The sequence below is a fragment of the Antechinus flavipes genome, chromosome 5 (genome assembly GCF_016432865.1).
Source record: "Antechinus flavipes isolate AdamAnt ecotype Samford, QLD, Australia chromosome 5, AdamAnt_v2, whole genome shotgun sequence".
NCBI classification, from domain to species: Eukaryota; Metazoa; Chordata; class Mammalia; order Dasyuromorphia; family Dasyuridae; genus Antechinus; species Antechinus flavipes.
Window position 1 is genome coordinate 171,767,463 of NC_067402.1, and position 252,670 is coordinate 172,020,132.

Genomic DNA, 252,670 nt, shown 5'->3' on the forward strand with positions numbered 1-252,670 from the left:
AGTTCTAGACCTCATCATGTCCTTATATTGTGGTTCATTTTCCCCTTATTTTCATTTATATTTCCTTTCTGGGGCACAACTATAATAACAAAAACCATCACCAATACTGAGACATACACAACATCCATCGTTTGATTGTGCCTTTCATTGATATATATCTCATGGATATAGTTGTTGGTCACTGTGCCTAACCTCAACATGAGGAGAATTACAGCCTATTCCCCACTTCCAGCCCATAGTCCATCATCTCAGTTAAGACAAAAAATGACCATCAAATTATGCCCAATTCCAGGCTTCTTCTAAATTCCACAAGAAGGAGATAATCTGTGGTGTAGCCAGTTGTTTGTGGTACATGGGCAAACACTAGAAAATGGGCTTGCATGATTTAAGACTTTAGGTCTTGATCGTTTTGTGGGTAGGTCTTGCTTCCTTTCCTCAGGCCCAGAATCTGTGACCCTTTGTAGGAAATCTGTTGTCTTGATTAAAAAAAAAAAAAAAAAAAAAAGGCAACTCTAATTTCATTCTACTTCACCTGGGAGAATATCTCAAACAGTCCCAATACTTTAACCCCCACTCAGGCAGTCAACAAGCATTAATACAGTGCTTATTAGGTGCCAAGCACTATGGTAAGAACTGGGGATCCAAAGAGAAGCAGAAAGAGTCTCCCTCCTCAAAAAGCTCATATTCTAATGGGAAAGACAAACATGAAAATAATTAGGTATTCACAAGATATAGAAAAGAATAGAGAGAAGGTAATCTCAAAAAGGAAGGTGATAGCAGCTTGAAGGAAAAAGAAATTTGCTTTTTGTCTTGAAGGAAGCCAGGGGAAAATAAAGTAAAAAGAGAGAGTATTCCAGGCAGAAAGAAAAGCCAGTGGAAAGACATGAGATAAAGAAATAGAGGGCTATGGTGAAAAGCAGCAAGTAGCATAGCAAAATTGGATGATAAAATATGTGAAGAGAAGTAAAGCAAAAGAAGACTAGAAAAAACGGATGGGGGAGTAGGGAGGGAAACTAGCTATGTGAATAGTTATCAATAGTTGTGAATTCCAAACCAATTGAATATTTTATTCTAGAAATAGTGGGGAATCATTGGTGTTTACTAAGTAGAGGGTTAACATCATCAAACTTATGCTTTAGTAAAAGCACTTTGGTAGCAATAAGAGAAGAAAAAGAAATAGAAGAAATCAGAATAAGGAAACAAAACTACCACTCTTTGCTGATGATAGGATGGTATATTTGTAAAATCTTAGCAAATCAATTAAAAAACCAGAAGAAATAATTAACAATCTGAGCAAAATTGCAGGACATAAAATATATCTATATCAATCATCAATATTTCTATAGTTTACCAACAAAGTCCAGCAGCAAAAAATTCCATTTAAAATAACTGTAGACAGCATAAAATACTACAGATTTTATGAACTCAATTACAAAACACTTTTTACACAAATAAAGTCAGATCTGAATAACTGAGAAATATTAATTGTTCATGGGTAGGCCAAACCAATACAAATAAATTTACTAATTCAGTACTATACCAATCAAACTATCAAATAATTATTTTACAAAGCTAGAAAAAAGAATAATAAAATCATGAGGAAGAAAAAAAAGGTCAAGAATATCAAGGGAATCAATAAAAAAAAAATGTTAAGGAAGGTAGTCTAGCCATACCAGATCTCAGACTATATCATAAAGAAGTAATCATGAAAATAATTTGATACTGTCTTAGAAATAGAATGGTAAATCTACAGTTAGGCACACAATGCATAGTAAATGACCACAGTAATCTAGTGTTTGATGAACACTAATATCTAAACTCTTGGGACAAGAACTCACTATTTGACTAAAACTACTGAAAAAAATTAGAAAATAATTTGGCAGATACTAAATATAGATCAATTTCTCACACTGTATTTCAAGACCAAAATAGATATGTGATTTAAACATAAAGGATGATACCATAAACAAATTAGGTTCACAATTAGGAGACACAAATGTGTTATTGGTGAAGTCGTATATTGATCCAACCATTATAGAAAGCAATTTGTAACTATATTCAAAAGACTATAAAGTTGTGAATATTCTTTGATCCAACAATACCACTACTAATTCTGTATCCCAAAGAGATTATTAAAAAAGGAAAAAAGGATCCACGTGTAGAAAAATATTTATAGCAGCTCTTTTTGTGGTAGCAAAGAACTAAAAATTGAGAGACTGTCCATCAAGTAGGGAGTGGCTGAATAAATTGTGGTATATGAATGTAACGGGATACTATTGTTCTATAAGAAATGAACAGGCTGATTTCAGAAAAACCTACAAAAAATTAGATTAACTGATGCTGAGTGAAGTGAGTGAACCGGGAGAAAATTGTACACAGTTAACAATCAGCTATGATGTTTTTAGCTCTTCTCAGTAATGCAATAATTCAAAACAATTCCAAGGGACTTGTAATGGAAAAGGCTGACCACATCCAAAGACAGAACAATGGAGTCTGAATACAGATCAAAGCTTACTAACTTCACTTTTTTTTTCTTATGGTTTTTCCCTTTTGTTCTGAAAGTCTTCTTTCACAACATGACTAATGTCGAAATATGTTTAACATATTATATTATATTAACATATATAATATATATGAGATTGCTTGCTGTCGTGGGGAAGGAAGAAAAAAGGTAGGGAGAAAGAAAAAATTATAGCTCAAAATCTTGTAAAGATGAATGTTGAAAATAGTCTTTACATGTAATTGGAAAAAATAAATACTATTTTTTTTAAAGAATGCTCCTTCTAGAAAAGTTATTCAATGTACAAAGATAACAAATAAGTGTTTCCACTACTACCCCCCCAAAAAAAATGCTTAAAACACAAACAACTCATAAGCATGTATTAAATATACTTAAAACATGAAATAACCCATCCTTTCTATGAATACACTCATGAAAAGTAAAAACACTCTGTAGAACTTCTGAAAAGATATTTCATTCACCCCTCTGACCTGTATTGTCCATGAAACTTGCAAGTCTAGATTTCCTAGGAAGCTACAGCATGGCTTGGGCTTTCTTTGAACTTTTAGCATCAACATTCTCCCAGCAGTTTCTTCTACCGGGGAATCCTCACTTCTAAGAAATGACATAGTTGTGGAAAATAGCTCTCATTGGGCAATCATCAATGACTTAGAAACTCATAAATTCTCTAATTCATGAGGTACTACCTCATGGTTGGAAACATTGCTCTCTCTAGTTCACTGTTCAATTTTATGTGCTTAGAACAATAAAAACAAAGCAGAAGCATCAAACAGGGACTTGAGATATAGGCTCAGACTTACATGTCCTTGCAGCTGTGTGTACTTAGCCACCATTGCTGTTGAGGCTTGAAAGTAGGGTAAGAAAACCCCTTTTATCCTTTGCTTTGCCCAAGGCAAAACTGAAGAGTCCCACTCGTAAAAAGGAGAAGTGGGAGAGGGAAATAGGATATTTCTCCATCCTTTAAAACTTGTTGATTGGGTCATAGGGAACCAATAAAGGATTATTCCATTATTTCAAAGTGAAAGTTTTTCAGTGCTTAAATAGAGCATCCATCCCACAGAGCTGGAGCTTGCATGCCCAGCTTCATAGCAAGCATCTTAACCCAGCAGGTCCGGAGGTTCACTGATCCTTTCTTATTACATTTGTAGTTACGTATCTAACACCTCATTCTACACCATTCCCCTCTTCATATGATATTGGAGAAGGAGAAAGATATGGTTGAGTATGGTTGCCAATGGAGAAGAGAAAGAGGAAGTGACATAACAGAACTTCAAGGAAAGGGGGCCAGTCTCAAAGTCAGAAAGGGACCCTAGAGAGGCTGCTTCTTACTCAGATCAGCTATCAGCTCTACCCTTCCTGTCCACAAGCAATGAAGAGATCCTATGTCCCTGTCAGCATAAGGATATACATAACCAAGGAAAACCGTTTCCATGGGAAATTCTATCTTCATTTGAATGTATATCCTCACTCTAGGAGTCAAAACCCTAAGTCTTCTACATCCTACATCCCTGTCCATGCCTGGAGTCCTGAGTCCACAGTTCTTTCAAGGGGCTCAGCCTCCATTTGATGACTGGATCTAGTAGATGCAAGAGACAAAAATCAAGTGAAAAGGACATTTATTGCCTGCAGTCCTTTGTCTACTTGCATGGGGCACAAATGTGAAGATACATTTGAACTATGTTTCCTAGAAATTTTTAAAGTGAATTAATATCATCTACTCTCTAGGAATTACCAGATTGTCTGGAAAGGTGTACAGATATGGCGCTTTTTGGTAGATGTTACGTTAAGTATTCTTTTTTTCTCCTCATACTAAGAATCAATGTTGTCTATAGTGTTACTTAAGAATACCTCACTACTCATGTGAGAGTGATTACATTAGGGCAAAGTCATATGATTGGGAGTCCATAAAATAGAGCCAGTTCTAGAAAGAAAAAGGACTGATCAAAGGAGTTCAAGTGCTAATTTTGGATTGGCTAAAATCCACATTTCCCTGATATCTCTTGATGAACAAAATCAGGATTAGGGCTAATTAAGCATGTCGCTTAATGGTTGAATGGGTACATATTATTAGCCTGCCAGTAAAATGAAAGCTCTGTGAGAGCAAGGATGGTTTTAATATTAATCTTTGTGCCTAGAGTCATGCTTGGCTTGTAGTAGGTACACATTAAATACTTAATGAATTAAAATCCTTGATTTTCCCTTTCTCTTAATCCCTATAACTAATAAATTGCCAAATCTGAACTGGGAAGTAAGGCAGAGAAGGAGGGGTGGAGGGGAAAGGGAGAGGGACTTTGAAAGGAGAATGTCATGGAAAGAAAATAAGCATTTATGTAGCATCAGCTAAGAGCTGGGTTCTGTGCTAATTGCTTTACAAATATTATCATTTGATTCCAATGAGTGTTTTTATTATTCCCATTTTACCATTGAGGAGGCAGAAAGAGGTTAAGTGACCTGCCCAGCATCATACAACTAATATCTGAGGCTGTATTTGAGCTCAGGTCTCCCTAATTCCAAGTTTAGCATTCTGAATACTGCACCACCTAGCTGCCTAGTGACTTAAAAAAAAAGCAAATAGTCCTACACACACACACACACACACACACACACACACACACACACACACACACACACACCACTCAGAACAAAAGTCTAGCTGATTATCCATTTCTCCATAAAAACTGGCAGTATTCTAATTCAGGTCCTCATTACCTCTTGCCTGGACCATTACAAAAGCCATCTAATTGGTTTCCCTGCTTCCATCCTCCACACAGCTGTCAAAATCTTTCTTTGGCACAGATCTGACTATGTCAGTCCCCTGTTCAAAAATTTTCAGTGGTTATTAAATGTGAAAATAAAAAAATGTAAATCTCCAGTGATTCCCCATTGCCCATAGGATAAAATTAAAACTATTCAGCTAGTTATTTTAGGCCTTCTACAATCTGCCACCAGTCTATCTCTCCAGTCATACTTCATAACATTTCCTTTCATGAGCTCCATATTTTAGAGAAATTGGACTATTAATTATACTCCAAAGTCAGCATTCCCTCTGCTATCTCTGTGTATTTTATTTGCACAAATAAATCCTCTAGCTCAGTGTACTTTTTATCCCCACATCTCAGTATTCTTGACTTCCATCAAAGTTTGGGTAAGTTGGTAAGATCTCTGGGAAATCTCCCCAGTTAATTTTCTCCACTCCACTCCTAAGTCCCCTTGAGAATAAAGATGACTTTGTATTGTCTTCATCTCCCCAGTAGATTGCAAAATGCCTTGCATCTAGTAAGAACTTGATGACCATTGGCTGAATTAATTATTGCTAACAAGGACAGAGGAAAAGTGTTGGTCATTTCTTCTGGAGTTCTGTGTTTGCACCTAAAGATCCATCATTAATTTCTAATTATGTGTGTTCTCCTTCTAAGACAAGGATTCTATTTTAACTAGACTGACTCACTATGAATGAAAAGTATGAATGAAAAGGGGATTTATTATTTACTACACAAGAAGACTCATCTTTCTGAGTTCAAATCTGCTACTTACTGTCTGTATGACTCTGAGCAAGTCATTTAACCCTGTTTGCCTCAGTTTTCTCATATGTAATAAGCTGGAGAAGCAAACCACTCTAGTATCTTTGCTAAGAAAATCACAAATATAATCACAAAAAGTCAGACGTGACTGAAACAACTGAACAATAACAACAAAAATATGCATGATGCTTGGTACATGGTAAGCACATATGAAGTGCTTCCTCAATGAGAATCAGTTGCTTGGTATAGCCAAAATATATATACTGCCCCTGGTGTCAGAGAATATTACTTCAAATTCTATTCCAAAGATTTAGTTGGATAAGTCAAAACCTCCTTCCCCGTTGCAGTTTTCCCAATTGTAGACTGAAGGAAGTGGACACAGACTCTAAGGGTCTTTCCATTCAAATGAAAGTAAAAGAAATCATTACCATGAAACTCTATAATATTGAATTATGATTATCATAATGATTTATTTTCCATAGCACGAGAGGAGACAAACTGAACTTCAAGCACTGAGTGCTGAAGAGTCATAAATTATTGATTTTTGGATAAAAGGTAATTTAGAAAATACAACCATTTCTGAAGCTTAAAGAACTTAAGATTTTCTAAAGACCACATAGAGAACAAATACAGATTTGGAATTTGAACCCAGATTCTTGGACTTTTGAATCCAGCATTCTTCCTTTTTTATGTTAAGGGCCCTTTAAAAAAAAAAATTATTTTATTCTGAACTTTAAACAAGCATTTCCATAGTATAATAGGGGGAAAAGAGTATATGAAACTGCAAATTTATTGTGTATAACTTCCTATTCTTTTTTAATATATAATAAGGTGATCATATAATTTTTCTTTTTTTCTTTTCTTTTTTATCATTTTTTCTTCTTACTACACTTAGCAGCCTAATTAACACTCTATCCCCAGTGGAATTCTAGCTTGACTACACTTGCCTTCAGAACCCCAGGAGAGAAACCATGGAATCTTAAAGCATGCTTTGAAAATACCAGCCACACCATGGAACATTTATAATTATCAAACTATACTGGGGCAAGATAGAATATTGCAAAAATACATAGACATGCCATATATGTGCCTATATATAGCCATGTGATAGAACATGTTGCCAGTGCTATAACCCGCTATAACTGATTTCATGTAAATGAGCAATAGACTGAAAATATCAGTCTCCAATCCTTTCCAAAGCCAAACAGCCATTCTTTCAGTAAAATTGCATTCAAGAGACTAGGGGAAGTTTTACTTGGTTTAAGTATATTCATTCAAAAATAAAAATCTGTGAAGTGCCCATGACTCATGTTTATTTATAAAAATTAATACTTGGAAACATCCTTAAAACCAAAGACCTGAAGGAAGAACCCTGTTAATTCACCCAGCAATGTTTCCATGCAGGATTGCAACTATGGTCTCCAATATATATCTCCCAACTCCAACCCCGTAGCAAAAACATATCATTCTCATAAATATTAGTTTCATTTACATAGTACCTTTTGATTGTGACGGTTTTTTGTACATTATCCCATTTGATCTTTAAAACAACTTTATTGATTAAGTGAAGTTATTGCCATTCCCATTCTACAGATGAGAAAGCTGAGGTTGAAAAACCATGAATCCAAGTTCCTAGGGATAATCAAGAATAAAGCTAGGCTTTCAACTTAAAACTTCTGACTCCAAATCCAGTGTTTTTCCCACCCTACTGCCTTCTCTCTAGTTTGTTTGCTTTCATTTTATAACATTCCTAAGGAAAAATATCATAATGGTTTTGAGGGTTTCCAAGCAGATTGGTGATAAAGTGGATTGAGGTACACAAACTCGGAGAGACTCATATTCAAATTCTTCCCCAGATGTCTATGATACCCTGGGCAAGTCAGTTGACTTCTGCCTCAGTTTCCCCACCTGTAAAATGAGGACAATAATAGCATCTACTCTCAAAAGGTTGTTGCAAGGATCAACTGAGGTAATATATATGAAGCCCTGGCAAATTTGAAAAGGAATGTAAATGTGTTGGCTACACATGAAGTTCTACATGAAGTTTTATTTTAATAACCTCCATACAAAATCCCTTGCGACAAGTTTCATGTTTCTCATTCTATTTTTGCATCAAATGGAGAAATCTCCAAAGATTATTCCCTTTTTAACCAAAAGATACTATCTCTAAACTAGGAAATGGGACTTATGACCCAAAGAATATGATTTATTAAAGCAGCACCAAAGTTTGTATTATCTGTGGTAGCTAATAACTCTTCCTCTTTCTCTGTCCTTCTCAAGTCAACAGAACTTAAAAGTGCCTCTTCCACCCAGAACTTTAAGTATTCAGCAACAAAGGCTATACTAACATTTATTTGGCTCTTTCAAAAATAAATATTATTCCATTTCAAAATATTTCCAGTAAGAATATTACAGAGCCTACTTTTTTCTCCCTCCCCCAGCTAATTAACTCCCAGAATAGCCTTACAAATGACTGAGACCTAAAATTTTCCTGCAAATGTTTTGAATGTTTTTTCTCCCCTAGCTTCTTTTACAATTAATTCAAGTACCCAGCATCTGACAGGTGAATAGCAAAACAGGATGTCTTCTTACCATAACTGTCTGCTTTGCTGCATATCTACCGGAATTTAATTGGGCTTACTTTTTTTGTTTCTTCTTCTTTTTTATTCTTTTTAAGCACTAATGGGCAGACTTAGAAATGCCCTATTATTTGCATATGGGTTTAGCCCTGTCAGGGGTGAATTGAGGACACAGTGAACTGCCTTAACCCTCGCCGACGACAGGAAGTCCCCTGCAAAAAAGGAGCATAGAAACTACTTTTCAGACCTGGGTGGCTTTTTTTTTTCTCTCTTTTTCTGGAGAAAAGGCATCAATTTAATTTCAAACAGAGCATAAAAACTTGGAGCCCCAGAGGAAAAAGAAGCCTGCCAATAACCCCAAGCTTGCCTATTAAGTCATCTACCCCCCCACTTCTCTCTGCTTAATGGGAGGCTTTTGAGCCACTAAATTGGAAACTGCTGTGGCTAATTTTAAAAGGTCCAGAGTATGAGAAAAAAAATCTTCTTCCCCTCCCACCCACTGTTTGCTGATGATAATGACCAATGACGAAAGTACTCTGAGCATCTCCTGATTTCTGTAAGGATGAGCTGACATCAACCCATCACCCTGGAGATCCAAAATATGGCTGTTGGGTTGTTTGGGACAGGAGGACAGTTATGTAGAGTTTTAGATTTTTTTCCATTCTACCAATTTGGAGACCCTTTCTTTGTGAGATGGGAGAACAGAAATGAGATCAGTGAGTCAGCAGTGAGTAAAATTGTTGAATAACCTCAAAGAAAGATTACTTATTTCACTGGCATTATATCACAGCTAACATTTGTATAGTGCCAGCTTATAGTAGACACTTAACAAATGTTTATGGACTAAAGCGTTTACAATGTCTCGGGCACTTTACAATTATTATCTCATTTGATCATCATTGAAAACCCTAGGAGGAAGGTTCTATTATTATCTCTATTTAACAGAAGAGGAAACAGGCTAAGTAGCTTGCCCAAGATCACACAGCAAGTAGGTGTCTGAGGCTACATTTGAATGGAGGTCTTCCTAATTGCTGGCTCCAGTCATTGCTCCATCTGGGTAATCTTAATCCATTCCGTTCTAATCCCATTGATACCCATTAGTCTCAACCCACTCTCTTCCTTGGCTTTCTACCCTGTTATCCAACATCCATGACTTTCTTCAAGAAAAAAACATACCAGGTAAAAAATGTAATTTTTTTTTTAATAGTAGCCTTGCCCCAAGATGGACAAAGGAAGTACTGGTTACACACAAATCAAAAGGAAGTCTGTATTCCTTTGGGTGATTTCAGAATGGGATTCATGTGGTTTTCTTAAGAGAAAACAACTGATTCTTCCCAGACAGAGTTCATAAGAAAAACACAGTCATCCATTGTGTTTATGAACCTTTGCTCCCAGGAGCCAAAAATGGTGGAAAATTCCAAAATAACACAAAGTGTATGCTGATTTTTAGGCATGGGTAATTATCCTGGGAGGCAAGCCAATATCGGCAACTCCATTTGGCAGTGCAATGTTTTATTCAAGGTCCTGGAAAGTAATCCAGGCTGTAAATTCGAATCCCAATTTCACCATTCATGCACACAGCTCTAAACAGGCTCAAGTCATCTAAGCTCTCTTTGACTTCTTAGTAAAAGAAAAGACATACTTGCCTCTCAGGGCTAATAAGAATTATTTCATTGAATAGTTTGGGTTTCTTTGTAAATTAATGATGCTATATTTATTTTAACAACAGTGTCATATTATGTGCAAGATATTATGCTAAGTCATAGGATCACAGAATTAAAGCTGGAATGTGCATAAAACTTTATATTTATCCCTATTTATTAGTTCAATTCGTCCTAAGAGTCTGGGAATTACTTCTCTACCCCCCCCCCAAATATTTTTTTCACTTGTTTTGATTAAATCATGTATAATTACATAATATGTTATCTCTCCTAATAGAATGTAAATACCTCTAAGGCAAGAATTGCTTCATATTGGCTTTGTATTCTTAGAACATAGGTCTGGCATGCAGTAGGTGCTTAATAAACATTTGTTGATTAATTATGATCCTGTTAAAAATGGAAATCAGAATAACCTGCCATGACAAGCTGAGGCCATACTAACTCTTTACAGAGACAGCTTCCATTTTCAGATTTTCACTTTTCATCTCTTTAATAATGTTTTCTTATTGATGCATAATTAATCAATTGATACATAATTATAGCAACTCAGCTTGGTTCCAGAGAAAAATTTTAAAAATTCAACTCTCCTGCTTTGCAGAGGTGGGGAACTATGGAGATAAAATAGTGCATACATTGTCAAATATGATAAATGGTAAATAAATATGATAAATAGAAGATGTTTTGTTAAAATGCTTTGATTCCTTTTTCTTTTTTTATCTTTACTACAAGGGATAGCTCACTATGAAAGAGCAGAGATATTTGGAAATGAAGGTGATATAAAAACAAAATGCATCAAAATAAAGTTTGAAATTAAATTAAAATTTATTAACATTAATACATTTTAAATTATACTAGGAATAAAAGTTGCACCAACTAGAATGTAATAGCTATTATATAAAAGTTGAGCTAACTGGCATATAATAGTAATAATAATGACAATAACATAGTATGCAAATAACAATATAATATTATTAAGATAGAGTGATACTACATAGTATAGTGATATACTATAATAATAGTTATTATTATCATTAATATTATTATAGTAGCTAACATTTCTATAGTATTTACTATATACTAAGCACACCTGAGGAAGAGCATTGCAAACTTACATTGTTCTGATCAATCACAGTCAGACACATTAACTCATCTCTAACACAGTGATGTTATTTTGGTTCAAGAACAAAGATAACAACAACCAAGAAATCACTTGACAATTATTATCCTATTTGATCCTTACAACAATGCTATTATTATCGCTGTTTTATAGAAGAATTTGCTAAGGCAAACAGAGATTGCCTAAGTCACACAGTTAGTGAATATTGAGATTCATTTTGAACTCAGGACAGTGTTCTATCCACTGTTACCTAACTACCCCTGTAATTCACATATACCATTTTATTTCCCCTCTCTTTTTTAAAAACAAATCAGAATATTTGCCCTTCTCTAATCAATAATCATTTATTAAGCCCCTATTATGTGCCAAGGACTGGGTTAGATGTTGGAGAAACAAATACAAAATTGTCATGGCTCCTGTCTTCAGTGGACTCACAATCAATTAGGGGATAGAATATATAGCTCTAAGTACATGTCTTTGCTGGTAATATAGGTATGTGATCTTGTGCTACCTTTTTAATTATCCACAATCCTATTTTCTCTATGAAACCGGGACCCAGAGAAGCTATGTTCATTTTCCTGAGGTTAAATGGCCAAGTCATAGCAGAGCCACACGTGACCCCAGACCTTTTTATTCCTAGATCAATGATTTTCCATATTGATCTATATGGATTACACACACCATTTCTTCCATCTATAGTAAGTGTAATTCTTTTGTAATTATATATTATTAACTATATGTATATTATATATATGTATGTATACATATTATAATTATTATTTTGAAGGAATTCTTGACTTGAAGAGGAGCTAGATTTACTTCTGCTCCAGAAGACAGAAATAAGACCAATGAATGTAAGACAAATGGAGACAGATTTGGAATAGTGGAAAGAACTTCCTGACATATATACACACATATTATAATTATTATTTTGTAATTATAATCTCAATTTGAAGGGATGTTTGAGGTCATCTGGTCTAGCCTCCTACCTCAGGCATTAATCCTTTCTATACCATACCCAACAAGTGGTCATCCAGATCCTATTTAAATGCCCCCAGTTGGCAGAAACTCACTACTTCCCAAAGCAGCTCATTTCAATTTTTGGACAGCTCTAAATGTCAGGAAATTCTTTCCACTATACCAAAATCTGTCTCCATTTGTCTTACGTTCGTTGGTCTTAGTTCTGCCCTCTGGAACCAGAGTAAATCTAGCTCCTCTTCAAGTCAAGAATTCCTTCAAATATCTAAAGGATGTCATCAAGTCCTCCTGACTAGTCATTACCCATTCCTTTAACTGCTCCTGATGACACATGGCTTCAAATCCCTTAAGCCATAAATCAGACTGGAAAAAATACTCCATATAATTTTTCCTTCATGTTTATGCTTCATGCTTCATGTTTAATCCTGAAGTCAGAAAATCCTTGCTATGGGAAAAAATCTGACTATGCTTTGGCAGGGAAGCATGGGATTACCCATTCTCTGGTTCACCACTACAACCCACATGCAGAAAGACATGAAGTTCACAAGTTCAAAGCATAAACGGATTTATTTTTCAGATTGAAGGAAACAAATAGAGTTCATGTCAGAGCCTAGAAAAAATAATGATAACCACAATTAAGAAGTGTTCCTCAGAGACCATTGTCATTTCAGTTACTTATAGCATCCAAAGCCTCCATTGCAACTGCTCCTCTTGTATAACTTCTCAACATTTGGAACATATTGAGGTATCTCTGAACCGGGTGATTTCTTCCATGAAACTCTTTCCATTACCCCTATATCTTAATCTATTATTTAAAAATACAAGTCCTATTCTTAGGTAACATCTTCATAACCAAAGCTATTTTTCAAAATGGGCATCTCCTTCTGAAATCCCTACTTTCATCAGTAATGGAAACACCATCAACGTCCTTTAAGTCTCCAATTTTCTTGCCCAGGACTACATAATCTCCAGAAATATGACATAACTTGTTTTTCATAGTATCATTTGTCCCTGTATGAACAATCAGGAGTAGGTAGTCTTCAGAGTTAACAAGTCTCAGAAATGTTTCCAATGCATCACAATAATGAGAAAGGGAAAAGGACTCTTACTTCCAGCAAACACTACAAGAAAATGCAGCTGGATAGCACAGCAAGTAAAGTGCTGAGTCTTGAGTGGGAAACTCCTGAGTTTGAGTCTACCCTGAAACACTCATTACTAGCTGTGACTTTTGGCAAGTTTCTTAGTCTCTGACCACATTTTAAAATGGGGATAATCATAGCATCTATCTCTCCCTGGGTTATTATGAGGATAAAATAAGAAAATATTTGAAAATAAAATGTTGTGACTCCTGATGGGTACCTAAGAAGCTATTTATCAACTTCAAGGCATGTCTGCTGGACATGAGAGAGAGCATCCTAAAATATGTCAGACCCAAAGACTAGCACCATTACTGCTTATTCATATGGGGACAAATGAAACATTATCAGAAGGCATTACTAGAAAGCTTTATTGAGGATTATGAAAATAAGAACAAAAACTAGATGGTACTTTCATATCACTGTTGTCAAATGAAGAAAAAAATTACAGAAAACAGTAGATTTGGAGGAAAGAATATCTATTTAGAACATAGCTGTTTGAAAATGGATCTATTATTTCTGGCTTGAAATCAAGTAATAGCCTCTTAGCTAATAAAGGCTCTAACAAGAGCCAGTTGGGAAGAAGAATACATGGAATACTATAAAAAAGAAAAATATGAATAAAATATTCTTAGAAATATTTAAGATTAGATCTTAGAAATCTGGGAAGATTTTAAATTGAAATTGAATGGGAAGAAAATTATGCCTTTAAATCTGTCGATTCAGATACTACAGAGAATAGCAGGTACAACACAGGAAGAGGTCTATAATCAAAGTCATTTAATATCCAAAAAGATAGTCAACAACCAAAACTGTAACCAAAATATGGGAAACATAGGAAAAAGGGAAGCTTCTTAAGATATACAACATTCTTCCATATTTTCAGAGAAATGAAGTACTACATCACTAATATATAGAACCAAAGGCATGTAATTGAAGCCATATAAAATTATTGTGTTATCCTAAAAGTATGCATTAAGAGCTCAAAGTAAACTGAAGCAAAAAACAACTAAAGGAGAGGAAGCTTTATTGAAAGTAAACAGAAGCAACTTTAAAAAAGTTAAAAATAAAAGTATGAATTGCTTGAAAGGACTATGTATGAATTGTAAATGAAGATAACACTTGGTAGTCCAAAGTCTAAAAATCTTTGAGGAAATAAGAGAAACAAATTTGGGGCTTGGATATAAAAAAAAATCTCTAAAGATATTATTTTAAATTGGGGTGCCATTGGAAAAGGTCAGCCAAGTACAGCCAAGTCAGAGGTACCAGTAGAGGAAAAATAAAATTTAAAAATATTTTAGTAGTAAAATAGAATAAAGGAGCTAAAGGTAACTTTGTGGGACTGCAGAAGAGTTATGTCTTTGTTGGCTCATATCCTTATTGTCCAAGCAATTCTCAAGATCCAGATTGCCTAGCCAAGAGGATCAGCCTTTGGCTTTAGTCCTTCAGCCACTGAATTCATCTGCTGATGATGGTGCTCTTCTCCTTCAAGAAGCAACAGTGATGGAATCATTTCCTGCTGGGGAGCCAACAGTGCATGATTGACCTCTCAAACTCAGCCTACATGGCTAAAAACATCAAACTCACAAGGTTACTTCCAGAGCTGAAAATGTTCATTTCTTTGGATTAACGGCCAATAATTTATGCTCAGGGAATAGGTAATGGGGAGGATGGGGGAGAACCCAGCGAATGGGAGTCAGAGATTCAGATTCACCAAGATAATCTCATGCTCTCACAACTAAATGCTTATAGCCACAACTGGAGTGGGAAGGGAAGTATTGTTACATGTATATTCTGGGCATTTGCTAAAATACTTACTCCTTGCTGAGATGCTGAGATGCTTGTTGATCCCTAGAACTAGCAAGTTGTGTCCCAAATAATTAGGCTGTCAGGAGGATTAAAATTGCTTAGGAAAAACCAGTTCCCTATTTTTGGAGATTCATTCAGTTCTTTCTCTATATTCAACTGAGACCTAAAAGAAATCAGACAGCTAAGAGAAAATAATTTTTAAAAATATTTTTATTCATATTTTCTTTTTCTTACAGTATTCAATGTATCCATCTCACCCCTCAGCCCAGGAAGTCATCCTATATGACAAACAATATTTTTAAAGGAAAAAAAAAGTCAGCACAACTGATCAATCTATGAAAATGTCCAAACACATGTGCAATGTGTAGCACCTGTGGGCCTTCCATCTTCACCAAAGAGTAGAATAAATGTGTCTTCCCAAATCTTTTCATTTGAGTCCTGCTTTATCTTTATATTTTCGTTACTTCTACTTTTGATTTTTTTTGGCATATTATTCTTTTTATTTACATTATTATAGTTACTGTATATTGTTTTTTTGACTCTGCTTACCTAATTGTATCATTTTATATAGATCTTTTCACCCTTCTCTATATCTTTCACATACATCATTTCTTATATCACAATAATAATCCCTTACATTCATGTATTACAATTTTTAACCATTTCCCCATTGAAGGGCATCTAATTTGTTTCTACTTCTTAGCTATCACAGAAAGTGCTGCTGTAAATATTTTGGAATATATGAGGACTTTTTTCATATTTTTAATTTTTATTTAGTATTTTATTTTCCCCTAATTACATGTAAAACCAATTTTTAACATTTGTTTTTTAAAATTTTGAGTTCCAAATTCTCTCCCTTTCTCCCTCCCCACCCTATTTCATTGAGAAGGCAAGCAAAATTCTCAAGAACAAAACCAAAACTCTCAAGGAAAATAAAGATAGTTTTTAAAAGTATGCTTCAATCTGTATTCAGATACCATCAATTCTTTCTCTGAGGATGGATAGCATTTTCCATTATGTCTTTCAGAATTGTCTTGGATCCTTGTCCTGCTGAAAATAGCGAAGTCATTCACAGCTGATAATCTTATAATATTGCTATACTTTGTACACAATACATTTCACTTTTCATCAGCTCATGGAAGTTTTTCCAGGTTTTTCTGAGAGCATCCTGCTCATCATTTCTTATAGCACAATATTATTCTACCATAATCATATACAACAATTTATTCATCCAATTGATGGACAATTTCCAATTCTTTGACAAGAGAAAAGAACTGCTATAATTATTTTTGTATATATAGATCCTTTTCCTTTTTTATCTCTTTTAGAATACAAACTTAATAGTGATATTGCTAGGTTAAAGAGCTTGTATGGTTTTATAGACTTTAGGGTACAATTCCAACTTGCTCCATAAAATGGTTGAATCAATTCACAACTCCATCAACAATGCATTAATGTCTCATTCAGTAAAAGTAACTGACTAGTGAAGGAAATAGCAAACCATCCTACTATTTTTGCCCTTCCACCATTTGTCACTTTCCTTTTCTGTTTTATTAATCAATCCAATAGATATGAGGAAATAACTCAGAATTGTTTAAATTTGCATTTCTCCAATCAATAGTGACTTTTTTATAGAGCATTTTTATATGACTATAGATATTTTTGATTTACTTCATCTGAAAACTTCATATCTTTTGATCATTTTTCAATTGGAGAATGTTTCTTATTTAAGAATCTATATTCTTATATATTTGGTTCAGTTCTCTATGTTTGAGAAATGAGGCCTTTGTCAAAGAAACTTGCTTCAAAAATTTCTTCTTAATTATTATTGCTAACTTTATTTTCCTCCATTCCGTTCCCCCATACATATCCTATTTATTCCAACTTCTCTCTCCTTTCACCCTATCCCGCCTCAAAAATGTTTTGTTTCTTCCTCAATCTTCCTTATCTTCTATTACCACCCCATCTTCTATTATCCCTTTCCTCTCTTACTTTCCTTAAGTAGGGTAAGATAGATTTCTATGCCCAATTAAGTGTATATGTTATTCCCTCTTTGAGCTAATTTTGATGAGAGTAAGTTTGACTCACTCCCCCTGAAAGTCCCCCCCTTCCTTCCCACTATCAAAGCTTTTTCTTGCCTCTTTTATGTGAGATAATCTACTTTGCCTTTTCTCTTTCTCCCAATACTTTCTTCTCTTACCCCTTATATATCTTTTAAATATCATTCTTTTATATTCAACTCACATTTGTGCTCTCTGTCTACATACATTCCATCTAGATGCCCAATAATGAGAAAGTTCTTATGAGTTTACAAATATCATCTTCCCATCAGGAATGTAAAGAGTTTAACTTTGTGATTTCTCTTTCCTGTTTACCTTTTTATGCTTCTCTTAAGTCTTATATTTGAAAGTCAAATTTTCTGTTCAGTGCTGGTCTTTTCATTAAGAATGCTTGAAAGTCCTTTATTTTGTTGAATATTCATTTTTTAACCCCAAAGGATCATACTCAATTTTACTGGGTAAGTGAATTTTGGTTGTAATCTCAGCTCCTTTGCCCTTTAGAATTTCATATTCCAAAACTTCTGATTTTTTAATGTAGAAGCTGTAAAGTCTTGTGTTATTCTGAGACTCCACTATACTCGAATTATTTTCTTTCTGTCTGTTTATGATATGTTCTCTTGATCTGGAAGTTCTGGAATTTGGCTATATTATTCCCTGTAGTTGTCATTTTGGGATCTCTTTCAGGAAATCATGATGGATTTTTTCTAATTCTATTTTACTATCTAGTTCAAGAATAACAATGAAGTTTTCCTTATCAATTTCTTGAAAGATGATGCCTAACTACTATTTTGGATCATGGCTTTCAGGCAGCCCAATAATTTTTAAATTCTTTCTATTTTCCAGGTCAATTGTTTTTCCCATGAGATATTTCACATTGTCTTCTGTTTTTTTTTTCTTCATTTTTTTGGTTTCGTTTTATTGTTTTTTGATTTCTTACAAAGTCATTAGCTTCCATTTGCTCAATTCTAATTCTAAAAAATTTTCTTTAGTGACTTTTTGTACCTCTTTTATCATTTGGACAATATTAATTTTGAAGGAGATATTTATTTTTTCTTCAGTGAATTTTTGTACTTCTTTTTTTATTTGCCCAATCTATTTTGTAAGACTTCTCTTTGGCTTTTTGTATCTCTTTTACTATTGGATCTAATCTTTTTTTAAGAAGTTATTTTCTTCACTATTTTTTGAGTCTTTTACCAAGTTGTTGATTTGTTTTTCATTATTTTCTTACATCATTGTCATTTCTCTTCACAATTTTTCCTCTTCTTTTTTTTATTTAATTTTCAAAATCCTTTTTGAGCTCTTCCATGGTTTGAGATCAGTTCATATTTTTCTCAGAGGCTTTGGATGTAGGAGCTTTGACTACATTATCTTCTTCTGAGTGTGTCTTTTGATCTTTTTAAGTGGATTATACCTTGTAACAAACATTTTTTAAGAGAAGGGAAAAAAAATCCAGCAAAATTAACTGGCTAGTTAGTGAAAGAAATAGCAAACCATTCTAGTATTTTTGCCAAGAAAACTTCAAATGGAATCACGAAAAGTTAGACACATTTAAAATGACTGAACAACAATAAAAATTAGCCATCACAGTAAATAAATACAATATAGTTATGCTTAATATGCTGTATTATATTCAGATGCTCTATTTCCTCTCTTTAAAAAAAAGTTTTTTACAAGAGATGGTTCACTTAAGAAGATGGAGAACTGTACAGTGAATCTAGAATAAGGATCTGGGTTTGAATCCCACCTCAAATAATTATTACTCACTCAAACTTGTATTCCCTGTCAAATTCCCTCACTTTCCAAAAAAAGAATTGAAGCCCAGGGAGGTACAAGGTATTAGATGAGTTAGTTAACCTTCAAGATCATTTCCAGCTATGATCCCATGGTATCTGAGGATCATCCAGCTCCACATTTGTGACCTTAATATTCAAAAATAAAGGCAACATAAAACAAATAAATAAAAATAAAACAATTTTTTAAATTTAAATGTTATCAATCTTATGTTTTAATGGGTATTTTTCTTGATTACTATTCTGTAGGCATTTGACGAGTCCTTTGAGTTGGCTGAGTAGGGTGATATAGGAATGTGAATGAGTCAATGGAAATTTTACAAGGCATGAGGATCTTTTTTAAGTCTTCTGAAAAACTCTGATCAGAGACCACAAGCATGATGAAAGGCCCCATTCACAAAGAACAGTTCAACTAAGGAACAAGAAAATAAACCTTGAATAGACTTCTCTATAGTAAAGCACAATGGGCAGTTGGAGTGAGTAAGGTTTCTCTGGGAAAGAAAGAGGGGAAAGAAAAAGAATGGAATAATTTAGCCAAAATAAAGCTGGTTCTTGCCTAGTTTTCCTTGAGAATGCCACCAGCCTTAGGAGTTCCACATTCTTCATTCCCTGTAGGAAGCCAAGTGACAATGTTCTGCATAGTCGGATGAGATAAATTTGTCCAGTACCGCATTTGGAAGGCATTAAAAGAATAATGGCTCCAGTGATTCAACTGTAAAAACAAAAAAAAACTCAGAATTTAAAGAGCTGCTTTAACCATGGTATACATTTAAAACAGATAAGGTTTGATAACTCTTAGAAAATATTAATGAATGTTAATGTTAATATTTATATTTAAATTCAATATTTTTAAAGTGCTTTGCAAAATTTAAAGCACTATAGAAATACTAGGTGTATATTTCCATAGGATTTTGTCACTTTACAAAAATTTACATATTTTATTTAATGCTTACAATAACTATGAATTGGTCAATACATGTATTCTTATCCCCATTTCACAGATGGCTGTACAGCTTCAAAGAGGTTCTATAATAATAACAATACCAGAGACAGCTAAATGGTGTAGTAGAACAGCAGATCTGAACAGAACAAATTCAAAGAGATTCTATAATAATAATAGGGGTAACTATGTGGTGTAGTAGATAGAACAGCAGGTGTGGAATGAGGAGGACTCACTTCCTGAGTTCATATTTGGCTTTAGACTCTAGCTATGTGATCCTGAGCAAGTCACTTAACCCCATTTGCCTCAGTTAACTCATCTATAAAATCAACTGGTAAAGGAAATATCAAACCACAAGAAAACTTTGCCAAGTTTTGCCAAGAAAACTCCAAATGGGATCATGAACTGTTGGATGTGGCTGAAATAACTCAATAACAACAAATAGTAATAATGATAATAATATAGAGTATCAAGCACTATGCTAAGTGCTTTACAGATATTATTTCATTTAGTCCTCACAATATCCTTGGAAGGTAGATGCTTTTTAATAATATAACCCATCTTATACCCAAGCAGAGTTTAAGCAATGTGTCCAAGATTGTACAGCTAGTAAATATCTGAGATCAAATTTGAATTTGTACTCCATGCACTGCAACAACTAGCTGGTGATTTGCATAGACATAGAACTATTAGGAAGTGGAACAGAAAGGAACTTCTGTCAACCAGGTGTTAGAAAGCCAATCATTTTACATACACCACACTTCCTCTCTGCTCTTCTTTGCATCTCCTAATGAGCAAACCAGAGCAAAGTCCTTTTTTTCTCTGAGAACTATTTTTGTCTCTTCCTATAAAAGATTTATTTTCCTTATCTCAAAGATGCTGTGAATATACATCAGATTATGTTTGTAAACATTCCTGAGGTACTTCAAGTGATAAATGACATAATGTACTATTTAAGAGCAATGGAAGGAACAAAACTCCAATATCTTACCTTCATGGGTTAGAGGTAAAAACTCCTAGAGGGAAAAAAATGTTGCAGAAATAATGCATGTCCCTATTGGGGTTCTTTACTATGATACCTTAGATAGCAACACAAATGAAAGCGAGGTAGTTCAAAATTTCACCACAAATCTAAAATGTATTTTGCTTTGGGGTACTGAAAATTTCTGAAGCATTTATTGCTTCGTGCTATCTAAACAACACAACTCTCCAAGATCTGTCAAGTCTATATAAAAGCAAGGAACTATGACAGTTCAGTTCAAGATGCAGGGAAATCAGCAATTTTTCTCTCTGAGATGTTTCCAGACAACAGTTGCACATAAAGATTGATGACAATCCTTTGTTCTCTAAAAGAACCAAAGTGATTCCTCAATCAGAGTATAGAAGTCTTCCTACTAAAAGCATAGAAATCATTGTCTTGCAAGTTTTTTCTCTTTTACTCTGTGAAAACAATGAACTCTGCCAACCCTGAAAACAAATTTGTTCAAACACCTAAAGAAAATGAAAGGTCAGTCAGGATTCACTAGTTGAGCTTGTGCATAAATTATTGATCCTTGGGAATAAATTAAGATACTTCATTAACTCTTTCAGGCCACTGGGATAAATTTGTTTGGATGGATTTCTAAATAATCCCCCATTGACGCAAAAGCATCTATAATAGGAACTAATTTGCTTCAAAGCATAGCATAGAAAGTTGATATTTATCCTTCATTCTTGATATGGGGAGATGATAAGATAATATGCAAGTAAATTGGATTTCAGTGAGGGATGCTGTGAAAAATCATCTGCCTCCTTTTCTCTTCCAGAGCCATCTGGATCCAGTGGCCAAGTATAGATAAGAATGACTGGAGATGGCCCTGGATGCACGGGAAGGACTAGACATTTTCTCTATTATCCAAATCTGAACTGTTGAGTCAACAAATCAAGGATGAATGGGATTGGATACCATGGGAGTTAGGGAGGAAGGGATATACAACATTCCACTAATCCTAAAAAAAAAAAAAAAAATTTAGCATCCAGGTGGGGAATTGTTCTGCCTCCTGGGGAGAAAAAAAAAAACCGTGGATCAAAGACCTGGGCTCTTGTAACATAAATTGTTCAGCTTGGGAGAAGGTTGAATAATTTTGAAGTCCAGCCCTCAGGGAAACCACAGTCAGAGGAAAGGAGATCAGAAAGTGAGCAAAAGGACAAAATAAGAAGAAAAAACTGAAATTACCTAAGATCTTTGGAAGGAAAAAAACTCAAGGACAATCAACACATGCAAATTAATTAATAGAAAAAATGTGAATAGGAGAAAATATGGCTTCCAAATTTAGTAAACAAAATACTGCAAAACTTAAAATACTTGATAAAATAGAAGACCCATGGGATTTGAGGAGAACATGGAACTATGACATATTTTTGAAGAAGTTTAAAAGAGAAATGAGAATTATAAAAGGAGCATTTGTAATCTGCACATCAAAAATAATAGTTTAGAAAATCTGGAATCTGTGACATCAAGTTTCACCAAAGAAACAAAAAACAATTGATTGGGAATTCAGATACAGATATGAAAGCTATTGTAGAAGAAGAAAAGCCAAAAAAAGAAAAGAAAAGAAACCCCAATAACATCAAAAGAAAACAATCTCTTTAATGCAAGCAAAACCTACTGATTTCAAAGACAGGATATTCAGAGACACCCTAAAATTATAGATCTTCTAAGAGAACATGACAAGTCAAAAAGTCTTAACACTGAAATACAAAAATACTGTTCAGAACTTCTGGACATGAGGAAAAAACACCAAGTGAAAGAATTCATAGATCACCCACAAAAAAAAAAAAAAAAAAGGTTGTGAACTCAATATATAGCAGTTAAATGTCATTGAAGAGATATAGTACTGTGTTTACAATAGTGAGAAGAAAAAAGTATCATAGTAGAAACAAATAGAAGAAAATGTAAATCTAACTCATAATTTTAAATTTGAATAGATTAAACATTCTAAAAATAATAATAAATGAGAAAATAAAACCTTACAATCTGTTGCTTACAAGAAATACATTTTTAAAAAAAGAAACAAAGACATGCACAAAATAAAACAGAAAAAAGTTACTATGCATCAAATGAATACAAAAAAGCAGGAGTTGAATCATTCTATTTGTTAATGCAAAACATCCAAAAGATAAAAAGGGATAAACAATGAAATAATATTATGCTGAAAGGAGCTATAGACAAAAACCAATGTCTATAATAAACTTATACACTCCAAGTGTCTTAGCATCTAAATTCATAAAAGAAACATTAACTAAATTGAAAGAAGACGTAGTAATACAATAGTGATAAGAAACTTCAATATCTCTATCAGTTTTAATTAATTCCAACAGAAAGACAAATTATGCAAAAAATATAGAACTGAACAAAGTAATGAAAAAACTAGAAATAAAAGACATATGGTGTCTTTTGGAACTGCAAAAAAATATGGAACTATTATCAGCACCAGCTGGAACTTTTACCAAAATTGACCAAAAAGAAAAAAGAAAAAAGAAAAAGAAAAGAAAAGAAGAGAAAAAGCAGAAGAAACCATTAGTACAACTGATGAATATATTGAAAAAAGTCCAAAAGTATACACAATGTGTTACACCTATGGACTTCCAACTTCCATGAGTGCCTAGAGAGGGTTAGAGCATTCTCTGATATCTCTTCATTTGAGCTGTGCTTGATTTTTATAATGATTTTGTCTTTAAAAAATATTAGCTGTCATATGAGATGACTCTCTGCAAGGGGGAGGGAAATGAAATAACTGATAATTATGATGATGTAAAAAAAAGAAAAATATCAATAAAAATTTTTAAAATACAATAATATGAAAAGAAAAAAAGAAATTCATAAGGGAACATGAATAACAATTTTGTTATTATACTGTCAAAATTTACATACATATACATTATATAGATATAAATATAAATATAGGTACATATATAGGCATATGCTATGTGTGTGTATGTATGAAGAACTCTGGAATAAATTGTCTGACATGGAAGATACCAGCAAAGGACCACCCAATCTAACATGCCCACATCAGTGAAGACTCTATAAACTGTTTCTACTGGGCTTATATCCCGAAGAGATCTTAAAGGAGGGAAAGGGACCCGCATGTGCAAAAATGTTTGTAGCAGCCCTCTTTGTAGTGGCAAGAAACTGGAAATTGAGTGAGTTTCCAGTTTCTCCAATTGCATCAATTGGAGAATGGCTGAATAAGTTATGATTTATGCATGTTATGGAATATTATTGTTCTGTAAGAAATGACAACAGAATGATTTCTAAGAGACCTGGAGAGACTTACAGGAACTGATGCTGAGTGAAATGAGCAGAACCAGGGGATCATTGTACACAACAACAGGATTATATGAAGATCAATTCTGATGGGCGTGGCTCTCATCAACAAGGAAATGATTCGGGTCAGTTCCAATGGTCTCGTGGTAAAGCAAGCCATCTACACCCAGAGAAAAGGCTGTGGGAACTAAGTGTGGATCACAACATAGTATTTTCACTCTTTTTGTTGTTTGCTTGCATTTTGTTTTCTTTCTCTCTTTTTTTTCCTTTTTGATTTGATTTTTTATGGAAATATGTATAGAGGAATTTAAAATATATTTGATTAAGACTCTATGAACAAAACTGTAGCTCATAAGAAATGTGATATTGATGTGGGAAATATTATCTCTATCTACACCTATCTCCTTACTTCCAAATCCAATAATAAACCTCTTTTATCAATCTAGCTCTCGGGCCAATAAATGTTTTTATTGGGAATTCGCACAGCTACTAGAACCCATTTACCGCCGTATCCTTGCGCAGAATCCAAGGGGGTTGCAGGGGAGCTTTGCTTGACTCCCTGTACCCCAAACCTGCCACTAGACCTCAACTAAACCCTAATTTCATTTAGGTACCCCAAATCTAGACCTCAACAATATGTGAACATTTAGAGACATTTCCACCCCAAATGTTCATATGCATTGTTTGGGCATTCCAAGCTAATATTGGTTTGATAACCACAGTTGGGCACGTTATATCTTGATTCCAACATAGAGATGTCATTTTGGTCCTCTTCAAGAGTAAAGAGCAACAACCAACCGTAGATATGTATATACACACACATATTTTTGTTCAATGTATACAGTTCAATTATATGCACACACATATACATACATATATAGAATGAGAAATAATATAGCATAGTATGTAATTGTGAGTTGACCTCAGAATCAAGAAAACTTTAGTTCAAATCCTCCTCTTCATGATGGAAATAGAGTCAAGGCCTCTCCTTTATCTCTCTGACATAATTCATTCATACCTTTGCTCCATGTTTAGTCCAATCACTTGGATCCAGACACTTAGAATCCCTTCATCATTCTGAGATAGTCTCCTATTTTTATAAAATGTGCTTAGGGCATGAGCCAGATATCTCTCACACAATGGCTTTGGTTGATTAGTTGATTCAAGAAAATGTAAAGTCCCCATTGAGTTCTGATTGTCTGATTAAAAAAAAAAAAAATGCTTAGACTTAGTCACTGTACCAGAGCCAAATGGATGATTTCATCCTTATCCTTACATATCTTTGCATACATAATCATATCTGGAAAAGTAATCACTATGGAAGTTCATGGTTCCTTGTTCTTGTTCTTTTGGTAGTTGAAATGTTTTTGATTGTTGCTAATAGATTCATGATATAAAGAGAAAATTAGACAAAAAAAAAGCAGATACAATTCAATTTAATTCAAACAAGCATGTGTTACACATGTATTGTATACCAAACAGTGTGCTTATTGATAGAAATACAAAAGCAAAAATAAATTCAATTTAATCCAAATAAGCATGTGCTACACATCTATTGTGTACTAAACACTATGTTTATTGATTGGAATACAAAGGCAAAAATAAATTCAACTTAATTCAAATAAGCATGTGTTACACATCTATTGTGTACCAAACACTATGCTTATTGATAGGAATGCAGAAGCAAAAATAGAAAGTCCTTGTTCTCAAAAAGCTTATTTTCCTGGGAGGAAACAATAATAAGGAAAGATAACTAAGTACACTATGTGCACAAAGTAAATAAAAAGTAAAAGCAAAGGGAATTTAATCATTTGGAAGATCAGGAAGACCTTATCCAAGAGATAGTCTTGATTAGAGCTAGGACAGTCCAAGGTGGAAAAAGTAGGAGGGAGAGTATTGTAAGAACATTGTGCAAATACATACGTTTTTGTTTGAGAAATACCAAGTAGACAAGTCAAGCTGAAATATTGAGGCACTTTGATACATGCTTTAGGCAGGGGAGAAGATCCTGTTCATCCTCATGCCTCTTCTTTCTTTGAGCTGTTAAGAAGTTATAACCATGATTAATTCTAAGTTTCAAAGAGATGTTAAAGAAATTATTTTCTCACTCATCACTCACCATAATTTCTACTTTATTCCCACTTTGTGATAAATGGAGAAAGGACTGTGATATGGGAATAAGAAAAATTTGAATCAAGGATATGGTCTGGCTCAGAACCAAAAAACTTTTAAGAGCCTTCCATAAAACCCTATCTAATAAACCCATATAACAACCCCCCACCCCAGTCCCAAACATCCAGATATATGATCAGTGTATCCTTAGAAAAAAAAAAAGCAGGGAGAGGGAAAAGATCAGGTCAAATCCCCCATCCATCCCTATCCTTAGTTAAAAAGCTTAGGCAAATCACATAGGCCTCCTTCCATTAATCATGAGGATCCCCTTTAGGGCAAGATAACCAAGAGTAAATGGAAATGTTGATTACATATTCAGAAAAAAATCCATCATTCACAACTTGGCCCCTGGCAAAGAGGTTTTTAACCTGAGAGCTGTAAACTTGAGGGATTTTTAATATGTTTATAGCTAAGTATTGGTATATAGATTTTAATATTTTGATGTTTATATACTATATGTCAATAAAATTGGCATTCTTTATAATCTAATGTATTTTATGCATTGAAAACTATTATTCTGAGAATGAGTTTGTAGGTTTCACCACATCATTCAAAACAGTCCTATCTCCTACACTATGTTTCCTCCTTAGAAAATATCAATAATGAATAATTACAGAATATTACTCCACTAAGGTAGGCTTATCAAATTAAATGATTTGTGGAGGACAAAGGAGAGAAAGGAGAGGAGAGGAAGGGAAGGGAAGGGGGAGAAAGAGGGAAAAGGGAGAAGGGAAGGGAAGGGGAGAAGAAGAGAGGGGAGAAATTATGTTGTTTTTCAGCCATTTTAGTTAAGTACCTCATTTGAGGTTTTTTTGGTAAAGATGGAATCTTTGGATTCCATCCAGGAATGGCTCGCCATTGCCTTCTTTCCTAGCTTATTTTACAGATCAGGAAACTGAGGCAAACAGGATTAAAGTGACTTGTTCCAGTCACACAGCTGGTAAGTATCTGAGGACAACTTTGAACCCAGGACTTTCAAATTCAATTTTATTTTTTTTAAGTTCAATATTCTATTCACTGTGCCATATAGATGCCTCAAATAAGCACCACATATGAGACTTGAACCCAAGTCTTCATGCTCCAAGTTCAGTCTAATCTCTCCCATCATTTGGGAGTCTAAATGGCTTTACTAAAGTCACAAAAATGGTTAGCAGCAGAAGTAGGCCTTGAATCCAAGTCTCCTGATAGGCTAGTTCCCAGCTCCATTACATCAGGACAAAATCAGAGGCTGCAATTGCCAAGTGGGTCAATTAGCTTTGCTCAGTTCCTAACTACTGTTTTTCATGTGGATGTTGTTAGTTCAATTTCCATGTGGGCCAATTAGCCTTTCTCAGTTGCTAACAGCTATTTTGTTAGGACATGCTGCTCTTCTGTGTGTTAGGCAAAAGATTGTGAGCACATGATCAGATCCATGTAAAACCATCCCCATTCCTAAAAAGCAAAACAGTATTATTGCAGGTAAATCACAAGTGTCACCTTTGTAGAAGAGGACAGCAATGAAGCTGATGTGTCCATTAAAAGCAGAAAAGGGATGGATATTATTGAAGTTTGAATAAATAAGATCAGCTGCAAGGAAAAAAAATCACTGATTATCAGAATTGGTTAGTTATGGAATAGTGCAGTCTGTGTGATGATCTTGTCTAGAGGTCTTTAGGAACAGGTCAGACCCACACAGATCTGGATTGATAGGCAGGGGTCCTCAAACTTTTTAAATAGGGGGCCAGTTCACTGTCCCAGACTGTTGGAGGGCCGAACTATTGTAAAAACAAAAACTTTGTTTTGTGGGCCTTTAAATAAAGAAACTTCATAGCCCTGGGTGAGGGGGATAAACGTCGTCAGCTGCCACATCTGGCCCGCGCTGTAGTTTGATGACCCCTGAAGAGGGTTTCCTGATGGTGCAGAATATTGAGCTAAAAAGCTACATTTCTCCTACAGATGAAAGTTGGCAAAAAAAATCAACTTTAAATGCTTGAAAGCATAATTCCCAACTAGAGAGCAATAGGTTAGAGGATTTATCATTTAGACAGCATCCTCCCAGGTTTTACAATTGAGAAAATGAAGTGAGTACCTAAGAAATAAAGTGATTTATCTAGAGTCCCATGGGCCATAAGCAGCAAGTCAGGAAGGCAGTGCAGGTCTTCCAGCTCTCTGGCCAATGGTACCTTGCTGCTAGTATAATGCCTAGGGAGATACTCAATAAACACTTGTGGAATTGATTTCCAGATCCATTTTATCCAGCCCAGTGTCTCTCTTGAGTTACAATCTTATATCGCATGTTATCTTTTGGACATCTCAGTCAAGATGTTTCTTAGGCATCTCAGACTTAGCTACATAGATACATACATAAATGGATGGATAGATGGATGGATGGAGGGAGGGAGGGAGGGATGGATAGATAGATGGATGGAGGGAGGGAGGAAGGGAGGGATACATAGGTAGATAGATAACATCAGTCCTGTTCAACCATTTTTTGATTCAGTTGGCAAACTGGTATGAAAAACTACACAAATAATTGAGATTTATAGTATTTAGATTATCTGGAATACTAGTTGATGTTACTCAAAAAATGAATTGCAAGGAAACCAAGAAGAAGAAATGATTATGAAAGAAAAGAAAGAACAAGAATTTCACCTTTCCGGAGCTAAGGCAAGTTCTGGGAAAGTTCTTAAAATATGTAATGAGAGTACATACATTCCATTGCATCAAGTACAATGTAGTAGAGAAAACCCTAAACTGGGAATCAGAAAATCTGCATTTTAGGCTAACTTCTAGCTCTAATAAACTATATGATCTTATTTTAAAAATAGGACCATATAGGTAAATCCCTTGGACTCTATAAACCTCAGTTTCCCTATTTATACAATGAAAGGCATGGACTTGAACAATTATATAACCTTCCTAACACTAAAATACCATGAAATGGATGGTTTAGAATCTTAGACAAATAAAATGACATCTATTAGCTGTCCAGAAGGAGAAAGTGAATGGACACCGTCCTGCATTTGGTGATTTGTTTATATTCACAAAAAGAATAGCAAATATATAATTCTAGGAAGGGGAAAGAAGATTGTGGAATAAAAAATACAATATATTTGATAAAAGTGTTATTTTCTCTACAAAAATAAAGCTTTCTCTTAAAGTAACTATAATCATATCACTTAAAAGGAAGAAGGATTTACAATTAAGCTATCAAATAGACAATTCTCTGGAATTTCTTCCAGTTGTTGTCACTAATTCACAATAGGTGATGAATAAGTTGCCATTTTGATTCTTAAATCCTTAAAATTAAAATCAAATAATGAAGGAGAAAGATCTATATTGCACAGTAAGGGAAGGATTTTTAAGTCATCACATGGGAAGTTATATTGGAAACTAGTTAGATTATCTATAGGTGAGGATATACAATATCTTTTTATTAACTGTGTCCCTATCATTGAGTATTATGACTTGTCCTCAAAAATCATCTAAGCACACACATATACACACCACATATCCCTTTATTTTACAAATAATACCTAGAAGATAGTGAATTTAAGTGGTAGCATCAGTACACGAATGCACGATTTATTTTTAGTCCAATGTTCTTTTCACTATATGTTGTGCCCTAAATTTATGTTGTATAAAAACTAAAAAACTTCCTAATGATTAAAGCTATGACAGGGACATGGGCTGCTTTGGGAGATGATAGGTTTTTTCTATCTAAAGTTTTCTCTTCAAAGCAAAGGCTCATTGCATTCTTGTCAGAACAGTTGTAGAGGGCATTCTTGATTAGGTATAGATAGGCTGGTTGAAAGGGCTTCAGAGTCTCTTTTAATTGGGAGATCCTGGGCTTATTTAAAACTGAACTATCCTGATCTCATTCTGACTTCCAATCACAGTTGTTTTAGTTGTGTCCAACTTTTCATAACCCAACATGGAGTTTTCTTGGCAAAGACCATTACTGGAATGGTCTGCCATTTCCTCCTGCAGCTCATTTTATAGATCAGGAAACTGAGGCAAACAGGGTTAAGTGATTTTTTCAGGGTCACAGAGCTGGTAGGTATCTGAAGTCAGATTTTAACTCAGGTATTCCTATTCCAGGTATATTGCCTATTGCTGATTTTAACAGATAAGACCAAAGAATAGAAGTTGAGTAGATTAGTCATAATAGTTGTAACCCAAGAATCAAGGAGTACAGAGTGAAAGGAAATGCTAAGAGGAAATGAATTGAAAGTTTTAAAAACTGAAATTGTTATCTTTTCTTCTTCAAAATTCCTTATTACTATCAAGGACATTCCCATCTTCCCAGTCACTCAGACTTACAGCATAGGTACCATCCATAGCTCCTCATTCACATTCCACTCTCATATCCAACCTGATGCTTGTCCCTGTCAATTCTACCTAAATTTTCACTGTCAGTATTTACACTTTAATGGCTACACATCAGGACTTGATTAATTTCATTACTTTTGCTCTTGTCCCAATGCCAGATTAGAATTCCCAGAAGGCTCATGATTTCAGGGCTTCCTCCCCTCCTTATTCTATCCACTGTGCCATCTAGCTGCCTATCTCAGCTAGGCCTGTCATTACTCCTCCCCTAGACCAGCTATCAAGCTCTAAGTTCAAACAAGTCCTATTTCCTTCCAAGGTTGGTCATCTAGTGGTGAGAAGTGATAAGATCCTTCTCCAGTTCCTTGGAATCATAGAATATCTTGGAAGAAGTCATCTAGACCCCAGCTTCTTTAAACTGTGGTTTGCACCCTATATAAAGACTCCTAACTGAATGCAGGAGTCACAAAATTATGATTTATTATCAGAAATATTTTTATTTGTATACATATTTTATATACTTATAATAAAACTTCTCAAGTGAAAAGGGGTAACAAGTGGAAAAAAATTATGAAGCCCTGATCTAGACCAAACCATACTGGAACACACCTGATTAATGAGTATTTGTCTCTTTAAAGACTTTAGGGTTAAGGAAGTTGCTCCCTGATGAGGCAATCTACTTTTTGGGTTGGACAACCCTAATGACTAAGAAACTTGGCTTTATGTTGATCTGAAATCTGCTTCTGTGTAACTTCCAACTCATTCTTTTACTTTCCTCTAGGTCTAAATTTTGTAACTGTAAGTAAGCACCGTAAGATGCTTGGGAATAACTATAATGCAACCTCTGAAATCACTTCTCCTACTTAAAAATGCAAAGTTCCTTCAAATGTTCTTCCCATAGGATAGATTCAGCCTAGAGTCAGGAAAACTTTTGATTCAAATATGCCTCAGACACTTGGTAACCTGAGTACATTACTTTACCTGATTTGTCTCAGTTTCTTCATCTATAAAATGAGCTAGAGAAAAAATAGCAAACCACTCCTGTACCTTTGACAAGAAAACTCCAAATGGAGCCAGAGTAAGTAGAAAGCAACTAAAAAATGACTGAACAAAATGTACTTTATGTAGCTTGTCAATTTCCCTCCTCAAATACACCACTTAGACACTATTATATTTACTCCAATCAGAGTCTGACCAGGTTAGAGCCTATCGGGACTAAGACTTCTCTCATTCCGGACAATGTATCTCTATTAATGAAGAATTAATACCTAAAATTCTTTTAAGCTTTTTGGCTGTGATGCTACATTGAAAGAAATTAAAATACAAAATGATACTCTCCCTTCTTCTTTTTCTGTATTGACTATGGTAGAATGGTAGAAGGGGCAAGAAGAATGTTAAAAAAATCACCATATTGCAGACTATCTATAAACATGACTTTGTTGTTTATTTTCTAAATGTGAAGTTCTTATTCAATGGCCAGAAAATCAACATACTAGTAAAGGAACTGAATCTGACCAATCTTGGCATTCTTGGAATAAATAAAGCCAAAAGAAAGAAAGCTCTAGCTAAAGGGAAAGATAGCTCACATGTTCTTCTTGGGAAGTCAAAAAAAAAAAAAAAAAAGGATTCATGGCAAGAAGATGATCTAAGACCTTGAATGATGTCAATTGAAAATTGATTGAAGGATCTGGAGATGATTACCCTGAAGAAGCAAAGACCTGGGGGAAGACATGTTAACTGTTTTCAAATATTTAAAGGATTATGACATAGGTTTCTGTAGCATGATAGGTGCAGAGCCTGGAGTCAGCAAGATCTAAATTCAAGTCCATTTTCAAATACTTACTAGCCATATGACCATGGGTAAGTCACTTGACCCAATCTGCCTCGGTTTCCTTATCTGTAAAAATGACCTGGAGGAGGAAATGGCAGACCATTCCAGTATCTTTGCTAAGAAAACCCTACATGGGGTCACAAAGAATCAGATCTTATTAAAACAACTAAAGAATAACAACATGAAGTGCAAGGAATGTTCTGTTTGTTCTCAAAATGCAAAATTGGGAGTAAGAGAAGGGTATTGCTAAAAGGCAGTTTTTAAATAAGACAAAGAAAAACTTCTAGTAAGGGAATTAGGCTCCCCTTTTCACTGGAGTTCTTCCAGTTATGTTACATACTATAAAGTAGATTCTTATTCAGATGTGATTTGAAACAAATGGTCTGTGAAGTCTTTTCCAACTCTGAAATTTCTGTGAACTGACTCATTGAGAAGCATGAGGTTGAATTACACATTAATTACTAATACAGATTAAAGAAGAAACAATGGAAAAACAGTTGACACTCAAGTTTTGTTCTTTTCATAAGAAGAATGTGATCTAAATTTTTGGTGCTTAATTAAAACAAAAGAAGTGATTTTTTTTTAAATCTTGCTTTTCTTGTCTAGACTATTACAAGAAATTAGAATTCTATTTCCCATAGCACTTAAAATCCATTACATAAGTTGGCTTAGGAATACTGCCAAATCCATTTCTGAAATTTTAAACAGTGATTTTAGGGTCTAAGTGTGTTAGAAAGAGAGTTTATATCTATTAGGGAAGATTATTTCTCCATGATTATTTAAAAGAAAGCATAACAGATAATGAACTTCACAGTTAGGAAGGTTTGAAAGATATTGAATTTTCAAAATATCAACTACAATTAGAAGTCATACCCATCCTATATTGGGAAAGAGAGAGAGCCACTGATTTATCCAGCATTGACCAGAAATAAAACTCTTATCAAAAGATAGCAGGATTTAGTAAAGCTAGAAAAAAATCATTTAATCCCCTTCATCTTTATAGCACTCCTGTTATTCTGACTGTCCTCTCACTCAAAAGGAAGTGGCAGAGCTTCAGCAATTAATCAAAGAGAATGGGTGACAAGAAAGTGTGATGAATCATGCTAAGGTAAAAGGGAAAGGGGAATACCAGGGCAGCATGATGACATCCATCCTTTTACTGGAGCAATACAAAAATTAGGTCTGGGAGCAATAAACTAGCCCCAGCTAGAAGTCTCTGCTAGTGATAGGACTGCCAGGACCAAAAACAATTTTTGAAAATTAAAAATTAAATGTTAAAAGGAGTTTCTATTTTGGCCAGTCTATGCTCCTGTGCTAAAAATAAAATTAAATCAATAAAACAGATTCTGAGTCCACTGGACATTTGTCTTCCAAAAGCCTGAGGTCCAGATTCTTTTATCTTTATCTTCATATGATTCCTAGTCCTGCTGGCTATATAATCAGACAAGTGACAATTCTATCCTCTGCATTCCTTTGCCCACTCAAGAATTGGAAATCCCACCTAATTCAATTCAATATTATAATGAATGAATTCTCACCAATAAAGATATCTCATCAAGAAACAGAATGAGTCACGTGCAAAAATGTTTGTGTCAGCCCTTTTCATAGTGGCTAGAAACTGGAAACTGAGTGGATGCTCATCAATTGGAGAATGGCTGAATAAGTTATGGCATATGAATGTTATAGAATATTATTGTTCTGTAAGGAATGACCAGCAGGATGAATGCAGAGAGGATTGGCGAGACTTACATGAACTGATGCTGAGTGAAATGAACAGAACCAGGAGACCATTGTACATGGCAACAACAAAAGATTATATGATGATCAGTTCTTATGTTCAATCAGTTCAATAATGAGATGATTCAAACCAGTTCCAATTATTCAGTAATGAAGAGAGCCATCTACACCCAGAGAAAGGACTGTGGGAACTGTTTGGATCACAACATAGCATTTTCACGCTTTCTGTTCATGTTTGCTTGCATTGTTTTCCTTCTCAGGTTTTTTTTTTTCCTTTTTTCTGATTTTTCTTGTGTAGCAAGATAACTGTATAAATATGTATACATATATTGGATTTAACATATATGCTAACATATTTAATATGTATTGGGACTACCATCCATCTAGGGGAGGGGGTAGGGGGAAGGAAGGAAAAATTTGGAACAGAAAGTTTTGCAAGGGTCAATGTTGAAAAGCCCATGCATATGTTTTGTAAATAAAAAGCTTTAATAAAAAATTTTAAAAAAGAAAGAAAGAAACAGAATGGGTTTAGGACATCATGATCCCTGTGAAATACCACTTGATACATTATCACTAATACCAAATTATTGATAACTATACCTAGTTAATTGGATATTTGTTGGTCTAAATATCAAATAGTTAACTAATTAAAAACATACTTCTCTTGTCAATAAGAATGACTGCAACCAAAAAAATAAAAAAAGCCATCAGATATCTTACATTTATTTTAATGTAAATCAAATGTACTAGAATTGTTGTGTAGAAATCAAATTATTGGTTTTGATAGATTGTTTCTGAAAAAGTCTTTTATAGCAGGCCTTTTTCTAAAAGTATCTGTAAAATGGTCCGAGTCCAATTTAAAATTTGCATTTAAGCTGTTAATGCTTAATTGCAGTGGTACTGCTAGCAATGTGCTACCCTTAACTAGTATTTGATGACCTATGAGGGATTCCTTGTAAGTACAGTGTTTTGTTTTTGGGTTTTTTTTTTTTTGTCATGGAGACCTATTGTGTAATTTCCCTTATATCATGTCCTCAAGGTTGCTTCCCCAATAGCTACTTCTTTCCAAGTTTTTTATCTAACAGATCTATTTTCTTCTTTAGTTTTCTACTTGTTTCTTAATTTTGGTAGATTCCTTTTATTTTTGCACTACCTGTATAGGTATAGATAGCAAACTATCTCTTTTGACAATTTTTTTATAAAAGAAAAAAAAAAAAGCAGTTCAACTAAAAGCAAGCCTTTGTGATTCAAGATGTTATATTCACTGTTTCTTCATTCTCTGCATGTTTTTTTTTACACTATTATAGGAGAAAATGAAGCTGGTAAGACACATTCTGTTCTTAAAATCATTTTGGTTGATACATAGAATCAACTACAGTACTTCTTGCAGTATCTCCATGAAGACACTAATGACTAGGGCAAACAATGAAGTCAAATGAAAGCAAAGATAAAGGGCAGAATCGACACCAGGATATAAAAACCAAACTCCAGGCAAGTCTGGCTCAGAAATTTGGGTTTTTCTAAACACCAAAAATTCCAGTGGTGACAATATCAGAGATTTCAAGCCAGAAAAATAATTGCAGACTGGATCAGGAAGGAATCTAGTCCAGTAGTCCTCAAACTTTTGTTCTCAATATCTTTATGTCATTAAAAAATTATTCAAGTATATATTTCCCATGTTTAACATATATTGATTGGATTATTTGCCATCTAGGGGAAGGAGTAGGAGAAGGGAGGAAGAATTAGAACACAAGGTTTTGCAAGGGTCAATGGTGAAAAATTATCCTTGAATATGTTTTGAAAATAAAAAGCTTCAATAAAAATAAATAAATGAAACAATTATTGAGGATCTTCCCAAAGTTTTTATTTATGTGGGTTATATTTATAAGTATTTACCACATTAGAAATAAAAACTAATTTTTAATTTGTAGATCCTCTGAAAGAGTCAAAGATCACCAAAAGTCTCTAGACCACTCTTTGGGAAACACTGATTCAGCGGGAGCTAACTGAGCTAACCTGCTCCCCAATGTGTGAGCCCTTTATGATAATGGAATGCACTCCCTAGCCTTAAGATCCACAGTGCTCCCTCCTATTACAGCCATGTTGGCAAGTTCATAGCAAAAACTTGTTGACTATAAGACAGGATATGCACATGGCACTGGTGACTGTGGGAAGGACTTGGGAAATGTTTTCCTGTAAATCCACTTCTGGAATCCATTTGAAAGATTGTACAAGCCATTTAGAATCACATTACTTCACAAATGAGATTCTCCTGAATAAGTTGTCTGAGAATAGAACCCATCGATTCTTGAGCGACACTGAAAGGAGAAGAATATCTCTGCAGCAAGAGATGAGTTATACAGAGAGAGGCAGAGCAGAGCAATCGCTCCCTTCCCAGCTGCACCATCACAAGAGAATATAAGCCGCCATGTGAAAAACCAAGGAGCTTTCCCAGAAAGTCATAAGCCTGAGATAAATGTGCAAAGAAAAAGAGAGAGGGAATGAGAGGGAGAGGGACCATAAGGGAGATGGGCAGGGATGTGGGGGCACCATAGCAACAAGAAATATGAGCCAATAGCAGCAAGCAGAGGTAGCAGGTGAAGACGGTGGCAACTGGGTTAATGGGCTTGGAATTCCTGAAGCCAGGTTGGTGGCTGTAGGACGTAGGAGCTGTGAAGACATGGAGGTGTGGTGAGTCACCATCACAGAAGGAAACAGATAAGTGGAGAGATGCTGATGTTGCTCTTCTGTGAGGTTTTCGATTTTATTTACACTACTGGAACTTCACTTAGTGGCGCTGTAAGATTTTGGTTTATTTTGGATTTAGGGAGGATTTTTTGGTTAAGGGGGGTGTTGTTTTCTTCTTTGTGGAAACTGAACTTTATGGAGGAGGGAGAAGGAAAATTTTACTCAAGCCATCAAATTAAACAAATTCTTTGCGAAAGAAGCTAAGATATTCATTTCTCTATTTTTTACATGCATTTTAGAAAATTGTTTCTCATGCTTTATTAGCTTCATGATTACAAGGAAACATAATAAATCTAGGAAAGAACTAAAAATGGGCCTAATTTAGGTAGTGCCAGACCTTTGTTGTTGTTGTTGAAGTTGATTCCATTTGCAGTTTTCTTGGCAAGATATTTGAGGGATTTGCCATCCCTTCTTCTGCTCACTTTATAGATGAGGAAACTGAGGCAAGCAGGTTTAAGTGACTTGTCCTAGCACACAGCTAATAAGTGTCTGAAGTCAAATTTGAACTCTCAAAAGGGAATCTTCCTGACTCCAGTCCTGGGAGTCTTCCTCCCTTTCTTTTCCTCTCTCTCTCTTCCCCTCCCTCCCTCCTCCCCTCTTTCTTTCTCTCTCTTCCCTTCCCCCTTCCTTTCTTTTTTCCATGAAAAGTTTAAAAGGTTCATACTATAAACTAAAAATAATGAATAGGAATTGGACTTTAAAACAGCAATCAAATACTCTCTCTTCTCTAAGAGAAATGTTTTCAGTTCCTTCAACAAATCTTCATGGGGCATGATCTTAAGGCTCTTCATCAACCTGGCTATTCCTTTCTGGACAATTTCTAATTTATCAATGTCCTTCTAAAACCATTATTTGGTTTTAGATTATGATCAAACCCATATGAGTCAGAGCTGTAGTCCTAATCCTTGGATTGCACTCTAAAATAATTCAATTCAACAAATTTATTTCAAATAATTTATTAAGCATCTATGCAAGGCATTATGCTAGACATAGACAAACAAAAAAATAAATACAATCAATGCCCTTCCCTCTAAAAGAGAGGAAAAGCAAGTTATTGCTTTCATAATTTTCACATTTTTTCCTATTCATAATTCTGCATGGACAGAAACTAATAATATTCCACCACAAGTCCCTTGGAAAGAGTTACTATGTAAATTTTAATAAGATAATGGAAAAAGAATGTATTTGGCTCATTTTGCAATCAGAGATTCTTGGGCCAATTCCTATTCATTATTTTTAGTTTATAGTATGAACCTTTTAAACTTTTCATGGAAAAAAGAAAGGAAGGGGGAAGGGAAGAGAGAGAAATAAAGAGGGGAGTAGGGAGGGAGGGGAAGAGAGAGAAAGAAAGAGGGGAGTAGGGAGGGAGGGGAAGAGAGAGAGAGGAAAAGAAAGGGAGGAAGGGGGAGAGAGAGAGAAAGAAAGGGAGGGAGGGAGGAAAGAAGGAAGGAAGAAGGAAGGAAGGAAGGAAGGAAGGAAGGAAGGAAGGAAAGGAAAAAAAGAAATAAAAGAAAACAAAAGAAAAGGAAGGAAAGAACGTACAATTAGCTTGCCCCTCAGTTGAGGGGAGTGTGAAGCTCTGAGTTTTTTTTGATTAGGGAATTCCGGGTCCTATCATTATTATTATATATGTTGAAGTCCCCTGGCAAGCAAATAAATTGAATTTGAGTAAAGTAGGGCTGTGCAAGGTCACCGGCCTCACTTTCTCCTCCACTGGGGTGAAAGTCATTACAAGGACAAAGCTATCCAGCAAATAACCTTGTATATATCTGGGAACATAAGCAAACCAACTAGCGCACAGTTTTGAGCGTGTGAACATCTAACCACCTGTACTGGCCTGGCACCCCTGTTCTAGAACCAGATCCAGTTCCCAAACAATAAATCAAAACATTAGCCAAACTGCTAATATATGCATAATATAATATATGCAATAATATAATATATGCATGCTATAACTCCTCCTCCCATTGTCTGATTTCCATAGTTATCATGTACTTTTGGGATGTCTTTTTGGAGAGCCACTGAATAATGTGGCTACCACCCTAGAATACATGGCAGAGATTCTGACCCAATGAATTTTCAGATATCCATCCCTAAACAGCCCCTGAAAAGTAATTCATGATTATTAAACTACTTATTGAAACTTTTTTCCCCTGAGGCAATTGGGGTTAAGTGACTTGCCCAAGATCATACAGCTAGGATGTGTTATGTGTCTGAGATTGGATTTGAACTCAGATCCTGCTGACTTCAGGACTGATGCTCTATCCACTGCACCACCTAGCTGCCCCCATTTAATGGAGTCCCTGCCTCTTTCTCTGGTACAATTTAGCTTGCCCTTCCGTTGAAGGAGAATGAGAAACTGCATTCCTTTGATTGGGGAATTCCGGGCCCTATAATATTATGTATGTTGAAATCCCCTAGTAAGAGAGCAGAATTTGGGAGAAACAGAAAGACTATAAATCTGCTAAGAAATTCATTGATGAAGAAAAGAGAGTGTCCTTTGATTTGGCAGATAACTATTACTAAAACCTTGATTGGATGATAAATATGAATTGAATGAACCTCAAAGGAGAAGAGGTCATGACAATGGCAATAGAGGAAGAGTCTGAAAGTGGAGATGGGGAACAAGGAATTTTCTGTTTTCCCCTATGTTAAAAGAGTGAACAGGAATGAAATGTCAAGAGAGAGTTAGGACTCGGTGACTGCTAAAAGATGGAAGAAGTAAGAAAGGCAAGGTATAAGATGAAATGAAATTTCTTTACTGGGAAACTGGCTTTCCAGAGAGAACAGAGGAAGGAATGGTTAGATCTGAAGTGGGACACAGGGATTTGGGGTAAGGGAGCAAAGGAACAGGTGTGGAGGACAGGAAATGGGAACAGGTTTGTATTATATTAGCCCAGAGTTCGGAATCCAGAGTTTGATAGTCTGAGAATATGCTATTAACCCAGAACCTTGAAAAGACAGGATCAAGAAAGTTCCAGGCAGATAGGCTGATAATGCCCTGAGCTGATATAAACTTAATCTGCTGCTGTGCTTAAATCCCAAAGGTGAAGATGGAAGCCCTAGGTAAAGGACTAGCTGGATTAAACCAGAGGGCAACTAGATCCTCCCCATTGAAGGAGGTTAAAAACCCAAATATTATTTAGGTAAATTATATTGCTATCTTGGAGTAATTGTGTTGCTTTCCCCCTTTTATTGATTACAGATTACCTCAATTTTAGACCTAAAAATTATAAATAAATCTATCATTTTCAGTGCAAATTGCCCTAGCCTAATTGCCCTAAAGAAAGTACAGAAAGTATATAACAGAAAGTAGAATTAAACTCATTCACAGTGAATGGTCTCAATTTCTCAATGCAGTACTGTATGAGATCAGGTTCTTACTTATTGGGTTGGAGGGGAGGGGGGCTGGGAAGAAATCTTGAAAAGAAAAAAAAAAGTAATAAGTGAAATGGAGAATCAATAATTAGAAGGAATCTAGGTGGCATAGTGGATGGAGTGCCAGACCTGGAGTCAGGAAGACTGAGTTCAAATCCACCGTAGGACCACCCCCCCCCATAGCTGCGTTACCCTGGACAAGTCATTTAACCTGTTTGCCTCAGTTTCCTCCTCTGTAAAATTAGGACAGTAACAGTATCTACCTCCCAGAGCTATTGTGAGAATCAAATAAGATAATAGTTGTCGAGTACCTAATATAGTCCTTGCCACTAATAAGCACCATATAAAGTTAGCTCTTATTAATCAGGGAGAGGTGCTTAATATAGTCCCTGTCAAGTAGTAAAAATTTTATAAATGTTAGATCTTATTAATTAGGGAGGAGTAAAAGGCTTATCTGCTGCACTGACTTCTTCCTACTCCATTCAGGTATATATGAATATGGAGAAGGAAGCAGCATTAGAATTCAGCAAAGTATAAGACACAATGGAAAAATTAAGTAAGGTACCCAAGGGGATTTGAGAATGGAAAATAAGAGAATAGAAACTGGTTCTCTAAGGGATCAAGGTTGAGAAGGGTGGAAAGTATAAGCCAGAGTAGGGATAATGGCCTGATTAGGCTATTAAGGTTGAAGTGTCAGTCAGAATGAAGAATAGTTATGATGGAAAGAGATGGAATGATAAAAGATCATGAGTTGATAAAAGAATTTCAGAATTCTTGATGATAGAAGTAGAACATTTACAAGTGAAACATATAACAATCAAGGGTGTAACCCTCCTACTGCATAATAAAATGGGGAAAAGAAATAGGCCATGGGAGTTGAGTGGATTTAGAAACAAAGAAATTACATTATTTGAGTGACATCATCCTATATGACGAAATTCTCTTGTAAAAGGAGGTGGAGGAGTTCAGGTGGAGAGAGACACACGCTGAACCTAACACTGATTACACTGAGAAAGGAGGGAGAATGTCCTGGAGATTTTTCAGATAACTTTCAACCACCAGGATGTAGACTGGATGAGAAATGTGGATAAAATGAACTTTAAAGGAAGAGAGGTTGCTAATGTGATGGTAGAAGAATCCTAGGAGGGGAAACAAAATATATTCTAACTCCCACTCTAGAACCTATGAGTTGGGATGGGGAACTTAGAGAAAATGTAACCAAGTATATGAATAATATGAAATATTATTATTCAGTAAGAAACAACCAACAGGATGATTTCAGAAAGGCCTGGAGAGACTTACACGAACTGATGCTGAGTGAAACGAGCAGGGCCAGGAGATCATTATTTACTTCAACAACAATACTATATGATGATCAATTCTGATGGACCTGGCCATCTTCAGCAATGAGATGAACCAAATCAGTTCCCATAGAGCAAGTAATGAACTGAAGCAGCTACACCCAGCGAAAGAACTCTGGGAGATGACTATAAACCACTACATTGAATTCCCAATCCCTACATTTTTGCCCATCTGTATTTTTGATTTCCTTTACAGGCTAATTGTGCACTATTTCGAGTCCGATTCTTTGTGTACAGCAAAATAATGGGTTGGACATGTATACTTATTTTGTATTTAATTTATCCTCTAATATATTTAACATGTATTGGTCATCCTGCCATCTAGGAGAGGGAGTAGGGGGAAGGAGGGGAAAAATTGGAACAAAAGGTTTGGCAATTGTCAATGTTGTAAAATTACCCATGCATATAATGTGTAAATTAAAAAGCTATTAAAATTTAAAATAACAATTTTTTTTAAAAAAGAAAAAAATATAACCAAGGTTGGAAAGGATAGCCAAGGATGGCATGTCATGGGAGAAGTCAGTTTTCTGCAAGTACTAGAAGATGGGAGAAACATGAAAGGAATAACTAGTAGAAGAGAAAGTTTGAAATGAAATGAAGTTTTCCTAATCTGTTAACTTTTTTTTTTCTGAGACAACTGGGGTTAAGTGATTTGCCCAGAGTCACACAGCAGGAAGTGTTAAGTATCTAAAACCAGATTTAAACTCAGGTCTTCCTGACTTCAGGACTAGTGCGCTATCCACTGCACCACCTAGCTGCCCTCTGTTGACTTATTTCAATAAACAATAACAGTTCACATTTGAATAGTACTGTAAGATCTGCAAAGCATTTTTCTCAAAGCAACTCTATGAAGTACAAAGTACTATCCTTATTTTAAATATAAGGAAACTAAGACTGAAATTTAAGTGACTACTTGTCTAAAGTCAATCAACTAAAAGTAAACAAACAGAATTCAAATTTGGTTGTTGTTCTTTGTTCTCAAAAAGGATCAAAATATCACTATGTTAGAGATAAGTTACAGTGTGTCCGGCTGTGGTTCATCAGATCACAATGAGCTCTGCCACAGATCACAAATAGTGCCTATAAACATTTGGGTGTTTTAATTTTGAGCATCTTGTGCTTTTTCTGAGCTAATTCAATTCTGTTTTGCTCATAGAGCACAGCTCCTTCTCTGATAAGGAGCTGCTGGGCAGTCCTGTGCTAGTGTCCCCCATGTCATACAATCAATTCTAAAGTTTATAAGAGAAGCCTTGTATCCTGACTAGCAAATCTCTGAGTTTTTTGCCAGGAATGCCCCAAAATAGTTAAATACCCCAAGGGGCTAACTGCCACAGTCCCATGACCTCTGACCAAGACAAACCCAAAAGAACAGAATTGTTGTAAAGATAAAAAAAAAAACAAGAATACTGGATATGGACAAAAGTCTTGCATCTGGGCAGCATGTTCCTTGTTTGGGTCTCAGACAAAGATGGCTCCAAGATATTGGGCCGTGATGGCTGTGTTATAAGGTCAGAGACAGCATAGTTACACTCTAGACCCTAATGAACAAACCCTTCCCATTCTTAACTCATTGCTGAAATTCTGACACATAAAGGTTTGATTTAAGAAGGAAAAGGTCTAGGAGAATTAGCTTCCAAAGCATTATTTGAGAATAGTAGGCTCAGGCGAGGAGCAATAGGAACATGGGAATTGGAGAGTACCAGGTCATAAACTGAGGTAGAAAAAAAGGGATTAGCATCCAAAGAAACCCTTTTTCATTCAGCTTTAAAAACTTTGCTTTAAATGGGCTTTTTGGCCCATGGTGAGGAAAAGACTAGATTAAATAATCTCTTCTGGCTCCAAGATCTACATTTCTCTTGTAACCTTTCTGTCAGAGGCAATCTTCTGTTATCTGATAAAATCCCAGATCACCTAGTGGGGCTTCCACTTCTCTGGCTCACTTGCTTCCACCAAGATAATCTAGGAATTGCATCATTTAACACTCCACACCTAGCATGTCATCACCAGCCCCTCTTACAAGCAATGAGTATAATAGGCTTAAAGAACGAATACGTTTATATCTGGGAAATCAAATAAGATTCAAACCAAAGCCCCTAGAAAATAACCCTTGCAGCAATGAGCAAGCTTTCCTTCAGTCACATGGTTCAGCCTCAAACACAGTTTATTGTGCCCCGTACCTCTCCTGGGGGCTACGGAGTCCCTAAGGCTGGGTGGTCTACTTTATTCAGCCTGCAATTCCAAACAAATTCCCGAAGGTGGCACCAAAAGCCCTTCCAAGGTTGCTCAACCTGTTGTGAAAGGAGACGCATCTGAGCTTCTCCATCCTCCCTATGATCCTGCTCTCAGCAGGCTGGCATCTCAGTTCAGTGGCTCCCTCAGAAGGTACTTAGAAAAAATGCTATCAGTACCAATCACAGGGACTTTCCTCACATAGACAGACAGGTTATTAGAGATGATTAGACAGGTACTGATTAGATCAATGATAAGATGGAGGTGGTTCGTGAACTACAGATATTAGATGATAAAAGATCATTGGATAACAAAGAATGATTAGAAAAGTAATAAAATAGGTAAGAGTAGAAAAGTGTAGGTAGAGATTATTAAATAAGACTGAGAGATGATTACTAAATAGAATATAGCCTTAATGTTTTTTTTTTCCAGCTGTAAAATGGGGATTGTTGTGAGAATTAAATGAAATAGTCTATTTTTAAAACTTAAAGTTTTATCTATTATTATTATTATTCCAAAATCTATTATTGGGGAATTAGTGAAAAAAGGAGCTAATGAAATTACAGATTTGCAAAGTATTACATCATAACTAAGAGATTATGCTTGGAAAATCATGCTGCATAGTAGTATCCAGTAAGTATGAATTAAATAGGTGTATGTTTTGTCACCCTTCACTACTGTCAATGATTTGAGAATTAAATGATAATATGTGTAATTATAATAAAGAAATTTGATTCCAAGAAAGATAAAAAAACATTCACTCATTCACACCATTCACCCTTCTCTGCAAAGATCTATGTAATATTGAATATTCTGTCAGATTCCATTATGTTGGGGAGGGGATTTCTTTTTTATTCTTTGTTACAAGGAATGATTCTTTGAACAGAGATATTTGTATAATCACAAAAGATAAGAAGAAAATAACAGTTAAGGAAGCATTAATCTGCTGATACTAATGATAACAAAGACTTGTCTACATCCTGTTTATCCCTTTACAAAATGTAAAAAAGTTATCTAATTGAATCATGGAGGGGAACTGGCCATATACCTGATGATTTTTTTAATGACTTTTTAATTATTTTAATAGTATTTTGTTGTATTTGTAAGAAATGAATTCTTCTTAAAAATCTCCTCTGAAAATACCTTCATCTCTGGTCAGGCTTCTGTTAGATTAGAAGACAATAGCAAGGATCTTTATATGAACCTTCCATACAAGAGGGTGAGAACCTTCACTCACCTCTTTCTATGGTCATTGTTGGTTAATGATTAATTTTTAATCTTTGCCATATGATTGTCTGACTGGCTGACCTGTTAGTCTGACTCAGCACTCTCCTGACATGCCAAGAAACCACTGGATGATAATTATCCTGAACGTGACCTTAGGCACACAGGCAAAAGGCTATAAATGGTCACATTTAAGTCCAAAAAAGTCTACATACTTTGCTCCAGAGGCTACTGATTTTCCATAGATAACTGAAGAAAGTAACTATGACATCTGACTATGTAAAAGTATTACCAGCAGGGGAAACGTAAACTTGTTGAGTTCATTTTTGAGAAAAGGCAAACTGACTTTGTTTTCTGAGAAAATAAATTTTCCTAAACATGTGCAGAAGGGAAGAAATATTGTTTTAACCAAATATAGTTAAACTATATGAATAATGTAAGTTAAACCACTGGTCTCAGAATGGGGAAAAATTGGGTTGAAGTCCTTTCCTTAAGAAAATCTGACTTCTGTGACCTCCAGACCTCAGTGCTTCAGGCAACTCTAAGATTACAGGTTAGTAAAATGGCTGAAAATCTGTTCTTGTAGAGAAAATTTTCTTCTCTGATGTTCCCTGTAACAATGAAATCACAGGTTTGATCCCCCCCCCCAAAAAAAAAGAAGTTAGACCATGAATGTTCATAAGAATGTTCATGTTAAGCAAAAATTTCCTCTATTAATCATCTCCCATTTATCCTGAATGTCAGGCATTCAGTGTCAACATGTATAGGAGTGCTGCTCCTAGAATCAGGAAGATTCATCTTCCTGAGTTCAAATTTGGCCTCAACTCCAGGCAAGTCACTTTAACCTTTTTTGTCTCAATTTCCTCATCTGTAAAACAAACTGGGGGAGGAAATGGTAAGCCATTCCACCGTCTCTGTCAAGAAAACCTCAAATAGGGTCACAGGGAGCCAGACACAGCTGAAAAAATGACTCATCAACAACCTTTATCCTATATGTAGTATGGTGTGTGGGTGTGTGTGTGAGAGAGATCCATATTGGTTTGTATATTATCTCCCCCATTAAATTGTAAGCTCCCAAAGGGCAGGGGTCATCTTTTACTTCTTTTTGGCTTAGCACAGTACTTAGTTCATAATAGGCACTTAAATGTTTACCAGTTGCTTGGTTGAAAATGTCATTTATTAGGGGCAGCTAGGTGGTGCAGTTGATAGAGCACGAGCCCTGAAGTCAGGAGGAGCTGAGTTCAAATGTGATCTCAGACACTTAACACTTCCTAGCTGTGTGACGCTGGGCAAGTCATTTAACCCTAAATGCCTCAGGGAAGGAAGGAAGGAAGGAAGGAAGGAAGGAAGGAAGGAAGGAAGGAAGGAAGGAAGGAAGGAAGGAAGGAAGGAAGGAAGGAAGGAGAGAGGGGGGAAGACAATTCACAGCTCTAATCAACAATGCCATAGTGTACTTGTTTTCCTATAATCTCTCCTACATTGGTCAGTTCCCTCTTTTGCCATCTTTTACAGCCTAAAATGTCTATTGATGAGCAGATTGATTTCAGAAAAGCCTGGGAAGAGTTACATGAACTAATGATGCTGAGCAGAACCAAGAGAACATTGTACACAGTAACAGCAATATTAGGTGATGATCAACTGTCATAGACTTGGCTCAGCCAAACAATAATGTGATTCAGTAGACTTGGGATGAAAAATACCATCCACATCCATAGAGAGAATTATGGAGACTGAATGTGGATCAAAGCATAGTATTTTCACTGTTTTTGTTTGTTGTTTTCCTTTCTTGTAGTTTTCTCCCTTTCAGTATGTTTTTCTTACACAATGTAATAAATATGGATATATCTTTAAAAGGATTGTATGTGTTTAACTTAGATTGTTGTCTTGGGAAAGGGGAGATAAGAGAGGAAGAAAAATTTGGAATATAAAGTTTTATAAAAACGATTGTCGAAAACTATCTTTACAGATATTTGGAAAGATAAAATACTATTGAGAAAAAAAGAAAATATATTCCAAAAAAACAACAAAAAAGAAAATGTGTCATTTATTTGAAGAAGGCATATAACATATAGATGTTCACATATAGATATGTGTGTTTGATGAGAATTTAGAGAACTGAAAGTCATTTTAGAGGTCATCTAGTCACCTTAATTTAACAAAGCAGGAACCTGAGACCTAGTCAGGTTAAATGACTTATTTAACATACAAGTAAATAGAATAAGAAATGGTCTCAAAGGTGCTATCACCTAACTTTCTCATTGTATAGATAAGGAAAGCAAGACCCAAGGAGGTTGTGTCAAGGCCAGTCAGAGGAAGGATTGGAACCCAGATTCTCAGACTCTAGCATCCTTCATCCAGTGATCTCTTAAGAAAAAGCACTGAGTATACATACATATATACACATATATATGTGTATATATGTATGTATATATATATGTATACTATATATAGGTTGTCTATATATAGGTTGGTTTGTTAGTTGGTTTCATGATAAAATGATTGGCTTACATTGATACACAACAATAAAAAAAATTCACTATTTCTTCAGTTTGTTTAGTTGAATGACTTACTGCTAGAGATTTTCCCCATCTATTACTATATCTTACATATGTTTGGTTAAAAGGTCATATTGATTCATAAAGAAAAGCTAAACAATAATGATTTTAGTAAAAAGCAGATGCATGTTGAGTCAAAAAAATCCCACTTATTAGCTCCACCCCCTGGTCCTCTGTATGACCTTAGGCCCCCAATTCAATTTATTCAGCAAGCATTTATTTAAAACTTAATATGTGCCTTGGCACATATTGTACTAAGTTCTGGGGATTTAAAGGCAAGAAAAGAAAGCCTTTCCCTCTAAGACCTTACCTCTCAATATTTGCTCAACTATAAAAAGGATCAGATAATGTTTACATTATGAACGAATGAATGAAAAAGGCATTTGCTAAGCCCTTTCTATATGTCAAATACTGGGTAAGCACTACAGATACAAGAAGAATAAGGTATTCCTCTCTCCCAAGGAGTTTTCAATCTGGGAAGAGACAACATATTATTTATCTCATTAACTATTGTGAAGATCAAACAAATTCTTAAAATATATGTATAAATGTATATGTGAGCATTTTATGAATTATAAAGCAACATACATTTTACTTTTTATTGAGAAGCAGTATGCTATAGTACCTGGTACATAAGTAGGCATTTAATAAATAAGGAACATCAGGCTTGGAGGCAGGAATTCAAGTTCTATTTGAGCCTTGTAAAATATCACAATGATATTAAATCTTTTAGAGATTTAATGAAAACCCTTTGTAAGCTATTTAGTAATATAGCATCATAGGTCTGGAACTGAAAGGAGTCTCACAGAACATCTCATCTAATCCCCTCATTTTACAACTGAGGGAGAGTAGATTTTGCCCGAGCTGACACACATAGTAAATTGTCAGAAGTAGAATTCAAATCTAAAGCCTGACTTATTCCCCAATACCATGTGATCTCCAATTTTTTGATCTAATGGGTTTTTCCCTCCACTGGAGATCTAAAGTTTTTTCTGGGGATCAAGAATCACAAGTTTGTTTGTTTGTTTGTTTTGCTTTGTTTGGGGGTTTTGCTTTTTTTGACAAGGTACCTCCATTTTGCCTTTATGGATTAAATTTATCACTTTTTAGAATCAAAGGTATAGCTTTTGTATTTGTTCAAAAATCATTTAAGAAACCTCTCTCATTGTTCTACTTTCCCTCTATAATCTCACCAAGAATCAAAATATTTTTCTTATCAAGCAAGAAGGGGTACATAACTATATATACTCACTGAAATTTTTTTTTTTTTTGGGTGCAGGAATAGTTTACGGTAGCAGGAGCAGTGAGCCATGACTCACTGGCCAATGTTCTCAAGGCAGAGTCAGTGTTCAGAGTTCCAGTACTGAATGGAATCTGGCTCCATGACAAATGTTCTAACCCAAAGTTGGGAAAACTAGTAGTTTCTCTGAATGAATCATTCAATGAAGGGACTCAGTGGGGTGCTAAGTGCTGAGATATGTGTTGACTCATAGACAAGTAATGGCAAGGATAAGCAAAATGGGTATCATTGGCTCAGGTGTCTACAGAGTTAAATGAGCAGCTTCAAGAACATAACTGTGATACAGGGGATAGAGTGCCAGGTCTGGAGTCATAATATCCCACTATATCATATAAACTATGGACAAATCTGGTCATTTGGGTCATCCTGGCCTTATAGTTTGTATGTTGACCTTAGAGTCAAAAAGACCCCTGTATTCAAGTCTAGACTCTGACATTCATTAAGTGTGTGATTTTGGGTAAATCATTTAGCCTCTCAAGATATCAGACAACTTCCTAAAATGTATCTTCTGGCAAACCATCAAAGAGCATTGAAGAGCCAATAAAACAGGCATTATACTAGGCATTGGTGATCCAAAGACAAAAATTAAATACTCTCTGCCCTGGAAAAACTTAAATATTATCTAGTGAGACATGTATAGATGCATACATAATAAATACGGAAGGACTGAGAGAGGCCCTAGCATCAGAAAATCAGGGGAAATTAATTGAACTGGACTTTGAACTAAATATTCCAGTAAGTTTCAATGAGGAGGGTGTGTATTCCAGGCAATTAGGAGATGTATTCATGTGAAAAGACCAGTCATAGAGGAATTCCTACAATAACATTTCCTCTGTTGACAAAATTACTGATCTTTGTATTACTTTTTCAGCACTGTCCTAAAAAAAGCTGAGATATATGGCTTGTCCCAGCTTCCAAACTAGTGTATGAATCTCTCAAAAAACCCTAGAGATGGCACATTTCCTGGAAGGCAATATTGGCACTATAAGATAGATGTATTAGATTTCCAAGTCCTATATTCTGAGTTTTTTTATTATTATCCTCTTGTGCATTTTCTCTCTCTCTCTCTCTCTCTCTCTCTCTCTCTCTCTCTCTCTCTCTCTCTCTCTCTCTCTCTCTCTCCTTCCCTCTCCTTCTCCCTCTCTCTTCCTCCCTCTCTCTGTTCCTCCCCCCCCACCCCCATCTCTCTCTGTTTCTGTCTCTCTGTCTCTTTTTTTCTCTCTTTTTCTGTTTGTATGTGTGATTATACCTCTCTGTCTCTCTCTGTGTGTCTCACTCCTCCCCCCCAGTTTTTCCCTCTTGTCTACTACATGCTAGCATACAATTTGTGTTTGTGGTTAGTGTTGGGTCTAGAATCCAGAAGACCTGAATTTAAATGTGACCTCAAAGACATTAATTCTTTGACCCTCAACTTCTCTCTGCCTCAGTATCTTCAATTGACAAATAAAAGCACTTTCCTCCCAGGGTAGTTGTGAAAACCAGATGAGATAATATTTGTAAAGTACTTACCACTGTGTCTGGCACATAATTGCCTGGCACATAATAGATGCTTGTTCCCTTCCCTTCTTCCTCCTATGGCTACATAGAACAAGAGTCTAAGATCTTCAAGGCTATCACTCAACTCCATTAAATACACTCCTAGGAGAAAGTTTAAGTTTTTGTTTGTTTGGTTTAATTAACTTTTGACCCTATCTTAACTTGAGTGTTATAGGTTATATCAGGCTAGCCAGAAAGCAGTGAAAGGCTATTCCCCCCTACTGCTTAGGAAAATGATAGGAAGAATCTCCTAATTTCCAAAGAAGGCCAGATCCTTTTCTTAAGAATCCTATCAACAGGGGCCAACTAGTTTGTGTAATAGAGCACCATCACTAAAGTCAGGAGGACCTGAGCTCAGATCTGGCCTCAGACTTGTAACATTTCCTGGCTGTGTGACCCTGGGGAAGTCACCAATTGCCTCAGCCAAAAAAAGAAACAACTAGAGCTATACTGGCAGAGTGAGCCGACTCAAATTTTGTCCCAGGATTCAGAATTTAAAAAGAATAGAAAACCTTTTAAAGTATTTTAGCAGCTAGAAACAACAGACTTTTGCAATTAATTATCAGTAGGGATTGGTCCTATAATTTCACTAGTACAGTGAGCTATAGTGCTGAGTTACAGGATGGCACATAGTCAATATGTGTCAGAGGGACAATTGAAAGATTTAATTCATATCTTCGAGGATCCAATGCTGATTAAAAAAAAAAAATTATTATGCCACATTGACTCTAGGAACCAGCCAGAGAGATAGATTGGAGTGAGTTCTTCCTGTTCCCTGTATGTCCTAGTCTTTACTCCCTATCCCATAAAGTAGACAAATGTTTTCTACCATTTGCTATTTGTGGAAGTTGCCCTTAGTCCCAGAATTTCTCATTATGACTCTGCCACCAACTTCCAGCAATGAAAAGTGGCCTTCAAATAAAGCAGTAGAAATTATTCCCATATGTGCCCTAAATGAGGAAAAAAGTTGGCCAATGGTGCTTCCCACTGTTTTCTTTTGTTCCAAATTCAAATCATGTTTTCTCTTGGCACTTGAAAGCATAGCTGCAGACAGTGAGTTAGGGATGAATATCAATTACTTGAAACCAAGGACGTGGGGTAGAGCCATCTACTTTTGTCACAGCTTGGAGCATCTGATTTTGCAAGCTCCTTCCTCCAAATGCCTTTTTTGAAAACAAGTAAATAAGTTGGCAAACAAAGCGGGCATTCACTCAGGCCATTACCCATGTAACCTTGGCTCGAGTCAATGAGGCACATTTATGCAATAGGACCCAGATTTGCAATGATCCTGTGATTATGAAATAGTTTGTGCTTATGCCCCCAGTTAGAGCTCAACAGTGGACTAGGGTTTTAGCTTCCAGCCCTGTACTAAGGCCCCTCTCTCCATTGGCTTCCAATACTTTCCACACCTCAGGTGGCAAAGGATCCCAAGGAAGCTTAAAGGCACAGTCAGAGGTGTTTATAAAATAGATATTAAGAATCTAGCGCATTTAGTCTTCTAATTTAAAAAAAAAAACAACACACAAATAAAAGGCAGGAGCAGAGCAAGGAACCACCTTTTCCTCATGTCAGTTTTTCTTTCAGTGTCCCTACTACAATGATGAGCTCTCAACCAACACCACCACAGGCACACACTTCCCTTTGTTCCTCCCTTTCCTCAATTTCCTCTGTTCCCAAACTACAAATCCTACCCCTTACCTTCTGGTAGTTACATCCATCCCTCAAATGCAATCCTTCCTTAACCTGATCACTCAGAATCCTTGTCTTCCTGCAAGAGTCACTTCAAGATTCTTTGTTTTTTGAAGTATTGCCTAATCTTCCCAGCTGCTACTAGTCTCTCAATCTCAAAGTACTTTACATGATAACTTATCTATATATACATCATACCTCAATTCCTTGAAAGGAAGGGCTATCTGATTTTGTCTTTGTAACTCCAGTAGGTAGCCCTGTACCTTCAAAATGATAGGCACTATATAGAGAATTGACTCAAATTTATAATTGTTCAAGCCATTCTCCAATTGATAAATGGTCAAAGGATATGAACAGACAATTTTCACATGAAGAAGTTAAAACTATTTGCAGTCACATGAAAAGGTGCTCCAAATCACTATTGATCAGAGAAATGAAAATTAAGACAACTCTGAGATACCACTTCACACCTCTCAGATTGTCTAAGATCACAGGAAAAGATAATGCGGAATGTTGGAGGGGATATGGAAAAACTGGGAAACTAATACATTGTTGGTGGAGTTGTGAATGGATCCAACCATTCTGGAGAGCGATTTGGAACTATACTCAAAAAGTTATCAACTTGTGCATACCCTTTGGTCCAGCAGTGTTTCTACTGGGCTTATACCCCAAAGAAATACTAAAGAAGGGAAAGGGACCTGTATGTGCAAAAATGTTTGTGGCAGCCCTCTTTGTAATGGCAAGAAACTGGAAACTGAGTGGATGACCATCAATTAGAGAATGGCTGAATAAATTATGGTATATTAATGTTATGTAATATTATTGTTCTGTAAGAAATGACCAACAGGATGATTTCAGAGAGGCCTGGAGAGACTTACATGAACTGATGCTAAGTGAAATGAGCAGAACCAGGAGAGCATTATACAACAATCCATTTTGATGGATGTGGCTCTCTTCAACAATGAGAGGATTCAAACCAGTTCCACTTGTGCAGTGATGAAGAGAGCCATCTATACCCGGAGAGAGAGAACCATGAGAACAGAGTGTGGAATACCACATAGCATTGGCATTCTCTCTGTTATTATTTGCTTGCATACTTTTTTTTTCTCAGTTTTTTTCTTTTCCTTCCTTCTTGATCTGATTTTTCTTGTGCAGCAAGATATATATAAATATGTAAATGTATGTTGAATTTTACATCTATTTCAACATATGTAACATGTATTGGACTACCTGCCAGCTAGAGGAAGGGGTGAGGGGAAGGTGGGGAAAATTTGGAACAAAAGGTTTTGCAAGGGTCAATGTTGGAAAAATTACCCATTCATATACTTTGTAAATAAATAAATAAAACATTTTTTAAATGATAGGCATTTAATAAATAGTTACTGAATTGAATTGAAGTTAAAATAGGGAAAGGCTAAGAATGGTTGTTCTGGGATTCCACATTAAAATGTCATTTTTGTCTTTATATAACTAGCATATAGCACACTGTCTGGCACATAGCAAGCATTTAGTGAATATTTATTGATTGATACTATTTTTGTCTTTTTCTTGTCCCTAATGCCATAGTATTCCTCTTTTGGGCTTTTGAAAGTCTTCCCAATCTCTAAGCCCCTCTTCAAGTCTTATTACATATTTCTCCTCTCCATATACACTGTGGTCCAATCAAACTGTTTGTTATTTATCTGTTGTTATAATAACATTGTTGTTCACCGTTGCTTACTGAAACTTACTATTTTTTGCTCACAGTGCTTCAATGTACTGGCTATCATGCTGGGAATCTATTTCCTCCTCACTTCTTCCTTTATTGAATCCGTAGTTTCCCCTAAGACCCAGATCAATCATGATCTTCTACATGAGATGTTTCCTAGTTAACCTCACCAAAATGACAATGCCTTCTCCCCTCTCCCTATTTTTATATGGGTTTTATATATGTCTATGTGCATTCTGTCTTCCACATTAAAATGTAAGGTCCTTGAGTGCAGGTCACATTTCATTTTTGTCTTTGTATAACTAGCATATAGCACATTGTCTGGCACATAGCAAGCATTTAGTGAATATTTATTGATTGATACTATTTTTGTCTTTTTCTTGTCCCTAAGGCCATAGTCTAATGCCATTAACATTTTAGAAAATGTTTCAATATTTTAAATTTTATCTGTTACTTTCTGTCAAGAGGGAAGTAACCTGTTCCATCATCCGTTCTCTGAAACAAATGGCTGGTCGTTGTGCTGATCAGAGTTTCAATAAATCAAAGTTATTTGTTTTTACACTACTGTTGTTATCTTTAAAAAATGCTCTTTTTGTTCTACTACTTTTACCTGGCATCAGTTATACAAGTTTTCTCAGGTTTTAATAAAACAATTCCTTTTATCCTTTTAATGGAAAAATAATATTCTGTTACATTCATATATCATACTTTATTCAACCATCATTTATAAAATAAGGTTAATAATATCACCTACCTCCCAAGATTATTATGAGAGTCTTAGGACAGGGCCTAGCAGTATATAAATGATAGCTATATTATTAATTTATTTGTCTTTTTGGTTCCTATAATGGAAGAGGGGACTAACCAAAGAAGTTTATCCACAAAATCAGGAAGAGCTATCCATTTAATCATCTTTATTTTAAAAGTTTTGGATAGGTTATTTTTATTTATTAGCACTTCAAGTTTTTTTTCAATTCCAAATTCTCTCCCTTTCTCCAGCTCCTCCCCCACTCATTGAAAACGCAAGCATATGATACCTATTATATATGTGAAATCATGCAAAACATATCTAATATTGCCATGTTGAAAAAAAAAAAAGCCAGAAAGATAAGGTTGAAAAAATAAGCTTATTTATTACAAGGTAAAACTTTTTTTAGGCAATTGGGTTTAAGTGACTTGTCTAGGATAACACAGCTAGTAGGTGTGTGAGGCTGAATTTGAATTCAGGTCCTCCTAACTACAGGTCCCAGGTCCCATAATCTATCTGCCTCCAAATTATTGCATCATTATACAAAAAAGCAAGTTCACAGGGACCATCAAAGACTTGTTGACAAAGAACAATTCATTCAGTGTTAGAGAGGCAAGGGTACAGATCTCTCCAGAATCAGTTTAAGACACAGACTTTTCCCTATCTATCCTCCATTGGACAGAAAGTACAGGTTTGGGTCTGGCAGATGGGAAGGGCTTCCCTGATTACTCACATCTACATGTCAGAGTGTTGTGAGGATCAAAAGAGATCATAAAAGAGATAATAAAAGGATAAAGGAAAACCAAAAGGAAGATAGATCCATGGACACCTACCCTCTCTTTCTGGACTGTTCTTGTCTTCCTTTTCCTGCAAGTCCTCCAGGAGGAGAATCTCCCCAACTCATTGGGTATCTTCTCTGGCGGTATCAGTTAGAAACTTGGGATGTCCATCTGATTCCCCTCCCTCCCACAACATATCCAAGCTACCTCCTTTTCTGATGATACATTCCTTGATCAACATTCCTTATATATACTATGCCTGGTATATATGACATTGTTGCAAAAAAAAAAAAAAAAACCTACTAAATTATAATGTCTTTATGTTCACAGTGCGTCTCTCCACTGCCACTGGAGTAAGCTGAAATTTTACTCCAGATTTTTTTTTCCGAGATGTGTAACTTGACAGAAGAACATTAGTGCTAAAAAGATGGATTTTTTGCGGCAGGTGGCAGACTGGGATTGTTAATTTCCCACAGAATGCCTGCTCCCTTTATCCTAATTCAATTCTTGAAAAGAAAACGAAATCAACTCTAAAAGAGAATTACTTAGTGACTAAAAAAGGTCACTAGATTATGGGGAAATCCTGAGTACTTTTGCTACAAGCAGATACTAAGCTGATGGTAAATAGTATATTTTTTCTACACCAAAAGAAACACTAAAACCACAAGACTCATAAGCATGAATTGACAAATAACTTAAAACTGAAACAGTAACCCACAACTCTTAAATAAGGTGAAGAGTTGGTAAAAAAAAAAAAAAAAAAAAAAGTATTTATTAAGGCACTGTGCTAAAGCTGAGGATATAAAGGAAAGTAGAAGACAATCTGAAGCCTCAAGCTCACAGTCTCATGGATAGACCAGGGGGTACCAATGACATTAATTCACATGACCGGGACAAGTTCAATTTTGCAGGTACCAAAAGACAAAAGTTGTTTCTCAGAAGTTCACTAGTGGATCAGAGGTGTATAGTGAAAAGGATATTCTCTGCATCGAGAGAAAAAGCTGGTAAATAGAAATATGTGTAGATTTTTTTAATGACAAACCGACATTTCTCTTTATTTACTCCCAGATTTGTTTTTTTTTATAGCTTTTTATTTTCAAAATATATGCAAATAGTTTTCAACATCACCTTTGTGAAACTTTATTTTCCAAAATGTTCTCCCTTCCTTCTCCCCACCCCCTCTCCTAGACAGCAAGTAATATAGTATATGTTAAACACATACAATTCTTCTGCACACACACACACACACACACACACACACACACACACATTTGTGTCTGACAGTAGCCATATCTAAGATGCAGCAGGGAGGAGGGAAGCAATAAAAAGGGGAAAAAGCAACTTATATAACTTTATTATATATTTAAAAGAAATAGCAAGTTGTATATAATACATTTGAACTTTCATGTGCAATCATCTTTTTTACTACACTATGTTATGAAAATGCTTGTTTTAGTCCATAAAATAAAATTTTTAAATGAAAATTTTTAAAGGACCCTAGAATAGAATAGATTGGATTCTAATTCTTATTTTTGATGCATTAGCTATGAAATTGCCCAAACCTTTAGTGTTCTTATAGATGAGCTATAATATTACCTAATTTATAGGTTACTATAAAAAAATTTTTAAATATGTGAATTATTTGTCTAATATGATAAAACAACCAATTTATAACAATAGTTTATTTATTAATTTATAGCAATGTAACAATTTACTACATAACAATTATTTATAAAAATCCATCAATTGGGGAATGGCTGAACAAGTTGTTATATATGAATATCATGAAATACTATCGTGCTAAAGTATGACCTTGAACAAGTCACTTAACACCAATTGTCTCATAAAAGAAAAAAAAGATAAAAGAAATGAATGCTAAAAATTCTTTACACATAAGAAAATTATGTATAAAACATTACACATCAGAAATAAAGACGTACCAAGAAAAAAAAATTATTATCTCTTTTGATCCTCACAACACTCTCCAGAATCAGTTTAAGACACAGACTTTTCCCTATCTATCCTCCATTGGACAGAAAGTACAGGTTTGGGTCTGGCAGATGGGAAGGGCTTCCCTGATTACTCACATCTACATGTCAGAGTGTTGTGAGGATCAAAAGAGATCATAAAAGAGATAATAAAAGGATAAAGGAAAACCAAAAGGAAGATAGATCCATGGACACCTACCCTCTCTTTCTGGACTGTTCTTGTCTTCCTTTTCCTGCAAGTCCTCCAGGAGGAGAATCTCCCCAACTCATTGGGTATCTTCTCTGGCGGTATCAGTTAGAAACTTGGGATGTCCATCTGATTCCCCTCCCTCCCACAACATATCCAAGCTACCTCCTTTTCTGATGATACATTCCTTGATCAACATTCCTTATATATACTATGCCTGGTATATATGACATTGTTGCAAAAAAAAAAAAAAAAACCTACTAAATTATAATGTCTTTATGTTCACAGTGCGTCTCTCCACTGCCACTGGAGTAAGCTGAAATTTTACTCCAGATTTTTTTTTCCGAGATGTGTAACTTGACAGAAGAACATTAGTGCTAAAAAGATGGATTTTTTGCGGCAGGTGGCAGACTGGGATTGTTAATTTCCCACAGAATGCCTGCTCCCTTTATCCTAATTCAATTCTTGAAAAGAAAACGAAATCAACTCTAAAAGAGAATTACTTAGTGACTAAAAAAGGTCACTAGATTATGGGGAAATCCTGAGTACTTTTGCTACAAGCAGATACTAAGCTGATGGTAAATAGTATATTTTTTCTACACCAAAAGAAACACTAAAACCACAAGACTCATAAGCATGAATTGACAAATAACTTAAAACTGAAACAGTAACCCACAACTCTTAAATAAGGTGAAGAGTTGGTAAAAAAAAAAAAAAAAAAAAGTATTTATTAAGGCACTGTGCTAAAGCTGAGGATATAAAGGAAAGTAGAAGACAATCTGAAGCCTCAAGCTCACAGTCTCATGGATAGACCAGGGGGTACCAATGACATTAATTCACATGACCGGGACAAGTTCAATTTTGCAGGTACCAAAAGACAAAAGTTGTTTCTCAGAAGTTCACTAGTGGATCAGAGGTGTATAGTGAAAAGGATATTCTCTGCATCGAGAGAAAAAGCTGGTAAATAGAAATATGTGTAGATTTTTTTAATGACAAACCGACATTTCTCTTTATTTACTCCCAGATTTGTTTTTTTTTTATAGCTTTTTATTTTCAAAATATATGCAAATAGTTTTCAACATCACCTTTGTGAAACTTTATTTTCCAAAATGTTCTCCCTTCCTTCTCCCCACCCCCTCTCCTAGACAGCAAGTAATATAGTATATGTTAAACACATACAATTCTTCTGCACACACACACACACACACACACACACACACATTTGTGTCTGACAGTAGCCATATCTAAGATGCAGCAGGGAGGAGGGAAGCAATAAAAAGGGGAAAAAGCAACTTATATAACTTTATTATATATTTAAAAGAAATAGCAAGTTGTATATAATACATTTGAACTTTCATGTGCAATCATCTTTTTTACTACACTATGTTATGAAAATGCTTGTTTTAGTCCATAAAATAAAATTTTTAAATGAAAATTTTTAAAGGACCCTAGAATAGAATAGATTGGATTCTAATTCTTATTTTTGATGCATTAGCTATGAAATTGCCCAAACCTTTAGTGTTCTTATAGATGAGCTATAATATTACCTAATTTATAGGTTACTATAAAAAAATTTTAAATATGTGAATTATTTGTCTAATATGATAAAACAACCAATTTATAACAATAGTTTATTTATTAATTTATAGCAATGTAACAATTTACTACATAACAATTATTTATAAAAATCCATCAATTGGGGAATGGCTGAACAAGTTGTTATATATGAATATCATGAAATACTATCGTGCTAAAGTATGACCTTGAACAAGTCACTTAACACCAATTGTCTCATAAAAGAAAAAAAAGATAAAAGAAATGAATGCTAAAAATTCTTTACACATAAGAAAATTATGTATAAAACATTACACATCAGAAATAAAGACGTACCAAGAAAAAAAAATTATTATCTCTTTTGATCCTCACAACACTCTAACATGTAGATGTTATTATCATCTCCATATTTCAGTTGGGGGAACTGAGGTAAACAGAAATTAGTGACTTGTGACTTGCCCTGGATAATACAATTAGTAAAGTATCTGAGTATGGATTTGAACTCAGGTCTTCCTGATTTCAGACACAGGGTTCTATCCACCTGCACCACCAAAACAGTTTTTCTTCCAAAAGGATATTCTGATCTCTTGGGAAATAGCTATCTCTTCCCACTTTTTGAGGACAATTCAAATTATAGATCTTGAAGTTGTGAAAACTTTTAATGTTTTCACAGTAAGTTTTTGGGCAATATGCCAATATTCTCCCTCCCATCTATCTCACTCTGTACCTCTTAAGTCCAAAATAATCAAACTGATCAGAGCCAAACTACCAACACACTTCAATAATGACTTAGATATAGGCTAAATAAAATCCTTTAACTCATTTCTTAAGAAACACCAGTCAAATGGTAAAAATGTGCAGTAGTCTCCCATTCTTTTCTTAGATATAAACCAATAATGTTGTTCGGTCATGTCCAATTTTCATGATTCCATTTGGGGTTTTCTTGGCAGAGATTTTGGAGTTATTTGCCATTTCTTTCTCCAACTTATTTTACACATGATTTACAGTCAATCAGATGACTTGCCCAAGATCATAGTGCTGCTCTCTATCCACTGTGCTAACTAGCTGTCCCAATGGCCAAAAGGTACTTGGACCCAATCACCATTCCTGAAGAACAGCATAAAAAAGTTGCAGCTGAAGCTGACACCTTCACAATAAAAGAAAAATCCATCATCAACTTTGGGTGGCCCAACCTCAATTTAAGATTTTCCACAGTGAGTGAGGTGATCCACTTATACACACTATCATTAAATAAAATTGAAGGTGTGGAAGAAGCATTTCTCAAATTAAGTAGAGTCTTGGTTCAAAGCCAGAATCTGGGAAGGCACTGCAGACAATTTGTTGTTGCCCAATAAAAACACTTAAAAGCTCCTGTACTGGATGAGAAGTAGGAATAAGTATCTATATATGTATACATAAGCATCTGGGTTAGATTGAAGCAGAGCTGAGTTTAAATACACTCTCAGGTACTTACCAGGTATGATCCTAAAGAAGTCATTTAACTTCTGTCCACCTCAATTTCCTCACCAATAAAATGGAGAGAATAGTATCATCTTCCTCCCAGGAGTGTTGTGAGACACAAAGGAGATAAAGGAGTTTGTAAATAACTATACAAACCTAAAAGCCCTATATAAAAACTATTGTTATTATTACCTGTATATACCTATAGTCATTTACTCTGTCCTCTTCCATGACTTCAGAAGTTCCTTCCAAGAATAACAAACATATATTGGATTACTTAACTGTCTACAGGACAGGGTGGGGGAAGGAAGTGAGAAAAAATTTGGAACAAAAGACTTTGCAAGAGTTAATGCTGAAAACTATCTTAGCATATACTTTGAAAATAAAAGACTTTTTTAAAAAATTCTTCCAATTATAGACTTCTACAGAATCCTAAGAATGAAAGAACTCACATAAATTCATTTTTCCCATAAGTAGGAAAGTCATCATTGTTCCAGAGCTGAAAAGGATTCAGATACCATCTACTTCAATTTCTTTATTTTACAAATGAAGGCCAGGAAGGTTTACAGGTTCATGGTCACAGAGGTAGAAATCATTGAAGGCAGGATTTGAACCCAAGTCTTCTGATCCTAGAACACAGCTCTTTCCCATTGAACCATGCTCTTTCTGCAATATCACCATGAAACTCTGCAGAGACCCTGCAGAGCGTGAAAGAACCTAAATACATGTAAATTTCTTTTCTCTTATTTTGCTAGTACTTTTTTTAAATGACAGTTATTATTTTTTTCCCTTACATTTGGTGAAATAAAGAACCTCAAAGGGAAGTACAAGTTGTGTTTTTCCACTTTAGCTTCAGATCTATAGGATCTGAAAGTTGGATCATTATTAATAACTCAGATATGATGAAAAAAAAGTCCTCAGGATACCTATACCAAAATATACCATTTGCTAACTTTGATCCTCAGGCTTCATTACTGAATTTTTTTCATGTAATGGTATTTTTTCCAATAACATGTAAATTTCAACATTCTTTTTAGTAAGATTTTGAGTTCCAATTTTTTTTCGCCCTTCCTTCTTTAAGTCCCCCAATACAACAAGCAATCTGATATTGGTTATACATATACAATCATTTGGGAGGAATTATACATATACATTCTTTTTTACATATTTCCATGTGATAGAAAAATTTGAACAAAAGGGGAAGACCATGAGAAAAAAAAACAGAAGAAAAAAAGTGAAAATTGTATGTTTTGATCTATAATCAGTTTCTATAGTTTTTTCTCTGCGTGTGAATGATATCTTCCATCCAAAATTTATTGGGATTATTTTGGATCACTGAACCACTAAGAATAACCAAGTCTATCATAGTAAATCATTGCCATGTACAATCATTTTAAACATATTTCTATTTTAATTATGTTATAAAAGAAAAATCAGAACAAAAGGGAAAAACCACAAGAAAGAAAAAACAAAAATGAGAAAATAGTATGCTTTGATCTGCATTAGTCTCCACAGTTCTTTCTCTGGATGTGGATAGCATTTTACATCCCACATCCCATGTTGATTGGAATTGTCTTGGATTACTGCATTGCTGAGAAGAGCTAATTCTATCATGGCTGACAATCAAATAATGTTGCTTTCTGCTCACTTCACTCAACATCAGTTCATATTACTGCATTTTCAAAATAAATTTTATGATGTTCTTTAAAATATTATCAAAACGACTCCCTGTATCCCCACTCCAACTATAAGACAGCTGTTCCATATAATGGATAATATTTTAAAGAACAAGAAACAGAGAAAGAAGCAGAGAGAGAGAGATAGAAGAGAAAAGCAATCAGCAAAAAAAAAAAAAAAATTTACAAAAGTCTGAAAATATATGCAGTATAGAACATCTAGATCTTGTGCTCTTCCCGTTATACCACTCTTTCTCTAAGATAATTACACACCAAAGCCTCTAAAGAGTATGGAGAAACCAAGATAAATGTCAAGTTCATTTCTCTTATCCTGGCAGCCCTTTTTTGATGAGTTTCTTATTATCACATTTTTTTTCTCACATTTTCTGAGAAAAAGAATGGGTTGTTTGTCTTTTCATGTCTTCCACAATGCTTATTCAGTATAATTTTACATTAACTTTTATAATTTTGTGGTTGTTCTTTCTATTGACATTATTGTAGTCATTGTATAAAAATTGTTCTTTAATTCTACTTGGTTCCACTGTACTTATTACTTACACGATTTCTTATGGCACTTTAATATTTTATTTTATTCATTCACCACAGTTTTGCTTAGCCATTTCCCAAATGATGGGCTTCTACTTTGTTTCCAATTCTTGGTTACCACAAAAAGTGCTCCTATAAACATTTTGGTGTATATAGGCCTTTCTTCTTATCAATGATATCCTTGTGGTATAATCCTAGTAATGGAATCTCTGGGTCAAAGACTGTACATTTTAGTCACTTTATTTGCATAATTCCAAATTCCTTTCCAAAATGGTTGTGCCATTTCACAGCTCCACTAAAAATGTAATACTGTGCCTATCTTTCCACAATTCTTCCAACACCATTTCTATCTTTTATCATATTTACCAATTTGTCAAGTATGGGGTGAAAACTCAGGTTTGTTTTGATTTGCCTTTCTCTTAATATCAGTGATTTGGAGCATTTTTTTTTCATTGCTATTATGTTGTTTTATTGTTTCAGTCATGTCTGATTCTTCATAATTCGATTTGAGGTTTTCTTGACAAAGATATTGGAATGGTTTACCATTTTCTTCTCCAGCTCAATTTATATATGAAGAACTGAGACTAATCAGGTTAAGTGACTTGTTCAAGATGACAAAGCCATTGAGTGTCTAAAGCCAAACTTGAACTTAGGAAGATGAGTCTTCCTGATTCCAAGCTTGGCACTCTACCCACTACTGTCTTGTGTTTTTTAAACAATTGTTAATAATTTGCAATGCTTCTTTTGAGAATATTTTGTCCATATTCTTTGCCCACTTATCAACTGCCTTTGATCTTATATATGTGTGCCAAAAGTCTTTAGTACAGTTTTTTTTAATAGCTTTTTATTTACAAGTTATATGCATGGGTAATTTTACAGCATTGACAAGGGCCAAACCTTTGGTTCCAATTTTTCCCCTCCTTCCTCCCATCCCCTCCCCCAGATGGCAGGTTGACCAATACATGTTAAATATGTTAAAGTATAAATTAAATACAATATAAGTATACATGTCCAAACAATTATTTTGCTAGTACAGTTTTTTTAAGCTTTAAAGATAAAACCACCCTAAGATTTTTGAGATACTATATATACTCTGTCTACAAAGACATACATATATATATATGTATATGTATATGTACATGTGTGTGTGTAGATACAAAACCCTTACCTGAGAAATTTTATAGAAAACTCTTCCCCCATTTAATTGTCTTCCTTCTTATCCCAGGGGCCTTTTATTTTGTTAATACAAAAGTTTTTCAGCTTCATGTAACCAATTATCTATTGTAAAACAGTGAAAACTACTTTGCCTGGTATGACCCTAGGCCCCTAGGATGTGTTATGCCAAAGCTAATAAACTCAAAACTAGACATTAGCACCACCCCCCAGATTTTCAATGAACTAGCATAACTGGAGTTAATTCCCCTAGGTCTCTGCCCCTCATTCCTCATGTTAGGCAAGTCAGAAAACTTCATTTCACTAGTACTAATTATATATTATTAATGGTCTGGTCTCTTATTTATATTAGGTGACTCTTTGTCTAAAGCTCTATTTCAAATTGGAATGTGATAATTCCTGGGCCTCTGCCTAAAGTGTGAAAGCCATTTCACAATTTCACATTCAAACCATATCACATTGGTCAGAGACAATGAAAGCTACAAGACAAGAAATTCCTGTTGGTATCTGTTCTCTTACTCCCCTTATGAGAAGTAATAACATTTTATTAACTGCTATCTCTGAGTGCCTCTAACATTTTTCATTCAAATTCTTTTGTATAAATTGGCTCAAAAAGGAAATAACATATATACTCAATAGGAGTATAGAAATCTATCTTACCCTGCAGGAAAATAGGAAGGGAATGAAATATGAGAAGTGGGGTGGGTAATAAAAAAAAAAAAAAAGAGGTTATATTGGGGGAGTGATCAGTAGCAAAACATTTCTGAGGAGGAGGAAAGGGTCAAAGAAGAGAGAGAATAAATGAAGGAAAATGCCAATTGCATTAGTGATTGTTTAAAAAAAATTGTAGCAAGTTTCTCTGATGGAATATTATTGTTCTCTGGAAAATGATAATATGCTCTCAGAGAAAAAAAAAAACTTAGAAAGTCCTCCATGAATAAATTGAAATATACTGTATACAAAGTAATCTCAATGTTCTGGGATGATCAGCTGTAAATTACTTTGTTATTCTCAGGACTAAAATCATACACAATACTCTGAAAAACTTGTGATGAAAAATCCTATCCATATCCAGAGAAGGAATTGATCGAATCTGAATGTAGATCTAAGCATTCTCTATTACTCTCTCTATATATATTTTTAACTTAATCTTTCTTGAGGGTTTTTATTTTCATTAGGGTGGGAGATCTATGTTTTCTTTCACAACTTGACTGTTAGGGAAATGTTTTGCATAATTTCACATATGGTTTCTTAATTGTGTGTAGGGATAAGGGAAAGAATCTAAAACTCAAAAATCTTAAAAACAAATGTAAAAAAGTTGCTTTGAATATAACTAGGGGAAAATATTTTTAAAAGAAGTTAAAAAACAAAAATAAAAAACAAAAACAAATTCTCCTGTACTATCATCTATTTTATCTTTTGTAATTGTTTCTATCTTTTGATAAGAATATATCTCCTATTCAGAGAACATTGCATGCAGTAACGGCAATATTGTTTTAAGGATGATTTTGAAGTAATTTTGGCTATTACAAAGATACAAATTAAAAATAAAGAACATATGAAGATACTATCTGCATCTAAAGAAAGAACTGATAAATAGAATTATGAACAGAATAATTTTACATATTATATATATTATATATGTATACATACATACCTATGTATGTACATGTGTGTATTGTATATGTATATATACATGACACACATATATATTTATCTATATGTGTCCATCTCTGGAGGGCAGGAAAAAAAGGAAGAAAAGAAATTTACACAACTTTGTTGTATATTTGGAGAAAATAGCAAGTAGACTTAAAGTTTCATGTGCAATCTTTTTTATTATACTGTTATAGAAACTCTTGTTTTCTTCTGTGAATTGAAGATGAAGTAAATTTATTTTTTAAAAAGATATATATGAGGTCCTCTTCTAATCTTTAATGATATGACCTTTAATATTAAGATTACATATCCATTTTGAATATATTGTAGACTATACCATAAGACAGTGGTCTAAACTTAGTTCCTGTCAGAAACGTTTTCCAGTTTTCCTAGTGGTTTTTCAAAAATAGGGAGTTCTTTCCTAAGTAATTAATCTTTTACAATTTATTAGATACTTAGTTGTTGAGTTCCATTGTTTCTGATTCACCCTGCTTCATTGATTTCCTTCTTAATTTCTTAACTAATACCAAAAGGTTTTGATGACTGTTTAATTATAATGTGGAATAAGGCTCTTCATTGCTATTTTTTTCTATTATTTTACTCGAGAGTCTAGATTTTTTTGCTTCTCCAAATGAATTTTATTTTGATTTTGTAAGATCTTGTAAACTATCTCTTCAATAATTTGATAGGTACAGCATTAAAGCTGTAAACTTACTTGCTAGTAGTGTCATTTATATTATTGCCATTGTCCAACCACGAGCAGTGAATATTCCTCCAGCTATTTAAATTGTTCCATATTTCTGTAAGGAGCCCTTTATAATTTTGTTTTTCAGTCAATCTCACACAATTCCAATTCTTTGTGACCTCATTTGAGGTTTTCTTGGCACAGATAGTTCATTTTACAAATGAAAATACTGAGACAAATAGGGTTAAATGACTTGCTTAGTCATATAGCTATTAAGTGTCTAAGCCAAATTGGTATATGAGTCTTCTTGACTCCAGTACTCTATTTACCATTCTATCTATCTGCCTATATTTTGTCAATGAATCTATAAAAATAGATTTTGGTTTGGTTGTAATTATTTAACTTTTTATCATTTTTTGTAATTATTTTAAATTGTACCCCCTTATGTTACTGCCTCTTTTCTTTTATTATTATTATTACATAGAAATGATATTGATTTTGTAGTCTGAAACTTAGCTGAAGTTATTGCCTCAATGAGAATCATTGCTGATTCTCTAGGACTTTTTTTTTTTTTTTTTGTGCTGAGGGAATTAGGGAAATGTTAGGAAATGTTAAGTGTCTGAGGCCAGATTTAAACTCAGATTCTCCTGACTTCAGGGCTTTCTAGGATTTTCTAAGTAAACCATCATATCATCAACAAATAGGAATGGTTTTATATCTACTTCTTTCAGTTTTTTTCTCTCATCTTATTTCTATAACTAATATTTCCAGAATTATATCTGACAATAGTGGAGAGAGTGAGCACCTTTGCTTTATTCTGTACTTAATAGAAAAACTCTAGTATAAAACCATTGCATATGTTTGTTTTTTGTTTTAGATAGATACTTTTTATATTAAAAAAAAGTCCCCATATATCTATATGTTTTTAGGGTTTTTAGGAGAAATAAATGTTTTCTGCCTTTATTGAATTAAATAATCGTGAGGTTTGGGATGTCTGTTTTTAATATGATCATGATACTAGTTAAACCATCCTTGCATCCCTAATGTAAATCTAACTTAATTACAATGAATAATTCTTGAATGAATTTGCAATAGTATATTGGACAGATTTTATTTGAAAAATTTAAAATGATAATTAATGATACGGGTATAGTTCTCCTCCTAGGTCTTATTCTTCCCAGTTTAGGTATTAGAATTGTATTCTACATAATAGAAGTTTGGTAAAGTGCTTTCTTTCTCAAATTTTAATACAAATTTTTATAATATTGGTATTAACTGTTCTCTAAAAGTTAAATAGAATTCTCCATTAAATCCATCTGGACTAGTAAGTTTTTTTCTTTTGGTAGTTTTATTTCTTTTACTAGATTAAGATGTCTATTTGTTTGGTCTCTGAATTTGGCTATTTATATTATTGAAGGTACTCTCTAGTTCTTTTGTGTTCCCAGTTTTGTTAGTATGTAACTGTGTCTTTTTTCATTTCTTCTAATTTTTTTATGATTTCACCTTGTTCAGTAGCTATTTTGTTGTTCTGATTTCTGCTTTTCTTTTAGTCAGGTTGGCTAAAGATTTACCACTTTTGTCAGTCTTTGTAAAGAATCAGCTTTTGGTTTTGTTTACCATTTCTATAAAACCTTTTGGTTTCTTGCTTATTGATAATCTCCATTACCTTCACTGTTAGTAGATTAGCATTTAAAGTATAAAAAAAGAAAACACAAAACTTTTTTAAATTCTTGTTCTTTTTTCTTCCTAGTTTTTCAGCTATTCATATAAAGTATTACAAGGATACCACCTACAGAACCCATACACAAATACCATTTACAGAATTAAATCACATAGATACTTACCAGATATAGAATCTATGCAACAATGACACAAAATCTGGAAATAGCCTGCATCAAATGAATGAAATAAATACATCCTACATGGCTCTAGGGATGAGGATGAAGAGTTAATTGGTATAGTTTTTCTTAGCCTATGGTTCATGCTTCATTGATTCTTTTATGGCACAGCCGTTTTTCCTGACCTATCTATGATTAAACCAGCTGCTATTCTTGGAAGTACAGTGTGCTCATCACAACAATGAGTGTCACACAGTTCTATTCTGTCTCCTGAGAACAAAAAAAAATTAACAGGTTTTATTCTAACTCCTTTAGAAATCATAAAATATTTAAATAATAGTTTTTTTGTGTGCCTTCTTCACTTTACTTATTTTATAGATTTTTTTTGTGTTTTATGGATAAGTTTTGTCTTTACTTCATGATCATTTCTAGGGGTAGTGGAAAACACCTTTCTCCATTCTCAATCAAACCCTCAATTAAGTGAAAACAGTCAATATAGTGATTGCATGCATGTATAAAGCATCCTGCCCCAATAATTCAATGTTTATTTCCTCATATTTACTTTGTTTTATGCAATAATAATAGCTATCACTTATATAGTGTTTTAAGGCTTAGAAAGCACTTTGTTTGCTGTCTCATTTGACGCTCATTAACCTCAATAAAAACCCAAAAAGAAGGTATTATTATTATCATCATCCCCATTTAACAGATGAGAAAATGGAGGCTGAGAAATCAATAGATCTAGGAAAAGTCCAAGGCAGAATATTGTCTCATTTTCTGACTCTCAGTGCAAAACTCCATCTACTATGCTACCTAGCTGAAACATGAATATATAGTCTTTCCTGACTGAAAGTAAGCTTCTTATGATGAATGTGAAAATATGTTTAGAAGATTTGCACACATTTAACCTATATTAGATTGCTTGATGTCTTGGGGAGCAAAGATGTGGGGAGGAAGGCAAAAAAAAAAAAAAAAGTTTTACAAAGGTGAATCTTGAAAACTATCCTTCCATGTATCTGGAAAAATAAAATACCATTTAAAAAAAGTAAGCTCTTTAAGAATAGATGCTATTTTTGGCTTTTTCCTTTCTGTCCTCAATATTGTGTCTATCACATAAGCTCAATATGTACTTGCTCACTTCTCTGTCTCTTGGGTTTCTTTGAAGGTTTTCTCACCCATCTTTGGTTTTTGGGGGGATTACTCAGTGTTTTATTTCTTTTCATTGATATTGTGTGACATTTGTAAATTACAAGCTTTTCCATAATTCTTTTAGGTACTCAAACTTAGTTTCCAGCTTTTTACTATCACAAAGAGCTCTGCTATGATCATTGGTCTTGTCATACCAGAGGGGCTTGCATAACTCAATGAAACCATGAGCTATGCTGTGTAGGCTTACATAAAATAGGTTGACAGCCAGTGGAGAAAAAGTTGGCAAACTACTCTAGTATCTTTAACAACAACAACAACAACAACAAAATCCCATGGGCAGTGTTAAAATACTAAAAGAAAGGCCTGGGGTACTTTGGTCCATGGGATCATGAAGAGTAAAACACAACTGAACAATTAAACAATGACAAATGAGTATTTGGGGCCTTAGTTTATTTTTGACTTTCTGGGAGCATATGCCCAGTAATAAATAGGATCTCTGGGTGAAGGAGTATGAACAATTTAGCCATTTTTCTTGCATAATTTCATATGGATATTAAGAAAGATTGGATGAATTTATGCCTGGCAACAGTACATTATCATGCTTATCTTCACATGGCTCCTCCAAAAAATTCACATGTTTTGTCAGCTCTACCAATGTACATAACATAAGGCAAAAGAGAAGGAAATAAGCATTTATAAAACACCTATTATGTGCTAGGCACTTTATTGTAATGTTCTGGTTTAGCTTTCTAGAGGTCTCTGGACCAGCCTTCATTTCAGCTGAGTAATCACCATGAGAATTAGCCAGAGATAAAGTCCAAATTGTTTATTGTCTCCTTGCCTAGGGCTCCACTAACTTTCTGGAGGCCCTTCAGACAGGGCGTCGGTCTCAGTGGGGGAAGCAGGAGGACAGGCCAGCCACTATAAGGCTGATGAAGATGGAATATCTCTCTGAATCTGTTCCTAGTCCCCTTTAAATACCCATAATTAAATTCATTCATCATACTGAGTCTAAGCCAATCATTATATCACTAGGAAACAATTATTTGTTGTAAGATTAAATCAATCATACTTGAACTAGAGAACTACTAATCACCATGCTAAACTAGATAACCATTGTCTTATCAATTCCACTGAGTTAACACCTTGTTGTAGGACTAAATCAATCATACAAAGTTTCAGCCCTCTACATCTCCCCCTTTCTTTTGTTTTAGAACATAGGTGGTTACCCTCCCTGACTTCAGAGGAAGGGGGTGAAAACACCAAAAAAGGAGATGAAAACAGCAAAGAAAAATGGGAAATCAAGCCAGATTAGCGGGTTTCTGAGGGGGTCTCACTTGAAACAGATATACATAAATCCATCAACATGGGAGGTGTTAGAATCCTTACAAAGTGTTGACACTTACCTAATTTAGCATGGTACTTAGCAAGTTCTCTAGCTCACTAATGTATTTAAGTACTCATTGAAGTTCACACTTTGGGAGATTCACAAGTCAGGATTCAGTATGAGATTCACAAGTTCAGTGGAGGAGATTCACAAGTCAGGATTCAGTATGAGAATCACAAGTTCAGTGGAGGAGATTGACAAGTCAGCAACCCAGAATCCCACTCTCTGGGAGGAGGGGTCAACCTTTGAGTTCACACTTCTATTTTTTTTTTTAAATAACTTTTTATTGACAGAACCCATGCCAGGGTAATTTTTTACAGCATTATCTCTTGCACTCGCTTCTGTTCTTTTCCCCTCCCTCCCTCCACCCCCTCCCCCAGATGGCAAACAATCCTTTACATGTTAAATAGGTTATAGTATATCCTAGATACACTATATGTGTGCAGAACCGAACAGTTTTCTTGTTGCACAGGGAGAATTGGATTCAGAAGGTATAAATTACCTGGGAAGAAAAACAAAAATGCAAGCAGTTTATATTCATTTCTCAGTGTTCTTTCTTTGGGTGTAGCTGCTTTTGTCCATCCTTGATCAATTGAAACTGAATTAACTCTCTTTATCGAAGAGATCCACTTCTGTTGGAATCCTTACTAACTGCTAAGTAATTAGAGTTGATCTAATCTTCAAGAAGATGTTTTGGGCAGAACCTGAAACAAGGTACTAAGTAGAGAACTAAGTTCAATGAGTTCACACCTCCCTTGAAGCTCGTTGGGCCAGAGAGCACTATGGGAGAAAACCCATAATCCCTCTCTCTCGTATCCCACAATTCCTCCCTCTTGGATATAAAAGAAACAGACAGAAGCTCTCGGTCAGATTTCAGTAGAGTTACGCCAGAAGCCCTCTCTCCGAGGCAAGGCAGAATATTTTCCACTTGGCTGGCTGGTGGCAGAAGTGTTCTTGAGAGAGGAAGTCGCTACAAGTCGAGATTTCACCGGAATGACATGAAGACTGGAGCTGGCTGGAGGCTGAAGAAAATCAGAGGCAGAGGCTGAAGGACCAGACCTTTGGATTTAAAGACATTTGGAGAGAGCTCTTGGAACCAAGCAGAGAGATAGGCTTACATAAAATAGGTTGACAGCCAGTGGAGAAAAAGTTGGCAAACTACTCTAGTATCTTTAACAACAACAACAACAACAACAAAATCCCATGGGCAGTGTTAAAATACTAAAAGAAAGGCCTGGGGTACTTTGGTCCATGGGATCATGAAGAGTAAAACACAACTGAACAATTAAACAATGACAAATGAGTATTTGGGGCCTTAGTTTATTTTTGACTTTCTGGGAGCATATGCCCAGTAATAAATAGGATCTCTGGGTGAAGGAGTATGAACAATTTAGCCATTTTTCTTGCATAATTTCATATGGATATTAAGAAAGATTGGATGAATTTATGCCTGGCAACAGTACATTATCATGCTTATCTTCACATGGCTCCTCCAAAAAATTCACATGTTTTGTCAGCTCTACCAATGTACATAACATAAGGCAAAAGAGAAGGAAATAAGCATTTATAAAACACCTATTATGTGCTAGGCACTTTATTGTAATGTTCTGGTTTAGCTTTCTAGAGGTCTCTGGACCAGCCTTCATTTCAGCTGAGTAATCACCATGAGAATTAGCCAGAGATAAAGTCCAAATTGTTTATTGTCTCCTTGCCTAGGGCTCCACTAACTTTCTGGAGGCCCTTCAGACAGGGCGTCGGTCTCAGTGGGGGAAGCAGGAGGACAGGCCAGCCACTATAAGGCTGATGAAGATGGAATATCTCTCTGAATCTGTTCCTAGTCCCCTTTAAATACCCATAATTAAATTCATTCATCATACTGAGTCTAAGCCAATCATTATATCACTAGGAAACAATTATTTGTTGTAAGATTAAATCAATCATACTTGAACTAGAGAACTACTAATCACCATGCTAAACTAGATAACCATTGTCTTATCAATTCCACTGAGTTAACACCTTGTTGTAGGACTAAATCAATCATACAAAGTTTCAGCCCTCTACATCTCCCCCTTTCTTTTGTTTTAGAACATAGGTGGTTACCCTCCCTGACTTCAGAGGAAGGGGGTGAAAACACCAAAAAAGGAGATGAAAACAGCAAAGAAAAATGGGAAATCAAGCCAGATTAGCGGGTTTCTGAGGGGGTCTCACTTGAAACAGATATACATAAATCCATCAACATGGGAGGTGTTAGAATCCTTACAAAGTGTTGACACTTACCTAATTTAGCATGGTACTTAGCAAGTTCTCTAGCTCACTAATGTATTTAAGTACTCATTGAAGTTCACACTTTGGGAGATTCACAAGTCAGGATTCAGTATGAGATTCACAAGTTCAGTGGAGGAGATTCACAAGTCAGGATTCAGTATGAGAATCACAAGTTCAGTGGAGGAGATTGACAAGTCAGCAACCCAGAATCCCACTCTCTGGGAGGAGGGGTCAACCTTTGAGTTCACACTTCTATTTTTTTTTTTAAATAACTTTTTATTGACAGAACCCATGCCAGGGTAATTTTTTACAGCATTATCTCTTGCACTCGCTTCTGTTCTTTTCCCCTCCCTCCCTCCACCCCCTCCCCCAGATGGCAAACAATCCTTTACATGTTAAATAGGTTATAGTATATCCTAGATACACTATATGTGTGCAGAACCGAACAGTTTTCTTGTTGCACAGGGAGAATTGGATTCAGAAGGTATAAATTACCTGGGAAGAAAAACAAAAATGCAAGCAGTTTATATTCATTTCTCAGTGTTCTTTCTTTGGGTGTAGCTGCTTTTGTCCATCCTTGATCAATTGAAACTGAATTAACTCTCTTTATCGAAGAGATCCACTTCTGTTGGAATCCTTACTAACTGCTAAGTAATTAGAGTTGATCTAATCTTACAAGAAGATGTTTTGGGCAGAACCTGAAACAAGGTACTAAGTAGAGAACTAAGTTCAATGAGTTCACACCTCCCTTGAAGCTCGTTGGGCCAGAGAGCACTATGGGAGAAAACCCATAATCCCTCTCTCTCGTATCCCACAATTCCTCCCTCTTGGATAAAAGAAACAGACAGAAGCTCTCGGTCAGATTTCAGTAGAGTTACGCCAGAAGCCCTCTCTCCGAGGCAAGGCAGAATATTTTCCACTTGGCTGGCTGGTGGCAGAAGTGTTCTTGAGAGAGGAAGTCGCTACAAGTCGAGATTTCACCGGAATGACATGAAGACTGGAGCTGGCTGGAGGCTGAAGAAAATCAGAGGCAGAGGCTGAAGGACCAGACCTTTGGATTTAAAGACATTTGGAGAGAGCTCTTGGAACCAAGCAGAGAGATAGGCCTCTAAGCTAACTGGGCTATATTGGGATAATAAAAGATCTGAACTTTTATCACCTGGCTGCGTTTTTAAGAAGAAAAAGATCACAACATTTTGGCGCCCTGAACGTGGGACAAACAGACCCCTCAGTGGATTTCAGTGGAAAAGCTCCGATCCTGATTCAAGTGGAAAAGCCTCTGATCCTGATCCAGTGGAAAAAACTTCAACCCAGAAATTAGGGTGAGTGCAACAATGTCATCAACCAACAGAAAAGCAATCAGGATTACAGTTGGGAAGAATACAGGCCTTTTAAGACAACAAGACAATATCCAATGCAAACAGCTCCAATGTAATTACCAGATGATGAGGAGAAATCCCAAAAGTGGTAAATAGAAGAGAATTAGATAGGTTAAGTGCTTGGGGAAGAGGATCTGCTTATATTTCCACAGATGAAGAAAGAATCAGATGGCTGACAATGAGACTGTCAAAAGGAGCTTACAGGAATTATTAGATTCCTGGCACATGAACTAATGGACAATGGATTCCTTATGGACTATTTCTAGGACTTATGGACATTTGTAAATTTTCAGGTCGATTTATGTTGTTACATTACTACTAGCCTGTGTTATATTACTATGTGCTTATGTATTTTAAGCAATTGCAAGAATCATTGGATTTCTTGAGATGAAAGATTGTTGATGAGACTTTTGCAGTAGTTAAATTTTCATGTTGATTCATGTTATTTGTTACATTACCACTAGCCTGTGTTATATTGCTGTATGCTTTTGTAAATTATGTATAATGCCTCCCATATTGATGGATTTATGTATACCATGTATATCTGTTACAAAGTTCTGGCCCATATTGATGGATTTATGTGTACCCCTTCAGAAACCCTCTATGTTTTAAAACAAAAGAAAGGGGGAGATGTTGGAATCCTTACTAACTGCTAAGTAATTAGAGTTGATCTAATCTTACAAGAAGATGTTTTGGGCAGAACCTGAAACAAGGTACTAAGTAGAGAACTAAGTTCAATGAGTTCACACCTCCCTTGAAGCTCGTTGGGCCAGAGAGCACTATGGGAGAAAACCCATAATCCCTCTCTCTCGTATCCCACAATTCCTCCCTCTTGGATAAAAGAAACAGACAGAAGCTCTCGGTCAGATTTCAGTAGAGTTACGCCAGAAGCCCTCTCTCCGAGGCAAGGCAGAATATTTTCCACTTGGCTGGCTGGTGGCAGAAGTGTTCTTGAGAGAGGAAGTCGCTACAAGTCGAGATTTCACCGGAATGACATGAAGACTGGAGCTGGCTGGAGGCTGAAGAAAATCAGAGGCAGAGGCTGAAGGACCAGACCTTTGGATTTAAAGACATTTGGAGAGAGCTCTTGGAACCAAGCAGAGAGATAGGCCTCTAAGCTAACCGGGCTATATTGGGATAATAAAAGATCTGAACTTTCATCACCTGGCTGCATTTGGGAAGAAGATCACGACACACTTCCATCAGAATACATCCTCAAACAGTATCGTTGTTGAGGTATATAATGATCTCCTGGTTCTGCTCATTTCACTTAGCATCAGTTCATGTAAGTCTCGCCAGTCCTCTCTGTATTCATCCTGCTGGTCATTCCTTACAGAACAATAATATTCCATAACGTTCATATACCATAATTTACTCAACCATTCTCCAATTGATAGGCATCCATTCATTTTCCAGCTTCTAGCCACTACAAACAGGGCTGCCACAAACATTTTGGCACATACAGGTCTCTTTCCCTTCTTTAGTATCTCTTTGGGGTATAAGCCCAATAGAGACACTGCTGGATCAAAAGGTATGCACAGTTTGATAACTTTTTGAGCATAGTTCCAAATCGCTCTCCAGAATGGTTGGATGTGTTCACAATTCCACCAACAATGTATCAGTGTCCCTGTTTTCCCACATCCCCTCCAACATTCCCCATTATCTTTCCCTGTCATTCTAGCCAATCTGACAGGTGTGTAGTGGTATCTCAGAGTTGTCTTAATTAATAATGATTTGGAGCATATTTTCATATGGCTAGAAATAGTTTCAATTTCTTCATCTGAGAATTGTCTATTCATATCCTTTGACCACTTATCAATTGGAGAATGGCTTGATTTCTTATAAATTATAGTCAATTCTCTATATATTTTGGAAATGAGGCCTTTATCAGAACCTTTAACTGTAAAAATGTTTTCCCAGTTTATTGTTTCCCTTCTAATCTTGTTTGCATTTGTTTTGTTTGTACAAAAACTTTTCAATTTGATATAATCAAAATTTTCTATTTTGTGGTCAATAATGATCTCTAGTTCTTCTTTGGACATAATTTCCTCCCTCCTCCACAGGTCTGAGAGGTAAACTATCCTATGCTCTTCAAATTTATTTATAATCTCATTCTTTATGTGTCGGTCATGAACTCATTTTCACCTTATCTTGGTGTACGGTGTTAAGTGTGGGTTAATGCCTAGTTTCTGCCATACTAATTTCCAATTTTCCCAGGAATTTTTATCAAATAATGTGTTCTTATCCCAAAAACTGGGATCTTTGGGTTTGTCAAACACTATATTATTAAAGTTATTGGCTGTTTTGTCCTTTGAACTTAACCTATTCCATTGATCAACTAGTCTATTTCTTAACCAATCTAGATGGTTTTAGTAACTGCTGCTTTATAATATAATTTTAGATCTGGTACAGCTAGAATCAAATTCATTTGATTTTTTTTCATTAATTCCCTTGAAATTCTTGACCTTTTGTTTTTCCATGTGAACTTTGTTGTTATTTTTCTAGGTTGTCAAAATAGGTTTTTGGGAGTCTGATTGGTATAGCGCTAAATAAATAGATTAGTTTAGGTGAGTTCACACTTCTAAAAGAGCATATAAAAGAATGAGCCACAGTCAGGAGTCAGTTTGGGGAGATTCAGAGAGAGCTGGAGGCTGAAGCTGGCAGAGGCAAAGGACAAGCTGCAAAAGCTCTTGGAACCAAGGAGGGAGTTAGGCCTATAAGAAAACTAACTGGGATATTTTGGAAGAGACAATAAAGGACTGAACTTTTAACAGCTGGCTGCATTTGAGGTGATTATTACACAGAACTGAAACTAAGGCTGTCTCTAGAAGCTCCCCAAGAAACCTGCTCCCAGAGAACAATCATATTTTAGAGAAGAGAACACTGCAGGAGGTATTACACAGGCACATAATAATACAGATTAATATTGATGTAACAAACAACATGAATCAACATGAGAAATTACATGTGTCCATAAGTCCTAGAAATAGACCAAAAGAAATCTATTGTCCATTAGTTCATGTGTCAGGAATCCAATAATTCCTGCAAGTTTTGAAGTCCTGTATCAGTCTTATCATGTCTCAGAGAATCCAAAGATTCCTGCTGTTTTCGAAGTTCTGCAACAGTCTTATCAACAATCTTTTTATCTCAAGGAATCCAAAGATTCCTGATGGTTTTGAAGTCCTGTAACAGTCTCATTATCAGTCATGTTCTTTCAGTGTCATGTTTTTTAGGTCTTCTCCTTTGTTTTGTTTCTGTCTCTCTCTGATGGGCAAGGCGAATACAACTTGTTGGGATCTTTCCTCATCACATGGAGATTACATTGGAGCTGATCACACTGGACACTGTCCTTCTGTCAGGTTAAAAAGCCTGTATTCTCCCCAGTTGTAATCTCTTTTCCCCATCTGATTGCTTTTTGGCTGATTGATCATATCAGAGTCTTGAATTTCTAAAGACTCTCTGGGTATAACCTCGGCTGCCATCATTCCCCACCTGTTTTTTTCCTGAGATTTTGGAGCTGGGCTCTACCTCTTGTTTCCCTGGGTCAATCTACATGCTGAGGCCCAGTGGAAGCCCTTATTGCATGGGGTTTTGAGTCTTGTTCTCTCATCCTGTCTCTATGCCAACATTGAGCTTTCAGTTGCCCTTCTTTTCCACACTGAAAGCATTGGTGAGTCTCTCTGGAAGGCCCTTGCCACAAGGGATCTTCGCTTCCCATGTTCTGCATCATAGCCTAGGTATAAAAGGCATTTGGGCCCCCTGTGTTACAGGATCTTATGATCTCCTCTAAAGGAGCATCCTGTGTAGTCCCAGAATAATTCTTCTACAAACCTCATTAGCATTTTCTCTAGCAAGTTGTTTGATAATTATTCCTGTTGCTGCATTTTCACTAATAGTTTGTGTGATAGCTCTTTGCAGACATCCCACAAAATCAGCAAAGGGTTCATTTGGACCTTGCTCTATTTTCATGAAGGCTTCCTTTCCATCTTTTCCTGGGAGGGAGTCCCATGCTTTGATAGCAGCAGCAGAAACAATTTGCTCATATACTATCAAAGGGTAATTAATCTGTGCTAAAGAGTCTGCATAAGGACCTATACCTTCTAGTTGATCAAAGGTGATTGGTATATTAACTCCAGTTTGTCTATTTCATTGGGTTTGTATTCTACATAGTTCACTGTACTTCAAAAGCCACAAATTTTGTCCAGGTTCTAAACATGTCCTTGCTATAGATTTCCAATCACGAGGGGTTAAAATTTCATAAGCCTTATCTTAACATAAGATGATGTGGCCCCCATAAAGAATGCAACCCTTTTTTAGATCTTTGATAATTTCCAGATCAAAAGGAGTATATCTTCTCCTTTGTTGACCTAAAGAATCAAAGTCTTGAATAACAGGGTATGTTTTATAGTTTAATATATTTAATATGTATTGGTCTATGTGCCACCTAGGGGGGGGGGGAGGCAGGGAAAAGTTGGAATGGAAGGTTTTGCAAGGGTCAATGCTGAAAAATTACCTATGCATATATCTTGTAAATAAAAAGCTATAATTAAAAAGAAAAAAAAGCAGGGTCTGCTTTTATTTTTAAATTAGATATATCTTATCCTTCTTTTTTAGCTTTAACCAGTGCCTTTTGTAATTTTGCCATGGGGGTGGACAAAGCTGCTTCATGGGTGGTACTGATTGTCACTGCCCCTTCCCCTTCTCCTTCTCCCCCCATCCATGAAGGGTTAATTGAAGAGGGTAAGTCAGGGGATGGGGAATGCCCTCATGGCTCCTGCTGGGAAGCACCACATTCCTTAATTTCATCAGTATTGTACTTAGCTCTTTTCTTGTCTAATTCTTCATACTTTTCAACTGTTTTATCAGTACCCTCTTTATCCTGCACTTTCTTCTTTTTCCTTATTCTAATACTTAGGTAATTCCTTAAAGCCAATTATATTAAGTTATATGTATAGAATGTTTTTTTAGGAATTGAATTAGGGCCATTATCCATTGTAATCTTCAATTACATGTTCTCCTACTAGTTTCCACTTGTCTGGCTCTAATTCTTCCTTAGAGAACTAAGGAGATACGTATTTTAATGTTTTGAAGAGTTCAATGATCTGCTTCCAAGTTACAATCAAACCTTGGTTTTTTATTTGTCTAACTCTGCTTTCTACACACTTTCCTTGCAGTAGAAAAGGCGGTTTTCTAAACATTTGTCCCATTTCAGCTGAAACACTCATTTAACCCTTAACAAAATTTTCTTCTTGTCTATTTTTGTGCTCGCCCTAGTTTCTGGCTCACAGAGACTTTTCCACTGAACTCAAGATCAGTTTGGACTGCTGAGTATAAATCCTTAGTCCCACATTCAGGAGCCAAAATATAATGTTCTGGTTTAGCTTTCTGAAGGTCTTTAGAGCAGCCTCCGTTTCAGCAGAGTAATCACCATGAGATTAGCCAGGGATAAAGCCCAAATTCTTTATTGTGTCCTTCACAGTCTGCCTCCTTGCCTGGGGCTTGGCTAGCTTTCTGGAGGCCCTTCAGACAGGTCTTGATCTCAATGGGGCGAGAAGGAGGACAGGCCAGCCACCATGAGGCTGATGAAGATGGAATGTCTCTCTGACTCTGACCTCTTAAATACGCTATTACAATTAAATCCATTCATCATACTGAGTATAAGCCAATCATTATATCACTAGGGAACTATTATTTGTTGTCATACTGAAGTAGAGAACTATTAATCACCATGCTAAACTAGATAAGCACCATCTTATCAATTCTACTAAGTTAACACCTTGTTGTAGAACTAAATCAATCATACAGTTTCAGCCCTCTACGCTTTACAATTCTCATTTGATTCTTAAAACAACCTGCAAGACAGGTATTGTTAACTCCACTTTATAGTTGAGTAAACAAACAGAAGCAAACAGATTGACTTGTTTAAAGTCACGTAGCTAAGCAAGTTCTGCAGCTGAATTTGAACACAATTCTTTTTGACTCTAAACATAATACTCTACTAATATTCTACTATACCACTTATTTATCTCAAAGTAGTTTAGATTTGCCTATGCTTTCAAATGATGATATGTAATTTATAATTGTTCTTTAGTAAAGTGTTTTTACTAAACACTTTATTATCATATACCTTGACCATTTACTTACAGAATGTTATATAAATTTAAATCAATTCATTGTCAGTTTTGCAGAGTGAACTTTTATCAGAAATGTTAGATGAAAATAGGTTTCCCCATGAGTATCATATTTATCTTAATTTCCTCAGGGCAAAAAAGAGTTTAATTTTATGCAATCAAAATAGTCTTAGTGATTTTTATGGTCTCCTCTGTCCTTTATTTGGCTAAGAACTCTCCCTTTCAGCATTGTTGCAAAAGGTATTTCTATCTATTCTATTTCTTTAAAAGATATGATCTTTTATATCCAAGTCATGTACCTACTATTTTTTGGTAGCATATGTTTTAAGATATTGATCTAAACCTTATTTCTTCCAAACTGTTTTCTAACTTTCCACAATATTCTTTTCAAAAAGACTAACTCTTCCTTATATTTTTTATTGTTCTTAAATGCCCCAAATTTATGGGCTAGGACTTGAAAGATGAAAAGTAAAGTCTGAAGGGAGAAATTGAAAGTGGAAAACATCACAGATATAACATCCCCTAAGAAAACTCAGGATTGTGGCCACCCTCCGTAATGTTCTTTCTCTAAAATATATTCTCTGAGAGCAGGTTTCCTGGGGCGGGGCTTCTGGGAGCAAACTTTCTTTCAGATTCAGCCAGGAGTCCAAATCCTTTATTGCCACCTTCAAAGTCTTGTCTCCTTCCTGGGATCTGGTTAGCTTTCTTAGAGGCCTCTGTTGTCTTGATTCCAGTGTTCTCCACAGGACAACCTATCACCACTTCTCTGTCTTCCTTAGTTCTCCTCCTGGCTTCAAGAGCTTCTCCCTTATATGTTCCACACTGAGTATACACCAATCATTATATCACTAGGAAACCATTATTTGTTGTAGGATTAAATCAGTGCTAAACTTGATTTAACCACTGTCTCAATTCCACTTATTTAGCACCTTGTAAGAATCCTAACAACCCTCAAATGATATAATTATACAAAGTTTGTAAAGTAATTGTTATATAAACAGATCTATGGGATGACAGCTTATTTTCATGGAATGCAAAGTCTCAGTGGTGGGTATAGCCTCAAAGTGCCTCAAAACCAAAGTACTTTCTCCTCTGTGGTAGGAGGGAGGGTCTTCCTGAGACTTTCAAATGGTTATATTTCACCTCCTTGTGATGAGATTAGGAACAGGAAGGGGCGCCATCATGAAGTTTTTCTAGGATGTCCCATGAAAGGCAACATCATATAGCAAGCAGATAAGAGCTTTAGTCTCAGCAAACAAAAACTGGGTTCAAATTCTTCCTGTGACACTAGCTGTGTGACCACAAGGTCACACATTTAGGCTCTCCGCCTCAGTTTCTCCACATGTGAAATGGGAATAATAATAAGAATAATAATCAATCTTATGAGCTATACATCTCCTGAGAAAGAATTGATGAAATCGGAAAGCAGACAAAAGCACATTTTTTTCAACTTTATTTTGAATTGGGGGGAGGGTTGTTCCATAATGTTTAAAAATTGATTGTCTTTTCAAAGGTTCAGGAGGGAAAGGAAAAAGAAAATTTAGAACTCAAATATTTTTTAACTTAAAAATTGTTTACATGTCATTGGGGGGAAATTAAATATAATTTTTTTTAAAAATTAAGAAACTTAAAACATTCTAAGGAAAACTGTGAATGGACAGATTTAGAATTGAAATACTGCCTAAAGAGGTAGTGCTAAGGAATTTATTACATATTCTTCCTCAGGAAGAAAAACAAGGATAGTGGATAGAAAATATATATAAGCTTGTATATAAGCCTTTTTACAAGGAGAAATTTTCAAATTATTAGAGGCTCCCTCAGGAAGGAGTAGGTTTTCACTTGTCAAAAGTCTTCAATATGATTTGGGGGAATAGTGTAGAATACATCTTTGTTCAGGTATGGATTAGACTAATTGGCCTCTGGGGTCCCTGCCAACTCAGAGATCTAAATTAAAAAAAAAAAAGTTATCAGTCATATCCAATTCATGACTTCATTTGGGATTTTCTTGGCAACAATATTGGAATTCCCTTCTCCAGTTTATTTTACAAATGAGAAAATGGAGCTAATGACTTGCCCAGGGTCACACAGCTAGTGTCTGAAGCCAAATTTTAAATCCTGGTTTTTCCTGACTCCAGGCCCAGACCTCTATCCACTGCACCACCTAGCACCCAGTGCTCCACCTATACCAGTAAGTTGTCTCTGGCATGAATATTATTCTATACATAACTTAAATAGATTATTATAATTATAATTATAGATTTTATAGATTCCTTTGCAAACCCAGGAAGTCAACCATGTAATTTTGGGGCCAAAAAATGCAGTTTGAATTAAACAGTCTGAGGTTCTGTGACATAAGTAATTCATTAGGTCTTAGCATTCAGAGGGGATGCTAGACTATTCAATTACTGGTCCGTAAAATTGTCAGCAAGCATTTATTTATTCTTTATCAGGCACTGGGCTAAGGGAATACAAATACAAGTTAGTCCATGGCTTACATAGATAGCACATAAAAGAGCATGAAACTGGTATTGGCTGAGTGACCACTTCTAGCAGCCACAAGGCTTAAATTTTAAAAATTTTTTCCAAAATAACATTTTAGAGGAGAAAAGGATATGAAACTTATGTTGATTCTGTAAAGTAGACTTACTTATTTGACTACTTCCAACTTATGCCGCCATTCCTTAAGCTGCTGGGGCAGCCCCCTCATCAAATTACTTTGCATTTTAAAATGTTATCTATATGTTTGTTTCCCATCATTTGTAAGCTTTTTATTTTTATTTTATTCTTTTAAATAACTTTTTATTGACAGAACTCATGCCAAGGTAACTTTTTAGAGCATTATCCCTTGCACTCACTTCTGTTCCGATCTTTCCCCTCCCTCCCTCCAGCCCCTCCCCCAGATGGCAAGCAGTCCTTTACATGTTGAATAGGTTACAGTATATCCTCTGCACAATATTTGTGCAGAACCAAACAGTTTTCTTGTTGCACAGGGAGAATTGAATTCAGAAGGTAGAAATAACCCGGGAAGAAAAACAAAAATTCAAGCAGTCTATATTAATTTCACAGTGTTCTCTCTTTGGGTGTAGCTGCTTGAATTGAATTGAAACTCAATTAGCTCTCTTTATCAGAGAGATCCACTTCCATCAGGATACATCCTCAAACAGTATCGTTGTTGAGGTATATAATGATCTCCTGGTTCTGCTCACTTCACTTAGCAATACATAAGCTTTTTAAAAGCAGAGCCTTTCTCTTTGACTACTACATCGCACATTGCCTGGAGTGTAAGGAATTGAACCTGAAAAACTTCCTATACTAAAAAATTTTTATATTTAAAATCTAAAAGATTTTCCCATAGGAGCTGCACCCACAGAGAATCTTGGGAAGTGAGTGTGGTTCACAACAAAGCATTTTCATCTCTTTTAGTTATTTGCTTGCATTTTATTTCCTCACTTTTCCTTTTTGATCAGATTCTTCTTATGCATAATGTGTTGTGTGTAGTAGTCTTTATGTGAACATTTTCTTAATTCAAATGTCTCCACATTTCATGATTTATATATCCAGACTCTTACTTTATAGTTTTTGCTACCATTAGAGTCAGCATTGTATTTTCATTTATTTTCCTAGTACTCTGGGTGAAAGTCAGTGAACACACAATAGCTAAATATATACATCCCAGGTAATTGTGGCAAGGAAGCCATTATCTGCATTTTACAGATGAAGAAACTGAGGCAAACAGGTAAAGTGACTGTTCAAATCCAGGTGACGGATTTTAGTTTGTTACAAGATGGGGAAGAATTATATTGGAAAATGATTTGTGTACAAAACCAAGAAGTGTTTCGTCTCAAGGTTCTGTTGAGACATTTTGTCCTTGTCCATATTTGTCATTCTAGAACAGGAGATAATCTTAACTTCTCCATCTTATCTCTAATTGGGCCACTGGAAACATTTGAGGATGATTCATGAAGAGGTGAAGGTTGGGGGTGGTCCTAGTTAAGGGAATCTCCTAACTTGGGTAGATTTTTATCATCCTTTCTTTAATACAAGCCTTAAGTCTTCCGTTATCAAGCACTGTGATCAGCTTCAGATATTTCCTTTCTCCTTAGTTCCAGTTCATAGATTAGCTCTTTTTTTTCTTCCTAAGTTACCTCATTCTAGACATGTTTAATTGTTCTAAATTAGCACAATAGCCTAGGGACTAACTCCCACACCAAGTCCACATTTCAACCTTGTTTCAAGATCAGAGATTCTGTCCTAAATTTCATTACCTCCATCTCCCAGCAACTGATTTCCAGATTTCTAGTCTCTAATCTTTGAGGAAGCTTAAAGTAAGGGAGGGAGGAAAGAATAATGAATTTTGAATCATAAAATGAAGGAAGATGGTGGTTCATTCATTTGGGAATCATCCCACTTGTGCCCCAGTGTTTAAACTACTTCATGATTCTTAACATTTAGAATTCTGACCATCTGTATGAAATTGACTTTTAAATTCCAGCTACATAAAAATGATTTTATTTAATCTTGTTGAATAAATGGCACATTCTTCCCCAAATTTTGGCATTTAGATATTTCTGTAGCATTACTGCTGTTTCTAATTAGTGACTAAATTAGTGACTAATATAACTAATATGTTTTTGTCAAGACCAAAGCTCCAAGAGAACTACAGTCAAATCTGGTATTCCAGATTTAACTAGTGCTACTTAAAATAGTAAGTTTTCAAATGAAGATACATTCCACAATATACTTTAACAAGATATTTTTATTTGTCTAGCAACTGCAAAATATACAAATTTCTGAAAGGCATACCCTGTTTACAAGCTAGCAGAGTTTATCCCAGGTGATTATTAAAGACAAACATAAAGCACACCTACTAAATCACAAGTTTAGGAAAAAAATGCTCCCAACCCAGACACATCTCTCACTCTCACACACCTGGCACCACCATATACATTAAATAAATAAATAGCATTTGCTATCAAAATAATATTAAAAAAATAAATTTCAAGTATTACAAATAAAAACAGTATCATGGATGTGGTTCAGTTTCTCCCCTTTCTCAATTCTTAAAAAGAGTTCTGCTACTCTCAGGATATAGAATGGGGGGGAGGGGAAAGAGTTGTGTCCCCCAAACAAATATACAAAGTTCAGAAAACTGGTTCCAAAGGAACATGGAAAAATAAAAATCAGTAGTCCCAGCAAAGACTCCCACTGTGCAATGAAGCATACCTCCTTAATGAAATGCTTCAGTGTAGTTCAGCCTACTACTAATACTACCACTACTTGCTTCTAACATAAGAAGCATCATCTCTAGGATCTCTGGATATATTCCTCCTCCTCACTCATTAGGTAATGCTAGCTGCTTGTTTTAAAAAAGAGCAAACATCCTAGAGATCCTCACGATGAACTAATTAAACAAAATTCTATTCTTGGCCACCTTCTGTCCATTAAAAACAGAAATGAGTACAAGAAAGCAGATTACAGCAATCTATCAAAGAACAAAGTGAGTTCAATTCACGTTTATATAAACATGCACTTGGGCCTGCGTGCACATCCACAAGATGGATGATTGACAAGATGGTTTTTTAAGAAAGGGAGGATCTTAGGCATGTTTATGACAATCTGACTTGTCACTGGGCTGCCAATAAATATCAAATATGAGCTCTAGAATGAGAACAGGTGTGAACACACAGGAACTCTGGAGTGCAAGCCCAGTGCATGGGTCTTTAAGAGCCTACTAATTGATTAACCTATGAGGCACTGTGGTCTGACTCTTCCTCCCTGAACCATTTCCCCCAAAGGCCTTCTCTGTGTCCCACTTGTGGAGCCAAGAGAAATGGCACCTGAAGGCCATCTGTGTTATGGAAATCTCCCCTACCTCTGCACTCTAGTCGATGAGCACCTGGACCAATGCTAGGGAGACAGCGGATGCTCAATATTGAACTGAAAGCAGGCAGTCTTTTGGTACTGGCTATTCTATCCTCCTCCCTCAGCCCTCCAGGGATAGTCCGCTAACTCGGACTCCTAACAAGACTCTCACTTTGGAGCTGCACAACTCTTTGGGAAACAAGCTTTGCCCTGCAGATGTTTCCTACCCTGCCAATATTTCCAGTTCACAACCTGACCCAGCTCCTGTGATCCATGTTCAAGTTCTGTGGGAAAAAAGTATGGATTTTTCATCCTGTTTCTTCCACAGAAGGTGCAAATACAAGCAGTTTGAAGAGAATGGTGTCTTCTCATTGGTGCCCATTCTCATATTCTGCTTGGAGAAAAAAACAGACTCTGAATAAAAACAAAGGAGAGTAATTCTTTGCTTTAGTCAAATAGCAAGATTTCTGTCTCATGAATTCCTGAAGAGGTCTACTTCTCCAAATCCAAATTTTGTTTGCACATAACCACCTCCAAGCCATCATATGCTGGTTCTACTCCCGGTCTTCAGAGGACAAAACAAAAAGTGGATGGTTCAAGAGGCCAGCTATCTTGAATTATCCTGTTAAATTCTGACCTGCCATCCTGAGATAACTGCTAAGGTAGAAAGGTAGAAAAGAAGCAGAGACGTTCTCTTCTCAGCCAATTCTCCCTTTCTCACACTTCCCAAAGCCTTTCCAGAGGGTGCCAGAGACATCCATTGAGACTGAAGAATGAGATGAGGAAAAAAAAGTAAAATGAAAAATTGACGATTCTTTACAGCAGAAGGGCTATACACGGCCTTGAAGTCACAAGATGGTTGAATGATGGGAATCAAGAGGGAATAATTCCACCCCCTCACCCCAAAAATTCGGTCAGTTTTATGGAAGCAGCAGTTGGGATTATCAGGGCCCCAGATTAAATGGAGGGGCATAAGCCAAGCTTCAGAAATGGCAATGGAATGCAATTGGTTTCATTTGTTTCAGAGTTTCAGGAAGAGTCAAAATTGGGTTGATGCATTATTCAGGTTCTGTTTGGAAGAGGAAGAGGAAAAAAAAATTAGATTTCTATTCAGGCCCCCACAACAAAAGACTCATCATGCAGGTGAGACCCTCCTCCTCCCAGTCCCCAAATTTAAGGAGCATCGCCTTTTGGCGCATCAGTTGGCAACACTGGCCCCAAGAGGCCAGGGAATTTACTATCAAAACCATAACCTCAGTAAGAGTTATCCATGGATACATATGATTTAAAAGCAACCTCCTAAAAAGAAAACACGAGTAGGGAAGGTATGGAAGGGGGAGAAAAAAACCACAGTTAAAATTAAAACAGGCTGCAGGGAGTGTGCTCATCTAGAGGCTGATTGCTCCAAAGGAAAACTTCTCCCCTAATGTCATTTAGTGGTTCAGTGGGTGCACATGGTTAAGTTTTTCCTTCCCAAAGCATCCTGACAATTTGGTTAGGAGGAGTACTAAATTATCCATAAGAATCTGTAACAAGTTAAGAATACAGGGCAAAATTCTACAAATTTGAGGGCTAATGCCCAGAATGGAAGCCACATACACCCCACTCATGATTTACCCCCGCAGAACACATATTCACATATTGTGATAAATATTTGAAATGTTAAAAATAGTCCTTGTTGTGACTAGGCACAAATACAAAGTTTAGTTAAAATACTCCCTACCCTTATGGACTTTATTGTTTAAAGGGCAGTAATATTGTAGCCAAAGTACAAATAAACTAAGGCTAGATAACATAAAAATTATAGTAGCCATTTTCCTTTTAAAAGCAAGATTTCTTTAGGAAAAGGAAGACCTCAGGCAGAAATCTTAATCCCTTTCTAATTTTGTGTACTGAACAAGACGACCTGATTCATTAAATAAGGAAACGGACAAGGAAGAGGCTGCCAATATTGAAATGCTTCAACCTACCAGGACTTGCTACTAGAACTTCCCTGACAGATAATCAAGAAATGGGTTAATACAAAAAATTAAATGCCCATGGAAGTGGTTAGTTACTTACTTCAAAGAAGCACAATGTGCTTGATAAACATCACTTATGGGAAAAAGTCAATTCCTTGGCTACTAAGACTTACCTGGTTCTGATAGTCAATATGACCTAAGTTAGGAGTCATTACCTAACACCTGAAACCCAAGGTAGCATTTCAATTTTATCATCAATTGAAAAAAAAAACAACCTAAGAGACTTAAGAAAGGAGAGATCAGGCTACAAAAGCAACCGCAGTAGAAGCAGCTTTGGTAAAATAAACAAATCATAAGATGCTCCCACCCATATCCCACCTATAGACCTCACAAGTCAATACTTGTAGCACCAAAAAAAAGTACAAGGATGAGAGAATAAGAGGAATGGGGTAAAGGGTTATAAATAGCTCAGAGAATACTTACAAACAGGCTTTCCCTAGTAAAGGCTGCAGAGAGAAGAAAAAAGTGGAAAGAGGGGGGTCAGTAGGAAAAGGGAAAGACAAAAACAGCATTTGAAATCAGGAATTAAATCTTTATCATGGCAAACCCTATTGATCCCATGTTTAGCCTATGACTACCCTGCTAGCAATTCCAAATGCTTACACAATTAGAAGTAAATTTTAAAAAACTAATGGCCAGGCTGAGTCACAGAACAGAGGGCCATAGGGCTGCCTAAATAGGGATGAACCAGCCTGACTGGTATTGGGGCAAAACTTCCCCTTTTCCCTGCAAAAAAAAAAAATTTGAAAGGGAAAATGGAAAATGGGAAAATGAACATGCCTGACAGGGCCTATAGCTGCCCACTATAGGGATCAAAATCAGGACACCATGGATGGAATAGTGAGATAGCACTCTTATTCCTATAAATCCCCACCATTTTCTTAATTACAAATTTTAAGATTTTTTTTAAGTTTTTCATAAAAAGTACAAATTATTAACAGTAGACAGAATAATAGAGCTTGCTAAGTGATCATCACTCTAAATCCAAAATATTCAAATATAAACCTTCTCAGATTTAGAAAATCTTTAGTACTATCTTTTGAAGACTGTCAATATTAATATTTAAATATTAACATTTAATTAGTATTCAGACCATCAACTTAACTTGGGGGCCAATGGATCAACAGAAATGCTTAGAAGGAAAAAAAGGGTGAGATCAAGAAGGAAAGAGTCTTTTCAGCATCCTGCATTAAAAAAAAAAACACCCTTCATTTCAAACACTTAAGCGCCAGTAACCAACCATCAAAAGCCCCATTCACCAGCAACAGGGGCTTCTGTTACCATTATGCAGTCCATCACTCAAGTGCCCTGCAGAGGTGGGCTGGATCAGTGATTCCAAATGCTTTCCTCTAACAGATGGAGGCACCCAGGACAGGGAGCGAGACACTAAACCAGCTTTGGCCTGGAGAGCACAAGTTACCTTTTGGCCTAAGGCCCTACTGGAAGTGTTCCACGTTTCAGCCAAGATTCCACTCACTGGCCACCATGTGAGCCTAAGCCTCCAGCGTAGAGAGTATACTCTTGCTTTTTTCCTGCTCTGCCCAATTCTGCCAACCTGCTTTCCAGGGAGGTTCTATCTATACAGTTGATAGGCTTCAGGTGAGAAGATTTCAGAGGATCACACAGGACTTAAACCGGCAGGAAGTAGATAACCACTGAACCTTAAAAAGGATTATTATCTTCTCTACTTAGAAGTGACAGGAGAAAATAGTCAACTAACTTGCGTGGGCACCTCCCGGGGCAGGCAGCTGGGCAGGGCAGCAGAAGTGGAAGCCATATGCTCCTCAAAGCTGTTGATTCGAGGCTTTTTGGTAGGCTCAGGGCTGGCTAGTGGGGTAACACTATTGCGTCTCATGAGCGGGTTAGGTCCCCTCTTTGCTTCCTAATTGAGACAAAGAAAGATAAGATGATAGTTATAAAGGGGGAAAAAAAATCAAAGGGAGAAAAGGGTAAGGGTGAGGAAGGAAACAATAGCAAAAGGTTTCTTCTGAGGACAGCTAACATTTATATAGTGCTTACTACCTGCCAGGCACTGGGCTTACTCATTTGATCCTCCAACCATGAAAAGTTTTGAGTGACGCGACTATTCCAGTCATAAAAGGTATCTGAGGCTGGATTTAAATTCAGGTCTTTCTAAACGTAGGTCTTTTCTAAACTTTCTATTCCCCTATCTAAACACAGGTCTTTTCTAGACTTTCTATCCCCCTATTATTATCCAGCAGTAATTACAGAGCAGAATTACAGAAAGGGTCAATAATTCCAAGTAAAAAGAAAGACATGGACTTCTCCCTTACCTTCCCAAGTATTTTTCCCCCAGATTAGCCTGAGGAACACACAAACATGCAGAAAAGTAGCGATAAGGGCAGCAGGTAATAGAATCAATTTTCCCTTTTGTTTCAGAGGCAAACTGTTCCAAATCTAACATCTGCATCTTCCCTCTAGTTTCCAAAAACTGAGGGAAGGAGATAGAAGTGGAAATGGAGAGCAGAGGGAGAGCCAGATACACATTGGTTTAAAAAAAAATGGGGAGAAGGGAGGAAATGTCTCTTTATTTAAACCAACTAGAATCCTGGGCAATCCGCATCAAGAAACCTTCTTCACAAGAACATACATATCTTGATATATATGTTGAAACTATTCACAGCCTCCGAAGGATTAGGACAGAAATATTCCAAAGAGGACCAATTAGTCAGCTAGCCATGGTTAACAGGTTTTTATGCTCCAATTGACTGAGAAAAAAATTTAAAAGTCAGATTTTATTTGAGATGGTTTAGTTTCTAGCTGCGGAGACTCAGTCCTGAGCCCCAAACCAGGAACTTGCCCTTCAACCTATATAGGAACCTGATAAAATGTTTGGTGAATTCATGGCTCTGGAAGCCAATGCAGATGTGTTTGGTTTTCTTTTTCCCTCCCCACTCAATTATGGTGCAGGCCAAGATCTTCATTTAAGAATCTGGTAGGATGACTTTTCCAACCTTCAAACATCTTTATTCTGACCCAGCCAGCTAGGTTTAATTCCCTACTGTAGGCCAGGAAGTGCTCTGAGCGGATGCTCCCTCACCTTAAGATTCCAAGGCCAGACTTTCAGGTAAAGTCTGTTGCCCTTTTGGGCAGTCCCCTTTTCCCAGTCCCCTGGGTCTGGAGAACTCCAGGAAACAGGACAACTTCTACCAGTAAAGGGCATCATCTTTTCAGCTTAATCAAGAGAGCTGCTTTAGAAATTAAAAGTAGACCTTAACAGACATTTACTAATGTTGATTCAACGAATGTGTTCTAAAAACCTGGTATTGCAATTTGTGATATATCTGAGGGAAGAGGAAAAAGAGTTATAAATTATTTACATTATTTAGTAATTATTTTCACCTTCCACTCAATTATCACATCAGCTGAAAATCAACTGGAAAGTGAAAATACAATTGTGAAAAGACCACGATCATGACACAGATTAGGGGTGGGCAAAAAGGCACCTGAGGCTATCTTATCTAAAGTGATCATAAGAACCAACTCATGTACATATTAGCATTGAATACACAAAACAATGAGAACTTTATTTGGAGGCATTTAATATTGACTAGCCCTTTTTCACTCCATAAAAGTCCTCCACAGCTGCCTCTATGGAAGAGTCCATTGCTTCCTAAACCAACTTTCTTGGGTTGGAGCCAGAGGCATCAGGATGGGTACTCACCTCGGACCTTTCCCGGTGTGTGTTTACTGCTTCCACATTCAAATAAATGGACTCCACACGGCAACCTAAGGAGTAAGTAATGTTTTTAAAATGTGTTTCCTAAGAATGCAACTCCCACAGCTGCCCCCAAATCTAAGATACTGGGCAACACGGTCTTTTTGACCATTGACTTACCATAGGCCACAGGTGTCAATTTCAACACTGTGTGGAGGGGACATTTCAAATATGGCATTTCATCTAAGGAAGGGAAAACAGACATGATCTCCATCAGGAGTCATCCACAAGGATGACTTATTCCATGAATAAGCTTCAGAATAAGACATTTCAAAGAACTAACGTCCCCACAGCAGAAAAGTGAAGATTTAGCCCAAGTGCAATAATACCTATTCAGATGTCTCAATAAGTGATAAGGGCTGCTTGTTCCTGAATTTTTTCCAAGTCAGTTTGATTTATAATTGACCAAAGACAGAAAAAAAAATACTAAGGTTTACATGTAGCATAGGTTCTAACAGGAGAGGAACCAAGGTATCATGAAGTCACAGGGTTGGGAGTTGGGACAGTGGGATTCTGGCTTACATAAACATGTCATTGTCTTAAAGCTGCTGAATGCCAATGTTTAAAAAAAATACAAAATAGGAATTACCTGCACTCTTGTCTAGAAAATAGGCCAAAAGGCAGCGCATGACAGCTTGATGGCAGATGACCAATACATTTTCCTGTCTCTCCAATTCCATGATCACTGGCTCCAAGCGCTGAACTAGGTCTTGATAAGACTACAAGACAAGATGAATATTATTCATCTTCAGAAGCATTATTATCCAACTGCATCTATAAATTCAGGGTGACTAAATCATACCCATTGAGGACCAAGTATGAATGAACACATGAAAGGAGCATGTGGAAGGATAGTATCTCAAGTCTATATTCAGTCTCTGTGCCTCCCACAAAGAGCAGTAGGGCAAAAGAGGAAAAAACATCCCTTTCCAAATTAACCAAAGTTTTAAAAATGGCTTTTTAGGGGCAGCTAGGTGGCACAGTGGACAGAGCACCAGTCCTCAAGCTATCCTGTCTGTTTAGCCTGTTTGTTAAGAAGCTGTCACTTCCAGGAGAAGACACTGGGCTGATGTCCAATCCAACATCTGTAGGACTAAGTGAGGTAGGTGGGTTAGTCATGTTAAATGTGTTAAATTGGATATCTACATCTAATGGATCAACAAGATAGGAAATTTAAAAGGAAAATGGAAGTTCTTTCCATGGAGAATATAGGTGAAATGTGATGAAAGGTTACAGCAATGTAGGACATTCTAGTCATTTTTAATCAGTCATTTTCTCCCAGATACTGTCACTTGTTTGGCTCTACTGTTGAGGGGAAAATACCCAGAAATTTCCACCAAAAGCCATCTGAAACATAACTCGCCTCCAAGGAATCTAGACCAACTCCTTCTGTTTGGAAGAGCGAGGAGATGGGGAGTTGGATTTCGTTAATAAAGGAACACTAGTGAAAACTACTTTCCAAGATACAGCTCTATAATGTTGCTACATGGAGAAGATTTAAAATATATATATCAAACTCTTGAGGTAAATTTAAAAAGTTGTATGTATATTTACACTATCAACTTTTATCGATCAAATTTTTGTATATCAATTAAGAATCACCACCCACTGAAGATTTCTTCCTAGCCATTCAAAGGACACAAGGTTAGGAACTCCTCCTTGAAGCTTCATCTGCCTCTCCTTGTACCAACTTCTTATAAGCCTGACTGTCTTTTTAATATAATCGCACAGAATATATCTCTGAGCCTCAACCAAGGCCCACTGAGCACTTCCAATTACACACAACTACTGCATACCATAGCATTAAATAAATGTGTATGCAGATAAGAGAAAAAAGTTTGCCAAAAAGTGTCAACTGGGTGTTATAGCGACATTCCAATATATACCTCTCCAGTAGGATAGCGATAATAATATTTGTCCTGATCACGAAGGGCATATTCCTCAGGATAAGCGTCCTTGATCTCATCATAGGTCATCTCTTCACAGACTCCCTGGAAAAGAACCACCAGATATCACATACATACATACATACACAAAAAGGTACTACTATGAAACTATCAGGCCAAAGCTGAGAATACTTGTTAGGGCTTCCTTGCTCTTTCTAATCTATCTAAAGAAAATACTCCTCCTGGCGAGACTTACATGAACTGATGCTAAGTGAAATGAGCAGAACCAGGAGATCATTATACACTTCGACAACGATATTGTATGAGGACATATTTTGATGGAAGTGGATTTCTTTGACAGAGACCTAACTGAGTTTCAATTGATAAATGACGGACAAAAGCAGCTACACCCAAAGAACAAACACTGGGAAACAAATGTGAACTATCTGCATTTTTGTTTTTCTTCCCGGGTTATTTATACCTTCTGAATCCAATTCTCCCTATGCAACAAGAGAACTGTTCGGTTCTGCAAACATATATTGTATCTAGGATATACTGCAACATATCCAATATATAAAGGACTGCTTGCCATCTAGGGGAGGGTGTGGAGGGAGGGAGGGGGGAAAAATTGGAACAGAAACGAGTGCAAAGGATAATGTTGTAAAAAAAAAAAAAAAAATTACCCTGGCATGGATTCTGTCAATATAAAGTAATTACTCCTCATACAAAATATGTATACTTACAGCATCAATTTCATTGAGGGCCTTCCACTGTTCATAAGGTAGTTTGAGGGCTTCTGCTGTCTGGATAGTCCTTTTAAGTTGACTGGTCCATACTTTAAGGTCTTTCAAATTCTGCTCCTCAAGAAACTTGCACAAGGCGACGGAGAACTGAAATTTTGTCAAGGACAGAGTTTGGATACTTTCCAACCTCTTGGAGGAAAGCACAGCATTTTCCTTTTATAGTCTACCATCCAGCTGCCCTCATCGTATGGCTAAACAGATGACCAGAGCCCCAGCATCAGGACACATCCTCAGCACACAAACTTTATGCCCTTTAGCCTCCAAAATCCATTTCTTCCCCATTATCTCATACAACAATAAACTATATGATTAGCTCCCTTAATGGAAACGTACGCACACCACTCTGATCTTTGCTCCTACCTTCTTCCCCCGGATGGACAAGCCAGAGTCTCCACCAATTCTCCCTAGGATGTTGTACTCGCTCTCCCCATGGCGACATAAGTAGATGGTCCGGGGCTGAACATGGATGTTCATCAGGTAATAAACTATTCTGCTCTGGATATAATCTTGGACTCTGTTTACCAGGAATCGGCGGCCAACATCAAGCACCTTGATCAGTGACAGATTCCTGTACAGTAAAACCAAATACAGTGAAAATGAGCCCAAAAAAATGCATCTATATCTCCTGTAAAGTCTTTTCAATATTTGAATTTGTTTGGTGGGACTATCTCTTATGTGAGGTAGGGTTTTTCCCCATGGCAGGGAAAAAAACTGAGTTAGATCTTTTTAAAGGGGTGGTAGATTCAGAATGGCAAAATACAACTATACTATATATATATATATATATATATATATATATATATATATATATATATATACTAATATGTCAAATGGACAACTATGAATAAAGCATTTGTTAAGCATTCAGAAATTGTTTTCAAAGTGAGCTAGATCATAGAGGTCAAATGCAAATGTTTGGAGGACACTGCTGTTCCAAGGTTCTTGAGGTTCAGAGTCATGGGCTATCTCTCAGCATAAGAGATGGAAGTTTGGATGGTAATCCTATGTGTGTGACCTAGAACCAGTGTGGTTACAATTAAGAGTAGGAGAATCAATAAGCATTTTTTAAATGCGTATGTGGGACAAACACCTGAGGTGGCACAGTGGACACAGAGACAGGTGCTGGGATCAGAAAGACTCAGTTCAAATCTAGCCTCAGACAGTTATATGACCACAAGTCAAGTTACCTCAAATCTCATCTGTCAAATGAGCTAGAGAAGGAAATGGCAAATTACTTGGCCAATTTCTTTGCCAAGAAAAACCCAAATGGGGTTGCCAGACTGATCAACAAAAATAAGACAAGGTCTGCATTAGGTGCTGGGGATAAAGAAATTATATTCATATAATAAAAAATAACATGTTGTATTATATATAATTATAATCTTTTTTTTTTAAACAGCATATAAGGGAGACAGAGTATGGAAAAGATCTACTTTGTTACCAGGACAATATCCAAGATCAAATCTCATGTTAGAGGTCATAGAGGCAGCACTGACATACTCTTTAAGCTAGACAAGTCATTTATCCCAAATAGATTTTTGGGAAAATAAAATTAAGAACAAGGGACCAGGAAATAGTATTACCTAGGACTGATTCTGATTTTTCCTGGGATGCTCATTTGCTTATTGCTATAAGTGAATTTGCCATAAGTGAAATTGCTATTGCTATATATATATGTATGTGTGTGTGTGTGTGTGTGTGTGTGCGCGCGCGCAAACAGTAATAAAAAAATATGGAATTAGCATAATTCCCTAACAGGACTTCAAGATGATGTCCTTTGGCACACAGAAGTAAATATCAAAATAAAGCCATTTCAGGGAGAATGGCAATTTGATTGGGTTACCTATCATAGTTATCTGGGTCAAGAGGTTGGTAGGTGGCTTGATAGCAATTAATTCTTTTCATGAAGTCCTCCACGGCTTCTGCTGAGCCGCAATCTTTATAATCAGGGCTGGAGAGTTTAACTTCCTGCAACAACACAAAAAGGCAGCTGATGAGTCATACAGAATGGCTTTCAGTTCAGATTAATCAGGATTTGGGGCTCTCAATAGGGGAAAGCGCAGAAGGCCTGGGATAAAAAAAGATTATCCTAATACCCAGTGTTGAAAAAAATTTGGGTAGAGAGTGAGAAGCTGAATATAAAAAGGTTGAGGGTAGGACGGACAGATTGCTGGAGAGCACATCTTCCACACAGTCCTTACTAAGGATAGGAAAAAGCATCCAGAGAGATTCAGTAATGACCATGTATGGATGGTCTTTTTTATTACCAATTCCATGACTGAGTCACCAGACATTGTGGACCTTGGGTTAACTTAATAAGAACGTACTGAATACCTACTATGTGCCCCAGCACTAACAAGTGCTAAAAGGGACAATTCAGGAACCACCCCTGCCTGAGTCCCATTTCCTCCTTCCATTCCAGAATTCCTAGTATTCACTCAATTATTGACAATGAATGCCTAGTTTGCAGGTCATTGAGCCCTCATGCTCATCTTCTTACCTCCTGTTTTCCACAAGGGCAAACAAAAAGGAGAAAAAGGGCTCACCCATTATTTAAACATTTAAATAGCTAAAATAAAACTAGAATGTTTAATCAAATCCTTCAATTTCAGAGGAAAGCAAAAAGGTAAAAGATATTTCCCCATTTTCCAAATTCTTGGTACTTCTATTAAGAAAACCAGTTTTTCCAGACATCTTCAGTTTTCAAGTCAACAAGTTTAAGTCAGCCTTCCCTTTTTTTAGGGAGGGGGCTTTTCCTTCTCCAACTCACTGACAGATGAAACTAAAGCCAAAAGAGAGCGACTTGTCCAAAATCACATAGCTGTCTGGGGTCAAATCTGAAATATATATATATACATATATATATATTTATTATATATATTTTAATACAAATTAACATTATATATAGATATCTCCATATATGACCATTTCAATACTAAATGTAGCAGTCTAGCCAATTAAAAACTGTACATCAGTTTAGGTTTTACAACATATTCTGACTTACATGACCCTAGACAAGCCATTCAGCATTCTCCAGGAAACTTGTTAAAAGAAGTTGCACAATTATATAATTCTATAATGATCAATTCTAATGGATTTGACTCTTTCCAAAAATGAGATTATGAGAACTGAGTGGGGATCATAATATTTTCACTTTGTTGTTTGCTTGCATTTCTCATTTTTTTTCTTTTTGATGTGATTTTTCTTATGCAGCAAGATAATTGTATAAATACGTATGCATTTCATGGATTTACCAAATTTCATTACTTGCCATCTAGGGGAGGTGGAAGGAATGAGGGGAAACTTTTGGAACACAAGGTTTTGCAAGGGTTAATGTTGAAAAATTATCCAGTCATATTTTGAAAATAAAAAGCTTTAATAAAAAAAATAAATTTTAAAAAGTTTTAGAAAAAGCGCTATTCAACCAGGAATTATATGTCTAGTCCCTAATCTTTTGTAAGATAAGAGAAACATAAGTGATGAATAACATTACACCCAAACACATGCTAGCTGACAATGATTTAATGAACCAAGAAATAATTGCTGAGTTTATATAGGTGACTCATTAAAGTTACTGAATTTGTTCTGTTCCTACCTGGGAATAACAGAGATTCAGGAAAACTCTTGAATTATTATGCCCTAAGGTTTCTACTCTTTTTTTTAAGAATCCACCAAGACTTCCCAAATCTTTTTCTGCCATGGCAGAATTATTATGAATAACTTATGAAAGAATTCCTTTTTTCAGAATGTTCACAAACTATTAAGACTGAAAATGGATGTATTTTTCCCTTCTCACATTTCTTTAACCTTAAGTTTAACTTTTCTTGTCTATGACAAAATAAGGAAAAAGAATTGCACATATTTGACCTGTATCAGATTACTTGCTGTCTTGGGGAGAAGGGCTAAGGAGAGAGGGAGAACATTTGGAATACTAAATTTGGAATACTAAAAATTAAAAAAGATGATTACAAAAGAAACCAAATGTATGGAAGAAAATCAGTTAATGCAAATTTTTAAAATCATCATCATCGCAGATGCCAGGTCAACTCCTTTACATATTGCTATCAGTATATCAAAGTAGATCACACATCAAAATGGAAGTAAAATCATTTTCTACTATAGTATTTCTCCCCCCCCCCCCAAGTAGAAAGTGTGAAGTTTTACTATGTATAATCTACTTGAAGAGTATATGGATCTACTAACTGGATTCCACAATCTCATGTGAACTTGACAGTCTCACAAAACATGGTTACATTTGTATTTCTTTTATATTCTGTTACCTTGTTTTTGATCAAATTTTTGCTCCTTCAAGGATATTGTATTAATTTGTTGCTGTTCAATCATGTCCTATAGAGAACTCTTGGCAAAGATACTGGAATGGTTTTGCCCATTTCCTTCTCCAGCTCATTTTACAGATGAGGAAACTGAGGCAGACAGGGTGAATTGCCTAGCTAGTAAGTGAGAAATGCTCAATCCACTTCATCTAGTTTACAGAAATCTTGCCCCAAAGACTTGCTTATTTGAGCCACTCCTCTCCCCCAGGGCTCTTTTTAAGAAACTGACTATTGCTTCTTAGATAAAGTATGCTGGGTTGAAACAAGCCAAAGAATCCCGCTTCTCAGCACTTACCATAATGTTGGAGGCGACTACAGAAGGATCATCACATACAGACTCGATGAAAAATACCTGAAGAAAAGGGAGAAAAACCTGAATGTAAAATCTAACGATCCAGAATGTTATCAGCAATTATTAAGAACTTATTGTGTGCCAGGTACTGTGTTAGATGATATAAATATGAACATTGTAAAGAAACAATATGCATACAGAAAATTTATATATAAAGTCATTTTGGTGGAGAGACACTGGGGGAGTAGGGGAGAGGATGCTGATCAGGAAAGATTCCATAGAAAGTCGTATTTCAGTTTTCCAGGTGAGAGGTTTGGGGTTTACCTTAAAGTCATTTTCTTTTGCAAATTCAAGGATCATATCTCTTCTCTCTTTTGTGGTATTGGTAGCATCAAAAACCTGTGTGTATATTTGAAGGAAAGTAAAAAGAAATATATATAATATATATAAATATTATATTACATGTCTCAAGACAGCTCTCTTCTCTGGATTTCATTCACTTTGAATATTTTTATTCAAAAGCCAATCTGAATCTGAGTCGAGAAAGAATCCAACAAAGAATACCTATGTTCAATTTTTGGAGTGCAATTTTTATTTCTGCACAAAGACAGTTCTGAAAGCAAATATGCTTGGGAAACAAAAGGCATTATTATATGGAAGCAGGTGAAGCGATGTATTAGCTTCACTTGGGATTCTTTCAACTTTTGCTCATCTTTAAATGAGAAGCACAAATGCCAACATTAAGGGGAAGGGAATAAATATTTTCTCTTGTATGCTGAGCAAGTAGTAGTACATAACTACTACTTGCCTGCTACTCTATCCTCAAACCCTGGAGGAATCCCATCCAAGCATCCAAGAGATGGAAGCGTAATTACTATCTTAACTTACTGCAATCTGACCCCCTTCTTCTTTCAAATATAACTGGACATCTCTCAAAGCAGTTAAGGCACATTGTCTGCAATACAGAACAACACAAAAGAATTCAAAATTAAGAAAGTCTTGCCCAGGTATTCATAACGATCTCTCCTTACTTCTATTCCTAGGACTTTTCCCCATTAAAAAAAAGGATAAAAAGAGGATAGTCTTGGATAATAATCTTGGTTTTCCATTAAATATTTCCAAGACTACTAAAATTATAAAAATTTTATACTCTTTGATCCAGAGCTCTCACTGCTAGCATGAGCAAAAATACAAAATACTACTGTTTCTCATGCAAAAGACTGAAATATATTGCTTTAGGAATTGTAAAGCATTCTACAAATTTCTCATTTGATCTCCATAATGTAGGAAGTAGATATTACTCCATTTTACAGAAAAGGAAACAGATAGGCAAAGGTTAAGTAGCATTTTTTAAGCTTTTAAGTAGCTTTTCCCAGCTAGTAAATGTCTAAGGCTAGATTTGAACTGGGGTGTTGACTTAAAAGTCCAGTGTTCTACTCTTTAGCTGCCCAGCTATGCCTATGGAATGGGGAATATACAGAATGCAGTGGACCATTACTGAAGCATTCGAAACCAGGAATGATGACTACAGAAAAGCATACTGATGTAAAATGATACAAGCAAAAGAATGGATCAGAATTCACAGGCGTATTTCTAAAGCTCCTTAAAAATTAACTTTCAACTGAATTTATTCTAGGACTGTTTGAAATTAAAAAATTAGAACCAGGAGACTTAGTTAGAGGAACTGCCCATACGAAGAAAAAGTGGGAAAAGTCAAAAACCATTTCTCAACTTACTTCCGAACTCTCATGGCCTCTTCATTGTCAGGATGGAAGAAATTATAAGAACTGAACTCCTTCACCGCTTCCCTGCGGTACTCGCCGACATTGAAAACTATAAAAAGGTAGAGAAAGCTCCAATACATACAGGTGACTGGGTCCCACTTTTTATCAAAAGCTCTTCCTTGGATTATTTGTAAGGACACTGAATTGAAAGGCTCCCCCCAAATCTCCATCCATTCCTGTGAAAAGATGGCCTCCAAACCAGATGCCTACAACCATTTTATCTAGTCAGCCCACACTGTACATTAGGGTAAAAAAGCTTAGTCCATGCCTTCAGGATAGGTGCCCCATAGGCCAAGAATGTACTCTCCTTATCTTAGAATTTTTCTTTTACAACATTTTCTGTCAAAACCCCACATAGTCACATGAAATCTTTCCTGATCCTTCCAGCCACTAGTACCTAATCCTCCTGACTTAGCTTATATTTATTTTGCAGATTCCTACTCATGTACATATTGTCTCTCGGGACAGAATAGAAGCACTTCTAGAGCATTCTTTTCTCTTTATACAAAGAGTCTAAAAGAATCTTTGTTGATTGATTGCCCAGTTATCCTCAGAGACCTCCCACAGTAAATAAAGAATGTGAAATGACAAAAGCTATGGCCACATAGGCAGGAACCCATAAGAGGTAGAATCCCAGAGAAATAAACATATCCCGAAAAAAAAAAATCTAGAAATAGAGAATAGAGAAATAAGAGTCTATATATAGAGAAATAGGTGATGTACATTGAAGTCTCATCTGTGACATGCTGACAGTGTGATCCTAGGAGATCCAATGTATCTCATCCAGGAAATTTTTTGTTGTTGCAGAACAGGTATCTCTAAAGATAAACATGCCCCAGGCCCTCTGACTAAATAAACCTGCTACTTCCCATTCCCCTAGCTATGAGCATACTCTCCTACTTTACATTTAGACCACTAGGTTGGATCCCCCAAGAATATAAGCTCCCTTGAGGGCAGGGCCTCCTCAGCACAAATGAGGTAATAAATTTCAAAACATTTTATAGATATTCTCATTTAAGTCTGGGGGGGGAGGAGAGGGGGTAGATAAAAGCAACATGATGCTCCCTTTATGGAGGAAAGTTAAAATTAAGTGGTGAGATAATAAGGGGCATCTATCACTCTATCCCAACTCACCCAGTTGCCTCTAATGAACAGCTTGGACCTCTTCATCCCCAGGTAAAACATACCCGCAGAAACCTTACCTTTTGTGGGCACACCAATCCAATTGAGGTAGCGTGTCAACTTCTTGGACATGTAAGTCTTTCCCCTAGCTGGGAGTCCAACCATGACAATCACTGTAGGTGAGTTGGTCAGCTGAGGTCCACAGGCTGGAAAAAGGAAAACCATAAATCCACCCCTGTATCTCATTGTCAAATCAGCACAGTTGCAGTTCTACACTTGTGCCTAGCTTGACTCATCCAGTTACCATTTATATTTCCCTGTGATAATCACTCTCTCCAAGAAAAAAGACTAGACAAGTGGGAAAGCTTCTAGTCTGATGGACCATAAACTAGGGGGGTAAAAAAAAAGGAACTGTCTTTACTGTGTGTACATGTGCATGTGTGAGTGCAAGTGTGTCCTGAGCTTCCCAGTGTCTGGCATATAACAGTGAAGTAATGAGATCTGTAACAATCTAGAGACAAGATAACACCCAAAGCTTCTTGTCAAATACGTGACAGCTCCAAAAAACAGATCTAATCTCAGCTCAGAAGATAAACATTCATTTCAATTCAACATTCACAATTCAATATTCTTCATTGAATGATTCGAAGAGGTAAAAGCAATCTTCCCCATCCCAAAGCAATTGTGAATACACAGGACCAGATTTAAACTGATCCTCTGGGTTCTAATTCCATTAGATAAGGGGGTGAAAAGGCAGGACTAACTAACTTATCCCTTAAACTCACATTCAGTATACCAAATCAGCTAATTATGGGAAACCACCTCCATAGGTGCTTAATATAATGCTTGGTGATTGCTAACTAAAGATTAGGACCTCAATGAAGTAGAGGGACAATTGAGGAAGGTTAAATAAAAGAAATGCTTTTTTCCTCCAATTTTACACCAATCAAACATCAAGGATACATAAGAGACAAGGGACCATTTCTGCCCTCAAGGAGCTTCTGAAAAAAAACTAGAGAAAACAGAAACTCCACATTCAGCCAAGTTGGAGCCGAGCAAATAAATTCATCCAACTAGATGGCTTAATTACCTTTTTTTTTTTTTATTTAATAATTACTTTATATTGAATCCATGCCAGGGTAATTTTTACAACATTATCCTTGCACTCGTTTCTGTTCTGATTTTTCCCCTCCCTCCCTCCAGCCCCTCCCCTAGATGGCAAGCAGTCCTATATATGTTAGATATTTTGCATTAATTACCTTTTATAATTTCTTTCTCACCACCTAGGTACGAGTTTATAAAATTCTAACATTAACCCCACCAGGAGAAGGATAGACCTCTAATTTTCCCATTATTCTCAGATCCACCATCCCCTACTAGTCTTCTCATTTGGATTTACTGTTGGTTCTTGCCAAGCAAGTGAACAAATGAAGCCAAAAGACTGCAGATACTATACTCCACTAAAATCCCAGCCAGAAGCCGGGCTGTCCATCCAAGGTTTGGATTCAGGTTTGGATACCTGAAACACTGCTTTGGGGTGATATCTTTGGGGCAAGTATCTTTCAAGGCTTTCTCAAGTCAATCAAAATGAGATCAATTATGCACTTTTCCTAAATGACAGCTGTTACAATTTTCCAAGACGCACACAAATGACTGATCCACAAATCTTAGCCTGTCATCTGGCCAATTTCTCCATAGCTAGCTCTCTATCCAAGCAGAGGCAAGCAGCCAGAATGATTCCAAACCAAGGCAAAGAGACTCGGTCCTCAAAAAAAGAGCAGATTTCACTTTATCTGATATGCCTTAGTAACATGAAAAATTTATTCTGCCAAGAAGCACAGGTTGCAATAAAGGCTGCTTAGCTTCCTTCTTCCAAGATCTTTACTATTCCATTTTACTGCTCATCCAGATGGACATGTACTTAAGACAGTGACTTTAATATGCAGTTCTACAGCATCCAAGTGCCAGAATTGGGGGATTGGGGAGGAGAGGAAGACCTAACAGGCACCTTGCTTCCAGGTCAACGAAAGGAGCAACCTTTCATTTAAGCTGAGCATCCAAACATAGCAATGCTTGTCCTTTGTTTTACTAGGCTGAGATCAAGATCAAACATCCACTTAGCTATTCTGGGACTTGCTTCCTAGTTTAAGGAACCTAGAAGCCAAATGGGCCAGCACAGGAGCCGAGTCACTGGAGAAAGAGCTGATTAGCAAGCATCTCTGTTGCAATTACATAGCATAGATCTCTTATCCTAGAGTCATAGGGAACACTGATATAGAGTTAAAAGATGGTGTACTAGCCTTTGGGTTTGAGTCCCACTTCCGTCATTAATTGCACAGAATAACTATAGTATCTACCTCTAGCATAGGTTCTTAACCTTAAGTGGAGTTTTTTTAATTTAATAATCTTTTCTTGGTATTCCAAATGCTTTGTAAGTCTTCCATAAATGTCAGATACTCTGACCTATGTTTTGGTCACTAGTAAGTAGAACTGCATAAAGTAAAATGAAATAACTTGATTGAGGTCTTGGCCAAATCTGTTGTACTAAATCCCAGGCCCTGGTTCCAAACACAACAACTGGAAATGCACAGAGACATATAAGCACACATGAGAATTATCTCTCCTCCATTTAAGGGCAGCAGAAATATCAAAAGAGACAGGCTCTCTACTACTATCTCAAAAATAAATCTCTGAAATAAGATATTTCAGAGGGAAAAAATACTGGATTTCAAACCCAGACACCTTATCAGCGCTAATGCTCAAGGCAATTTTCCATCTCCACAAATATGTTTTCCATCTGAGAAGAATAGGCTTGTTTTTTTTGGAGGAAAGTTTTTAAGCTATACAGATACAATAATGCAATGTGCCAGGTACTGTGCTAAATGCTTTACTCATTTGTTCTCTAGCATGTATGACTTCTGGCAAAACGGGGGAAACGGATCTGTTCCTGATCTTCCACATCCCTCTCCAGTGTTATCACTGTGTATTTAAAACCACCCCTTGCTTCAAATTTTCCCTTTTTCATCGTTCTTTAATAAATGGACCTATCTTTAATAAATGGACCCTCTTTTACCACCCCTATTCTCCTTTTCCTCCTTAGGGAGCTCCTCAAAATTTCCTGTGATCTCAGAACTGATGACAGGTTGTATCAAAAAAGGAAAATGCTATCATTCCATCTTTCTTCTTTCTACACCCTCACTGGAAATTTAGGTCTGTTGACCACTTAAGACTCAATAGACTAAAAACACCTTTCCTTCCTTCCAGGTAGATGGCTGTAAAATAACCATGGCTCACACAGGGCCCATGCCACAGCAAGCAGGAAAGGCAGCAGATCTCAGTGACTATGCAATAGATCATCCTCTTCTCTTACCATGACCACAGTAAACCAGGAGAAACAGTTCCACACTAGGGAGTGGCAAGAATGAAGGCTAAAAGAATCTATCTGTTTTCACCTTACTGTTTTGTAATCACCTCCATGGAAATACAGATAAGTCTCCTGCCTTGGTCCTCATCAGAATGGAATGCAGCAAACAGTAGGCAAGAACAGCCAAATAGCAATAAGCAGGTGATGGAAGAGAGGTTCTGCTGGGCAGCTGGATTTCATGGTATCAAATGCATAAGCAGCAAAATATCCTAGAGCAGATCAGTAAATGGTCCATCCAACCCCAGAATTCAGTCCGACAGCAGCAGTGGATGTAGTATGAGTATAAATTATGGTGTAGTAAGTCAGAAGGCTTGGTTTCCATTTTACTCCTAGTTCTATAAGCTAGATCAAGTCTAGCCTTGGAGAGAACCTCAGATTACCCAGTCCAATTTACCCAGATTACCCATACCAAAACCTGTGCAGTCACAATTTTCTTCTTTGTCACTATCTACTTTGCTTGCAGAATACTGATGATATGGTACATCAAGGCATTCCTGGGTTCTCCTGGCTCCAGAGCAGGTGTTCTAGCCCCGGTGCTATTTGGCTGTCCCAAGGTTTTCTAAAAACTCTTAAGGGAGTGATATTATGGCAGCTGTCCTTCAGGACACCACCCTGAAGAATAGGAATGCTCCCCCCCCTACAGTTTCAAACAGTCCTTTTCTTTCTAATAGTTGTTGCTGGTCAGTCATGTCCTCATTGGGATCCTATTTGGAGTTTCCTTGGCAGGTTTCCTTCTCCACCTTATTTTACACATAAAGAAATTAGTATACTGCCAATATCTGAACTCAGCAAGGAGTCCTACTGGATTCCAGTCCTTCTTGGAACACCAAATCTCAAAAAATCCTGTGTTATAATAGGTTTATTCCCCTAGTGGATGCATACTATCCCTCACCAAAACCCAGAAACTAAGTGACTTGTGGCCATACAACTTTGAAGGCAGCATTTGAATCTTGATCTCCTGTCTCCAGAACCAACCCGTACCCATCACTACACCTCCTCTGATCTCTTGAATAAGCTTAAGATAAGCTTATATTCCATTCTAGCTCCAGTCCTGAGGCATTTGCTAATTTGGGGGGGGGGGGGGAGGGAAGAGACTTCCTTTACTATATGTTCAACTGTAAATTACAGTCTCCCACTCAGACTTGGGAGGAGACAAGACTAGATCATAGCCCCTTATTCAAAAGAAATCAGCAAAGTACAGCAATGAGGAGATGGGGATAAAGTAAAACTGTAAACAGACCACAAGCCTGACAGAGAGATCAAATATTAGTCACAAGGGATTTCAATCACCTATACCTGACAAATTCTCCAATTTCCCCAAAAGCTGAAAGACAATAAATAATCTCTCAATTTACTTTCATGATAGTTGCACTAAAGCAAGCATACCCCACAAAGAGAAACTGCAGAGTTACAAATAACTGGAATTTTGGAAGCTTGTGAACACTCCCCATCATGGAATTTGTGACAGAGAAGAGAAAAGCTGAGAGTAGTTTAACATGCACCCTCGATTTTGGGAAAATAAAGAGTTCAGAGGAAGGTTAAGTACGATCACATTCCAAAGATGTTGTCCCAAGAGGAATAAGAAAGCTGCCAACAATGAAATTCTGGAGAGAAAAAAGAGGAAAAATTCTGAGTGTGACGAGTATACATATCAAAAACCCAAAGTGGAAATCACTAATTTTTTTTTTAATGTGGAAGCAAGGGTTGGTAATAGAAGATGAACACAAAAAGACTTGATCCTTTTCATATAAAAAAGGCTGGCTAGGAAACTAGGCCCAATTCAATTCCTAATATGTACTGTTGTGAATTACTTCTTTAGTCATGTCTGACTCTTCATTGATCTTATTTCCTAATTTTCTTGGCAAAGACACTGGAAAAATTTGCTATTTTCTTCTCCAGTTCACTTTACAGGTGAGGAAACTGAGGCAAAAAAAAGTGTCTGAGGTCAAATTTTAACTCAAGGAATTTGGGTCTTCTTGGCTCCAGACCCAGTGCTCTAACCACTGGGCCATCTAGTTGTCTTGTACTTGAAACTCCCAAGAGTCTTAAATTATGCAAAGAAATTGATTTATCAATTTACAAAGACAGATTTCTCAAAACTTATTCTCAAAATAAGCATGCAATCCCTATCTTTTGGAGATTAGAAAAATAGTGATGTTTAAGAGATGAGATGATTGTTGATAAGATGAAGATAAAAGCATTCAACCCTTATTTTACTTTTTTTCCTAGCAAGAGAACTGATTGATCTTTGTACTGTAAACAGCATAAGAGGAAATAGTTAATAAAAAGTTGATACTCAAAGTCCTCCAAGTTCTAGTCACCTAGAACCAATGAAATACTTTAGAGCAGGAAAAGAATTAGAGTCAGGATCTCTGAAAGACACTCAGGACCACAGGAAAATATCCAGTTTAAAATCCACGAGTCTATTTTCACAAACAGTGAAGCTAATTTCAAGTACTGACCAAATTTTAAATATTAGATAGTATAACATCTAAATAAGGCAGCAATTTGAAAACCAGCCAGAAGTCAAGCAAGCTAAGCCCAAAAGCAATCAAGCCTGAGTCAAAAAAATCAATTATTAACACTCATTAAGCACCAGACCCAAGTCTGACATTAATATGGTGAGCAAGTGAATACAGAATTAGGATTGGCCCAAACAGCTCCCATACTAGCACAGTCAGCAAAACATGGACTTTTCTAAAAATAAAACAAAACCAAAAACAATTAGTTATACAAAAAGCCAGTACATTCCCCATCACTTGTAAAATCTTCAAGTAATGGGCAGATTGATCTCCCATTATGAAGATTTCAGCCAAAGTTTCTATTTAGATTACAGATTGGGGTAAGAAACAACTTTGGTTGACTAATTGTTGGGAATGTTCCACAACGGATTCTTGCTCATCAATGAAATGCCCCTCAAATTTGGGAAGCTAATAAAAATAAATCTATGTTCCAATTTGCTAAGTGTCCTCCCCCCTTTTTTGTCCTGCCAAATCCAACTCTGGAGGAAAGCTATACCCAATATACTGATATACTGATATAAATTGCTACTTGTGTAATTATGCCAAACTTTCATGACCTTACTTTCTAGTTTTCTTGGCAAAGATAGTGGAATGGTTTGTAATTTCCTTTTCCAGCTCATTTGACAGATGAAGAAACTGAGGCAAACTTGAACTTGGGTCTTCCTGACTCTTACTGAGCCACCTAGTTTTCCCAAACATTTCCAAATTAGACTTTAATCTTTTTCTGGGAGCACTGATTCCTGGCAGACTCTTGAGAATCTATGTTTCTATGTAATTCTGAGCTGATTACTACTGTCTAAATTTTCCCCATGTATTTCTGCTATGTGCACATCTGACATTCCCAATTCAGATCAACTTTTGAAATCAATTTTATTATGCTATCCCTCTAATCTCACAATCTGGTAATAATGTTGATTCCTTCAGACATCCAATAAATATCAATTAATGTCAATGTCAATAAATGAGATATGGGGAGGGAAACTAATCAGCATTTTATTAACCTATTATCAGTCACTATGCTAAGTGTTGGGATGAAGATTGTAAACTCCTTAAGGCAAGGATTATGTAAAATCGGAGACAAGAAGCAAACCTACACAATCTATACAAACCTATATAATCTATACAATGCAAACTATAAACAAGATAAAATAGGTAATTGAAGGAAGGCACTGGAAATTGAGGATTGGGAAAGGCTTCCTTTTAGGTGAAAATTTAGTTGGATATAAGGAAGCCAGTGTCTATGGGAGGAAAGGTAGAGTTCCAGGTTGGACAGGTAGGCGTGACATCTATGAGAGAAAGAACAATTTGGCTGAATTGTAGGGTGGGAAAAAACAGGCGAGAGCCAGGTTAGATTGTAAAGCTTCTTAAAAGACAAATGGGGAAGGTCATCATGGAACAATAATTTCTCCTGTGTCTTAACAAAATAAGATTTTACCATTTTGTCTGTTTTATTCAGAGAAATGAAGCAAAGACAAGGTTCCAACAGATAATTCTCATCTAAATGTATCAAGCTACACACTCGAGGTTTCAAAGGAAAAGAGAAAAAATCCCTCTGCTTTTCTGAATGCCCCTCCCTTCCCTCAGTGCTCTGAATGGCTAATGCAATTGAGCTTTAAGAGATATTTTCTCTTCGTGCGAGACGTGCAAGAGCATGGAAGTGTAATGGTGACCCACATTAAAAAATTTGGTCAAAGCTGAAGGGAAAGCTGAAGGGAACCCTTAGAATTCCGTCATGATCCCCAAAATTAACCGACCCATCTTTCCAGAGAAATTTCAAATGCCCCATTGTCAATGAAAAAATTAAAAACGGGAATTTTATTCCTGAAATAATCTTTCCCAGTTCCGAGCTTTAAGATTTGGCTTTATTTGGAATAGAGAAAATGCATTCCAAATTACACTGGAAAGTTTCCACAGACACCCAATTACATCAAGCACTAAAACCAGGTTCTTTCCAGCCCAAGCAAAAAAAGAGCAGAGGCTAAATTTTAATTTACAACCTAAATGCTACCACCTAAATATAGAAAATAAATGCAACCTCCAGGCAGGAGTCTAGCAGGTACCAAGTAACAGATTCACCACCTGCTGCAGCAATCAAATATTTGGCTTCACCAATTTATCTCCTAGCTGAAGAGAAAGTGCCATTAAATTTAGTGCTCTCAAAGAAGCACCTTCCCCACTACACTAGAAGACATAGCCAAAGGATCAAATCCCTTAGGGCGAGTAGAAAGGCAAGGCCAAGTTTCCATCTCCACGGCGGTCGGTTAGTTATTAAGTGCAAGGCACAAATATACAAGAACTGGGCCAGTTTCACAATTACTAAATCTCAGCCAAAAAAAAAAAAAAAAGGATTACTGGGAAGTGCATCATCTTATCACCTACAACTTTTTCACTGCTATCTTTCCTTGAGGCTCTGTCTGGATAACAGATCTCAGAAGACGGCAGGAATCAACCTCGCACTCAAAAGCCTTGTACCCCATTAAAGAGCAGAAGCCACTGTAAAGCTTTTACAATTACAGTGCAGATGAGGAAGCTTTCATTGGGGGATCCAAGACTAACTATAGAATACACTAGCAGTTCCTGACCGTGACTGAGAAAATGAGGCGTCTCTTTAAAGAGGAAAAGGTGAAGGATACTAGGGGGTAAAGAGGGTACTGTAAACAAGCAGGACGACAGAGCGCGCGCCCTACTCCGCTGGTGGCCCGTCCCTAGGCAGCTGAGCGCGCTCCCCAGCGCCCAGGTTCAGGATTTCGGTTTCCTCTCCCAGCTCCGCAGGCCCGCCCCCGGCAGCCAGCACGGCTGCCCCGCTCCTCCAGTGGCCCGCAGCGCTCGCGTGATGCTCCTTGCATCAGCTACCAGCTGAGCCACCGAGGAGTGGAAAGGCGGGCGGGCGGGAGCAGGAGCCCGACAAGTCACGAGACGCTCCCTGGGCCCCAGCTGTACAATCAAGTTCAAAGCTGGGCCAGTCTAAATCAGGCCCAGGGGTGGGGAAAAGTGCGAGGAAGCGGCGGCGGCGGCGGCATTGGCTGGCACACACAGCGCTCTCCGGCTACCTCGCACCCGACCACTAGCCCCGGGCAGAGGCAGGGCCCGCTTCCGCAACTTCCAAGAGATCCAGCTCTCCGGGTTTTCCTCTCGCCCTCGCTTTCCTGAATGAGCCGGCGGACTGGGCACGCCCGTGACGCCCCCTTCCCCGATCGCAAAGCACGTGGAGAGCTAGCTTTAACCCCCACCCCCTACGTCCCCCGGCTACCTCCCCTCCTCCCACAGGAATTTCCTCCGCCCTCTCTCAACCTACACACGCTCTGGCACAGTAGAGAGGCCCGGCTCCAGGCGAGGAATGAGGGCCCGGGCGGTGTCAGGTTGCGCCAATCCTCTCCGCCCCCTCCATAACCCCCTATGGAAAAGGGGAGGAGCAGCTCTGTCCAGATGCTACGAACCAAACTCCAGCCGCTTCCCCGCAAGCGAGGCCCCTGCCTCCCCACTTCCCCAGTCCAGCTAACCAAGCATGCCTCCTCTCCATCCTTGCCGAGCACCTAGGACCAAGCTATCCCCTGGCTCGGGGAATCAGAAAGGAACGTGACCACCTGCCGCTCCGAATCCAGGAGAACCCCTCCCCCCAAACGCTCCTGCAATGCCTTCCAGGTTCCAACTCCCCACCCGCAACAAGATCCCGGGACCACCCGAGCAGCCCGCCTTCACAAAAGCGCTTCTCCCTTCACAGCTACACAATAGCTCTTTCGAAAGGATTCACGTTCAAACGAACCAAGGCACAAAGGCTCGAGGAAAGGAGAGAGTCCCTCCCATTCCCCCTGGGGGCTAGAATTCCCGCACCTCGGTACCTACATCTTGGCAGCGAAGGACGGTGATCGATAGGAATCCATATCTTTTGCATCCGACTCTGAGTCAGCTCCAAGGGCATCTTCACTGCGAGATTTCGGGGCTGTATCGCCCTTGCCTTGACTAAACTCACTAAATTTGCAAATGAAATTTAAAATCAAAAGACCTCTCGAGACAAAGCCGAGAGGAGAAAGAAGGGGAACGATGCGTACGGTAGATATAACAGTACGACCTTTAAAAAGCAACCAAAAAATAAGTCTTGCCAAAAAAACAAAACAAAAAAAACCAAGCCTTGCAACGCGTAGCAAAGGCTCTGAAGCCGAGCTTTCTTCCCAGTTCTCGGCTTAAAACGTCCCCACCCTCGGAGCTGCTGCACGAGCAACGATGAGTTACGGGGTTGCCCTGTGGCTCCGGTGACGGATGCTACAAAGGATTCGCGAGGCTCCCAGAGGATTGCGAGCAAATCAGCTGTCCCCACCCGACCTTTCTGCCTTAAGAAGCCCGTTTGCAAGCGAGCTCTCAGTGCCAAAGGCTGTCGGCTTTCAGGTCCCTCCTTTTCGTTTCTCTCTCTGGTATTGCACAGAATCCTCGCCGACTGAGGCTATTTCTAAGACTTGACGACGCCGGCCGGCATCCACGCCCACCGACCGCCCCTGGGCGGAGAGAACATTCTTTCAGTCCTGGCTAGGGAGGAGAGAAAAAAAAGGGTAATGAAAGAGGGAGGAGTGTGTTCAGCTGCTGCCCCCTCCCGGCTGCCCAGTTACTCTCCCAGCCTGTTTCACATTCACTCACAGCTTTATTAAGTGGAAAATAAAATAAAGTACCCCCTAAGAGCATCCCTCCCCCAAATGCTATCAGAGGGGTACACAATCTACCCACCTCTTTTTGTCAATTCTCATTTACTCCCCAAATAGCAACTGACATCTCTCATTTTCCTAGCTATCAGTTACTAAGAGACATAGGGAGAGGCTTTAGCAATTTAAATAGATTGATTTCAATAATGTGAGTCATGGATGGGAGAATATAGAATGAAATAGATCATCTCCTTGTGGAGGCTTGAAGATGTTTTTTTATATTACGCCAAAATGTGATGATTTAAGGGGAACACGAAAAGAAATCACTCTTCTTCCCCACACACTCCGTCCCCCAAGAAACCATTTAATTACTTTTCTGCCAAACTCTGGGACTCTATTTTGAGTTTTTCAAACCCGCATGTTACCTATGCCCCGCACCAGAAATCCTCTTGGGAAAGTACCAGCCTAAAGCAATCACCAAGATCCCTAATCCTATCTTCCCATTCCTTATCTCATTTTGCTTCCAGGATTCTAGCCTCAGGGAAACTACCCTCCCGGACCTGTCACAATGACACTGGAATCTTGGCAAAGAATTCACAAAGTAGATAGGGGGGGCGGTTACTGAGCAGATAGGAAAGTAACAAGGCCACTCGATGAAATGTATTAATTAAACAAGAATTAGGAACACAGCATTGGCATTTCGTGTCACATGGAATTAATTCGTGACCATTATACTGATAAACTTAATTTTCAAATATTATCAATAATTTTCATAATTTCATATCAAATTTCAAAAAATGGATACATCTCAAAATATATCGACGTGGATGGAAAGTGAAACAACTCGATATCCAACCAAACTGCTTACATCAATCAAATAGGGAGGGTAAAGAATCATACGAAACTGAAATTTCAGACAGAGGATGTATCCTCTGCTGCTTCCACACGTCTGACACGTCCCGCATGCCTCCCTAGGCTTGCCAGTTTCTCTCCAGCGCCCCATCTGCCGCTGGAGGCATCACCCGGTCCAGATGCTTTCCTAGCGCCTACTCCGCCCGGCTTTACTTCTTTAAATCCCTCCTCCCCGGGTTCCCCATCTTCATCTCAGAAAGTAGAAGCCACTTGGGTGGCTAGCCACCGAACTTCTTCTCCAATCGCTGTACTCCGTTCTGCCAATTACACACCTATCTAACATTCTCAAGTCTCCCAAGGTTTCTCCTCTATATGCTTTGCTGACCGCAGACTAGGATGTTTTTTGTTGTTGTTGTTTTTTAATAGCAGCAGCTGTACAGAAATCTGTATCCAAAATTGCACTTGTTTTTAATGCATTTCAAATAATACTGTGGAATTTACCCCAGGACCTTAGCGGAAAGTACCACTTCAAAGGAGACCGATTGGGGAAGGGTGCAGAGTAAAACACAAAAGAAGCTTTTATATTTTATTGAAATAGATCATTTGCAGGGGGTGGGATAGAGTGGGGATTATTGAGAGGATAAGAGATTTAATTGCCTCTGAATAGCTTAAAGTAGATGTAAAGTAGCTACAGAAGTACTGTATCTGAGTAGCCTCAGAGTAGCTAAAATTAAATGACTTGGAGTAAACAAGATCTGAGTTCAAATCGCACTTACTGGCTGTGGGTTCCTGGCTAAGTCATTTAAACTCTCTGCCTCAGTTTCCTTATCTGTAACTCCATTATGCTATGATCTCCATAATTACAGAAGAGGAAAGAGACCAACAGAAGTAAAATGACTTTCCTAACATTACCTCATTAGATTCATGGCAGAACCAGGTTCAGAGCAAGTTCGTAACACTAACGTTAGAAGGGACCTCAAAGATCATCTAAGTACAATCTCATTTTTTATCTAAGAAACTGATTGGAAAGTGATTTCCCCGAAGAAGCCGCTAGGTGGTGCAGTGATTAGTTGGCCTGAAGTCAGGAGAATTGAAATCCAAACCTACCTTGGTTACGTGACCCTAAACAATTGTAAAATTGAGGATACAGCAGTTGTTGTGTCAAGTCAAATGATGTTTGTAAGTCTCGTGGCACATAGTAGGCACTACATATGTGTTTTTTTTCCCTTCTAAATCATGCAGGGAAAAAGATAGAATATGAACCCAGAGCTTTTGACTCAGAAAAACAATGAATGCTCTTTCCACTATATGGTCTAGCCCCTGCTGTTACTACAACTGTGTTAAAAATTAATTCTGTGTGAAATCTAGCCATACTGAAATGATTCTTTATGTAATTTGCTAGTGTCTCAGGGAAAATTAACCAATGATATTCCTCTTCCATGTGAATTTTTTAAACATAAAGATGAAAGATAAAATTAAAGTATATTATGTCTTTCCTACAAATTTGAACAGCACTACAACAGGAGATACACACAAGTAGCTATAATAATCAGTAAGTGCATTAGAAATTGGCAAAATAAAACACACATGTATGTCTAGGGTGGGGGTAAAGGGATCTTTATTTAAAAAAGGTTAGGTGGAAGGAGGATGGGGAAAATCAAGGTCTCCCAGCTCTTAATCTATGACCTTATGTCCAGCCTGAAGACATACAGAGGCAATGTGAATGACGTTACAAGGCAGGGGGGATAAAAAGGAGTATCTTCTGGGAATTATTGAGGATTGAAACCAACTCTATGAATAATATTTTGACCACTATCTGAAATATGAAAAGAGAAAAGTGAGAATACAGTTGGAAAAATGTATAAGGAGACTTTTTGCAACAATCCAGAAAAATGGTAATGAAGGTCTGAACTAGTACTGGCAATGGCGATAGAATAGAAGGGGATGTAAGCAACAGTACTGGGCTGACAAACAATTCATCTAGATTCTCCAGTGTGCTCCCTACTTGTAAAACTCCCTGTCTAGAATTATTATTACTAGTTATTATTAGCATGTATTTTTCATAAATGTCAAAATTAGCATAGACAACACTCTAATAATATAATCTTTATACCTTGAGAGAATCTCTGAGATCATTTAATTCATTTCTCATTTTATGACGGGGGAGAGTAGTCATATTTATAAAATTGGAAGCAAACTGAGAGGAACTTCCTAAAATTGTAGATGAGGAAACTTGTGGTGTTCTTGTCCTTTAAAATATAAGATGATGGTTTTCTCTGGGGGAGAAGGTTTCTCGAGATTTTCTGGAGGCAGCCTTAGTATCAGTTCAGAACAATAATTACCCCAAATGCAGCCAGCTGGTAAAAATACAAATGTCTATTTCTCCTTCCAAGTCTTGTCTCTTTCCTTGGGCCCGGATAGCTAGATTCTTACAGGCCTATCTCTCTGCTCGGTTCTAAGAGCTCCCTCCGAATGTCTCCAAATCCAAAAGGTTTGTCCTTCAGCCTCTGCCTCTGCTTTCTTCGGCCTCCAGCCAGCACAAAAATGGAATGGCTCTCCTATCTCCTTCACTTGGGGCTTGGCTAGCTTTCTGGAGAGTCTTTCAGACCAGCTTGGTCTCAGTGGGGGAAGTGCAGGAGCTCAGCCACCACAGTGGTGTGAGATGAAGATGAATCTGGTTGTGCTCTCAATCTTCCGCTCAACTCTCCACTCGTAGCTTCTTCTGACTTGACGCTCTTCTCTTCATGTAATTTGGTGAATTCTTGTCTGAGAGACTCTGCCTGTATCTTATATGTGAAAGAGAGGAATTGTGGCATACGAGAGAGTGGTATTATGGGTTTCTTCCATAGTGCTCTCTGGCCCTAAGAGCTTCAAGGGAGGTGTGAATTCACAAAGTTACAAAGTTAACTTTGTGACTCTCCCATACTTGTGAACTCCAAAGAGTAAAGGTGTGAACACAAGCATTGTATCAATTAGTTCTACTTAGTACCTTGTTTCAGGTTGTGGCCCAAAATATCTTCTTGAAAGATCAGATCAATAATCTATCAACTCTAATGAGTTAGCAGTTTGTAAGGATTCCAACAGAAACTGAAACCCAAATTGACTAAATGCCTTAGAGGCCAAGGTCAAGTAAGTACTAAGCCTAAAACCCAAGTGCCCTAGGTTTCTAGAGCTAGGATTTTTCCTCACTAAACCTCATAGGTCTGCCCAAAATCATATAGTAAATTAGTAAAAGTTCAGGCTTTCTAATTCCCAACCTAGTGAACTGGACTCCTACCCCATTACAAATACCTTCCCTCTTTCAACATCTAAGTGATTTTTGCCCAATTCTCATCTGGAAAGGAAGGAAGGAAGGAAGGAAGGAAGGAAGGAAGGAAGGAAGGAAGGAAGGAAGGAAGGAAGGAAGGAAGGAAGGAAGGAAGGAAGGGAGGGAGGGAGGAAGGGAAGAAGAGGGGAAGGGAGGGAAGGAGGGAGGAAAGAAGGGAGGAAGGAAGGAAGGAGGGAGGGAGGGAGGAAGGGAGGAAGGGAGGGAGGGAGGGAGGGAGGAAGGGAGGGAGAAAGGAAGGAAGGAAGGAAAGAAGGAAAGGAGGGAGGGAGGGAGGAAGGAAGGAGGGAGGAAGGGAGGAAGGGAAAGGAAAAGAATAGAAAAGGAAAGAAAAGGAAAGGAAAGAAAAGAAAAGAAAAGAAAAAACAGAACTATATAGAATCTAAATGCCACACAGTTAGGAAGTAGCAAATCAACAGTCCCCATCAGTACAACCCATAGGACCATAAGGTTTACAACTAAAGGAATGTTAGAAGTCATAGGGTTCAACTGCTTTGTTTTACAAATCTCATGTATTGAAGTCACAGAACTGGGAAATATAAAGAGGTTCATTGACTCCAATGGATTACTGGAACATCATCCTACTAACAAAAGATTTTCCTACCTCAAATCCATTCTTCACAAAGCCACTGGGCTAATTTTCCTTATTCACTGTCCTGACCATATTGGAGCATTATTTAAATCCAATTAGCTCCATATAGTCCACTAGAGTGGCTTGGTAGAAAGATTATTAGACTTTACTATATACAATTATATTATTTTGGGCAAGTCATTTTTCTCTCTAGGCCTCAGTTTCTTTATCCATAAAATAAAGGTATTATTCTAGATAGACCATTAGTTCTCAAAGTATGGTCTGAGGAACTTTGGGGTTCCTGACAACCTTTGCAGATTATCTTTTCAGTAAAAAATATTTTCATAATAATACTAAGATAACAAAACTATTTTCATCATAATATTAAGACACTATTTGCTAATTAAAATACTACTTTTTCTTTTCCAACAATATATCTGTATGAGGCTGAAACTTCTCCATAAATTTTGATCAAAACACTATATTGAAACAAATTGAATGTAGAAGATAAAAGGATCCAATTGTCTTCTATTGTTAGACAATAGAAGTATTTACAAAAATATGTAAAACAATGACATTCCACATTCCTGTTTTATTTGGGAAAAATTATTTTTTCTTAAATATGTTATTTATTTTAGCATGTAATGGGTTTGGTTTTTTATTATTTTGATGATGTCGAAAATCTTATCAGTTATAATTTCGATACTATCATCTATTTTAATAGATAATTAAATCTATTTTAATTTAATTTTATTAAAAATTCTTTGGGATCCTCTAAAATTTTTAAGAGTATAAAGGAGTTCTGAGACCAAAAATCACTGACCTAAACAATCTCTACGACCCCTTTACAGCTTTTTACCATGAAGTCCACACTCACGTTAGGCATACACATCATTCCATAGTATATCTCTTAACTTCTCTGTCTAGTCAACTTTATTTCATTTTATTCACTTTCATAGAGTCTATGTTTTAGTTAGAAGGATTCTCTAAATGCCTTTTTCTATCTCTCTGAATTTGTCTACAATGTCTGTATTCTATATTCTTGGAGTGCCCTTCCTCTTTCTGTCTCTCCCTGTTGAAATCCTGTGCATTATTTAAAGTCCAGCTCAATTTCCCAATTCCTCTGGAAACAATTCTACAGCCAACTAACAATAATCAATATCTTTGTACCTGTCTTCTGGTTTTTATCATGTTCTAGATCAGATGACAGTTAATGGTGCATCTTATCCACCTTACGAGGTTGTTGGTTTTTAGACAGTGATCAGCTAAGTGGCACAGTAGCTAGAGTACTATACCAGGAGTCAGACAAGACAAGTTCAAATTCTTAGCTCGAATACCTTTCTTATACCATGCAACTCAAACTTCTGTGCCACAGTTTTCTCTGTAAAATAGAATTAAAAAGAGTACTGATCTCAGAGAGTATTTGTGAGGGACAAAAGAAATAGCATATATAAGACCCTGCAAACCATAAAATGCTATTATACTGGATATTATTCTTTTTCGTATCAGTATTCCTCTCAGCATCCTGCACAGTCCCTTGCTTGTTTAAGGAAATTGACAAAGGATTGCAGAATGTTAATTTTTAAATGTCTTATTACTCATGATATGATAGCTTCATATTATCATTAGCTGACAGTTTGTCATATTTAGTATAAGTACACACTTAGAGTGAGGCTTCTTATTAAAGATGGCAAGTAGATAGTAAAGTAAATAAAGCACTGGGCTTGGAATCAGGACCTTAGGCAAGCTGCTTAACTATGTTCGATTAGTTTCCTCATCTGTCAAATGAGCTGAAGAAGTTAATAGCAAATCGCTCCAGTACCTTTGCCAAGAAAACCTCAAATAGGTCAGACATGACTGAAACAAATTTTAAAACCCTCATATTTCAAGTAATCTTAATCGTTTCACAGATCTAATTAAGTCATCATGGCTTTTTATCTCCTAAAAGAGATGACAAAGGGCTTATTTCAGAAATGCTAACTTTACTGCCATTTTCTTCTTGGATTATATTCATGTTATAATCCTTCAATCCCTGGTTAATTTGCAGGGCATGTTTAAGACATTAGTCCATTTTGTGAAGGTTAGTTTGGTTAAAACTTGTAATCCCTACTTAGACACGTGCAAAGAAAATAATGAGTGGTGAGACATTATCAAGGTTCTTGCATTTTTTCCCTCAGTGACATGTGACCAGCCATTTGATACAGAGATCACAGGAGGTATCAGAACTGATTTATATATTAAATATGAATAATTTATTTCTTATTATTTTGATTTTTAAAAATAGATACATGTAGAAACTCTACTATTTTCTTCCTTCAGTCCAATGAATCATCTTGTGGTACTCTCCCCCCATTCCTCCTCAAACATACCCATTAGAGACCACTATTCTAGAGGAACAACATGATTATTTAAGATATAAATATTACTTGGTAGGTACATCTGATGGATCATCTTTCCAATTAGAATGGAAATTTAATTCTATGTAAAATTTATGTAAAAACAGAAACACTGGAAGAAACATTGGTTTGGGATCCAATCAATAGGGTTTGAAATTCTGGTTCTGCTATTTACTATTTATGTGACTTTGGACAGTGAACTTAATTTCTCAGTTGTCCATCTGTAAAATAAGTGGTTGGATTAGATAGCTGTGATTTTTTTTCGGCAGCATGGCATAGGAGATATAGTCTTGGACTTGCAATTAGGAAGACCAGGATACAAAGACCACTTCTGATACCTATTATCAGTATGGATTTCTGCAAATCTTTCACTTCTCAGTATCCTCCTCATCTGTAAAATTAAAGAGTTATACTAAATAGTCTCTAAAATCTCTTAAACTTTTAAATTTATGGCCATATCAACAGTCTGTGGACGTGATTTCAAAGTGTGTCTGGGCAGTGAGTCTGAAAAACAAATCAATTTAGGAGATGTCTTATGCTTTTAAGTCAATATTTAACCCACGCAGGATGTCTCAAAAGTTTCAGACAGACCAGAGGAAAGAATTTTTTAATAGTAATATTGAGAAACTTTTAAACTCATATACTACTTTTTCCACAAATAAGGTAAAGGCAGTAGTTGCGCAATTAATCCCTAACTTAAAAACAAGGACAAGGTATCATTTATAGCTCACAACATATGTTCTATATATGTACTTAAGGATCATTTAAGTATTTACAGTTCTTCCTAGTACAGAAAAACCATAAGCAACCTATAAATGTCATTCCTGCAAATAGTTTAGAGGTTTGGAAGACTGTCAACATTAAGTCCCAAAAGAAAAATCAACAGGCTTCACAGAGTGAACAAAAAAAGGACCACACAAAAGTAGCTAAGATAAAAGGGAAATTTGGAAAAGGCAGGGAGCAGACATCAGATGTTTATGGAGACAGAAATGATGACAAGGGATCAGCAAACAGTCTGTTGATAAACTGAAAAACTACATTTTGGGGAAAGAAAACACAGGCATTTTGTTTACATAAATTACAAAAGAAATTAGAATCTAATTAATAGAAGCCTGTTCCATATTTACTAAGAAATAAAAGGGAGGGAATAGGATATGAGTGTAGATATGTATAAATTAATGGCAATATAATTTACATATTTATAAAGAGGGGAGAAAAGGGTAGGAGAAAAAGACGGGGAAAGAGGATAAGGGAAGAATCTTTGAAGGAGGATAGGTTAAGTAATAGCAAGGCAAGATAGTGGGTAGAAGTAAAGCAGATGAGTCAGCAGTGATGAGAAATAAGAGGTACAAACATAATAATAATGATCAGAGTAGAGTTTATTAGGAAAAAAAATCAGGGGTAGTAATCACTGATCTCAGACAAAGTTAAAGCTAAAATAGATTAAATCAAAAGAGAAAAAATAGGGAAACTATATATATATATACACACACACACACACAAACACATATATGCCAGTCATATTAATCAAAATTGTTTTAGACTATTTAAAATAGCTAGACAGTATAAGATTGGACTATTGCTATAGTATAGAAATGTTAGAAAAATATTGAAAGACTTGGACCTAAGAAGGATGATGTTATCTATCTTCAGAGAAACAAAGGACAAACAAGTATAGTACAATCTTAAATAGATATATGAGTATATCTGTGTATGATTATAGATTTTGATGTGTATAAATATATATATAAATGTGTGTATGTATATATATGTGTGTGTGCTTATATAGATATAGCTATAGATATAGGTATATGTATATATCTATAAACACATCTGTACTTAATTGTAGCCTGCTTTGGGAAGATAGAAGGGAGGAAAGGGGAAAAAAAGAATAAAGTAAAAAGTGCACAGCACAAAACAAAACTTACCAAAAAAAGCAAAGATGGACAATTCTGAGAAAAATGTGTATTATTTATTATATATTCTCTCTTGAAGTGGAAATTTATTATTTAATATTTTGAATCCTTACATTCTTTTGTACACATGACAATTTTTTCTTTTTCTATTTTGTATTTGTTTTAAATAAATAAAAAAACATTTAAAAAGAAAAAAGAAAAAGAAATAGACTCAACACTGTTTTTAACCTTTTTCTATAACTGATTCCTTGGGCAATCTGGACATCCTCTCAGCATGTTTTAAAATGATTAAAGGAAATGCCAATTTTTAAGTTAGAACTCCATGAAAATAAAAACATAATTATTTTTCCATTCAAGTTCACAGATTCTATAGAAAAAAAATGAGGGTTTTGTGAACTAGGAACAGCTGACAGCAAGCAACAAAAAAGTAGAGGCTCTGAGCAAATCTGCACAGTGACTTGGGTTTTTTGTGTTGGTGGTGGTGGTACTTGTTGCTTTAAAGCTACTGGTAAAATGGTGTATCTATAAAAACCAAGCTGATAAGGATCCACATACCTTCTGTCTGATGGCCACTAGACAGCCTAAGTTTTCATGACAGCAGCACCGAGTGAGTATCTATCCATCAAGGTCCTGCTTATCTAGAGTACCAAGTGCCCATGGCCTATATAAACATCATGAGTTCAGTGTCTCCAGAGAAAAATGTTCCTGTGACCAGAAGAACTTTGTCCTTCTGAAGCAGCTGCTTTCGGTGGGAATTATGCTTCAGCTGCAAACATGATGGTGGTCAGTTAATTTTATTTCTCTGTTTATGGCTGGTGAATATGTTCACTCTCATTAAATCCCTTCAACTAAAACAAAGCTTCACTTTCTCCTCTGGAACCACCTGGGTCCAGTGCCCTGCTATATAGATCAGGACTGAAGATGGCTTGGATGTAGTGGGAGACCCAGGCCTTTTCAAGGTCTTTAATAGTTTTCAATTTGAGGTAACCACCCAATTTGTGATTAACTCAAAGTAAGAAGAAAAGAGACAAAGAACAACTTTTTTGACCTAGTCAAAAAAAATCAGTCTAGGAGGGAAAGATCCTCAGGGATTCTGATCAAAACTGTGAGGCAATCTCGGGCAAGACAAAGATCAAGTGGGCTGAGCCTGGGGCCTTTTGTTTTCTAATCAATGAGAGCAAAAATGATTTAGGTTTAAGGCATGGTTCTTAAAAAGGAAATCTAGCTTGAGATCCCAAGAGGAGAAGGAAAAATGGAGAGAGAAAGAGGAGAAAGAAAGGCAGGGAGGGAAGAAGGGAGGGAGGAATGGAGGAAGGGAGAAAGGGCTTAGTAATCTATTGTTTCCTTTATGTATTTCAATTCAAACCATCCATGTTATAAACATATAACCTGAAGATGTTAGCCAATGTGACAGGTAATTGTGAGGTTTGTAAATAAAGCAGTATATGCTCAAATCCTGATGACCCTCAAACCAGCTACTTTAAACCCTCCTTACACTTGAACCTTTTTGTCAAGATTTTCATTAGTATCGATTATCAACTGAAAATGAATTTATGTATCTACATTAAATTTCTTATCTAAGCCTCTTTCTTCATTTTTGAATATTAACCTCAACAAAAAAAAAAAATGTGAAAACAGTTATTAGTATTTGTTGATGCTTAACTTCACAGTAGGACAAGGACAAAAATAGGAACTGTGATTGCTTTGGTATAGAGTAAAGGTGACAAACCCTTGGCTTCCCAGTAGAGCCAGAACAAATTTAAATGTAATTGGAAAATATTTAACAAAATAAATAAAAACACAATAGAACATAACTAATGTTAACATATGTTTTTAAAAGTCAATATGCAGCCTGGAGAGATCTTTATGCATATTTTATTAACCCTCAGTTTCTGAGTTTGATAGTAGTACGATAGAGAATCACACTTACTGGTACTTTCTAGATACTCAACGAGATAAGGTGAGATCTTTCAAGACAATTGTGAAAATCGAGTAAGGCTTCATCTATTTCAAAGTTTGAGTAGACCTGAAGGACTTTAAGCATTAAGTCAAGGGCATCCTTAAAGTGTCTCCTGCTATTCTCCTAAGGGCATACTTAAGTCCCCTTCTTGTTATCCTCCCAATTTTAATCAAATATGGGCAATTACGTACTTATTGGTCAAGTTCAATTTCTTGGGTAGTTCCCGCATTTAGAATGTAAGATCCTCAGCTAATAAGGATGAGGGTCAGTGCTGGGAGGGGGAATTTGCATTAGGGTTTAAACGCGTTGACCCTGCCCGCTCCAGTGCTTCCTCCCTTCCACTGTCTGCTCGATGGGTGGGACCCCCAATTTGTGAGAACTTATAATAAACTTTGCTTTGCTTCTAGAGATCTCTCCAGTCTTTTTTATTAAATGGTTTCTGACCCACACAGTCTAGGGGGCTGGTGCCAAAGACTGAATTTGCACCTGAAAAGAGAAGGAAAGGATTTAATTCCATCAGCCCCTCCAAGGGCTGTCGGGGCCAGGAGGAGAACTTACGTCTATTTTGAATTCTCTCTTCTCACTAGAGGAGAGGGGATTAATTAGAGGTGCAGCTATGAAGGAGTGAGACAGGAGAAACCCTCCAGCTGCAGTAGTTTCAGCTGATCAGAAATACCGGTTAGCGGATCCCAATTGGAAGCACAATCACCCTATACATCGGGGATAGAGAGAGTGAAGATGGTGGCTTCTTTCCTTTCCCTCCCAAGGGCTCCTGACATGCAGTAGGGCCATGTGGGACCAAGGGAAAGAAACTGCTGTTTGATGAAATTCATTATTTTAAATATGACGGCGAAAGTGGTTTTATATTATTGGGAATTTAAAGCTGTGTTTGGGATTTTAAGTTAAAATATAGATTATAAAAACAAAATGCTGGTAGTTTACCTTAGGGGAGGTTGGGATTGTATCTCCCTACTTAGATGGTGTGTTGTTTTCTAGAGGTATTGCTTAATTTGTAACTGAGTTATGCCTTAAAAAAAAAAATTATCATCTCTGTTGGGCATGTATAAGTTTTATGAAATTTGGTTCAGTTATTTGTGAACCTTTAAGTTTAAAGTTTAAAAAAATTTTTTTCTTCTTTGACTTAAAGATGAGGGACAAGAAAGATTGATTTGCAAAATCAATTAGTAGTTTAAATGGAGCATCTAGTATTGGTTTGGAGTGTTTAACATATGTTGGAGAAAGTTTAAGCAAATAAGTTTTGGAAGGAGAGAGATGGGACAGGAAGAGATTGTGTGAGAGAAAAAGAGAGGAAAATAGCTCTCCAGAAGTGGGGAAGAAAAAGGCACAATTCCTTAGTGAATCTGCCATTTGCCATGGGAAAAGGAGATATATCCCATGAGGTTGGGGCCTGTCTTGAGCTGGCAGATTGGATCCTGGGGAAATGGCACCCTAAAAAGTTAGCTGTGATAAGTTAGGGTCGGGAAGGGTGGCTACATGGAGAGGACCTTGTCAGGTGATCTAATCCCCCTTCCCCATTAAGTATGGTGGCTGCAACACCTTGCTGGTTCGGATATCAATTGCTTCTACTGTTTAAAGGAACAGCTTATATTTATAGCTGCTCTAAGAAGTTTGTTGGAACTGTAAGTTATCTGAAAGTGATTTATTTCTACTAAGATCCCATCTGTCTAAAGCAAATTATTTAATAGTTATTTACGTGCATAAGTCTCCTTGTTTAAGGAAGATGATAAAAAAAATCTAGAGCAGGATTTTAATCTGATCTGATAATTTGATAGGGTTATTTCCAAAAAAAAAATTTTTTTAGAATGAAGAGAGTATTAATGTTAAATCTGAAAGATTTAAAAGTTTCTTTTATGTGGAAATGGGATGTACAACATGCGATTTAGAATTTTTTTGTATGTGTGATCTGTCTAAGATATACTTAGATAAAAAAGATAGCTGTATAAGTTGTAAACCCTTTACTGTGGTTCTTGAGAACTAGATTCATCTGAAGCCCTTGATTAATGATAATTGCTGTAGAAGATAAAATCCTTTGCTGGGAGTTTTGAATTCAGGTGTGACTGCATAGGTCATGAGATGGAATGGTTAAAACTTAAGGACAGTTACCTGAAGTAAAACTGCCTTAAACAGATATTTTAATTTGAGGCCAGACTTTGGTTGCTGCTATTAATCTTTTAACCTTTTTACTTCCTGGGGCTAGAGTTTCTTCATCTAAGGTTTACTTCTCCCAAGTACTTGGGGCCACTCCCACCTTGCCTTTTGAGAAAGCTGGGAATCTCATCACGCCCTGATTAGGCTAAGGTTTAGGCCTTGAGCCTTTTACACTGTGTGTTGATGGAGGGCAGGGCTATCTCTGGAATCCCAATCCTAGGCCCCTGATTTACTTATCATAGATCTATATTGTCCTCAGATGCGTTTTTCATGCTTTGCATGATCATGGGGGGACTATATGGGAAGAGAACATCTGACACCCACACAATTCCCCATCATATACGCGGAGAAAATGAAATGAAGGGGAATTCACTCTAGGTGAAGGGAAGGAGGCTTATAGGATCAACTGCCCATGTTGCATTGCTGGAGCAAAGGCTCCTGACTAGTGGCTTTCCTTTCTAAAGTATTAGATCCAGTAGCCAAAGGATGGCTGATCTGTGTACAAACAGTAGATGCTATCACTCTCTTGGTAGAAGAGAATAGGAAGCTCACCTTTGGAGGCAGTATTATTGTAAGTGTCCCACACCAAGTAAGGGCAATATTAAATCAGAGGGCTAGGAGATGGCTCACAGATTCCAGAGTCTTGAAATATGAGGTAATACTACTAGAAAAGGATGATCTACTAATCACCCAAGATCATAACCTTAATCCTGCTTCCTTTTTATCCCCTGGAACAGAACCATCCCCTGGAGAGGAACATTGTTGTTTAGAGTTAATTGATTTTCAAACAAAAGTAATAGAGGATTTACAAGAATCGCCAATACCTGGGGGAGTAAATTGGTTCTAGAGTGGGAAAAGGAAAAATGGGTTTGCTATTGTGGATGGAGATAGGATTTCCACTGTTACCAGGGGCAGTCTACCTGCCCGTTGGTCGGCTCAAACTAGTGAATTGTATGCTTTAAATCAAACCTTGAAGTTATTGAGGGACCAAGATGGGGATATATATACTGATTCGAAATATGCTTGGGGTGTGGTGCATGTATTTGTAAGGATTTGGGAGGAAAGAGGATGCGTAAATAGTAAAGGTGAAGAACTGGTCCATTATACACTAGTTAGAGAGGTATTGGAAAACATTCTGGCCCCTAGGAATGTAGCAGTAATACATATAAAGGGATGGGAAGCTCTTTTGAGGCAAGGGGAAATAGATTAGCAGATGAGGAGGCCAAGGGAGCCGGAGACCAGGAGATTTCTCATATGATGGCTCTGATACCTGTACTTCCCCCTAGTCTACCCTCTCCCAGCTTTACCCCGAAGGAAAAAGAGAAGGCCTCGACTCTCGGAGCAATTGGGAACTCTGAAGGACAATGGCTCTTACCTGATGGCAGAGAGGTACTGATCAAAGCAAGTATGAGGCAGGTCCTTCAGCAACTGCACCAGGGCAGTCTCTGGGATGTCCAAAACCTGTGTGATGCTGTGCTGACAAGGTATGTTTCCCCTGGCCTATATACAATGGCCCGACAACTGGTGGACGGCTGTCTCGTTTGTCGAAGGACTAACAAGGCTGCTCAAGGCCAGATCCCAAAAGGGGGACGACCTCTGGGAATCGGACCATTCCAAAGCATCCAGGTGGACTTCACTGAGCTGCCACCAGTGGGTCGCCTCAAATACTTGCTGGTCATAGCAAGGTCATCTGACCTCATGGGTGGAGGCATTTCCCTCAGCCCGAGCAACTGCCTCGACAATAAGGTCTTATTAGAACAAATTATTCCTAGATATGGAATAGTGGAGAGGATAGACTAGAGAACACATTTTTCTGCCCAGATGTTGCAGAATGTGATTGGGGCCTTAGAAATCACTTGGGATCTCCACACCCTTGGCATCCTCCCTCTTCTGGAAAAGTAGAAAGGATGAATCAGGAAATAAAATGGCAACTGACTAAATTATGTTTAGAGACCCAACTACCCTGGACTAAATGTCTGTGGTCAGAATCAGAACCAAGCCACGTAGAGAAATTGGGTTTTCACCTTATGAATTATTGTACAGTCATCCTCTCCAGGCTTGTCCTATGGGAAACTGGGACCCTATCTTAGAGACAAAGGATTTATTTTTAAGAGATATATTAAGTCATTGCTAGGACTTCAACAGAAGGGTTAATAGCTCAGACTCCTAGGTTTCCCTGTTCATAGAATTCAGGTGATGATGGGGTGTTGAGTCCTTCCTGGAAGGATGAGAAGCTGACTCTGTGCTGGGACGGACCCTGACGGACCCTACCAGATAATACTGACCTCTTGGACACTGCAATTCGCACCCAGGGACGAGGCTGGACACACCACACCAGAACAAAAGGACCTGTGGCGCCACCTTTATCTGAGTGGACAGTTGAAGATGGGGAGACCTCAAATTACATTTGAGGAGGGGACTTCCACTGAATGGGAACACAAATTCTGAATCCAGTGTGTTGTAATTGTATGACTTTTCTTACATTAATTACTTTGGGAATTACTTTGGGAAACTCTCATGGGGCTTTCCCTGAGCTTTGGGTTTACCTATTTCCTCATGATAGCCATAGAAACCAAATCTTATCTTCCAGAGATGAGAACCAGCTCCTCCTGCTCATGCAGAATATAGGGAGAACTTTTAACTTATCAAACTGTTGGATCTGTGGTGGATCCCAATGACTGAGCTAATGGCCATGGGTACCTATCCCCTTAAGCCCCATCTGGATCCTTAGTAACTGATCCCAAATTCATAATGGGGCTGATTTCTGGAACTTAGAAGAGAAATAATAATGGCCATTGACAGAAGATAGGATTTGTTAAACAGGGCAAAGTTTGAAACTTTGAAATAGTGTATGTGAATGGACTTAACTCGACAAGGTAAAAGACTTTTTCTTTCCTTATCTTGTAGTGGACACTGAATCATCAAGTGGACACTGCAGTTGTCGTTTGGTGCTCTTGTGAGCTCTGGCACAATTCCTTAGGAATTGCTGCGGATTGACAAAAGGCTTTCTTTTGTCTACTCTGTCTCTAGGAGATATGAGGGAGGCTGCAAGGATTTGGAAAACTAAGTTTTCACCTGTCTAGACATCAATGGGGTTGGTACAATGTCACCCCAGGGACACCTGGGAAACATGGGACTCTGTTTCCCACGTTTTGGAATACCTCTAACCTAATAGGTCAATGGCCAGTTGCCAATTGTAGGAGGAAGGAGCAGGGTCTATGGAAATGTCAGTATATCGCCTTTGTAGGGGAAGGTCCCCTAGGGACGAGAGCCCAGCAATATTACCTTTTTACAAGGAATAGTTCAGATATATTTTCGAGAGCCTGCTCTAAAGCGACATTATTGAATCTGTGGCTTAACTGCTTATACTCACCTACCTCTTAATTGGACAGGGCTATATTGGACTAATGAGGCCAAAATTTTTTCTTTCTTCCAGAACAGGCCAACCAATATTTAGGGATTCAGTTGTACGATGATTTGGGAAGAGAGAATGGAGTTTAGATACCTCCATTACTCAGACTGGAGATGCAAACGGTTGGGGTGACGCCTGGCCTCCAGAGAGAATAAAGAGTATGAGCCAGCCACCTGGACTCAAGATGGAAGGTGGGGATATAGAACCCCAATATATATGTTGAACAGAATAATTAGTCTTCAAGCAGTTGTAGAGATTATCATCAATTAGACGGCTGAGGTACTAGATTTTTGGCTGACCAAGCTACTCAAACCAGAGAGGCTGTTTTACAACAGCCTTGTGATGGATTATTTGTTAGCTGAGGAAGGGGGAGCTTGTGAGAAACTGAATTTATCAACATGTTGTATAAAGATTGAGGACAATGGAAATCTAGTAAAAGAAGTCTTTTACTAATTTTTAGTAAATTTTTACTTTTAATGCACTAAGAGCATTAGGAAACTCGCTCATGTTCCTGTACAGACCTGGACCTCACTGTTCAATATTTCTTGGTGGTCCTGGTATGGGGGAAGCTGGTGGAAGCAGCTCCTTTGGTTTGGCCTTATAGCGCTCTGTAGTGTTATATTACTCCCTATCTGCATACCTTGTTTGATCCAAATGATAACTAGAATAGTCCAAAACTCATTACTTAGAATGATTAGGTTGGAAGAGAAAGCTGAAGGGTCTGTTAGATTGATGGTGTTAAAAGGACAAGGGTGGGAGCCAGTGGTCCAAGGAGACCAACGGGAACCAGAAGGGGAAGAGGAATTCGATAGGGAATGTGAAGTTATGCTATCAGAATTTGAAGAGACCTCAGTGTATAAATAAGAACGAGATAAAGTGAGATCTTTCAAGACAATTGTGAAAATCGAGTAAGGCCTCTTCTATTTCAAAGTTTGAGTAGGCCTGAAGGACTTTAAGCATTAAGTCAAGGGCATCCTTAAAGTGTCTCCTCCCTGCTATTCTCCTAAGGGCATCCTTAAAGTCTCCTCCCTGCTATTCTCCTAAGGGCATACTTAAGCCCCCTTCTTGTTAGCCTCCCTATTTCAGCCAAATATGGGCAACTATGTACTTATTGGTCAAGTTCAATTTCTTGGGTAGTTCCCACTTTTAGAATGTAAGATCCTCAGCTAATAAGGATGAGGGTCAGTGGTGGGAGGGGGAATTTGCTTTAGGGTTTAAAAGCGTTGAGCCTGTCCCCTCCGGTGCTTCCTCCCTTAGATTGTCTGCTCAATGGGTGAGGCGCCTGATTATCATGAGAACGTATAATAAACTTTGTTTTGCTTCTCCAGTCTTTTTTTATTAAATGGTTTCTGACCCACATAATACTTAAAGACAAATAGAAATGAATCTCTGCAGTATACATAACTGACTTGGAAACCTACAAATCAACATTATTGTATTGTATTTTTACTTATTTTGAGAAGCATTTCTCAATTACATTTTAATTCAGTTTTGTGGGACTCTTTATGATTCAGCCCCAAATCAAATCTTCATAATTTGAGCCGAACTTTTCTCTCGAGTTTTTTTCAAACTGTCACATCCTGGGATGTGGGTCAAGATCATCCTTTTCAGGGATGGTAGGAAAATCACTTGGTCTTAAAGATTCTTTATTCCAGTCATTCTGAGGGAAAAATTTTCAAATCACTCAGTTATGACCTGGAAAGGGTAAAGATTCTACTGGGCTCCAAGGGAAGATATGAGGAGGGAGTTGGATAAAGGAGGAAAGGAGAGGGAGGGGGGGAAAGGGAGATACAGAAAAAGTTAGATGGAGAGGGGGGAGTGGAGGAGAGGAAGAGGAAAAGGGAACGGTGGAGAGAATTTATTAAGTCCTTACTATGTAGTCAACTACATGTTGAATGATGTTAGGGATGCAACTACAAGCACAGTACACACACACAAATATCAGACATTTCCTACCCTCATATTCTAATTTTTTTTTTAAGTAAAATATACCCAAAAAAGGATTTTAGAAAGTAAGGGCAAACCAACTGGCAAGATGTAGAAAAAACTAGAAAGTGTCCTAGGAAGCTGCTGCTGAGAAGGTAAGGTGAAAGCTTCCCTTTTAAAACTGGGGGACAACCCAGGCGTGGAGTGCAAGACTGCAGGTAATATATAGTTCTTTAACTACTTGTAGTGTATAGATCCAGTTTCAGGACAAATAAACTAGAAAGGTAGATGGGAGAGACTAATTTTTTCCTACTTCCAGCTAAATCAGATGCTTCTGTTGTTCATCCTTACATGCTGTCACAACAAAATAACCCCAAGTAAGCCCGATGATAGCTGACTTAATATAAGCTCTGCTAATACTTCATCTGCTCCCAGCTCATCAGGATGTAAACAAATCTTCCATCAGTGGATTAGAGAATAATCAGGAGATATGTTTTCATTAAGCCCAAATTATTATTATTTGATCTACCAAAATTACCTGAATAAAGTGATTTAGCCCTTCCTCCAGACAGAAATGAATTCCTCTATTCCTCTACCAGTGCCCAAATAAAATTATGATTTAAATACATATGTGTATGCATATATGTGTGTACATATATATTTAAAGAAATAATGATCTCAGAGGATACTATTATTCTCTTAGACCCAACTATTTGGAGAAAGGAAAGTTGGTTGAATTGTTCTTGTATAAATCTTTTTTTTTTATGAAAAAAGCTGACATGTCCAGTTGTTTAGAAAGTCAAAATCACAGACAAGTCATGGATAAAAGGACCCTAAAAAGTAACTCAAAGTCTATCAAATTCTCTCAGAAGACACATCTGATGCCCTATGCCCCAGTTCTGTTCTTTCATCTGAGTCAGCAGCTGTCCTGTTGAGCTTCTTGTTTTAAAAGGACATCTTTATGTTCTCATAAAGTGCTCAGTTTCACATTCCTGATCTAACCTCAAAAGAGGCTAATCATCTGAATTGATTGTTACCATCCCCACCCTGCTCTCTATCTTATTAGCCACCAGAAATACGACTTTTTTTTTTACTTCCATGGCACATTTTTGCTGCTTTTCTGATGAAGTAGTCAGGATTCTGCTCTCCCAAACTGGTTAATAGGTTGATTTAGGACCAAAGAGAAGAGAAAGAAGAACAAGAAAGTCTGCCTACAACTAGGGGATAACTTTTATGTGTTCCCAATACCTTTGCTGCCTGCAAACCTGTAGAACTCAAATCTTACCAGATTCGAACGTATGGGACCAATGAAGCTCACACTGAATCTTTCTTGGAAACTGGCTATGAAACAACAGTGTTCTCAGGACAAAATGAAAAAAAGAAACTCTAGGCTTCAGTCTCAGTATCCTGCTATTGCAAGCTTTTGCCATTGCCTTTTTCTGCCCTAGTGAGAAGGGGAAAGGGCAAGAAAAGCATCTACTTGTCAGTTTTCTGAGAGTTCTCTCATCCTCCTCAGTTGTTCTCAGATGGACAAGAGCAGAAGTACCCATGCTCTTCTGAGAAGTATCACAGGCTCCAGAGAATTCCCAGGGAAGATAATGGTCCTGATTTTTGTGTTCCTGTAGTCTAAAGGGAAAATCAACTATCTTATAATAAGCAAGATGGTATGACCTGGGACCAAGGACTGACTCCTAGCTATTATGGGACCTTAAATGGATTATTTCACTTCTCTGATCAACCATTTCTTTGGTACTGGTATAAGACACAGGGGCTAGATATTTTCCTTGGAAAAATGATCCAAGAAAAGCAGCAAGCAATTTGCAAAAGAAGAAACACAAAAATAACCGTTGCAGGGCAGGAAAGGATTTGTACCCTAATCATCAGAGAAAATAGGTTAATTAAAACAATTCAGAGTATAACACAAGTTGGGGGAAATGGATTCATGGACTTCAGGTTAAGAATCTCATTCCTAAAGGATGATATTTAAAAAGAGAAAAAAACACCAGTGTAAAGGAATATAATCCACTTATTGAGCAGACAGGGAGAATAGGACTTTGTAATTTCTACTGTGTTTTACTCTGGAACATACAGACACGCCTACTGATGCCTAGTTGAAAAAATTTAGTTGTCTTATTTGGTATCTTAGAATAAAGAAGATTCACTGGCTGGGTCCCAAGTAGATGAGGCTTAAGAAGATGGTGTCAATCTTCTGAGGTGCCAGGGCACTTGTCCACACCCTCAAAAGGAAAATATAACAAAGGCTGACTCATTAAAGGTTCCTCTGAACAACATGTACAAAAATATTCATAGCTGTTTTATTTGTAACAGCAATCAACTATCAGTAAAAATCAGGGAATGGCTGGATATACAATGGTGTCTCAATATAATAGAATACTGTTGTGTAAGAAAAAAAGGCAAATGTGGAAAATGCAAGACATACTGAATGATGCAAAGGGAGGATAACAGAATTAGAATAACATCCACTTTAACAATGACTCTATAAAGATAGTATCAAGAAACAGGTGATGTCAGACTAACTTTATTTCCTTTTTCACATGACTACTTAGCTAGTAAATCAGGAGATTGTCACTGATAAAATTTGCCTTGATTTTAGCCAATTTTTTTGTTTGTTTTTTAATGAGGCGTTTCATAGCATTCTTGTGGAAGATATGTAGAAATGTAAGTGAAAGAGTGATACCTTTGAGTGGATTCAGAAATGCCATCCAGGTTCAAAACAGTAGTCACTAATAGTGCATGTATGGCAGAAAAATTCCAATGCTGTACTCCAGAGATTTAAGTGAATAATGCATAGGGTCAGCTATTTATAGCTGACCCTATGCATTATTCACTTTTTTAAAAAATTGAATGATTCAACTCAGATATGCCATGCTGATCAAATTTTCAGACACAAAACTGAGAAGAATGTCTAACACAAAGAATCATAGAATCAGGATCCAAAAAGATCTTGAAAGATGAGAACATTGGGCTAAATCCAATATGATAAAATTCAGTAGGGAGAAAAATGTAAATTTTTATACTTGGCTACAAAAAAATCAACTTCAGTACTACAAGATGAAGAATGTATAGGTAAATAGTAGTTCTGAAAAAGAGATGAAGGTTTTAGGAGCTTAATGTGAGTCAGTAGTATTATATGGCAGCCAAAAAAAAAAAAAAAGATAATATAATCTGTTTCTATTATTTGTTCATTTAACGAAGTTTTTCCTTTGTTAAGGAAACAAGATCCTACATGCACATATTCGTTATAAGATAGACAAGAGGCAATGGTGTTAACTCTTCAACAATAAGCTAAGAAGTATAATCAAGGAAAGCATTGAGATATGCTTACTATATTAGATTTAACATATATTTCTACCATGTTTAACATATATTGGACTACTTGCCATCTGGGGGAGGGGGAAAGAGAAGAGGAGGAAAATTGGAACAGCCCTGAAGTTGGGAGGACCTGAGTTCAAATATGATCTCAGATACTTAACACTTCCCAGCTGTGCAACCCTGGGCAAGTCACTTAATTCCAATTGCCTCAGGAAAAAAAATGAACTGGAGAAGAAAATGACAAAACACTCCAGTATCCTTGCCCAAAAAAAAATCCAAATGGGGTTAACAAAGAGTCAGACATGATTGAAAAAAAAATTAGACTAAATAACAAATAAATGCATATTTATAAAATAAGATACTTATATGTAAAATATATAATACACAGCAATCTACAATATATAAAATATAAGACATGCTATATTTGTAATCCATATATGTGTATTAATATATATACCTGTATATGTGTGTGTGTGTGTGTGTGTGTGTGTACACATGCATATATATAATCAGAAGAAGGCTTCCAGTGTGTTAGGTGTGTAAATATTCTAACAGTAGTAATATGAAGCAGTGGAATAAATATACATATTGAAGTGATTAGAGGTCCTGTGGTATATTTGCTTATATAAAAATAAAGGTAATAAAAATAGGACCGAGTGGAAACTAGATTCCTTGATAGTAAACTGTAAGCTTTGGTCTCAAAAATCCTAATGTTTTGAAAAGTTAATAAAGAGAAGCATTTTGGGGAAGTCAGGTTGAAATGCCATTGCTATCCCCTGACAGAAAAAGTGTATCTGCTGTAATTTTTCATAGACACAGATACAAAATGAGTAGAAAGAACGAACTACCAGGGGAAGAGAGACTTAGAAGTACCAAGAAATCAGGCGCTAGCTGGTATAAATTAAGCAGAGACTCATTCAGGCTTTGGGGGCTCCCAATCCCCTTCTAAAAGGAGGTGCAAAAGTGCCCACACTCACTGGCACAGGGGATCAGAAGCAGAAAAGAGATTTTTCAAGTGACAACCACTCAGGCGCATCTACTCCAGGGACATCAGCACTGGGTCAGAGAGCAGCTAAGCTCGAGACGGTCCGTGCAATACTGAGAAGTCAGGCATTTGCTGGCTGGAATCCCTGGGGCAGCTCACTACCAACTTGGCCAACAGTCACCATGAGCAAAGGGCTGGAGGAGCAGAAGCAGGCCAGTGATCCACTTGGACATGTGTCATCTCTCCAAAGTCAGGAGTGACCTAGACTATGTATGGGGAAGCTGATTATAGGAAGGATATGGACGACCTAGGCTTAGAGTCTAAAGTACAAATTGTAAAGCTTTATAGATTAACTATACCTAAATTTGCCTGACTTCATGCAGTTCAAAAGGGAAAAAAAGTGGAATTGTTGTAATCCCAGCCTAGCACTTAACTATGACCCTATGTGAATAATCTCTCTGAATTAAACTATCTTATCTATAAAACAAAGAGACAGATGATCTCTGAAGCAGCAGAGTCCTTTGGAGAGCCTCCTGGATTTAGTCAGTCAAACCCTGCCTGATATAATAAATTCCTCGAGCCTCAGTTTCCTCATCTGTAATATAGTGTAAATAATATCTCCGCCATGCACCTCACAGAATTGTTGTGAGGTATTTATTTCATTGTATATAGGCTCAAAAGGATGTGCCTTATAAATTCTTTGAAGTAGTAGGCCTTGCTTACACTTAGTAAGGGCTTAATAAATGCTTGTGGTTTGATTAATCAATCATTAAAACTCTTAAAAACTTTAATTGTTGGGGCAGCTAGGTGGCCAGTGGATAGAGCATCATCCCTTTAATTGGGAGGACCTGAGTTTAAATCTAGTCTCAGACACTTAGCACTTCCTGGCTGTGTGACCCTGGGCAAGTCACTTAACCCCCAACTGCCTCAGGAAAAAAAAAGAAAAGAAAACCAGAAATATTTTAATTGTCATTTAGTAGCATTGCTAGGAATAGTAGTCATATTGATATTATTTCATTATACTCTGAAAATTCTTTGATTTTGAATGACCCCACATGAATATGAAAAGGACTTAGATAAATTGCATTGACAGTTATACAGCCTCCCAAAGATACTCCATAATACTGACAAGAACCTGTGTCTGTCAAGGAATAGTGTTTTTTTTTTTAAATAGCTTTACTGAAATATTGTATTTTTACAATCACCTGCATTTCACAAACAATCTTTTTCCCTTTCTCCTTCAGGGAGTCAACTCATATAACAAAAAATTTAAAAGAGGGGGGCAGGGAAGAGGCAAGGGGGAAAGATGAGGAAAGTGCAATAAAAATGTTGAAAAAGTTTGACATGTTATGTAATGTTCCAAATTCATAGTCTTCTATTGCTGCAGTGAAACAAAAGGAGGCATCTTCTCAAATCTGGTCTTTGGACCCCAGCTTGGTCATTACAGTTTTTCAGGATTCATTTCAATGATGTTGTTCTTTCTGTTTCTATCACTGTAATCATTTTATGTATTGTTTGACTAGTTCTGCATATTTACTTTATAATAGTTCATATATGTCTTCCTCATGCTTCTTTCTCTTAATCCTATTTATTATTTACTATGGAATAGTAATATTTCATTACATTCATGTACCATCATTTGTTTAATCATTACCCAAAAAGCGCTACTAAAAACATTTTGCTTTATATGAAAATCTCTCTCTCATTGATCTTGGTGGGTTATACTTCATAGTCGAATTTGAATCAAAGGGAATGAATATGTTGTCACTTCAGTTTTTTCATTTTTTGTTGTGTCTTTTTTTAGTCGTGTCCAACTTTTTGTGGCTCTATTTAAGATTTTCCTGGCAAAGATATTGGAATGGTTTTCCATTTCCTTCTTTAGCTCATTTTATAAATGAGGGAACAGGGGCAAACAGGAACTCGGGAAGATAAATCTTGTTGACCCCAGGTCTGGCACTTTATCCACTCTGCCACTTAGCTGCACAAGTCTTTTTTTATTCAACTTCAAAATGCCTCCTTAAGTAGTGACATCAGTTCACTATTCCACTAATAACGCATTAGTTGTGTTTGTCTTTCTACAACCACAGTAGCATTGAATATTACCATTTTTTGTCATTTTTGTCAGTTTGTGGGATGTGATGCAACCTTAAGGTTGTCTTAATTTGCATTTCTCTTATTACTGGCAATTTAAAACATTCTTTATGATAAATATTTGGCAATTTTTTGAGAACTATTTGTTCCTCTCCTTTGACCCCTTAACTACTGAGGAATGGCTTTTGCTCTTATAATTTTTGTTAGTTGTCTATATATCTTGTAATCAGACAATTAATAGAGATATATAATTTAATCACTTCCCAGTCCACCACATTTTTCATATCCTATTATCATTGTGTTTATGTAGAATCTTCTTAAGTAGAATCTTCTTAAGTTCATTTCATCAAAATGATCTTTTTTATTTTTTGCAATTACCTCTATCCATTATTTGGTTCAGTAAAGTGTTAATTTTAGAGTCAAGACAATCTAAGTTCAAGTCCTGCCTCAGAAACTTACTAAGTTACTTAGAAGTTATTCAATCTCTTTCAGTCTCAGTTTTCTCATTTAAAGAAGGAGATTTGACTCATTAGTATCTATGGTCCCATCCTCTCTAATCATCCAACTACATCAACACCACAGTTGCCCATCTCTAAATAGATGATTATATGATCTTTATGGTTAAAAATTCACCTTATATATGTGGGAAAACTGAGACACTAATGCATTGCTGGTGGAGTTGTGAAATGATCCACCCATTCTGGGGAACAATCTGGAACTAGGGCCAAAGAGTTATCAAATTGTACTACCCTTTGATCCAGCAGTGTTACTACTGGGCCTATATCCCAAAGAGATCTTAAAGGAAGGAAAGGGACCCACATGTGCAAAAATGTCTGTGGCAGCCCTTTTTGTAGTGGCTAGAAACTGGAAACTGAGTGGATGCCCATCAGTTGGAGAATGACTGAATAAGTTGTGATATATGAATGTTATGGGATATTATTGTTCTATAAAAAATGATGAGCAGGATGATTTCAGAAATCATGGAAAGATTTACATGAACTGACGCTGAGTGAAACAGGCAGAACCAAGAAAACATTGCACACAGCAACAGCAAGAGTGTGCATTTATCAACTATGATAAACTTCAGTTCAGTGACCCAAGGCAATCCTAATAAATTTTGAATGGAAAATGCCAACTACATTCAGAGAGAGAATTATGGAGACTTAATATAAATCAACACATGCTATGTTCACTTTTTTATCTTAGGTTTTTTGTTTTTTTTTTTTCTGATGTCTTTTCCATTTTTTTCTGATTTTTCTCTTCCAACATGATTCACAGGGAAATGTGTAAGCAATTAATGTACATGTATAACTTCCAAAAAAAAAAAAAAGTTGTTTTACATGTAATTGGGAAAAAAGAAAAAAAGAAAAGAATTCATTCCCTAGCTATAATTGTTAAAGGTTCAAGACCAGCTTCTCAATTTTTCATTTATTGTTACTGTTATTATTTTTTTTAGCAAGGCAATCAGGGCTAAATAACTTGTCCAGGTCACAAAGATACTATACAGTATCAAGTGTTTGAAGTCAAATTTGAACTCAGGTTTTCCTGACTCCAGAGCCAATGGTTTGTCTACTGCACCACCTAGCTGCTCTGGCTTCTTTATTTTTTATTAATTTCATTAAATATTTTCCAATTCCAATTATCCAATGTATAAAAATTTTAACTTTTTTTTTTTTAATTTTGAGTTCCAAATTCTCCCTACCTTCTGCTCCTCTATTCCATAAGAAGGCAGAGCAATGACAGTGATTATACATGAAGTCCTACAAAACACATTCTTCATACTAGCCATGCTGCAAAAGAAAGCACACACATATACAAAAAAAAAGAAAAATAAAGAAGGTTTAAAAAGCCCATTTCAATCTATATTCAGAGTTCATTAGTATTGGACTAGTTTCTTAAAGTTTCCTTTAGAACCAGTGACAGAAAGGTCTGGTACAGAAATTTCCAATAGAGAAACACTTTTTTTTGTTATTTCCTATAATCCAGGCCATTCTGCATCTCAGTTTTCTTACCCAATAAGACTACAACTTGCCATTTCCCAGGACTCAGGGACAAAGACGACCTACTGGAAATTAATGGGTCAAGGTTATGGTGAGGACAGGGAAGTGTTAACCAGTTCTGGGTTTTTTTAGTTCAAAATGTTACTTCCTGCTAAATATAGGAAAAAGCCTATCTATTGAGAAAGTGGGGAACAGGCCCTATGTTGCAAAACTTGATTATGAGATAAATGTGACTGACATTCTGTGGTGTAATTTTCTGATAAACCACAAGAATTGACAAATGTCCTCTGTGTGTGTGTGTGTGTGTGTGTGTGTGTGAAAGTAGGGCAAAAATAATAACAACAACAAAAACCTAGAATATTCACGTATATTCCTAAAGAGAGGACTCTTTTTAAAGGGAGGCTCTAACAGAAAACAGTGTTATCCTTTCCTTAAAAGAAAAAGTCTTTGACAGATCTAATGTGGCTACTTAAAAAAAAAAAAAAAAAGCTGATACAGTCTCAGGTTCTGCATTAAAGGAAGTATTAGTGTCCAAATGATGAGAAATGAAAGATCTCTCATTCTCTTTGCTGATTCGGATCCTATTTAGAACATATTTTAATCTTTAAAATTAAAGTTAAAATTCTAAGAAATTAAGAGTTCTTTCTTCTAGTAGAGGGGACGGACTATCAGGATGGTAGACACTATGGAAAATACGTCATAAGAGGAATTTTACAAAGCTGGATACGGGGTAGAAAAGAGTAGAAGTTTTCTGTCTTCTGAAAATGTACATTCTCTCGATGCCTTTCTTCATGCTGTTCCCTAAATTTAGTTAAGATGCCTTGCCAGGCTTTCCTCCCAGCAGTGCTCCCAGTACTGCCTGTGACTTCAAAATTCATCTTAACTCCTATTTCCTCACTAAAGACTTTGCTGATCCCTCCAACCAGCCTCTATTCCTCTGACCCCCCTAACTACTGCGTCAGTCTTTGTTATGGCGTGAACATAATATATAACACAACATAATAAATATATAATAATTATTTGTACACTTGTCTTATTCCTCTTACTAGAATGTCATCACCCTGAAGATAGAGGCTATAACTATTCTTCTTTATGCCCCTAGAAGTGCCTTGGCAGGAACACAATAAATATTTGTTTAATTATTTCAGAGGACAGATATGGGACAAATGGGTGGATGTTGTAGGGCAGCAAACTGAGGATGTGATCTTGGGGCTGTTCAATAATTGACAGGAAAGCTAGTACTGCTGGCTAGCAGTACCCCTCATTTTATAGATGAGAACTTTAAGGATGAAAGAAGCAAAGTGGATTAGTGGAAAAGAGTATTAAAATGGAAAACAAAATGTTTCGCTTTAAATCTTAGTTTGGGGGTAAGTTATTTTATCTCTTAAGGTCCAAGATAATTTTTCTGGTTTGGCTCTATTGCCACTCTTTGTTTGAGGCAGCATCCTATTACTAGCTAAAGCATGCTTAATTTAGCTGAGCCATCAAATTTTAGTACTAGTGATTAATTGATTAGTGATAAAAGAAAGTCTGGTTCATATTTATTATCTCTATTTAAATTATTTAATTTAATTAATTTAAATTAACTTAAATTATTTAAAATGAGCCCATCAAGTAACTAGTTATAACTTTGGTGTTAAAGATTAGTCTGTAAATTCCAGTTATATCCATAGTATTTGCTGGTCGGTTTATTATTTTACTTGATGAAGATCTTCCTTTTTTTCTGTTTTTTGATGGATAAATCTTTGCCTTCCCCTTCCATAAAGTCAAATTCCACTGTGCCCATCAGATTTCTGAAACTACTTGCTTCTGTGAGCCCAGTTTTTTGCATATCATTGGTGTTTACTTTTAGCATATAATAAACCAATTATTAATTTTAATAAGTATGATTGATATTAGTACCTATCAATAAATCCTTGTAAAAATTTTTATGATACCAGTTTCTTCACCTATAAAACAAAGGGATTAAAATAAATTGTTTTTAAGCTCCCTTTCAAGCCTACAATCTTATGATGATATCAATGGTCTAAGAAGCTAATTAAGGACAGTTCAGAAATTAAAACTCCTTAGACTACTAAGACTCTATCCATTACAGTAGTAGTAAGTTACATCACTGAATTATTCAGGCAGAAACTAAAAGTCTACCTGTGTAGTTCTTTCAAGAAGAGAATTTCCAGAGGTCCCCTCCCCCCCTTACCAAACACAAGACTTTTACAAGGAGTTAATCAGATTTACCCTTAGGATTTCAGTTCCTGTCACCTGCCTACTGCACCTTAACATTCCTTTAACAAAAATAAAACCTTTAATTCCACAATTAAAAAAAAAAAAAATACTTAGAAAACAAAAGCTAGAAGAAAATAAACTCTAAGTAATCTCCACTAAAATATAATCACTTAGTCATCAAATGCAAAGATAGTTATCATTCCCTTTCCTGTTTTTGAAGGATGCTGTTGGGGAGGAAGACTTAAGAACAAGGGATCAACAATCCCTAAAAAAGGAGGAGGAAGGAGGAAGGAGGAGGAGGCATTGATGCTAAGGAAAAAAAATGAAAAGGGGAAAACAGAGTTTGGAAATGTTAAGCTCACTTTCATACTGAAACTTATGGTAGATGACTGATTTTCTTTGTGCTATTGCACTGATATCTACAAAATATTCACTAAAGGAAAGATCTATAATTCTCCCCTTAAAGGAAATTCTAGATCAGGGAAATAAATATATTTCCAACAGATAGAAGTCAATTGATTTGACTAGAGTCAAACAGTAAACTTAGGTAGCCACAATGCCTCAATAGCTGCAAAACATTGAAAATATGAGTCATGAAGACCTGTGTTCAAATCCTGTCTCAGACACTGGCTGGGTGACCCTGAATATGTCACTTAACTACCATCTACCTCAGTTTTTTCATCTGTAAAATAGGATCATAATAGCACTTTCTCCTCCTCATCTCCCTCCTTGTGAGGATCAAATGAGATATCTGGAAGGTGTTTTGCAAACTTTAAACTGACAATAGACTATATGTACAATTTTATAATTTACAAAACATTTTACATCATCATCATCACCACAGTTGGCTCAGGAAATTTTTCCAGCATATTGGTGCATTCTTTGTGGAGAACTTCCAGAAAGATAAACAAGAATTACCCAAGATGAGAAGGAATAAACACTCTGACAAAAGTGATGGAAGGAAGGAATAAATATTTATTAAATGTTGTGCTAAGTGTTTTTACAAATATTATTTCATTGGATAAGCAATGTGGTCCAGTGAAAAATGTACCAAAACTGGAGTCAGGAGAGACGTATTAGGATTTTTTTCACTTAATATTTTATTTTTTCCAATTACATGTAAAGATAATTTTCAATATTCATTTTTGTGTAAGATTTTGTGTTCTAAATATTTTCTCCCTCTCTCACTTACCTCTTTCTTTCCCAAGATAGCAAAAAATCTCATATAGGTTTTACATGTACAATCACTTTACACAAATTTCCATATTATTCATGTTTTTTCACTTAATAGTTCTTTGTTTTTTCCAATTACATATAAAGATAGTTTTCAACATTCATTTTTGGAAGATTTTGAGAGATGATTTTTGAATTCCATTTCTGATACAATCTGTAAAAACATGAACAATTCCCAACCTATCTGAAGCCTCAATTGTCTTCACGTGATTTAGGAATAATGGTTCCTTATTATTGTTCTATAAGAAACCATCAGCAGGATGAGTTCAGAAAGGCCTGCAGAAACTTAGATGAACTGATGTTAAGTGAAGTAAGTAGAACCAGGAGATCATTGTATATGGCAACAACAAGACTATACAAAGATCAAATCTGATGGACAAGGCTTTTCAACAATGAGATGATTCAAATCAATTCTAATGGTCTTGTGTTGGAGAGAGCCATATACACCCAGAGAGAGAACTGTGAGAACTGATTGTGCATCACAACATAACATTTTTGCTCCTTTTGTTGTTGTTTGCTTGCATTTTGTTTTCTTTTTCATTTTTCCATTTTTGATTTGATTTTTCTTGTGCAATATAATTGTGTGTATATATCTATATACTGGATTTAACATATTTTTTTTTTTAACATGTTTAACATTTATTGGATTACTTGCCATTTAAGGGAGGGAGTAAGGAGAAGAAAGGAAAATTTGGAACACAAGATTTTGTAAGAGTTAATGTTGAAAAATTATCCATACATATGTTTTGAAAATAAAAAACTTTAATAAAAATGGAATAATAATTCCTGAGATTTGTCATGAGGATCAAGAGAGATCATACATATAAAGTGATGTGTAAAGGAATTAGATGTCAGTTATTACTTAGAATAAAATGATCTGGGATAATACCTCCAGCTGGCCACTTATTATCTGTGAGATTTTGTGCAACTCACTCCTCTGTAATTCTTAGTTGTTCTCATTTGTAAAAGAAAGAGTTAAATTAGACAGACATTGAGCTCCTTTGGGTTTGAAATCCTATAAACTCTTCTTCAGGGAGTATTTATTAATCTAGGTATTGTTCTATAACAGGTCACAAGCTATGGTTCCTCCTCAGACCTTTCTCCAGACTTCCTCAGACCTTCCTCAGAAGGGCTGGGGAACATGAGGTAAATCATTTTAATTTCTCCATTCCCTAGACAAAGTTACAAACGAGCTGCCACATCCACCCCCAATCTTCCCTTCCTACTTCCTTGCTATTCCCTGATATTTAACATGAACCCTGGGCCAGTATCTGCCTGTTGCTCCCTCTCTGTTCCCAGCTAGTCAGTAACCTAACCTGAATCTGTCCCTTTTCGCTATCCACCCAAAGACCACCTAGTGCATGTTTTCTGCTACCTTCCCTGGATTAGCAATCACTCTCCCTGCTTCTGGTCCCATCCTCTCTCTGTCCCATCCTCTCTCTAACCCATCCTCCCCACACCTGCTAAGAAGCTCCCTCTTACTCTAGGGTAAAAAACAGCTTATTAGCACCTTACTCTCTTCACCACCTTCCTAGGTTTGCTGCCTACAACTCTCCTTTATGCAGCCAGAGTATCCTTTTTGCAGTTCTCTTACATGACATTCAGTTTCCCATAGCCTCCCCACCAACTCCATACCTTGGACAGATTCCTTTCTCACCTTTGTCTCATCCTTCTAGATTCAAAGTTCAGGTCAAGGAGAAAGCTTTCCACAGAAAGCTTATCTTGCATTCTCAAGTTACTGGTGCCCCTCTCTAAACTCCTTTATAGAACAATAATATTCCACAATATTCATATACCATAATTTATTCAGCCATTCTCCAGCTGATGGGCATCGATTCAATTTCCAGTTTTTAGCCACTACTAAAAGGGCTGCCACAAACATTTTTGTACATGTGGATCCTTTTCACTTTTTTATTATGTTTGGGATACAGACCCAGGAATGAGACTGTTAGAGCAGAAGCTATACACATTTTTATAACTTTTGGGCATAATTTCTGCTGCTGCCATTTTAAGTAATATAATGCAATGAAACATTTTTCTTCGGAGAGATTTGGGGACAGGGAAAGCATCAGGGAATAAGTGATCATCCACTCTACCTCCTGGAAGGAAATGGTGAAGATGTCAAGATGCCAGTTTATTTGGAAAGGGCTAGTAAAAACACTTCTAACTCCCTTAGTCTAACCCAATTAAAAACAAATATGTCAAAACAACAACAGCAACAGTAACAACCACAAAAACAACTTAAAATACCTACTGTTGGTGCCCAAGTTTTCTGCAATTACAGATAGATATAAATACCATCAAAGCAGTTCCTCCTTTGTAATGAAATAAAAGGTCCTTTTCCATTAGTCTTATAAATTATCATATAAATCACATCATAATATATTACATGTGATTTATTATAAATTATTTTATAGAAATCAAAAGATAGGTCTTTTTATAAAATTTGTTCTGAAGGATTCCAGAATATAAACATAAAGCCCAATGTCCAGACTACTTTTCTTTCCACCAAGTTAAAGCTCAGATTTCAGGGAAAGTAGGAAAATGAGTTTTAAAAAATCCCCTTAACTTGAGAGTCTTTCCCGCCCCAAGTTACCCATACTCAACAACCAGTTTCCTGTAATAATGCCATGTCCCCAGTCCCATATCATAAGCACTTGTCCAAAGAAAGCAAGCTAAGAGAAACATCCAGGACACAGTTTCCTATTTCCAAACACTCATGCTTTCTTGGCTACATAACTTGGGATGGCCCTAAGCCAGCAGCTCCAGTAAATCACTTAGGAATGGTAATCCTAACCCTTACAACTTGATCTAGGGCTGAATGTTCTCTGCTTTTATGATCTGTTGTTGGGAGGGTCATGGAACAGAGAATCCAGACTAATAAAAATACTTATTATTAGTATTTGTTTCTAAGAACCAATAAACAACATAAAAAACCTAGATGCTAGATGACTTATTTGGCTATTTGGGGAAGAGAGAAGGAATTGATCCAAGTTTTTCTAGTAAACATGACTACCACATACTAGGCCCTCTGCTAAATGCTTTACAATTATCTTATTTGATCCTCACAATAATCCCACAAGCAGGTGCTACAATTAACTCCATTTTACAGTTGAGGAAACAAGGTAAATGTTTAAAATACTTTGGTATTATTTTGTTGTCCATAAATCCAAGGTTGCTAATACTACAATAAGATATCAATATGACACAGACTCAAGAGAATCTTCACTTTGGGAACACATCCTTATTTAGATGGTTTACATTTTTGCTACCCATTTTATAAGGCCAAGTTTTCCTCTGGATGAATCACTTGAGTCTCATTAAAGTTGTAGTAGTCTAGTTCAAACTTCTTAAACTGTGAGTTGAGATCCCATATCAGATTATGTAACTAAATGTGGAACTTACAAAATTATGGTTTATTATCAGTCAATGTTTGACTTGTACATAGCTATTTTATATATCTATATGCTTGGGGTCACGTAAAAATTTCTTGGGCAAAAAGGAATCTTGAGTGGGAAAATGCATTAAGAATAATAATAAGAAATCCTAGTCTGGCTGAGAAAATGAAAGATCTGCCATATGATGGGGCACACCAACAAAACTAAATTCTACCAGAGAGTAAATACATATCCAACTACCTTCTTTCCTGGAGTATTGAGCAGGAAGCAAGAACACTGCTCCACCCTTTCCTCACATTTAATCTCGCCCTTCTCCTCTATGAAACAGCATACTACAAATTTAGTAGACTCAACAACTGGCTACCATGCCATCCAGAGACTACTTTAAACCTTGTTGAAGGTTCTCTGGGAGACTGGGGTCCCCAAGTGCTACACATGTTCTGTGCCCAACAGATAGACTAAGCACCAATCCCTAGAAATAGCAATGCCACAAAGTTCAGTCTGCCATGGGAGTTTCCATGGTCTTCTGGGTGAAATTCAGCACTCAGCACCAGTCCATCTAGAAAGCAGTCTGGAAGTAGAACCTTTTATTTTTTTCTTCAGTGAAGAAGAAGGTGTGAACCTGAAGTGAGAAAGGATTCTCAGGTCCTCGTGCATATGAGGATTATTAACAATCAAGGAACCCAAAACAAACTGTAATTTAAAATATTTTTTTAAAGAATATATATTTTTTGCATCACTTTACAAACCATTTTCTTCAAAACATTGTGATGTAGGTGATAATATTATAGAGGAATTCTTAGCCTTTTCTTGTCATTGCCACTTTAGGTAGTCTACTAAAGTCAACACACCTCTTCTTAATGTTTTAAATGTATAAAATAAAATAAATAGAACTACAAATGAAACCAATTATATTAAATGTTATTAATATTATACACACACACACACACACACACACACATATATATATATATGTATATATATATATATATATATGTATATATATATATATATATATATATATATATACATATATATATATATTTTAAATTCACTAACCCCAGCTTACTGTGAAGACTTAATGCAATGTGTAAATAAAAAAAGAAACTATGATTTCATTCTTGTGGAAATTCCCAGATCCCACACTGCAGATTACAGATCATAATCAGCAACTTTTTTGTAGTCCACCATCCTAGAGACCTCGGAGCAGTTGTGATTTATTTGTTCATTGTCACTAATGTGTGTCTTCTGTCTCCCTCCAAACTACTTCCCTCTGGCACTAAGCTTCCTCCTGGTCTAAAATGTCAATGAACAGTAATAAGGAAACAATTTTTCTTTAAGCTTCTCTGACGACATCCATGCATTTTGCTTGTCCTTGCTGGCTCTACCAAGCTCTAACAACCTCTCAAAAGAAAGCGGTGGAAGCATTTGGACTAAAAAACATGTGTAAGATTCATATAACTTGACTGAGTAAGAAAAAACCCTGGCATCTTTCTCTAATGAGCCCATAACAAGAACTTCCCTGCTAGCTCCAGGATAATGCTGGGGTATTCCTAGAGAGAATCCCACATCTTTTCTTATCACCCTGCTGGTCTTCTATTTTTCTCTCTTATGACTAAGCCTCTGAATGTAATCCAGAGACAAAAAAAGAAGGAAAATCATAACCAATTGCCTTATCTTACAATCAGCCGTGGTGCTGAAGGAAAGAGTGACTGATCTGAAGTCAGAGAATTCCCTCTCTGTCCATTATCTTTCTTTTCTGGTTAAAATTTCCAGACTCACTCAGTAATAATGTACTAAAAGCCCAGATAGGGAGAAGGCAGTGTACCCAGGAGATCATAGAATCTTTATTTAAAATACATTTTACTGATCTATTTTATTTTTATATCATCTAAATTTCCCAATATATCCCTCACTTCTCCCACTCCTATAGGATTGTTCTTGTGGGGAAAAGAATTTAAAAACAGAGAGAATAAGTTTAACAAAAATTTATATTTATAAAATCTAACATTATATGTAGTGTTCCTCACCCAAGGTCCTCCATTTCTACACAGAAGTAAAGGAGATTACCTAATTCAAGGGCATTTACTGCTAGTAATTAAATCTCAAGTATCCTAGATCTGCTATTTACAATATGTGACATCTGTAAAATCTATAATGATCTTTAAGATAATTTTTAATAAAAGATACCTTCTCTGGATGAGCCTAGGGCTTCAGTTTCTCTGAAACTTAGAACAGGCCAAGACCTGTTATTAAAATTCAGAGAAGAAAGTCTTAGAATCAGAGAATTAAGAATCAAAAGGATTCTTAGAAGCCATCCAGTCAACAGAAATAGAATGGTCTTAGACCTAAGTTATGTGTGTTGGTTGGTTTTGCTGAAATTTTTTGTTTCTCCTTTAAATTTTTTTTGTTATAAAGGATGGTTCTCTGAGGTCATATAAAGGATATATTCAGAAATGAAAGTGATATAAAAACAGAAACTTTGAATAAAAAACTTAATTTTAAAATAAGTTATTAAAGGAATCCCATCCAAGAGGCTATAGAGCTCTAGATGTGGAGTCAGGAAGGTACAAATTCAAATCCTATTTCAGACACTTCCTAGTTCTCCAATTTTAGGCAAGGCACTTAAACTCTATTTGCCTCAGTTTCCTCAACTGTAAAAAAAAAAAGGAATAATAACAGCCCCAAATTCCCAAGATTGTTAGGATGAAGTAAGATAATATTTGTAAAGCACTTGGCATCGTATCTAGAACACAGTGCTATAAAAATGTTATTTTATTATTATTTTTGGGTTGAATGACTTGAACACGCTGCTGATCAGTAGTAGAATCAGAATTCAAATATAGGGACTTTGAATGTTCTGCTCTTCCTCTAGGCCGTGGTTAACCTAAGAATATAGTTAACACTTTTGTAGAAATAATGCAGTCTTATAAAGAAAATTTCCTTTCCAATTTGCAACTTGAGAATTCCCCCAAATGAAAAGCTTCAAATCTCTCAAAACTTCCTGAATATATAATGAATTCTGCCATTGAATCATTGGTATAAGATCTTCATTAATTCAGAAGAACAATGTTGAGAGGTACTCACTCTTAAAGAAAAGTTTAAATTAAAAGGACTTAGTTTTACTGGGAAATGAATGTAAACTATTTACATTTTTGTTTTTCTTTCCGGGTGCAACAAGAGAACTGTTCGGTTCTGCAAACATATATTGTATCTAGGATATACCGCAACATATTTAACATATATGGGACTGCTTGCTGTCTAGGGGAGGGGGTGGAGGGAGGGAGGGGAAAAATCGGAACAGAAGCGAGTGCAAGGGATAATGTTGTAAAAAAATTACCCTGGCATGGGTTCTGTCAATAAAAAGTTATTATAAAATAAAAAAAAAATAAAGAATTTAGTTTTGTTAGTTTCAAGGAGTGTATTTTCTACTAAGTTTTTTTTTTTTTAATTTTTAGCCAAGATCAATCAATTATATAATTATAATTGGATCTAATGAGAAGAATCTAGGCTCAACAGTTGCTACTATATGTTCCTGAATTTCTTTGCTGACCTCACTTTTTCCGTATGGAAAATGGAGATATAATTGCCAATGTGTAGAGCATAAAAATCATTCTTGCATATTCCATACCAAATTTCAATCAAGATCGTTTTACTTTTCTGCTAAGCAATCCTAAGAACACAAAGACACACAGTGTGATTAAGGTTAGACTCTCCTAATATTCCTCTCATTTCCTACAGAAGAATATAATGGACTTCCTACATTCCTAACATGAAGTACAATGGGGGAGAGAGAAAAGAAAAAGAATATTCAATTTCTATGAGTTCCCTCTCATTTGCACACTCGGATGACTCTTAGGTCAATTATTTCTGTCTCTAAAATAGAGATTACATTTTCTGGAGACCATGATTGCTCCTCTGTCTCCATTTCCCCATTTGCAACATTAATTGTATAATATTGCTCAAGATTTTTATTTTACTGACCTAAACCTTTTATATTAAATAAAAAGTGTTATTAAAATAAAAAGAAACATTTAAGATACTGTCATGGGTATCTATTAGATAGCTCTAGTAGTAACAATTGTATAGCCCTACTATCCTGCAGCTGTATCTCCTAATAAGCAGGATTTATACATTTAAACAAATCTCGTAAGTCTGTAATAACAGGTAGAATACAGAATTCCATTAGAAGCCCATTTTGGGCTTTTTTTTTTTTTTTTTTAAAGAATTTCCTCCTTTTACCCACTGCCAGTCTTGCTCACCTCAGCAACTTTTCTGACTGAAACAGACTGACATCCCTCAACAGTCATCTGCCAAAAGTCTGGCTAGAGAGAAAATAGGGCACCAGGGAAGAAATTAAAAACTTTCATGTGGAAAGGGACCTCTAGTCCAAACCCGACTCTAATAATGTAATGATAGGATTTGGAGTTGAAAGGGAAGTCATGTACAATAACATAGACTAAGTTAAAACTTCACCCTCTAGACAGCTTAATGATTTGCCACAGGTGATGTAGTTATAATTATAACTCGGGTTCTCCCTTGCTGAATACTGCTATCCCTAAAAAGTCTCCACATGAAGACTTCCAGTATAACTTCTCCTCAAATAAGAGTGGTTAAGGGAAAAGAATGAGAAGAAATTAGAATTTTGCAAGAAAATTATGAAAAGGATTAACAGTTTGATAAAAGAGGTGCAAAACCTCACTGAATAAAATAACTCCTTAAAAATCAGAATGGCCAAGAAACCAATGACTCCACAATGACTAAAATATTGAAAAATAGAAGTTCTGAACTATCTTATAGGAAACAACTGATCTAGAAAATATATATCAAGGTGAGATTATTAAGAATTACTGGATTAACTGCAAATTATGAACAAAAAAGGGGCTTACATAATATTGGTCATTGTTTAAGTCCTGATTGACTCAGCTTAGATGTAAATAGTCTTTTCTGCTTTGGCCAGAAACTGAGGGTCTTCCCCTTCCAGATTCATTCATTCAATCATTTATTTATGGGTTTTTTTTTTTTTTTTTTTTTTTTTTTGGATTAGGTAAAAGAGGCCATTCTTTGCCTCGGTTGTTACCTAGTCTTAATCACTGGGCCTCAGTCAAAGTGAAACCCGTTGAAGACCTTAACTTAAAAAGACAAAGGCCTCCCATTTTACCCAGGGCCATCTCCAGTTGTCCTGACTGGACCTAGGTGGCTCTGGAGGGGGAAAGTGAGGCAGGTGACTTTAGATAGCCCTTCCTCACTTAAATTCACTTTACTTGCATGGCAAGGCATCACCTCCCTCATGGTCATGGTCATGGTCATGGTTCTCTTCAAGAATGAAGGGCAAAGTATAACAACTGGAACTGAAGGCATACTGTCTCTTACAGGAAAAGTAACCAGAAGCTGTCTTCAAGTAAAAGTGGCCAAGTGGATACAGAGTGCTGGAGATGAGGCTGTATCAATTCAAACAAATCTCAAGTTTCTCTGAATAATTCAGTCATTATTTTTTATAGGACAAAAAAAAATTCATAGGAATTTGAAATTCCTCTTGTTTTAATATTTATCAGAGTAAAAATTTTAAGAGCAGGAAATACACAAGCATATGCATATATACAGATATGTACACATATGTACATATAAATTTTTTATACTGATATATTCACGACAGATAATATAATTGGATTCAGGCCCACAATAATCCTGAGTGGGTAAGAAGGGGAAAGACAAATCGGTTTTGTTATCAGTTCTACCAACACAATTTCTTCCCTTCAAAGCTTTAGTTCTAAACAAATAAAAACACCCCTGGGCATTTTATCTCTAATCAATCATCTATTCCCCATAGTGAATGAAATTACTTAGAGAGAAGTATGGGCAGTCCCAGGTGCTTGGCTCTATTTGATCACAGAAATAGATCAAGATGAGTCCATTAACATCGTTTCAGTGAATGGTCCAAATCAATCACCTTCACTGTCCCACCCAGTGTGCTTCTGACTGGGAAGAGTCCAGGATAACCAAACTTCATTCACCTCCTGGCTGTGCTTTTTTGCCTTTCTAGTCAACCTAGTCTATAGTAAACACCACCTTAGCCAGGTCACAAAGATGGAATTAGAGCTGTGATTTAATTAATATAGGGAAGTGCTTATTACTAATGCAGTTCACAGTCCTTTCTCTGCAACCCATTACTCTGGAAACTCAAGTATGTACGAATTGATGTCAGGAAGCCATAATTGTTCTGGCCTGGATGGACCAAGCATAATGTCTCTATTACCCTAGAAATAAGGCTATTTCTGAGCCTGTAGAATCTTGGAAATAAAAAGGATGTTTATTCATTTCAAAGTTCCCTCCAACGTAGGAAGAATTGTTTCTATTACATGAGGGAGGAAGTAAATCTAAAATCCTGTGCTAAGTTTTTAGGGAGAGAAAGGAAGAGGTTTTTATTAAGCATTTATTAAGTAACTTATATTCTAAGCACTTCACTGAGTGCTTTACAATTATTGCCTCGTTTAATTGTCACAACCTTGGGGTAGTAGCTTTTATCAGTATCGGCATTTTATTGTTGGGGAAACAAGCTGATAAAGGGCAAGTGTTCGTACAACTGACAGTTTATCTGAGATCTTCCCGACTCTGTACCTATCACTATCCACTGTGCTACCCAGCTACCTAAGATATGTATTTAAGTGTGCATATAGACCTTTAGACATTGACAGGACTGTATGACTCCCCTAAAATTTCCAGGCTAAATACTAACCCCTCCTCGAATGAACCATAAGCCTTAAATGCATCCTCAGTGGTGAAAATTTTAAGGGCCTCTCCTATGGTGATATTTAAGAGTATTTACACATACCTAAGTAGCATACCTAAGTACATTATGTCTGCACCAAACACCTTTTTCTTTCTTTTTTTTTTTTTTTTGCAATTAAATTCCTTGAATGAAAAGGGTGAGAGGAGAGAAGAATTTGAAGGGGAAAAAAAAAGAATTATGCCATTTACTTTCTAATAGATATGGTATTCTCTTCTAGCAAAAGCTACTAGAGGTTGTCTTCAAGTAAAGTGGCCCAGTGGATACACAGAGTGCTGGAGATGAGGCTATATCAGTTAAACAAGTCTTCTCAAGTTTCTTTGAATAATTCAGTCATTTCTTATAGGACAAAATAGTCCATTACATTCATTTGCTAAAATTTGTTCAGCCTTCTTCAGCCCACTAGATGGACACCCCTTTTTTTTTGGTAGTTCTTTGCAATATATGGGGTTTTTTCTTGTCTTTGATCTCCTGGAAGTAAGGGCATTAATGACTCTTTTAGAATACCTACAATCAGTTTGATGGTTCTCACAGTGGACTTGGGAGTCAGGAAAATCCGAATTCAAATCTTGTTTTAGACTCTTCTGAGCTGTATGACAAGTCACCTAAAATCTGATTCCATTTCCTCATCTGTGAAATGAAAATAATAGTATCTACTTCACAGGGCTGTTGTGAGGATCCAATGAGACAATATATGCAAAGCACTCTATACATGGCAGATAACCTCAAATTGTTTCTCATGGAATATGACCAATTCACAGTTTCACCAAGACAACTTTATTAATTAGTGCACATATCTTCCTATAGCCTTTCCCCTAATCCATTATCATTCCTATCCTTTCTCATCTCTGCCAAGCAGATTGTCAGCTTATTTTAACTTACATTTCCTTTATTAGTAATTTTGTGATAGAACAATTAAGAGTTTTCATTTCTTCTTTTGTCACATTTTTCTTAGGCCCATAACTACTGGGAAATGACTTTTCTTGTACCGTGCATCTGTATTAATCAGACTTTTCTCAGAGATAATGCTGCAATTCTTTGAAGATTTCAGAATTTCACAAACTTCAAAATCCCAAACTTCCAAAAACACATTTGTGATGACTCTTGTGTCTGTCTCTATCTCTCCCTTCTCCCTCCCTCTCTCTTTTCTATCTCTATCTTCATCTCTTTCTTTCTCTATCCTCCCCTCACACAGATAATACCTCCACCCTGTCTCCGGCTAAACCACCTGTCTGGCCTATTTTCCCAGCTCTGTTCACGAGCTCAGCTACTACTGGGACTTCTCGGAAGGAATTTGGAGATAAAAACAAAAACACCGCCTCCGCGCCCCCTCCCTCCCCAGTTCTGCAAAGTCGACCAGAAGCGTTCGGGCTTCGGCTGCGGCTGCCAAGCCATGTCCCGTTCACGTGCAGGAGACGGCTCGGCTCCCACTGTCCCAAAAGGAGGACGGCGGGGGCTGCCAGGGGGGGGGGGGGGGAGGGGGAGGGGCGGGGTGCTGCTGTGGGACGGAGGTGCTGGGAACTCACACGGCCGCAGCGCCGGCTCCCACTTAGCTCCACCCAGCCCACGTGAACGCGGCGTGGCCCGGCTGCAGGCTGCGGCTGGAGCGGCCGGGACCGGCCGGGCGAGCTCGTGCTGCGCAGCCAGCGACCAATCCCCAAGCGGCGAGGCCGGCTTCCCGTCCTCGAAGCTCCTCCGCGTTTCTCCCGCTCCCTCCCTCCTCCCTCCGTGACCCCCTCAAGGAAAACACTCAGTAGTTCTTTCTTCCACATAAACACGGTCACGAGAACGGGGGTGGGGGAGGGGGGAGAGTGGCGCCCCAGGCTAAATAAAGAAAACTCATCTTTATCTTCATCTAGCCCAGGAAGTGAAAAAAAAACCCTTGAATCCCACCGAGAACATCAACAACGCTTCAAGGGCGGCTAACCTTACTTATTTCTTTGGAATGCCAGCTTCTTGAAGGCTTCTTGCCCTTCTAATTAATGAGAAGTGTTTTTGCACAGAGTACGCGCTTAATAGAAGGCTTAACTCATTCATATGTTATTTCTCACATTATAATATTATATATAATATACTACGCAATATATAATATACATTATGTTACATATATACATATACATATATTACATGTAGTATATTATGCACAACATATACTATGCAATGTATATAATATACATTATATTACATATATACATGTATACATATATTACACGTAGTATATTATGCACAATATATACTATGCAATGTATATAATATACATTATATTACATATATACATGTATACATACTCATACATATATTACACGTAGTATATTATGCACAATATATACTATGCAATGTATATAATATACATTATATTACTATATATGTATATTACATATATACATGTATACATACTCATACATATATTACACGTAGTATATTATGCACAACATATACTATGCAATGTATATAATATACATTCTATTACTATATATGTATATTACATATATACATGTATACATATTAATACATATATTACACGTAGTATATTATGCACAATATATGCTATGCAATGTATATAATATACATTATATTACATATATACATGTATACATACTCATACATATATTACACGTAGCATATTATGCATAATATATACTATGCAATGTATATAATATACATTATATTACATATATACATGTATACATACTCATACATATATTACACGTAGTATATTATGCACAATATATGCTATGCAATGTATATAACATACATTATATTACTATATATGTCTATTACATATATACATGTATACATACTCATACATATATTACACGTAGTATATTATGCACAATATATACTATGCAATGTATATAATATACATTATATTACTATATATGTTTATTACATATATACATGTATACATACTCATACATCTATTACACGTAGTATATTATGCACAATATATACTATGCAATGTATATAATATACATTATATTACTATATATGTTTATTACATATATACATGTATACATACTCATACATCTATTACACGTAGTATATTATGCACAATATATACTATGCAATGTATATAATATACATATATTACACGTAGCATATTATGCACAATATATACTATGCAATGTATATATATACATTATATTACATATATACATGTATACATACTCATACATCTATTACACGTAGTATATTATGCACAATATATACTATGCAATGTATATAATATACATTATATTACTATATATGTTTATTACATATATACATGTATACATACTCATACATATATTACACGTAGTATATTATGCACAATATATACTATGCAATGTATATAATATACATTATATTACTATATATGTATATTACATATATACATGTATACATACTCATACATATATTACACGTAGTATATTATGCACAATATATACTATGCAATGTATATAATATACATATTACATATATACATGTATACATACTCATACATATATTACACGTAGTATATTATGCACAATATATACTATGCAATGTATATAATATACATTATATTACTATATATGTATATTACATATATACATGTATACATACTCATACATATATTACACGTAGTATATTATGCACAATATATGCTATGCAATGTATATAATATACATTATATTACTATATATGTATATTACACATATACATGTATACATACTCATACATATATTACACGTAGCATATTATGCACAATATATACTATGCAATGTATATAATATACATTATATTACTATATATGTATATTACATATATACATGTATACATACTCATACATATATTACACGTAGTATATTATGCACAATATATGCTATGCAATGTATATAATATACATTATATTACTATATATGTATATTACACATATACATGTATACATACTCATACATATATTACACGTAGTATATTATGCACAATATATGCTATGCAATGTATATAATATACATTATATTGCTATATATGTATATTACATATATACATGTATACATACTCATACATATATTACACGTAGTATATTATGCACAATATATACTATGCAATGTATATAATATACATTATATTACATATATACATGTATATATATACATATATTACACGTAGCATATTATGCACAATATATACTATGCAATGTATATAATATACATTATATTACATATATACATGTATACATATACATATATTACACGTAGTATATTATGCACAATATATACTATGCAATGTATATAATATACATTATATTACATATATACATGCATACATATACATATATTACACGTAGTATATTATGCACAATATATACTATGCAATGTATATAATATACATTATATTAATATATATGTATATTACATATATACATGTATACATATGCATACATATATTATACATAGCATATTATGCACAATATATACTATGCAATGTATATAATATACATTATATTACACATATACATGTATACATACCCATACATATATTACACGTAGCATATTATGCACAATATATACTATGCAATGTATATAATATACATTATATTACTATATATGTATATTACATATATACATGTATACATACGCATACATATATTATACATAGCATATTATGCACAATATATACTATGCAAAGTATATAATATACATTATATTACACATATACATGTATACATACTCATACATATATTACACGTAGCATATTATGCACAATATATACTATGCAATGTATATAATATACATTATATTACATATATACATGTATACGTATACATACATTACATGTAGTATATATTATGCATAATATATAAATACATCATAATGTGTTAATATATGTATTATAAACATAATAATAATATAATCCCCATTTCATAAATAAGGAAATTGAGGCTGGGGAAAGTTAAGTCAATATGATGTAATGAGATTTTGTGATCTCTTGGGGGGTGGGCGGCTTCAGTAGTCCTGGTCTTCTGGCTTTGGAATCTTCCTCGGGAATCTAAAATCCAATCTGTCTGATTCTGACCCCGCCTTAAGCCAGATAGCTTCTGGCCTCAGGAAACTCCACAGATCAAACTCCAGAGACAATAGTGAATAAGACTACTCCAATTCATTGGTGACAAGTAATCTTGTCAGTAATAATCTGGTTAACCATACAATTCTGATGCACTTGGCTCTCTTCAACATTGAGATGATTCAAACTCGTTCTAATGATCTTGTGATGAATAGAGCCTTCTACTCCCAAAGAGAACCACGGAAACAGAATGTGGTTCACAACATAGCATTCTCACTCTCTTTGTTGTTAATTGTTTGCATTTTGTTTTCTTTCTCAGTTTTTCTTTTTCTTCCTTCTTGATCTAGTTTTTCTTATGCAGCAAGATAACTGCATAAATATGTATGTATGTGTATATATATATATATATATATATATATATATATATATATATATATATATTAGATTTAACATGTATTGGACTACCTGCCATCTAGGGGAGGGGGTGGGGGAAAGGAGGGGAAAATTTGGAACAAAAGGTTATGCAAGGGTCAATGTTGGAAAAATTACCCATGCATATGCTTTGTAAATTTAAGAAAAACTGTGTATAGAAAAATTGCATATTTACCATATTGGATTACTTGCCATCTTGGGGAGAGAGTGAGGAAAAGGGAAGAAAAAATTTGGAACACAAGGTTTGGCAAAGGTGAATTTTGAAAATTATCTATTCATATGTTTTGAAAATAAACAGCTTTAATTTTAAAAAAAAGTCCAAATGGGGTCATGGAGGCAGATATGACTAAAAATAACTGAACTATCCATACAAAGAGCCAACTTCCCCTTCCTCCTGTTCTTAGCATTCTGTAGTAGGGTACAGCTCTTCGTTTCCTGCCTTGTGGGTAGTGTTGTGGCCTCAACTTCCAGAGGCAAATTAATAATGCAATAATCCCAGGCTCTTATTCTCCTTCAGGGAGCACCCTTATTGTCCCAAGGGAATGGATGTTATTTGAATTATTACCAGGATCATAAACTGACTGCCCATTTTCTTTAAAGTCAAGAGCTTTGAGGTTACCCCCTCATGTTTGCATTTAGTCTCTGTTGCCTTATCTTATCCAACTTCCTTAATATAGAAATATCTTGTTGATGGTATGAATATCTGCAAGCAACTAATGCCTTCTGTATTGTTGCTCAATTATAGGCTTTCCATGATGGGGTTAAATGTCCCAGTAAGAAAAAACCAAAACAAACAAAAAAATCCCAAACCCTCCAGAGTGCTAAGTACTTTACAAATACTTTCTCATTTGACCCTGTGAAGTAGATGCTATTACTACCATGCCCATTTTACATTTAAGGAAATTAAGAAACAGAGGATAAGTTGTTTGACCTGAGTCAGGAAGCCATTTTTGAACTTGACCATAGCCAAATGTACCACCTAGCTGCCTCCAACCCTAATAGATGTTTTTTTTTTTTTTTTTTAATAATAACTTTATATTGACAGAACCCCTGCCAGGGTAATTTTTTACAACATTATCCCTTGCACTCGCTTCTGTTCCGATTTTTCCCCTCCCTCCCTCCACCACCTCCCCTAGATGGCAAGCAGTCCTATATATGTTAGATATGTTGCAGTATATCCTAGATACAATATATGTTTGCAGAACCGAACAGTTCTCTTGTTGCACAGGGAGAATTGGATTCAGAAGGTAAAAATAACCCAGGAAGAAAATAAAAGATGCAAATAATTCATATTCGTTTCCAGTGTTCTTTCTTTGGGTGTAGCTACTTCTGTCCATCATTTATCAATTGAAACTTAGTTAGGTCTCTTTGTCAAAGAAATCCACTTCCATCAGAATACATCCTCATACAGTATCGTTGTTGAGGTATATAATGATCTCCTGGTTCTGCTCATCTCACTTAGCATCAGTTCATGTAAGTCTCTCCAAGCCTCTCTGTATTAATCCTGCTGGTCATTTCTTACAGAACAATAATATTCCATAACATTCATATACCACAATTTACCCAGCCATTCTCCAATTGATGGGCATCCATTCATTTTCCAGTTTCTAGCCACTACAAACAGGGCTGCTAATAGATGTTTTATCTTCCTCTCCCTGTATGCTAATTTCCCTGGCAGAACTGAATAGTTGTTTTTATTTTTTTTTAATGAACTTTGTACAATTTCTGAGGCCAAATGAATTGGTCATTTGTACTACTGCATGATTAGTTTTGTCCACTCTTAAATAACTAATCTTTCTTCTGGGTTTTTAAGACACTGCTCTTTTAAGTTTACCTCTTCTTTGTTCCAATCTCCTTTGCTGCTTCATCACCTATAGAATACCTAATAATTATGGATCTTCCCCAAAGCTCTGTCCTGGATCCTTTTCTCTTCTTTCTCATTCAGCGGTCTCAACAGTTCTCGTGGGTTTAATATTATCTTCATATGTGGGACAGCCAGGAGGCACAGTGAATTGAGAGCCTGAAGTCAGAAGAACCTGACTTCAAATCTGGACCCAGACATTTCCCAGCTGTGTGACTCTAGGCCAGTCACTTAACCTTGTTTGCCTCAGTTTCCTCATCTGTAAAATAAGCTAAAGAAAAAAATGACAAACTACTCCAATATCTCTGCCAAGAAAACCCCAAATGTGGGTCACAAAGAGACAGGACTGAACAAAAATTTCAAACGTGTGTGTGTGTATGAAATTTGAAAAGTTCTGAACCTCTCCATGAGATCTCATAGTCAAGAATATGGACCCTGACAGCATCATGGAAATAACACAGTCGCTGGAAGATAATAAAATACCAAAAAAATGAGAATATTTATACTTCTTAAGCAGAATTCACCTTCTGCTTTATCCAGTGGGGCCTTAAATAGCACTTAAGAAATCTGCTTGGTTTCTCTTGTGCTAAATCAACATTTCCAAACTTTTCCCAAAGAATAACCAATTTCCTTGTCACCAGTTACCCTGAGAGGCCTGGCCACCTGTGGGTTTCCAGGAGAAATTACAGATTCTGGTGTTTAAGATTACTCATTGTTTTATCAATGGCCTGGATATAGGATGAATTATAGATATCTGTCTTTATGAATTACAATTATTCAGTAATTACTGTGTCTGAGTCTGAATCAGGGTGATGTGCTTTCATGTAAGGGAAGGAATTTGCAGGGAATTTCTGGAACAGAAGTCTCATTAAATTTCCTTATCTACAAAATCAGGGGAGGGGAGTATTGGATTGGATAAAGTGTAAAGAGATTTGTTTCCAGCTCTTAACTCACTGTGATTCCATGAGTCTATCATTTACATCTAAGCTTAACTGATAATGCATAATCTTGGGAATATGATCATTCCTATTACTATAATTCACAATTGTCAAAATGCCAGCTAACATCTTTAAGTTATAGTCTGTTGTCTGCAGTCCCAGTATAATAACAAATGATATTTTTATACAGAACTTTTAAAGTGTACAAATTGCTTTACATGTATCTTACTTCAACTCTGTGGAGTATTACAGTTATTATAATTCTCATATTATAAATAAGGTCCAGAAAAAATAAGTAATGAATCTGAACATAGAGCTATTGGAAAAGGTGGGATTTGAATCTAGCTTCAAAGATCGTAGATTTAAAGCTGAAAAAAAGAACTTCAGAATCCACCTAGTCCAACCCTCCTCATTTTATAGGTTAAGAAGTGAGACTAGTCTCCTCAAAATGATACAAATTAATAAGGGGTCTGAGGTTGGATTTGAACTCAGGTTCAAATGCTTTTAACAATGCATTACAGAAAAGCTACAGGAATTCAAAAGATTGAGGTCCAGGCCAAAGCAAGATTCTGCTATCTCTGGGCCTATTAAAGACCTTACTATTCTTATCTCAAATAATCTCAAGTAATCTTTAAGGATCATAGGTGGATGGAAGAGATAAGAACTTTTCTAAGGAAAACTAAAAAGCAACCGATGTGATTCTACCCAGCAAATTTGTTTCATGAATCTAAGCCTTATCTCCAAACTTACTTTTTGGTTTCTAAAGTTTTGTTGTTGTTGTTGTTTTTTAATTAATCCATGATTTAAAATAGGCAGACAGCTGCATCCAAGACATGAATGGGACTTAAATCAAAAACTTTTATTCTTTCTACTATAGCAATGAAAGCAGAATAGTCATTCACATTTCTTTTCAGGACAAAAATAGAGAAATGAGAGAAAGGCACCAAGAGCTAAAAAGAGAGGCTGTCATAAAGACTGGACCATGGGCATGGATAGAGCCATAGAAATAGATAAAGACATCATGGAATCACCAGAGATAGCCAGGCTCATTGGCACACCATGAAAGGAGCTAGGGAAGGCTTTTAGCAGCAGGTGGGATTTTAGTTGGGACCTAAAAGGAAGCTAGGGAAGGTCAGTAGGCAAAACAGAAGAAGGAAAGTATTTGAGATTATAGGATAATAGATTTAAAGTTGGAAAGAATATTAAAAGTCATCTAGTCCTCTCCTCTACTGACTGAAAAGATCACTAGGTTTAAAATTATAGGTCCTGAATTTTAATTTATCCCTTTGTCACCTATCAAATGAGATCATATTTTTTTTTAAGATTTTTTCCTAAAGCTTTTTTATTTTCAAAGCATATGCAGAGATAATTTTTCAACATTAACCCTTGGAAAACCTTGTGTTCCAAATTTTTCACCCCCTTTCCCCCAATCCCTCCCCTAGATGGCAAGTAATCCAATATATGTTAAACATGTTAAAATTATAGTTAAATCCAATATATGCATAGATATTTATACAATTATTGTACTGCACAAGAAAAATCAGCTCAAAAAAAAATGAGAAAGAAAACAAAATGTAAGCAAACAACAACAAAAAGTGAAAATGCTATGTTATCACAACTCAGTTCCCACAGTCCTCTGAAATCATATTTCTAAAGCCCTTTGCACAGTCCATGGCCATAGAAGGCATTTAGCAGATGCTTAATTACATTTTCTCTTAACATCTATATGACTTTAAACAAGTCACTTGATTGCTCTGTTTTATTTTTCTCAACTACAAAATGAAGAGGGTTGGACTCAATAACTTATTAAGTCCTTTCTGGCTATAATCCTATGAGCTTTGGAAGGAAACTGAAGCCCAGAGCAACTTGTCTCAAGTCACACAGTAAAGCACAAATAGCAATAGACCCCTTACCTTAAATAAAAGTCCTGGTCAAGCATTCTTTCCATTACACACAGAATTATGTACTAACAGGATTGATTAGCAGTGTCTTCTAGACTATCTTTGTATAGATATTCAAGCAGGGTGAAGAAGTCTGGCTGTGGGATGGAGTGATATTGTTCTTTTTTTGCCTAAGTGATTGGTCTCAAAAAGCTAAAGGTTCTTGTTTTTTCCAAAATCTGTGCAGAGATTATATCAATTATAGGCTGAAATTTGAACATGATTTTTATTAAAAAGGAGAGTAAGCAATCAATGAACCAACAAACATTTATGAAGTATCTACTATGTTCCAGACAGTGCTAAGAATTAAAGAGAAATAAAAATTGAATCTTGTGAATTCTATATACCACTAATGTTAAAATGGGCCAAATGTAATAAGAAGGAATTTAATAAGGGTAAATGTAAAATCCTATACTTAGGTTAAAAAAAATCAACTTTACAAATATAAGATGCAGAAGGTATAGCAAGACTGCATTTTTTGGTGAGGAAAATTCTTAGTAGTCTACAATGTCACTATGAGTCAAATTATCAATAACCACCCAGAAATACTTTTCTAACAATTCCAAAGGGGAATCAGATGAGTTCCTTAGAGATCCTTAAGCTAAGGCAGGAGGACCACCTCTTGGTTGCTTTTGAAGAGTTAAAGTTCAGCCTAGAGGACTCTAAGATGCCTTCCAGCTCTTGTGTTTTGTGTCTTCCCCCAGAGTGGGGGTCAAGGTTTTATATTCCACTGCCTCATGGGGAACAACTATAATAAGAGAAATAACCCTTAGGAATGACTCTGAAGGACATCAAACAATTATTCTCACCCACCAAAAGATAATTTCTTATCAGCTTAAAGTTCATTCTCTGTCTTCAGAAAGGGCCTTGAAGACTCTTGGTAAAAAATGCCTCTTAATCAGATAGAGCAAGGGTAGATTTGACCTGAAGGTCAAAGACTAAAAGAAATAAATAACTAGCCTTGGGTAATTTTATTAAAAGTCATTTTCTACCAGGGTCCTCAAGGCCATGCTGAAGATTAAAACAAAAACATTCACAAACAAACCAGAAAGGGAGTTTCCTATGTTCAAAGGAAGAAATAAGCATGACTAAGCAAAGCAGCCTTTTTCTATTATGATAAACTCAATATAAATAATACTTTTAAAAATATCATATGAAATACAAATTCAAGTTTTCATGTGGTTCTCTTTTCGTTCTCCCCTGAATAATAAAATGCTCAAGTCTCTTGATTATTTTTATAGTAAATTTTTTAAAACTATTTTTATAGTATTTTATTTTTTCTAATTATATGTAAAGACTAAAATATTTTTAAAATAAGCATGTACTGTAGAATTGTACTGTACTATAGATCCTGATAGTGCTTACTGACATATAGCCACTGGAAGATATGTGTTTAGAGGTGGTTTTAGAGCATCAGCATCTCACTTTGAGTCTCTCACTTAGTTCCCCAGGTGACTAGGGCAGGCATTTGTAAGTGGACTGGCCATAGTTTCCATCTGCTCGGTGATTCAGAAACAGTTTTAACCCAACTTGCTCATAGAAATGAAAGAGGTCTGACTGTCCTGACCAACTCACAAGAAGGCAACTGGGAGGTCTAGGTGACCTCTTAGGCCATTCCCACTGCATCTTTGCCTTTATCATTCCTTCAGGATCCACAACAGCTCCACAGGAGCTGTCAAAGAGAGACAGTAATTAATCCTTTTCAGAGCTTCACTAGTCCTTGAAAGCAAAATAAACTTTAGTAGTTTTTAGAAGCAGTCGGGGACCAAAGAATTCCATGTCTGCTCACCCTTGTAAATGGATTTTTTCCTCCTTTTGTTTGTCAGTGTCTTAAAACATGGATCAACCATAAGGTGTAGGAAACAGGAGTTTTGGGGGGAAAAAAAAAAAAGGAAGAAAAGAGGGAAGAGAAAAAAAAAAAAACAGAGAAGGAAATAAAAGAAAAAGAAGAATATGGTAGCTGTGAGACTGACCAATAGTCCAGAGGGCTGACGTTAAAGCATACTACCTAACAGAAAGGTTAGTGGCTCTGGGTACAGAATGAGACATTTTCTCAACATGGCTAATGCAAGAATTTGTTTTGCTTGCTTATGCATTAATGATATAAAGGGTCTTCTCTTCCTTATCTTTTTTACAGTTGGGGGGGGGGCAGTGGAAAATAAACTTTTGTTCATTAAAAAATAATTTTAAAAAAAGAACAGCTATAAGGGAAGGATGCTCACGTTCACAATCAAGAACAGGAAAGAAAATAATGAAATTATAAAAGGATGAGGAGCATAAAATAGTCTGGAAATAGAAGGTAAAGTCCTTGGGAAAAAGGAGGGGCAGAAAGAGGAAAACAACAAAGGTGGGGAGAAGAGATTTTAGAGACTCAGAAATAGAATAGAAACTCAGAGATAGGGAGTTTTAACAGCCAGTCACTCAGCTGCAAGTTGTCTGTGTGACCCTGGAAGAATCCCTCACCCCAACTACTGGGGTTGCTGCAGCTGAAGGTCCCAGGTACAGCCCACGTGACCCCCAACTTCTCTACTACCCATTCTGCTGCCTAAGATACAGGGAAACTCCCAAACTCTGCGTACGTATCTGTGTGTGTGTGTGTGTCCCAGAAGCAGAGACCCCCTGAGACCACATTGTGCTGGGTATACAAATAACAAGAAAGGAAAGGAGGAGAAGGCTGGGGCAGATCACCCACTGGGAATCTGGGGCCAGACATTTCCATCGGGACCTGTGTCAGGTCCTCGAATCCTAGTTCTAGATGCCTCCTTAGCATCCTGGCCAGGAGTTCCTTACTCAGAAGAAAGGGAGGGAGTTAGGGACAGAGTCAGAATGTAGTCTGGAAGCCTCCATGGGCAGTGGATAGAGTGTCCTGACTAATGTCGAGAAGACTCCTCTTCCTGAGTTCAAATCTCAGACAACTTACAGCTATGTGACTCTGAACAAGTCACTTCACCCTGTTTACCTTAGTTTCCTCATCTGTAAAATGAGCTGGAGAGGGAAATGGTAAACTGCTCCAATATTTTGCCAAGAAAACAACAAATAAGGTCACAAAGAATTATATATGACTGAAACAAACAACTACAATAAAATAGGTTAGCTATGATTAATATGGAAATATGTTTAAAGTGATTGTACATGTATAACCTTTATCAGATTGCTTGCTGTCTTCGGGAGGGGAGAGAGAAGAGAGGGAAGAAGAAAAAATCTGAAACATAAAGTCTTACAAAATGAATGTTGAAAACTATTTTTACATGTAACTGGAAAAAAAACTATTAAGTAAAAATATATATATATTGGATCAGATAGTTGCCCATCTCAAATTCTGTTATTCTTAGATTATGTACTAGGACTCACAAAGTAGAGAAAGAAGCTAACAATAGGCAAGGTTTAGAGATTCAAGCTAGGTCTGTTAATGAATAAAGCAGACAAACCTCTTGGAATGGATATCTACCCTCTCCACATTTATTTAGTGCATTCAGGTGACTGAGCTCCATGAAAAGTCACCTTGGCACACTCATTCTGCCCATGGGCATTTATGTGCTCATCTGCCCAGTCAGCTGGCCTTCTACCTTTCCATGATGTCTGTTCAGTTGGAGAGCTCACAACCCCACAGACCTCATTGTTTTCCATGGCAACAGCAGATCGATGGATCAGCCAGAGGGTAAAGACTAGAAAGGAGGCCAGTTAGAGGAATATTGCAGCAGATCAGGTGGGAGAAAATGATGGAACAAAGTAGGATACAGACATGAGGAATGGAGAGGAGGGATTTAAGATACAGAAGAGGGATCAAGACTTGTGAGCGGATGGAGAAGAAAAGAGATGACTCAAAGAGACACAGCAGTATAGACTGCTTATAATACTAACCCTCTGATTTAACAACAATAATAAGTAGTTTATTTAATATCTCAAAACTACACTAAGATTTTTGGAACATCCTGAGTAAAAAGTAGAAATGTATGGAAGAGGAAAAAGAATGCACTGACTCAGGCAGGTATCTGGAGAAGGACAGGAGACCATGATTCTAACTTTAAAAAATGATTTATTCCATGACTTTTACTAAGTTATAGATTCATGTATTTAGGGCTAGAACCAATCTGTCTCTGTCTCTGTATGTCTCTGATTCTGTGTCTCTGTTTCTGTACCTCTCTCTCTGTGTCTTTCACTTTCTTTTCTTATTGATTCTTATTTCTCTTATTTCTCCTCCCTCTTCATAACCTTAGCCATAGTACTTATGTTCTATATACTTAAGTACAAACTTAGCTAAGTTTAATATGGAATAGGAGTGTCCTTTCCAAAATATGTATTTTTAAATTTGTTATTCATCAGCATTAATGCTGCATTAGGGCCCACAGAATATTCAAAGGAAGGGGCAGCTAGGTGGCTCAGTGGATAGAGCACCAGCCCTGAAATCAGGAGAATCCGAATTCAAATTTGACCTCAGACAGACACAACACTGCTTGGCTGTGTGACCCTAGGCAAGTCACTTAATCCCAATTGTCTCAGCGAAAAAATATTCGAAGGAAACCTTCCAGTATACCAGGTACATCAGTTATGGCAGAATTCATGGGAGAACGGGGCTAAGACTTAAGCAGGATGAGAAGTTAGGGACAGGAACATAGTATTTGGTTGGGGTCTATTCAACCCATCCATACCTTAGTGGTTTGTCATTTTATTCTTCAGCTCATTTGGCAGATGAGGAAACTGAGACAAATAGGGATTAAGTGATTTGCTCAGGGTCACCCAGCTAGTTTCTGAGATCATATTTGAACTCAAGTCCTTCTTTTTCCATGATAGTGAGCCATCTAGCTCCTACTTCCTTTCATGTAGCTCTTAATTATTCTCCCCCACCCCGGTTCTGTGACTTTTAAATGAAAAAGAGGTCCAACACTGACCTATCAGAAGTTTCATCCTTTGTGTCCTAGAGCTGTTATATAAATTTCAATTATATCAGATCATTCTAGGGTAACAGTGGGTAGTTTGAAAAGTATTTCACTCTTTCTTCCATCTCAGGGTATTACTTTTCCCACTCACCTTGGACTCACCTTGGAAAACGTTATCCACACTATGGAGTCTGAATGCAGACTGAAGCATACTATTTTCACTTTTTTTCTTTCTCCTGGTTTGTCCTTTTCATTCTGATTCCTCTTTCATAATATGACTGTGTAAATATATTTAATATTATTGTAATATATAATATATATCAAATTGCTTGCCTTCTAACAGGGGGGGAGAGGACGGAGGAAGAAAACTGTGGAAATAAAAATCTTTAATTGAAAACCAAATAAAAAAAAAAAAAGACTATCTTTGGCCTGTTTTATATCTGATGCAGTTTAGGTTTCATAAGAATAGGTCAATAACTTTTCTCCCCCAAATTTATCGTCATTTATTTATTTTATTACAGCTTTTTATTTTCAAAACATATGCATGGATAATTTTTCAACATTGATTCTTGCAAAACCTTGTGTTCCATATTTTTTCTTCCTTTCTCCACATTCCCTCCCCTAGATGGCAAGTAATTCAATATTGTTAAACATGTTAAAATATATGTTAAATCTAATATATGAATTTATACATATTGATATACATATAATATATTATATACATATTGATATAATTAAAATGCTGCACAAAAAAGTCGGATCAAAAAGAGAAAAAATGAGAAAGAAAACAAAATGCAAGCAAACAACAACAAAAAGAATGAAAATGCTACATTGTGATCCATACTCAGTTCCCACAGCCCTCTCTCTGGCTACAGATGGCTCTTTTCATTTCAAGATCATTGGAACTGACCCGAATCATCTCACTGTTGAAAAGAGCCACTTCCATCATAATTGATCATCGTATAATCTTGTTGCTGTGCACATTTAGTCAATAATTATTTTAAAATAATTTTAAAATAACTTGCATTTACATAGCATTTCAAGGTTTACAAAGTATTTTATATATTTGATTTGACTAACAATTTTCATAAAATTATCTATGATAAATAATAATTTAATGTCTGAGAAAATATGGTCAGCTGGTTGTTATTTTTAATTATGTCCAATCCTTTTGGGGTTTTCTTGGCAAAAATACTGGGATGGTTTACCATTTTCTTCATTTCATTTTATGTGGATCAGGAAAATGAAGCAAACAAGGTTAAGGGACTTGCCAGGATTACACAGCTTAGTGTCGGAGGTCATATTTGAACTCAGGAAGATGAATCTTCCTATTCCAGGCTGGGTACCCTATCTACTATCCACAGCATCACCACAGGGCTTCTTAAAGTTTTTCCACTAGTGACTACTTTTCACTCGAGAATTTTTTACGTGACCACAGGTATATAAAATAGGTATACGAATCAAACATTAGCTGATAATAAATCATAACTTCACAATTTTCACATTCATTACCAGCCCCACGTGGTTGCAACCCACAGTTTAAGAAGCTGGGAACTAAATAAGCTTTTCTCTTTTTTTTTCCTAACATAAACCACTTATAGGCATTTCAGTGAAACCTATAATAGAGTCCTTTTCAAAGTGTTTCCAAGCCCAGTGCTCTATCTACTTAGGTGCCTGAAATAGAGGAGAGGGGATGTTGGGAGGAGATGTAAACAGAAACACCCTGGATGACTGAGGAGTCCATTATAGAATTCTATAGTTTACATAATTTCAGAGTTAGAACTTCAAAGCCCATCTAATCTAACCAATAGCTGGAGGGCGGGAGCGTAAAATCCCCTCTCCCACAGGGCAAGTGATCATTCAATCTGAGGCAGTCCGTTCCACATTCATACCACACCAACTGCTAGTTAGCTCGGCCTTACGTTAAGTCTAAATTTGATATTTGACAACTTCCACTTATTAGTCTTAGTTTTGCCTTCTGGGGCTAAACCCCTTCTTCACAATCCATCCTCCACAAAGTTTCCAAACTGATCCGACAAGAACTATTCTTCAGACAAGCCACACCTTTTATCAGAAATCTTTAGTTAGTTTTCTATTGCCTCCAGCCAGAGGCTAAAAGTCCTCCCTAAAAGGGCTTTATCACCTTCCAGTCTCATTCACAAGACTCCCTTAATGGACTCTCATTTGACTGACAAAGGGATCTATGATGTTAAGAACCCCTCTCTTAGAAGCTGCTCCCCAGGTTTCCCTCTATGCAAGTCGATATTAAGGGAAGGAAGGAGGAAGAATATAGAAAAGGCTTTAACTTTCTAACCTTAATGCACTCCATTTCCATTTCCATTTCCATTACCTTCTAAACAAGAAAAACATTCCCTATCTAATCCTTCCAGGAAGTTTACTTTATCCCCAGTGTATCTAGGAATGTCTTCAGTCTTTTCTCCAGATCTCTCAAAGAAGTTCCACTCTAGATCTGAACCTACATCTCTTTGATCTATTTATAGTAGTTCACACTTATAAAGAATTTTGAAGCTTACTAAGAAATTTCTTGACAACTTCCTGTTAGATATGTGAACATGATTATCCCCATTTTAAAGATAAAATAACTGAGGTTCAAAGAGGGCCCTTGATTGGCTGATATCCACACAGCTGGTAAACGGAAGAACTATAATGAGGGCTCTGTCGGATACTTCATAACTGGCTGTTGCATAGTCAATAGTGGGTTAAGACTGATTTTATAAGTTGGTGCTATTAAATGAACCCTAGCATCTGGGTCTACTTCCATTAACAACTATATAACAGTACTCTCCCCCACCCCGGAATCTGCCTGCAGCCCACCAGCTCTTTCCAAAGGTCAAAAACAGATATCCTGTCACCTCATTCCTTTCAGGCCATCCATTCACCATCTGCTTCCTGCCTAAGAAATGGTTCTCTTTTTTCACCTCACTTTCAAGAACAGAGAAGCGGGGGAGGGAAAGGGAAAAGAAAGTCACTAGATGGCTCAGATAGAGCACTGGCTCTGAAGCCAGCAGGACCTGATTTGAAATGTGGCCTCAGATACTCATCACTTACTAGCTGTATGGCCCTGTGCAAGTCACTTAATCCCAATTACCAAGAAAGAAAAGAAAAGAAGAAAAGTAAAGAAAAGAAAAGAAGAGGAAAGGAGAGGAAAAGAAGAGGAAGGGAGGGAGGGAGGAAGGAAGGAAGGAAGAAAGAAGGAAGGAAGGAAGGAAGGAAAGAAGGAAAGAAGGAAGGAAGAAAGGAAGGAAGGAAGGAAGAAAGGAAGGAAGGAAGGAAGGAAGGAAGGAAGGAAAGGAGGGAGGAAAGAAGGGAGGAAGGAAAGGAAGAAGGGAGGAAGGAAGGGAGGAAGGAAAGGAAGAAGGGAGGAAGGAAGGGAGAGAGGGAGGGAGGGAGGGAGGGAGGAAGGAAGGGAGAGAGGGAGGGAGGGAGGAAGGAAGGAAAAGAATTACAAAAGAACAATGAAAAGGCACATACAATGACCTAGGTCTGGGATTCCCTCCTTTAGATGGCCCAAATTCCCTTTGATGGCTTAGCACTCAGAAGCTCAATAGTCTTCCAGAATTCTGTCTATACAATAACAAAATACCTTAATCATAGGACAAAAATAAAAGGTGTAATTTCCCCTGAAGGTTAAGGATTTATCAATATAAATATAACCAAATTTGCTCTACCTTGGTAAAGAAAGAACCTAAATGGAAAGGGACATTAAGGTAAAAAAAATCTATTTACATAATCTGGGCAAGTCTCTAGGTTTATTTCTAGCTTTAACAATTTGTGATTCATTCTTATCAGGAAATGTTAATTTTGAAGTGAACCAATGATTAGTGGCACTTTCTGATATTTCTAGGTCATGGAAGGAAGATATTTTGGTTGATTTTTCTTCCTGTCAGGCTAAGAGATTAGTCATTCCCCCCAAATTTCTGAATTCTAAATGCATTCTGGAAGATTTTTAAGAGGTAACAATAGGGGGTAAAATGAAATTAAACGTTTATCTAATTTGGACACATTTAAGATGCAAAAAAAGAAAACATCTGACATCCTTTACCATAGAGTCTTAAGGATATGGTGAAAATACTATCAATTTTATGACCACAGAAAAATCTTTACAAATTCCTATATAGAGGAAATGAGCAGTGCATTCCTTTGCAATTGCTTCATTCATAAAGATAGCTATTGATAGTATTTGTGCCAATTAATATTCAGTATTTTGGGGCATTACAATTTCATATTATTTAACAAGAACTTATAAAAGGAGAAAAACGTCTGTTAGGAAATCAGCATATGAATAAGACAAAAGTGATGTGTTTTTAAAAAAATCAATAAATTAAACTTAAGAGGGAAAAAAAAGAAGTGACATTGAAGATAGCATGATGCTAATGTCCCTTAGCTGCCCCCCTTAGGAGAGTTTAAGAAGTCACAATGACCAGATGTCTTTTTTTTCCCCTAAAGTTAACAGATCTCTAAGAACCCTAGTACTCTAAGGACCCTAGCTGGCATGCTAACAGGAATACAAAGAAAGGTAAAAAATTTGGTTCCTGCTCTCAAGGAGCTTACAGATGGAGAGAACACACAACTATCTAGAAACAAAATATGAATAAGTTGATGGGAAGTTATCTCAAAGGGAATGGAGAAGAACAGAAGAGGAAGGACCTAAAAGATGGAAAGATTTGAGTTGAGTCTTGAAGGAAGCCAAGGAAATCTGAAGGTAGGAGAGGAAGATAATGTTGGCATAAGAGACAGATCTGGGAGACGCAAGGAACAAGAAGGTCAGAGTTGCTGGATTAGGTGGAGGGGAGTAAATGAAGGAAAAAGGTAGTTAAAGGTTTCAAATGTCTGGGGTGGGATTTGATGTCTGATCCTGATGACAAGAGTGATCATTAGAGTTTATTGAGGAGGGCAGTGACATGATTAAACCTGAGATTTAGGAAAATCACTTTGGCAGCTGAGGGGAGGATGAATCAGTGATTTTTAATGATAATATTTCAGTTTCAATGTCCATCAAAGCCTCATATGGCATGGCTGAATAAATTGGGAGAACAGAGAGACACAGAAACTGTGAAAAACAAAAAATGCATTTTAGGGATAGTGAAGTCAACGAATCAATAATATTTAGGAATAATAGTTTAAGATCAGGAAAGGCAAATTCAGAGTTCAAGGTCATGGAAATAGCAATTGATATGGGTGTCTTTCCATGTTTATCTTGTATACATTTATTTAGATTCATATTCTCTTCCTTTCCTACCTCATAGAATATAAGCTCTCTCTGTGTTGGAACTGTTTATTTTCTATTTTTTTTAATTGATTAATTGATGATTTATGTTACTAAAACATAGGTCATAGGAGTTGATGAAAGAAAAGACCAGAGTTTGAAAAGGAATATCATTATGTCTGAGAGCAAGAATAAGGATAGAGAAGAGGTCAGCACCAGGAAAATTTTATATTAGTAGTATAATATAGTATTTTAATAATAAAATTCTTAAGGTGGTTTTTATAGATGAAGTGAATCTCAGAATTTGAGATTTCATAACGATGGTGGCTGAGAAGATCTGGAAATGTTTAAAAAAAAAAAAAAAGAGTAAGGATAAGGCAGATCCCTCTTCTTGACCCAGGACATTATGGGCACAAGAAAAGGAGATCTAAGTATTTGAAGGGTGTCTAGAAGACAGAGTATGGTCTGAAAAAAAAGTTTCTATAAGCACCATCAGATGGAAAAAGTAGGAGAGGAAGAGAGATCTAAGACTGTAAGCGCTTAACAAGTAAAAAAACATTGAACTGAATTGTAGACAATACAATGTTTGAAGACCTTTTTCTTGTTTCTTTTCTTTCTTTCTTTCTTTTTTTCTTTGAGGCAATTGAGGTTAAGTTACTTGCCCAGGGTCACACAGCTAGGAAGTATTAAGTGTCTGAGGTCAAATTTGAACTCAGATTCTCCTGACTTCAGGGCTGGTGCTCTCTCATTTAGCTCTAGCATCTAACTGCCTCCCTTTTTCATTTTTTTTTTTAAATTTGATACCTTGTTTTGTTGTTGTTGTTTTTTTAAATACCCAACCCAATTTATCTCTGCTTCCAAAGTTAAAAAAATTCAAGCATTCTTTTACAGAGCTAGAAAAATAACAAAGTTCATCTGGAAGAACAAAAGGTTAAAAATTTCAAGGGAATTAATGAAAAAAATGCAAATGAAGGTGGCCTAGCTGTACCAGACCTAAAATTATATTATAAAATAGCAGTCATCAGAACCATTTGGTAAAGGCTAAGAAAAAGAGTAGTTGAACAGTGGAATAAGTTAGGTTCACAAGACACAATAGTCAATTACTACAGTAACCTAATGTTTGATAAATTCAAAGACCCCAGCTTCTGGAATAAGAACTCACTATTTGACAAAAATTGCTGGGAAATTTGGAAACTAGTATGGCAGAAACTAGGCAGTGACTCACAGCTAACAATGTATACCAAGATAAGATTGAAATGGGTTCATGATTTAGACATAAAGAGTGATGCTATAAGTAAATTGGAAGAACATAGAATAGTTTACCTCTCAAATCTGTGGAGAAGGAAGGAATTTGTTGCCAAAGAACCAAAGTACATAATGGATGCAAAATGGATAACTCTGATTATATTAAGTTTAAAAGTTTTTGTACAGAAAAGATAATGATGAATGTTGGAGGGGATGTGGGAAAACTGGGATATTGATGCATTGTTGGTGGAATTGTGAACAGATCCAACCATTCTGGAGAGCAATTTGGAACTGTGCTCAAAAAGTTATCAAACTGTGCCTCCCTTTGGTCCAGCAGTGCTACTACTGGGCTTATATCCCAAAGAAATCTTAAAGAAGGAAAAGGGACCTGTATGTGCACGAATGTTTGTGGCAGCCCTGTTTGTAGTGGCTAGAAGCTGGAAAATGAATGGATGCCCATCAGTTGGAGAATCGCTGAACATATTGTAGTATATGAAGGTAATGGAATATTACTATTCTGTAAGAGACGATCAGCAGGATGGTTTCAAAGAGGCAAGAAGCGACTTACATGAACTGATGCTGAGTGAAATGAGCAGAACCAGGAGATCATTATACACGGCAACAACAAGAATATATGATGATCAGTGATGGACTCTTTCCAACAATGAGATGATTCAGGCAGTTCCAAAGGTCTTGTGATGTAGAGAGCCATTTGCACCCCGAGAGAGACCTGTGAGAACTGAGTGTGCATCACAATAGAGTATTTCACTTTTGTTGTTGTTTGCTTGCATTTTGTTTTCTTTCTCATTCTTTTCCTTTTTAATCTCATCTTTCCTGTGCAGCATGATATTTGTGGAAATATGTATAGAAGAATTGCACTTGTTTAATATATATTGGATTACTTGCTGTATAAGGGAGGGGAAAAAATTGGAACACAAGATTTTGTAAGGATGAACGAGATGAGGTGAGATCTTTCAAGACAAGTTGTGAAAATCGAGTAAGGCCTTCATCTATTTCAAAGTTTGAGTAGACCTGAAGGACTTTAAGCATTAAGTCCCCTCCTTGCTATCCTCCAAAGGGCATACTTAAGTCCCCTTCTTGTTATCCTCCTATGGCATCAGTGTCTCTCTGTTTCGGTCAAATATGGGCAACTGTGTACTTATTAATCAAGTTCAATTTCTTGGGTAGTTCCCACGTTTAGAATGTAAGATCCTCAGCTAATAAGGATGAGGGTCAGTGGTGGGAGGGGGATTTGCGTTATGGGATTAAAAGTGTTGACCCTGCCCCTCAACGAGGTTTCTTCCCTTCGATTGTCTGCTCGATGGGTGGGATGCCCGATTCTCTCGAAAACGTATAATAAACTTTGCTTTGCTTCTAGAGAACTCTCCAGTTTTTTCTTTATAAAAATGGTTATTCCCTCACCATTTCTGTACCACACAAGGGTAAATGTTGAAAACTATGCATATATTTTGAAAATAAAAAGTTTTTTAAAAATTCAAGCAAACTAACTGACAGCACATACAACATTCAGCAAACATAGATCCTCCCTCCAGAAAAGAAGAAAGTATGTTTTCTCCTCTGTCCTCTGGAATCAATAGTAATCACTTTGACTTAGTCCGAGCTTGACTTTGATTTTCTATTGTTTTATTTACATTACCATAGTCATAGTGAACATTTCTCTGGTTCTATTTCCTTTGCTCTCTTCAGGCCATACAACTCTTTCATTTTTCTCTAAATTTACTCCATAATTCTACAACTCCTCCTCTGAGGTTATTTATCTGGATCACCACCAACTTGTTCTTCCATCATTTTTTCATTTAAAATGTTTTTTGATGCCTTTTGTTTTCATATCAGTCAGTTCCAAATATGAGCAGTGACCAAATCTGACAGTGTATGAACCATCCCACACCTGTAAGTCCTCCACTTCTCTATCAAAAGAAAGATAAGGCTTTCTTTTCTTGGGGCTATGGCTAATCATTACAGCTACTCAATGTATATATTCATTTTAATGTTCTTTTCCATTTACATTATTGTAGTAACTAGAAGTTCATAACCTGGGGTCTATAATTTTTTTCAAAATATATTCTGATAATTATATTTCAATATAATTGGTTTCTTGTGCATTTTTTGTGCATTTGAAAACATTTTTTACATTTTAATAAAGTTAACATATATATATATATATATATATTTTATAGAAATGCCCAGGTGATCTTGATACCAAAAAGAAAAAAAAAAGTTGGCGGAATGGAGCTTTTCCTGACCTAAAGTCAGGAAAATTCATTTTTCTGAGTTCAAATTTGGAGAACAAAATGACAAACCATTCCAGTGTCTTTGCTAAGAAAACCCCACATGGGGGACACAGAGTTGGAAACAAGTGAAAAATGACGCAACAACAACATATTTAAGACAGGGAAAGGAAATAGCCATTTACACAGTGCCTATTTTGTGCTAAACACTTTACAAATAATTATAATAACTAACATTTATATAGTGTTTACTAAGTCCCAGATAATGTGCTAAGTGCTTTCCAATTTATGTCTCCTTTGATCCTCACTACAACACTGGGAGGTGAGTGCCATTATTATCCTCAATTCACAGTTGAGAAAACTGAGGCAGAATGTCACTTGATTCTGGGTCACACTGCCTGATTGACTTTTGTATATAGTCACTGTGTTTCCGCCTTTATTGGGAATCAGTTCAAATAAGTCTTCCCATGTTTCTCTGAATTCCTCTATCATTTCTTACAATGCAATATATGTCAGGTTTTTGTTTTGTTTTGTTTTGTTTTTGCTATCACAAAAGTGCTATTATGAACACACTTTTTCTACCTTTGATTTTCTTGGGGTACATGCTTCATAGTGGAATCATTGGGCTAGAAGAGTATGAAGTTCCATGAATTTTTTTGAACATAATTCTATATTGTTTTCAACCAATTCACAGCTTCTCCAAGCAATGTGGTATTGTGTCTGGTTTCCTAAAGCCTTTCTTTCTATCCAAGCATCACTCTTTAAGACAGTCATAGGTGATCCAATTAAATCAACTTTAGCAACAAAAATTGCTTCAAGCATGTTATACATTCCTGCATATATATCTGGGTCACCTTATATGCCTCTGGCCAAATCCCAGTCAAAATCTGTTGTTTTTTCCCAAAGATTTTTCTTCTTATGAACAGCTTCTCACTGATCCTGTCTGGCTTCTCAGATCACACTCCAATAACCATAGAATTTCAGAGGTGAACAAGACCCTAGAAGTCATCTCATCCAACTGCTTGATACTTAAAGCATGAATTCTCTCACCAATATTCCTGATAAGGGATCAGGAATCTCTATCTGAAGACCCTCAGGACCAGGAGAACTTTTTTGTACCAATCTGGTTTTAATTGGTCACCAATAGGTCTTAGGCCAAGCCCCATTTGGTCATTGGGTCCTGATGGACTCAGATTGAATGTAAATAGTAATCGTTTCTGCTTTGGCCAGAAACTCTTCTCCTTCCAGATTCATTCATTAATGTAATTTTTTTGGACCAGGTCAAAGAGGAGATTCTGTGCTTCAATTGCTACTCAGCTTTAATCACTGAATGGGTGTGACCGCATTCAAATTGAGACCTGTTGAAGACCTTAGCTTAAAAAGGCCTATTTTATCCAAGGTCATCTTTGGTCATCCTGAACTCTATCTGGCCACTGGACCCACATGACTCCGGAGGGGAAAGTGAGACAGGTGACCTTGCATAGTCCTCCCTCACTTAAATCCAATTTATTTACATATCATAGTATTAGCTCCCTGATGTTAGTTATCATTTATCAGTAAACATTTGATTTGTATGCCTGTATAACTGGAGTCACACAAAAATTTCTCAGGCAAGAAGCGGTAACGTTTGGAAAAAGAAGTCCTGTATGGCCCTCTTCAACAATGAGATGAACCAAGTTCCAATAGAGCAGTAATGAACTGAACCAGCTACGTCCAGCAAAAGAACTCTGGGAGTTGACTATGAACCACTGCATAGCATTCCCAATCCCTCTTTTTGTCTGCCTGCATTTTTGATTTCCTTCACATGTATACTTATATTGCATTTAACTTATACTTTAACATATTTAACATGTATTGGTCAACCTGCCATCAGGGGGAGGGGAGAGGGGGGAAGGATGGAAAAAGTTGGAACAAAAGGATTTGCAACTGTCAATACTGCATATATTTGTAAATAAAAAGCTAAATTAAAAAAAAAGAAGTCCTGGCCTAGTTTACTGAGACATTAAGTGATCTATATGGAGTCTCATCAATAGTATATGGCAAAAGCAGGACTTGCTATCAAGTCCTTCAGGTTCTGAGTCCAATTCTATCTACTATGGTATGCTTGTTGTGCCACAGTTCCCTTTTAATGTCCTGACCCAGTTTCCCTAATTGTCCTATTCAGTTACTTTGCCTCAAGTTACAACCATTCCCTCTTAATGTTTAATAGGATAAAGGTTTTATATCTTAGACCTCTGATTATAACCATTCCCTCTTGATGTTTGATGGGATAAAGTCTTATATTTTAGACCTCAGATTATAACCATTCCCTCTTATATTTTAGACCTCAGATTATAACCAGTCCCTCTTGATGTTTGATAGGATAAAGTCTTAACAAAGACTCAGTTTCAATTGATAAATGGACAGAAACAGCTACACCCAAAGAAAGAACACTGGGAAACGAATGTGAACTATTTGCATTTTTGTTTTTCTTTCCGAGTTGTTTTTACCTTCTGAATCCAGTTCTCCCTGTGCAACAAGAGAACTGCTAGGTTCTGCAAACATATATTGTATCTAGGATATACTGCAACATATCTAACATATATAGGACTGCTTGCCATCTAGGGGAGGGGGTGGAGGGAAGGAGGGGAAAAATCGGAACAGAAGCAAGTGCAAGGGATAATGCTGTAAAAAAAAAAAAATTACCCTGGCATGGATTCTGTCAATGTAAAGTTATTATAAAATAAAATTAAATTTTAAAAAAAGGATAAAATCTTAAACCTTAGATCTCAGATTATAACCATTCCCACTTGATATTTGATAGGATAAAGATCTTATATCTTAGACCTCAGATTATAACCATTCCCTCTTGATGTTTGATAGGATAAAGTCTTATATCTTAGACCTTTAGCTATAATCATTCCCTCTAAATATTTGATTGGATAAAGGTCTTTCTCCATTTTAGACATCATTAGAATATCAGGAGCCTCTCCAGTATCTCCCTCCATTATGTCATCCTAGGTGCCTCCCCCGACTAGGTCTTCCCCATCCAGATATCTCCCCCATTATGTCATCAATCCTGTTCCCCAAAAAAAGAGTTTTGTATTCAACATTCACTGCTGTATTTTTGGTGACAATAGTCTCATTCAGCCCTCGGCCCAAACCATGGATCCATTTGATCCCAGTAAATTTCTCCCTTTCAAATAAATTATTAAATTGTTCTCTAATCTCTATCCTGCCTCAGTTTCTCCAGCATTACATGATACCCTCTTAAAAAAAAAAAAAGGCAGTGATTTTATTACTAAACAATTGTTTATTAACAAAAATTATTGTTAAATTAATAACTTTTATAAAATACATTACAATCAATAAATATGTTTACTATATTACATTTTATTTCTAAATTATTTTAGTTAATAAGTAAAATGCATATATTATTAACTAAAATAATTTAAAAATAATATGTTATTCATAAAAAAATCCAATGACTGCAACTGATTTCTTCATAAGTGGATAAACTAGTTCATTGTCATTATAAAAAAAAAAAGATTAAATGTATTTATATTGGACAATGTGATCACTATAATCAATGTAAATTCATTAGCAAACAAATAATTGCTAATGGATTAATTCCTAGAATTCCTAGAATTCCCAGCCCTAGAATTTCAGAAAGGTGGGACAGCACCCAGTGCTAACTTCTTTATGAAGGACAGATATAGAAATCCATAAGGTGGAATTAAAAGCCTAGAGAAAAACTTTTGTCGTGATAATTTTGTTTTGATTCAGAATTCATTTGGGGGGGGGGGGTAATAAAGTTTTAGAGAACAGAGAAACTGGAAAGGAAAACCCTAAGGGAAATCCATAGGAAATCATCTAGCTACATTTGGTAGCAGTCTTTCTTATATCCAGCCTAAATCTTTTCTGTTTGAAGTTAAGCATTATTTATATGTAGTATCCATCAAGCTAAGACCTTACGCATAACTAAAGATTGGATTCAATGAAGACCTTTTTTTCTTTGCCCATGAAAATCCACCTTAACAATTTTCATATGCTTAAAAATAGGATAGCACTTAGGATTCCATTTATTGTTACTTATAATAGCTTTCATTTACAACAGGGGCTCCTAACTTGGGACTTAGAATTGTGGGGGAAAAAGGTAGATACATTATTTAAATATAATTATAATTTCAAATACATACAAATATATAATTCCTTTTGTATTTTTATATATTTAAAAATCTTATTTTAAGAAGAGGCCTACAAGTTTCACCAGGGGGTCCATAACATGAAAAAGCTTAAGAACCCTCAATTTATATAGGGCTTTACAATTCCCCAGGTATTTTTTTCAGGACATCCTTGTAAGGTAGGTAATATAATTATAATCATCCCCACTTGACATGTTAAAACTGAGGCACAGAGAAGTGAATGAATTTTTCATGTAAGGCTAACAAGTGGTAAGGGTGGAACAGGAGACCGCCTCTTCAGAATCTAAGAGGGGCACTTGATTCACCAGACCCCATTGTCTTCTGCCTAAAGGATCTGTTTCTTTTGACAAAACTTTCCCCAAAACTCATGATCTGTTGGACAGTACCATATTAAATCCATCCCATATTATTTCATCTTAACCTGCAGTCACAGCCTAACCAATGCTTCATCTTAGGGGACAAAAACCTGGGAAGACTTCATGAACTGACTTGGAGTGAAATAAGCAGAACCTGCTGAATGTTCTTTATTTGTGTAGTCAGTAATGTAGTCAGAGATAGAATCAGTCAATAAACATTTGTTAAATGTCCATTATGTGCCTGTCAGTGTACTAAGAACTGGGTGTACAAAAAAGCAAAAGATGTTCCCTGTTGTCAATTCAGTGGGTGGTGGAGAGACCATTAACTTAATTGAACTTGAAATCAAAAGAATTGTGTTTCAATCCCAGATCCATTACTTTTCAGATGTGTGACTTTTCCCAGTATCCTTAAGCCTTAATTCTTCTGTGAAATGGGGATAAATAATACCTATTCTACCTCTCATAAGGGAGTGAGGATTCAATGATATAAGGTATCCAGAAGCACTTTATAAACTGTAAAGCTCTAAAAAAAAATCGGGCATATACTTTAATACTTGCATCCCAGGTCGTTGACAATTGTCCTGAATTTTGTCCTGCTTCTGAGCTTTGATGACTTTGGAAGAGAGTGAGGCTGATGATTTTGTGCAACTCCCCACCTTTACCAGGGATGTTATCTTTAAGAAAATGAAGAATGAACAACTACACTTCAATACTTAGAGGATCTTCGGTTTTGGCAGTTCTCATAAAATAAATAATTCCCATGATACCTTAGGAACCAATGATCCTTGTTAGAGCAGGAATAGTGGCTGAGGCTGAAAAATTCATATGCATGAGGCTAATCTGTGGATGAACCTCTCTGAAAACGGCTAAGCTGGACCAAAAATGCATACATCTCATCATCAGAATAACATGCAAGTGACCTGAATTACTGGATACATGTTTGTGTGTGTGTGTGTGTGTGTACACATACATATATATTTATATTTATCATAACCTTACTATTTCATTGAATACTCTGGAATATCAGAAATCACATCAAAAGATCACATCTCTAGGTGTACAAAGTGAAATCCATGTCTCCTCATCCTGAGCATCTCTTGCTTAGCTCTCTTGAAATCAAAGACTATCTTATTTTTTGGTCTTATGTATCCCCAATCCTTGGACCAGTATCTCACACACAGGCCTTTATTTTATTGATTCATTGACCCATGTTCATTTATTAATGTCTTCCTATAATTCCTCCACAGGAAATGTCTATTCAGTGTCAGGAGACTTGCTCTGCCAAGGGTTATTTAACTTTGGTTTCATGAGCTTGTTTCGTTAGTGTTATAATACTGTTGTTGAGCAGTGACTAGTTCTTTGTGGTTTGGGGTTTTCTTGGCAAAGATACTATAATGGTTTGCCATTTCTTTCTCCAGCTCATTTTACAGATAAGGAAACTAAGGCAAACAAGTGTTCAAATGACTTTCCCAGGGTCACACAGCTAGTAAGTATCTAAGGGCAGATTTTAATTCAGATCTTCCTGATCCTAGGCTCTGTGCTCTATCCATTATGCAATCTTGCTGCCTTTTAATAACTGTATTTCAGTACTACAATCATTCTCCTTTGTAATACCATATCTTTTATTTTATGCATTCAAAAATATTTTTCAAGAAAGGGTCTAGAGGCTTGGTCTTCCAAAAAGTTCATAAAACAAACAAACAATGCATTTTGGTTCTTCTTTCGGGGTTATTTTTACCTATTGAATCCAATTCTTCCTGTGCAACAAGAGAATTGTTCAGTTCTGCACACATATATTGTATCTAGGATATACTGTGACATATTTAACATATATAGGACTGCTTGCCGTCTGGGGGAGGGGGTGGAGGGAAGAAGGGGAAAAGTTGCAACAGAAGTGAATGCAAGGGATAATGTTGTAAAAAATTACCCAGTGCACACATATATTGTATCCAGGATATACTGTAACCTATTCAACATGTAAAGGATTGCTTGCCATCTGGGGGAGGGGGTGGAAGGAGGGAGGGGAAAAATCGGAACAGAAGTGAATGCAAGGGATAATGTTGTAAAAAATTACCCTGGCATGAGTTCTATCAATAAAAAGTTATTTAAAAAAATTACCCAGGCATGAGTTCTGTCAATAAAAAGTTATAATTTTTTAAAAAAAGTTTTACATTAAAAAAATAATAAAAACAAACAAACAAAAAATGGTTTAAAGCCTCTGCTTTAGACCTCTTGACATTGCATGGATGCCTGTTAATCTTTCATACAACATGATGGCCTAGTTCTTTTTTCCAGCCTAAAAAGTTATATCCCTGATTTCTTTCATGATACTTTTCCTTTTGGTGATTCTTTGTTGGTAATATATTGAAACACTGCATGACCCTTTCAAACATAATTACTATTATTAGTGATGATGATGTAAGATACTAAAGAGACACTATACTGTAGCTTAAGGAATGTAGAGAGAATGGTTGTCAAAAAGAACCTTTGACCTGCCCTGGGTGATGTACTAAGCTGAAAACTGTAATAGAGAAAGTTGAACAGATATGGTCCCTGCCCTTTTTGGAGTCTGCAACTTCAGACAAACTGCAATGATCCTGCCAGATATCAAAAGCTTTCATCCATTCAGATGTGTGAAGCAACTCAGAATGAGACAATGTGCTGGAATGGATAATTGAACCCAAGTTGTCAATAGTGTTGCGTGGGGGATAACTGAGGCACCCCAAAGGGCAATGATTAGATGACTTACACCTGGACCATTAAAAGAACTTAACCTATGAACTCTGGGCTGATGGGAATCAAGCAGCGTCCAGAAAGACACCATCAAACCCATTGGTTTCCACTCCTACTCACTAATGAACCCTCTCATCTTCCCTTTCACTCTGAAACATGAGATAGTAAATAACTGTCTCATCTTCCAGAGGCTTGATTTCAGAGAAAAAGAAGCAGGAAGCATTCTTGTCTGATGGGTTGTGGAGCTCATAAAGGCCCCATGGAAATAAAAGCCAATAGATTTCATAATGCAACTTGCAAAGCTTAGCAATGAACGTGGAATACAGATAAGTATAGAACCTGTGAACCTCTTCATTCTTTCCAATTTCATGACTGATGCTCAGCAAATAGCCAGGACGTACACAATTTTTATAGTGCACGGGAGAATTTTAGTCAGAGAAGCTAGATTAATTCGTGAGTAATGATCATTCACTAGACACCAAGTGATTCCTGTCACTGGACAGGTAGAGCTCGAGCTTTCTATTTCAGCTGCAAACAAACTCCCCAAACCAAAACCAAAACCAAATCAAGTATCCCCACAGCTCTTGGGGCTTGCTGATGCCCCCTCCCCCCACCCCAGTTTCTGCAGCAGCCTGCATTTCAGGTCCACCCTAAACTGGCTGAGGCAGAAGAGACTTTCTGTGTGTCGGTCCCGGTTTTGTTTCTGCTAATGATTTCGTTCAATCTCTTCCCCTGCTCGGCTGGCTTCTCGTCTTCCCCACCTGCAAAACGGGGCTCCACGTGGAAATGGCCTACCTTTATCCTAAGGAGTGAGGGATGGTTTGGAGGGGGAGGAGACCCCTGCGGGGACAACATGAGGAAGAAAAAAGGGGACTGGACCAAACTGGGTCAGAAAGGTCTCTTTTACTGCAGATAACCTGGCCTGACTGAAAACAGGATTTGCTGCACGCTTCTTTGCTAAGGCAGGGTCACCCAGCCCTGGCCAGCCCCATGATCTACCAATCATCACACAGCTCTTCCAGATGAAGAAGCCCTCTGATCTCAATGAATGCACAGCCCTCAATACCATCCCACTCTTTACAAGGTTACATCGAAAGCTCAGCGAAAAGCCCTGCAACATTCCTTATGCCTTCTTTCATCTGCATCTTTGCTGCAATAAAAGTCCCCCAAATTCACTCGGAGACGCGCCGTCCGATTCCCAAGACGACTGAAAGGACATATATTTGTCCCAGTCGGGGGGCAGGACTGGGCAGCGGAGAACCTGGACCTCTTCCGTCTCCAGCAGTTGGAGACGGAAGGAGGCGGACGAGCTAGGCAAACAGTGCCGGCGAGAGCAGGTGAAAGTCCCTAGAACGGGGCAGAGCAAGCCGATGGGAATCTCTGGTCTTAACCTCTGAATTCGGGCTGCTGGGAATCGGGCGGCCGCCCCAGCGCGGCGAGACACCGCCAACCCACGCCGAGCCACTGCGGCGTTGTCGCTTCCTTCCTTCATCACCATCCCAGAGGTGGGAAGGGGTCGCGGGGAGAATCGGTGGGTCCGCCCGGTCCCCCTTCCGCGCTAGTTCCGCCTTCTCCCCGGCGCTCGGGGTATTCTGAGAGCGGGTGCGAACCGAGCCCCGCAACAAGTTTGAAAGAGACGCTCTGCCTACCTTGACCGAAGGGCATCTCGCCAGAGGGAGGGAGCCAAGTGCCCGGGGATGCAGAAATGGCAGAGGCTTCCAAGAGATGACGAGGGTTCCCGCAGTGCAGAGACTGAGCCTCCTGCGCGTCCTGGGAGCTGCAGCGGCAGCAGCCGGAGTCCGCAGGAGCCAACCTCGGACTCCCGGGCCAGTGCGGGAGCCGGACGCTTGCGGAGGCAGCTGCGGGAGGAAGGGAAATGGACATATTTGGTCATCGCCGGCTCGCGTCACCGGCGAGTGAGGCAGGAACTGCCGGGAACCAGGAAACCCTGATAATCCGGGCGGTTGCTACTTTCGGAAATTGTAACCCTTCCTCTCCCGGGACTAAAGGCAGACTTGGGGAGGGAATGAGAGGAGGTGCAAGTGGGGAAGGGGCTGAAACGGCCACAGTTTGGCCCCAGAAGCTGGGCGCGCGGTTTCCATTCATTAACCTTCCTTACCACCTCTAGATGTGTGTGAAAAATTGCTGCCTCATCGATCCCTCCCAATCACCTGGGCCAAGGGAAGAGATGCTCCTAAAGCGCGGGGTAAGGAAGAGAAATCGGCCAGAATCAGGAACGTGCTCGTCCAGAGTTCGTTTTGTGGGTTCCTGCTCAGGGAGCTCTTTCTGATTGGTTTTATTGGTCTGGTGTAAAAAGAAACATAAAGGCAATAGAAATTGAGCAAAGACCTAGATGGAGAAGGGCAAAGGAAAAAAAAAAAGACTAGGAGAATGCCCGATAATTTTTTTTTTAATTTGCAAACTAGAGGCAATTTAGAGGCTGCAGGAGGCCTCTTTTGCCATCTCTCCCCTAGCTCCCCAGGCCAATACCTTTCCTCAAATTTATTCTGCATACATTTTTTTTTTCACATTCATTTTTGTAAAATTTTAAGGTACAATTTTTTTTCTCCCTCTCATTCTCCACAAGATGCTAGTAGTGTTTCTCCTTTACGGCTATCATGTATCCACTTTACTTTTATTTTTATTTATTTTTATTTTTTTGCTAAGGCATTGCCCCGGGTCACACAGCTAGGAAGTGTTAAGTGTCTGAAATCAAATTTGAACTCAGGGCTCGTGCTCTATCCACTACACCAACTAGCTGTCCCTCAATATTCACTTTTAAAGTTTTTTTAAAACTTTTTTTTAAATTATAGCTTTTTATTTACAAGATATATGCATGAGTAATTTTTTAGCATTGACATTTGCAAAACCTTTTGTTTCAATTTTTCCTCCTTCTCCCCACTTCCCCAGATGGCAGGTAGACCAATACATGTTAAATCTGTTAACTTTTAAAGATTTTTGAGATCCAAAATGTTTTCCTTCCCTCTCTTTCCTCTTATTCCCAAGATGGTAAGCAATCTGATATAGGTTTTACATGTACAATCATGAAAATATTTCCACATTAGTCATGCCTAACCTTTCTTTTTGTCATTTTATGTTAATTATCACCTATTAATTTATTTTTCCTTGCAGTTCAATGCAAAGCAATTTCATAATCAGACTAATTACTATGAATCAAAGCACTCTGACACAAAAGAGAATATAAAATAATCTCAATTTAAATAACAGCTTCCAAAATACAACAGAAAAGAACCTCTCCTCTTTTCACACCCACAGTAGATTATGACATTTAATTGGGATATTCTGATTGGATACTAAAGATGGCAAACATGTTCTGTTTTGTTAAGAAGTTGATTTCCCAATAGATATATATCATCAAAGGAAATAAACAGGCAGTTCCAAAGGAAGAAATCTAAACTATCAGCAGAGAGAAAATACCCCAAATAACAGGGAAACAAATTAAAGCAATTCAGTTTCTTCAATCCTATTAGTCTGACAAAGATAACAAAAAGAAAATAACAAATGTTGGAGTGTTTAAGAAAAAACTAGCATAGAGATCCACTATTAATGGATGAACTATGAATTGCAGCCATTCTGGAAAGCAATGTGAAATTATGTTCCTTAATATCACAAAACTGTGCATACCTTTTGACCCAATAATATCACTACTAGGTCTAGACCCCAAAGAAAGAGGAAAAGGGCCAAGGTTCACAAAACATTAAAGCAAGTCTTTTTTCAGTAGCAAAGGAAACAAAAGGGGTCAAATGAGGGATGGCTGAATAGATTGCAGTGCATTAATATAATGACATTACATTGAGACATAAGACATAAAAAGGCTGTTTTTGGAAAAATCTGGGAAGATTTATATGAAATGATTTCAAACTATTTATATTGCACAGTAGAGGGAGCACAGGGGATCTTAGGTTCAAATTCTGCTTCAGTCCTTACAGTCTCTGGACTTTAGTTTCTTCATTGGTAAAATGAGAGTGTTTGATTGATGGATTCTGTGATGACATCCAGCTCTAAATCAATGATCCCACCTAGACTTTTAGCTTGATTGAAAGTATTTTTGCAATGATATATGATGCTAATATGAAAATGCTTGAAGAGATGATCTGATTTGGTTTTGATAATACTATCAATGTAAGTGAATTTATAATTTGAACTAAGTAATTTTGGACATTTTCTCTCTTTAGTCTTGTATTTAACATTTTAACTGATTTAAACACTGGCATTCAAAAGCATTTATCCCTATTCAATGCTCCAGATCCTTTTCAAATCAAATTTGGGAAAAACAGCCTGCAATATTCCCTGGATCATATTTATGGCAATAAAAGAATAGAACAGAATTGAACAAATCTGGCTAAGATGTTTTGAATTTTTAGATTTGTATTTATTTCTTGATATAAGAATGATTATTGAAAAGGTCCAGGATGGGAGGAGCTATAAGCAGAAAACCTACATCAGGTCCATTTAATCAGTCATTCAAAGATATTAAGCCAGGGGTTCAGAAATTTGAATTTGGCTTTGTGTGATTTTATACACAAATTTGCACATATACACAAATAGGCACATATTTGGCAAAGGCCCTTTGGGAATCATATGGAATGGATACTCACCTTTAAAATAACCCACTTTAGGCTCCTACTCCAGTCAACAAGCATTTATTGACTAACTATGGATTTTTGCTAAGTAAGTGCTAGGGATACAAAGACAAAAATAGTCCCTGTCCTCAAAGGGCTTACATTCCAATGAGGGGAAGTAAAATGTAAACAACTACATACAAGCAAGATATATGCATATAAATTAAATATACTTCCCCTCAGTTTTATTTATACATGAAGAAAAAAAAGGTGTCATCCAATTCAAGGTGCTTCTTGAATTTACAGTAGGTTATCTCTCTAGAAATGTAGTTTGCTTTTCATTTTTTTGCTTGCTCTAAGTGAGAAATTGAATTCAAATGTACAAAAATGTTTGTTAGCAACTCTTTTTGTGGTGACAAAAATTGGAAATTGAGGAGAAGCCCACCAATTGGGGAATGGCTAAACAAGCTGTAATATATGAATGTAATAGAATACTACTGTGTAATAAGAAATGATGAGCAAGTGGATTTCAGAAAAACCTGGAAAGATTTACATGAACTGATGCAGAGTGAAGTGAGCAGAATCAGGACATTATATATAGCAACAGCAACATTGTTCAATGATCAATCATGATAATCTTAGCTTTTCTCATCAAAACAATGATCCAAGACAATTCCAAAAAGATTCATGTTGGAAATACTATCTACATTTGGAGAATGAATACAGATTGAATCATACTATTTTCACTTTTTTTTCTTTCTCATTGTTTTTCCCTTTTGGATTCTTCTTTCACAAAATGACTAATCTGTAAATATGTTTAATATGATTGTGCATTTATAACCTATATCTGATTGCTTACCACCTTGGGAAAGGTGGAGAAGGAGGAAAAGGAGAGAAAAATTGACAAAAGTAAATGTTGAAAACTAAAAACAAAATTATTTTTTAAAAAATCACACATATACACTAAAAAGAAATTGAATTCAAATCTAAGTATCTTTTATTTTCCAAGACACTGTCTAGGTCTAAGTAGTTCTAATCTGTGAATTTGGTTTGTTTTAAAAGATATTTTGATAACTATTTTAATAGAATTGCTTGTCTTGTGCATTTGAGGAAAAAGGTCATAATACCTGAGAAGGATCTGAGAAAGGGTACATAGGCTTCATCAGGCTACCAAAGAGGTCAATTTTTTTTTTTTAAAAAGAATTAAGAATGTATTAAAAGAGTAATAATAATTAATAACTTTAAAAGATTAAGAATGATTAAGAACTGTAGCTCTAGGTGCTAAGAAGATAAAAATGGATTATTTCTGATGCCCACCCAGTCCTGTCTCAGTGACCCCAGCTTCCCCCTCTAACTGTCCACAACAGGGCCCTCCCTTTTCCTACAGTAATACCAATAGTGGGGTGAGAATTTGTGTGAAATCTAAGCTACATGATATTTGGCCACTGCTTATGTTTCTCCCTTCTAGGGACTGTTTCACTTTGATATCCAAGGAAGTAAGAATATTCCTAGATATAAAGTCCTAATATGAGGGCACTGGCTTGTTTTGTTTTCATTGTATCCCCAGCACTTAGCCCAGGGCCTGACACTTTATACAGTTGCCTTACCCTGGTATGGCCAGCACAGGCCCCTGATACCCTGTGGAAGATTCCTCTTGACTTCAGTTTTCTGGCAGATTGAGCGGACCACTTGCTGTGGCTGCAGTGGCAGTCCTAGCTTCAGGACTCTTGGAGTGTCCTAAATTGTCTCCTTAATCAGTGATCTTGTCTATTCTTCTCTGCTGGGCTGACAGGTTAGGACTGGATCATGATAGCTTCAGGCCTGATTTATGGAACTGGAGATGAATTCTACCTTCTTTGCCATGTCACTACTCTGAATGCCGCAAGGTGCTGGCAATCTTGTTCAGTTCTGGACTCAATAGAGGAAATTACTATTGTTTGTATTGCTCTTTTTGATCATTATTCTATTGGGTGATGTTTTAGGTATTTACTGTATTATTTGAGGAATTATTAATACCTTTCATGTCATCATCTTAAACAAAATCTCAATAGATCCTTTTTTTTTTTGCAGCATGATCATATACATATATATACATATTTCCAACAAAAACAAGAAAAAGTAGAGAAATTGCAAACAGCTGTATGTTATATATGTACATGTATGTTTGTATACATGTACACACATGTGTGTATATATATTTATACACACACTTTTATTGTTACTTCAATTAACAAAGGGAGTCTTTTTATTTTAATCCACTTGGGTTATCTTGGTTTTATGGTCCATTTTTATCTTTCTTTTCTATGTTTTTAATATAGATGTGTCACTTTTATTATTTATTATCATACATATGGATATTAATGGAGTCAGGGGGCGTTGTTGGAACTAAGTAAAGAAGTTTCTGTAGGGATTGAGACCATTCACACACCCCAGTTTCAGTTGGTCTTCAATTTGTAATCAGCATGCATATTTTTCATTTTATTCTGTTTTCTTCATACTACATAACTCCATATATCTTATTATATTTCTATGGATTTTTCATATTTGAAGCTTTTCATATGTAAAAATATTCATTATATTAATATGCCACAGAAATTCCTTCTGCTGTTCACCAATTCCTGAAAATTGGTGAATTTCTCTTCGGGATTTCTCCCTATCTCTCTCTCTCTCTCTCTTTTTTTTTTTTTAATATTTTATTTTATTTTATTTTATAATAACTTTATATTGACAGAATCCATGCCAGGGTAATTTTTTTACAACATTATCCCTTGCCCTCGCTTTTGTTCCGATCCCTTTTTCTCTTTTACCATGTTCACTGACACACTCACCAAAAACTCACTTGAGAGGCCGAGGAGTTTAACATCAAGAACTTTCTTTCCTAAATCTTCAGCAGTTGTAATTGCTGAGGAAATGAGGAAGAGGAAGGAGAGTGAGTAAAGCATCTCTAGAGGCAGTGGCCAGGTCAAACCTCCATAATGGTGCCCTTCTGGATGATGGCTCCTTAGGCTGGACTGGAAGCAAAGCTGATGGGGCAGAAGGCATTGATATTTCTGGGACTCTGGGACAAATGATCCTGATCTGTTTCCACTGGAGTTTGGAGAGGTGAACAGACCAACATATACACTCTCTCATTTCTCCCTCAGGGCACCTTGATACTTCAGTGAGGTCAGGTGGGCTGGTATTGAGTGTTAGTGGGAGGTGACAAGGAGGGCAGACGTAAGGGCTCTCTTCTTAATTATTGCTCTAATTTCCTCTTCATTAGTGGTGAGTTCTCCCTTTTCATTTTTAAGACTAACAAATTGATTTTTCTCTCTCCTTTTTTAAATCAGATTTACTAAGAGTTTATCTATTTTGTTGGTTTTTTCATAGAACCAACTCTTAGTTTTATTAAGTAAGTAATTCAATAGTTTTTTTTTTTTATTTTCTATTTTTATTAACCTCTCCTTTTATTTTTAGAATTTCAAGTTTAGTGTTTGATTGGGGTTTTTAAATTTGTTCCTTTTCTAGCATTTTCAGTTGCAAGCCATATTCATTGACCTTCTCTTTTGGAGCTCTCCTCTTAAAGATGAGTATGGGGAGGCAGGTTCGAAGTATAATTGTAGAATGAGGAGGTGAAATTACTCATCTCACGTGCAGGTTGTGGATCCAGTTACACAATACCTGAAAGGGAAACCTTCAACAGAGGCGGCCCTTCATGATAGGAAAAAAATTAGCTTCTTTTCAAAATGCCAAACTAGAAAAAGCCACAGTTATGATGATACATTTTAGAACATATTAATAGTTCTGAAAAGAGAGGAATGATCTACTATAATTAGTCTGCTATAGGCAACAGGTGAGTTGCAGAGATGCCCCGCCTAGTTCCACCAAGAGATGCATTTAGAGAGGTCAGAGAGACTGATTTGTGATGTGTTGCTAGGGAATGGGGGGACAAAGGTCACACTGTCTCTCAGAATGCTTGAGTTAGCACAATGTTGGCTATTTTTCATAGAACAGAAGGACTGCTGTGGTGAGGTGAAAATCGTTTATTTAGCAGGCTTCCTCAGTCTCTTTTTTGTAGGAGGAAGAGATTGGATGGGATCCACCTCAACCAGGTGTGTGATAAGACCTCCAAACTAAAACGTGTTTCTAACTGTAAGTTAGCAAATAGTGGAACCAAGAGACCGAGCATAAGGGAGGAAATTAACAGAACAGTTCATGGCGCTGGGCAAATCATTAAATCCTGTTTGCCTCAGTTTTGTCATCTGTAAAATGAGCTGGAAAAGGTGATAATAAATCACTTCAGTATCTTTGCCGAAAACAAACAAACAAAAAAATACCAAATAAAATCAAACAAACAAAAAACCCAAATGTAGACACAAAGAGTTAGACATGATTGACAACCAAACGACAAAAATCAGGAGATGTGATATTATCCTGGCTTTCTAGACCTTTTGATGAAATATAGATGAAAGGAAGAACTTTTTAGACACTGGGGAAAGGTGACTAAGAAAATTGAAGAAAGGTTCATGGCTACTAGGTGAGAATGCCAATTAAAGATAGCCATAATCTTCTGTAACCCCAGAGACTGACATGTTACAGACTCACAGACTGTTGAAAAGAATTATAAGTGTTATTTCCTAGCATCCATGTTTAACTGGTTCCTCTCTGTATAGCAAAACTTCATTCATCTCTGATAGACTTTCCATTAATAATCCACATGGCATCTATTCCCCATTTTTTTTCTTTTCTTTTCTGTATTTTAGGAATATTATAATCTAGAAAATGAAAAGCAAAGCTTTTTATGTTTCATATACAGACCACACAAAATTTGAGAGCTGGACTTCACTTCTGTAGCTATTCTAGTCCGACCTAATTATCCAGACTAGAGAGTGAGATGGTCCACCTTGCTAAGGGCAGCTCCTCTCGACCTGTACTTTGAGGCTTATTTGTTCTTGTTGTTCAGTCACTTCCAACTCCCCAGAATCCCATTTGGAATTTTCTTGGCAAAGATAATGGAATGGTTTGCCACTTCTTTCTCCAGCTCATTTGGCAGATGAGGAAACTGAGGCTAACAAGGTTAAATGATTTGCCTTATTTACTTAAGTTTCCTATTAAACAGAATCTTAGACTTACCCATCTTGAACTGGAAGGGACCTGAAAGGTCATCAAACCCAATCTCATTTTACAGATATGGAAAAAGAGCCCTAAGGGAAGTTGAATGACCGGCAATTTATAGTTATATTGTAAACTTCTACACAAGGTTCAGTCCAGAAGAAATTGCTATTACGCAAAGCAGTACATTGCAGTAATTCATGTAGGTTACCAGATAAGCTATACAAGTGAGAAGGAAAAAAAAAAAGAGAAAGCCAGAAATGACGGATCATAAATCTGTCTAGGATAATTTTACCTTTAATTCTCTTCTAGCAGGAGCAATGGGTCAGCAAAATTATATTACCTTCAGAAATCCATCTCTTTTATCAGATTGAATAGCCTTGCATACTAAGGAAATCTGTGGATGTTGCTTATTTTACTGCCTTGTTCTTTTTAGACATTTGAGGGGAATCTTCCCCCCTCCATAGTACATACACTCTTTTTTTTTTTCCTTTTTCCTTTTGTATTTTTTTATTAAAGCTTTTTAATTTTCAGAATTAACCCTTGTAAAACCTTTTGTTCCAATTTCCCCCATTTCCTTCCCCCCTCCCCAAGATAGCAAGTAATCCAATATGTGTTAAAAATGGTAAAAAACAAAGAAACAAACAAACAAATATTACATACACTCTCAATATATTGAAATAAAACCTCACTTTTTCTAGGAGGTAGGTTGTTGGTTGTTTTTTTTCCCCTCTCATTCCATCTTAAATTACACTTGATCAAATCCTAGGAAATCTGTACAAGTGCACACTTTCAGCACCAGCCCAGTTCACTACCACTCAGACTATAGCAATAGCTAGGTTTCCAAACTTTTTATAGAAGAGTTTTGTTTAAGAGTATTTTTCAAGACTATTCTGGAGCTAGCTTGAACTGGCTCATGAGAGTTGGTAGTTAAATGTTCAGTGTGAACATTAACTTGGTTAGAGGAGATGCTACCAATTGGGGTTTGATTTATCATTTTGTTGACTATATATATTTAAGAAAATGATGGAGGAAATATTAATGCAATTTGGCCTCCCAGTCTCAAGTGATTTTTCTAAAACACAGTTCTGACCACTTTGTGAGCACTTTCCTGCTCACAAATGTCCAGTGACTCTCTACTTGTCTGGCATAATAGGCAATTTCCTCCATTTAGTATTTAAATGCTCACAATCTGGCTCCACCCTACTTTTTTGACTTGATTACATGCTACTCATCTTCATAAAACCCCCAGTGCAGCTAAGCAGTTCTATTTTGTCTGCAAGACCTTGCATCCCCCTTCTTTGTGCCTCCCTCTATTTCCTGGGACTAGAATACACTTCCTCCATCCCTCTGCCTGTGAAAGTCCCTTGTTTAGTCATTTAGTTGTGTCCTGACTCTTTGTGACTTCTGTAGGCCACATAGCACATCAATACTGTCCATGGGGTTTTCTCTGCAAAGATAATGGTTGGCTACTTCTTCCTCCAGGAGGCCGAGGGACCTGCCCAGAGTCACACAGTAAGGGTCTGAAGCTGCATTTGAACTTTGATCTTCCTGACTCCAGCCCACCCAGCCACATCATGCCCTCAAAGCCCAGCTCAAGGGCTACCTCCTCTATGGGGCCTTTCCTGTTTTCTCCAACTGGTAGGTCCATCCTGCCCCAGTTATTTTTATACACTTTGTACATAGCTTTGTATTTGCAGCAGTTTCTGCTGATAGCATGTAGCCTCTTTGAGATAAGAATTCTGATTTTTGTCCTTGTGTGCTCAGCATTAACTCAGGTAAGAGGAAGTCACTGAAGTTTACTGAAAGGAGTCAGGGAAACATGATCAAGTTTGTATTTTTTGGAAGATCACTTTGAAAGCTGAATGGAGAATGGACTAGAGTGGGGGGAGACTTTGAGATATTGTGACCATCGACCAGGATATTGCAATAATTCAGGCATAAGGAAATGAAAGGCTGTACCAAGGTTGCAGCTATATAAATAGAAAGAAGGAGGGCTATACAAGGGATGTTGTTTTTATTTTTAATCTATTAATTTTCAGAAATCTACATAATTCCTTAAATGGATTTTTCCTTATGAGCAGGACCAGGAAATGATTATATACTTCAACAACAATATTATATGATGATCAATTCTGATGGATGTGGCCCTCTTCAACAATGAGATGAACCAAATCAGTTCCAATAGAGCAGTAATGAATTGAACCAGCTACACCCAGCGAAAGAACTCTGGGAAATGAGTATGAACCACTACATAGAATTCCCAATCCCTCTATTTTTGTCCACCTGCATTTTTAATTTCCTTCACAAGTTAATTGTACACTATTTCAAAGTCCGATTCTTTTTGTACAGCAAAATAACTGTTAGGACATGTATACATATATTGTATTTAATTTTTACTTTAACATATTTAACAAGTATTGGTCAACCTGCCATTGCGGGGAGGGGATAGGGGAAAGCAGGGGAAAAATTGGAACAAAAGGTTTTGCAACTGTCAATGCTGCAAAATTACCCATGCATATAACTTGTAAATAAAAAGCTATAATAATAAAAAAAAGATGTAATACATGTTTTTCTCTCATGTAATATGATAGTTACCAACCTTAAAATTAACTAAAAGCATTGTTCCAGAAAAAAAAAAAGAAATCTACATAATTCCTTACCAATTTTTTAAATCATTCATTTAAAGTTTTTGAGTTCCAAATTCTCTCCCACTTTCCAGACCCTCTCCTATCTACTGAGAAAACAAACAATATGATACCTATTATATATGTGAAGTTATGCAAAATATTTTCATATTAACCATATTGCAAAAACAACTTCACAATCTTTTTAATGGTGCTTGAAAAGTTCAGTAAAGATCTAGTTTAAAATTTTATAAATGTTTAATAGAATTAAATTCAGTCTGGCAAGAACATCTGATTCAAATTTTAATCGAAATGGTTTGTATCTTAAATCTTATGGGAGAGAGATGTTAAATATTACAAAATATTGCCCACGAGCATACATTTAAGCAGACATATACCTATAAACAAAACATTTCATATATGGACTATGACACATATATAGAGATTTAGAATTGGACATACCAGCTTTTTACTCTCCTTTCAATCCATTTGGGAGATAGGCAATAGGAAAAGGATGATCATCCCTAAATTCTTTTACTTCCTCTATGCCTTAATCATTTGTTGTTATATTTTTTAAGTTCAACCAACCTTGCTAGAGTTTGTGCCTTCTACTCAATTTTCTCAGATCCAGATTGGACTCTACATCTAATTCTTCTGCAGCCATGTTGAGATCTTTACCACCAGCTATTAAAACCATCCATTTAAATTCTATTCCCTGTTTAGTTAACCAAGCTTCCATCATTTCGGTTTGTTCCCTTCTTCACAGAAAACATGTCTTACCCCACACCAGGAAAACAGGTGTTGAACTATTTTGCAAAATAAAATGAAACCACATGTAAGGGTTTCTCCGGTCTGGAATTGATACAACCTACACTCAATATGTTCCCTGGCCTCCCATTTTCCCTGAGACTAATGTCTTAACTAAGGCAGTCTGTTCCTAATTACCTGGCCCCATCCCACCTCTATAATACCAATTGTGTTAGGATGGAATTTCAAAGGAACAGAGACATTTTCCTACCGACCATATGTTAACTATAGGATTTAGTGAGTAAAGTATAAACCATGTGTACAAAATCAATTAAGAAATACAAATTATGGTTAACAAAAAGGATAAACTAGAGATTCAAATGACTTATAAAGTATCACTGTGACTAGATGGGATGAGACATATGGCTGTATTATAGCAACGGATAAGGTATAATCTATTTAAAATAAACAACACAGATAAAGGGGAGTATAGAATATTTACTCATGTGAGGAAAAATCCAAGAAGCGGGGTGGGAGAGCATGATGGAGAGCTTTTGAATAATGATCAATGGAGGCAGAAATAGAAACAACATGTTTATTAGTAATATATTAAAGACTACCAGATAGAAAAAGGAAATTGATGAGGAATTCAAGAAATATTACAAACCTGACACAGAGGTGTGATAGCATAATGATAAAGTATTTCAATTATCTAAACTTCAGCTAGAGTTTTCTCTCTACCAAATGCAAGGTACCAATTTCTTGACTTGACTTACTGATTTTATATTTAGAAAGGTTATGAAATTCTGATTTTCAGACAGAAACTACAGAGAGTTAATATTGCTAAAGGTTGTAATAAATGAGAAGTGTGACATGCATCATGAATTGAAAGCTTGAATTTTAAAAAGTTGAAATAATAGGATAGCTAGGATTCCATGGATTAAAATTCTAGAGAAGTCAAATTTCTCCGACAAGGATTTGGTATCTGAGATACATAAACAACTGATAAGCGGAAAGAAGGAGAGTATGGGCATAAAATCAAAAGTCCTTCCTCAATGTGTAAATAGTTAAAAGATATTAAAAATAGTACTTAAAAGAAGAATTAACACCCATATAAAAGCATACTCCAAATTACTAATAATAAGAGAAATAAAAATCAAAACAACTCTGAGATTTCACTTTATACTATGTAAATTAGCAAAAATGAGAATTCACTGTTGGAAGGGTTGTAGAATTATGAGAAATAAACTTGGTTAGAGGGGTGAAAGGCAATGAGTGTTTGTTGAGGGAAGGTAGGTGATATGATATATCGAGAACTGGCTCTGGAGTCAGGAACACCAAAGCAAATCTGGTCTCAGGCACTTAGGAGCTGTGTGAACCTAAGAAAGCCAATTAACCTTGTTTGTCTCAGTTTCTTCAGATGTAAAATAAGTTGAAAAAGGAAATGGCAAACCAGTCCAGATTTTGTTAAATGGGGTTACAAAGAGTCAGACATAATTGGAAAGACTAAACAACAACAAAGAGTTTATTATATGCCAGACACTATGCTTGTTGAGAATAGATCCTGTCTTCAAAACTGTGAAAGGGTTTTTTTTGTTGTTGTTTTTTTTAATTGAAGGAATTGTTATTTTTTAATTGGGCAGTCTAATTCGTGAATATGGCCCCATTTTCCATTTTCCAGAGTTTAAAAGCAGAATGACACCTTCAGATTTTATGGAAAAGAATAAAAAAGGTGGAAAAGAGGAGAAAGAAGAGATCAAGGAGTAGAAGAAGCAAAAGAAAGAAAAAGAAGAGAAAAAGAAAAATTTTAAAAACTTGATTAAAAACCCAATTAAAAGATCCATAGGGAAATGTCACAATTGTAATAAATTTTCTCTGATAGAAAAGACTTCAAAGGACATAAAGGTAACTGTTAAAAAAGGAAATGAACTATCAGCAACAATTTGAAAATATGCTCAAAACCAGTAATATTACACCACAATAAATTAAATTATTACATTTAATTTGTATTACATTTAATACTCTAGAATACTACCTTTCATCCATCAGAGTGGCAACAAAAGTAAAAGGTGACAAAATTCAGACGCTCTAATTTAGTATAAGTGAAGCTGTGGGTGGCTTTGACTGTTTTGAAAAACAATACAACATTGTCCAACAAATATATTAAATGTCTATACTTTTAGACACAGTAATTCCACTTGTAGTTATACTCTAAGGAAGTTAGTGACAGGAAAATTAGATATATTTTTACAAACATTCAAAGCAGCATTATTTGTAAAAGCAAAAGACTAGAAGTAAAGTAGCCAGCAACTGGAGAGTGGCTAACTAAATAGTGAGACATTAATGGAATGGAATGTTTGTTCAGTGAGGAATGACAAATGTGAAGCGTTCAAAGAAATATGAAAAGACGAGGAATTTATTCTGAATGAAAAAGGCAGAACCAAAAGGATAATATACACAGTGACTACAACTATAGAAAGGAGGACAATATCAAACTAACAAAATTTATGATAAAGAAAATGCACAAGATTCATGTTACCTTTTAAAGTTAGTATTTGGAGTTTTTTGTTTTGTTTTGTTTTGTTTTCTTACCAATTAATAAAAAAGATAACTGTGCAGTTTGCATGTGCTATCATTGGGCAAATACATTTTTTTAAAATACATTTCTTTATTGCAAGTTTCTTTTTTTTATTTTTTTATTTTTATTTTTAACCCATGTCAGGGTAATTTTTTACGACATTATCCCTTGCACTCACTTCTGTTCTGAATTTTTCCCCTCCCTCCCTCTACCCCCTCCCTCAGATGGCAAGCAGTCCTTTACATGTTAAATAGGTTACAGTATATCCTAGATATAATATATGTGTGCAGAACCGAACAGTTCTCATGTTGCACAGGGAGAATTGGATTCAGAAGGTATAAATAACCCGGGAAGAAAAACAAAAATGCAAGCAGTTTATATTCATTTCCCAGTATTCTTTCTTTGGGTGTAGCTGCTTCTGTCCATCCTTGATCAATTGAAACTGAATTAGCTCTCTTTATCGAAGAGATCCACTTCCATTAGAATACATCCTCAAACAGTATCGTTGTTGAGATATATAATGATCTCCTGGTTCTGCTCAGCAAATACATTTTAAATACTTAATATTTAAAGGGTTTTTTTTTTTTTGGGGGGGGGTGTTATTTTTGTTTTTGCTTTGCTTTATGCATGTTTGGGAGTTGGTTATTTTATATGGGTTTTTGTTTCTTTCTTACAATTTTGCTTGTATTTTTTTCTTATTTTATTTGAATATATATTATATCTATTGCTGGAAATTTAAATAAAAATTTAAAAAATCATCTGGTACAAAGCTTTTGTTTTACAGATAAGAAACATCTATAGGGTGTATTTGTGCCATCTAAAGGAATATAGAAGGGGAATTTTGGAGCTGGAAGAGACCTTAGAGACTCAATACCCTCATTTTAGTACTTATCTATTATTTATTTATCATTTTATATTTGTTTGTATATGCTATTAAAACTTAGAATGGCATTAAGATATTTTGAGACCCTTTGTGGATGGGAAGGAGAAGAGAAGAGGGATGCTAAAGAGGGAGGGAGGGAAGGTATGAGTGTAGAACCAACAGTTATTCCCCAATAGGTAAGTAGTTAAAATATATGAACAAATAGTACTTAAAAGAATTGAAAACCATTAACTATATAAAAAAATGCATCAAATCACTAATAATAAAAGAAACGAAAATAAAAACAACCCAAAGCTTTCCTCTTATGCTATGCAAATTAATAAAAATGAGAAGTCACTATTGGAAGGGTTATGGGGAATAAGTATAGTTAGAGAAGTGGAAAAGAATAAGCATTTGTTATAAATGTGAAATGGTACCTCAAAGTTGTTTTAATTTTCATTTCTTTAATCAATCGTGATTGAGAGCACTAATAGGACATCAAATACATGTATGGCTAGAAGAACAGGTAGGCTTGTCATGAAGCAAAAGTGGAGGAGAGCAAATGGACAGCCTAAGGATTACATTAGTATTCACAAGGTTTGCGGTACAATGGCTAGCCCAGAATCACACAGGAATGGGTCACTGTGATCAAGGTGGTTAGACTGAGATTAGTTTCTCAAGTCCCAAAGAAGTCAACCAATACCTCTGAGCTGCAGTCTCTTCAGCATTCTTTTGAACCTCACAGCAATCCTGTAAGGTGAATACTACAGGTACTATTATACTTATTTTACAGGTGAAGAAAATGAGACTGAGAAATGAAGTGATTTGTCTGTGTTCAAATAGCTATTAACTGTGGTTTTCTAATTCCAAATCCATCCCTCCAACCACTACCAGCCCCTCTCACTTTAAACCACATTGATCTGTTCATCTTTCTTCACAGTTTGAGACTTAGAAAAATATGGCAATTTGGTTACATTGAGAGATGAACTAATGAAATGAGTTGAAGGGAAACAAACGATAAACCAGTTGTAAGCAAGGGACAATCCTGTCTATTTAAGATGTAAAGGAGAGAGGAGGTGAAGATAATACATAATAGCCATTAAAATCTTTTAATCACCATGATTTTATTCCTAGAAATGAAGAATAATTTTCTTTTCCTGAGGTTGTAACATTTTTGCCGGAACTTATAAAAGTAGAATTTTTTTTTTAAAATCCTCAGATTTCAAGACCTTGGACTCTGCTACATCTTCCTTGCTCTATGATAATAACAACAACTTAGATTTATACAACACTTTAGAACTTGCAAATGACTTTCACTTTATCTCATTTATTGCTCACAATGATCCTGTGAAGTAACTCAAAGTAGCTAAGTCATTTGGCCAAGGTCACATAGCTTGTAAACAGCAGAGCTAGGCCTTAAACACAAGCCCTCGGACCATTTGCTAGTCCTTTCTTCCCACACCTACAAGAAAAAAAAAAAAAGGATACCAGAACTGCTTTTTTCAATTCTGGCTTTAGTCCATGGAGAGGAATGCCTACACTTTCCTTTCAATGCCTTTTCAGTGTTGCCCACACCACTGTCACTGCAAGTTAATCCCACTCACTGAAGAGAAATCGTGAATAGCTCAAAGAATGAATCATTTGAAGAACATCTTAGCTGCTACAGTTGCCCAGAATAGAACTTTGTTTCTAATATGAACATTTGCAAGGTTAAATGGGAAGAACCAAAGGTAGTAAGAAGAACCAACTTACAAAATATGAAAAAAGAAATATACTTTAAAAACAAGAGGACAGAACAAATGGGAAGTGATAAATGATAGCAACTATAAAACAAAGGAGCCGGAAACAGAAGAATTTCCTGAAAGTGGCTTAGATACATATGAAAGTTGAAATAATTGTGAAGCAGTGGATATAAGTGATTTTCATTTATTCCCTCTTCAACTTTAAAAATATGTATTCTATATTATTGTTCTGTAAGAAATGACCAGCAGGATGAATACAGAGAGGCTTGGAAAGACTTACATGAACTGATGCTAAGTGCTTTATATACCTCAACAAAGATACTGTATGAGGATGTATTCTGATGGAAGTAGATTTCTTTGACAAAGAGACCTAATTCAATTTCAATTGATAAATGATGGACAGAAGCAGCTACACCCAAAGAAAGAACACTGGGAAACGAATGTGAACTATTTGCATCTTTGTTTTTCTTCCCGGGTTATTTTTACCTTCTGAATCCAATTCTCCCTGTGCAACAAGAGAACTGTTCAGTTCTGCAAACATGTATTGTATCTAGGATATACTGCAACATATCTAACATATATAGGACTGCTTGCCATCTAGGGGAGGGAGTGGAGGGAGGGAGGGGAAAAATCGGAACAAAAACGAGTGCAAGGGATAATGCTGTAAAAAATTACCCTGGCAGGGGTTCTGTCAATATAAAGTTATTATAAAATAAAATAAAATATATAATAAAAAATATGTATTTTATTGATGCTCTTCTAAAAATGTTACAATCATTTCCAGTTATACCCCATCCCCAAATGGACCTGCCTAAGAAAAAGTCAAGCAAAATTGGTTTGAGAAGTAATCCCATCTGATACCATATGCAACATTTTACAACCATACTCCCATTCCCATTTTATTTTGAGGAGAAATGTCCACCCTCCATTTTCATAAATTCGGTTAGCAATTCAGAAAATATTTATTAAGCACCTACGATAATAATATCTAGCATTTATATGGTGCTTGAAGGTATACAAAGAATTTTATATCTTAACTCATTTGTTCTCAGCAATAACCTTGTGAGATAGGTGCTATTTTTATTCCTATTTTACAGATGAGAAAACTGAGACAGAGAAGTTAAGTGATTTGCTTTGTGCAATAGAGGCAGCAGCAAGGGTCACACAAGAAGTGTGTGAAAGTTATTGTCCAAGAATCTTTGAAAACTCCGGTGTTCCTGACTTGGTCTTAGGCTCCATCCAAGGTGCCAATTAGTTGCCATACAAATACAAAGGCAAAAAACACATCCTGCCTTCAAGAAGTGGAATAGATAACAGGTAAATAGTTAGGCACCTGCAAATTATATATAGTAGATGGAGGTAAATCGAGACTGAGGAGGCAGGGTAAGACTCCTTTGCTATTCAATTCAATTCATTTCAATTCAATAACTTGAGAAAGATTATGGGATGTCACCTTTGAGGAACTACAAGGAGGTCAGTATAGCTGGATCTTAGAGCGACTACATGGAGAAGAGGAAAGTGTAAGAATAATGGATAAGTAGGGAAAAGCTCGGTTATGATGTACTTTAAATACCAATTGGAGAAGTTTATACTGGTCCTGGAGGTAAAAAGGAGCCATTGGGGCTCAATGAATGGGGGAAGTAAGACAGGGAAGGGTTAATGTGGACAGACCTACACTTTAGAAAAATGGCAACTGACTGGATTGGTTAGAGTATGGAGAGATTTGAGACATTAGACAGATAGAAAGCTATTGCAATAATTCAGAGGGCATGGACTAGAATTATGATGGTATGAATATAGAGAAAAGACATAGTCAAGAGATGTTATAAAGATAAATGATTAAGACTTGCATGAGACTAAATATATAAACTGAATGAAAGTGAAAGGTCAAGGTCCAGAGGGAATGGACTAGAATTATGACTGGGTGAGTGTAGAAAAGGGACATATAAAAGAGATGGAATAAAGATAAAAATGAAAAGAGTAGATATGTAAAGTGAATGTAAGGGAGGGGTCCAGAATGATGCTGAAGTTGTGAACTTAGATGACAAGGCCTACTGATAGTACCAGGGAAAGGCACCTGGAGCCAGGGCCACCTAAGTGCGAATCTGACCTCAGACACTTATCAGCTATGTGAGCCTGGGAAAGGCTCCCATCTGCCTCCCTCAAAAACTATAATAGGGAAATTGGAAAGAGGAAAGGCTTTGGGAAAATGAGTTGTTTTGGACTTGTTAATTATGGGGCATCCAATCTGAAAAAATCAAGAGGCAGATAGTGATGAGCAACTAGGGCTAGAGATATAGAAATTATAGATAAAGAAACAATTAAACCCATGGGAACTGATCACCAAATAAGATAGATGGTGTATAGAGTAAAAAAGAGAAGAGGGTTCAGGGTAGACCCTTAGGGGATACCTAGGGTTAGTGGGTATGATGTGAAGAACCAGCAAAGGAGACTGAAAAAAAGCAGTAAGACAAATAGAACCAGGAGAGAAGAATGTCACAAACACTTGTGAGAAGATGATATCTAAGAGATAATCAACAACAGGGTCATGCTGCAGAGAGGATAAGAGAATGAAGATTGAGAAAAAGCCTTATTAGTGTTGGTGATTTTGGAGAGGATGATTTAGTTAATATTAAAGTGAGAAACCAAATTACAGTGATTTAGAAATGAGAGAAGTAGACATCAAGGGTAACAGCCTTCAGTTTTACTGAGAAGGGGAGGAAATAGAAAGGAGATAGCCAGAAGGATAATAGGATCTCTTTATGATCTTACCCTCTGGTTACTTAGAAGCTCTTACCTAGGCTGGCCTTTTCTAAGCCCAGTGACCTAGGATCTGAATCTCTCTTTATCTCCTTTCTCCTCATCCCCTATTCTACCAGAACTTTCCCAACATAAACTAAAAAGGATCTGATGACTTCATTTTACACTTAAGGGTTATTAACGGCTTAAAAAGTTTACCATCCGGAAAGTATTTACATTTTACCAGGAGACCATACATTAGCCAAAGGAATGAAGATGCTAGGGAGAAAGGGAATTCATTGACCAATTTAGATATTTAAAGGATATCTGAAGAAAATAAAAATAAGAATTGCTGACTAAGGATAAATACAGAAGTGTAGAAGACTTTCTAAAGGTTGTGATGAGACAAGAAGAAAATAAGAGGTAGGATCATTGCTGGGTTGGATGAGATAATGAAAGTGAAGAGAAAGCAGAAATTTTCATTCAATCTTTATTTTGCTTCTATTTTCCCCCCTGTCAATTATTTTTAGACCAAGAAGAAAGAAAGAACAAATAGGGTGAAAACACCAAGATAAGGAGATGGTAAAACCATCCAGCTGCTCTTCATGAATTCAAAGGAATAACTATCCCTCAGGATACTGAAAATAAAAACAAAAGCCAGAACAGGTGGATATAACTTTTAAGCCTTAGTTGTCTGAAAAATTATGTTGTGGATGATAGTATCACAGGACTACACAATTCCAGTTTCCAAAAAACAAAGGGGAAGTTTTCACATTACACGCTGGAGAACATAAATTTGATTTCTGGAAAAATTCTAGATTATTAAAGGGATGATTTATTATCATTTGGAAAGGGATGCATGATTCCTAAAAGCCAGCATAGTTTCATCAGGAATAAGTCATGCCATATTACTCATTTCCTTTTTTGAAAAGTTTACTAGATTGGTAGATCAAGGGGATTCTGTAAACAAATAGTATAGCTAGATTTCAGCAAAGAATCTGACAAGTCTTTCATATTGTCTTTGTGGACAAGATGGAGAAATATTGGTTAATTAATTGTTATCTAATAGTCATTAAGTTGATTCAGGACAGACTAAGTGGCCTGACCTCAAATCAATGTCCACTTGGAGAGGCTTTTTAGTAGAAAACCATAAGGTTTTATTTAATCTCTAACCCCACTCTGTTAACATTTTTATCAATGACTTGGATAAAGGCATATCTTACTTGCTTATCAAGTTTGTGAGATGATACAAGATTGGGAGAGATAGTTAACAAATCAGATGACAGAGCCAGTATTCAAAAGTTTTTTTAATAAGTTAGATTTTTTAAAATCAGCTTACACAAGCATAGGGTGCAAGAATCATGGCTGGCCAATATTTCATGGGGGAAAAAATCTTGTATTTATAGTGAACTGCAAATTCATTATGATACAGCAGCCATAAAAAGCTGGTGTGATTTTATAGGGTATTTAAAAAAAAAAGACAGTGTGCCCATAACAGGAGAGTCCTGCTCTTTTGTCCTGATCAGAACATATTTAGATAATCTGTTCAATTCTGGGTGTCATATTTTAGGAAGGATGTTGATAAACTGATCTGCATCCAGACAGCTGGATGACTAGGATAGACCAAAGACCAAGCTATATAAAAGTCAGAAGAACCAAAGCTTAGGGGAAATATGGTAATTTTCTTTAAGAATAGCCAAATAGAAAAGAAAATATATTTGTTTTGGTTGGTCCTAGAGACCATGAGGCATAATGAATGAAAGTTTCAGAAAGGCAGACAGGCTTGATGAAACAAATCCTAATAAGCTGCTACAAGAGTTTAATTATTCTCTCTCCAAATATACTGGATGATTGTCTGCGATCCTTTAGAGAGGATGGATTCCTGTTCAGGACCAAGTTGAACTAGATGATTTGGGGGTTACTCCAAACACTTAGTTCCTGTGATTCTGAGTCTCTCATGTTGGAAATACGGGAATCAGCAGCAGGTTTATGGATGAGATATTTTTTCCAGTAGGGAATGAGGCCTTCGCCATGCCCTCAGAGCAGTGGCAAACACCTATTTTGATAGGCCAGCTCTGACTGAGGTTGTCATACATGATTGATTCTCATCTCCTCAGGATGGTGTTGGGGTTATTTGGTCTGAAGATAGGATGGATTGGTTGGCTTTTCAAAGTTCCTTCTAGAATTGTCCAGGGATGGTTGGAAGTTTTCTTTTATTATGAGGTGGCCTTAAGATCACAAAGTTTTAAGTTACCACTCATATGACTCTGGGCAAGTTACAATTTGAGTCTGACTTGCTTTATCTGAAAAATGATTTTTAGGTTATAAATTTCTCAATATCCATCAGAGCTGACATTTCCAATTTCCATATGGTCACACCAAGTCTTAAGATGGCAGCATTATTTGTTTAAAGTTTTTTAGTGAATTAGTAACTATACCGAAACTGGAACAACTCAGGACCACCTCTGCCTTTGGTGAGACGTAGGTGTCTTACTTGTTGCAGATTTGACTAGATATTTCCTAAGGATGAAGTCAACGTCTTGTTCAAATTTGAAGACCTAAAAATAAGTTCCTGAGTAAAAAATGTCTTGCCATTTCTCAGAGGTTCCAGGAGAAGGTACACATTTTGATAATTAAAAAAAAAAAAGTCTTCAAAAAGGCGTGAAAGGAGAAATAAAAATATTTATTCCCCAAATGTAGTGCGTGGGAACAGGAACGTCAAGTGATCTTTCTTGTCTATATCACTCATTTGGACACATAGCATATCCTGACTCATTATTATCTCAAATTTTTCTTTTGTACCTAACTAGATGGCAAGTTCCTGTATGGAGGAGAGTACTTAAGCTTCTTTCCCCTCCTCACTCACTACCCAGCCAATCATCTCAATCTTATACTGACTAGTAACTTACCATTTACAAAGCATTTTCAAGTTCTCTACATTCTCAGAATAGCCTTATGAGGCAGGTAGGACAGATATATCTATGAGGTGTAAGATTTGTGACCCATTTGAGCCATACAGTGAATGGTAGCTCAAGGTTCTCAAAAAGCAGATGCTGAAAAATATATGGAATATATAATCCATAAAACACATGGAATATTTTTATAGATGGAATAAAGGAGGTTCTGTTTTTGGAGGGAGGACTCTTCTAGGTCCACATAAAAGCCTGCTCCGAGATTGTTGGGTTGGAGGAATGGGGGGAGGGTGAAGGGAGAAGGTACATGAAGGCAAAGGAATGTTATTGTTCTGTAAAAATGATGAACGAGCTGGTTTTGGAAAGGCCTGGAGTTACATGACCTGATGCCGAGTCAAGCAAGCAGAACCAGGAGTTCATTGTACACAGTAACAGTCAGAATGGGCAATGATCAACTATAAAAGCCTTGGTCCTCCTCACAGGTTCAGGGATGCAAAGCAATCCCAACAGACTTTGCACAGAAAATGCCATCTGCATCCATACAAAGAACTAAGGAGACTGAATGTAAATCAACACATGCTACATTCTCTACTTTTTTCTTTTTTCTTTTTTAATCTCTTCAATGGTTTTGCACTTTTGTTCTTGTTTTCTCTCCCAAGAACATTCATGAAGCCATGTATATTAAGAATAAATAAATTTACTAGGAAAAAAAAGAGAAAAATCATTCCATTATGTAGGGTTCATAAAGAAATACATAGTAATCGATGTGACCATTTTACAAGAGCTTCATTACCTAAGGTGCTTTCACCCTGGTCAATCAGTCAATGCCAACATTGTGCCTTTCACCCCCAGTCATCAAGGATGGCAAAAAAAGTTAATGGGATATTTGAAACCTCTCTTATTAAATTCATGGAAGAGCTAGGTAGGAAGAAGCTAAGTCTTTATGAGATAATATCAGGACCCCTGATACTCCTGTACCCATGGGTGAGAAGCATAGCAATTTAATGCTTCCTCCTATTGTGTTGACTTAGACAATATCACAGATTTACCAACTAGTCTCTCAGTTCTTCTTTAGGAATCTTAACTGAGCTCCTAATCCAGTCCTGTGATTGGATGTGCTGGAATCCCTGAAAGCCTTCCTTGGAACCATGGGGGAAAGGGCCTTTTGAAGTCCTGCTCACCACTCCCGCTTCAGCCAGACTCAAGGTTCTGTATTTGTGGTGCCACCTGTCCCATCCCAAATGGGCAATACCACCTGCCTGATGGCAGAACCTATAACACCATCATGGGATTTATAAGGTCAGGTCACCAGGAGGTTCTGCAATCCAGGTAGATGGTCCTGCTCCCAAACTCCTGAACTTCTCCAGACTGAGAAGCCATATGTCCTGGTCTGTTTCATAGAGCAGTAGCTTATGTAAGGGAAGCAGCCAGTGTCCCCTATCATTACTTCTATCCCCATTATTCTCACACTCCAAAGTAATCCTTAGAAGAAAAACTACCATGTGAAAAAGTCGTACATTAGCCCAGAACTAATGGTCTCAGTAGCAGGTTTTATGGTCCCTAGCATTGCAGACCCTTACTTGGAGGGTCTATCACACTCAGGGTCTCTCTAGAAACTCAAGTTTCACTCTGCATCCAGGGCATAATCAACAAAATGTGTCCAGGCCCTGAGTGTGATTGGAGGAAAAGGCTTAAGCATAATGGGGGAGGGATAGGGAGGGGGTACTTGGGACCAGGAAGACCCATCTAGACTGGGCTGTCCAGAAACAGGAAGTCTGAACTGGGATCACTCTGCTTTCCCACCTCCTTTGCTTTCCAGTCCCCTCTGCCTTCCCTGGGAGTTTTGTTCTGTCCCTATTTTTCCCTGGAAGTTCCTTTGGTCTCTCCTTTTTTCCCCCTGAGAGCTCAGATCTCTCCCCTTTTCCCCTCTCCCCACCCCCAGTGAGCTCAGAGCTCTCCTCTTTTTTCCCCTTGCCCCTGAGATCTCTCAGCATTCCTGCACCCAGGCCTATGCTTGCAGCTCCCAGGTAGGTCTGAGCCAGCATGCTCCATATTTCCCGACTTCCACTGTTGCCCTCGACTTTGGGTCTCCTCCTTTGACCCTGGGGTACATGACCTCCAGGTCTACCAGGAGCACATCTTTCTACCTGTAGGATGAGCGCTCCAACCCTTAACCTTTTCCAGACTCCAAATCATTCCCCAAACTTGCCCAGATTTCCCATTGGGTCTCACTTCCCCAGACTTCAGACTGTCCATAATTTCAGCCTTCTGATCAGGATGCAGCTATCCCATCTCCCCATCCCATCTCTTCCTTAGAGATTCTGCTGTCCTGCCTTACTCCAAGCCTAAGCTCTACCAGAAGGTCCCAGCATTCCTCCCCAACTCCTAGCTACACCTCAGAGCACAGTCTTCCTTCCTTCCTAAACTCAGCTGTCCACCACTTCTCACACCTCCTTTGGTCTGTCTTGCCTCCCAGACCCTAGTCCTGTTCTCCAAACCTCCTGCTTCCCTGGCCCCTCTTCTCTCTGAGCCCTCAGAGTTCGATGGAGACTGAATTTTGTCTCCCAGGCTCAGGCTTACCCTGGTCATTTCCTGGGGTTTCCATTTCAGAACCCTTCCCATCCTCCACCTCCCACTTTTCCTCCCTCTTCCCCAAAGTAGTCAGTCTGTTGTCCAGAATAATTGTGCATTATTTGGGTGAAGGGGAGGCAGGGAGGCAGAGGATCGCTGGGGGGTGGGAGGGGGAAAGCTCTGACTCAGGAGCCATGGAGGCTGACAGGTCTCTCATCTGGGATCCAAACACCCTTGTACCTCTATGTTCTCAGTAGAACGATGGCTAGAGGAGGGAGAAAAGAAGTAAAAGGAGGAGAGCAGTCTTCAGACAACCTCCCTTTCCAATCCTGACCCTCTCGGCATTGTTCTTTAGGGTCTCTCCCAGGGGCAGGGCCCCTTTGTAATTCCTGGAGGACCTCACTCTCCATCAGGAATCCCGTAGGCTTGCCTCCTGCTGAGAAAAGGAGGGGAAAGTCCTCTCCTCCTCTGAGGTGCTTCTCCCTCTCCAGATTCTTCTGGTGACCTAGGACTGGCCCAAGAATTGGGTCAAATGCAGGCAGCAACATTGGAGTGAAATTAGAACAGTTCTACTGTTAGGATCCCAAACAGCATTCTCTCAGGCCATGAAATCAAAGGCAGTCAGCCCGAGACCAGGATGAGGGGAAGCTGGGCTTTTCTATGCAGAGTGAAAGAAGGGAGGGACTCCCCTGGGGCTCCTGGCTTTCTCTGGGTTTTCAGAGAGACTTAAAATTAACCCTCCCCACCCCCATCCCCATCCCCCAAGGTTAGCTGTGACCTTTGTTAGTAAGAGCTTTGACTGTTGTCACTTTTGTGGCCCTCTCAAGGTGGGGGCAGCAGGACCCTGAGATAAAGACCAGGCAAGAGAGATAGGAACTTGACAAAAGTGAGTCACTGTGGCTGTTTGCTATCTCCACAGGGAGCCTGGAGCCAGAGGGAATGGGCCCTGGGAGCCTCGGACCTCCTCAGGTGAGTGCAGTCCATCTCCAGACCTGACCAATAGCAGCAGTCACAGTCATTTCCCTAGACATGGAGGACAAGCTGTGGAGTTGTCAGAGCCTGATGTGTGGGTCATTTCTGTACAAAAACAGGGAAACCGGTAGTAACACTGCCCTGCCCAACTGGCATCTTGGGACTGGACAGATACACACACACACACACACACACACACCCCTCCCACTTTACCATTTGTTTCTAAATTCCTCCTCATTACAAGGGACTGACAAGGTCCACCACTTCATCATGAATCTCCATTCCAGAGGGATCTCTCTTTGGGCCTACCCAGTACCCCTCCCCAACCAAAGTCTCTCCCCCCTCCTCTTGGTTTCCTTTGAAGCTCCTAGAAAACCCTTCAAGCAGAGTTTGTCCTCAGGAGCCAAGCCTGGAATCTTCCCCAGCCCTTCTCCTGGTCATCAGAGCAGAAACTCTCCTTCTGGGCAGCTCCTGTCCTCCTGCCTCAGGTCCCCCAAGCCTTCCCAGGTGGCCCTGAAACCCTCCCCTTGGCTCCTGCCAATAAGCACTGAGAAAAGCCTTGGATCCAAGCCCAGCAGTTCTAGTACACAGAGCTCTGGGCCATTCCGCTGCTCTGGTGCTTCTAAGACCTGCCCTGGCACAGGGACCGATCTCTCCTGTCTAACAGAGGCTGCTGGGATTCTTGCCCTCACCTCTGTCGTTCCTGGGCCCCAAAGTACTATACCAAGTGTTTCTTTTGCTAGTTTAACTTAAGCTCCCCTATGCAGAGTGCCAGGAACTGGCAGAGACCGTGAGAACAACTGGGAGAAAAAGAAGGATTAAGAGTCACCTTGGTGTATCATGGCACTCCAGGTTCTTGGATATCATGATTGCTCTAGGCTGCAGCAGGCCCTGAGTTGACCTGGAAGAGTATAATGGAGAGAACTGACTCCAGTTAGTTCACTGGGGAGTAAACTACATTTCTCCCTTCATCTGCCTGTCCTGGGAATTCTTCCTTCCTTCGACTAGATGACTGAGGCTCAGATGTCCCCACCGCCTTGCTTGTAGAGCTTTCTAGTCCAGGACCCCGATTGCTAGAGACAACATTTCCTAGACCTTCTTTCTCTCCACCTCCTTCTCTTTCCAGTCTCTGCTTAAGATCATCCAGACATAACAGAACCCCTCCCTGCTTTACTCTTCTTTGAGCCCAAATAGGAATCAGAGGGAAAACATGTCACTCACTATGATTGTATATAACTAGTTCTTCCTTTTATTTTGAGACCCTGACATCTGGATTCTTTTTTGTGTTTCTCCTCATGGATCTGAACTTTGTAAGTTTTCTGCATTTGTGATCTTTTCCTTAGGAATGCTGGGAAGGACTTTCATTAAGGTACTTTTCCCCTGAAAGCATTCCATTTGGTTTTGCTTCATAATTTCTCTTGGCCACAAGGTCAGGTCCTTTGCCTTCTGTCATATCCTATTCCAAGTTCTCTGTTCCTTAAGGAAAGTTGCTGCCAAATTATGTCTGGTCCTAATACTGGCTCCTTGGTACTTGAATTGTACTGGACTTTCTTTCTGGAGGCCTGCAGGCTTTTTCTCATTGACTTGGCAGCTCTGCATTTTGGTGATGGTTTCCTGAGAATTTTCCTTCGGACATCTCTTTCAGGAAGCTAATGTTTGAGGTAGATGCAGAAAAAAATCTGAGAATTTTTCTCTTGGCCATCAGGAGCTCTATTCACATAAAAGCATATTAGGCTAATCATGGGAGAGGCTACCAAGGCTACCAAAGGAGGGTGCCCATTTCACCTTTGCCATTTGCTGTTTCAGTGACTGGATTTTATGCTCTCTTACATTCAGTCATATTAGCTAAGGGTTTTTTCCACTTTTTGAATCATTTCAAAGAAGCCATTTTCGTGTTTATCATTTTTTTATATCCAATTTATGTCTTCATCTATTTCCCCTATAATTTTAATGTCATTATTTGTACTTATTTTCAGTTTTTCATTTATTTTTTCTAATTTTTTGAATGCATATTAAGTTAAACATGTCTTTTTTTAATATTCTTAATGTGTGAGGGTATGTCTATTCCTCCCCTCCCCCCATGTCCAAGGCCTGCTTCAGCTGCATCCTAGAAATTTTGGGATAGGGTTTAATTAATCATTTTCATTTTCCTTTACAAATTTATCATTTCTAAGATTTGTCCTCTGACTCAGGTAAATCTCCTTTTTGCTTTGCATTTTTTGTTGGTCATCTTTGAACCAATTTTCATTCTTATTTCTTCAGGTAATAACAGAGTATAATGATTATTTCTGACTTTTTTCATCTGGGCAGAGGATTTGTGTATCCTAATGCTTAATTTTTGTAAAAATTCCACGTGTTGGAAAAAAATATGCACATTCCCCTGTTGTCCCATTTAGAAGATACCATAAGTTTTATTTCAATTTTCTCTAGACATTTGATCATCCCTTCTACTTTATTTCCTTCTGCATTTCTTCATCCTCCTTGTTCTCCTAGTTCTCTTGTAGATTCCCCTCCCTCTCTTGCCCTTCAACTAGTCCTGTTCTTTAGTTTTCTAATTCCATCCATTTTTCTTCCCTTTTTAACAAGGATTTCTCTCCCTCTCCTCATTGTCCACCTTCCTTGGCTGTTTTGCCCAGGTTCTTGTTCTGTGTCGCATAGCTCCTCTGCTCACAGGGTCTTTTTTCCTTGACACTTCATGCAGTGAAAGGCTACAAGAGCCCCATTCTGAGTTTGTCCTGTAGGAGCTTTCTGCCACTGCTTGGAGCCCAACTGCACAGATGCCTTCTTTTCTAAACCCCGTGGTCTAGAAGTGAAATAACAGAATAAAGGAAACAAACTGGGAAATGTGCCATACACATAGACCAGGACAAGCTCAGGGAAGCAATTCCTAGGTCGATGTAAACCTGTACAATTCACAATGGCGATTCTCTTTGGCAAAAGGTGGTTTATTTCGGAGAAGAGGTCATAGATAAAAGGAAGAGGTAAAACAGGCACAGGGAGTGGAAATAGGAAGTAGGGTTGGGAGAGCCCATGAGAGCATGGAAGAATTCATTAAGGGAATATGTCCTGTGGCCCTAAGATCCCATTTCTTATGCATTCCATACTAAGTCACTTCTCAGCTTTATTTTAACAGATCCAAAATTCAATCAGTCTTCTAATAACCACGGGTTCAAGTTGACTCTGACCCTCAGAAAGCCTATGACCTTGGAGCAAATCCCTCCTCTGTATTTCAGTTTTTTCCAGTAATTTAGAGGGGGTTGGACTCTTTCCTTCTGAAGGATCTTTCAGCCCCACATCTTCCGACTTTGGATGCTGCAGGAGGTTGTGACATTCAAGGATATGACTGTGGATCCACTTCACCCAGGAGGAGTGGGGGCTCTTGGACCCCTCTCAGAAGGAGCTGTTCAAGGAGGTCATGGTGGAGAACGCCCGGAACTTGCTGTCCTTAGGTAAGGGCTTCCCTGATAATTGCAAGTCTACAATCAAAGGGAATACCCTCATTGCCCACTGTGCAGGCTTTGTGGTGGGGGAAGGGAAGGCAAAGCGTTGGTCTTGTATTATATGACAGAACTTGGGAATGTCCTTTGTTGTTTCCGAAGCTCTCTCTTACCCATTCCCAGGTCAAAGATTAAATCAGGGGAACTATCTCAAACAGGGAACTAATCTTAGAGGTTAACCTCTATCTGGACACGAATTTTGACCGTCAAAGTGCTGAAAACTGCTCAGCTTTTCCTTTTCCTTTTCCTTTCAACTTCTTCCTTTTTCATATGGATCCAGTATTTTGGAATATTATTCTCTTTCTTTCTTTCTTTCTTTCTTTCTTTCTTTCTTTCTTTCTTTCTTTCTTTCTTTCTTTCTAATAACTTTTTATTGATAGAACCCATACCAGGGTAATTTTTTACAGCATTAATCCTTGCATTCATTTCTGAATCCCCTCCCTCCCTCCACCCCCTCCCCCAGATGGCAAGCAGTCCTTTACATGTTAAATAGGTTACAATATATCCTAGATACAATATATGTGTGCAGAACCAAACAGTTTTCTTGTTGCATAGGGAGAATTGAATTCAGAAGGTATATATAACCCGGGAAGAAAAACAAAAATACAAGCAGTTTATATTCATTTCCCAGTATTCTTTCTTTGGGTGTAGCTGCTTCTGTCCATCTTTGATCAATGAAACTGAGTTAGATCTTCTCTTTATCGAAGAGATTCACTTCCATCAGAATACATCCTCAAACAGTATCATTATTGAAGTATATAATGATCTCCTGGTTCTGCTCATTTCACTTAGCATCAGTTCATGTAAGTCTCGCCAGTCCTCTCTGTATTCATGCTGCTGGTCATGGAATATTATTCTTTTTAGCAAGGGTCAGTTTGTAGCCAAAACACCTGCTTGTCCCTCATATGGGAAATTTCACCTTAATCTGCCTTTGCATTGCCTCATAGTCCAGCACAAGGGGTGGGAAAGGAAGGGAGGGGATTAAGCATTTATTTCTACCTGCTGTTTACAAGATGCTCTGCCATATGTTTCTTTACAATTCAGTTGTTTAAGAACAACTTCCAGCAAATAAGTTATTTTGGTGGTTCTAAGGACCGAAATTCATGATAGAAGATAAAGCAAGAAAGATGCTCTTTGCATCCAGAGAGAAAAAACTCAGAAATATGAATAGCGTAATTTTACATACATATCCATATGCATATTTATGTGTGTGTATCTGTGTATATAATAATTTACATTATTAATGTATATATATTATTATTATTTTTTCATTGCAATTGCAGCCATCTCTAGGAAGGGAAAAATTTTTACTTGATAATGTTCTTGTGTATTTGAAAGTTGTGCATTGTGGATTTACAGTTTCATGTGCAATCATCTTTTTATTGAACTATGATACTGAAATGCTTGTGTGTAAGTTAAAAGTACAACAAAATATTATGTTGCTTTAACCTCATCTCAACATTTTAAGTCAGGTGATATTGTTATCCCCATTTCAGAGTTGAGGAAACAGGAAAACAATCAGAATTTAATTGACTTGCCCAGAGGTACACAGTTAATAACCCAGGTTTGGGATCAGAAGTTTCTCCCAGAAGGGAGCCTCTTAGGACAGGAGGTGGGAGGAAGGGCCTTTGGCTCTCTCTCAGAGGAAGCTTTACAAATAGTGGGCACATCCTGCCTTAGGTGACTTGCTTTACAGGCCCCAGTGGCTGAATATTGACTTATATGTCTGAACATCAGGGGCTGAATTTCAGCTTGGAGTAGCTCTGAATTCTCATATTTTCCCTAAGGAGAACTAAGTGACCAACTTCTCACCATCTTCTCTTAATGATTTCCATGCCCAGGGCTTCCAGTTCCCAGAGAAGGGGCAATCTCTTATTTTAAGCAAAGGGAAGCACTGTGGATGCTGGACCAAGAAGGCCTGCGGAGCTGCTCTGCAGGTGAGTGAGGTGAAAGCAGGGATATCAGAGCTGTGGTTACAAGAGCCTTCTGGGAGTTACTCTGAAGTAAATGGTGAGTTTGGGGAGAAAGGCCAGACTTGGAATTCTGTGTTGGATATTTCTTGGCAGCAGTGTCCGGGGCTAGTCAGTGAATCTGGCTGTCGGCTTCACAAAATGAGTGGGGCCCACTCCAAAGCCCTGTAGGGCCCTTCCACTGCTCATCTGTCATCCTGTAAGAAGTCCTTGTTTGGGATTTGGGGCAATGGAACTCTAGTGAAAGTGCCCAAAGGGATTAAGTTTGGGACATGAGCCATTTCTTAGAACTTCTTTTAGTCAGAAAACAATTAAGGGCCTGCTAAAAGGCAGCCTTGGGCTAAACACCAGCAACACAAAGAGATGTGAGGGACATCCCCTGTCCTGATGGAGGTCACAGACTAGTGGGGCAGACAATACGCTAGCAACTGTGGAGAGACCCCCTTTGCACCAGATAAACTGAATAATTTAGTGCCCCAGTACACCATTAATTGGTGAGGATCATGATGGTTTAAGAAGGGGAGTAGACCTGGGCAGGAAAGAACCAAAGCGAAATAAAACAGGTAGCATTTATACAGCCCTGTGTGCCATGCTCTGCATTGTCTTATTTCATCTTCATGAGAACCAGAGGATTTAGGTGCTATTATTATATCCATTTTACAGATAAAGAAACTGAATCTAACAGAGGTCCTATAACTTGACTTGCTTCCTGACTCAAGGCCCTATCCACATTCTATCCACTGTAACTGTATTCTGATTTTGAAACAAATATAATGAACAAGATCTTACATGTATGATGTAGAAAAAAAACAATTGGATAGGCTCCGGTGGAGACATAGAAATTCATTTTTTTAAATCTCTAGCCAGTCAAAAGCCATTGCTAATTACTGTTAAAAAAAAAAAAATTTCTATTTATGTTGGCTCATGACAAATGTTGCCCTAAATGACTCAAGGGTCAATTACATATATTGTTTTTAGCACATCTTACTTGGGCAATTAGAGATTGGATGAGATGGGGTTGCTAGGTAACCCAGGAGGGAGAGCACTTGTCCGGGGAGAGACAGCCTCTGAGGTACCTTGCAGGCCTGTGGCTATTTGTACATGAGTGTCCAACCTTCCTGAAATGGTGGGAACAATCTGATGTCAAGTTGAGATACCAGAAGAATCTGTTGCACTTAGAAGCAGCCAGAGTTTGATGGACTCAGTGCACAGTCCTCCACAGCAGTCTATTGGTGATCATGATAGAATGAAATCACTTCAGAAAGACTTGTGGAAATGTGGAAATGTGCCCATATGTGTGGTCCCAGAGCACACCTACCTTTATAACCAAATCAGACATTTATTCACCACTTTAGGTGCCACTAAGACATTTTTGGTCAGATCCCTTGGATCTTTATCTCAATTGTTCAAGGACTTGATGAGAATCTAAAAGGGAAAGGACTGCAGCCGCACTACCCTTCCATATCTCAATTTTCTGTTTGAGACATTCTCAGATGTGGATAATTTCATGCATTTAAAAAAAATTGTATCTTGGGATACACAGGGGACACAACGATAATTTTAAAAAAATAAGTAGTAGCTATCTCGAAAAAAGTTATGAGTCAGAACAAAATCACTTATACCTCAGGTAAATACAAAAACCAACTGTGTTAGCCTGCTGAATATGGTCTCAGATAATGTAATAGAAAAAAATAGAATTTGAAGAGATCAGAATGGAAATTTGTTATACTTACAGGCAGGACCGATCATGAAACAATTTGAGTATTTCATATATATGCACCAGATGTCATGTCTATGAAAAAGAGGCAAAGCGCAGATAATGAAAGGGAAAGGGGAAAATTGAGAGTGAAGATAATTGTCACATAATGTAAGCAGAGTCTTCCCATTCACATTGTCTCATTGGATGGGTTTTGGGCCGAGTCACTCAGCCATTCTGAGCTGGTGACCACCTGAGTTGTGCACCCAAGGAGAATGAAGGCACTCTCTGTGTTGTCACAAGTTATTGTGAGGTTCCACTATAATTGTGTATGAAACTCCTTACTAATTATATCATGTTTGGGATGTGAACTAATGGGACTTAAAATGATTGGTTTTGCCCATTTTAGATTTTTTCTTTGCCTAGGAAAAGAGAAAATGACTGAGTTTCTCTTCTGCTGATGGAGAAAAGGGAATATAAATATATGTGTGTGTGTGTATGTATGTGTGTGTGTGTGTGTGCATCATGACTATGTCTGCTTTATTGTTTGTTCTTTTCTTTCTTTCTTTTGTTTTGGAAGGAGAGATCAGAGTGAAATGAAAGAAACTCCTGCAGAGCTAAGCCGTTCTGTGGTAGAAACTCCCAAGCAGTGGTTTATGGGTGATGGATCCTGTTACTTTGCTTGGACAAAAAGCTGTGCAACACATGAGAGAATCCAGCTTAGAGAGAAACATCGTGAATGTACCAAAGGTGGAAAAGGTTTTATAAAAAAGGAAAATCTTATTGTACAATCGAGAATCCACACTGGAGAGAAGCCTTATGAATGTAATCAGTGTGGAAAGGCTTTTAGAAGCAAGAAAGGTTTCATTGATCATCAAAAAATCCACACTGGAGAGAAGCCTTATGAGTGTAACCAATGTAGAAAGTCTTTTGGAAGGAAGGGAAGTCTTATTGTACATCAGATGATTCACACTGGAGAGAAGCCTTATGAATGTAACCAGTGTGGAAAGAGTTTTATGCAAAAAGAAATTCTTATTTTCCATCAAAGAATCCACACTGGAGAGAAGCCTTATGATTGTAACCAGTGTGGAAAGAGTTTTAGGAGCAAGAGAAATCTTATTATTCATCAGCAAACACACACAGGAGAGAAACCTTATGAATGTAACCAATGTGGAAAGGGTTTTAGAAGCAAGGAAGCTCTTATTGTACATCAGAGAACCCACACTGGAGAGAAGCCTTATGAATGTAACCAGTGTGGAAAAGGTTTTAGAATAAAGGAATCTCTTATTTTACATCAGAGAATCCACACTAGAGAGAAGCCTTATGAATGTAACCAATGTGGAAAGGCCTTTAGAAGCAAGGGATATCTTATTGTACATCAGAGAATCCACACTGGAGAGAGATCTTATGAATGTAACCAATATTGAAAAGGTTTTAGAGAAAAAGGAATCTCTTATTTTATATCAGAGAATCCACACTGGAGAAAAACCTTACAAATGTAACCAGTGTGGAAAGTTATTTGGAAGCAAGGGAAATCTTACTAGACATCAGATGATGCACACTGAAGAGAAGCCTGATGAATGTAACCAGTGTGGAAAAGGTTTAAGGAAAAAGGAATCTCTCATTTTCCATCAGAGAATCCACACTGGAGAGAAGCCTTATGATTGTAACCAATGTATAAAGAGTTTTAGAAGCAAGGGAGCTCTTATTGTACATCAGAGAATCCACACTGGAGAGCAGCCTTAGGAATGTAACCCATGTGGAAAGTCTTTTAGACATAAATCTAGCCTTACTGACCATGAGCGTACCCACACTTAAGAGAAACTTTATGACTGTAATCAATGCTGGAAAGCTTTTGCAAATACAGGATTTCTTACTAGATATCAAAGAACCCAACTGGACAGAAACCTTCTCAATGTGACCAATGTGGAAAGGCTTTTAGGGGAAACCTGGGATGCTAATGTTTTGTTGGTGGAAATGTGAATGGATCCAACCATTCTGTCGAGCAATGTGGAACTAAGCCCAATGGCTATCAAAAGGTGCATAGCCTTTGAACTAGCAATGTTTCTACTGGGCTTATTTGCCAAAGAGATCCTAAAGGAGGGAAAAGGACCCACATGTGCAGAAATGTTTCTGCAGCCCTGTTTGTAGTGGTAAGAAACTGGAAACTGAGTGGATGCCCATCAGCTGGGAAATGCTGAATAAGTTATAGCACATTAATGTTGTGCAATATTATTGTTCTGTAAGAAATGACCAAGAGGATGATTCCAGAGACGCCTGGAGAGACTCACATGAACTGATGCTGAGTGAAATAAGCAGGACCAGGAGATCATCATACATGGCAACAGCAAGTCTTTACTATGATCAATTCTGATGGACGTGTTTCTTTTCAACAATAACATGATTCAGGCCAGTTCCAATGATCTTGTGATGAAGAGAGCCATCTACCCTGAGGGAGGATTGTGGGAACTGAGTGTGGATATAGCATTTGCACTCTTTATGCACCTAACAAGTTGGAGCGAGTAGCCCAAAAACACTGGTGAGGGAGGTTTCCCAGGGCTGCCGTCACCTCCTGTGAGACAAGTCTCAGCTGCCCCAAGCACAATGTTTCCAAGACTCTGAAGCCAGCTTCGGGCCAGTTTCCTCTCCCAGATGTTCCTTTCAAACCTGGCAGAGGGTCTTCATTCAACTGCCAGCTGCCCATGGTTCCAAAATATGCTCTGGGGATGGTCTGTACACTTTCCCGCTGGGTGGCAGAGTTCCCCCTCATACTGCCACAGGCTCTGGGCTAGCAAAAATCCTCTTAGAAGAAAAGCATTTCAGACCCACATGGGCCATAATGAGCCAGCTCTTTGTGCAGTCACAAAGAACTGAAAAATAAATATGTGTCTGTCTACTGGGGAATGGCCAGACAAGTTGTGGTACATGAAGGCAATGGAATATTATTGTTCTATAAAAATGATGAACCACACTTAGTTCCCACAATCCTCCCTCGGGGTAGATGGCTCTCTTCATCACAAGATCATTGGAACTGGCCTGAACCATGTCATTGTTGAAAAGAAACACGTCCATCAGAATTGATCATAATAAAGTCTTGCTGTTGCCATGTATGATGATCTCCTGCTGGTTTTGAAAAAGCCTGAAGTTACATACATGAACTGACACTGATCCAAACAAGCAGAACCAGAAGTTCATTGTACACTAACAGTCAGAATGTGTGATGATCAACTATGAAAGCCTTGGTCCTCCTCAGAGGTTCAGGGATGCAAAGCAATCCCAACAGACTTTACACAGAAAATGCCATCTGCATCCACACAAAGACCTGAGACTGAAGGTAAATCAACACATGCTATGTTCTCTACTTTTTACTTTTTTCTTTTTTTAATCTCTTCTATCTAAATCCAAATCTAAAATTTTGCACTTTAGCTCTGATTTTTCTCTCCCCAGAACATGCATAAAGCCATGTGTATTAAGAATAAACAAATTTACTAGGGGGAAAAAAGAGAAAAATCATTCCATTATGTAGGGTTCATAAAGAAATACATAGTAATAGATGTACCCATTTTACAAGAGCATCACTACTTACGGTGCTTTCATCCTGGTCAATCAGTCAGCACCAACATTGTGCCTTTCACCCCCAGTCATCAAGAATGGGAAAAAGTTAATGGGATACTTAACAACCCCCCCCCCCCAACACCCTTTTTAAATTGATGGAAGACTAGGTTGGAGGAAGGTAGGTCCATATGACCTAATATCAGGACCCCTGATACCACTGTTCCCATATTGGGAAGCATAACAATGCTCCCTCCGACAGAACTCTATTGTGTTGGCTCAGACATTATCAGAGACTTGCCAACTTGTCTCTGAGTCCCATTCTTAAGGAATCATAACTGAGGTTCAGCTCCTAATCCAGTCCTGTGATTGGGTCTGCTGGAATCCCTGAAAGCCTTCCTTGGAACCATGGTGGAAAGGTCCCTTCGAAGATCTGCTCCCCAATCCCACTTCAGCCAGACTCAAGGTTCTGTACTTTTGATTCCACCTGTCCCATCCTAAATGGGCAATACCACCTGCCAGATGGCAGAACCTATAGCACATCATGGGATTTACAAGGTCAGGTCACTAGGAGGTTCTGCAATCCAGGTAGATGGTCCTGCTCCCAAACTCCTGACCCTCTCCAGGCTGAGAAACCACATGTCCTGGTCTGTTTCATAGAGCAGTAGCTCATGTAAGGGAAGGAGCCAGTGCCCCCTATTATTACTTCTATCCCCCTTCTCCTCACCCTCCCAAAGGAATCCTTAGAAGAAAAACTACCCATGTGAAAAAGGCGCACATTAACCCAGAACTAATGGTCTTAGTAGTAGGTTTTATGGTCCCTGCCATTGCAGACCCTTACTTGGAGGGTCCATTACACTTAGGGGTCTCTCAAACTCAAGTTTCACTCTCTATCCAGAGCATAATCAGCAACATGTGCCCTTACCTTGGATCACCAAATCTTATGAATATAATTTCACCTTTATTTTAATTCTATATGGTTTGTTTTCCTAAATGCCTCAGTCAGTTCTTCTGACCAGCTCCTTTGGTCACAGATGTGGCTGGATACAAGTCTATAGTGCTGTAAAAGCCACCTTAAAAATAATCAATGCAGTTGCCTGTCCCAAAAAATCAATCCTCCGACCTCTAACCTCCGTGTACAATAAAGGCAATTGCAAAGGCGTCTATTTGATTTCTGGGTTGATGTAGGAATCCCCAAAGCCTTCTTGTTCCATAGGAGTGCCAGAGATAAACACCCAAATCTGGAGATGCTACAAGCTGTGAGTTGCACTTACTCTGTCTGGGATTCACCCTCTACTCTCCACATCTTGGCTGTAGAATTGCCTCCTTCACCAGGACTGTCCTTCTTATGTGGTTCTACCCTATAATACTACCTTCCTCCCCTTTGGGAGGATCTCTCTGATTTTGTCTACACCGTGCTCAAGTTATCCCAAGAAATCACTCAGCTGAAGTTCCTCTCTGGTTAAACCTGTCCCTCCTGACTATTGCAACCCTGTCGGGGGCTATTGGATCCCTGACCCAGACCATAGCCACCTTTGGGTCACTGTACCCCTCTGTCAGAAGCATCTTGATAGAACTAGCCTTGGGCCTGAAGCATCCAGGGAAGCTTGTCACAAACCACCAAACGCTGTTGTTGACAAGGAATATGGAAAAGAGATCCAATCTCTTCAATAAAAAGAGCTAATTCAGTTTCAATTGATCAAGGATGGACAGAAGCAGCTACACTCAAAGAAAGAACACTGGGAAATGAATATAAACTGCTTGCATTTTTGTTTTTCTTCCCGGGTTATTTATACCTTCTGAATCTAATTCTTCCTGTGCAACAAGAGAACTGCTTAGTTCTGCACACATCTATTGTATCTAGGATATACTGTAACCTATTTAACATGTAAAGGACTGCTTGCCATCTGGGGGAGGGGGTGGAGGGAGGGAGGGGAAAAATCGGAACAGAAGTGAGAGCAAGGGATAATGCTGTAAAAAATTACCCTGGCATGGGTTCTGTCAATAAAAAGTTATTTAAAAAAAAAAAAAAAAAAAAAAGGAAAAGAGATCCAAGCGAGATAATTTGAGAATTAGCGGAGTACCAGAAAACCATGATCCAAAAAGTGCTTGGACATCATTCTTCAGAAAGTCATAGAGAAAATCTACCCTGGTGTCCTAGAAGAAGGACACCTCTCAGATAAATGCACACGTTCCGTTTTTCTCTCATTTTCCACTGAAGAAAAATTCAAATGCTAACTCAAAAAATACTGCTCTCATTAAATGCTTTAATTCAATAGGAATTATTATATAAACACCAGGTGTAAATCCCTTCATGTCAAGGAATTCTATGATCTTCCCCACTTTTAACTACCCAGATTCAATTCTAGGACTTCTGATGCAATTCCTGCCAGCCAGGATGATGCTATTCCTGGAAGTATCTTCTCTAAGTGGTTCTGTACAAGCAAAGATTTGTAATTTCTCATAAACTGTTTTTGCATGATCCAGGTAGAAAGCATCAACATATTCAAGAGAAAAAAAGAGGGTCATTAGTCACATTTCAGAGTTGAAACCAACTGCATTGCTCTGTCCCTTGATGGTCTCAGTCCCTTAATCATCTGTATTGTTTTCCCACCAACTTCTGTTCTTGGTTCTATCCTTTAAAATGGGAGGGGAAGGGCTGCCTTCCATGTTCCACACCTTTGAGTTCAGTGTCAAAGTCATTGGCCCTGTTTATTAGTAAAGTCTTGCCTAAGTAATAAACTGTTAATGCTCAGAACTTTGTGCCTCAGTTGACCTGACTTTACTTGTGACAAGCAAGCTTGATGGTCTTTAGACCACCCAGGCAATCACTCCTGAAGGAAAGCTTTCACTAATACAATCTGTGCATGGAAATCCTCATCATCAATTAAGTATGATTGTCTTGAAGCCAGGATGATAGTCTCACTTGATCTGTTGTCCAGGCATTTCACTCGTGCAGGACTCTGTGTTTGTGGGTATAGGAAGGGGGTTCTTGGCAAAGATCCTGGAGTGGTTTGTTATTTCTATCTCTGGCTCATTTTACAAATGAGGAAATTGAGATCCAAGCGAGATAATTTGAGAATTAGTGGAGTACCAGAAAACCATGATCCAAAAAGTGCTTGGACATCATTCTTCAGAAAGTCTGGCTCATTTTACAAATGAGGAAACTGAGGCAAACAGAGTGAAGTGACTTGACCAGGTTCCCACACCTAATAATTATATGAGACCGGATTTGAACTCATGAAGCTGAATCTTCCTGATTGCAAGCTCTAGGCACTTCCCTCTCCATACCCAGCTTCCTTCAGTCTCACTTTAGAGGAAGCTGAAAGCTTGTAGAGCAGTGTCCAACTCTTTCTGACCCCATGGGTCACAGCATGCCAGGCCCTTCCAGCAGTCAAAATCTGTGCAAGGTTATGTTCTGGTTGCCTGACACTACCATCGCATCCTCAGCCTTCAACTTCTCCCTTTATGTGGCTCAAGCATTTCAGCTTCAGTGATTGACCTTCCAGAGAATGGTCTGAATTAATTTCTTTAATTACTGTATTATTTCATCTTTTTGCTGCTGTCCAAAGAACTTTCTCCAGGACCAAAATTGTAATTCTGATAACAGTACAATAAAAAGATGACCACACATGAAACTATAAATCAATTATGCACGATTTGCTATTCCTTTCAAATGGACAACAAAAAAATCATTTAATTCTTTTTCTTTTTTTCTTCCCTCCAATACCCTAGATCTGGCTACCATTAGATATAAATAAGTATGCCTCTGAAATTTATTCTATATATATTTCTATTCATCAATTCTTTCTCCTAATACATATAGTGTCTCCCTTCATATGCCCTCTATGGTTAATTTGGTATTTATAACAGATACAGTAACATACTCAGTTATTCTTCAAACAATATTGCTATTACTGCATACAGTGTCTTATTTCTGTTCTTCTCATCCTTCTGTATTTTGCATTAGGCTTTCCATGTTTTTCTAAAATCACTTCTTATTGCACAGTAGTATTCCATCATAATCTTGTACCACAGCTTAGCGATTGTTCCCCATTTGACAGGCAACTCTCCAATGTCTAGTTCTTAGCCACCAGAAAGAGTGTAGCTCTAACCATTTTTGAGCGAGTTTTTCCACACATAATGTTTAGAATAGATCTAGTCTTGGTATGGCCAAAGGGCTCTGCAAAATGGTTGGTTCATTTTACAATTCCCACCAACATTTAACTGTTAACTCAATTTTCCCACATCCTTTTCAACATTTGTCACTTTCCCCTTCTGTCTTTTTAGACAATCTGGTTGGAGTAAAATGATATTTTTCAGGTACTTTTAATGTGAATTTTTCTCTATGATGATCTAGAGCCTTTTAAAAACATGACTATAAATTCTTTTCATCTCTTCTTTGAAAAACTGTCCATTCATTTTATCTCTCCATTGGGGGAATAACTCACATTCTTATGTCTTTAACAAATTCCTATTTGCTATTTGTGAATTGCCGTCTATCTTATTTTTACTCCTTACTCTCTTTATTAGCTTCTCCTTTTACTCTCTCCTTGGTACTTTCTTTTGCCCTCCTATTCCTTATTTTACCCAGCCCTTTAAATTCCCATCCCTTATCTTTTCTTTCCACTTTCCTAATATTAATCTATATTCCCTTGAAAAAGTTCGAACCCCATCCTATCCCAGTTCTCTCACCTGCTCATCAAGTTTGTAGCTCTGAAGGCTTTAACCATGAGCATCCATCAGTTTCATACCCAACAACTGTGTTCCTCTACATTCATTTATCTAGTTTGGAAGAAATAAGAGATCTTTCCCTGCTGATTGACAACATTAAACTGCTCCCCCACAATGAGGCATCCACTTATATCATTGACATTGTTATCATATGCCATGGGGAATTTTTCCTAATTTTTTTTGAAAGCTGTAACACACATGTATATATACATATACATATGTGACATTTTCAAAGCTCTTTTTTATTCATTACCTTATTCTCTGCTCCAGTGATGTTCACGTTAGTGCTGTTAAAGTTTAAGCTGGCTCTCACTACCTGACCTGGTTATTGTAATAGAGGACTAGGATTGTATTAATATCTATTTTGTTACAAATTTTAACAGAGAAGGAGATCTCTGCAAATGACCTGTACTGAAGAAGCCCATTCGCTAGAAGCTGCTCTCAATCCCCACTCACTTCAGGATACCTTACACAAGAGATCCCAGAGGCCAAAGGGCTGTACCAGAGACTTCTTATCACACTCTCTTTGAGAACTTGCCACATCTAGTCTAACTGTGGCCTCTGGGCTGTCACACAGCTTCTCCAGGGGACAAGTATGATCATTTGATTCTCCCATCTCTTTGAAGATTTGCCATATGTAGTCAATGAAGCAAAAGTAGAGTTTTTCTTTGTTTTGGACCTCTTGTGTTTTCTCCATAATCTAAAGAAGGTTCCCAATTTGGTCCTCGCCTCTGTAATGCTCTTGCTCTGTGGCTACGTGGTGGCAGTGGCTAGAGAATGCTGGGCCTGGAGTCCAAAAGACTCATCCCAAGTTTCAATCTGGTCTCAGACCATAACTAGCTTGGTGACCCACGGTAAGTATATGAATTCCCTTGGCCTCAGTTTCCCTGTCTGCAAAATGAACTGGAGAAAGGAATGGCACGCCTGACAAACAATGGCAGCAGCATTTAGAGCTCAGAGGGTCTTCCTACCAGAATGTCTATGGCTTCTAAGGTTTTTCTCAGGATTGCTTATGTTGCTGGGTGATGAGTGGAAATGGGCAACAGCCCAAGCCTTCATCTCTGTTCCCTCCTTCCTATTGACGGTCATTATTTTCCAGTCTGGAGACAGACAAATTTCATCTCAGCTCTCCCTGATCTCCTCAGCTTCCCTATTCCACAGTCCATACACCTAGTACCAGAGGATCCAAATTGAAATAATGAGAAATTTTGTTCAAGCATCAGCTTTAGGTAACTTTGGGCCCCAGCACCAATACCCCTCCCTCCAAAGTCTCTTGCCACACCAGCCCCACTTTTTTCCTCTCCAATCTTTCCTCAGAGTCCCTGAAGCTTGGTAGCCCCCAAGCTGCCACCAGGCTAGAAGAACAAAATAAAGTCAACAAAGGTTTATTCATGCCACAAAAAGGAGAAGAGTTAAAAAAAAAAAAAGGAGAAGAGTTGGAGCCAAAGGTTCAGAGAGCTGATAGATTGTTCTTCATCCCCACTGGCTGCAGGAAATTGAGGTTCATCAAATAGGAGAACAACTTATCCAACCCAAACCCTGTTCTACAACAACCTGAAAATCAGTTGTGAAGCTCCCCAGGATCAGAGGAATGCAGCCCACTGCATGTTGGGGCATCTCCAGTGGTTATAACTGACCTTCTACAGAAATGATGCTGCCTTCATCTAAGTCTCCCCTGTTATTTCCAGTTCTGAGAAGTCACCAACAGTGTTCACATGCCCTTCTTTACGCACTCAGAGCCTCACAAACTCCTTTACCTCTCCTGGTCGCCAAGAGCACAAGTCAGGGAGTGTGTAAGTTCAAAGCTATTTCATAATAATACTAAAATATTTGGTTATTAAAATGCTCCTTTGTCTTCCAACTACTTATGAGATCAGTTTATATATATATGTGTGTATGTGTGTATATACTTCAACCAAGAGAACATATTGAAACAATTTGAATATAGAAACAGTTATGATAATCCAATGTTCTTCCATTAACCTAGATAATAAAGAGATTTGCAAAAATATGTAAAACAATGCCATTTTCACTTTTTCTTTAGAAATAAATGTTTCATGTTATGTTAACACATAATAGGTTTATTATTTATTATATACAAATGAATTTATAAATACATATTTAAAATCATTCCATTTTTAGAAATAAGGCAAATATTAATATATGTAACCAGAGATATGCTGATAAATGCTTAACAACTGGTTCTCTGCAAAGCCATGATGTACTTTTAAGTTGTATTTCAATTAAAAACTTTTTTTTCCATCTCTTTCTTGAGTTTAAACAATCAGCAAGAACATCTTTAGCATGAGCTGGTTTTTAAAGTTTAAATACTCATGCTTAAAATTTAACAAATAGCTCTTCCATGCCAGTGTAAGTAAGTAAACACTTGTGTTTTGAAGACTATGGTCCTATTTACCTAAATTTAATTCAAATATTTAGCTCACAGAAAAATTGTTTAAAGGATGAGGTAATTAATTATAGTCTTTAAAAATCTTAATACTAGTTAATCAGAGGGACACTTTGTCTATATCCCTATTAGACTGGAAGTTCCCTAAAAGGAGAGACTTTTTTTTTCAACTCATTAAGTTAACATCCCCAACAGCACACAGTAGGAGCTTTGTTAAGCTAATGATGATAGAAGAGGCAGTATGGTGAATTTCCTATTGACCTAATTTTGGAGGCAAGAATCCCGAATTAAAGTCTAGCCTCTGATTTGTATGTACTGGATAAGCCAGTCCCAAAAAGGGTGCTCTTGGCAGCTCCTTCAGAGCAGAGATAATCCAGGCTTGCAATGGTAAGGGTTTCTTCACCTGGGCATTATCTAAGCCAGTGAAATCACAAGTCTAGTCCTCATCCCTAATAGTGATAGTAAAAGAAGAAAATGACATTATTAGATTGAAAATTTGAGTTATAAGCAAGGGAAATTTTATTTAAATGGTTATTAATACTGATCTTATTACTAGGCAGGACTTAGCCAGGCCCACCCAGCAGCACCAGTTCCAGCATAGTGTGAAGCTCTCGTCTCCCTATAGATGAAGCTGGAGATAATCTCCCCTGTGTCCTGGGAGGACGTCTTAATCTTAAAAATGTACCAAAAAAAAAAGAGCTCTGACCATAAATAGCTATTATGGTGACAGGGAAGAACAGACCTCAAACCCTGGGCACTACAAAGGCAAAACCCTTCAGATCAAGCCACAAAGTGGAATATGAACTGATCTCCAACTCAAATGGGTCTCTTGAAAGAATTCAAAAAGGATCTTGAAAGAAAATTAAAAGAAAAGTGGGGAAAGGGAACAAGAACATGGCAGAAAAGTTTGGAAAAGGAAACACAAAAATTTACTGAGGAAAACAAATCCTTCTTGAGCCCAAAGGGCTATCAAAGTGTGCATACCCTTTGATCCAGGTGAATGAAGTAAGAAGAACTGGGAGGACATTGTACCCAGCAACAAGCAGATTATGTCATGATCTACTCTGAGGAAGTTCAGGACAATTCCAATGGCTTATGATGGAGAGACAGAGAACTATGGGCCTGAATGTAGACCACAACAGAATATTTTCACCTTTCTTTTTGTTACTTGCTTAGTTTTTTTTTCTTTGTCATTTTTTCCTTTTTGATCTGATTTTTCTTGTGCAGAAAGATAAATGGGGAAAAATGTATAGAAGAATTGCACATATTTAACCTATATTGAATTCTTGGTTTCTAAGGGTGCAGAGAGAGGAGAGATGGGAAAAATAGACAAAACCTTGGTAGGTAGGGTTTTGCAGGGGTGAATATTGAAAACTCTCTTTGTATATATTTTGAAAGACAAAAGCTATGATTTATTATTTTCTAATATTGTTTACCCTTAGTGTCATAGCTAAGTCAGTATCCTGAAAAGATCATAAAAGAAGGGAAAGACCCCACATGTATAAAAATGTTTGGACAAGGGTGACAAGGAACTTTAACAAGAGAGGATGCCCCTCAATTGGAGAATTGCTGAATATGAGTATAATGGAGTATAATTGTTCTGTAAGAATTGTTGAGCAGAAAAGCCTTGAAAGACTTATATGAACTGATGCTGAATGAAGTGAGCAGAACCGGGAGAACATTGTACACAGAAACAGCAAGATTATATAATGATCAACTACAACTGACTTGGCTCTTTTCAGCAGTACGGTAATCTAAGACAATTCCAACAGACTTGACATGGAAAAAATGTCATCTGCCTCCAGAAACAGAGCTATGGAGACTGAATATGGGTCATAGCACACTACTCTTACCCTTTTGTTCATTTATTTGTTTTTTTCTTTTTTGTGGTTCTGGTATTTCTTTCACATGATTAACACAGAAATATATTTAAAGGATTGTGCATGTATATATATAACCTATATCAGATTGCTTGCTGTCTTGAGAAGGGAAGAGGTAAGAGAAGAAGAGAAAACTTTAGGGTTCAATATCTTTCAAAACTGAAGGTTGAAAACTCTCTTTATATGTAATTTGAAATATATATGTATACATAACTTACTGTATTTGAATAAAAGATAAAATCAGAAAAAAGTAGATATGCTGCTAATGTAGTCCTTCCTATGAAGGACTCCCTCCTCCCCCCTTTCCTTTAATTAATTTTGGACAACAAACTATTAATGAGGAAAGAGACTTTAAAATGCAAGATGTATTAAAACTGAAAGGGAGTTGAGAATATAGAAAACAGGACATTAGAAAAACATGAAACCCCTTAGAACATAAACCACCAAATACGAGTCAAAAATCCCAGAATAGTGGAAGTGGAAGGAGTCCCAGAACATCAGAGCCATCAGGGACCTTAGATCACAGAAAGAGCTGGAAAGGCTTAGAACACGGAATGTAAAGAACTGGAATTGAGCTTAGAACATGGAATATTATAGCAGAGGGACCCTAGAACACAGAATGCCAAGAATTAGAAATTAGTTTAGAACATAGAAAGGTATATAGTGCAGGTACCTTAGAACATACAATGTCAGCACGGAAGGACCCTAAGAATCATCCAAAGTCCCGTGAAAATGTATCATCTCTAAGTTGAAGGGTCACCTTTGAGTGCATAATACCAGCTTCAATAAACAGAATAAGGCCAAAAGAGATGGAGAAGATCCCGGTTCCAGTCTGTATATGAATATCCCAGGAGAGAGCACTGGACTCTAGTGCTATAACAGCTCCTGGCTCCCATTCTGAGGGCTGCAACACAAAGGGGTGGTTTGGCCCAGAAACCCTAACCCCCCCATGCCCCTACAAAAACTTCAGCTCCCTCTGTAAAACAGTAACACTTGATTCTCCCTCCCTCCCTGGGGTGTTAGGAGGAGGCATTTTGCCCATTTTAAAGCACTTTATATCTGTAAGTTTTTTTTTTTTTTTTTTTTAAATCAAAAGGGTAACTTAAGGCCATGAGAGGGGAAACATGGTGGAGTCAGACTGGGAACCAGGAAGCCTGGGTTTCAGTCCTAACTCCTACTGGCAGTGCGGCCTGAGTAAGCCACTGACTTCTGGAAACTCTTCAAGGAGTTGCCCTCAGGAAGATCTCTTTGTACTAGTTGGAGGCAGAGGCGGAGGATGGGACATGACATATAAGGGTGCTCTGAATGAAGCAAGAATTAAACCATTGGATTGAAGGACCAGAGGCAAATCTCTGGGGTTTGCTTCTTTCTTCCTGACCTACCCTTTGCTTTTCTGAAGGAGAAAAAGCACTAGAAAATGAGAAAACTAATGGAGGACTAGAAAAAATGCAAGATTTGGGATCAGAACATTTGAGCCTGAAGTTAATATCCTGCATTTATTTGAATAGTGGCTTTTGACAAGTCTCTTATCTGGGAGATTGCAAGCTTCTGTTCTTTCCCTGGGATAAATGAAGACAAGGATAACAAATGCCATTTACATAAGGCTTTAAGATTTACAAAACCCGTGCTAACAACCCAGTGAAGTAGCTGGTGCTGCCTATTAATATTTTCCCTTTACAAAAAAGGAAACTGAAACCCAGGGACATTGTGATCTGCCCATGCTTTCACAGCAATCAAGTATAGGATCTGAATCTGGCCTTCCAGATGCTCACCCTATCTGTCCCATGAGGGTGGAGGGATGACTTTGCTTTATAAATGTTCCAAGATGTTAGAAATGGGATGTGTAGTTATAACCACACTCATTGAGAGGGAAAAGAAAAGAAAAGAAAAGAAAAGAAAAAAATAAAAAAAAGGCTAAACTGATAAAAGTGGCTTATTATTGGCACTGGGAAGTCAGCTCTTGCCATCATGAATAGAAAGACTGACCTGCTTAGTGGCAAAGGTCTGACAGAGAAGTCAACTTTCTAGTAGAGACATCCCTACAGAGGGGCATAAGTCTCGTTGGGGAAATAGGTCGGGGTAAAGAGAGGGTAGCCCTGGAGGAGAATATCATCCCAGAGGGCAGAGGTTTCCTTGGCATGGCATAATACAGCATAGCATGGCATGTTAGAATCTCTGCAAAGAAATGATTTTAAAATTGTAGTTTTTATAATAGGAGCTTTGGCTACAAGGGAGGCAGGCTCCATGTGGTCTGGGCTAGTAGATGGAGTTCCAAGTTAGCTCTTTTATCTACAAGCTGGATTTCAGCTTGAGCTAGAATTGAATAGGAGATCTGCGCTTGAATGGGTTTGGAATTCTTTAGTTTAGGACTGAACCCCTCCTAGAAAAACCACTTTATCTGATTCCCTGGGGCTGTCTCTCGCTGTCTCCACTCTGAGGCAGAGTGGAAGGAGATTTTCTCTTTCTAGGAGCTTTAGAGGACTCTTCAAGAGGACTATGTTTGCTTGCATTTCATTTTCTTTCTCATTTTTTCCTTTTTGATTTGATTTTTCTTGTGCAGCAAAATAGTTGTATAAATATATGTGCATAATACTAGCCTGATCTCATCCACAAAAAGCAAAGAAACAAACAAACAAAAAAATCAAGTTATTTAGCTTCATCCCACTGATAAGGAATGGAAAGAACAATTGCTCCATCTTGTCAATGCAAATAGCATTGTACAATTTCTTGGTGGGGCTTTGAATCAGCATTAGAATTCTAAACACTTTAGAGAAAGTGCAAACCCCAGTTATCAAAGGAAGAAACCACTTGAAGCATCCCTCAGTGGGGCTCCTGACTTTTTGACAATAGTGTTTACTTGAATGCAGTTTCCTTATCTTTAAATGTTGCAGCGTCCATTAAGAAGCTGTTTTAGCTCCCACCAAAGTAATTAATTGCTATGTTCTCTTCTCTAAAATATCATGGTTCTCTAGGAGCAGGTTTCTTGGGGAGCTTCTGGAGGCAGCTTTAGTTTCAGTTCAATGTAATAATCACCTCAAAAACAGCCAGGGAGTTAAAGTCCAATTCTTTATTGTCTCTTCCAAAATAGGCCGGTGAACTTTCTCAGAGGCCTCTCTGAAGGTCAGTATGGAGAGAATTCAGTATAGATTAATTATCCCATAACAGTGTATAAGCAAATTACTAATGCTTTGGGTTCCCTCCCAGGAAAAGATGAAGGTAAAGTATTCACAAAAATAGAGCAAGATCCCAATGAACCCTTCACGGATTTTGTGGATGTTTGCAAACAGCTGTCACAAGAATCATTGGAGAAAATGCAGCTACAAGAATACAAGATCATAAGATGTTGTGCCACAGTGGGCGCAAGTGCTTATTATACCCAGACTATGATGAACATGAAAAGACAGGGTCCCTGTTGGCAAGGGACTTCTATGAAACTCGTCGATGTTTTCAGTGTGGAAAAGTTGGACATCTTAGAGCTCAGTGTAGATACAGAGATAGAGTGAGAGGACAGGATGAGAGAAGACCTAAAACCCCATATCCAAAATGCCATAAGGACTTCCACTGGGCCTCTGAATGTAGATTGACCCAGGGAAATGAGAGGCGGGGCCCACCTCTAAGATATCATACAAAAGACAGGTAGGGCATGATGGCAGCTGAGGTTACACCCAGAGAGTCTTTGGAAGGTCAGGGCTCTGATGTGATCTATCAGTCAAAAAGCAATCTGATGGCAGAAAGGGATTACATGATCAGTCAGCCAAAAAGCAATCAGAAAGCAGAAAGGGATTACAACTGGGAAGAATACAGGCTTTTTTTTAACCCACAGAAGGTCAGTGTCCAGTTCCAGCAGCTCCAATATAATGAGCACCTCCAATGTGATTGCCAGATGATGGGGAGAGATCCAGAAAGTGGTAAATAGAAGGGATTAGATAGGTTAACTGCTTAGAAGAAAGGGTTTGCTTGTATTCCTACAGATGGAGAAGGAAACAGATGGAGAAGGAAACAGATGAGTGGCAACAAGCACCTGGAGAGAGACAGAAAAAGAGAAAAAGAAAAAAATCATTGGATTCCCTAACACAAGATAAGACTGTTGCAGGATTTAAAAACCAGCAGGAATCATTGGATTCCTTGAGATGAAAAATTGTTGATGAGACTATTGCAGGACTTCAAAACTTGCAGGAATTATTGGATTCCTGGCACATGAACTAATGGACAATGGATTCCTTTTGGACTATTTATAGGACTTATGGACATGTATAAATGCTCATGTTGATTCATGCTATTTGTTACATCACTACTAGCTTGTGTTACTATGTGCTTATATAATGTATGTAATTATGTGTTGTCCATATTGATGGATTTATGCATATCTGTTTTAAGAATGAGCCCCTTCAGAAACCCACTAATCTGATTTGACTTCCTATTTCCTCTGGTGTTTTCATCTCCCTTCCTAAGCCGTCAGAGAGGGGGTGATCACCTCCTTTTTATGGGATTTTCACTCCTTTTTTTGAGCAGTCAGGCTTCTTTTTGGGGTTCTCACCTCCTTGAGAAGTCAGGGAGGCCATGACCACTTATGTTCTAAATCAAAAGAAAGCGGGAGATGTTAGGATTCTTACAAGGTGCCAAGTCAGTGGAATTGATGAGATAGTGATTCTCTAATTTACATGTACTTAGTACTTACTATAATTCCACAAGATTCACACCTTTAAGAGAGCATATATAAGGAAGAGCTCTCAGGGACAAAGGACAGAAGCCCACTAGAAGCTCATTCGGAGGAAGCTAGAGGCAGAAGCTGGCAGAGGCAAAGGACTAGTGGCAGGAGCTCTCGGAACCAAAGAGAGAGATAGGCCTCTAAGAAAGCTAACTGGGCCCCAGGAAGGAGACAAGACTTAAAAGGAAACAATAAAGGACTTTGACTTTAATCCCTAGCTGCACATGTGGTGATTACTGGCTGCCTCCAGAAGCCCCCCAAGAAATCTGCGCCCAGAGAATATTACATTTTAGAGAAGAACATTACAGGAGCTGAAGCTCTCGGACCCAAGGCTAGACTGAAAGGCCTCCAGAAAGCTGCCCAACCCCAGGAAGGAGATAATAAAGGATCTGGACTCTAAAAAAGCTAACCCGGCCGCAGGAAAGGAGTCAAGACTTAGAAAGGGACAATAAAGGATTTGGACCTTAATTGCTGACTGCACTTGTGGTGATTACTGAACTGAAACGAAGGCTGCCTCCAGAGACCCTAAAAAAACCTCAACAGAGAACATTACATTTTAGAGAAAATGTTACAGGAAAGGCATTGAAATGAACTGCAATGCAACTTCAGAATGGTCACTCTGGGTACAAGCCATCTATAATGTTAGAAGCTTTCTGCCAGGAATCAGCTCATCCTGCACTCAGAAAATATATAAGGAATACAAACCTTGGGTATGTAACCTGCGCAATTACCTAAACTCCCCGTTAACCAACAGACTCCAGCAGCTCCCCAGCTCCTCTGTTCCCTTGAAAGGTGCAAGACAAAAGGTCCCCAGGAAGAATGCCTGAGTCGGCAGCTATCATGCCCTTTGGTTTCAAGCCCTAGCCGTGTGCAGAACTCCAGACTATTTCCAAAGAGTGTCCCAGCCTCTGGGAGGATCCCAGGCTTTGCTGCACAGTTCCAACTCATCCAGGATTCACATAGACCTGGGCATCCATATCTATGTCAACACATGGCAACAACTGGGTTCATCTAAATCCCTGGTTGGCAATTGTTCATGATCTCTAAGCAGTTAATGCTACTGTAATACCCCGAGTCCCTGTCGCCCCAACCTCCCACACTCTACTTACCCTGTACCACCCTGGGCCAGTCACTCTATGGAAATGTAGTTCAGCAGTAGCTGCTTTTCAGTCTCACTTGCCCCCCAAAAGCCAATTCCTATTTGCTTTTACAGGGAGGGATGGTCATGCCCCAGATTTCCTTTGCAGGAATTCACTGAGTCACCATCTATTTCTCACAGATATTACAACAGGGCAGGATCTCTTACATTTTCAGGACTCAGTCCTCCTCCAGTGTGTTGATGATCTTTGTTACTGTTCCCAAGACATTTCTGTTAGGGATGTGTGGAGCTGCTGAGGGGTTTAGCAGCAAGAGGGCACAAGGTACCTAGGAACAAACCCCAGTTTGCCCTCCCCTCTGTAAAGGATGCCCTACCTCTGGCCTTTTCCCCAGACTGATCCATCTTTTTTTTTTTTAATAATAACTCTTTATTGACAGAACCCATGCCAGGGTAATTTTTTTACAACATTATCCCTTGCATTCACTTCTGTTCCTATTTTTCCCCTCCCTCTCTCCACCCCCTCCCCTAGATGGCAAGCAGTCCTATACATGTTAAATATGTTGCAGTATATCCTAGATACAATATATGTGTGCAGAACCAAACAGTTCTCTTGTTGCACAGGAAGAATTGGATTCAGAAGGTAAAAATAACCCGGGAAGAAAAACAAAAATGCAAGCAGTTTATATTCGTTTCCCAGTGTTCTTTCTTTGGGTGTTGTAGCTGCTTCTGTCCATCTTTGATCAATTGAAACTCAGGTCTCTTTGTCAAAGAAATCCACTTCCATCAGAATACATCCTCATACAGTATCGTTGTCGAAGTGTATAATGATCTCCTGGTTCTGCTCATTTCACTTAGCATCAGTCCATATAGGTCTCTCCAAGCCTCTCTGTATTCATCCTGCTGGTCATTCCTTACAGAGCAATAATATTCCATAACATTCATATACCATAATTTACCCAGCCATTCTCCAATTGATGGACATCCTTTCATTTTCCAGTTTCTAGCTACTACAAACAGGGCTGCTACAAACATTTTGGCACATACAGGTCCCTTTCCCTTTTTTAGTATCTCTTTGGGATATAAGCCCAATAGAAACACTGCTGGATCAAAGGGTATGCACAGTTTGATAATTTTTTGGGCATAATTCCAGATTGCTCTCCAGAATGGTTGGATTCGTTCACAACTCCACCAACAATGCATTAGTGTCCCAGTTTTCCCGCATCCCCTCCAACATTCATCATTATTTTTTCCTGTCATCTTAGCCAATCTGACAGGTGTGTAGTGGTATCTCAGAGTTGTCTTCATTTGCATTTCTCTGATCAATAGTGATTTGGAACATTCTTTCATATGAGTGGTAATAGTTTCAATTTCATCCTCTGAAAATTGTCTGTTCATATCCTTTGACCATTTATCAATTGGAGAATGGCTTGATTTCTTATAAATTAGGGTCAGTTCTCTATATATTTTGGAAATGAGGCCTTTATCAGAACCTTTAACTGTAAGGATGTTTTCCCAGTTTGTTGCTTCCCTTCTAATCTTGTTTGCATTAGTTTTGTTTGTACAAAGGCTTTTTAATTTGAAGTAATCAAAATTTTCTATTTTGTGATCAGTAATGGTCTCTAGTTCATCTTTGGTCACAAATTTCTTTCTCCTCCACAAGTCTGAGAGATAAACTATTCTATGTTCCTCTAATTTATTTATAATCTCGTTCTTTATGCCTAGATCATGGACACATTTCGATCTTATCTTGGTATATGGTGTTAAGTGTGGGTCCATGCCTAATTTCTGCCATACTAATTTCCAGTTTTCCCAGCAGTTTTTATCAAATAATGAATTCTTATCCCCAAAGTTAGGATCTTTGGGTTTGTTAAATACTAGATTGCTATAGTTGACTATTTTGTCTTGAGATCCTAACTTATTCCACTGATCAACTAATCTATTTCTTAGCCAATACCAAATGGTTTTGGTGACTGCTGTTTTATAATATAATTTTAGATCAGGTACAGCTAGGCCACCTTCATTTGATTTTTTTTTTCATTAATTCCCTTGAGATTCTCGACTTTTTATTGTTCCATATGAATTTTGTTGCTATTTTTTCTAGATCATTAAAATATTTTTTGGAAGTCTGATTGGTATAGCACTAAATAAATAGATTAGTTTAGGAAGTATTGTCATCTTTATTATATTCGCTCAGCCTATCCAAGAGCACTTAATATTTTTCCAATTATTTAAGTCTGACTTTATTTGTGTGGAAAGTTTTTTGTAATTTTGCTCATATAATTCCTGACTTTCCTTTGGTAGGTAGATTCCCAAATATTTTATACTGTCAACAGTTATTTTGAATGGAATTTCTCTTTGTATCTCTTGCTGTTGGGTTTTGTTGGTGATGTATAAAAATGCTGAGGATTTATGGGGATTTATTTTGTATCCTGCTACTTTGCTAAAGTTATGAATTATTTCTAATAGCTTTTTAGTAGAATCTCTGGGGTTCTCTAGGTATACCATCAAATCATCTGCAAAGAGTGATAGTTTGGTTTCCTCATTGCCTACTCTAATTCCTTTAATATCTTTCTCGACTCTTATTGCAGAGGCTAGTGTTTCTAATACGATATTGAATAATAATGGTAATAGTGGGCAACCTTGCTTTACTCCAGATCTTACTGGGAAAGGTTCAGACTGGTCCATCTTTAACACTCAGCTTTCTGCACCTCGCCCCAAACATCGGCTCTGTGCCTTCCTGGGTCTGGCAGGATCTCTGACTTCTCAGCTCTGCCATTGCACTTTATGGACGCCTAAAAGTTCCTGTCCTGAGTGTTTGTCTTTTCCCCATAAACTCAAAACTCCTTGGATTCTTGAAGTCTGCCTTCCAACACTCCCAAACTTCAGGCCTCCCCAACTATTCTCTCTCATCAGTTTTATTTGTCTCTGAGAAATGAGGGAACACACTTGGTTTATTAGCACAGAAACAGGGTGAAAGCTTCTGTACCATGGGGTACTACAATAAAGCTTTGAATGATAATCTAAGGCCTCGCAGGCTGCCTCCAAGCAGCAGAAGCCACAGCAGCCCTAATCTCCACCACTGAGGACATTTGTCTCCAGTCTCCCTAAATGGCTCCTGTTCCCTATGCTACTGAAACTCCACACTGCTATGAATTCACCCCCTTCTCAGCACTCTCCTCGAGCAGGCGAGCCACCCTGGAAGGGACCATCAGACATGGAAACACAATCAGTCCTATCCCCTTTTTACGTGAGAATCTGAGGATGGGCTTCAGACCATGACTGTGCAAGTTATCTGGATGTCTTACTTTCTCCCTGGGAGGACATGAAGGGAACCCCCTCAGAGGGAGCCCACTTTGAATGGGATCTGCTGCATCTGCCCCAGGAGAGGAGGCAGAGGAAGGAGGTTTGGTTGCTGCTTAGGACATCCACCCTGCCACAGAAGTGCCTCAAACTTCATCACTCCCAGATGGCCATTCAGCACAACAAGCTGAAGTTGGGGCAGTAGCTGGGCTCATCGGTTAAGAAAAGGCAAAAGGATGAATATCTGCAACCAGAGCAGGTAGCCCTGACTTTAGGGTGCTAGGGAAACATCAGGGCCTCCTCCTCAGGACAGTCCATTAAAAAACCAAAAACAGGGATCTCAAATATGACTCTTTATTGCTTCCCCAGGCCATGGCAGTAATGATACTTCCTGGGCACAGCTGAGAAAACCTCCATGATCAAGCATATGACTGCACTGACCAAACATGTGGAACAGCGGCGGTAACTCTCCAGATGCTGGAAGGCAAACCTTCTAGAGCAGAAGTCTCCATGGAACTTACGCTTTGCCCCAAAAGTACAAACTTTAGCTTATGCATCTCAGCCCAAAGGCATAAGGGAGAAGTTGCCATGCCCAGAAGAGAATGCTTATTACAGAGCAAGTTTCCAAAGGAAGGATGTGAACTTCTTAGAACTACAATGAAGCCAATGGACTCGTGATTCTCCTAAGAACTCATTTCTCCCTCCTTTAAATCTCTCTTCCTTCAGCCATTGAGGAACCACCAAGTAGGAGGGAGTAGCCTGGGAAACCTCCCTCACCAGTGTTTTTGGGCAGCTGAGACCCGTCTCACAGGAGGTGACAGTAGGCCTGGGAAACCTCCCTCACCTGTGTTTTTGGGCTACTCGCTCCAACTTGTTAGGTGCACAGAGTGCAAATGCTACATCCACACTCAGTTCCCACACTCCAGCTAGGTGGTCTTGTTACCAAACTTCTGAACCTGTCCAGACTGAGAAGCCACGTGTCCTGGTCTGTTTCATAGAGCAGTAGCTGATGTTAAGGGAAGCAGCCAGTGCCTTCTATCATTGCTTCTATCCCCATTCTCCTCACACTCCCAAAGAAATCCTTAGAAGAAAAACTACCCATGTGAAAAAGGTGTACATTAACCCAGAACTAATGGTTTCAGTAGCAGGTTTTATGGTCCCTAGCATTGCAGACCCTTATTTGGAGGGCCCATTAAACTCAGGGGTCTCTCAAGAAACTCAAGTTTCTCTGCATCTAGGGCATAATCAGCAAAATGTGTCCAGGACCTGAGTGTGATTGGAGGAAAAGGCTCAAGCATCCTAGGGGAGCGCTCCAACCCTTAACCTTTTCCAGACTCCAAATCATTCCCCAAACTTGCCCAGATTTCCCATTGGGTCTCACTTCCCCAGACTTCAGACTGTCCATAATTTCAGCCTTCTGATCAGGATGCAGCTATCCCATCTCCCCATCCCATCTCTTCCTTAGAGATACTGCTGTCCTGCCTTACTCCAAGCCTAAGCTCTACCAGAAGGTCCCAGCATTCCTCCCCAACTCCTAGCTACACCTCAGCGCACAGTCTTCCTTCCTTCCTAAACTCAGCTGTCCACCACTTCTCACACCTCCTTTGGTCTGTCTTGCCTCCCAGACCCTAGTCCTGTTCTCCAAACCTCCTGCTTCCCTGGCCCCTCTTCTCTCTTGAGCCCTCAGAGTTCGATGCGAGACTGAATTTTGTCTCCCACGCTCAGGCTTACCCTGGTCATTTCCTGGGGTTTCCATTCCAGAACCCTTCCCATCCTCCACCTCCCACTTTTGCTCCCTCTTCCCCAAAGCAGTCAGTCTGTTGTCCAGAATAATGTGTGCGTTTTTTGGGTGAAGGGGAGTGTGTGTTATTTGGGTGAAGGGGAGGCAGGGAGGCAGAAAATCGCTGGGGGGTGGGAGGGAGAGAGCTCTGATTCAGGAGCCATGGAGGCTGACAGGTCTCTCATATGGGATCCAAACACCCTTGTACCTCTATGTTGTCAGTAGAACAATGGCTAGAGGAGGGAGAAAAGAAGTAAAAGGAGGGGAGCAGTCTTCAGACAACCTCCCTTTCCAATCCTGACCCTCTGGGCATTGTTCTTTAGGGTACAGTCTCTCTCCCCCAGGGGCAGGGCCAGGGCCTTTGTAATTCCTGGAGGACCTCACACTCCACCAGGAATTCCTGTAGGTTTGCCTTCTGCTGAGAAAAGGAAGGGAAAGGGCTTTTTCCATGACCTCATGGACCTCCATGACCTTCTCTAATTTGTCCTGCCTTCACCGTGATCTCTGGGAGATGAGCCAAGATATGCAAGTGAATTGGATTTAAGTCAAGGAGGACGCTGTAAGGTTCAGCCTCATTTTCTCCTCCAGAGCCATCTAGTCCAGTGGCAAGATAATAGATCAGGACAACTGGATTTGGCCACGGAGGCAGTGGGAGACCTTGGCCTTTTTAAGCTAAGGTTCTTCCCACTTCTCAGTCTTGAGTGAGTCAATGCCCATTCAGTGATTAAAGCAAGGTAAGAAATGAAGCAAAGAATGAACTCCTTTATCTGATCAAAAAGAAAACAAAAACAAAAACAATGAAAATCAGGGAGGGAAAGGCCCTCAGGTTTTCTGCTCCAAACAAAATTTACTCTCAGCCATCAGAAGCCAAACATGACCAAGTAGATTTTTAGAAGGATATTTATTTTGGTTTTAAGGATTCACAGTTTGGAAGTGGGGGCTTTGTACAAGATTTGAGAGATTGATTCCAGTTCATCTCAAGGGCTTAATCCCTTTCTGGGAGCCCTATACAGTTTTTCAGCTTATCTAAACATGTTTCTTAATGATCTCCTCAATTCCTCTCTATCCTGAAACAAAGAAATATCATCCCCTGAGATCGCAGGGGATTCTGGTCTAGAGGTTCAACTAACACAAATAAATTTTGTGGCCAATTGGGGAAATCCTACTTATTACATGATCCTCAAGATTTCTTAAAAGACAGTTCTCAGTCACAACTGATTTCATGAACCTCCCTCCAGCTCTCCTTTCTTCCTACTCTCCCTCCCTTTCTGCCTTTCTTCTCTGCCCAGTGGGGGTAAGGGGAGAGAGGAGAAAAACAATAAGTGCCTTATGTGGGATATGAGAGACCCCTACCCAAAAATGACTACTCAGAGATCACTCAAAGTAGAAAGCAGAAAGACTGTTTATTATAACATCTCATGAGAGGCAGGCAATCCAGCTGTGAGAGATGAAGTACTCACAGCAGGAGGGCCAAAGAATCAGTGAATATACACAGCTTTTATAGATTTTGTTAGAAGGGATTACATCACAAGTAAGAGAGCACTGTGGGGAGGGAGAGTCATCTAATTGGTTGTTGCTATCCAGAGAGATTGGAATGGAAGGTTTCTGTTTCCCCAAAATCACCTGATGTCTAGGAAACCAAAAATTAGGCTTTCAGGCTTTAGATAATCAAGCAGCGTTTAAACTAATAGACTAAATATCGATAAATGTCAAATACTAATAAATGTCACTGACTAATGTTAAGTAAATATGTCTATAACTAACCAATAGCTAAGTAAATATGCCTGCTTATATTATAATTATGCAGGTCATAGGAGAATAATACCCATCTTGTAAGTTCTTCATCTTTCCATTCCACACAGTTCCCCCCTCTAATATGGTGGTCAAAGACCACCAACTATCTTGGAAACAGTTATCACAGAGCAGATGGGCATTTGGCAGACATAAAAATACAAAGATAAATAACAAAAATGACAGTCTAGGGATATTGAAGCATAACATTACACACTCTCCTTCTGAATATTTGAATTATTGAATTACCTCCCCCTAGATACCTGGGAGGTCTCAGCACCATAATTCTGACCAATCCAATGTGAAACAAATCAATCCAAATAAAACTAGAAAATTCAAGGACTTATGACAAGGGCAAGTCTCTCCCTGACAACCGGAGTTATGAGCAGTACAAAGGCCCTCTACAGTTGGAGCACTATCTCAGCCAGAGAATCCAGTTTGAGATGGACAGTTCACTCTGAGTTAGGTCTGTGGTCATTTGTGCATTTAACTCAGCCTCTGCTTATATAGGGAGTAGCAGTGCTCAACACAGTCATGCTGCCCATGCTAGGAGGCCACCTCAAGTCTGTCAGGGACTCCAAAGGAGGGAAAGAGTGGGGTCTGGAGTAGCTTCATCTAACCCTGCTCAGACGAACAGGAGCTGCTAGTAGGATCCAGATTTCTGAGCAGAATATGCACAGTTAGACCTTGAAGGCAGGCAAACCCCAAACTTTAGAGGCTTGATCTCAAAACTGTAATGTCCTTTGAGAATGGTGAGAAATTAAGAAATTAAAGAAATTAAGAAACTGGGGTTATAGGGCTGGAGACTGCCAGTTCCAAGAGAGGTATCGATATGTTGGAGATTTCCTAAAAACAGGCCATCAGAGAATAGTCTGCCAGAGTAATTCCAACAGAATAAGGGATTTCAAAGCTAAAGCATCAAGTAACCATCCCACATATAAAGTTCCTATATATCCATAATAGCAATAGTTACACAATTTAACAATTTCCATCCCAAATCTTAAACACACGGTAATATAGTTGTAATTTTAACAATTCATCAACCACTTTCCCACTTGCCCCATATCAGTCCAAATTATATCAGGAGCAGGGGCAATGGTCTCAATCTAAGCTGCTTCAGGCTGAGAATGGGCAGAGGCAGTCCATGCAGGGGTGGGAATGGTGTGCTGACTGCTACCAAAACTTCAGATGGGCTGATCCATGTCCCAGAAGAGGTTCAGTAATCTGCAATTTGACCAAAATCTAGAACAATAAAAAAAAAAAAATCTAACAAATAAAGGTTAGAACAGTCTGAGATAGAAAGACTTGGTTCACCACACTGCTGCCAAATGTGAAAAGCCTGCATCTTCTTATGTGAAGAGATGAGTTTGCTTAACAGGTCAGGTGAACAGTTGTCAGTTATAGTCCCAAATAAATAACAGTTAGATCTCAATGTGCTAATTGTCCTCTCATTAATTGAAACCTTTTGAAAAACAATTGAATATCATAAACACAGTATCCAATAACAGATAGATGATCAGAATCAATACTTATTTGCCCAAGTATTTAGGATATAATGATTACATATAACCAGAATGGAAACAACAAGGTATGATATAATTGAATTGCATTAACAGTTCTTATTCACTATTGTTCTCATCATAGAAATCAGTCATAGGAGGAAAAATGCAGATATGACTATAACATAACATAAACAATTAAAACTTAACTTTCAGCAAACAGGATAAAATAACTTTAACTCAGTTTTATTCCAGTTAATTGTCCTACAGACTGTCAGAGGGTGGAGCTTTAAAACTCCCAAATAGTATTAACTATAAGCCCAAGAAATTTTATCTCCAATAACCATATCTCATTAACCAAAGTTTCAGGTAAATTCCAAACAGGTGTTTTCCATGACCTTATATTGATAACAGTAAGAAATTTATCCTGAAAGTTCACACAATTCTTACATACCCAAGTAGATGTTTCATAAATTGAACATTATACCAATCATTTTGCTTTAAAATACCCAATACACAGAAAAATCCCAAACTACATATAGTCCATAACAAAAACATTTTCAAAAGGACCAAGGCAAAAACTATTATTCTTGGAGTCCCTTTAAGTAATTGGCATCAATACAGTTAAAAACATCCATTAAAGTTTTTGAAATAATCCTTTCAAACTATAAATCACATTTATGATCATATTCCTTAAACAAGGAAACCATTATGTATCTAAAGAAACAAATATTCAATCAATTAACTTCTTGGAAGAGCAGCCTGTCCCTTTAAAATATTAGATTGCTTTCTTCAGCAAAAGGAATCAAGTGGCTGCATCATCTTTCCACTACTGCCCTCCCAACTTGCTCTTTCCCTGTTGCAACATACTTTCCTTTCTGTTTCTCTTACCCAAAAACACATCCCATCTCACATCAGTCTCTCTGTGACTGTTGTTCCCAACCAGTTCGTTCTTCCTTTTTCCAACTGATTTCTTCTTAAAATCATTCAATCCTTCTTAAATCATCTTCATTCTCCTGTCCCATCTCTGTGCATCTCCTCCCAATGCCTACTTGCTCAAACCTTCTCCAACATACTTTAAACACTCCTAAAGCAATAATCCTTCTGACTAGATGCTCCTTTTAAACTATTAATTGCTTTTGCAAATCCATCTCTCTTGTCCTTTGTCTTTAAATCACTTAAAAAAAAAAAAAAAAACTAGCATATGCGAGGCAACAGTAAAATTATTTCCCCCAATTTCAAAATTATAGTACCTCTTTAAATTATTAAATTAAGTTCCTAAAATTCTTAATCAGATGTTGCAAACAATTACCAATTCTCCCACCCAAGTTTAGCCTTTTTAAACTTTTCTGTTCTCTAATTCCATGAGAGCAAACTTGCTAATAATTGTTTTCTTTCTTCTCCTGGGACAATTTTTTAGAAGCATACCTAGTTTTCCCACAGGTCCAACAGGTCAGAGGGTCTTGTATTTGGCTATTTACTCCACCTTTTCCCTGTCCTTGGGCAGCTTGTAAAGTCTGACTTAGTAATTTGATTTTTTGACTCTCTCTCTTTTCTCTTTCCCAATCTCTTCCCACATATACCTTTATTACTTCTTTCAGTAATTCCCAATTTCTTGAAAGCAAAACAGGAGTTTTTACTCCTTTTATAGTTGAAAAAATCCCCATCAATCTGTGGGAAAGACATTTTACAACAATTAGGATTACAAATGAGTACTTCAGTTTTTTTTGGCAGGGCTGTGTTGAAGGCCTGCCAACACTTTCACCTATTCCTATCCAATGGAAAACTGATACACCAGTGTGGATAGAAAGTGGCCCTTAGCTAGCAATGAAATTCAGGCCTTATTAGATATAGTACAGGAGCAACTTGACCAAGGACACTTACAACCTTCTACAAGTCCTTGGAATTACCCTGTATTTGTTGTAAGAAAGAAATCTGGAAAATGGAGGATTTTGACTTATTTAAGAAAAGTAAATGAACAGATGGAAACTAGGAGCACTCTTCAGCCCGGTCTTCCATCTCCTACTCAGTTGCCTAGAGAATGGCCTCTTTGGGTTGTAGACATTAAGGATTGTTTCTAGTCTATTCCTCTAGATAAGGAGGATATGAAAAGATTTGCCTTTTCAGTGCCCAGCATTAACTTAGCTGAGCCTTATAAAAGATACGAATGGACAGTTTTGCCACAGGAATGAAAAACAGCCCTACTATGTGTCAAATGTACATGGCTGCTGCTCTTACTCCAGTAAGAAAAACATTTCCAAAAGTAAGTTATTACATTACATGGATGTGCATCTGAGGAACAAATGTTAGAAGCATGTCTACAAAAGACCATAGAAACACTAAGGAACTACAAATTGCACATAGCTCCAGAAAAAAATTCAAAGACATGCTCCTTTTCAATATTTAGGATATGAAGTACACCCTAAGGTGCTTACAGTACAAAAACTTTCCCTAAGAACAGAGAAGTCAAACACCTTAAATGACTTTCAGAAATTGATAGGAGATATCCAGTGGATGCGACCAGTGTTAGGCTTGACTACCTATCAATTGCAACCATTATATGACATTTTAAGGAAAACAGTGCTTTAAACTCACCACGCCAGCTTACAAAAGAAGCTCAAGAGGCTTTGAGAGAACTTGAACTGGCTTTATCCAATGTGGTTGAAAGAGTCACTCAAAAACTCTTGGAAATACCAGTTTTTGCTACACAAGAGGCACCCACAGCAGTCCTTCATCAAGGAGACAGTGTGATAGAATGGGTGAACCTCCCAGCACAACCAGAACAAAGCCTTACTCCTTACCCAGTGCTTGTGGCTAGAATTTTCCTAAAGGCCATTAAGCGAGCAGTACAATTATCTGGGATAAGACCTGACAAGATATATATCTTTTATACTAATGTACAAATTAATGTATGCTGTGAAACCATCCCAAAGTGGCAAATTTTATTGGCCACGGCTCCAAATTTTACACATGGGTCTCCATTAAAGATAACCAGACTATTACATAATTGGCGATGGATTCTTGAAGAAAAATTTTCTAAAGTTCTTTTTAAAGAACCAACTATCTTTACAGATGTATCCAAACATAATATTTGTGCTGTATACTCTTGTGACTTAACTATAGAGTAGTCAGAACTCCTTTTCAATCCACTCAGAAGAATGAATTGTATGCAATCATTCTAGCTCTTACTTATTATCCAGGAGATATAAATATAATATCTGATTCAGCCCATTCAGTAGGTGTGGTACAAAGAATTGCCATAGCCCAAATAAAATTTGTAGCTTCCAATATATATCAGCTCTTGTTTTTTTATTATAGCTTTTTATTTACAAGATATATGTATATATATATGCATGGGTAATTTTTCAGCATTGACAATTGCAAAACCTTTTGTTCCAACTTTTCCCCTCTTAAGATGGCAAGTTGACCAATACATGTTAAATATGTTAAAGTATAAGTTAAATACAATATATGTATACATGTCCAAACAGTTTATCTATCAACTCTTTAAGGAACTTCAAGAACAAATGAGAAAGCATCCAGGTAAGATTTATATCTTTCATGTCCACTTTCATAGTGGACTTCCAGGTCCTATTTTTGATGGTAATTCAAAGGCAGATAGCCTTCTAACTATGCTGGCCAATACTCCTTTATTTCAGGAAGCCCAAGAATCTCATTTTAAATATCATCAGGCTGCTCGAGCTTTATGTTTACAATTTGGAATAACAAGAGAGGAAGCTAGGAGCATAGTAAAAGCTTGTACGGCTTGCCTTCCTTTCCAGGCTCCTACACTGCCTCCAGGAAAGAACCCTCGTGGTTTGAGACCCAGTGAAATTTGGCAAATGGATGCAATCCATTATAAATCTTTTGGTCATCTGTCTTTTATCCATGTTGTGGTAGGCGCTTTTTCAGGATTCACTTTTGTAATACCAGCAACAGAAGAGATAGCTTGAGTGGACACTGAATTCTTTATCCAAGCATTTGCAATTATGGGTGTGCCACAAGCAATAAAAACAGATAATGGACCTGCATATATTTATAAACATATTGCACACTTGTGTGCACAGTATAAGATTTTACACACCACTGGCATACCCTTTAATCCTCAAGGACAGGCAATATTAGAGAGGAGAAACAGAGACATTAAGATGCTCCTCCAAAAACAAAAGAAAGGGGAGCCACAAGTAACCCTAGAGAACTTCTTAATTTAGCTCTTTATAGTATTAACTTCTTGATTTTTGACAAAGATGCACTGGCTCTGACAGACAGGTTTTATAACCCACCAGAAAGGCAGTGTCCAGTGCGAGTAGCTCCACTATCTTTAGATATTTGCCAGGTGATGTGGAGAGATCCAGAAAGTGGTGAATGGAAGGGATCAGATAGGCTAACTGCTTGGGGTAGAGGGTTTGCTTGTATCTCTACAGATGGAGAAGGAATCCGATGGGTGCCAATGAACCGTATTCGCCTTGTCCATCAGAGAGAGACAGAGCAGACCCTTCAAATAAAAGAGAAGACTCAGGAAACATTGGGTGGTTCCATCGCTGATTGTGTCCACCACTGAGAATCTGGCAGTTATGGCATTTGACTCATAGACATCAAAAATCGTTGGACTTCAAAACCCTCAGGAATCATTGGATTTTCTGAGAAACGATAAGACTGTTGCAGGAAATCTGCAGGAATCATTGGATTCACTAACACATAAAAAAGACTGTTGCAGGACTTCAAAAACTTGAGGGGATCATTGTATTCTCTGACACGTGAAGCAATGGACAATAGATTGGTTTTGGACCATCTCTAGGCTGCTGAAGAAGGCATATGTGTGACTGTTGTTTACATACTCTCCTTCTAGGACTTCTGGAAATCTCTTACAATACCTTGTTGATTCATATTCTTTGTTATGCCACTACTAGCATGTCCAATTCATGTTTGTTACACCACATTGAGCCTGCACTGGCTGTGGGGAGAGTCATCACTAATAGCCTCTGCGTTATTGCTATGTGCTTGTATAATACCTCCCATGCTGATGGGTTTGTGCATACCTGTTTCTAGTAACACTCTTCAGCCCAGAAACCCACTAACAACATTTGGCTTGACTCCCCTTCCTTTGGTGTTTTTCATCTCTCTTCTGAGATGTCAGAGAGGGCGTGATCATCTCCTTTTTAGTGCTTTCACCTCCCTTCCTGAGAAGTCGGGGGGGTCATGATCACCTCCTTTTCGGTGCCTTCACCTCCTTTCCTGATAAGTCAGGGAGGGTGTGATCACCTCCCCTTAGTGGCTCTCACCTCCCTGAGAAGTCAGGGATGGCACGACCACCTGGGTTCTAAAACAAAAGAAAGCAGGAGATGTAAAGGGCTGAAACTCTGAATAGGTGTACTAGAATCAGACAACCCAGCACTTAAGACTAATTACTTACTGGACAATAATTCTATTAGCACATGCTTGGAATTTCTCTTCTCACAGATGATAGAATGCTAGATGATAGAATCTTCTCAATGCTTGGGGTAAAGAGAATTATAGATAAGGATGAGGGGGTGGAGTGAGAGAAACAGACTTTTGAGGACAGGATAAAAAGAGAGAGAGAAGAAATACAAAACAAAAGTAAAAAGTGGCCTAATTTAGAGAGAAGCAAAAAAACTACATTTTGCTAAAAGGTACCACAACGAATATCAAAAAATTATAGCAAGTTTTCCTGGTAAAAATCTCATCTCTCCAATATATAGAAAACGGAGTCAAATTTCTAAGAATACAAGTCATTCCCCAATTGAGAAATGGTCAAGCAATATGAACAGGGAGTTTTCAGAAGAAATAAAACTATCTATAGTCATCTGAAAGAATGCTCTAAATCACTAGAATTAGAGAATGGAAAACTAAAACTCTGGGGTACTACCTCATACCTATCAGAAATAAATGCCAAGTTGATGAAGAATAGGTACATTAATGAAATGCTGGTCGAGTTGGTCCAATCATTCTGGATAACAATCTAGAGCTTTACCCAAAAGGGTATATAAAACTATGCATACCCTTTGTCTAGCGACATTACTATTAGATTTGTGTCTCAGAGATGAAAGAAAAAGGAAAAGGACCTACAGGTACAAAAATATAGCAGCTCTGTTTATAGTAGCAAAGAATTGGAACTGGAAGGGATACTCATCGATTGGCAAATGGTTAAACAAGTTGAAGCATTCAATTGTGATGAGTATTATTGTATTATAAGAAATGAAGAAGGGTTGGTTTGAGAAAAACTGGGAGATTATTATGTACACACAATGAGAGTTGCTGGTGCTTTATCCACTGCACCATCTAGCTGCCCTGAACTGATGAACTCAATGAAAACTTTAGTTTTGTTTATAAATGATGGAAAAATGAAGAGAAATAATGAAAACTTTTCTTCACAACCTATCATAGACGTGGTACAAGTGTCCCCCCAGTTCACAGGTCAGGAAATTTTAACTCGGACAAGTTTAGTAATT

The 252,670-nt window shown here is 37.2% G+C and overlaps 1 protein-coding gene and 1 long non-coding RNA gene across 5 annotated transcripts; one reads left to right on the forward strand and one right to left on the reverse strand.

Moving 5' to 3' along the window:
• Positions 1–85,537: 85,537 nt before the first annotated feature.
• Positions 85,538–186,762, reverse strand: PFKFB3 (6-phosphofructo-2-kinase/fructose-2,6-biphosphatase 3). Of its 4 annotated transcripts, none has more exons than XM_051963106.1 (16): positions 186,513–186,762; positions 102,723–102,848; positions 101,473–101,569; positions 100,625–100,691; positions 100,061–100,135; positions 99,740–99,796; positions 96,954–97,078; positions 95,471–95,678; positions 95,051–95,197; positions 94,308–94,412; positions 93,011–93,140; positions 92,542–92,604; positions 92,368–92,432; positions 90,403–90,564; positions 89,106–89,128; positions 85,538–87,730 (listed from the first exon to the last, which is right to left on the reverse strand). In XM_051963106.1, exons 1-16 carry the CDS (start codon positions 186,745–186,747, stop codon positions 87,724–87,726), a joined length of 1,692 nt encoding a protein of 563 aa, XP_051819066.1. In that variant the 5' UTR covers positions 186,748–186,762; the 3' UTR covers positions 85,538–87,723. The 4 variants fall into 4 exon arrangements, with proteins under 4 accessions (XP_051819066.1, XP_051819068.1, XP_051819067.1 ...); XM_051963108.1 differs by lacking the exon at positions 186,513–186,762 and adding an exon at positions 112,432–113,285; XM_051963107.1 differs by lacking the exon at positions 89,106–89,128.
• Positions 186,763–186,842: 80 nt separating this feature from the next.
• Positions 186,843–201,483, forward strand: LOC127539101 (uncharacterized). Its single transcript, XR_007947829.1, has 3 exons — positions 186,843–187,069; positions 196,023–196,178; positions 196,622–201,483. It is a non-coding gene; the product is annotated as an uncharacterized LOC127539101 (long non-coding RNA).
• Positions 201,484–252,670: the final 51,187 nt, after the last annotated feature.

Excerpts from the sequence above, each read along its gene's own strand:
- PFKFB3 (XM_051963107.1), bottom strand. The coding sequence starts at position 186,747 with ATGTCCATTTCCCTTCCTCCCGCAGCTGCCTCCGCAAGCGTCCGGCTC. Across the intron at positions 99,797-100,060 it reads CAAAAGAAAATGACTTTAAG|GTATTTTTCATCGAGTCTGT; the intron begins GTAAACCCCAAA and ends CCTTTTCTTCAG. Across the intron at positions 94,413-95,050 it reads CCCTCAATGAAATTGATGCT|GGAGTCTGTGAAGAGATGAC; the intron begins GTAAGTATACAT and ends GTTCTTTTCCAG.